Genomic DNA, 288,358 nt, shown 5'->3' on the forward strand with positions numbered 1-288,358 from the left:
TGGATAAATCTGCACTGTACTATATGGTTCATTACAAACTCACCCTAAAACCAGCAGTAAACACATCTCATAATACCATGCTTCTCCGTATAGTGCATTCTCAAATGGCCGTGACTTCTTATATATCTGCTAGGAATTATAATGATCAGCAGTGAATAAAACAGTAGCTTTAATAGCTTGCATATCCAGAAGAAACGTTATCAGAATAGAAAGATAACCTCCGTTGTTGAACCCAGCAGGGCTAAAATCAAGTTATTTCCAACATGATCACAGACATTAAGAGAAAAGCCTGCTGTAATTGCCTTGCACTTGATGGAATGAGCAAGCCAGTAATACCGTGTCCATGTCCCCATTCTTAATTATATTTCTTCAATTTTTTCAGACTGCATCCAGGTGTTTTTTTCTTGTCAGAGCGTAGTCTGAGTGCTCCCTTGAGGGCAGAGAGAGTCTCACTAAAAGCACATTTAGCACATACGGGAATTTAGTAATGGCTCATTTACTCTCTTTTAAGATGATGGTCAGAGGTCCTTAGATCCAATGTACTGCATCTATGTGCATTAATAATGGAGTATTACATTCATTGTGCTTCACAATGTGTGGCACAGATAAACACACATGTGTAACCACACCTTGAAAGATTAGTTTCCTTTTTCAGCTCTTCCAGTTTAGATAAATACACTCCACACTCTGGAAGGAGATGCTCGTACTGATCACTGCTATTTTGAGTAGCAGACAAACTATTTGTTCAAATGATGCTTTGCCATCTGAAGAACCTAGAAAAAAGTCTTTGGTGAAGGTTAGCAATTGTTTATCACAGCTAAAAAAATTACACCCTTTTCTGCACAAAGTTCTTTATATTGGAAGAGCTAATTCAATCACCTACAATAAAATTACTTCATCCGACATGCATTATTTTGCAAAAAATCCCTCATTCCCTGAAAAAATTAGAACGGTTCAGCTGTCTCAAAGATAACAAAACTTCATTTTATTCTTTTCCTTATAGTAAAAATCAAGATGATATTTTATTTCACTTCTTCCAACTTAACAATTTTTTTTTTTAAATACAACAAACTATTTGCCAAGGTCTAAGTATGTGAACATCATTGTCCATTTTCACAGCAAGATATATCACCTGGTTATGTTTATAAAGGAAAACCATTTTGGATGTCACATTCCCATTCGAAATTTGGACTCGATAACTGCAAATAAAAAAAAATTAAAAACATTTCTGTTTTTCCCAGTTTTACTCTGCATTTGACGGAGCACTGGGGATGCCAGTTGCATAGTTTGAATTGCCTCTTTCAATCTTACAATACTCCAACTCCAGTTTGAATTGCCTCTTACATCTTACAATACTCCAACATTATTTAGAGTATGCTTTTCTTCAGACCCACCAGTAAGGGCCAAGATCAGGAAAAAAGCCTAAGCTGAAAAGTGAGCAGGCATTCATGAGAATGATGAAGAGGGAGAACAAAACATAGCCAATGTATATTTTGTGCTGCTGCTCCGAAAAATGCTAGTTGCACCATCATCAATCTCATCAGTAGAAACGAAATTCTCCTACCCAGCCACATAACACACACTTGCTTAAACTTACTGTGCACATAAAATTTAGGGGGTGCTCCACAAACCCAGTGAATTTCAAATGCTTTAATAGTAGAACAAAAAAAAAGTCTCTTTATGGTATTCACTCTTACTGATTACACAGCAGTATAGCATAGTCAACACTCACATTTTCCCCATGCAGAGGAATATTTCTTTAGAAATTGAGGTACAATAAAGTTAAAAGACATTATTTTATTTATAAAAGATTTACCTAATAATTTACCAACATAATTTTTCATGTTTTCTAAACATATTATAAACTAAATCCAATGCCAGTAGACTTTCTGCAATTAAGGAAAAGGGTAGAAAACACTTCAGGGAAGGAATGCAGAGTGAGAAAATGACATACAATCAGGAAGTGGATGTGGGGCATAGTATCACAATGCAGCATCTCTTATCTCTCAAAAGGCAGAAAAGTCCACTTAATGCACCTAGAACTACACCCTGATAGAATCTATTAGTCTCCAGACCTATATTTTGCATCTCCAATATTTTCCATCTTTAAACATGATTTGAGGATTAAAAACTGTCTTTCCTTTCATCTTCAGGTTCACACATACTTTTCCATTTTTGTAGTTCCTGAGAATCCTTTATCTTCCATACTTCAGCAAAGGACTTCAGCTTTTTTCTGGAGAGGGTGAAAAAACAAACAAACAATGAAAATATGGACACATTTTTAAATTAAGGACATCAAACCTTAAAAACCCTACAGTCATCTGCAAAATTTTATACACAGTCAAAAATAGCAGTTTGCGTAGCCCAAAATGTTATGTGATCTTTAAACAATCAGTTCATATTCTCCAATATATGTATTCCAGCTCTAGGACAGTAAACAATTTAATTTTATAACTAACTTACAGTACCAGAAACATTGACAACATGAAATAAAACACTGAGCAAAATGAAACTGTTAAAGGAAATAAATAGTATTGTATTTTGCACCATTTAATTTTCAGCGTTCAGTTCATACAAATTTGCACTGGTAGAATCATGAAGAGATAATGCATTTTCAAAATAAATGAGTACACACATCGTTCCTATTTTCTTTTTAATATTTTTCGATTTAAGAAGGACTCATAAGAGCTGTGACAAATAGCAACAAGACATTTAAAATCGGTTAACACACATTCCTGACGACAAAGATGTCAAGACTGGATGGAATTACCCAGTGAATTTTCTTAAATAATATGAAAGTGATTTAAAAAAATAAGACAAGGCAGCTGGCCTGTGGGTATTGCGACAGCACAAGTATAGTGCTATGAACAGGTCTGAGTTTGATTCCCAAGATCATGATAATCTTTTATTTCCTACCACAGATATACCATACCTATTTTTAAAATTGGTAACGTCTCTTTTGGGGAGAAGGTATAGAAGAATACTTTAACATTTAGATCACATCACGGCAATAAGTGAAAATAGGACTATACAAAAGAAAATATCTCTATAATGACCTACAGAGGAGAACTGGAAAAATTAAGAATTATATAATACAATAATGTATGCACCTTGAAATCATCAAATACATTTGCTATTTTTTTTATTTTTCAATGACTTGAGCTCCAGGTTTATATAGATGCACAAAGGTCCCTCCAAAGTGCATGCAAGAGGTTTACAATGAAGGAATAACCTGGTACAGGACAAATCCGATGAATCATCAGCTGCTGTGTGACAGATGTCTCTTGTCCCTGACCCCCCACCTACCACTGTCTCTCATGAAAGCGGGAGGCTAAAGTGTCAAACTCCTGATGGGGCAGGCTGCTCTGGTAGGCAGGGCTGCAATCTCAAGGATACCTTTACTCTATCGACTGCTGCCAGAATAAAGGGCCTTCTCCTTCTCGTTCCCACCCTTTCCTTCTCCAAGGAAGGAGAAAGAATGACTTTTCAGCTGGATCAGACTCAATATAATGTGTCCATGCAAAAGCCAGCCCTGTCATCAGGGAGAAAAGGTGAGGGAGAACCCCCTCCAGCAGCAGCTTGCAGGAGATGGCCTTGGAGAGTCTTCTCCAGCCGGTCCCTCCCAGGTAGGTGCACTGGTGTAGCTCAGGTGGCAACAGCCTGCAGTGAAGTGTGACGTTCTGGGGCTTCCAGCCTTAGTGGTAAGTCAGCATAAAGGACACATCACAGCTTTAGATTAAGTATTTGTTCTTTTTCACATTAAGAATACAAGCAAATTACATACTGAAAGCTAAAATACAGATGGTAGCTTACATATTCAAAAGCTGATAAATGGGACAAAATTGAGTCCCATAATTAAGATTGCCCAGTCAGCTCTCACTTTACCCCTCAATGGGCACTGTAAATCAGTCTTCTAACAACATCATCACATACTATTTTTACTGCTCATAGGTTTTGTATGCAATTAACTCTCTTTTTAGCAATAAAGAAATGCTAGAACTCTATTTGTGCCCTGTCCAAGTAACATGCTAGCATGATTTCCATGGAACAAAGGAAGATAAACCAAAGGGACACATTATATTATTTCACATCTTAATTTTATTGGACAGTAACTCTGGCCTTCCAGCTCATACTCCCACCTTTCGGAACAACAATTTTTTCCTGATTTTAGAACCATACATATCCTATAACAGCAAAACATAGCTATTAATTTGTTGATTTACTTCTGTCAGTTATGGACTACTATTTCCAATTAACATAAGCTACCACATTGTTTTACCCATAAACTGTCATGTGTCTTCAGAATGTTTTTATTTTCCTTTCTTAAATGGGGATAAAAACTGGTGCTAAGTGCTAAGCACTGTTAAGTTTCAAAAGAACTGCTTGCACCTACAAATAATCAGTACTTAAAATTTTCTTATATGAAAGTGTTCTGTAAGGATTAGTTACGCCCATTAGGCAACAAAGATCTTGATTTATTATATTCCTAGACGGCTATTTGAATTTTGCTGATAGGACTGCCACTGAAAATAACAACAAAAAATTCAGTGGAAATGAATATGACTATTAGCACATATTTATATCTAAACTGTGTACATAATGTTACAGGTTTTATAAAGATGGTGCTATTTGATACACATGGAAATTTTCATAACTAGTGTAATATATAAGGGACATATGCCCCTAAATGAAAATTGGTAAATCAGAAAAATATTAAAATCCCCAGACTTTCTGTAACATTTAGTGTGTTTGGGGGGCAATCAAACTACATTATAAGTATTTATTTTTAAGTTAAACCAGAAAAACAGCATATGCATTCCCTTCTACACTATAGTATACAAATACAATTTCAAGTTCCAAAGTGAATAATATACTTTCTAAATTAAATCTATTAATATTTTCACTATCACTGGTGAGAACAGAAATATGTGTTAGAAGATTGTTATATTTCAAATCAATCTTCCTGAAAACAGTGAAAACACATACCTGAAAAAATATGCTAGTATTTGCCATGAGAAAATAAAAAATAATTTATTCCTAATGTTAGCTCAGTGTGCATTTAGGTTTTTCCTATCTTGTTTCAGAGGGCAGCAATTAACCTTTGACATAATAGCGAACTATAAAATCTGAAGCTTTGATTGAAGTGGATAGCACAATTTATTAATTTTTTTTTTCAAAGCTTTGTTTCACTGTCTCTTTCCTGAAGAGTAGGAAGATAGCTGAAGTAGCTTTTACTGTTGTTTTATTGCACATTGTGTGAAATGCTTTTCAATTCATAGCTGAAGGTTCATTAGTGGGGGACAAAAAAAAAATAATCACAATTTTTCTGACCTTTTCATATTCACTATTGTCTCCAACTCCTTTGATTTGTGAGCTGCTGTCTTCAAGATTTCTTCAGGAATATCTGCCAGTTTGGCAACATTTAGCCCATAACTCCTTGCAGAGACTCCTTTAGTTATTTGATAAAGAAAAGTGATGAATTCAGGATTCTCTTCATCTTCACATCCTAAAAAAATAAAACCAAAATCAAAACCCCCTCTATTATGTAAATAAAATGCAGTAGACTGAAGATTGAAATGGCAAAGACTGTGGTCTCATTATCATTGATGCTTCCTGTATGATATAGTCCATTGAAGAAATATGAAAGAAAAATGTTTCCTTGAGACCACACATTTTACCGACCCATTGAGAGACTGAAAAAACTCTGTAATGTACTTTTACGTGATGTCTTATTAAACAGACTTGTTTGCATGTGTGTGTCTGAAACTTGGCAGCTTTTTATGTCAAATTGATTAGTTATGATTAGTTATGTCAAATTGATTAGTTATATATTCCATCTCACATCTGGTAAACAACGACAGAATAACGTTAAGTGTTGGTAATCCCACAGTCAAGAAGTCTGTAACTACAGCACAAGAAAAATTTGCTGCCTACCAGGAGGCCAGGAGCTATAGAAAATACTTAGGAAAAAACAAAGGTTAGGTTGGTGATCTTCCTCTAGGGATTCTTTCTATTCCATGACAATGAGATGGAAACGTAAGAGCCATCATTATAAATCTGATGACTCCTTCCTTTTCCTTTTTGACATCCTTGTTGCATGTCTGCACAATCCAGGCCTTGTGTAAAGAGCAGAAAAACGACGGTGTCATCCACTGCCATTCATTGTTCTGTCTTAAAAGTGTAGGTTTTTGAAAACAATGGAGATTTCCATAAATGCTGATGACTCAAGCTGATTCGATCTGAGTGATCAAGACAAAGACTGCAAAAAAACATGCCATAAAACTCATCTTAAAACAATTAAAATGTTAAGACGAGCTAAAGATATAGCAGATATGCTATGCAACACAGATATGTTGTTGCTCGCAGGCTGTGGTGCTTACTCTAGCAAAACAGTGACGACTACATATTGCCTGAAGATTCAGGTCAACAAACACGGACAGTAGAAATGCTGAAAAAGAACAGTGAAACAAAGTACAAGGTTTTGTGGACACAACAGTGAAGAAAGAGTAAGTACTGAATGTTGGTAATATCTCAATTGTCTGAGAATATCAGAGATCAAGAAGTCAATTAATGAACTCAGTGAGAAAAGGACATGCTGATGCTCAGGAGACCGTTCCCAGATGTTAACTGGGAACATCGGGTTGGCTAGGTAGTGCTCACCTAAACACAACATTACTTTGAACTACTTGTGACCAAAGCTAACACGTATTTCAGGGATCCCTGCTTCTAATATTAAACAGAATACAAAAAACAAAGTCTAGCCCCACCCAAACCCTAAATTTTTTAACTAACTCTCCAACAATAATTTAAAAAGTGACAGATTATATATTTAAACACATTATTTAGTAGAAAATACTAAAATGTTCTGTACCAATTAGTTTACAATGTAAGCAGATAATACACTATTAAGAATAAATTAGGGAGAAGATTGATGGCAAACACTGTTATCAATTCTTAAAAAAATTCTAGGAACGATTCAGGGAACAGGCCATTACTAGGCAAAGTAGGAAAACCAGAATAAGAGCAGAATTGTAAAGCACCCGACTAAACCTGATTCATCAAGAAAAAAACATGAAAGCAGTTTGTATGGAGGGAAATAGTACACCACAAATCTGTTGTAAATTTGGAACCCATGTGAGTAAGAGAAAGCCAGTGGATAAATCCTATGTAGATTTTTCAAAAGGCTTTTGACAAAGAGTCCTGCATCAAATGCTATTCTGAAAATTAAGCAGTCATAATCTAAAAGGAAGGCCTTTGCATTTGTAAATAATTGGTTAAAAGATAGGAAACCGACAGTAACAGTCAGTTCTCACCATGAAGCGTGACCATTACCGCAGTGAGACAGAGCTGCTTAACATACTCATTACCAAACAAGAAAAAGGACTAAGCAGTAAGGTGACAAACTGTACCGAAAACTAATTCAGAGCAACCATGACAAGAAGAAATGCTATAACTCTTCTGCCTGGTAAGAACAGAACTGAATGGGATTATGATAAGCCTCTACAAAATTAGGCCTGGCATAGAGATGATGAACAGAGATTGTTCCTCTGCCTCTTCTAATTCAAGAACTGGGACCATCAAGTGAAGCTACATGTTGTTTCAAAACAAACAGGAGGTGGTGGTTCTTCACACAATGCAGTGTTAAATTTTGGAGCTGCCTGACGCAACAGGATAAAGATGCTAAAAGTACACTAGACAACCTTGTTGAAAAGAAATCTCTTGAAGATACTAAAAACCAGAAAACACATCTAGCTCTTGAAGCCCCCTGAATAGCAAATGTTTGCAGACAGATCTTTTAGAGAAAGAGTTGCCATATGTTTGATCCCTAATCCCTCCTCCCTAATCCTTTGTATTCGGCTACTGTGAGAAACTGGATACTGCGCTGGGTGATTCTTTTATCTGACCTAGCTCAGTCATCCTTATATTAAAAGAGAAATGGTTGTTCAATTTTCAAGCCCCCCAAAATGTGTGTATAGGCTGACATTCCAGTGAGTTTGGATTTATCACTTTCATGTTGAGGTTTAAATTACTGTAACAATTTCTGCCTATACTTATAGTGCCAGAAACTCAGACAGATTTATACTGCACCTTTTTGTTCAGCACTTTCCTCCTCATTCACCAAGAAAGCCATGTGGTAATTACCAACTTTTTCTGGATACACCTTCTCTAGCTCACAAACTGAGGGATAGTGAGTGACAAACAGTGTCAGCGACTCCACCTACAAAAACAAAACAGACATATAAGAAGGTCTGGCTTTACATTTTTTTTAAACACAGCAGCATAGCACTGCTATCATTTATCCACACCCCTTTGCTCTGAGTTTAGACATGCCACGTTTCTACAAGGAAACACGCACCATGTCAAAGTCAGCCTAACATAGTACAGGCTGAAAAAGCATTCACAAGCATGTGTCAGGTTGAACACTTACATCTCTAATAAAATGTTCAAGTGTAGCGTAAGCAATAGCAATTCCATCATGTGTGCTAGTTCCTCTTCCCAATTCATCCAAAATCACTAGTGATCTTGAAGTTGCTTTTTTTATTATCTCAGCAGTATCTGTCAGTTCTTCCATAAAGGTACTTCGGCCTTTGTAAATGTTGTCTGCTGCACCCATTCTGCATTGGGATACCAAACAGATCAATTTATTAAGTTCAAATAAATGCCAGATAATGCTGAAAAAAAAAAAATCATAATGAAACCATTTTGTTATAAAACTTTTGTTTCTGCTCCAAGCAGAGCAGAAAAAACAAGGCACAACATCCACCTTCCAGAACAAGCTAATGCTTAGGAAACAAAAGCAACGGCAGCACATGGTGCAGATGTGAGGGTACTCTAAAAGACCGAAAAGTCCAGAGGGAACTACTCGTGTATCATTAAATAAGGGCTTGCATGTGTTCTCCAGGAGAACAGGGTACACCGGTCCTATGGGCATCTGGGGGAGGTTAGGCTGTAGGGACAGCAGGGAATTTTTCTGAGCCATCAGTAATCTAGTCCCAAGGTAAATCCATAGACTGAAATCTCAGCATCCCATGTCAAGTACAGGAGTCAGGGGGGAAAAAGAGGAGGTAGACAAGGGAGTATTTTTTATCATGCAATTCTTCCACCTTGACAAACAGTACAAGGCAGCCTGCTCTTCCCTTAAAGAAGACCCTGGGAATTCAGACCAGTCAGCTCACTAGAAGGATTCCAGCAAAGCAAGCCGTGAAAATCAATTTTATTTTTCTGGTTTAGTTTGACCATCTAATTTGTATGCTATACACCTGAAAGTATCAGATATTAGAATTTCCACTTAGTGACAGAGTGGACACACATGTGACCAGGTATTTGCGCATCCAAACAGATAGAGCAGTTAGTTCCTTTAGACAGTAACAAAATAACAATGATTTCCTCAAGTTACACAGCTACACTAGCATGCTTAAACATGATTTTGAGTGAAAGATTTCTCTCCTCATCCTTTTACACAACGGTCCTTGAACTTACTGGTCTCCATGCAGGTGAGCTTCTCCTCTGCTCCACACACATACACACGCGCACACCACACACACAAGTTCCTTCATGTTTCATACAAGTCTCTTAGCGCTGTTTCAGATTCATGCAACCTCCAATCCTCACATTCTATCTCGAATTGTAAAATCACAGTTTTCATCTCAGAGACCTGAAACCCACCCTGGTTTTCTTCTGCAGGTTTCCTTACCTATCCAATTAATATGCTTTCTACCTGGAAGAAAGAACATTTCCTTTTTTCATATATGCTTTTCAATTATATTAATGACATTACAACATCACTTCTGAGATAGGTTATCATTATCAAGCCACTGAGTAGGGCTGTAAAAAAGGATTTGTTCACTCTCATCAGCCAATAATACAGTTACATACAAGCCACACTGATTTAAGGAAAACTGACTCATGGGCTTAGCATATTACATTTTCAAATATAACAGCTGGCCACAACAGTATTTAAAGCCAATCAAAACCTTTAAAGAGAATCCCAATATAGCTTTTTTTGCTCTCAGTCTTTTGCTGCATCTCTCTCTAATATAATTGCTTCTGTTGCCTACAGAAGCACTAACAAGATACTCATCATTTTATACGGATCTTATGATTGTCGAGAGTAACTGACTACCCATACCAAAACCTGGCAGGCTGGACGCAGTACAGTTCTGATTCCTCTACATTCTCTGGTTCTTGGCCTGGAAATTTTGTATGGCGGCAGGCATAACTTCACAATACACAAATCTTCAATTATAAATGAACTAATTTTGGTTAGAGATGGGCACTATGATATAATGAGCAAAGTGAGTGTTTTTATTTCATTATGTGTGTGCTCACGTACACGAAGAGTAGGTATATTCCCACATTCTCTGGAAGAAAGGCGATTTTGCATGTAAGCTAATTAAACTTTACGTTAATTTCACTGAATTAAATATATAATTCAGGATATTGAGGCATTGTGAAATTAAAATTTATTAAGTCATTTACTATTGTAATCCTTTTAAATGCTGGGTTAAGAACTATGAACATATATACTGAATTTCTCACAGCGCCCCCAAGACGCCCCAGTCCCTCTCCGAGTTTGGTCCAGCCACCATGTACTACTGTAAAATCAAACAATCCCCTTGTAGTGCAATATTGCACAGATCTACAGAGAATAATATACATTAGATTTATTTTTAACACCATTAACTACAAAAAAGTTCACCAGAATGAAAAATACTTTTTATGTCCAAACAATCTCTGGCTCCACAATGGGCAACTTTAAGGTTAGTTTCTGACCCCAGGATTATTAGTATTATTATTATATCAATTTTATTTGGCTTTTCGTTACTGAGATAGCATCTAACAGGCTCTCTGTTATGCGCCTATGCTGATTACACTGTGAGTTCTCAGTTATATTTTTCTCTTGGATTGCATCATTTCCATAGAGCTCTCAAAATCATTTAGTCATTTCGTATCTTATTTGCATTCACAAAAATAATTTTCAGAACTTCCTCACTAAATGCTCCAGATACAAACAGAAATGAGTATTATCGTTCTCTTGTTGTTAACAACAGCTGCAAAAGAAGCCTTTCTTTTCAGCATCTTAAAACATTCAAATCTGACTCGGGCTTATCTACAGATTAAAAAAAAAACCACGTGTATTTTTAAATGACATAAAATCTCTTAAATGTCATGCTTTGAAAGTGCATAAAATTGTTCCTTCTGCCTCTGCCCTTGAACTAGAATAATCATACTTGTTTTTCAAACTTATGTGATAAGCAATATTATGCCAGAAAAAATTAAGAATAACTATTTTAATGTGGATGATTTTATTTATAAAACTAACAGTTAATATGCAGCAAAGCATTGCTCCCTAACTGTATGCTGTATTATTCCTGATACAATGAAGCTTTGGAAGTCAAAACATCTATTGCTTAAACAATTATTTTTCTTCAAATTTATAACAGATGTGAATTTACATTTTAATGTAGCTTGCCTCCTAAGTGTTTTTACACATCAAAACATTAAACTTTTTCCTATAACATTCAACAGAATCCAGATTATATACCACTGTTGGCAGTGGTACTGCCAACTCTATACTCTATACTCTATACTCTATTACTCTATAGGTAATACCTGGGATGCTATCTTTATGAATTGTTAGGGTAAAAATCCTAAAAGAAATGTTGCAGATGATACTCATCTTAGCCTTAATGCATCCAGCACTTAAACCATCTTTTTTTTGTTTGCTTTTTTTTTTGTTTTTATACATGGTCCAATAAAGTCTCCAAGACTCACTTTCTCTGGAAAGCTCCCTTCTGTTAAGCCTACACAAAAATAACTATTTGATTATATTTCAATGCTGCATTCATCACTACAGTAGATGACAATATAGTAAAATATGGGAAGAGGTATGAGTCGTCCCTGAGTGATGCAGGCACGTTATGCATTACCTGCATTTTCTTTTCTTCCCTCTCTTAATTAAAAAAAAAGAAAAAAAGAAAAAAAGAAAAAAAGAAAAAAAGAAAAAAAGAAAAAAAGAAAAAAAGAAAAAAAGAAAAAAAGAAAAAAAGAAAAAAGAAAAAAGAAAAAAGAAAAAAGATAAAAAGATAAAAAGAAAAAAGATAAAAAGATAAAAAGATAAAAAGAAAAAAGATAAAAAGAAAAAAGATAAAAAGATAAAAAGAAAAAAGAAAAAAGAAAAAGAAAAAAGAAAAAAGAAAAAAGAAAAAAAGAAAAAAGAAAAAAAGAAAAAAGAAAAAAGAAAAAAAGAAAAAAGAAAAAAGAAAAAAGAAAAAAGAAAAAAGAAAAAAGAAAAAAAAAAAGAAAAAAGAAAAAAGAAAAAAGAAAAAAAGAAAAAAGAAAAAAGAGAAAAAAGAAAAAGGAGAAAAAGAAAAAAAGAAAAAAAAGCAGTGTCCAGGAAAAAAAGATTACAACAGAACAAGGCAGTCACAAAAGCAAACCATTAGAGCAAGAACAATGCCACACAACTTCACCAGCTCTATTCTACTTGTTAAAACACCAGCTGCTGGAAGTAGTGACACAGTTAATAAGAAAATTTCCATTTTTGCTATGGAATTTCTAATGTCTATGTTCAGAAAGATTACTGCATTCTGCCCACGAGGAGTGTGCAGACATCCAATGTGAAGAGTGCCTCTTTAGTGCTGGCAAGAGATCCATCACTCCTCAGCAAATGCAATTTGGCTGGAAACCACTTGTTATAATGTCTCTTTGACAGCCAACCAAATTTCATAAAATTAAAAGCTCTTCATCTTATAATGTTCAACACATTTATTATGTAAAGAAAAAAAAAAAAGAGGAGGCATTATCTCTTTTCAGTGCTAGGTTTCAAGTGATAAAGATTCCTGTCTACAAGCTCAGAAAAAACAACAGGGAGGCAATGTTTTCATAAATTAACTTTTGGAGGATAAGTTAGATACTATGCAGCAGTAGCTAGCTTTATGTAAAACGGCTAGCACTACATGCTTAACCTGTATGTGACCCCTTGGAGAAAAAGATACAGATTTCCTTATTCTGCAGTAGCAGCATTCAAATGGCTGTTTTTTCAACCTGCTCTCCTGAGTCAATACATGCATATAAGTACTGACCTTTTCCAATGCAAGTGTTCATCATCCTGGGATGGTATCCTATGGTAATTTTTCCTCCGAGGCTCTATAAATGTTGGGATTTTTTTTCATGATACAAGCTATGATACCACTTAGAAACCACTAGGATTAAACAGCGTAACTTTTTTCCTTGCATCTCAAGAATTTTTATGTAGTCAGCATCCATTTAGACTTGCTCTCAACAGGCAAGAACTAATATTGCTAAACTGTGTGGTCCTGAAAGTTCCCTCAAAGTCTGGTGATTCAAGCTTTTGATCGGCTAGACATGTCTGAGGGCTTTGACAGCCATCAATGAAAAATTTGTATGGAAGGAGGAAACTTAAATTAAGGCCTCTGAGGTCTTGGAGCTCCTTCTTTCAGCATCGTGTCACTACTGCTCTCAAAAAACCAAAGTGTCCTGGAGAAGGGGATAGACTTTCAGACTTGACGATTAACAGTGGCATAAAACAATAGAATAACGCAAAACATTGCTTTGGAGCAGAGCAGAGAGGCCCCCAGAGAACTGCAGCTGCCCTATGCCAGCAGTCCAGGGGTGAAAGTGTCGCAATGTAGGTTAAAACAGAAATTGCGCTAGTATGACAGAAGGCAGTGAAAAAAAAAGGAATTTCCCAAGCAGAAAAATGAATCCGAAATCCAGAAGCTTCTAGTTAAGGCTTTTTCCATGCTATCTTTCAAAAGAAGTTATCCAACATGTTGTTAGTTGGTTTGGTTATAGAATTAAGAGCACTGTGTGGACCTCAGGTATTTCATTATTCTTGGAGCCCAAGAGCAACCTTTGGTAACAAAAAGCAACTACATAGCACAAAACGAATCCTAGAAAACAAGACTGCAAAGCCATTCGCTACAGCATTTCTTTCCTACAGTTGTCAACATCCTGCTGCTCTTTATTAATTCCTAGTTTATAAAATACTTAATGATGAAAAAAAATGAAATTTAAGATTTTTCAGTTTGATTTTAGAAGCGTACACTTGGCTTTAAAAGTTCATCTAAAATACTTACTGGAGAAATGAAACCTAGTGCTTGTTACAGAAGAATAAGCCTAATTAGTACAGGGTCTCTACACGCTGCCTTTGCAATTTTCAAGAGAAAGCATTCAGTTTTCCAGCCATGGTTTGTCTTCCCAGAGATTAGAATTGAAGCCAGACTTCATCTCAGAATGTACTCATAGTCAAATTATTTATTCATCAAGAACAATTAACATTAAAAGAAAATTACTCTTTTCTCTGAGAATATCTTAAATGCAAGGTGTAGAATACCGCTCTCTCAACATCAACAACAAAGACCTTCCTCCTGTGATTCAAAGAGAACAGTGCAAAAAATACAAATAAAATAGATTCATAATGTGACTTTACAATTCCACTCACTCCCTTTCACACAAAACCTTTCAAAATGTCATTTCAAAGATCTCTGTTTTTGAACAGGATTTATTTAAATTAAAATAACTAGTTTACAGAAAGAAAGGATTAGATGGGGTCTTGCCTTACAGTTTATCCCTTTTCTTGCATGGGACCATTCTCTACAACACATTTTTGATCAATTTTTTGTAAAGTATCTCATAACAACTGTTTTGTATGCTTTTATTTTTTGGGAGAAAACATTCTTCCCAGCTGAAGTTTCATGTGGTCTCTGCAGAAAACAAATGGTTGCAAAAGTGTGAAGAGCTTAACTGAAGATTATGTTTTTAAGAACAGAAAAACTTGATACTGATCCTGACATGAGTGGAAGAACACACGCGCAGTTTCATTTCAACACCTAGGTAAATCTCATCCCATTGAACCAGGTTACTGACTTCCTACTAAGCACCTAGCAAACAAAACTTATTGAGACTTCACAGGTTAAAAATTAAAAGCCGTTTTCAAATTAGTCTGCCAAGAAAATGAAAACAGGCATCCTAAATGGATGACTGGCAGGCTGGCTATTGCATATCCTCTCCTACTGCAGTCCCAAAAATCCCAACACCTTTAACCAGAACAATCGTCCAGTTTTGCCCACAAAAGTGACTTCAATCTCTCTGTGTATTTTAGAAACACTCAGACTGCTAGTAAGAACTTCACAGTGGTTAGTTAGTGGTTACAACTTAGATATTGTAACTTCTGGCTACTTTCCCTGTACAATGAGAATTTATCAAGCAATCCTTGAAAAGATAGCATCTGCAAATTTATAACAGTTCACTGGCAAGAAACTAATGCTTCACGTTCCCCCACAGAGTACTGGTAAATCATTTACTTCAAGCTCTTACTAATTCAAACCAAAAACTGACAGTAAGAAAAATAATTTACAGAAACTGCAATTACAGAATTTTAAAAAATAACTCTTATCCTAAGTATGACAGAAAGCATTGTTATCAGGATAGCTATTACTTTTGCATTATTCATGGACAACTTCTAAAAAGTAAATGTGTGCAAAGTTACATGGACGACGATGATAAGAAATCAGAAGACGCTCATGATACTAAGCTATTTACAGTCAACATCCACACAACGTGCTCAACCATTTCTACAACTGCTTATTTGCAAATTTTAAATGAAGAAATACTGACGGTATGTTACCCAATTTAGAAGAACAATTGTTGAAAAGCCTGACAGAATGCATTACACATTTAATGTAAAATACATTTTTATTTTATATATTATTGTAGACGTACAATATATTCTCAGTCACTGAGAAACTACTGAAACTAGTAAAACCTGAGACCACCAGGGATACAGACTTCACATTATCCTGGAAAGAAAAGCAAGTCCAAAGCAATTTTAACACTCTGTTTCATAGCATTTTTTACCTTTTTTTTTTTCCTTTTCCATATCACTAGGTAATTGAAATAGCCAGAACATGTAATCACTTAAATCCTCATTACCTTACAGACCTGGCCAAGAGGAGCATGCTGCACGCACAAGCACACTAGTATATTAAAAACCCCTGTATCTAACAGGATTAGCTTTCGAGATGTGAACTGCATTAATTTTTTTTGCTGAAAGCCAGGGAAAGGAAAACGTCCATGGATTGCAGTGAACATTCAATATTTTAAAAGCTTCACCTTGACTGACAGAACAGGTAGGACTGAGTTCAGAAGATGAAATATGGGTCTAGTCAATGCAGTCACTGAGTGACAAGAACTTACCAATATCCTCTCATTCCTAATGCTTTATAAGAAATTCAGTAGTTCTTCCAAAAGCTTATGCTACATTACCTCGTGAAAAACACCTGAGAAAGTCCTTTTCTGAAATTCAGCGATGATACCCTCAATAATATGTGAACTCTTTAAAAATACTTGTCACCTAGGGCAAATACATCACTTATTAAAATAATCCAGTAGATTTCTGGTTAATTCTGGTTAATTCTAAAGTTTTCCATTGTATTTCAAAACTGGACTTGCTCGAGTCTAAGTTCCACTTTCTCCGCCCCACGCCACTCACAACCCTACAGCAGCTGGCTGTCAGGAAGCAAGGGACAAGCCCTTGAAGGAGCAGGGTGTCCAGTATCAGAACAAGGACACAATAGCAATACCTTAAATTCCATGTGCAAACACGCGTAGGATTTTATACCTAATGCATCAATGGGTTGATTTCCACAGGTCCATCACCTTTTACATTTATTCAAACACAGAAATAAGCATTTCTTTTTCTTGCCCTCAGCGAGAAAGCTGTGATTTGCTCCTGCACAGAGGTACCAAACTGAGGTTTCTGTTGCAGCTTCTCCTTCTGATTGAGAGATCTGCCAGCGCAGACAGTGCACTCCAGAAGGCCAATACTAGATGGAGAACTTTATGAAAGCTCCATTAAGCAACTGAAGCTCCAAACACATGCTTTTACCCTGATTTCTCTGCAGGAAACCATTAACAGGGTATAAATGGTATTGATGGTCAAGGGAGAGAGCAGATTAAGAGTACAATCATTTTGCTGAAGGATAAATTACAAGCATAGATATTCAAATTAGGGTGTTTATTTGCAAGCCACCAATATTAGCCTGAAGAAGCTGAAAAAATTAAGATAAAGAAAAAAACAACCCTAAAATATGCACAGGTTTACACTTACTACTCTCGGATTCCAGCGAGGGAACTCAAGGTAATTAAGTTAATGTGCATATGTAGCTGAGGGATTGAGGCCAAGGGGGGATTAAAAAGCAGAAACTATAGCAACAGACTAGGGACAATAGCTGAAGCATTCAGCGCAAGTGAACTTTTCCCCTTTAAACCTGTGGACGCTACAGAAAATCCCATTCAAATTGTGACTAGGTTAAATCATAGCATGGAAGAGTTTTAGAAAGTTAAATATCATCATTCAATGTAAGAGTTTCAACTTTACTGTAAAAGAGATGGTCAGCTTCACAGAAAATTTTCTTTCTACCTCCCTCCTACATACACCATTATGGGGGAAAGCCTCTCAATCCCTTTCAGGAATACTGCAATATGCAGCCGAAATTTTATAAATCTCACTGTATATATAGATAAATGTCCTTTATTGACTTAAAAGATTTTTCAAACCTAATTTAAACCCCTGCAAACAAAACAGTTGTTTGGATTTACAGATTTTATCAAATGCCATGTATGTAAACCAAAGACTGTTTTGTTAAACATTATATTATTACATTTATATGACATATAAACCTAACACTGCAGATGCACGTTACTATGAAATGAACAGACATGAAGGTAAATTAGTGACAAATATATGCACACCACAGCTTAATTTATTTCTACAAAGCTACAGAACACTGTCAGAAATAGTTACAGTTCAAACGTACTGATATGTCCAGCCATAACTTTTCTAGAGAAACATAACAAAATAGTTTTCAATTTAACAACACTAACTACAATTTTTAGTTATTATCTTCTTTTTCAAAAATAACATGTCCACGTGATAGAAAATGGGTGCAATGAATTTAATACACCACCCTTTTTTTTCCCCTGAAAGCTGAGAATAATTTACCCCAGAGGTATAATTATATGATTGTAAGCATAAATGAAAGGCTTAAGCAATTTGTGTTATTCTGGCAATAAACACAAATATAATTAAGCAAGAACAAAACAAAATACTCTGCTATAAAGAAGTAACATTTCTGAAAAGTACTTTTGGGTTCCTGAAAACTAGCAAGTTCTGTTTGTCTGACTGTGGTTGCTTTCCAGAGCAAGACAAACAATACTTGTTCAGCATATCAATATATAAAATTCTCGTGTGGACTTGCCAGTCATTTGGGATTGCTTTCTATGAACGGTTCCGTACTTTCTGCACAATACATAAATTAATGTGCATGGCAAAACCAGTAAACATTACTACATATATACAGAATAAACAAAGATGTGAAAAGGTACCTTAGCTTTTAAATTTTCTGACCTTTATCTATTAGAGTCTAACTGTACAGGCAAATTCAGAGAATTTAGGTTTTGTTCAAAGGAAAATCTGAATGACTTAAATTTAAACCTTTATTCTCAGGTATAAAAAAACTAAAAAAACCAAACAAACCAAAAATCCAACAAGGCATCAACCATAGTTTTGGCCAAAAAAAGGTAACATACAGACAAGTTACTCTGCTGAGATAAACTCCTCCACAGTTTCTGTTCGGCACTCAATCTCCTGGTGATTTCTGTATTACACAGGACACCTGCAGACTGCCCTGTTAAACACTGCTGTCACCTCGAGACTAGAATTTCGTAGCCTAGATTTTTATTATAAAGGTATGAAGAATCTGACTAGCTGAATCTTCATGCTGGGTTTTGTGATTTAACTGATATTTCTAGGACAGACAGGAAGACTAATCTTCATAATCCTACCCTGTAAGCCTCAAAGAAATCAATAAAGCTTAATAAAGCAATAAATAGAAACAAGGAATTTTTTAGTTTGGTAACTGATGTTTTGAGTTAAAAATGACAAAATTTGCATGTGATATAAAAATGAGAGGCTATATGCAATTCTCGCTAAATACTGAAGAGTTCGTCATAAAGGACAACAACTTACTGCTAAGTGTGTGCGTGCACAAAGCCTATGTCAGTCCAGTCCAACGATCTGACTAATTGTGGAGGTTGTGACCAGCATAAGAATTCTGAAAACAACACAGAAACACTGAAACGGTAATCATGCAGTAATTTCAGGGAAAGATTTTTCAGTAAATTAAAAAAAGAAAAAAAAGTTATTATTATGTAATCTCATGTATAATTCCAAATATACTATATTTTAAGATTTGTTATAAAACAACATCAGTGTAAACCCCCTCAAGGGGTGAAAAGCAATGCCCATCATACTCCACCCTACATAGAATAAAGGACTAACAATAAAATGGGAAAGATAGTAAAATGGATGATTAGGGGACTAAAGCATTTCTCTTAAGAAAGGATGAGGGATTTAAGTCTTTTTAGTCTGGAAAAAAGACAACTGAAGGGGGGATCTTATCAATGTTTATAAATACTTAAAGGATGGGGCCAGGCTCTTTTCAGTGGTGCTCAGTGACAGGACAAGAGGTAATGGGCACAAACTTGAGCATAGGAAGTTCCAGCTAAACATGAGAAGGAACTTCTTTACCCTGAGGGTGGCAGAGCGCTGGCACAGGCTGCCCAGAGAGGTGGTGGAGTCTCCGTCTCTGGAGACATTCAAAACCCGCCTGGACGCGTTCCTGTGCCACCTGCTCTGGGTGACCCTGCTCTGGCAGGGGGTTGGACTAGATGATCTCCAGAGGTCCCTTCCAACCCTACCATTCTGTGATTCTGTGAAAGGCCCATTTACTACATAAAAGCTCCCCAAATCTTTCCTGCACTCTAGTAATCAATTTAAAATGTCATAAGCACGCTGCCCCCTCAGCAATCAAGGCTCAGTACGCAGACAAGCTTTGGACGGAGGATGTCCATTTCTTTATTGTGTTCAGTGAAAAATGAAGAACACTCCTAAACCATTTTCAAGCAAGTGAGTTCCTGGGCAGTCTCCTTGCAAAAATACAGCTCATCAATGAACCGAGCAATGCATAAATAGCAAAGAATATAACAAGCTGCATTATTGTTATAAACTGCTCGCTCTCTCAACCTTCATTTGCCTATTGCTGTGCAAATCGCACCGTTTCTGCAGTGAAGCTCTGAAATAATGGATCTATGTTACTTATTTATTATTTTAAATACAAAAATTTTCCCTCTCTATCCTGCTCCTGTGCAGCTCCCGTGGTAAACTGGTAAAACTGGAATGAAATTAGCGCAACATTATTTGCCTAGTTACAAAAAGCTGGGTAGTTTTTTGCCACCAGCAGCTGGATCAATGGAATGTTCATCTCCATTAATATTTACAAGCACTATTTTGTGATTTACCTCACGTTTCAATTTATTGTGAAAGGCACCTGGAAAACATCTTCCACTCAATTTCCATTCCAGTAAAAACATTCTCTTTTTCCTGCTTCACATACCGCTCCAACCTATGCTTTCTGATTTTCTCAAGACTTCTTATAAAATATACTCTTAACAAGCCTTGGAACATTTTAATCTGTTAATCATGCAATATTAAATATCTTTCAAATTTTTATGATGGTGATATTCCAATGAAGCAAAGAAAAAAATAAATACAATCATCCAAAATCGATTGCCCAAATGTTTGCGGTGTTAACACAATATTTGCTTTCCATCATGATTTTTAATCATACTAAAATTCATAATGATGCCAAAAATATATTTTATACAGTTAAAAAAAATAATGTTTGTCTAGAGAGAAAATAGTGAGGTTTGTCTACTAGTTTGTTTCAGCTCAACACACTCTTGACAAAACAGTAATATGAGTTGGTCAAATTGTCAGAATTAAATAGCTGTTAAAGTATTTAGGGAGGCAACATCCAAAATATGTCTATTGTAAGACCCAATCTTTTTCAAAGGTCAGTTCCACCATTTAGAGATCAGACAAACAGACATTTTGAATAAAATATACTGAAGAAAGCATTATGGCGTGTTTGATGCACAGCCTTTAAAGAAATGTGGGTTGATAAGAGCTGAGTTTTTTCAGGTTTTTTAGTTTACTTTGAAGAAATCCTTCATCCTTAAACCATCCTCTAAGCTTTAACAGCATTTCTTTCCAGATTATCATCTCTTATCTTCTATACCATGCCAAAACAAGATAAGCATTAGGGACCTTAAAACAACTTCAGCTGTTCCTAAAGGTCCCTTGTACCAAATTTGCTATACTTTGTGTAATATACACATGTTGGTGGAATAAACTTGTACTTCTCCTACATGGGAGAGCAATATGCCAGTCAGAAGCCGACCCCAGTTTGTTTTTCCACCTTGGCAGAGGTGGTTGCTGTGCACAGTAAGAGGACTTGATAGAAAAAACATATTATCTACACTCTCCCGAGTCCTCTGCATCTCATGTTTGTGCTCTTCAGCTGATGATCACGCCATTGATAATACATGAGATCTTTCTGGCACAAGGAAAACAAAACCCCAAAAATAGTAGCGTACACCAATGCAAAAAGACCTCCTGCCCACATCCTGCAGAAGCAGAGATACTTGCAGTCCTTGCAGGGGTTATGTGAACAAGCCAAGGGCTCCATGCATTCTGCATTTTTGCACAAGCCTACAGAGGTGCAGCCACAACTCTCCCTTATTTTCTGGCCAGTAAGTTCTCTTTTAGGTGCCAACTACCAAGTCTGAGAAATAATATGGGTGAAAGGATCCATGATGGCTGTATATCTCATACAAGAAATGTCACTTTGGGATATGTAAATGCCCTTTCCTCGTCCATCTTCATGGATTCAATTGCACGTGACTGACACAGCTCTTTCTGCTCACAAGATGATGGAAAGGAGGCGTGCTAGTCACATCAGTTGGGCAGGCATTCAAATACTGCTTTTTAGACCTAACATAAGCTCTCACTCATGTGACTGTACAATGCTCACAAATTTAAGTGGAACATCCCACTTGCGGATTTCAGGATCAGTTGAAGACAACACCTGAGCAGTAGCAGAGCAAGTGTTGACAGGTAGCAAGGGAACTACAGCCACCAGCTGGCAGAATAGCACGACACACTGAATTACCCACTTAGAGGGGACTCTGCGATGAAATGTCTTGGCCTTTAAAGCAGCTTCCTACTGACAAAAAGAGACTTAATCTCATCAGTGTCACCATGTTAAGCCAGGCATACATATAAATAATGCCATTTCTTCTTTAAACGGGAATGCGTAATATAAGTTGACTGGCTGACTCATGCAAAGGATTAAAATCATGCATGGTCACTTTGCCCAAAGAACTGAGAAGAGAGAAGGAGCTTGCTTTCCTTGCACGTATTCTCTTTCTCAGAAGAGAAAGAAGGATTATCTGTTGGGCACTACTAGGGTGCCTCTAAGACAGAGTGCCGCTCCGTCACAAGAAAGCAGCTTCAACTGTGATAAAAAAGCCATGCTGGAGTGATGTGCTGGTCTGGGACTGATTCCTCGCTGACTCCCATGGCAAACCAAGTAACGTATACACTTGGGATGTCTTTTCAAGGGTACATACAGCCTGTTCAGAGATGTTTTGCCAGACTCTAGAAAGACTGAGCAAGTGAGGGCATGAGTAGAGTCCCCTGAACCGTGTCACCACATGAAACAGCTATGAGGACACAGATGATGCTCACATGAGTAGATCCTGAAACATAATTTTCATAAGCAGGAGGTGATCCTCAGTTCGCAAGTCTCTCAGTAGCACTGTTGGAGTTGACTTGGAGTGACGAAAATTCCTTCCCTTTACTGAACCCACTGAGCAATTTGGAATTGCCACTCCTTGTCAAGGTACATGGCTGGAACTGGATCTTGGCTGACGGATTTTAAATAAAATGACCCAACTAAGGCCAGTGGTAAGGGGGATGAAACTGCCTCATTATTTCACTGTTGGATGAGGCTGGCAGTTCTCGATCAATGCAGAAAACATCCTTTCCTTTCCTTTCCCTCCTCCCTCTCCTTATAGACCCAGAGATCACAGAAATTGAGAGCAGTTTCCCATGTATGAAGGGCAATGAGGTAAGTCTCTGTGCTGGGGTCTGAAGGCTGCCTTCAAAGACACCTTCAAGAAACACAGCCTGAACCTGATGTTCTCTCTTGGTTTCCACATCTGGGAACACAAGTAGACCACATGCAAGCCAGGGACACATGCAAGTACCTCAGCAGGACACAGCTTCTGCTGAATCAATCAGAAGCATCAAGTCACTATATGATGGTAACAGCTTGAAGTCACAGGGTCTAATTTATATGGCTCTGCAACTTTGTCATGGCAAACAGACATCTAAGGATCAGCTGCTTGAAGATTTCTGTGCTCTAGTTTTAGTTGAATGAGCAACTATTACATGTGTTCAAAATAATTATACAAGGAAAACAGACAGACAAGAAAATACTAAAATAGCGATATAACTTGCACCTTGGAACGGATAGATTCAGGATTCCATTTGTGGCCATGTCTATCTGAAAGACCCTGTATATAGACATGTAATACAAGCTAGAAGAACAAAACCATCCCTCCTTAGCCAAGGTGAGCAACCACCATCTGTTTCCACATTTTCAGAAATACAGTGGAATTTGAACTAAATGAGTATCTCCTAATTATAGACTCAGCAATGAGAAGTGTCCTCCATGTTAAAAATACATTTAAATAATCTGTTACAAGGATAAAATGTAGGGCAAAGATCTGTACACCTAAATACAGATCATGTGATGTGCAGAGATTATACCAAGACAATTGTCTTGAAGTGCAGGAGAAAGAATTAAACTGCTGCTTACCTAGGCAACCTATCACTACCCCCTGTTGACCTGTATTGCCAACCTCCTCCACCCCTGTTTTCTTAATATAACTTCTTAGACAATTCAAACTCTATATCTTTGCCACCATGAAGATTAACAGCGTCTGCAAACAGCAAGATAACTCTCTTGAGAAAGATGAAGTGCATGAGAGGATAATCTACATGCATCTTACTGATGCTTCTATTTATTCCTTTAACCTTTAAGCATGCAGCCCATAACATGCAAGAGGCAGTTTTCAAATGCAATTGAAGAACAGTGCATTGTATTAATTCAGACAACTGAAGCTGCACCTTTAATAGTATGCCCAGTTTGGCTGATGGTATAAAACCTCACTGGAAGATGTATATCACCATAGTGTGACTGTGCATACTTACGTCCGCTCACTGAAAGAAGTGAAATGTTTCAACACACGAAGAAAAAGCCAGGTAAGTGCTGCTCAGGTAAGTGCTCCTCTAGGAAGGAAATTCTTTTTGTCCCTTTACCATCACCTAGAGTTGGTAGGAGTTAGTCTCCTTCACAGTATTCTTTCTAATGATAGCTTCTGATTTCAATAAATTGATGATTAGGGGATTGGAACACCTCTCCTATGACAAAAGGCTGAAGGATTTGGGTCTCTTCAGTCTGGAAAAAAGACAACTGAAGGGGACATCTTATCAACACTTATAAATACTTAAAGGGTAGGTGTCAGGAGGATGGGGCCAGGCACTTTTCAGTGGTGCTCAGTGACAGGACAAGAGGTAATGGGCACAAACTTGAGCATCGGAAGTTCCACCTAAACATGAGAAGGAACTTCTTTACCCTGAGGGTGGCAGAGCCCTGGCACAGGCTGCCCAGAGAGGTGGTGGAGTCTCCATCTCTAGAGACACTCCAGACCTGCCTGGATGCATTCCTGTGCAACCTGCTCTGGGTGACCCTGCTCTGGCAGGGGCTTGGACTAGATGATCTCCAGAGGTCCCTTCCAGTCCTACCATTCTGTGATTCTTAAAATCTTGAATACAATGCATTTGGTAATTTGAACTATTAATTAGCTTATGTATTTGAACATATTTTACCTCCAAATTGTTGTAACATTCTCTTTCAATTTTGAAAACTGACCATCATGAAAAGCTACTGGTAACCTACAGGAAGTAGGCTGAAGTTTTCTAACTGTAAGAAATTATATCAATAATTGACTGTAAGTGGGACCTCTTTAAAGGTCAGCTTTCTTCAGCAGCTAAGCATAATCTCTTCTGAACGCATGATTAGGTCAACAGAATTTCTTGCATTAGTTCCTCGATATATGTGTGTCCACACTTGCTTTGTCTTTCTACACAAACACACAGGCAAACTTTATATTAATTTCAATGTCTGAATAACTACATTAGAAGAACTAACACAAATTAAAGGTTAATTTAAAGCAAAAATTGAACCCGTTTACTGCAAGGAGAAACTTGGATGGGAATTTTCAAACATCAGAGAATTAATACTCAAATCCCATTAAAAGTCAATATAAATTGAGCGCTGACCTTTCAAAAACTCTTCTAAAATTCTTAAATATAGTGACACTGATTAAGTTAAATTCTTTAAGCAAAGGTTGCATGAAAACATTATGCCTTATTGGAGAAAGAAAAAAAAAAGGGGGGGAGAAAATATCAACAAGCAAAACAATCTCAAAATACTGTGTACTCCATCCACATTACATAGATATCCCTTAAATAATGGGCATAGCATACATTACTCATTTTTTTGTACAAAAATGGTTTACACATATATTGACTCACAAAAAGTACGAAACTGGAAAAAGTGGAAAAGTTTCTCAACTGAGAAATTTAGACAAATACTTTAATAATGTGCTATAGAAATATATTCTAAAAATAGCTTGAAATAAAAACACAGAAATATGAAGAATGATTTAGTGCCTTTAATCTGATGCTATGAAGCTGAAGTTACCTAACTATAATGCTAACTTTTTACTTATTTCACAATCCCTAGTACCTAATCCTTCCCAGGATTAGGAACAAAGCATAGCAATGGAAATAGCTTGCTTTTTGGTTGTTTTTACACATAAGAAATGGTGAGATTTGGGAGAGTCCATAGGAGTACTAAAGAGACTTCCTTAAGAGTGACTAACACAAGCAGGGTGCTGTAGGAAATTACTCTTCCCCCCCAACTTTTCAATTTACAGACTTGTAAGAGCATATCATCGGGGCTTAGGGGCATTATGCAATGGAAGATTCTCTCCCTTTCCCCCTTTTCAGGATGAAATTATCAAAACTACTTTGAAATGTTTGGACTAGCCTTAGTACTCTATTGTGTTTATACACCCAGTAATGAAGATGAATCATTCCTATTTTCACTGTACCTGTAAGCAATACAATTCCTTTTGCATCTTAAAAAATGTTTAATATAATGCAGTATTTAAAGTCAATTTAGAAAAACTATAATACATAAATACTAAATATATCCAAAGGAATAACCACAGTAGCAACCTTTCAATTTCCATGGAAACCCTACTTAGAACACAAGATACAAATCCTAGACAAATGTTAATCTCTTAAACCTATAAAAATTCTCACTTTGAAGATGCAGTCTACAAACAAAGAAGAGAATGCAGTGTAAAGCACCAATATTAAAAAAAAATTATCAAGCAGCAGAACTGTTGGTGCTCCTGATGCACAGAACTCCTTATAGAGTCAGCCTGTAAGCATCCCTCACAGCAGGGGAGCTATGCTAATAGCAGCATCTAGAAAACAACACACCATGGCAGTGATGAAAATAACTTGAAAACTGACATCTTCCCATGCAATGTTTTGAAAAGATTAAAAATATACCAAAGTAATCAACAAAAAAAATCCCATTTTCCAGCAAGACACTTGTGGCCTGGGGTGGCAGTGCAGAAAGGAGCTCTCCATAGCTGCTATCCTATTAAAATAAAATAGAAAAAAAAAAACCAAACAAAAACCAAACAAAACCAACACCCAAAACAAAACACAGAAGAAGGAAAAACAAAACAAAAAAGCAAAATTGGGAGCGAGTTAAGAGAAAATCTCTGATCTCCTCAAGCTCATTCCCTACCAGAAGAGAGTTTCTTGGCAAAAGCTGAGGCTTTAGAAATGTATGTTCAGCCAGACAAAGCATTAAAGAAACAATGTAGGACATATAACGTGGCAGCTGAATTTATTGTTTCTCTCCTCCAACCAAGCACTGAAAGCTAATAAAGGATAACTTCCTAGGGCTAAGAAAAATGCTGAATAGAACACCACATTAACCTGGCCTGACAGACTTGCATACTTCAAGACTTTTCCCAAAATCCAGAAAAAAAAAACCCCACCCCAACCCCCAAAACCCAAGCAAACCAAAATAAAGATGCCTACTTCTTGGACAGTCTCTGTATACCTTGAGCATCTGAGTTGCAAAATCTGGTTAAGTTACTCCTTCTCTCATTGCAGAGGGTGAAGTTCATGATTTGGAGAAGGTGAAATTGAAGCAGGAATTAGGCAAGATCAGACTGGGCACTAAAGACCACTTTGTGGCTACTGACTATCAAATGCAGTGGGACAGAAAAAAGCACTGACAGCTCACCTGCTTGGGGAGCATAGATGTCATTACTTGGATATGTAGAGCAAGAAAAGCCCCCATACTCCCCATGCTGAAGCAAAATCATGCTGCAAACGTTCTCCTAAACATTTCTACTGGAAGAAAAGCTACATCTGGGTCAGAAACTAATATCTTGTAAGTACATTGTAAATGCCTAAGGCCTGTCCCAACAGTACAATCGATTTCCTCAAATTACACTACACAGAATAGAGAAGTTTAAACAGATGCACAGACAAGCAGTTCCACTGATGATCTTTTACAAACTGCAGTGACCTTCCTGCATTTCTGAAGGAATGCAATACATAAACTCAGCTTTTTTGCTTCCTGTTAACCTTTTACGTAATGCATGACTACTTCTATCTCAATAATATATTTTCAATTCTTCTTGATTAATATTGAGCCAATTAGTTTACTCTTAACTGCCAGTACAATGGCAAGAATTTAAGTAAATCTTTATTATACTCATCTGGCGTTTGACATGGTTCACCTTAAACAAAGAATGGCATATCCGGCAGAGCTTCCAAAGTTAATTTAGATTGGGGGTGGGGGGTGTGTGTCAGGAATCAATCCCCTGTGTTAGAATCTGACTGGGCTCCAAATTAAATGGTCTGAAACCTAACAGCCAGTAAGTAACACAGTCCAGGTCTGCTTAGCTTGAAATCTAAAAGCTTAAGTTTTACCTTCAACCACACTACCTTATCAGAACAGATGTGAAAAATACCTATAATGTGGAGAAAAGCTAAGTGGAATCAGAGAAATGCACTGGGGAACAGCTGGAGCTTATTTCAAGGTTTTCACACTGTAAAGGACAAAACCCAGTTTGTTCACTTTCTAGTGGGCACAAAACATAATGACACTCCCAGTGACCGTGTCACATTTCTTAATTTTTCTGCAGAAATAATCTTGTTGTAATGACAGTCAAAGAAAAGCAGAGGAGATGGGATACTAAGCTTAAGAGTAACAGACTTATGCACGTATGGTTAGAAATTAAGTCAGTATGAACATAAGTACTCTAAATTCACCTACAAAACACCAAGGAAGACAAAAATAATCTCCAAATTGTTATTAACGTTGTAATGTTTTTTCTGTAAAGTAAATCAGATCTCGGGTATCTCCACGTGCCCTTGAGAAACGCTCATCCAATCAACCAGTCAATTACTTTCAACACAGGGTAGGGGAAAAAAGGTAACCATTCTGAATTTTCAGCTGAAATTAATTTTGGAAAGATAATACGAATTGTTTTCTAAGTTTTTCTACTGCTTAGCACTGAAGTGCATCAAAGTGTGATTTCATTCATTTTTGTCATGACACAGTGAGGCATAACAATGTAACATCTTTACATGATGAAGCAATCCCAGATGAGCAGTATTTAGATTCTGTTAAAAGTTAACTCTGAAATGCACTCTGCCATCACAGAACTAGAATTTCAGGAAAAATAATTCTACCACAGATACATAGTTGTGAAACTTATAACCATAAATAATTATTCATCTCAAATACTATCAGTAACACAGACTTTTGCTGATTAAAAAATGGATTAAAGAAAAAGGGGAAAAAAACACTGGATAATCCTTGGTAATATTAGATTATAAAATACAATAGTTTTTACTGTAGTGATAATCTTTAAAAATTACTCAGCACTATCTTACAAATGAGACTAAGACATACTGAGTGAAATGAACCACCATTATTCATTCTTTAAGAGTCATCAAGACTGATAGTGCAGGATGGATAATAAACATAGAAAATACTCAGCCCCAAATTCTCAGTCTCAAATATTTTGAGTATGTAAAACTGTGCTGCACAGCAGAAACTGTGACATGATTTTTGGAGGTGACAGTATTCATTTTAGGGGAAACATTATTCGGCTATCACCCAGAAGAACAAATTTGTCCAAGATGTCCAGATGAAGTTAGATATCTGGATCTTAATCAAGACAGACACATTAACACTCTTATCCTTTAAAGACTGAAAGATTCCAAAACAAGTACTATACCTTACTAGAAAATCAGAACCAAAACCTAACAACCAATGCATGTATTTAAAATTAAAGAGGAAACTTCAAGTACAAATTCTAAAGTTCAAAATGAAAAATGAAATTATACTTTGATATACAGACACACACCCTGCCACAATAATGTTTTCATAAACATACAGGAGGTTTTGAAAGATTACCTGGTAAAAATACCATCCACAATACCAATTGTCGACTCTTCTGCAGGAACGTAAGAACCAATCTGGGCCATGACTGTGATCAATGCAACTTGCTTTATATAGGAGCTCTTTCCTCCCATGTTGGGTCCAGTTATTATCATGACCCTTTCACCATTTCCCTGGAAACATAAAATAGTGGTCAAATGTAATGTCCTGCACATGGTGTTTTTATAAGAAAGCCTGGTGTGTGTATATGGATAGAGGGATATAGGACAATTCCTGAGGATTAAACATTCTGGTTTTAGGTGAACAGCTTCATTCTTGGAGTTCACTGCGTTCACTTTTCAAGACATTATAAAGTGTCAGATGGATAAATCTTTCTAAAACCTCTCCAGGCTGGTGAGAGAAACATTGCAATCAACTTTCATTACTCTTGAGCAAAATGGACCAAGTGAGGAGGAATCTTGCCTGCCTCCATCAAGGAGCTGAGAAAGCACTCCAAAACTTTCTGTGCAATTTTCTTTGGAGAAAGGGAGAAACTCACCAGCTTTCGGCACAGCCAGCACTGTCCTAATTCGGTTGTGATCTGGATTCCTCTCCAGTTAAGAGTTCTCATTATCAAATGGGGAGAAGATCTGGCAGACAAAGACCTGACCTAGATTTGACTCCCATTCAGAACTGCTTGCCTTAGTACAACATAACACACATTCAAACAGACTGGCTACAACAAGAAATCAAGACACTGCTGAGTTTGGCAATACTTGACTGCAACACAGATACTGTGAGCAGACAATCCAATCTCTGATTGATCAGTGTACCTAACCACTGAAATCCTGTGGAAAATGAAATCAAATGCAAGAGCTCATCTCAGCTGTAAGATTCCCTGCGGTACTGCTATGTGTCTATGGCTCCAGAATAAAACTGTTATCCTCTGGTGCAAGACAATTGCTAATATGAAATTAAAACTCATCAATGAATCTATAAAGCTTTCTCATAGCCTGTATCAAGACTAGAAAATTAAGTTATGCAAGGTCTTCAAACAACTAGACTTTTCCTTTCTACTGGGTACGTACAATGAAATCCAACAATTGATGAACTAACCAAAAGTCAGTATATTCCATTGCCCCATGGGAGGGGTATGTAAGAAAGGACAAGCTGTGCATAATGAAAATTAGCCATGCTACTTAGGAAACTTGGAACTGATCAGGCACTGTGACAACAATAACAACAAAACATCTACGCAGAATAACATCATGATCTTTACAGATTCGTTTTTTGATTGGTTTTCATTCTGTTAATAGGGAGACAAACAAAATTCATATAGGACTGTCACTTATGTCATAATCCAGATCATACAGAAGATACATGCAATCAGTATTTATTATATATAAAAAGTTGTTTAGTGTTTGCTAAGAAAACCCCATCATAGGAAGTCACAGTAAAGTCAAAACCCAGAAAATGCCATTATCAGGAATAAAGAATGGTTGTAATAGGAATTGTTTAGGAATGTAATAGGAATTACATATAGGTTGTAATATACATATAGGTTGTAATAGGAATTGTTTAGGAATTTCCTAATGTTTAGGAAGAATGACTTTACTGAAAGAGTGGTCAGGCACTGGAACAGCCTGCCCAGGGAGGTGGTGGAGTCACCATCCCTGGGGGTATTTAAAAAACGTGTAGACATGGCTCTTTAGGGCATGCTCTAGTGCCCAAGATTATTGGTTTGTGGTGGGGTGTTGTGTGTGGGGTTGTGGGTGTGGAGTTTAGTAGGTGGGTGCTTTTTTTTTTTTGTAGGTTTTTTTTTTTTTTTATGTGGTTGGACTCGATGATCTCAGAGGTCCCTTCCAACCACTAAGATTCTGTGATTCTGTGATTCTGTAATAAAATGCATATGACTATACAGGAATAAAGTTCATAATACCCTAGTCTCCAAGATATAGTTTCTATACTGCTACTAAAACTTTGTCAGGACCACCATTTGGCTCAACACAACAGAATTTTCAGGCACTTAAAACCGGAATGAGTTCATCTGTTAAAATCCACAAATTTCTTGCATGTGTTTGGTATCCCTCCAGGGCCCCTCCAACCATGCTGTGAGACTGGTGGCTGGTTTGCAAAGCCATCTTTCAGGAAGAACATATGCTGTAACATCAGACCACAGAACCCATCTGCCCTTACAACTGCATGCAGCCATAAGCTAACATCTTATTGGAATTTATGGCTGAAGTTAAAAGTACTAAAAGAATCCATGTTATAATTGCAGAAGAAGGGGAGAATGGAAGAATAAGATGTTTATTTCAGAGCACTGCAAGAAAGCTTTTCCTAAAGTTAGATATTTGCCAACATTTCAGATGAAAACATGACAGGAGATGTATTTTCCTGCTGATTCAAACACGTCAGTTTAAAACTAGAAGCATTTTAATAAACTGGGCTCCCACCCACCTCTCCCAAAAAAGAGAGAACTAAAAGCAACAGTAGAGGCAAAAGTGATTCTAGCACGATCACTTGATTTTGATTTTGTAATATTCAATACTTAGAAAGCCAACATAAGAATGGGACTAACAGGGGAAAGTGCATGATGATTATTGAATGAAATGCTGAATTTTTTGTAAATGCCATCTGTTGCTTGTTTGGAGTTGACAAATAATTTTGAAAACATTCCCTGAAGTATTGCACAATATCTGTATCATTGTTCAGTACAGAACAGCATTTAAAGGTATTTCCCGAGAAGTACATACAAATTTGAATGATGTTTATTACAGCAATGCTCCACACTGACATCTGTCTCATACCTTTTCTATATCTACTGTAGGAAAGGGCAGTTGCATATTCAAAGTTAAATTGCAAGCAAATTTTTTACATTCATTAAGAACAGACACCCAGTATTTCCAAAAAGATATAGACAGGTAAATATTTAACAAAAATGTCTAAAAGACATGTAATTTAAAAGACAGATTTTAGTTTTTCAGGAAAAAAAAGAAGAAGGAAACAGTAAAATATGCTTATCAGAAAAAGATATGTGAAATAAAATAATGTTTCCTACCAGTAGCAATTGTATATTTATTACAATTTTGGCTAATTTAGGTCATACAATTTAGATAACATTGCACAGAAAATGTTAAGAAGTAGTCCCCCACACCTTTCTTTGCCCTATTGACAACACCACCAAGCAAGTAATAGGATTACTACTTCTCAACATCATTCTCTGTTGCAGAAAACAATGGCCAGAGGGAGACTTGTGGGTGACACACAGCCTGTAAACTTGTTGCTATTCTGCATATTAAAATATTTTGTATATTAAAAAACTTCACAAATTTGAGATAAAAGTATTACAAAATGCATACTCCTTCTGTTGAAAGTCAGAAAATCCTGTAATTATTAATTTGTTTTTCAAAAATAACCATTTTAAGGTTTCATTTCCCTAATTTTGAGATCACCTTTCTTGTCTTTATGCCATTAAGACTGAACAAGGTTGTAAAGAGAGTGTCTGGGTACAAGATATCAGAAAAAGGACAAAACAGATGCGGTCACATCTAGCAGTATCTCTCTGAAATGCAACCAAGCAGACAGTTGTATGATTAAATTATTTATTTTAACTTCCTGTCCAAGAAGCAAATCCCAGATTCCTTCCCTTAAATGATTTTGAAGCTCAAACAGTATCTCAGTACTCACTGAAAGGTTAGTGGTATTTGGAACATACTGATCCTGTTCTCCCAGTAGTACATCAATCACAGGGTGCCTCCCATTTTTTATAATTATTTGTCGACTATTATCTTGCACAGTTGGTCTGCAAAGAAGAAGAGACATTAATTTCAATGCTTACCATAACTGATTATTTAGAACTACTGTAACTAAAGTGTGCGTGACGGTCACCTATGATGCAGGTTTTTGTGGAAAAAGAAATTACAAAAATGAATTATTGCTATCAAATAGTTCAAAAATCTTCTTTGGTTTCATTCAGTTATAAAAAATTGTTAGCAGATTGGATACAGAAATTTTAGAGTATTTCCTTCTTTTTTTCATTACGTAGGGTAATGTTTTTCAGTTGTTTATGTGTATTCTAAAGAACTATTAAAAACTACAAAATGAACAAGCAATATCAAAACACCCAAACTGGAGGACATCTGCTTTCTTCCCACCACAGCACCAACTTCTGCAAGGTGTCACCTTTTGCAAATACGTTTCATATTCTCAGAATGATCTTCCTGCTGAACTGGTCCAGCCTGTTACTGCATTAAGTCATAACTGGAGCGTGGGAAGTAAAGAAAATTGTCCAACTATGTATATTATGACTGATAGCACATTAAATGCTAATCAAAGATTACAGCGTAACAGAGCTGTAACTCTCCTATAAACTTTAGCACCTCTCATAATCTGACAGTAACTCCCAAACATGTGCAAGAGTCAAACAACAACTGTCTATAGAAAGAGCTTATTATCTAAGTTGAAACACTGAAATGACAGTATCTTTTTAGAAATTAATATGCAAACCATATCAACACTACTTACTTTTTTTACAACTATGTAAAAAGTTCTGTCTCAAATGCTTCCACCTTAGCTACAAATTTGTCTACATGTCTACTAATCATAACATGTCTAGTCCTACATTACGTATCTCCATGTCTGAAAAGCTCTGTCTCCAAAAGCTGTGCTGTTCACAGAATAAAAAATGCAAAAGAAGCATGTTCCACTGAATTATGCCTATGGTTTCTTTTTGTTCTCTGCAGCCTAGGTTTACTTTTTCATTGTAAACTGAAGTGCAGCATTCAATGGAGAGGTAAACGTGGTTTCATGTCTCAGCCACCTTTTCCTACACTAGAAGTACAATCACTGTGAAATTAGAGCAGGAACTTAGGCAGCAGCTGGAAAAAAAAAAAAAAAAAAGAGAATACTGGAAAAAAGCCACAGAATTTTTTGACTGAAAATTAACCAACAATTTGTGTGGACTTTAGAGGGAAGATAAGTGCGATTTTTCTTGGGTTGAAGAATGATGATGCAATCTGAAAGGAAAATGGAGATAAAATAAATGGCATATTAGGAACACAAAGCACTGGGGAAAGAGGTGCAAGCTGATAATGGTGTGGCTTTTTTAGCATAAAGACATTTCCAGCAGTCGTATAGCTGAGATGAAAAGAATACAGACTGAGTCTTTGGCCTTGGGGACGAAGAAACGAAATTTCACCCTCCATTTGTGGGATGGGTAAGTTGTTTGGAACTGTAATGCGATGATCTGAAAACGGAGGAGCACATATCGAGAAGCACTTCCTCCTGTACCTCTCCACTCTGCATTCAAGAGAGGGAGATGACAGCTAAATGATCCATTTGGCATTTTATAATTCTGCCCTCATTTTTCAAAATAATTCAATTTTTTTAACTGCTTGAGCCTGCTTCCATGTAACTGTGAGACAGGATGTGGTTTCAGGATGCCGTGAGCCTTGCTGACTGCCTGTTCTCGTATCAGACAACAAGGGCTGCAGAAGTAGGCCCTCAGCCACCATCATTCAAAAGGTCTTCCCTGCTCTGCGTTCCTGCAATCAGACAATCATATCATGCAGTAAGGCTGGGGGGAGGTAGGGGGAAGAGAAAATTGCTCTGGAATGCATAACATGTCCTTTAGTCACGTGCTACCTTTTCAACACCATTCCTTAAACTTAAACAAAGTCACAGTCTGCAGAGTGGATACTCAAACATCAGATGGTAATGTCTGGGCTACCTACACCATCATATTTAGGTATCTAACGTTGCTGCCTGAGAGCCCTGATGTTGTACATCATCCATGTAAAAGAATGAGTCTTCCAACACAGGGGCAGTGAGATGCCTCAGAACTGTAAGAGGTGCTTACCTCTCTCCAACAACTGCGTGGAGCACCTGCGCTCCTGACTTCACAACTCATTTACATGCGTGATATGGTTGGGTGATATGAAACAATCCTCACTTAATCGAAAAACATTCCTCCAAAATACTTGAATTAGTTAATGTGAAAGTCCCCTCTTTCCTTCAGTAGCCCTCCAAAATTAATTATTGACACCTTCCCTGCAGCTGAAGTTTCACTGAGAAGTCTCCTTCCTGACAGTTTATAAGTGCTAAGCCACTCTTAAAAATTCAGTGAATTATTTAAACTCTGCATAGTGAATTAATCAGATTTCAGTTCGTTTTCTCATCTGAGTACACAGAAATAAGTGAGCAATTACTTTCAAAAAGGTTTTTATAGAGGCACACAAGATCCCAAGAGTCCAGAAGTGATCAATATTCTCTTTAATGCTGTATAAAAGCAGAAGCATATATAAATTGATTTCCCTTCATCCACATACATTTAATACATGATTTGTTGTATTTCCACATGTCTCAAATGTTACTAATTCATATAGTTATTCCTAAGTAGTTGTCCAAGCACTTGCAGTGCAGCCCCACAATGACAACATTTAAAAAGTTACACACAGTCCTTTTCAAAAGAGAGCATGTGGACTGTCTGACAGCGGGAATGGCTGAGAACTGGAAACCCAACAGCCCTTGTAGGGCTGTCTACAGTAAACCTCAAAACCAGTAGGTGCCAGCCTCTAGGACAGCACTCAGCAAGCTGAAGCGGTGGCTCGGTGAGCGCCCAGTGCCTCTGGGGACAGAGACCTCACAGTATGGAAGAAGGCACCCCAGTGAGACTGACCGTCTCCGTGTGGGTACAAGAGATGTGGGCTCATGAGGGGGAGGAAAACCTCAGTTGCAGGATGTACACACTCAGGAGCCAACTCTCGACCAACCTCTGGGGAGGCAGGACTTAAGGGTTCATGTGTACCCTCTGCAGAGTGCAGGGGGGGCAGCCTCAACACCACCAGAGTCCCAGGCTGCGGTGCCCAGTGTGCATGTGTAGGTGTTGGGCAGAGGGAGGTGCACAGCTCATCAGATCTAACACATGACCCTACGTGAGGCATCATCACTGCTCTGGAAGATGGCACTAATGTTTTTACCTATTATTAACCTGGAATACATCTTTGAAACATACCTCATGCACCTTAGAATCTTAGGTATTAGAAAGGCATTGTACATTCAGACCTTGCTGAGGAAAAAAAAAAAAAAAACAGGATAAAAAAATTTCCATGCAAAGTCCAACATATATTTATATATATGTGAGATACCATCTACTAGACTCAGGTCAAACAATAGATAGACAAACATAAGATGCCAAATTTGAACTGCAATGTTTACAGAGTTGCACTATGCCCAGAAGTGTTGCTTTGCAAAATCAGATTAAGTTGAAACTACTGTAAACAATTTTAATAATGCATTTTACCGCAGTACACATATTAAAATCAAATTTATTTTAAATACTCTCTTATAATTCCCTATAAAATCCTAAATAAAAATTAAAAATTGATTACCTGCAGTAGTCTCCTTGTTTAGCCACCTGGGCCAATGAGAACAGACAGTCGATAGTTGCTAGGTGACCAATCGCTTTAGACACAGGGTGATAATGTTCACTAAAATGGCTATACCAAAACAGGGAAAAATAACAGGAGGAAGAAAAGAGAAAAAAATAATTTCATACAGATACAAATGTACTGTCAAAATATACCCCATGCATGCTTCTCACAGGGCTCCTGTGGTCTTTAAATTACTCTGAATTCCAATCTCCCAGCAGTGTATTAACTTACAATGTGAGGACAAAATCTTAATCAAGACAGACTTCATGCTCCCGTTGTAACAGTGAATTATTTTTAAGCACAAAAAAGCAGGCAAAATGAAATTCATTAGATACCATACAAAGGGTCTGCAGTTGATCCCTGCTGCCTAAATGAGGTCTATGAAAATGCCACTGTTTATCACAGTGGCAGCTGAATCCCAACCGCCAATTCACTCAATCATACGTTATAGTAAAAAAAAATAAACTAAAAGTGCCTGAACACAGGAGTTGTCTACAATTTCAATGAAATATGGTACATACAACAGAAAAAACAAGAATTCATTTTCCATTTATGGTATTGCTTCCCTCAGTACAATAATCACGTTACCAGGATAACACAATTTTCAGTAGAGTTTATTCTCTTAGTTCTCCAGAATTTCCTTTTTTCTTCTCCTAGTCTCAAAGATACAACAAGGAATATAAAAACAGTAGGGGAGCAAAATTTAATAAATAAATAAATAAATGGAGAGGTGGGGAAGACGTGTGTTTTCCTACATATAAGGTCTTTCCTTGTTGTATGCTGCTACCATGTAACACTATTGAAAACAGCAAAGTGAGCATGAAAAGCATTAGATCTAAATGAAGACAGGTTAATTAGGTCTACTGAAAATTACGTGGCTAATACAGTGACAAAAAAATTATTTAACAGAACTATTTTAATAGTATTGCAAAGGCAACACATCTGGAGAAGAGTGAGTTGGAGTGTTTTTCTAGTTTCTACCAAATTTACAGAATTGCCGGGTTCCCACTTGGAAGCAAACCTTGGCATCAGTTAAGACCATGAGACAACTTCAGAAGGAACGTGTTAAGTTTTTGCAGCACAGGAAAAGCACAAGTAGAAGCGAGCCGATTATCATTGCATGACATGAGGAACAATTTCAGTGGGTTTGTAATTCATGGAAGTAAAAAGAAAAAATAATTGATAACCAGACACCCGAAAAATCAAAAGTATTCAGAAGTTTCAGAAATATTTTTTAAACTCCCACTTTAAAGATCCTTTGGTTAAATAGTCAAGTAACTTCATTCAAAACTCTGATCTGAGACAAATGGATCTTCACTGCCAGTTGTAAGGGACAATAACACTCCCATTACTTTCTAGCAAACAGACTCACAGTCAGTTGCAGGGCTGGCATACAAAAAAACAGGGCTATGGAGAATTACGCTCACCCAAGCTACTGCCCGAACACCCTGAACATTCCCAACTCAAAAACTGTAAGTAACGCTACAATTCTACTTAATTTGTTATGTTTTGTTTAGCAATGCCACACTTAACAGTGAAGCCATACTCCAATTAATATTAAAAGTGAATTTGGTTACTTTTATAATAAATTCTTTTTTCATCTCACATTGTACTTCAATAAGAAAACTACTAGATTCAGTTTCACTCATTTACAGTCAGTATTACTTTCAGGTTCTTAATGCTGTGATATTAGTATTCAAATTTTGAGTGCCACTTTATATATTTAATAGTGTATTTTCATCAGAATTTCAACATCTAGAGACATTACTACTGGTGTCATTATTCAGTCTGCAAAGGTCTTGCCTTCAAATGCTTTAAATTGAAGAACAGTAGAACAGTATTTTAATTGACTATCTAAAGTTGTGGGCAACATAGCTGGATTACCAATTTATTTTTTTTTTTTTAAAGACAATGATGAAAACTGACTCTATTTTGTAAACTCACTCTAGAAAACTTAGCCATTCAGCACTGCAGTCAAGGACTAGCTGCTCCCGGAGCTGATTCAGATGTCTGTAATTTTCTATAATAAAAGGAGAGTGGAAACGGCTGACAGCTTTTGTGCTGGAAGACAGAGAAAAGCCAAATAGGAAATCAAGGTTACTAAGCAATCAGTTACACCATCTACATGCAAAATTGGACTAGTTTTCTTACTCTCTGTGAGCCTTGAAATGGATGTTAAAAAAAATGTTCTTTATTGTGGTACCAAACTCTATTGATTCCGATGATCCTTGCTGTGAAGGAAGTGAGTGGTTACTGCACCACTGCCCATTCAGAGGCCTTTAAAATGTTTTTCACAACATAGCATGTATCACTGAAGCTTATATATTTCACAAAATTCAGTTCAGCAATATGCTGCACAAATGGACAAGTTCTCTGTGACTGACTGTATATACAATGAACTTCAAGAAAAAAAATTCCCTTTAAAGAGGAAAACTTCATGATAAACCTGAAACAAACTGAGTAAATACAGACTGTCTTCCATGGATACTAGTTTCCATTTGGGGCACTTGTTATTTATTTATGTATTTTCCTTAAGGACTTACTATGTCATTCCCAGGCATTCCTTTTACAAAATCCAGATTAGCTGTAATTTGTTCTTCATAATCTTACTTCTGTCTAATTTGTGCGCTTTTAACAGTGAATTCTTGTATAAGTGAATAGAACATGACTTCGGAGTTCACCTTGATCATGTCTATTTCTGGTGCGAGATGTCTGTGCTCACACATTGTAACATTAAGGTATTCAACCTGTTCTATTAAATAATAAAACAAATGACTGAAAAGAAAGAAGCCAACTACATAATTCAGTCCATCTCTGTGTCACCTACTGGAAAAAGTATCCAGAACTATCTAAAATCATGCTTAGATAACAAAGTATCAAAGCAAGCAAAGCTTGCCTGTATGAAGAAGTAAAACGACATTTTAAATACACTACATTTATTGAAATGTACTGATATTTGCACAGCTACTTTACCTTTCTGAATAATGTAAGAACAATCAAAAATTTTATGAAAGATTTGCATCTACACACTGCAGGTACAACTGAATCAAGACCACAGTTTTGACACCAGTACATGTTCTTTGAAAGATTAAGCAAGTAACATAGCACACAAAGGATCTACTGTGTAAAAACAAATACTTCAGTTTTTCAGTTTGGTTTTGTTTGCTTTTCAGTAAAACTTATTATGGCAATAAATTAACATAACAATTTTGGTTGGCTGGTTTAAAAAAAACCAACAAAAACCAAAACCAACACGAACATGCATATGGAGCAACAAAAATGTGTATATTTAGTTCTAACACCAAAATACCACATTTTTTTTCTTATATATTACAATAGAACAAACTTCAAAAACATTTTACATACCTACTAACCATAACCCAGTCAGCTGGCACAGATGATTTATGGCAATTCTTGACTTCTACCAAAAACTAAAATAAAACAGAAACATAGTATTGCACATTATGGGAAGTTAAAGGCTACAGAACCAGAGTCATCATACATCAAGAGATGGGTATGCATCAGAGGAAAACCATATTCAGCCTGAGGAGACTAAGCAGACACGAAGCTAATGTTCTTTTTTCCCCAGAAGCAAGGGTTATGACATACAAATGTTCTGCCGAAAGAGCAACACCTTTCCTGAGCTGTTCTCGCGCCCTGCCGTGTTGCTGCCCCATCTCTGCCGCTCTAATCCTCCATCCACTAACACGCTCTCCTCACCTCCCGCCTATCAAGCCAAAACCAGACTAAAGCTAGTAACTCTCTTACCTGATCCTGACCAGGCCTTGTAGAGAATTCAGCATTAACATGGACTCTACACTACATACCACCTTTACTGAGGGTACTCCTTACCAGTGAGATGTGCATTCCTGCCTACGGATCAGAGACTCACTGAGCCATAGCTACCTACAACACTTCACAGACAATTTCAGAGTGCTAGCCAAAAGCTAGCACTCTATCTACAGTACCTTGCTTCAAGTTTCGATCAACTTGGGGTCAGAAAGGGAAGGAATGGTGGAAACTGGCAGTAAGGGCGAGAGGCTTGCTCAGTGCAGTGAAATTTACACTATGCGTTTATTGCAGTATTTTATATGATTCATTTTGGTTATCTTTATAACACCAGCCTGAGGTCCTAGATGTCAAAGAATTGAGGCATTCTCAAATAAAAGAATCCAGCTGGAAAATGAATTTCTAGAAGAGATTAGATTAACCCAGAATCTGATCACCTTTGCAGAAAACCAAAAGACTCCCATCTGACAAAGCCTTTCCATTACAGTTAGTATGATTTAGATAAAACCTTCTGCACCTCACCAGAATAGCCTGCAATCACCTTCAAGTACAAACAAGAATAATCCTAACATGAGCACAAGACTCCAGCAAGGACATAGTGCACTAGTTCTTAATTTACCTAAGACACCTTGAAAATATTTGGTACCTGAACTCTGAAATTGCATAAAACACATGAGAGAAAGACTGAAAACAGGTAGAAGCAGAGATCTGCAAAGGTTTGAAAATGAGCCAACTGCTGCACCACTAGTGGTGTTACTGATGTACCGATATTACAGTTTTTAACTGAATTTCATCTCAAAACAATTAAATAAGCTGTGTTTACAAAAGGAAGACAGAAAATAACACCACATTTGTGTCTATGATAGATGACTAACTGAACTCAAAACAGCCTAAATTAACACAGACAGTTCAATTGCCTGGTGTGTTCGCGTGGCTAGTGAGAAACACGCAGAGAGGTTGCAATTTTCTTCAAAACAACAAAAACATTTGCTTTTTCATTCTTTAATTATTAGCCCTCTTAGATAAATATTTGCAGTATTGAATAAACCGGGCCCCAAGCACTGCTTATGCCATGCAGGAAGCAAACATTTTCCAAACGTACTACATCCTGCCTGAAATGAATAGCAATGCTATCGCTATCCGGACAGACATTAGAAGTCTGGAAACAAAAGATAAGATAGATATGGGTGTAACCTCATATTTTGGAAAAGGTATGTGTCAACTGGATCTTCATCAGACCTCGAAGAAGAACTTGAGAAATATAAGTTACTAAACCGTGGGCTGACTGAAAATCTAACCATGTATTCATAATCATGGGTTTCGGGGCACACATGAAGGAGCGAGTAGTTTGATTTAAAAAAAAAATAATTATTTTTTTCCTCTCCAAGAAGGCTTTTTCCCTAAACAGATGTTCAGAGTGGGGAGACACATAGAAGTTTCCTGGCAGCTTCTCTCTCTTCCATAACTAGCAAACCATAAACCTGCTTTTACCCAGGTCTGCTGCAAAGAAGTGTTTGAATACTACATTTATCAGAGTGCTACAATGACATAAGAAGAATATACTGCACTGATCTGAGGAAGAAAGAGCTCAGCTCAAAGAGACTCTTATTATGCTTATGCTCTGCTCCTCCCACACGCTTCCCTTTCCATTACATCTATTCTTTTAGTGTCTTTCCTCACTGACCATCTTCTCTAATCCTTCCTCTACTGCCTCTTTTGATGTCTCTGAAACACTCCTACCAGATAACAGATATCCATTACCTCCGCGTTTCCTTTCATGAATTTACCAAGATTGTTCTTCATCTGCAACGGTTTCTGAGCCGTCCCCTGCTACAAAGGCCTCCTCTCTTAAATGTGTGCACAGTAACTGGTGCTTTCTGAAACTCTCCTGTCTGGTTCTCATCTGACTACTTCCTCAGATGCTCTCCTCTCTTTGATCAATTCTTCTCTTCTCCTTTCCTTCATGCGCATGTCATCATCCACTTCTTAAACCAGCCTCTTTGAGAGAAACCTTTCAAATCCTGGCTCTTCCGTTCCTCACACAATACTCAAACAGACTCTTCCTCATTTCCTCTTGGACTTCAACATCCATGCTCACAGCCTACCCAACTCTTAGCCACTCGTTTCCTCTTTTCAACCTAACCATCAAAAGAAATATCCACCCGAGCTCTTTGTCAAATGTTGCTCTCTGTACTACATCCCTTTTCACATTCTCTCTCACTTTCAGCATTGCCTGTCTGCTCCCTGCTGTGTCTCTTGGGTCTTTCTTCCTTGGTCCTCAATGTGATGGGGGGCTGCTTCCACCCCCTTCCCTCCCTCTCCTCACTGATTCATCTTTTTTACTCCCAACTCTCATTCAGTTTCCTAACTCCTTTTTTTTCCCCATTTTCCCCACCTTCCCTATTCTCAGTTCCCAACCTCACTGCTCCTTTCAGTTCCCCCCAAAATCTGGCAGGATCTGCCTTCTCTTTTTTTTTTTTTGGCACCGAACTTCTCGGTTTACTGGAGCATGGCCTGCCTACACTCGTACAGCATCTAGCAAACAAAACCTTCAGTCTGCAACCACCGTTTCTAAGAATTAAAACTAAAATAACATTTATCATTCTCTAATACTGTTCCTCCTCTCTCCCATCTTTCAAATTACAGTCTTAATCAGTACTTACAAATCATTTTACCATTCTTCAAATTAACCTAATGCTGTGCTTCCTGGTTCTCTGAGAATGTTTCAGCAGTTAATGGCCACATAATTAACCTTGGAAGTATGCAAGTGTTTTTACATATACAGAAAAGCATAGCTTTACTGAACCAAATTCAACTGCACTAATGTGTTTTTATTATTTAAATCACTAAAGCAATTGACTTAAGAAATAAAAATGTGGCACTGTCACAAAAGTCTCTTTAAAGTTGTACATAAGATTATAGTCAAATGACCTCATCAAATACCAAATGAAGAGTGTTCTAGTTAAGCCTAACTTTTAAGCTATTTTCCAGAAAAGCAAGGGTACAGTCATACATAATAGATACCATATTACCTCTTGACCAGAAACTGTAACATACTCTGCAGAAGGATTCTTAATTTGTTTACGAATGTCCGGCAGATGCAACTGGATTTTAGAAAGCACATCCTGGATCTCCTCCTTTCTCTTTCTGATGACAGGAAAGTCTGTAAGGTCCTTGAACAATTGGGTTTTATCTCCAGTCCTATCCATAAGAAGCATAAGATAAAATAAGAGTAAAACCAAAGATATGTTCCCCAATTCTACTAGCGGCATCCATATTTTTATTTTTTATTCTAATTTGTTTTAATACTAGCGTTATTGATGTTAAATAAAGCTATTTATTTTCTAACTACAGCTTTTCTATTACTTGGTCGTAGTACAGCACATATACCAAAAGCTGCCATACACACTACATAAAGAGAAAGGAACTTTGCATACAAATCCTAAGAGGCTACACAAAGATAGCTTCCCCCCATTCTATTCAAAACCAATCTATTCCTGTTCCTTTCTACTCTATCACATTATGCTCATTCTTATATACCAAACCCTGCTCACTCTTCTCTTTTTTTCTTTTTCTGTTTTGTCTCTCAATGTTCATCCTGCAGCTTTCTGTTTGGTTTCCCTTGGTCGAGCAGAGCAAGAAAAGGAAGCACAAGATCATTCCCTTCTGTGTCAATCTGTAATTCTGGAACACTGTGCAATTGCTGGAGCACCCCAAGTGCCAACAACATCTTTATCATGATTAAATGTGAAGGTCGAGATAACTTCTGCATAATGTGAACAGAGATTTTTGACACATTTAGAATTTGGCCAAATTTGGGTAGATTTTCATGGAGGACTGCAAAGAAAAATCCTTCCTACAAGGCCTTCATCAAAGCAGAACATCATCAAGAGTTTCTCAGAGTAGCTTCCTTCTTTTCTCAAGAAAAGATTAACCAGAGCATTTTTAATACATGCAAAACAATGCTCTTTTGTAGTCTCAATGTCAGAAAATGACAGAATTGTTTTGGCTGCACTATCTCAGCTCAGGATTGAAATCTGAAACAGACAATGCTATTCAAATATTTAAAATTGGGAAGCTGAACAAGCTATTAAAAATATGGTTGGCATCAAAAATAACAAAAATTTATCCTAGTAAGTATTAGGCAAACATAAAAACTAGTGCAACCAGCCCTAAGTTAATTGAAATATAGATTTGTATTTTAGAGCAAATACAAAACTGTAACAGTTAATTACATAATTGCCCTGAAATCTAATATTTGGAGATCAAGTAAACTGAAAGTAATAATAAAACATGGAAGTAATAAAAAGCCCAATATTCTACCTAATCCAATACCCCGTTGCCTGAGAATGAAACCAAAACAGGAGCCAGTGACCATACAGGAAACACAAAGCTGTGCTTTGATTTTGCATTACATGGACCTAGTTAGTATATAAGTGACAGTAAAGATGCCATTTTAAAATACAATACTAATTTTTAGAAAATATTTTGTGCTAATTAGACCTGTTTCCATGGGAATGCAAGGGAAAAAAGATCGCTAGTAGCCAGCAGCTGACTGTGAAGACTGTCACTGCTATGTGAAACCTACCAAAAATGTAAAAGTTGTCAGTTTAAAACAAAACACAAAATATTGAACTCCCCTGGAGCAGAGGGATGCTTTTGAAAACCACTACAGAATTTTATCCACACCACATAATAAAATGAATCCATGATACAGTATACAATATGTGTGTGCAAGTGGGTGTGTATGTGTGCATGTATGTATATGAGTAGTCATCATGATTTCGATGAAAGAAAGAATCTTGAGTACAAATAATGTTGCCACACGAGTCTGAGATATATAAAGGCCAAATGGGTAAGTTATTTTAGTCATCTTGAATAAATGCAAATGAAATATATGCATTCTGCAAGATCAATTATGGTATCTTCTACTTATCCCATTGTATCTTATTTTTGTATGCTATTCTACCCATCATCAACATAGAAGAGAAACCAACCATATTTTAAGCCTACCTACAGTAAATCTAGTATAATTAAGATACAGTCTGTTTTGTCATAACCTGCCACAACTATAATTGGATACCATGCACCAGTAGAAATCTCATAATCCCACCTGTCCAACAGGAATAGCAAATATTTCTACCCTTCTCAACTTTTAAACTTACACACCTTGCATATGTCTCTAATTCAGAAGCAAATCAAGTAAGTTCTGGGCTTTTATTCCTAAATTTCTTTAATTTAAGTCTCCGCTGGAGAAAAAGTATTTTATAAATAAATTGGATGCTTAGTTTTAGTCTGTTTTGAAAATAAAAGACCAAAACTATGCTGCCCCAATACAACTATACATTAACTATATACCACATCTTTCATCAAAGAAACTCTAGGCATATCACAGCCAATTATATCTCATAATATTACACATGAGGAAATGTCCAAAGTTAAATGACACTTGCTTATAGCAAGGAAGTTTAGGATGATCTGGATATAAAGCTGAATGATACTCATTTGTGTTCAGAATGTCCTCTGCACTGAAAGGAGACCAAAAATCTGCACAGTCAAGTGTTCAGAAAGGCTGGCTGTGCAAGCCAGACAGACTGCCTCTGTGCCTAGCATCAGGAGAGAACCTTCTTTTAGAAGATTTTATACTGCTTATTTTGTGAAAGACTTTTACCGGCCACAAGGTATTCCTCCTAAATCCTGTCCCCTGAGAGGCTTTTGTACAATCCCTGCCTTACTGAACTCATGTTCTTGCTTTACTATCCCTGCATCTTAAGTGTCCTGCCTTCTTCCTCCTGTGGTTAAAACTAGGATCTAGGGGTAATAATGGAGGCATCAGTTCTTCAGAAGAAACAGTACACAACAAATTATTTAAAGACACTCTCCCTTATAATGCATACTCATTCTAATTTAGCATCTTCTTCCTTTGTCTACCTTTTTTTTTTTCTTGGACCAATGAAGGACAGAATTAATACAAAAAAAAGTGGAGACAGCCTCCATACTTTCAGTTCACCTCTCCAAGACTGCAGGAAGGCAATTGCCTGACGACACCTAGAGCCTAAGGTAGGCCACTAACCCCAGAAATGCTCCAAGGGGGTACAAATCACACAGGCTACATGTAATCCTCAGAACTATTAAACTTCAGATTCTGTGTCATCAGTAAAGTAAGCATGTAAATAGATTTTCTTTAAAAAAGGATGGGTGGTACTCAAAGCTTTCATGAATTTTCACAAAAATAGTAAAAGGCATATTCCTGACAGCAGAGCAGCCACTCTGCTAAAAGTAAAGTATCTCTCCAAAGGGAAGTTTCTCTATTTAAAAAGTAATTAAGAAGTTGTTAAAATAACTTGAACAAAACATATTTTGCTCTAAATTCATTCCCCAAAACAGCTGAAAAACTTTAAAAAAATTATTCAGACTGAGGCAGACACCCACTAGGCAAAATACTTGCTCACTTAGTTTAACTTTAAAAAAAAGAATATAAGCTGTAGAAAACAACTTCTGCTTTAACTAAAAGCCACCTGTACATACATAAATATAAAACCAAAAATATAAAACTAAGGTGTATTAAATCAAGATGCATAATTCACATAACTGAATACATTTAGTCAGAAAGCCTATGAGGCACGGAAGATTCATCTATTTTCTCTACTTACTTGGCTGCTTCTTCATTAAGGATCTTTAAATAATGTTTTACTGGGGAGAGAAGTTCTGGGATTTCCAACAGTGCATTTTGTAGTAGAGGAGTTTTCACATGAGAATGTATGACTGGAACAAGAGCTTGAATTTCCAAGTCCAGACGAGACAGGGTGCTGACTATCAAGAAAAACTCTTGGGTTGAGCACTGAGAAAGGGAGCAAGGTCTGAATCATTACAATGTATTATATTTTCATTAAATTCTACTGTTTTTTTTCTTTTTGAAAATGAGACAAAATACAATTATAATGTATGGACTGTAACACAACTGCATAGTCTTATCACATTCGCAATGTTAGTAAAGCACACAAATTGTTTTAACCATTCCCATTAGGAATCAGTTGAGAGCTACCTCCATTATTCCTGTTGCTGGATGGAGGTGCATAACATCTATGCAGTAGGCAAACAGCAGAAAAATGGGCTAATAATGTGCAAACAGCAAAAAAGCAGGTTGTGTAATTTTATGAATACCACAACTTGTCCATATGGGCTTGTGCATCTATGCTGTTACCTGAATCCCCAGGCTGCTGTTTTGGCAAGAGGGGGTTTGGAAAGACAAGGTCAGGCACAGAGAGGGAGAGGGAGAGGGAGAGGGAGAGGGAGAGGGAGAGGGAGAGGGAGAGGGAGAGGGAGAGGGAGAGGGAGAGGGAGAGGGAGAGGGAGAGGGAGAGGGAGAGGGAGAGGGAGAGGGAGAGGGAGAGGGAGAGGGAGAGGGAGAGGGAGAGGGAGAGGGAGAGGGAGAGGGAGAGGGAGAGGGAGAGGAGAGGAGAGGAGAGGAGAGGAGAGGAGAGGAGAGGAGAGGAGAGGAGAGGAGAGGAGAGGAGAGGAGAGGAGAGGAGAGGAGAGGAGAGGAGAGGAGAAGAGAAGAGAAGAGAAGAGAAGAGAAGAGAAGAGAAGAGAAGAGAAGAGAAGAGAAGAGAAGAGAAGAGAAGAGAAGAGAAGAGAAGAGAAGAGAAGAGAAGAGAAGAGAAGAGAAGAGAAGAGAAGAGAAGAGAAGAGAAGAGAAGAGAAGAGAAGAGAAGAGAAGAGAGGAGAAGAGAGAAGAGACCAGCAGTCACTGCTTAAAGTGGTTGTAGCCATTGCCAGCTTCAGCCTCTGGCTGGTTACTACTCCCAGGTCTATGTGATGAGAAGACTAAGGTGAACCCGGGCTTTGTCTTTCATGCTGTCCTACAGTGTTATGAAAGAGATTTTCTACCTCTTTAAGGCAGCTAGACAGGGTCTCATTGAAAGGGAACCTCCCAGATTGAAGCCAATAGCACACAGCACTTTCAGAGCTTGCTTCATGATACCAGCAGAGTAGGAGCATATTGGTTCCCTTCAGGCAGCTTCTCACCAAAAGCAGTGACTTATAAAACTAGAACTCCTCTCTCTTTCTTTTTTAACCATTAACATTGCTTCTGATGCAGATCGAATATTTTGCAGTTAGACTCTAGATGCTCTTCAGCATCAGCACAGTTTGTTACCTTTAGCTCATTTTTGAGAATTAGTGGTCATGGTCAAGATTTTGCAGGCAGGTAATAACTCTAACAAAACAATCCACCTCCTGCCACACTCCTAATCCCGTCCACTGACTTGTCCCATTCAACTGTCAGTTACCCATGGTACTCAGGCTCCCCCTAATAAATTAGGTAATACTGATTCTGAAATGATCTTTACAGGACTAAGTTTGCATTTGTGCTACACCATATTTGCATACCAAATGGAAATCCAGTCCTATGAGACACTGAAATGCCTTCAAACCCTGCTGAATTCAGTGTCACTCCGGGACATTTCCATTTCAGAAGCTTTGAAAAAAGTTGTCCATAAATAATTATGCTGATATTTTTTCATATTTTACTGATCTGTAGAAACATTCCTTCTTCGGTCTTCTGAAGTTCTCCAATTGGTAAACTGACAATGCTGAAAAAAAGTGTGTGTTTTCCCCACCTGAGGATGCAAGGAAGGGAATAGGATATACTGAATGCTTCTAACGTAATATTCTTTGTCTGACGCATCCTTCTTTTCCTACATTTTTTCTCTCTCCTACCCAGGCAACACACAGTCTAGAATTTAATTTCTGGTCAGTATTTTGTGGTGATCAGTACAACACTGATTACAGAACACGTAGGCTTCAGTGAATCGCTATTTCATAAAACACATCTACATTTTTATTTTGTCATCCCTTCTCTTTCAATTTCTCCCCAGAGGTAAATTTTTCTTTCTCTTTCCTTCCCACACCCTTATGCAAGAACTAAGACAATTCTCTCATCTATTACACTGTAGTTATTTCTCCCAAATAACTTCTGTACCCAAACTCAGAAGCAAGTATGAACAAAAATACTGGGCTGAAAAGGAACATTTTCTCTTCCTCCCCACATACGTAAACCCTAAAATAAGTTTACTCTGCAACGCCTACTAGCCCTTCAGAACATGAAGACTGTCTAAACACAACCTTCTGAAAACCATAAAAAATAAATTAAGGTACACTCTAGAGGGCCTTAGCCCTCTTCTCATTAAATACATGTTACTACTGTCACTAGTGATGGAAGAGTGGCCTCCATGCTGTATAAACACAGAATAAAGATACATATAAACCTGCAGCCCTGGCAATCAACTATGGACACTGGAAGTTGTACGTGACTAAGAATAAGGCTAGAAAGAAAATAATTTATAAGGTTCATTGCTATGTTCACCAATTTGCTGCATCATAAAGGCTATTAAACAAAAATAAAAGTAAAATAATTCCTGGCCATTTAAGATGCATTCAGTCACACAAGTAAGTAAATGTAACTGAAGTTATCACGAAGCCGGTATCTGTTAGATACTCTCCAACTAACCTGAAACATGGCTGTGTGATGAAGAACTGAACTTGTCACATCAAACAGGCAAGGTTGGTAGATATTGACTAAAAAAATATGCAATTTAACCATAATATTTCGTGGCATTCAGGAAGGATAGAGATTACATTCTGAATGTTTCTGGAAAATCTAAATTCATCTTGGTTTCAGATCCATGCAAGTTAGGGACGGAAGGGACCCATCAGGTGGTTTCCCTGAAAATGCTCATTTTTTCTGCTTACCACTTCCCTTCAGAAACTAATCCATAAAGCAGTAAGTATCATAATGTAAAAGTTTTATCCAACATTTCACTTCATTATAGTAATCCCACTATCTCTAGTTTTACTCTTTTGTATTACACTAACCCAACTCCCTCTTTGCTGTTAACTCCCTTCAAACACCTCTCAACCTTCTGTTCTCCTTTATTCATCAATTTAACCACCGATAATCTTTTAATCTTTCTTTATAAACAATCCATTATTCAGCCTCATGAAAACTTTGGTTCTCCATGCTGCAATTTATCAACATCTTTCTGATAATCTGGAACTTACTTATTCTATCTTGTAAAAGCTCTGACAACAAAATAAAACAAAATAATAAAGCAGTAAATCTGTCAATGGCATTTGAAGTCAAAGCACAAAAGAAATGTCTGAAAGACTAAACAAATGATAAATCCAGGCTTGGCCTCAAAGTCAAAGTCAAATACAGTATGAGTGACTGCATCACCATCATCAACCTTGATGCAGATAAAGGATAAAATTCTGCAAGACTTCCCTTGCTACAAAATGTACTGAAGGAAGCAAAGGCTGAAGCCCTGCCATGCGAAATTGCAAAGTAGCTCCCTGACAGACAGCATTACATGATTCATACGAAAACAACATCCAGAAAAGAAGAATGAGCAAATATGGACAGTAAGAAATACATCAGTTGAACAGGTGGTGTTTGTTTGGGTTTTTTTTGTTGAATTGCTCTGTAAAAAAAGAAATCAAATAGGGAGTTATACACTATCCGTATGACGGTGGGAAAAAGAAGACATTTTAAGAATATATAAGAACACCTGTCTGAGGTGTTCTTCAGTAAGGGTGGTGAGGCTTCAGTAAGGGGAAGACACTAGATTTCAAGGCAGTGTCACCTATTAAAAGAATCATCAGGGGAATAAAAAACAAACCCCAACAAACTTGTTTGTTTGTATACAAAAGACACTGTAAACAACCCTGAAAGTTATCCTGAGATTTCTCAAAGGATGCTTAATGAATATGCTGATGCTTCTCACAGCAACTCTGACAGCCTACACACCATAATAGTCATCTAATGAGTTAAAACCTATTTGATTCTAGTATGAGCTAGTCTACGGTACCTTTGGAGAATGCAAATTCAGCATGCTTTACTGCAAACAACTTCGTTAAACACAACATTCCCAAGAAAGAGGGTGAACATACCCATTTTGTGCTTATTCAGAGAATTACTGTTTCCCCTGGCTTGATTTTAGTAACACTGCAGGACTTTGCATCTAAAATTTAATGGGTCCACTGCAGAAATGATTTACTAAGCAAACAGATAACTTGGAACAGATGCATAAAAATAACTCTGAAAAGCTGGTCTACGTTAAAGTGGGACTGATTCCCTTTAAATCCTAAGTAACCTTACAAAAGCTATATAACTGTGTTATAAGTTAGAAGCTTTTAAAATACAGTAAAAATGGTTTACATAAAGCAGGATTAATAGTCATGCATTCACAGAAGATTCTCACAAGCTCATTCAATGCTATTTTTGAAGTCTAATTTTGAAATGCTGTCAATGATAGCTACAGCTTCTCTGGCACTAGAAAAATAACCTCAGAGATGACAGTGATGCCAAACAATACTTTCAACTAGCAGTTTATCAAACTGTACTGAAAATGGTACAGCTGCCACTGAGAAGAATGCATGAGAGAGGCACAGCAGTATGCCACGTCTAACATCCTTTCAACAATACCGAAAGCAATTTAGCCTTGTTTGCGTTAGTGAAATTGTTTCCAACAGATCTAGAAGGGAGCCACAGAGACCCACAGCTGCCAGCCACTGACCGCTCCAAGTTAAATGCATTTCTAATAAAAAAAGTGGGAGTTGAAACACAGCATACATTTATCACTCCTTTCCAACTGTAATAACTACCTTTATGGTTTTAGTATAGCAAGTATACTAGGAGAAATTAGGTATTTCATTTTAAGGTTACTATGTCCCCTTGCTATGCCACTATTTATATTAATCAGCTTAATGGGAAACCATTAAATCAGCATTTAATAACACATATCTAGAAATATCTGCAATGCAAATTCTTTATAAGATTAAAAGTACAGTGTAGGCAAGATGTGCATACTGCTATCATAGAACAAAAAGAGGAAAAAAACTAACGTGTGTTAGACGAAGTCAATAATATATTGCTACGGGGAGAATTTATTTTAAACATTCTATAGAAACAGTAACTGATTTCCTAAGCATATATGACAGGTATTGATTTCATAAAAGAGAAAGAAATCAGAAAACTACGATTTTCTCTGAATCTTCAAAAAAATCACACTATCTTCAATGAAGCGTGAAATTCCATGGAAGGGCACATTTTCAGCATCATTCTGGCTGACAAACTTACATTAAAGATTTTAAACACTTATCACCCAGCTGAGCTGCACCCTTCTCCTCTGAGGAGTCTGAGCATGACAGTGAAATAGTGAAGTATTCACTGAAAAACTGAAAGGCAAACCCCACAAGTAGCCTGTAGGCAGCCAAGCAGCAAATACCCAACTTGTAGCAACTGCCTGCTTTATTTGGCACAGGTGAGCAGCCTGGTAAGTGGGCAGCAAAGTTTTAGAGACTGATTCAGAACCAAACAGGTTTTCCCAACTGCAGCAACTTGTGAGGAACTCCGAATGAGGGACAGCCTATGGCTGGAGTTAGGAGCAGAACAAATTGAAATGACATTTTACAACACATTCCCGTAAGGTTTGAATATTGACCTCACTCCTTGTGTAGGAGTTCAGTGAAACAGCTTCACTTTAATGTGATCTGTAAATTCAATGACCATTTGTTATGATGATTCCTGTCCACTTTGATGACTGAGCTTTAGTCAAAAAATAATGTTTATTGAGCAAAGGGTACAAATAAGATAAACACTCATGGATCAAGCTTGTATATTTATCTTCTGAAACACACTGCACGAAACCGGGCATGAAACCAGCATGCAACACCAGGATGGCTCTGTAGGACACATTTGTAAAAGTACTGATGGCATGTTTACTCTGTACTGGTTTTTAGAGCTACTCAAGCACAGGCCTCTCTGACTGCTCTCTTGCCATTCAGTGCACTCCAAGGCAAGGCTAAACAGTCATCACATTAACTGAGACAAAAAATGTAGCGCCCTGTCATTCATATTTCCCACTGTCCTGAAATGAAGAGCACAAAAGGAAATGCATGTGGCCTAAATTTTACTCTACTATTTGGTGGCTCTCTCCAGAGGCTAGAGGGCATGGCTGAACTGGGTATTGAAAGCATTGAGCCAATGTGTCTTCCAGCAAGATCTAATTCTGCATCAGCTCCAGGGACCATTAAGACAAAACTCTTGACAATTCCCTGTCTCTCAGTCTCCTTTTGAAGTCAACTCCTGAATGTTACCAAGAAGCCTTCAAACAGTTCATCTCCAGACATCCTTTTCTTGACATAGAGAAGGGTGAGGCCATTCTGTTGTTGACAGTGTTTCTGCCTGGCAAGATGTCAGGTGCTGGAGCCGCAAGAACTGAGAAGAACAATCAGTCCTGGTATTAAAATTCCTCCCTCCATAGCAACAGTAACTTTGTTCTTGTCTCCTTAACCATTCCCATAGACCTTTATCAGGCTGGGGCAAACTTGGAGCTAGTAATACGACCTCCAAGGTAATACCTAATTCCCACTACAAGAATGGTTTTCTAATTACAGATTCCTCATACCTGAGGAGAAAACAGCAATGGGGTTTGGGTCCATGGTAATGGGAACTTGTAGAGGGTCAGATTAACAATTGCCAGTTTGAACGATGCCACCAGGTAAAAATCATTAGCAGACTTATTAAAAAAAATATTAATAGTCAGACCAGGAAAATATACAATGATGTTATTTACCAGAAGAGTTCCTATAAGGATGCTCTGCCTTGCAAAATCAGTTCCAAAACAGAGTACTGGTTTGCCTTCATTTTTTTTCTGTCTCCTCTAGAGGTTACTGGTGCAAAGTGCATTGCACAATAAAAGTTCTGCAGTGGCTGATCTGAACAAAAGATGTTTGGAATGACTGAGACAACCCAGCCACCTCTGCACACTTCAGAGGTCTCCCTTCCTGAAACATACCTCCTTAAATAATAACATTACTGAAGTTTAAAGGGCATGAATGCCAAAATACTTGCCACATCCACCTATATTTCCTGCAGCTGACACTGAATTAACAAGCCTGCATTACAGCATATTCCTTTAGTTAAGCCAACAGTGAGCTTCACTCAAGAGTTCTGTAAGCCTTAGAGGGAATGAAATTGCAGGGAACCTCATTTTGAGCATGTGGGAGACAGACATCTGGAATTAACAGAACTGGAAAGGCTCCTAGTGAGAACTGAAATGGCAGCATTTACTGGATATTCTGAAAAAAAAAATCATGAAAACCAGTTATTCTGTGTTCTTGAATATGTATCTGCTTTGCAGGGACCTTTCTTCAGGCTCCATATTCACTGTCTGTCTAGACTGTAGAATGTTTCCCAGAGAGTGCTTTTGATTCTTTATTCAAAACAGACCCCGTCTTTCAGGGACATTTTGATCTCCTCAAAGTCCTAAAGATCTTCATTGCTTTGGATGTTCTTCACTGTGTTCTGCAATGGATGACAAACTAGGTTTTTACTAAGGGAAGCTTATTCATCAAAGGAAGAGTTTGTGCTTGGATCTTCCCCGCCCTGCATTTATCCTTCTTAAGGATTCTGCTGGAGCACTTCGCCTCTCCTGCAACTTCTTTCCAGCATCTGATTCACTAAACATATCTTCATGCTACAGCGGCTGTTGTTAAGACAAACTACATTGTCACCTCATTCCAAAAATCACATGAAAATCCAGGGCTTCTGAATGGTTCCACCTAAATGCCAGCTTTAAAGCTGAGAAGGGTAAGCAGCCCTAAAACAGGAAGGGTCACCTGAAGAAACAGATACAAACTACTACAATAAAATAAAATAAATTAAAAAAAAAAGGAAGCACAGGATAGCAGTGGAGGATTGCCAAGATGTTGTGAAATACAGATGTATCCCTACAAACCTTATTACATACTACTCAACCTGAAATGAGTTAAACCATTAAGAAGTGAATTATCTAATTCCTGGACAGTTCTTTTGAAAGAACATTGTATCATATGGATACTGTACATTTTAGAAGATGGGGAAGTTGGTGCACACTCCCTCTTTTAATAAATTTTATTATGGCTGGACCTCTGTATCCATTCATTTAAATATGCAAATCTTTCCATGTGCCTAACACTGCTACATTATGGCTTTAAAAATTATACAAGAACAGAGTTTCACATTTTCAGAGAGAGGAAACCTTTGTGCTGTACCATCCAAAGAAATTAAAACTTTGCTCTTCTAACCACCTATTCCTTTACCTAAAACAAACATTCAAAACCTCTAAATATAACAGTGAAATAAAAGAACATGAAGTACTGCACAGGTGCCATTAGCACATTAATCTGCTTCAACTAAGAATTGTCAGTGTCTCATTACAAGTAATTCTTATTAAAATGTGCAAGTGAGATCCAAATTACAGAATTTATAAACAAATTAACATTCATTTGAAAACAGCCAACTACAGCCAAGTGAGTTGCAAGTGTGATTTTAGATAAGCATACAAAATGCAATCCATTGTTTTAAAGGGAAATAATTTATGGCACAAGGATTTATGGCACAAGGACCTATTGCACCATCCTATCTCACTGAATCCAGCCACTAAGTCATGAGTACCGTAGATGTTTTTCCTGTTAGCATTAGCAATATGATGTATGTATTCTGGAATTCTATTCAGACATTTCTTCTATCAGCATATCACTGATAACAAATAAAATAAGATTCTACCATAAGGTAAAAATAACTTCACAAAACCTGATAACAAATAAAATAAGATTCTATCATAAGGTAAGAATAACTTTACAAAAAGTTACATCCCTTTGTTATTTCAGCTTCAGTCTTGTTAAAAAGAAAATACTTTTAAACAAAAAGTATGCAAAAACTATGGAAGTACATTAAGATAGAATCGCACCACTTAGAAAATAACAGATTAATGTAATTACGGGTATACCTTTTTGTGAAAAACACTGCAGAGGCCTCTCTCTATATCTGGCAGCTTACAAAGAAGATTTCGAATCTGACCAAACACACTGGATTCTGACAGCAGAATTTCAGACACAGCATCAAGCCGGGCATTTATTTCACTGTAAAAGAATAATCATAAGATTAATAAATAAAACTTGTGTTTCTCTGAGGGGAAGGCATAGAGCTAGTGAACTTTTTCCTTTGGTTTGTTTTGGTTTTGTTAGGTTTTTTTAAACTTTGACTACAGTCACATTCTCATGAATAGGTAAGTAGAAGAATTAAGAAACGTGGAGAATCTTGTGCATTCATTCAAGATGTAAGCAAGATCCTGGATATATGCTTATTATCCCCTCTCTGTGCTCAAAACAGCCAAATACACACTTCAGTGCTCATGTCTATGTGCTCAGGTCTAGTGGTATATAATATAAGCAACACTGAATCCTGAATATCTAACTCAAATTTGCAGGCACGTACCTGGGGGAGGGTGAGTTTACATTTGAACTCTATTTAGCATACTTTATTCCAACAGGGTATAAATACTGGTTACCAATTTGCCCCTCTACTTTTGACCCAGACCAGCAATTGGTAATTACATGAATCAGAACCATGTTCGGTTTTTTGCTTCTTTTTTTCTTTTTCCCCATAACCTGCAATACGAATCTCAGTATTCCAGGACTGAAGTCAATCAATGAGGAAACATTTTTTTATGCAATGAAATAATTCTATAGTTATTTTCACCTTCCTTACAATCATCTTCTTACAGCCACTGTCAAAAAAGAGCTTTAAAATGGAAAACCTACTGCCAAGGTTCACCTCAATTTACATTGCTGCTAACGGCAGTTACAACTTTCAATATATCCACAAACTGGCTGTAGATTGCAGAGCTAAAGTAAACTCCATCTCTGCTTTTTGTGGAACCAAATTGCCTCAATGTGTCTTTCTACGAAAAGACTGAGATTAGGGGTGCATGGATGCATACAGCCCAAAGGAAACAGAGTGAAAGGTAGTGAGGTCACTGCAAGACAGCAGTGAAAGAGATGTGTCAAAGCTGAATAGCACAATTCCTCTGAATGTAGCTTTTACATGTTCAGACTTTACCTTTGAGGTAACTGTGTACACTGCAAAATAGGGTCAACTAGGTGAAAGCTATGGTAAGATTTGCTGAAGCAAAAGAATTCACAACAAAAAACATCTGTTTCAGACCCCTCCCCACAATGTGCTGCTGGGCACACTCTGCGGGTACCATCACGCTGGGAGGCTTTAGCTGGCATTCAAAAAGTTTCCAGCAAGTAAGGCTGAATCTGAAACATAACGTTCCAAGAAACCTTAAAAATCCTTAAGACATCCCAGTGCTTATTTTAAAAGCCTTGTGTTTTCTCCCAGAATGACAAGTAAGCCTTATTACAACATTCTCCTCCTGAGACAAGAAAGCTCAAAAATTCCCACGCTGCTATGCGTCCATCTGTCCATCCACCCTTGCAGGTTAAGAAGGAAGCAGTTCCTTGATACTGACACTTCATATACCAGTCAAGTGTGTGCAAGGCAAATACAGCCCAGCCCACATCTGTTCTCACAAACCAGAGAGATGCTTAGAGCTCTGCCAACACAGAGGGAAAAAAAGTAAGGATGCAATCAAAATGTAAGATTTTGGGAAAAGTCTGCCTGTCTTGCCCACAGCTTTTTTTGAAGAATTGCTGTGCCACTTGCCACTGTAGCTACTAACAAATACTATCCATGACGAAATCAATGAAATTAGGCAGCTCCACAGGTTGCAGACATTACAACAGAGGCCTCTGGCCCAGAGAGACAGCTAAATCTAAGAGTCCTTGAAATTTTATTACACTGCATGTGAAAGAGAGAACGTTGTAGACTGGATGTGCACTTGGATATACATAAATCTATTTAAGTGCCAGGATTTTTGCAGTGACATACCGCTTTATACTAATATCATAAAGCCATCCCCTCATCTGTCACAAATGACACATTTTCATTCCCAGAGCAGCCTTGCTGTACAAAACCAGGATTTGCAGTGCCCCACCTGTCACCATCTACCTGGAGCACAGGTAGATGCACTCCTCCACAGCCACCGTACAAACTGGGGGGATGGGCTCCCTGCTGTCCTGACCCCAGGCACCTTGGGAACTCAGTCGGTGATTTCTGCACTGGACAGCAGACTCTCCCATCACACCACAGCACCCAAAACACTCCACTATCCTGAAAGACTGCTTTTTCCCAGCCCTGAGGAAAACCGACTGTCAGACTTTGTAGGCTCTGCTCAGCAGCCCTGTTACAGGTCACAAAAACACCTTCCTCTTCCCCACCACCGTTCCACTCCAAATGCACAAAATTAAACATTGCTCCTGTTTCTCTGGGCAGCCAGGCAACCTGCAAGTAACAGCAGCACAAAGCAGCTGCCGTCAAGTGCAACTGCTGAGACCTTTAGGGGCTGTTTTCAGCACAGAACACGTCCGAGCTTTAAATCTGATCCTTAAGAGACACAATCACGTATCTGGTGTATGCTGGCTGGGTTACCAAAAGTTATGCAACGATATAACCAAAGAGCAAGCTGTTGACATCCACACAGCGTATTCAAGATAGCAGAGATTTAAGCTTTGTACATCAATTAGTGAGACGCTCTAAACTATATCTGGATAATGGAAAGGAAATTGAGAAGTGTTAATATCAGTGACAAAGTAATAAAATACCCCAAGTATGCAGGTTTGAAGGTAGCAAACAGCTATACTGAAATTCTGAAAGGTCAGTATCATCAGCCACAATTACATTTTCATGGAGAATTATTAAAACGCACTGTACTTGAGACCCTGGAACACTCCTCTGCATGAAGGAATAACGAACTGTTAAAGTATAAACATGTGTACCTTAAAGAAGAAAATAATCTGTATTTTTATTATAAAAAGCACATATAAGCAGCAGAATTCTGTTCCAGAACACCGCCACTTAATTTAAACAGCATGATTATATTTACGTGGCCAATTGAAAACATACAGTAATATGTAAAATAGATGCAGATATTCAAAAAACTCCTCCCTTCAAAGCTTAATCTGCACTTTAATCACCCTCACATATGGCTATGTTACTGTAGCTCCAGTAATCTAAAACTAAGCATCCATAGAGTTTTTCTGCTTTAATCCTACAAATAAGAAAGGGTCAGGAAAACAGCATCCAGTATCAAATGACCCATTTTTTCCACCTGAAAACATAGTGGGAGTCCTATTTCAAAAGCCTGAAAGTACAGGGAAAAATTATGTAAAACTTCATATGTATGAGGAAAGAAGGACAGGAAAGAGATATTATAAAAGCAGCTGGATGATTAATTTCAAGGTATGCTTTTAAACTTTAAATATTTAAACTAATAAACATTTCGTTGAGGACCAATATATTATCCTTATCAGTTGTTAAACCACCTCAAAAGAAATTTGTTCTGCACTGCACAGTTATTCAGCATATTCTGTGTACAGTTTGGGGTTTCTAGTCTCTGCATAATCTGGAAAAAAATTCCACCACTAGAAAATCTGAATCTAACATTATACAAAGAAACTCAACAGCTTATACTAAGAAACTGTCTTACATTTTATAAACTGGCTACAACTTCGTTCTCTATTTATGTGGAATATTAGCCTATTCTTTCCCATCTGTATAAACCATGTCAGCAACCTGAGCTCTATCCAATTTTCCAAACAATCTTCTGTGAAATAATGTAACATAAGACAGTTGACTAAAAACAGTACACTTACTTCTGCCATACTCTCCATTTAAGAATAGCAACATTAATACAACACTAAAATCGCTTTGCAGTGTATTTAAACATAACAAAACCTAACTGCAGAATTTTTTATTTTAGTCATTTATAAGAACTACTTGAAATTAAATCATGAGATAGTCCCCTGTATTATTCTGCTGCCAGATATGTGAACAGTACAGAAAATTATCAAATACAAAAATATTTGAATCCTGAACTAAAAACTATTTTGACAATGCCGAAGGCTGCAGATACGAATGCACTGCACTGAATTAACATCTGAACATCTTAACCACCTAAATAGAATTGATGGTTGCTAGTGTGATAACAGATATGCCAATCTCTCATACAGTGAAGAAAACCTAACATTTTTAGATGTGATAATGTATCATTACATTGAAATCAGACTGAAATCGATAACATAACTGCGATATAAGAACTGCAGAAAATTTTCAGTCATACAAGGTTTTATTTTTATACAAGGTAAATAAGTACAAATTTATCATAAAACTCATAATCTCTTTGTGCATTATGATAAATGCACGAAGTATGAGTTCATTCATCACAGTAAGGACATAGCTCAAGCACAGTGAATGCACAGATTTGAAATTAGTTTTATTACACCTGTTTAGAGATCTCAGCAATACATAAAACTACCAGTCACAAGAATTTAATGCCTGAAAAAAAACATAATGAAGGGTATGAAACAACAAACATTGCTTCCCATGAACTATATTATCTAGATCAAAGCCTAGTAGCCTCCTGCCTAACTACAGCATTTCAAAGAAAGAAAATGTATTACTTAAACATTGGGAAAATGCAAGATACACGTGGGTATCGATTGTGCCTGAGGAAGTCCCTGAACCGCAAACTGCTAGAAGCTGGGAGTCTTCTGGGGAGGTAACAGTACCCAGTCACCCGGTTCTCATATTCTTCTGTGACACTGGCTGCTCTCAAACACAGGACACAGTGAAGGCCATTCTGACTTCTGTTGCTTTATATTTTGGCTCACCTGATATTTTGCTTTTATTCTTGACCTTGCTTCAGAACACAGCTTACAAACGAAGACATTCTAGGAGTTGATTAAGTTAAACAGTACAGTGGTTTTTTGCTTTAGATCACTCTCTCTCATAAGAAGTAATTAATGCCATCAAAACCCAAAGCTGTGTAGAATTACACTATGCAATCAATAAACTGTATATATCTTTTTAAAGAAAAAGCAAACAAAAATAAACAGTCTGTCTCTGGCTTTTTTACTTAGGTGGCTAAGTTAGAATCTGGCTAACTTTATGGGATAAATTCTGAAATGTTAAATGGAGCTGTGACCGCTGGAATTTTATGCATTAGCAACAAGGAAAAAGTACAAAACAACGGTAATTACTACAGTGAAATTTACATGAAACAAAAAAATTAACATCCTTCTGGACCTGTTCACTTGTTTTTCTATATGCAGAAGAAACAGAGCAATTTACTCTCAAAACTCCAAATGTCTCAGACCCCTCCAGAGAGGTCCAAAGTTCCCCTAAATAAACATGCAACCACGAGAAGACAATATTCCTGAATGGATCTCAAATACTTAACAGCAATATACAAGTACTATAAACTTTGTCTTCACATCTGTTAAAAGAATATGCAAATGGTAATCAAACACTTTTTGTTCATGTTCACACACAATGTATTTCAGCTATTTGTGCCAAAAAAGGGAACCATTAGCTTCTATAGCCAACATGAATGAATGCCTGATTACTACATTTATAAGGAGTTAGACACAGCATTCAACGGTACCAAAACACAGCTAGCAAAAATGAATGAATACATGTGATGATGCTGCAATCTTTTTCTTTACTACAACAATTTTGAGATCTCACGCATATGCTGTAACCTGCATTTGTGCATTTTATATTGGCACTGATGCTATAAAATCTTTATTCTTAGCAGAAAAATTTAGCCGGTGAAATTCTGCTGTAGGATGGATGGATTTTATTCCTAAATCACTACTGCAAAAGAAGATTCTAATCCAGCTCTGGATGACAATGGCATTAAATGACAACCAGTTTAACTTGGAATTAAAATAGGTTTCTTTAAAGACCTTTAGGTAGTTTGTTTTACTGTCCAGATATCTTAATTAAGGGAACAATGACAAAGTCAGACTTGAAAGACTTTCCTTTAGGACTGTATTTTTTGTATAAAAGTATAAATAAAACAGCACGCAATCCATTCAAAGCAAGAGGATTTAGAACAAGCTGGTTTTATATTAGGAAAGACATGTCGTTGCCAACATCACTATAAAGGGACCCTCTTCTTCCCAGCTCTACGGTACATATCCTCCAAATAAAAGTCATGTTGCATTAGTAATACCAGTTTACACTCTTTCTCTTCTTTAGTGGTAGATAACTGTCTGCAGTTCTGAATTTGCTAAATCTATAGTCATTCTATGATCTTGCAGGCAAAGTAGGTTCAGACTAATAGTAATTATTACTACTTTCCTACAAGGCTTCAATTCAGCCTCCGTTAAAGCGTCATCTCATCCAGAACTGGAAGAAATGGGGCACAAAGGCTACTAGAATCACAGGAAAAAATCCTGAAATCCTGTTTCTAAGGGGTAATTAAAAATTTGGTTTCTCTAGCCTGCAAAGCAAAGGTCAAAACGTTTCTGGCAACTCTCTAAATACATACCATTTTTCTCCTTCCTTGGTATTTAAACAAGGGTGAGGTTTTTTCCTATTTCAACACAGTCTGACATGGGCAAAGCCTATTCACTCCAAAACCTTGAGCAAACCTTCCATCCTGGAAGTTACATGACTTCTGAGATCTGTATTTAGGGCATTCTGCTCTCCAAAATCTTATCATTAACTTCATTACATTAGCTTCTGCACATCATACATAACATACTAAAAAACTGAGAAAGTCAACAGAATATTAAAGAAATACAATTTAGGTACTTGTGGATCACTCTGTCTGCACAGGCTGCGTAGATCAGTCTGTCTAAACTACTTCAAACGACAAATACCCTCAAAAACCAGTAGATATCACCCCAAAGAGAGAGCATAGTGCAAACTAGTATGTTCACATCATACACACAACAAACATTTTATCACTTCCAGTCATCCATCCCCCACACCTAAGCTTTTAAAATTTTGCACTAGATACTCTTGTAACTCATAACCTAGGCACTTTTGCAACAAAGGCAAACACCGGCATTTTCCAGGTTATCTAGATAGTGAAGTCTCTACCTTCTCCCTGGCTACAGTACTAGAAATGACACTTCATGAAGTCCACCCACTGATATTTAAAAGATATTCCACCTCTCCAGGAACAGACTAGGAGGGAGAGGGAAAAAAAAAAAAAAAAATCTCTTATGCAATGCTTTCTATACATACAGGCCACAGAGTTCTCTGCACAGGAATGGAATTCTACATATATTCCCCTACAGTGGCTATAAATTGCTCAGTATGATACACCCATCATTTATCTCAAGTTCTACTTTAAGCACCTAGTCACAGCTTTATTAGCTTTACAGTCTGAACTAATATGGAAATAACAAACCTCCATATAATTGGCTACTTATCTGCTTTTTTCACTTTTGAACTCTGTTCAATTCCAGCCAACCTTGACAAGGATGAGGAAGGTGTTTGTTTGATCTCAAGGAAGCAAATTTCCTACAAATTTTGCAAGAATCAACAGCTGAGGAAGGCACAGATACAAATTTATAGTCGATGAGGAAAAGCATGCAGTATTTATTCCACAGTTGTCTACTCCGGACTCCAGACTGGACAAGCAGCATTGCTACAGCCTGGAGCCAGTCATAACACTTAGAGAACAGAAAAGGGAGATGTAAAGATGACAGTGAGAGGAAGTAACCATGGATATAACAAAGAGACACAGAAAACCACATTTCAAAGAGATGAGGCTTCAGATTGTCCCCGTGCAGGGCAACAACTTCCTTGCACTTTATTTTATACCATCACCATAGGACAACATATCCATAATATACAACATCAAAACAAGAAAGATGCAAACCATATCCATGTTTGCTTCATCAGGCCTACGTTAAGCTTATCTTTCTCCTCTTCCTGTAGCTATCCAAAAAGCAGACTGTTTCACATCAACTTCACAGGTTCTGAGATTAATTTTGCATTAGGAAAGAAATTATTTTTAAATGTTGCACCCATACAAAGACACAAAGATCACACTGTATTACAACACTGTATCCTGAGACCAGTCCTTAGCCCTTTTGCTGTTGAGTATGATCACACACAGCTCTACCCTTTCTCCAGCTGAAACTCCATTGCCCGACAGGAAAACAGCACATTTCATTCAGTCAAAAATGTTTCAACGAACTTAGCTTTCTATTTAATTTTATTCCCACTCCCCTTACAGAAGTTAGATGAGAAAGGCACTCCACAGAACTTATACTTCAACGGCAAGATAGGCAAGGCAAGATAACACTTCTGTAATCCACAAAGATGTAACTCCTACAAAAAAAAATTACTTTCCTGATTCCTCCTAAAGAGCTCAGTCCTCAATGACTCACACAGTCTCATCATCATCTTTGTATACCTAGGTGAATAAGTGAGGACATAACACTATCCTTGGTTAAGCCTTTTCTTTTTTTAATTACTTTTTAAATCACACATGCCTAATGCTAGAAACCTTTTCTTGTTAGTCTCTAAATGTATTACATCACCGATGATCTAATGGATATCTTCAAGTTTGCCCAAATGAGCTGTCTGTACACATTCTACCTTGATTCAACCTAGTGTATGTTTTCTCCCCTGAAAATTTAGTCAGTCATCATCCCAAGTGATTTTCAGCTGTAAGGCATAAAGCAGTAATTACACCTTCTCACTTTTTGATACACCAAGGGAAATGCACCTACCCACTGACTGGAAAAGATGCAGTACAGAAATCTTACTTCCTCTGAAAACATCACTCCAGGACGCACAGGTGAACTACAATTACAGAATGTTCTCTAAGTGCATTTGTGTGCATTACTGGAAACAATACTGGTGAAATGTCTGATGCACTAAGTACACAAAATTACAAACTCAAGAGTCAGAAAGGGAAAAATACACAGAAATAAAATAGCCTTTTTAGTTTCAGCTGAGGAGTACTGTCATCTCCAACCATGGAACTTCCTTCCATACTAAGAAAAAAGGCTGGAAAAGGGAAGTAGCAATCTCTAGAAGTAACAAAGAGCAAAGGAGAAAGAGAAGAAACCAAAATTGCAAACTTATAAAGCTGGTTCTGCATAGACACAATGGAGAATTTAAACTAAATTTTCTGTTTAAGAAAGAGGGCCTGAAGTCCCCAATCAAGCAGCTTTCTATCCTCTGTGTCAAGGTAAGAACACTGTCTATTTTACTGTTGAATGGTATTTCACCTGCTGCATCACAAACATGATAATTTGGGAGCAAAATGGGTAGAGGCACTCCTTTTCAGGTGCCCATCCTCAGTGCTGCCACCACACCAGACCAGGGCCTGTGCTCTGGCTCCCCCCGCTGACAACTTCACAAACAATTCCCAAAAGGTCGCAAGGTGCCTCAAGAGCAGAAAAAGAAATAAACTAATTTATTTCAATTTATTCTTGTCAAGTGGCAGAGAAATTCTGTATGCTTTTAAGGTGAACACCAAGCACATAATCAACCGCCATAAAGTCTAATACTATTTAGGATGGTTATATCGAAGCCTTTTTGAAGTGGCTAAGATATATAAAAGCTATTAAAAAAAACCTTATTAAATCCCTGTCAGAAACTGCAGTGTGAAAAAGTCTAACCAGTATTTCTCCTACAAATGAGAAGAGTTCTCTAATATTCTAAATTAACAAAAAAAAGGAGTTAAAAAATAATTATGTGTTTTTCTTACACTACTGAGAAAAGATACTTACAAAAAGGCTAATAAGAAAATTAAGCAGTGGTGCTTCAAAAGTATAGTGCTTTAACAACTTAACTTTGGTCAAGGGAACAAAATGCTTCTGCAGAAATATTTGTAAATTACTGACAACAGCAAGACGCTAGAACAGTAGTACACCTCACTATTTAAAATTATTCAAAATTAGTAAAAAGTAAAACTGTTTGATACATTTACAAAAGTAAAACGAGGGAAGATTATTTTACTCAACCGAACCCGAAGGATTCTCTGTATACTATAGCTGAAGTGAACAAAGCAATAATTGAGTAAACTCTACATTGCCAACGCTCAGGGAATGCACATTCAAAGGAATAGATCCAAAAACTTAAAATGTAGGTAACAAACATTCCATTTACTCAATACTTTTATTTACTACATATTCAAGTGCAACACACTGATAAAACGTGCAAAGAGAAATCAGAAAAGATGGATTCCATTTCAAGACAGAGACAAGTAAAAACAAGCATGATAGTATTATAAAATAAAGCCATTCTAAAGCATGAATAAATAAAGCATATCTCAAAATACAATAGTGACCAAATAATCATCACATTTCAGAAGTAGTAAAAATAAATTCTTTCATATGCAACACATTGTATCCAGGGATAAAAAAACATCCACAACTTAAATACACTAAGGATGTAAATACTTATGAAGCAAGAAAGACATCAAACATTAATTGGCAAGTTTAGGAATAAAAACATTCTCCAATAGTAGGTAATCCTCATCCACTGTCTGAAAAAGGATACTGAATTGGAATGGTACCAACTGTATTTCTGCCTAGGAATTTCTAACTTGCTCCAAGCCTACTACTCTGAACTACTTAGATGTTCTCTGCCCAAACACAGTGGTTTAACTCTCAAACCTATGTATAACATCCACAGCTTCTACAGTATAATTTCCCGTGTAAACTCTACTATGTATCTCAGGTCTTCAAGCAAATTAAATACATTGGATATACTCAACATCATAATTACGCAGATTTAGCCCTAGATAAAGAACTATCTCACCTGGACTTCATGAGGGGTTGGGTCACCCATTTCTTCAACCTTCGACGTCCAAAGGAAGTTTTAGTATGATCCAAGACCCAGAGTAGGCTTCCTTTTGTTTTCATATCAGTCTAAAATAATAAAAATAGCATAATTATTTTTAACTGAACAATTAATGATGAAGTGAAAGGATCTTCACGACACTACTTAAACATTCTGTTTAGGACTTAAGATATGGCAACTGCATGTTCGTTTACCAATCTTGTTCATCAGCAATGCTTTACATAAAGGACCTCCAACAGTCATAAGACACACAAGTATGTTTTTCCTGTAGCCAGAAAATCTTTTTAGAAAATGACTGGAACAAATTAAGCAAGTCTGTACATAAAGGTCTGTGCAATAGCACAGAAGAAAAAACAAACCCTACTGCAGTCATATCACTTGACTGCAATTGCTCAAGAACTGAAACTTTTTTGAAAGTTCTTTGCTAGTCAGAGTGCAATAAGATTTCTAACTCGTACTAAAAGCCAGCACAGATTAACTTTCATTTATGCTTCTGAAAAACATAATCCTCCTTCAGTTTAATCCCATTCTAAATAATTTAAACTTTCTGGGTGAGATTTGCAAACTAACTTAACTAACTTCGTTGGGAACAATATGTCAAATGGCTGTGAAAATCTCAGCATTTATTAAAATAACATTACATTTGTCCTTACCTGATTCTGTAAAATTTCAAGATTTTTCATTGTTGTCCCATTAATTGTCATATATTCAGTTTCACTTGACAACCGTTTGAAATTGCTGGGGAGAGGAAATCCGTATGTCATATTTTAAATTTGGGCACAGATGTAACTGTGAAACACTGTCAACATTCTTACATTAGAGAATTCAGTAGTTATGCAAAATTAAAAAAAAGTCAATTAAAGAAATTAAAATCTATTCAAATAAATAAAAGAACTGAACACTAATAATTTCTTTTAATTTACTGCTTAGGAAAACAAGATTTATGACTCACTTCCCCGTTTCCTACAAAGACTCTGACAAAGCTCAGAATAAAATCCATCTCTCCTGTTATCTAATCCTGATCTACTAAATGGTTAAGGAAGTAAGGTCTTCAGTCTGTGATGAAACTGAAAAAATGTGTGCTTTTGTTAGTATTCTGCTATGATCACTGTAGGATCAGGGGAAGGGATAGGACTAAGAATTAATAATTCAGGAGTGGAACAGACTTTTAACACAACTTAAAAACAAAACAGCATATCAAAATCCATATTCTTGTTTTTTACTACTTCTACAAATTTAAACAGGCTGCAATTATTTAGGAAAATAAAAATAGGGTATATTTAAACTATTTTATTTTTAATATGAAATAACCATGACCGAAATTACTTGACTTTTTGACACTCCCTAACAGAACTGGGTAAGACCAACCCAAAGGTTGTGTTGGTTTAGAACCAACGTTAATAGAATAATTGTATTAGATGTGTAATCATATTAGATATGAAATTTATTTCAGTCTCAGACATACACATGAGGTAGTCGAGACCATGAAGTGAAGTGCAAGATCCTCACTAAATGCTTCTGACAAATCAAGTCATGATTGTCTAGGTTAATCATACTGCTGACTGCCCTTTGCACAAAATCTAGGACACTCTTTATTGTCTTAGACTAAACAGAATGACTTGCTAGGTAGGATTTAAAACTGCTTTCTTGACTTTTCACAAAATTTTTTTCAGTGCATTCAATTTTAAACTCTCTATGGGAGCACTCAAACGCTCAAACTTTTCTGTGGGGCACACACAGCTGCATTATTGCTACACTAAAACCAAAACCAACACTGTAACTTTCAGAAACATGAAATATTCAGAAACTAATGTTGTATATTTATAATGTATGCAGGTGTTTGGGCCTGCTAGCAAATTTGTTCCTAAATAATGGGTTAAATTACAAATATTTTCCACAGATTTTATTTAAAAAAAAAAAAAAGTAGATTCAACTGAGTGCCCTCAAGTTTAATGATAGTTTGGAAGTACAGCCAAATCAGAACTGCACCCGTAGTCATAATTATTCTGAACTAGTGTGCTATTGCAGCAAATACCAAAGTGGATGAACAAAACAAAACCTTGGAGGCAAAAGCAGCAGCACTTCCCGAAGTACACAATATTACGAGCAACAAAACAGTAATTTATTATCTTCAGTCACAACTGCTGATGCTGGCAAAAATTAAATAAAAATTATTTCTGCTTTGCTCCCAATCCATATGATCAACAACACATTCTACCTACTCTTCCAAAAGCACCTCTTCTGCATCTAGGACTTACCTAAACTACAGTTTCCCCCATTTGCTGCATTTCAACTTGCTACTATTCAAGTCTGTGATCTCTTAAACCCAGCCGGAAAAGGACCAAAGCCTTACCATCTCTTCCCAAAAGCAAAAAGGATGCTTTTGGCTATTTCTGTCAACCCTCAGTCACGCATATGCAAGTTTCAAGAGTGGGTTTACTGGTTCTAATGTTTCCCCCCTTCACCTGGCTTCAGAGCACATAACACAAAAGTGTATTCTGTCACAGCAAGCTTGCTCTCTGGTAATATTTAAAGACAACTAACTCTGCTCCACTGCAGAGTATATTTATTATTCTTTCAGAATCAGATACGCTACAGTTGTTCTCATAGCATAAATTATGTGTGTTTTATATTATCCAGGTGTTTGCTTCATCTGAGTTACTCCACCCTGCTATTAACCCTGGTAATTGAGAGCTTAGAGTATAAGAATAACAGCCAAGATCAACTGCAGTATATATGCCCAACCAACAATTCCAGATGTCACAGCACAGAACACGTTTTGCTTCCACCCCCTCATTTTCCTTCAGCTTGGGATCAGAACTTGATAAAAATGTGAACAAAGACAGACTCTTTGTAGGGAATTTAGGCACCAAATGGCATAAGAAGAAGGTTGTAAACAAATATTAAGTCAGTGCTGCATTTGCAGCAAGGGCGTCAACACATTTCTTCTAAGAAATTCTAATATGCTGCTAACAGCTACCTCCTGCATCAGTAAAAATGACCCTTCAAAATCACTTCAACCGGATCACGATGCCATAATTCCTTCTGTAGTTGACGGTGTGACCCGAGTTTCAAAGAACAGACTTGCAGCTGTCTCGAGTACTTAAACAGCACAAAAACCAAAAGATGGAAATGGCTGGCAATTTCACTACTGAGAAGTAAGGCAAGGTAGAATCTCACCATCCGGGCTGAGAAAAATGAGAAGAGGAAAAAACAAGAAACACAAGCTTCTAGTAAGATTTAGGAAACTTCCGGGGAATACTTGTGAGAAAATGGTTCCTAGTCATAAAATGACTTTTCAGAGTAGAACCGCACTTGATGACAAGTTTAAAGGGTTACTATGTTTGCTTTAGGACAGTAAACTACATCCTCAGATTTTGATTCTTATGTGTTACCTGTGAAATTGAATCTTCTTGGTCATTCTGACTCCTGAGAAGCTTGTAGTGAAGGACAATTTTTATGTTTTATTTATTATTCTCTCCACAGGAGATATAAATAATTTCATACTCAGTAACCCAGCCTAAGTGAATGCATGTTATTCAGATCAGTAGTTTTCAACTACTTTAATTCTGCAAATCTGTAAAAACTTTTCACCAAAGCTGCAAGGCACTCCATTGAAAGCCTACCAAGCAGCAGATTTTCTTTGCTCAATTATCTTTTACAGACCTCTAGAGTCCACATCTTTGAGATTTCTAAGGGTGAATAAACAACAAAACAAACCTATATATTTAGACAAGAGTTGTGGGAATCCCTATTCAGCTTTAAGGAGTAAAAACAAATCTCTCAATTTCTCAGAAGCATTAGCTTTCTTTAGGTATGAAAGACGTTTACCACAGTCTAAGTAGTGAAGGACATCAAGCCCAGACTATGTTTTTTTATTTAATTAACCAGTTTTAAATTAGTTAGGCAATATCGCCAGAGGGCTTGGAACTTCTGATCCAGATCTCTGGTGTGGTAGAAGTCCAGTAACAAAAAAAAAAAAACCCACACAAACACACAGAAAACAAAACTGAGACATACTAAACAAAGAACAAGAACAGATATGAGAGGACCTGGGAAGGATTAATAGAAACAAAATTAATCTCCATTATTTTTAATCCTGAATTAGTCTTCTTTTCTCCACTGAACTGACCTCAAGGAGTAGGTCTGCAACTTTGTTCTACCTAGATGTCTGCACTTTCTCAGTCTGCTCTTCTTGCACACAGCCTCAGCACTCCTACAAGCTCCAAATGTCCAGACTGCAAGAGGTCCTGCCTGTGGCTCTTCTGCTAGGGTCTCAAAAGAGATGGTAAATCCTTTGCTAAGCACCTCTTCTTAGTGCCTGCAAACCATGCCTTTCCTTTTCAGTTTCTGTATCTCCTGAGCTGACCTTGAAACCTCCCAAAATCACTTCAGTACTCCCTTTTTCACTCTGACATCATCAGTCCCTAAGAGATACAAAAGCCTTATTGAACACCATTCCCTCAATTTCTATGACGTTTTCCCTGAAAATTCAAGGATGTCCACCATTTTAAGCTAAGAACTTACATTTTGACTTCTCTCTTAATTACATCTTGCCAACTCCCTTCCACCACTACTACAAGGTACAATCAAATATTTCTCATCTTCTTGAATTCTTTCTCTTTCGCCTCCTCTCTCAAAGCCATTTTAACCTTCCCCTCTCTTCTTTCACTTCTGCCTCTGTCTTTTAACTTCACTGCTAGTAGTTCTCCAATGCCAAAGCTATTCACTTTCTTCAGAAAGATACCTGGCTCTTCTATCCCTGCATTTCTTAAGTTCACCTATCACTGTTCAAAATCTAAGAACTACATTCTCTCTGTTTCATCTCCAATATGCTGGAAAACATGTAGGTAAAATTAAAATACACCAAGACACATTTCCCCAGCAATTGCTATACAAATGATGATTTTTCAAGCAAAAGTGGGTATTTGAAAACCTCTCCTAGATGCGTACCAACTTCTTGTGAAAAGCCAATAAAAGGTCTCTCACTATGTAAAGGTATTAGAATACATTGATCAAAAAAAGCTTGTATCATTCATTGTTAAATCTATTTTTACTTGCTGCTAGAGCTGCAATGCAGTCTAGCCATATCCCAAGGTCCTGCTGTGGCAGAAATTTTATTTTATTTTTAGTATTTTGCTTTATCTAGCTTCTAGCTTTATCTAAATATTAAACCAAAACTTACTTCCACCCACTAATAAGGACCCCTCATCATTTACATGATGTTTCATGACTCTTACTATTAAATTGAGCTGGAATTTTTTTCAGCTGGGAGAAGACTGTTTATCCAAGAAGGTACAGAGGTGTAAGGAATTTTTTTGTCATTCTTCCTACCACATAGGTCTTCTTCATCCAGATCTGTGTCACTTACATTAATAAACTGAAAACTATCTCACAACTCTGACTTCAAGCTCACTGACTCATCAGTATATGCTTACTGACCTGAATTCTCCTAGGAATTTTAAGTTGCTTGACAGTGCAATGGAAGGATTTCTCTTTTATTTCTTGCAGAATCACAAAAGATCCATGAGCCTGACAACCTTGCTTAAAAGGCTTTCCCTTTTCAGTATTCAGATAGTATTTCACTGGCATTAGGAAAAATATTGAAGTTGAGTTCACCTCAGTATTTGGCTCACTATTTCAATATATGTAGCACACTAAAAACATCAAGCAGAATTCAGTATCAAGCAGTCAAAGCAGTAAAGTCTTTAGAAATAAATACAGTAGAATGCAAGCACATGAACACAGGAACAAAGTTATCTCAAAGAATGTATTTTATTTCTTCATAGTGTATCACCAAGATATCAAATAGTTCACCACCTTTCCACTCAGATGCTCTTACATTCACATAAAGAACATTACAGCAACCTTCAGCAGGCAAATGTCAACTCTAAGATGTAGTGCTTTTCCTTCCCAGTCTGTAATTACGCTTGATTTTAAGATGCAGCTACTACAAATGTGACTGACTGCTGCTAGATAAGCCTCCAAGTAATGATGTTTCTCCTCTGGTACTGAATTAATTCTACATAAAAGATGGATTTTATATTACCCCCATCACTATGTGTAATTGCACACAGGGCACTGTGACAATAGTGATCTACAAATGTGACCATGGAATAGCATTTCCTAGGAGTTCACTTTCTTCTCACAAGATTTCTCCAGCTCCTCCCTCGCTACCCAAACGTTTTCAAAAAACAAATAACAACAAAAACAAAAGTCAACCAAAAAGGATTAGCGGGAACACCACAGTGCTACACCACCACAGGTCAGAGAGCTCCTTGATGGATGAGGCAGGGGAGATGGCTTAGAAGACGGAGAGTGCAAGGGCAACTTAAGGAAGAAAATCCATTCCAAAATCCAGAAAACCCAGGTATACATAATTTCCAAATATTTTAGTAGATACCTGAAAAATGTTTAAAGCTGACATCTGCAGTCAATTTTTTAAATGCTGCTGCATTTTTTTAAAAAAAAAATGGTAGTGTACGGAGCCCTTCAAACTAAGACTTGAAACTTCAAGGATTTCATATAACATGTGAACGATCTACACCTGACACGCCATATTTCCAAGTATTCAGTTTACAGGCAGACTTACTCTGTTAAATCCTGCCTACTTACAGGACAGAGGAATACTGAGACAACCAAGATAATATTTTGCACAGGATCCATGACAGATAAAGCTGTTTAATTAAAGCACGCAATAAGCCTCAATGATAGTTTCAAACCCAAGCCAGGTAGGATAGCAATCTTTTATACTTGTGCAAGACAGGATAAAAAGATGCTTGAGTGGAAATACCTTTCCATTTTCATTTGATTCCACCTGCATAAACCTGTTACGAATTCTGAGTACTCATCTGAGCATATCTAATAAGCCTAAGTGTTGGGACTACTTAAGGGAAGACAAGATTATTTCCATGTCTGTGTGTTTTTGTAGTAACTTTGCACAAATAGTGACGGTCTATCAAGAACTTTTTACATGATTGTTCCTCCCACTCCTAGTGACCGCTGAGCCAACTCAAGGGATTTTTCAGAAAGCCAGGATGTGTTGAAGGTCTATTTTCTTTATAATTGATAACTAGATTCACCAGCTCAAACAGACAAGCTGCATACTGTCTAAACATTACGACACATTAGTATTTATACGTGCTTCCAGAGCTATAGAAAATTATTTACATACCCCTGGCAAAATATATTAGTTTTTTTAAAAAGCTGCCAAAAAAGTCCCAAATTTTGTTCACAAAGTAAAACGGAGGTTGAGATATGATGGCTGATATTGATTAACAAACTTTAACATTTCCCTCCTAGTATCCACCTGGTTTTGTACCTTGTTTGTTTTCAATAACACTTGTCAGCAGTACAAGTTCACTTACATTACTGATAGTCATGTCTAGACAAACATACTTCATAAAGATTTTCATGAAACACACACTTCTTTCAGTTCCGATTAGGAGCTTAAATGTACAATTTTTACAGAGACTATGTTTATCACTGTAGCAGGTGGGTTATTTACATTGTGGGGAATTTGTCTGCTAAAACTTGTAAGATAACACTGGTATGTATATTGGTGCTTTGAATTGGAAGTTTCAATAAGGCAAGTTACCTTGGATTGTAAAGCATCTTTTCCAAATTAAATTCTTTGAGGTATGCAATTACTGCTGCTAGGGAGGAAATAACAGGCTTATCCAAGCTTAGTATTACAGATAGTTTTTGAGGATCTAAAAAAAAAAAAAAAAAAAAAAAAAAAAAATTATTTTCTTGTTAACTCACTATTTACTTATAAATTTTAGAAAAAGCATAATCTGTTTTTCAATTTAATCGAATAGAAATCTGGAATATATATACAGTGTCTATGATATCTATAAATCAACATAAAGTGAGGTTCCAAAATAACATTTATGGTTCCAAAGAATGTAGAACATTACAATAATGTAAACATATTATAAAACATAAAACATTTGACTGCACAGGTTTTTCTTCATAAAAATGAGTAATTGTTGGCATAAGAAATTCCTAAATATACAAACTAAGAACTGAATTCTGAAATCTCCATTACTGTAGGCAACATCTGTGCAATTCAAAAGGAATGAGGAGGCCTTGGCACATGTGCTGATTTATCTGCCCCAGCCAGTCTGCAGAATATGGTTCCATCTTTGTGAGACAGCTAGTTGTATTTGATAGTGTTTCTAAACAGTGCTCTACTACAGTCCCTGTTCCAGCTGCAACAATAGGAAAATTCACTCCATGATATCTCAACATAAAATGGTCTTTTTTAAAACCCTATTTAGTTTTTTAGACCTGTTTTTCTGTCCTTAGAGTATTAATACACATAAGAACATTTCAGATGTTGAATAATTTCCCTCAGTTGCTATATATGTGTGAACTTAAACCTGTATAAACACACATCTTCAAGATATGAAAAAAAAGGGTTGTTAGCCCTGTATTAATTTCTATTTAAATAATGTTCACTTTCAAGGTTCACCTCCTCCAAGCTCAAAAAAGATACCAATGGGCAGAAAATTAAGCAAAGGTGGCAGAAGGTCTACATAGATAAACAGGACGCTCCCGATTAACTCAAATATTAAAAAGGAGGAGTATGAGAGATGGAAGCACGGACAAGTGACCCAGGAAGAATAAAGAGACATTTGTTCAAGCTTGCAGGGATGGGGTTAGGAAAATGAGGGCCCACGTGGAGTTGAGACTGGCAAGGTACGTGAAGGGCAACAAGAACTTCTACAACTACGTTAACAGCACAAGTAAGACAAGGGAAAATATGGGCGCACGGCCGAACGGGGCAGAGGGTGACAAAGGACATGGAAGAGGCTGGGGAACTCAACACCTTCTTTGCCTTGGTCTTTACTGGTAAAATGTGCCTTGGGATGCACACTTCTAAGACATTATGAACAACAGACCTGTAATATCAGGGACTTCTTTTGCGTAAAAATCTGAATGACATACCTGTAGTATCAGCCACTTCTTTTGCATAAAAATCAGTAACCAGCTCAAAAGCATGGCTGTATTCAAAATGGTGGTTTTCCATCCTTTCTATCCTAATTCTGTCATCCCGTAACCTGCAAAGCGAAAATAATTGACTTTCAGTATTTCTGCTCCCTTCATGAAGAACACTTAAGTAGGTTACAAAGGTGCATTTTCTTTCATCTTTCCTTTGTTAAGAATTGAATGGGTAAAGAATGAAGACATGAGCTCCTTGGGCGGGCTGAGAACATATTTAAGAGCGTGGTGGCTTTTTTAAACCTTTCTTCTTTCCATTGTAAAAGCACGAACAAGTAAAACCCAAACAGCAACAGCAAGGAAGCCCAAAAGAGATTTCAAGAGGTTGTCTCATATACCTGCAAGGTAGATGTAAATGTGTTCCCATCAATCATAACAAGTATTTGCCATATCTGTTCTTAAAGACTTATGATGATTAAACAATGAAACAATTCTCCTGTGCTATCTATTACCATATCTAATTTTCCTTTATCTTTAAATGCTTTGTTCTGTGCTGCGCAGCTTGTTGCAACTTTAACCTACTGCATCTTTTCCTATATGCAGCTGAAACAAAGTATTCCTGTCCCTTTGTTTCATAACTATTTGAAGATTTTTCCTCTTCCTTCTGCTATGGGACTTGATTTCTTTCAGTCTTTTTGCAGTCCAGGTTGTCAAGGATGTTATTAATGATAACCCAGTCCTCCCAAAATGTCAACAGTTCCTCCCAGTTTAACAGTACCAGCAAGCGTAGCAAACTTACTCTGTTCCACCATTAAGCCAAATTAGATCTCTTCCATGAATCCTTCCCTGCTGTCAGCAAGTAATTGAGAATTACAGCAGTACAGGATTTCAGACAGTTTTGCAACCCATGAGAAATTCATCTCGCCTGCTTCCTGTGACCCCTGCTTACACAGCCCGCTTATGTAAGACAGTGGCAAAAAACCTGTATTCATCGCAACATGCAAGAGATCAAAGTTGCTCAGTACCTGGGCTTGAGTGTCAAGCAGCACACCCGAGATGCCAAACTGCCTCAGAGAAGACTATGCGTGTGGTGTTTACAAGATACAACCTGTCTACACTGGCTGCATTTCCTAACTGCTCACTGAAATTAAAACTGGATGCTGCGTTATCAATTCAATTTGAAAAGCTGTTAATACAGCATTAAACAGATGTGCTGGTTTAAAAAAAAAAAAACCAAACCAAAACCAAACAAAAACCACAACAAAAATCACACACACTCCCCCTGCAACCCTGTACATAGTTACACAGCAACAGAATGAGCACTGAAGAAGCAGCCAGTAGAAAGCTGCCAGTAAAAGACACATGTAAAACCTACTTGGCCTCAGATTATTCAGTCTCATACCACCATGGGACATGAATTAACCAAATACTTCTAGCACATTGGAATTACGCCAATGAGAGAGACTGCGTAGGTATTATAGGAAGGAAATTAATCAATACCCTTTTTGAAGGTCTTTTCAACTTCACAGGAGAAAACAGACAGACAAGTTTTCTGCATTACATCGTACATATTCCCATCTTAAAGGATCAATATGTCTCTGAGGCTCAACTCTTAAAGATGAGAGTTGTTTTCCTATAATATGTATCAAACTGACTGAGTCTTAGAGGTCTGACTTTTTTCAGCACATCCTAGCACATCCCTTGCTTACTTCGAGAGCCTTAGTTTTAACTGACTGATCCAATTAAGTTTTCAGTCTTTAGACCCTCTGGGATCCCCCTCTGCCCCAGCCCTACTCAGAATGAGCAAACATTTTTAAAGCAAATGGATTTCTGTAAACAACAATTAGTCTGTGTTCCTCAAACTTCGATACCAATCAGCTATTTTCTTCCTTGTGTTTTTCACTTGCTTCAACCTTCACTAATAAACTGCTCTAACACATCCACCCATTTTGTTAAATTAGCTTATATACTCACTACAGCCTTTTGCAAGAATACCACTTCAACATTAAACTTTTTTAAATGTGTTGTATATCTGGAGGTCAGCAGAGTACAAGCCTTTGAATCAGTCCTGCAAGACAGCGGGGCTTTTCTGTTGACCATGTGTGAGTAGGGACTTAGGGAAATCTTTTTAACAGGATTTTATTTTTCATTTCTACTTCTTATGTTTTCATAACACTGCCTTCAGAAAAGCAAGGCATAGCAAGGTCTGCAGAGGCAATTTTTAGAACCAAAGTCAAACCAGGAGGCTTTAGGGGGTACTTCTTTCGATGATTCATGCCACACCTGCTTGTTTTTAAAGTAATGGCTAAAAATTAATTGTTATCATTTTCAAATACAAATACCTGACACTCTGTCTATCTGACGGTATGCATATGATATTCTAGATAAAGTAAAAAAATGGGAAGGTTATAGATATCTATTCAATGTATGGAAAAATCAGAATTTTTATCAAGATGTATGAAAACAAAATTTGTTGCAGAAGGTTTTCATGTTTGTCCTTTGTTTAGCCAGATGTTCACCCATAGGCCATTTTTCTGATTATAGACAGAATGATATGTTGATGCTTTATCTCTCCAGCTACCAATGCTTATTTAAATCAGAAGTCAATTTGCCATCAACTTTCATAAACATCATTCTTGTCAGAACATCTACAATGAACTGCTGTGCAACTCAGTATTTTATTGATATCTTTTTCAGTACTTCCAAAAACAAGCAATCCTTATAGTCCTGTGACACTGATAGGGTTAGTCAATGATGAAACTGAACTTTTCAAAGCTTTTTTACTTTCCTTGCACAAGTTCTTCTGCTACCACCCTTAAATGGATATTAAGCAGAGATGTTTCAGGGTTTCAAACTACCAACTGATGGTATGAATGAACATATAGTGCGCCTTATTAAGAATTCCCTGCTCTCTAAACGCACTGGGATTTGATGTAGGACCGTCCTTCCTCACAAGATGAGTTATGGAAGTTGCTTGAAGAGACGATCATCACCCACAGTTAAGAATATGAAACCAATGTGTCCATAAATAGATGCATAAAGGATGGGATCCTGAAATACACACATTTACACAGACACATACACACACACTTTTGTGTATATAACATAACATTTTAAGTCCATTCCAATGGACTATACTGTTCTATGATTCTGTTACTATAGGGACTAATTTATCGGTCCCCCTGCTGGAAAAATGAAAAAGGATCAACACTGGTGGGTTTTATCCCTCTATTTATCCGACAATTCAATGCATCCACTTAAAGATTCATTGCTTACAAAGTGCTGCAGGAAAAATACTGAAGAGATATCACTAAATTTTTGGGAAAAAAATCTCTTAAGACTAAAAAAACCTGCTAGGAGCTAGAAGAATGTCAAACAACATAGATAAAACTATTTTACAGAAACTGACTCAAGATATTTAAAAAAAATAATAAAATCTTTTATTGCAAGAATGAGCTTGCATTTAAGCACAAAAGCTGACTGCAGTGTGCTGAATGAAACAGGAGTCACTTCATTACTGCTCCACAATTAAACAGTCATAAAGTGCATAAAAACTTCCTGAAAAACAAACACATCCAAACTAAGTTTTCTTAAAGCTCAGGAAGCTTTCCTAAGGAAAGCAAATAACTCCAGAATTTTACGTTCCAGCTACTATCCTGTCCTGCCCATTCTGCTTTAGGACTATTCAAATGCAGGGGTGCAGGCACCAGTACTTTACTGTACCTCCTTATATCACAATACAAGTTCATAAATTACATGGAATTTGGGAAGGCATATCTCTGCTCCTAAAGTTTAGTAAGAAGTTTTTATTTTTGATGCTAAGCGCAGATTTATAAAGCACAAATAACTGTTACTTAATTTTTCCTATACACTTTATTCAAACTGCTATTTCCTTTGCACTTCTCATAGTGCACTCTGCTAGGTCAACCAGTTTGTCACTGGGGAAAAATGCCTACGCTGCCCAGTAGAGCAAGGCAACTTGAATGCATTAATCCTTTCAGAAATCCAAGTGTATGGTGTTATCTTCCCTCATTAACATGCTTAGCAGAAATTGCATTTCCTTTATTTGTCATCGTTGTGATACCTTTGTTATACAATTGCTTCTAGCAATTGGAGAACAATCATCCTTCCTTTTTTGGTAAATCTTGGCATGGAGCTCCAGTAGCTTCACTGGCAAAGTCTCAATGACATTTCCAAGCAGCTGTTTTTTTCGTACTAAGTGCATACATTTTTATAAGCACAGCTTTTTTTCTCCTGACAGAGTAAAGTACTTTCCCACATTTGCTCTCAACAACCTTCAGATATGAGAGATGGGGACAATGTTGTTGCAAGAAAAATGGCAGCACGGCCACCTTCTCTGAGTGTCTGCCACTTTCAGAATGATATAAATCACTGCTGCCTGTAATAACCAAACAATAGTTACCACATGTATGCTATCAATATACTGCATATAACGCATTACCCTACAAGACTTCCAGCTTTTCAAAGGTCCCATCCCCAAACCCTCATTTACGCTAGAAGCTGCTGAAAAACCTAGAAGCAACTCTAACACACTTCAATATATATATATACACATACATATATATATAGACACATATGTATATTTTACATATACATAGAAATGCACACACACATACAGAAAAACTTGGGGAAAACTGCTTGCTTGCCTTTTACTATCCAAACTATCAACATTTCTCAACATGTACATCCTGATTTCTTTCTAGTCACCTTAACAGAACTACATCTGAAAAGAACTCTGTATCTACAAGGCAAGAGTCTAGATCCAAGAAATTTGAAGAAAACATGCTTTTAGCTTTAGGAACTCAGAGACAGTAGTTACCAAGGAAGTAGAACAAAGAGGCTATCAGAAAAGCAAAGGGCAGAGGGTTGTGCAGGCACTGTATGACACACTGTGCCTTCTGTGAGAACAGAATTAGGTACTACAGGACAAAACACAAACACAGTTGCACTCCAGCAGCTATTGCATCCACAAACAGACACAAACAAATCTTTTTCAGGCTTCTTCCATCTGCCTATCTGAAGAATGGGATGAGACAGACTACACTCATTCTATGCAAGCATAGTAGAAAGGATCAAGAACCTCTAGGAAACTATTTCTAAGCACCTGGAAGAAAGTGAGGTAATAGCCAGCTTGGATTGGTCAAAAAAAAAAAAAAGAAAATGCCATCAAATCAATTTAATTTTCTTCAATGGCAGACGTACAGATTCTGTGGACAGAGAAGCAGCAGATTTCCTACATGCTTGATTTCAGTGAGATTATTTTATATTGTTTCACACAATGGTCTCATAACTGATTTATGAAAGCATGATTTACATGAAAGTACTTACTACAGAATGGGTACAAAACTGGATGCAGAGCAATACTCAGAATGGTATCACAGTTCACTTACAAAATGAAAGAACATGTTTTGCAAAGTTCCACACAGCTCAATACTGCATCTGGTAGCACTGAATACTTCAGTTATCATTTGGAGAATGAAACAGAGGACAACCCCAGTCAACAAGGGTATGAGGTTGAAGTGACTGCAAAGAATGTTAGAAAACTTGAACTCCAAACATTGTGGAGAAATTAACTAAAAAATACACGTTCATGATACTCTCTATCATGTATGGCTGTGAATAAACATCACGTGCATGAGTAGAATAGGGAATAAAGGAGTAGAAGTTCTAATCTTTAACATAGTAGTTCTTTCCATAAAACATCCAAAGCACATATAGTTTACTTCCAAAATGACAACACAGAGCAGTTCATATCCAATGAAGAGCACTACTTAAAGTGTCTTCTTGCAGTGCCTCTTGCAGTTGTGTTTCAGCTCATACAATTGCTCTTCAAAAAATCAGCACAGTATCTTCTCCACTCTTCCAGCAATATTTCCCTCTGTGTTTTGCAGGTGCTGTATAGAACATGGCACTGGGAAGACTCAGCTCACTTTGATGTGGTCTCATCGGGAGACTGAGAGCACACTGAACTAATCTGACATGTGCTTGTCCTACTGTTACCCTCCACCTGCACCCCTGACGGTGATGTGCTAAAGAGAGCTCTGTAAACCAGCTGCACAAGTTTGTCCCCAGAATCACCATTGGCACAATGATTCCTCCATTCAGGATTATGCCAACCGGTAAAAAAATATCTCTTCTTGCAGGGCTTCAAATAAATTAAACTAAAAAGTCCCAAAGCAACACCACCACAATGAAACAAAGTATAGGAACACTCCACCTAGTATCTGCCATACAACAATTAACACCAATGAAATAATGCTCCCCCAGTTACACCCCACCATGGAAAATACCTCTTTCTGAATCAAAGTATGAGGGAGGAGAGAGTGAAGACATAGATCCAATCATTCGCTCATGATAGCCTGGGTTCACCCTGTGGCTTGCCTCTCTTTTCTGCACACCATCAAGTGAGCAGCGCATATTTTGTGGCCTTGTTTAACTAGTCTGTGGCTGTTTCTGCCCTGAATTTTCTAATACTATTTATAGAAATTTAAGGTTGGCAGTTTCCAGCAGAATTAGCACACACACTTTTCTTTTTTTTTTTTTTTTTAAGAAAGATGATGTCACTGTGGTGCTCTTCTGTCAGAGAACAGTTCAACAAATTCCAGATGCATGTTATTATGCACTCCTTGAAACACGCAGAGTTCAAAGCAGTATGCTGAAGAGTTTACCAACCAATAGTCACCGGAAGTTTCTCCAAAAGGACACCACTAACATAACCCTAACATGGCACTAACATGACCCATGGAGCTTCTAACATCTTATGATACAGAAGAACGTGACAAACTGCTGCATTCTGCCAGAGCAACCCAGTGTGTCAGCATTAAATATTTTGAAGGAACGAAGTGCTTTGATGCTTGCTACTTAGCTTCAAGCCAACATTAACTTGTAACTATGGGGGAGAGGAAGGACAGATAACGTAACAGCAAATGCAAGTATTTCTAAAACTCCAGACAACACAGTTACGAAGATAAAAAATGCACAGATGACAGAAATGAATGAAACCCCATATTTATGCTATCTATCATAAAATCAGATGTGGAAGACTCCATTCCATGTCTCTTTCTCTGCACCTAGCTGACATGCCATGAAACACCTAAGCACCACATTGTGCTTTGGGATCATTTTCATATTCTGAACTCTTCTCTCGCACATTTTTCCTCAAGAATGGATCAATTCCTCTATCTGTATTGCCCAGTTTTTCCCAAGTACTGAAAAAACTGTTGATGGGAAAGAACACAGATAATTAGACAGGGTCATTTTCTATATTTTCTTCTCACATGGGGGCTTAAACCTCATACAACAATGTGTGGCTGGACAAGCATGCTTTGTAGGAAAGGGATAAATACTTATTTACCTCAACGATAGCTGTTGTTATTGTGTCTGGTCTGAGTTACTTTGCAGCTGCAGTTCTGTGTTTGGCTACATCAATGTAGCTACTGACTGTCCTAGTACCATGCTCCCCACCCCCTTCCTGGCTGTTTATTCACACTGCTTCCTCTGCAATAGCTGTAGAGCTTTCCTGACCCTGGAGCAAACACTTGGAGCATGCTATGACAGAAAAAATTCATGGTAGGGGGAAGGAAAAAGGAAGTTTTTTGCTGGCTTAGCATGGTTAAATGGCTCAGCAGCAATGAAGTGAAAAGACAGCAATGGTGACAGGACCAGGGAAGCCAGCTCTGATCACTATTTCTAAGAGAAACTGTGGCAAAAGCTTACCACCAGAAAGATTTAGGAGCACTGGCTATTGTCTCACACTTGTATCTCAGGCTTTTCTATTTATCCCCAGGGCCAGAAGCTTTATTTCACTATTTGCAGCTGGTCAGCAAGAATACTCACCCCTTAGAGACTTTCACTGCCTGACCCTTCTGCCCCCTCCACCTCCAACTTTTCCTATCTTTATTGCTTAACAACTTGATTTTGAATGTCAGCAATGATCACAGTAAGCAGAGTAGAACCACGTATCCCACCTCTAAAACTGCAGAAATCACTGAGACACCTCTGGAGGTCATGTTGCCCAGCCCTCCACTTGAAGCAGGACCATCACCAAGATCAGATAGGTCACTTCACTAAACTGTGTAAGAGTCTGTCACTAGTGTAAAGAAGGAGCTGAAAGATGAGAAGCAGGTTGTAAGAGCAAGTCCAAGTTCAGACCAAAATGAATCTTAAAATGTAGTGCAAAGGAGAAGACTGCGGGACGGAGCAGCCACAGCTCCCAGAGAGCAGCACAGGGCAGTGGCACATCTATCTGCTATTACAGCCGCACACTAAAAGGAAATACTGCAGCATAAAAAACAAACCAGTTGTAACTGCTCCTTACTGAAACCATGACGAGGAGCCGAGTGCCAAAATTTTCCAGTACGTGACGCGCCGTAGAAACATGTAGAGAACTGCTGTCCTCTGGAAAGTACAACAAAACTGATGTTTAGAGAAAAGAGATTTAACTTAGAGAAGCAATGTCAGGGTCAAAATGAAGAGTCCCATCTATACAACTATTTGGAAAAGAATGCAGAAATGCAATCCAGGAATTATATTGTAATTTTAATCTGCTTTTGATATATTTACCCCAGAAGCCAGGAATAGTCCATCTTGAAATATTTATTTTTACAAAGACGATGCCCCACTGCAAAGCACTGTTGAATCTGCTCATATAAAGGAATACTTTAGATAATTTCATACTTGAACATGAGACCTACAGCAACCACTTAATAATATTTTAAATTATCCTCTAACATAGTGATAACTGGCTCTCAAAACTCCCCCTAAATTACCATGCTTTTTCACCAAAAGGGACTTGTAAAAGAATGTCAACACCACCAGACAATAGGGTGGCAGACAGAAAAACTGAGCTTTGCATTATGTATTATATAACTAGAAATATTACCACCTTACCTCGCATCATTAAAAAAAACACTTCAAGTGCTTCATAAGCATTAGCAATAAAGTAAATAATAGGAAGAGAGTGACTACGGCTAAAAGACACCAAAAAATTCTGGACAGGCAGAGTGAAGGAAAGATTTCAGAACAACCTTGAAATAAAATGAGTTTCGAAACTCTAATACAAATATGTATGGTGAATTTTGGACTATCACATTGATCTAAATAGCAGCTTTTCCCCTCACAATCCCATACCTCCTTCACTGTATTATACATCTTTCAAAAGCCAACATACTGCTCTTTGCTTCACAAGGTCACGTGTTGTCTGATCATACTTGTGTTGATTGACAGGAACATGAAACTTTCTCATTTTGAACAGCAAAAACTTTTGAGCACAAAGCACTTTTCTTTGTTTCTCTTCTAATCTTTTTGGAAAGGCTTCCCACCTACCAGATCTTGCAGTGAAGTCATAACCATTGTGCTTCTGTCAAATCACTGCCTACTGTCATTAAAAGTCACCATTACAACCCCATTCTAGGATCAAACTGATGAAGAAAAATTCAGTAGAGTACCCCTTATTCAAAGACACATCTTCCCTAGCAGCAGAAGGAATGGCCCAAATTCAGTCTGAACAAAGTCAAGCTCAGTGCTTAACAATGTTTCCCACCCATTTTAATTATCTCCCTTTCCCTTATGCTGCGCCTGAGCAAAAATCTCTTGGGCATTTTTAGGTTAATTATATTTGAAATGCCACTGGTCCTCAAAACATTGAAAGTGAACTGGATCCTTCACATACATATACAAAACATTTAGTGCTTTGTCCAAGAAAGGAAAGCGTTTCCTAGGTGAGGCTGTTAAAATAAATAAAAATTAAAAGCAGATGGTTACAATGCAACATACTTCTGGAAAGAATCTTGAATTCAAGTTAGTGACTTCTCCACAGGATTAGAGAGAACCCCAAATCAAAGCTGAATGCTGCAGAATGTATCAGCCACAGAAAATGCACAGTGGTTCCAAGGAGTGCTGCTGAAACATGAACCATGCATTTTGCCCAGGTGATGGATAAAAGGATATTCTACTGGCATAGATAGACACCATAAATAGGAAGCTGAATGGAAGTCATCATTGGCTTATGAAACATCATTTCCAATGATTATGTAAGAAATAACCAAGATGGTGACAGACAGAGTCCATCCGTGTATCTGTCATAAATCAATTTGAACTAACCTCCCACACCCCTACCACAACTCCACCTGCCAAGAACTGTCAAAAACATAAATCTTGTTCTTTAATCAGCATGAGAATTGCTGTGGAAATTTACTAGAACACTGAATATCCAATAAGGACCACACTAAGACAGTATATTGCTTCTGCAAGCAGGAAGGTCGTACCTGGATTTTCCACCCATCACTGCATTGAAACCATTTAAGTTAACAGCTCTGAAAAAAGGATCTAGCTCTCGTTCAGGCTCTTACACACCTTCCAGTGGTCTGTAAAGACATGGTATACCCACTGCTTGTTCTTCAGCTTTGTGTAAGGGAAGCTCAGAACCTTCTATAATAAATAAGTACTTACATATACACTAACCATAGAGAAAAAGGGAACTCTTATGAGAGGACTGTCTAGCTGTTTTGTCAGGCTGGACTCCTGTAGTAGAGGAAGAGAGAAAATGTGAAGGTCCCCCAGGGACAGACTGAAGGAGGAGAAGGCCAGGGAGCAGATGGTTGTACTTTCCACACAGATGTCATGTGGGAATGGAAGAGCTGAAAGGCCTCCAGGAAGAATCCATCTATGCCTTGTCTGCATTACAGAAAGTAATACTCTGACCCTTGTCTGGAAACCGATCAGCAGTTAAAATTAGCTACATGTAACGAATTCTGCCCTCTGATCCATAGATTTGTGTTCACAGCTGGAGAACGCCTGATACTCCAACTAAACCAGTGGAAACTGGAAATTTTCTTCTGTCAGTTTACTAGGAGCACCGATCACAGTTCAGAGCAGAAACAATGGTTTAACATTTCTCCCATGCATTCCTCAGCCAAGTCCTGTCAGAAGAAACTCACTGGTTCTCAGTGGCAGATGTCAACTAGCAACACATACCTGAAAAAAATCTCCCATAAAAAACAAAAACGCTGAATCGTCCTGATAAATGCTTTGTATGACCCTGTAGAATTACAGACCAACTTAAAAAAATTAAGCGGGGGGGGGGGGGAATCAGCCTATAACATCTCACTTTAACTTTGAAAGGGAAGTATACACATTACTGTATTTTCAAACTATGATGACAGGTCATTACACCTGGCACTCAGGCAGAAAACCTGCAATCGTTCTTGAATTCTTTGCTTAAAACACCACATTATTCTAACAAGTTATAACAAAAAGGAGGAGAAAAATTCCAAAATACGTCTTCAGGATTTGGGTAATTTTATCCAGATATTTTTGCACAAGACGTGATATTCTTAATTAATATTTTTTATTAATAACTACCTGCAAAATAAGACATGAAACTTTTGGGTGGCCATTCCTCTGGGTATTACTTATCATTAGAAAAGGTGGGAAACATGTTCATCCAAGCTGCAGAGCAAAAGAAAACTAACAGCATGGTGTTTAAATACCACACAAGGCTCCATACGCAGGGTAACATTAAATAGGCCTACATGAGCCATCTAGGGGAAAAAAACATCAAGGCTACACTGTACTAATTGTACAGTTTTACAATTTACAATTGTACTTTTACCTCAGCTAGCAGAGGTAAAAGAGTAGCTTCACAGCTACTGGTATCTGTGCTAACAAATTGGTGCTCATTTGCCTATTTCCTTTATAATCACACCTCAATTATTCTTGTCGCTTAGACTTGATTTTTCCACGCAGGCAGGACACTGGGATATCAGGGATATTAGTATGAATTTTGTGCAAAGAAAAAGCAGGGAAACATAACAGGATAAAGTAATTTGAGTACCATGAAGGCAAATCATTCTTGTGGCAGTGAAGGCTAACCCATACTGGGGTGCAGTAGTGCAAGGATGGTGAGATCAAGAGAAGTGATTATTCCACTCTACTTGGTATTCACAGGACACTATCTGGAGTAATGAGTCCAATTTGGGCCTCCAGTACAAGACACCTATCAACAAACTAGAGGGAATTCAGGAGGGCCTCCAAGACAATTAGGGAGCTAATGCATAAGGCAAATGAGAACAGACTAAGGAAACTGAACTGATTTGGTATGGAGAAAGTTAAGGTGTCACCTTCTACTATCTAAAGGCCATTTAGAAAAGCCTGAAGCAGATTTTTGTCAGAGGTGCACAATGAAAGGACGAAACCAAGCAGTTGCAAGTTGCAACTTGTTCAAAATCCTACACAGACTTTAGGAAAAAAAATTCTTCCCCACAAGACCAGTTAAGCACTAAAGCAGGTGGCAGGTGGTACGGAGAGGCCGGGGACTTCCCTTCCTTGAGGATTTTCCAAACTGGGCAAAACTGATGAAACCTGATCTAACATGGAAGACAGCCCCCTGCACTGAGAAAGAGGTTAAACAAAATGACCTCCAGAAATCCCATCCAAAGCATTTTTTTTCCAAGATTCTGAGACACAACGACTCTAAAAAACTGTGAAAGTTATTAAATATAATTTAAACCAGATGTATTCTTAATTGCACCAATAAGAACAAGGCTACATAGCCCTTCTTGCCTTTACAGCACTGTTCTACCAAGCAGTTTCTTCTATGCTGTAGAAAAGAGATGAACATGTAAAATTTAATTTACCATGATCTACTAATGAGATCAGAAATGGATCTGATGCTGGAATAATTATGGTTCCAGAGTTGGTTTGTTTCCACATGGTGATCTCAGGTGATCTGCTTCCACAAATTCACACATCTCAGAAACTCAAGATCTGTGCTCTGAGCAGTGGATGCTCTTTGGAAAACTAAGGAATCTTCCATGCAGGAATTCTCTTAATATGTCTTCACATAGAGGATTTCAACCATCCATAGCTAGGAGATGAAGAGATATGCTCTTCCCTTGTCTGTGGGCAAACTTCATATGCAACAGGAAGGACAGAACATACTCTTTAAGCTGATTACCTAACCATATTTTTCAGCAGAGACTGTGGCACAACATATCTTATTTTTTGATTTCTGACAGGCATAACTTGCTGTTCGCATTTCATTCTCCTCTCATGCCACTGACAGCATCACTTGAACTGACGCCAAGAGAAAGGACATGATAGTTTATATAACTAGTCAGTCTACTAGGTTTTTCCCTTATCCCTCCATTTGCAGGATCAATGTTTGGGACACCTAACACGTACAAGTCCTCTTTAGGCTACAGAAATAAAATATTAAGCCACAATAAGATCTTGCAGCTGTCAGCATTTGTAACCACAGATGTAATTAGAGATATAAAAAAACCTATTAAATATCTTCATCCCCAAAATCAAACCTACTCTGTTTTGAACAATCTTCAATAATCAAACTGAGTTTGCCTTTGCGCATGGCCTATACCTTGCAAGCCTTTTTCTTTTTCAAGGAAGATCCAGCTGTGTGTTACTACAGTGCATTTTTCATAATGAACCTACAACGTAGTATGGCTGGAAGACTGTATTATTCCTGATTTTCTTCCAAAAATTACTCCATTTGAGCTCTCCAGCTATGCTAAAATAAGGAGACTCCAATTCCAAACTCACAAAGATATCCAGTGAGACACTACCTTCATATCTAAACACAACAGGCAAAATTTTGCTCTATCCCCACTCCTTTTTAATTTGTTGTTACTGGAGTTATTCTCTTTCATTGTTGCCAAGCCATGACAGCACCTTGGTTTTTGACGCATTCTGCCTCTCCCCAGCGTGACTGACACTTGTCCTGCCCTCCAGAACAAAACTTTCTAACTTGATCTTTCAGTCACCCAGTGAAAACAGGATGATATTTAAGATGGGAGGGGAGCTGAATATAACAACAAATCCAAGTATGGAGTTAATAAGAAGTCCCCAAGGAAGTAACCTGAATGAAAGCAAAAAAAGAAGCAGGAACCTTCACTGTTACAGATCTTAATTTGAGAATTAATATCATATTCATTCTCCACACCAAAACCAAAGGAGGCTTCAGAGTTTTGGTCATGTGTGGTAATGGCAAATGGGATTTTTATTTTTAATAATTCTAACTCAAAAAGAAGTTTGTCTCTCATACATTAAAAAACCCCTGCAAATGGTAGACGAACATTCAAAGAAGTCTTCAGACCCTGAAGTTCTGTGTTAATCCCCAGGGAGGCCAAACTCTGGTTTCTGGGAAGAAAAAGACAGATGCTGAGTTTGGTCATGATTTGTCTTGCACTGGCCCAATGGAAAGTGTAGCATGAACATAAAAGGAGGCTAGTTACAGCCCCCCTGTTAACAGGGCATGTCTAAAAAAGCAATAGAGGTTCTTTGTGATCAAGGGGACCTTTGCAGTTCGCAATCATCTCTCAAAAGGAAAACTGAAATGGTTCCATGTGGCCCTTCTTGTACCTGGGGAGCATAATTTCCAAGCTTGGGAATGAACACTGTAACCTAATGGACAAAACATATTCTAACCATGCAGAAAAGACTTGTACATTTTACGTGTTATATAGTGTTGTATGCCAATTCAGCAAGGTAGAATTGTGATTTCAGTACGTGCCTATTTACTGCTCTCAATATACAAGCCTAGCCTGAGAACTGCATTGCTATTAGAGGACTTATTGTGTGTAGTGAGGAAAAAGCAACCACACGTTCAGTCTTAGTCATATGCAGTGCTCCCCTCTGGGAACAAAGCATTCTGGCATGGTAACCGTGTATGTCATGTTTTAAAAGGGGTTCTCTGCCAGTTGGTAATGTAGCCTACCTCTATATGAAGTAGTACATGCCTACAGATACTGCTCACCCAACATGCACTGAACTAAGAACCTATCATTTAAATCTCACTGCTTGAGCAGAATTTGGCATGAGGATCTTCTCATCTGCCTCAGATAAAGAGCTTTACGTGTTTTGTAATGTTTTTAATAGAGGCTGCTGGACAGAAAACAGGAAACAGCTGGCTAGTCAATTACACTTTTAATTAATGTTTCCTTTGATAAGCTGATACAGATTTAAGAATCCACTAGATGTGATGAAAGGAACTTGTTAATTTTTCAACAAATTATTTCAGGCTTTCCTGTGAGATGTACAAAGATGCTGAAACACAGTAACGTTTCTAATATAATAAATATGAAGAGTGTTAATAATTATGCCCTCTATATACAAAACTTTATTTTCACTGCCATATTCCTGTAATTAAGAGTGGCACATTTTAACCGTACATGGCTACTTACCTTGATGTCACATTCTATGAAAAATTAATACAAGTGAAAAAGCAGGGAAGTTATCTTTCCCATGGCTTAATTTAGTATGTAACATACAGATGCAGTTGTTTGAGGTTTTTTATAAGATAAAAATTGAAGAAGAAAAAAAAAAAAAGCATCTTAATTCTACTGGCACCTGATATTTACTCTAACTTATTAGATGTTTTAAGTCAAGACTTAAGGAAATTAAAGAATCAAAATTCTATTATTACCAATAAGGAAAATGTTTACAATGTTAAAGGGAATAGAAGGATAAAGCTGCTAAGTGAAACTGTTTTGGTTTTGTCAGATAAAGGATTTTCCCACACAAGACGCATTGCCTTATTTTATTTAGTTCCTGTATTTTAAAATACACAAAGTTGCTGGCATAACATACTGAAATCTGTCTATAAAGAATGTTCCTTAACAGAACCACAAGAATTCCCTTCACCCAGCTTAGTATAAAAGGTACAAGGTGCTAGTCTACATTCTGCACATAGTAAATGATGACACAGAAGCATCTGAAGAGACATCCTTACTAATACACATCCATTTCTTAACATGATTTGTATCTGAAATACTATATGTGTATGGACTGCAATAAAGGGACTTCAGTTCCATGCTAAGTCCTATCTCAACAACCAACCTGAAAATGTACAACTGTCAACATGACCATGATTCAATATAAATTTTCATTTTAAAAAAAAAGGAATTATGTTAAAAAGAGAATTATTTTTTTCTCTTAGTTTATCACATCACAGATCCTGTTTAGAGAACAGGACTCACACACCAAAAGTACAGCCTGACCATCAACTCAAACAAACACAGATGAACACAGCCACCAAACACAACAGCCCTGCCATTCCCAGCATCTTCGTTCTTATCTCTTTCCTTTTGCCCTGGCATAAACACTTGGACAACCATATAGTGAACTGCGACAAGAATCCTAACCAGTCAAAAATTTCCCCAGAAAGAACAAATGACCATAGTGGTTCTTCACCTGTTGCAGTTCACCATGAATCCACAAAAACTTTTGTACTGAACGTATGAAACTGGCCATGATTTAGCACAAACGATTCCCTAACCCACCAATACCATTGAAAACTTACTGATGAAATTCCATTCCGAGGTTCCTTTCCAGAGTTTGTTAGAAATCAAACATACTACTTTTTAACTAATAACATCTGATAATATGGTAATTATATATCACAGGCTGATTAAACTGACATGCAAATTCAATTCACTTTTGCAACACCAGAAAGCTATGCAACAATTATTTGTTGGTTTGGCTGAAGCCCCAGCCTTTCCTTTAAATCCTTTCAGAGACAGCTATCATAATACCAAGAATCAAATATAACTCCGTGATCAGCACCACTCTATTTGTCTAGTAGACTCCTAAGAGATGTACGCACCTTGCCTGGGTAGCCATGGGTTCCTTCTCTTACAATTCTTGCTTTTCCCTCGGTCCTTCGTCATTTTGGGGCATGACACCACTGGAAATAACTCTCTCTCACACACACACACATTATCTTTAAATCTACAATATCAGCACGTTAGAACAATTCTAGAAGTATAATATGCAGTGATATTAGAAATATAATGATTAGTCCTTTCACATCAGAGCTGAGGTGGTTTGTCTCATCGCAGTCCTTACCTACGCTTTTTATAGCACTTTTGCATTGAAGATGAGCCATCGTATTTCAAAGGCCTACACTCACACCAAGTTACAGAGCTCTTTTCTGCATGTCTTCCATATTACCACCAAAGTCATCACTCCAGACCCAGTACCTGTCTAATGGACTGTAGGAAATGCAGAGCTCAGATAGTGTAGATCCAGCTCCCTACGTTATGTGCATACTCAGGGACAGCGTGCCTGGACCAAGTAAGAGAGATGTATTTATTCTATCTAATCAAGAAACCTGCACAAGACAGCATAAGACCAGGGATCTTAAACAAAAACTGTCTCCACTCCTCAGGATTACAATTTTTTTTATTTCATAGAGTTGACAATTTCCACTCTGCCAGGGCTCACAAAATTACATTATGATTTTGAGTAATAAACAGCAAACAGATTCCAAAATATGCATTCCAAAAAATAATTTAATGCAAGTTCATCATAACTGCATTTGATTATGATAGTTGTGAAAGCATTTTTTTAGTAAGGCTTTAGCATTCAAATTCTTATGCCAGATCGAGTCTGTGGTCTGAATCTGACTGTGTCTGAAACCTGGGACACATTTAATTTCCTCAGATCCAGATGAGATAACTAAATGTTTACTACTATGTTCTCTATTTTAAGTCCTTTTCATCTTAGCTTCAAGAATGTATTCTACATCTTGATGCCGCTGTATACTTTAAGTCAGAGAGCACTATACATTCCTCAGCAGCTGAGAAGAACCCCTTTCTTGCAGCCTTCACTCTGTGAACCTGTGTGAGAAATCTGGCAGAAAAGAGCAGCATCCTTAGCCTGGTTTGGCTACACAGCTCCCTAACCTATGTTCAGATTCCAAGGCTGGCCTAAACAGACAGTGATTAAGTGGTCTGTAGCATCTTCTAGGTTGACTGATAATTTTCTTTAGCCCAGTGTAAATCTAAGTTTTCTCCACTGTGCTGATAATGCTGCTGCACACCCTGTATGAGCTTTGATGGAGACATTAAACTTTATCAAAAAGTGCATTAAAAAGTTTGTCTAGGAAAACAGCGTTCCTTCAAATTCAGTTCAAAAAAAGTGAGGTCCAGTCATCAGTTTACAGTTTTCCTTATTTATTTTTTTTAAGCTGTCTGTAAGCAAAAGAATATTGGATGTGCTATTTTTCTTCTTATAGCTAGGAATCCTTCATGAAACAAAGACTTTCTCTATGGGTATGGAGTTTACAAAATCCTGTACAGCTCATCCATATAGAGTTAACTGCTACATTACATGTGTGTACTTTCACCTAGATTAACTCAAACCACAAGTCCTTTAATTAAATTTCAGAGACAAATGAACTATTTTATTGTCAAGGTTATGAGGAATAAAAAAGTACACTGTATTCGCAATATATACAGAATGCTTTATGGTAAAGCTTAACTTCTCCACTTTGAGATGCAAATCCATGTCTTATCCTTTCAGATAATTAAAACAGTTTAACAAATCAATTAATACTGTAAGTAAGGATATTTGACAGCTAAACAACCGTTGCCCATAAATTAAAGTCTTCTTTTTTCAGCCTTTCCCTCTACCTACTTCTCTTCATCTCAGATGCATCAGGAATTTGGTTTTTTGTACAGCAAATGCAATACTGCCCTGTGAATGGATTTGATGGGTGGAGTGTTCAGTGGATGAGGAATTGGTTGGATGGTCGCATGCAGAGAGTAGTGGGCAATGGCTCAAAGTCCAGATGGAGATCGGTGACAAGTGGTGTCCCCTCAGGGGTTGATACTGTCATCAGCACTGTTTACTATCTTCAGTAATGACACAGACAGTGCGATTGAGTGCACCCTCAACAAATTTGCAGACACCACCAATCCTAGTGGTGCGGCTGACATACCTGAGGGAAGGGATGCCATCCGGAGGGACACCTAGATAAGCTCAAGAAGTGGGCCACGTGAACACCATAATGTTCAACAGGGCCAAGTGCAAGGTTCTGTACCTAGGTTGGGGCAACCCCCTGTATCAATACAGGCTGGGGGACGAAGGTACTAAGAGCATCCCTGCCAAGAACTTGGAGGGTACTGCTGGATACAAAGCTGGACATGAGCCGGCAATGTGCACTCACAGACCAGAAAGCAAACCATACCTTAGGCTGCATCACCAGAAGCATGGCCAACAGGTAGAGGAAGGTGATTCTGCCCCTCTACTCTGCCCTCGTGATGCCCCATCTGGAGTACTGTGTCCAGTTCTGGAACCCTCAGCAGAAGGAGGACATGGACATGTTGGAACAGGTCCAGAGGAGGGTGACAAAAATGATCAGAGGGCTGGAACACCTCTCCTATGAAGAAAGGCTGGAAGAGTTGGAGTTGTTCAGCCAGGAGAACAGAAGGCTCCAGGGAGACTTTATTGAGGCCTTTCAATACCTAAAGGGGGCTTATAAGAAAGCTGAAGACAGACTTTTTTGGTAGAGCCTGTAACAATAAGACAAGCAGTAATGGTTTTAAAATGAAAGAAGGCAGATTCAGACTAGATATAAGGAAGATTTTTTACTTTTGTTTTTTACAATGAGCGTGCTGAAACATTGGAACTGGTTGCCCAGAGAGGAGGTAGATGCCCCATCCCTGGAAACATTCAAGGTCAGGTTGGACGGGGCTCTGAGCAACCTGATCTAGTTGATGATGTCCCTGCTTATTGCTAGGCATTGGACTAGCTGACTTTCAAATGTCCTTTCTAACCTAATCTATTCTGTGATTTTATGAATACCACCTTGCTCTTCACAACGTTGTTATGGTTCTTCCTCAAGCCCTAACAAGGGGCATTTAGTTAAAAGGGAAATGCATCGCCCAAAAGCAGTACAAGACATGCAGTGAGATGGTGTGAAGTACAAAAAAAAAAATGGTGAAGCTGTCCAGGAAAGTTATCCTTCCTTCTCAGAACCCTGCACTTCACCGGTATATGTGAAAGATGAAGAAACGTAGAAGGATCTGACTTTTATCCTCCGTAGGATGGTACCTGGGGAGTTGCTGCTTCTCCCTCCATCTTAATGTCCCTGTTAGCCATGACTTTGTATAGGGATATGTAGATGAAAATAACAGTGCCAAGCAGTCTGTTGCAAGGAGTGTCTGAAATCTTGCTGGAGACGGGGACAAGAGCACCCTAGATACAGGAATCAAAAGGGCAGAGACATGAAGAGGTGACTAAGACTCAAGAAAGCAGGCAGTACAGTTGTAAAAGAACAGGCAGAATGGAAGGAGGGAGGTTATCTTCCACTTGACAAGAAGCAAGAGAGACAGGTACAACATAAAAGAGGAAGAGGAATAGATTAAAGCAAATTTCCTAGAAATTGTTTGTAAGTACATCCATCTGCCTCTGCAGAAAGATTCTTTCACATAAATGAAAAGCAAATATATATATATGAAGCATTTTTACGTTAAAAATACTGCATTACTAAGCTTTATACTGGAAGAGTTAATCACTGTAGCAATGATTTCAAATTCTTCATCAAGAACTCAGAAAATATCCATGTAAATTTAGAAGCAAACTTAAGTACAAATTTCTAACATCATTTTTACTATTCCAAATTCTCACAGGAAGAGTCCATGTGTACACCCTTCACAACTCTAATTTACTGAAAGCCTCTTACCTGTACCATACATGAAAAAGAACATCTGTTAAAAGAGAGAAATGTTGTAAGCCAGTCAAGCACAAAATTAAACTGTTAAAGATAGCCTGAAAGATAAAGCTTGTTCCCTTTCTCAGTTCAGTAGATCAATGGCACATAAAACCCCATTTCAGTTTCATTTTCTTCAAAATTAAGAAAATTAATACATTCTGGTTTTGTGAAAAATAAATATATTCATGGCCTTTCTCTCTTCCCTAACTCAGGATGGGTTGGGAACAGCATTACAAGAGAATTATTCCTCCCCTCACTCTAGTGCCACAGCTATCTGCATGTCAAACGTGCAGACAGTTTCAGTCTTTCTCCCTTCCATACTTGTCTCACATCACTACATTGTTTTCATTAAAATTGCTGAATTTCTAACTAGTAGCACTAACAATGAGGGCAGGGAAAGTGTGAAGAAGTGATGCCTGAGAAATTAGCGCATCCAAGGTGTCCATGATGCCACTGTTTCACAGGCAAAGATTTATGTTCCAAGTCAACTTCAAAGAAGAATAAATTACAGAAAGGAAGTCATTATTTAAAAATATATTTTAGGACTTAAAAAAAAAAAATATACCAGCAAACATTCGTAGGCTATTAAAAAAAATGTAAAAATTTGCACGCTAGCTTTAATAGCTTAACAATCGTTCTCCATTTGAATACGGGCACTCTAGCTGCAGGTTACTGCAACATTTTCACTGATACTTGGAACAAAGCAAAACATGCAACTGGTGTTCCGGTTGTAAGAGCAATCTGGCATCAGAAATACATATGATGCTTCATAGTATGTTGGGTCCCCCACAATAGATCAAACTGTACACTTGCATTTACACTTAGCAAAAATCCAGTTAGATTACCTCCCAATGAAAATAGACAAGTTACCTTCACATTTAAAACACAGAGGACGCACGCTGGAAGTTACCATGGACCAGCCAACATGCAGGACAGCCTGTATGGAGTATGGAGTTGCAATGGCAAAGTACTGATGTAACTGCATCCTTCAAAAAGGATTTTACTTTCATTCAAAACTCACTTTCAGTCCAAACAGAGCTGCCAGTTGTGTTTGAGGTTTGGATTACCTCTTGTTCTGGTCACCTCAAACCACAGGAACAAATCAGTGGTTTACCATAAAGACATGAGCACTCCCTACTATCTGTACAGTTAGCTACTGGGACATTGAACACTTTTGCCAAGTCATTTATATCTGTACTAATACAGGTAAGAAAACTTCCAGTTTTAAGCATGTGTGCATGCCTTCCCTCCTGTCACCTCGTACAGTATGCAGTTGCTATACTGACAACAACCCTCCAATTTACCCAGGCATGTCACATATAACCACCTGCTCTATCATGAAAATCTCCAATACGTATAACATCTGAACTAGCTTCTCAGCAAAGCAAACATCCATTAGTAAATGTTCGCTTCTTTGAATGACAATTGCATTATCTGAAATCTAGAAATTAAATTAATAATACAAATCAAATCAGAATAACAATGCCATTCGGGTAATCTGGTATTTTTTTTTATCAGAGCAATAACCTCTATCTCCAGTTAAAATAAAAAAAAAATCAAATGTAAATAAGAATTCCTCCTTCAAATTAGGATTATGGAATTTGGGAATTTATTACCATTCTCTATCAAGTCACCTAATGCACCACAATTATTTTCTTCACAGATATCTAGGGAAAATTAGTTATTACTAATCTGTTGCTTTCATCCCTTCTGTCCCTAGGACCAGCAGCGCTCCAGCATGGTGGTGCCACCTCCTGGAGGACAGAGGTGTAGAGCTCCAGGATCCCATCTGGGTTTGTAATTGTGAGCTTCAGCATCCTTCCCTGGCTAAAAAACATCAACAGCTGCTATGAAAAGTCAACAGTATATAAATATATACCGAGAGAAATAATCAAGTAACATCATAACAACCAGAGAGGACAACAAAAAGTAGAATTACTTACATGTAAGCTCCTGCATTTTCTGATCTATCCTAAAATAATCATTCAATTATATGCCAGAACATGAAAGCAAGTTCTTTAAAGTTTTAATTTTCCTGCTCCTTTCAATAAGGTGGGTTTTTTTCTAATTAAAAAGTTATTGTTTTGATAGTAAGAAATTGTACAAACATCATGATCAATTTAATTATTCTTCATTTAATAATTTCTGGGTCACATACTGGGGGGAAAAAAAGCCAAAGCCATGAATATTACTAAGCAGTGAAAAAAATGCCACAGATATAGCTCCTGAACACAGCATGTTTTCCATGCTGCTTGGAATCACATGAAAAATAATGTACCTTTGAACCAGGTACAAACTGTTGGGGAAGCTTCTCAGGGCACACATCTTCGCTTTTGCCTGGAGGAATTCACAAAAACACATGGGATGGCCAAGGCCTGCAAAGACCAGCTGCTATTGTAACAAGCAATGCTAACATTTTTAATCTAATATATCACCCAGGTTAAGAGAGTCCTCTGTACTGCATTTGGACACAGTGCTTTGCAACTGCCTTCCCACGTTTTTCTAATAACAACTCTACATGCATAATGGAACAGTAATTTTATCTCAAGGATGCCATATGCCTGTGTTGTGTCCCAAACTGAGAAGGGCAGTAAAATAGGCAATAGTGAAGAAGTAGACTTTACACATAAGCAATTTGTCAAAAGAGATTTAATCCCTACACTTCCCTCACCTGCAATGCCATAGAAGACAACAATGAACGACAGTGTTGAAAACAGAATGTTTCATGACTGCAACAAGATTAAATCGAAAAAAACCTGCCCAACAATTCTTTCAGGTTATTACATGATTTGATAATACTGTTGTGGGTGTTTTTCCCCTGTCTATTCAAAACAAGTGAGCTATGACATATCGAATATTCCTCAAGCAGCTCTCCATACAGCTGAGTTACCCGGGCCATGAATTGGATTATTAGCAGTGCAAAAAGCCTCTTTAGTCAGTAAATATCTGTTCAGTGATGCATTTGTTTTTTGTATTTACAGAAAATAGCTCACATGCTGGTTTTGTACTTAACTTCCATTTTTCCTGCTACATATTCAACTGCTTGTAGCTTCCATTTATACAAAACATTCTCAAGATGATTGTCACAGCTTGCCTTTCACTTAAAAGTCCATGGGAATATTACAAGCTATACAAACCACAAAACCCCTATTTTTTTATGTTTACCAACCCTTTAGATACTTTTCACTCCTCTGTTCAGCGATTTCATTTGCTCTTTACTCTCACTGTAACCATTTGGTGTCTTGTTTTTGCCACTACAAGCCTTCCTGTCCTTGCTCACCTACAAACCTTATGAGTTGAGCTACATAAATACATGCATGTAACTGCTCCCCCTTTTAAAAACTCAACATTAACTATATGAAAGCACCCTCTCAACTCAGCAACCATCAGCCACATATAAAGATCCACAAAATTAAAAGCATTTTATATTCATTTACAATAACTGACTGGGTTCATTACGGCTGAGTTTCTACTCCTTGACTGATAACATAAATCTGTAACTCTATCCTTAAGACCAATTAGCAATGAATAGCACTATTGACCAGTGCATGTAATATATTGGCTATAGCTCACTCCTATACACTTCACAAGTTCACTTAAAAAGACAGTTTTAATTCCCATTTCAATGAACACTGCTATATTCTACTAGAGCACCACACAGACTGAAGCAAAAGGGCCACAACACATCTATTCTTGATTTCTGATGAACTACAGTCAGGGGGCAGGATGACAAGAAACAACCAACCAGCAGTCAAAATATTTTTCACAATGAGAACATCAGCCATTGGAATAATCTCCCCAGGGAAGTGGTTGGTTTCCCCAGCATTGGCCACTTTTAACATTCAGCTGGACAGGGTGCTGGGCCATCTTGTCTAGACCATGCTTTTGCCAAGAAAGGTTGGACCAGATGATCCTTCAGGTCGCTTCCAGCCAGTATTCTATGATTCTATATGAAATATCACCATCAGCTACATCACATCTAATGCTTTGGGCTAGTAAGAGATCTCGACAGAACTGAAACTAGAGTAGCACACCTGTTGAGCAATGCACGTAACTGAGAGACCACACCGGATATGAAGTTAAAGACAAAACTCGCTGCTAAAACAGAGGGGGTATCAGCACTGCACTGACTTAGTGTAAGCAGACATTATTTACAGAGGTCCTTACACACAAAGAAAAAAAGCCTGCATTGCATGTAATGATGGAGGATCAGCTAGTTGGCATTCGGCCTGGGAGTAATTTGATCATACCAGTGAGCAAGGAGGATGATTTTAGTTCTCAATGGATTTGAGAGGGAAGGCAATTCCAGGGAGCAAGCTCCAAGCCAAAGACAATGTTGCAGTACTCAAGGAAAAACAGAAATCTGAATGACATAATTAGAAGGGAAAAATCTTAAACATATTACAGGGGACCAAGCAGCAGAGCTAGCTACAGCCTAAACAAAACAGCACACAGCAGAGGTTGTGTCAAAACTGCCTCCCAGATTATAGGCCCAAGCTAATAGGAAGACACTATGCTCTTCAAACAGACTAAAGTGAAAAATCTGTGGACACAGATAAGAGTTTAGTTACTCTATCATCCTGATTTTAGATTGCTGGCTGGACATCAAGCAAGACACGTAAAAAAACCCCAAGACAGACTTAGGTGAAACGATGCTTTGGAGTTGAATGTGAAGTACTTGTGGTCAGCGTGTTTTTACATGGTGTCAAAGAATGCTACAGAATAAAACATTACCAGTGTTCACATAAAAGAGAGTTAATAGAAAAAAAATATAAAGAGGAGCACCGGGGCACTCTTAAGATGCACTGGATAGAAGTACCACATTTTTCAAGGAAACCAAAAAGGGTCATATGAGAAGAGTAAGAAGAACCAAAAGGGAAAGGAGCCTCAAAACTGATTTCAGGAACACCAGTACAGACCAACTTTTAAAGCAGCCAATACGTTAAGTAGGATGGATATTGACCCTTGACCAGGAAAAGCTTGGAGTATAAAACACAGTGTTTTCCTGTAAAAATATACATATCTTTTTGAAGGCAAGAATGTTTTCTTGGTTTTCTAGAAAGAAGGAAACTAAAAGTGTTAAAAGATTTTCCTCCAGCCAGGCCTGCACTTGCAAACAGATGTTGCTAACGGAACAGAACAGTACCCACCAGAACAGTTTGTTCTGAATCAGTTTCCGTAACCTACTTTAACTTACGCTTTGCTTTTCAAGGAAAGCTCTCCACCAAAGCTGACCTCTAGTTCACTGTCCTTGAATAGTACTTTCTAGTCATTAAATCTGTCCTTGAATAGTACTTTCTATTTAATTTTTATGGACAATGTGTGCCATTAAGAGCATTTCATTTACCACCCAAAACAGCAACATGCTAAAAGCAAACAAACAAGAAACCACGACACACATTTCAATACATTTACTTCCATGAGTTTTAAATTACCAAAGGGGAAAGCTAGTAACTTGTAACATGAATCTACAGCACAAGTTAAAACTATTTTTTTAAATTTACTCAGGTTGGTAAACACCACAGTTTAATCCAAATGGTTAAGCAGAATTCTTTACAAAAACATGGATGCAACTAACTTCATTGAAATCAGTGGTAAAATACCTATTGATTAAGGCTCAGATTTCCCCCCTCACCCCAAGTATGAAATTTAACTAAACTGGCTTTGTACTAACTGAATTAAAACTCCACTGTATGAAAAAATCAAACAGCTAAATAATCTCATTACAGTACTTTGCTTACTGCTCACTTCATTAATGTCCATGCCTTACTTAGGCACGGAGAACTTCAAAACCAGGACCAAAACTCCAACTTACACTGCACACTGCTTTCTTGGGCACAGCTCAAACTGCTGCTCTTAGTTCTTAAATAGCTCTACTGCTGCTTCCATCATTTATTAACTTACTGTAAAATTTGCTTCGTTCTTCCTATTGAGAGACCCTGTTTACAGACACATAAAAACAGTGAAACATCTAGTGTAAAGCTAATTTCTCCACTGATCTGCAGGATGAGCAAGACTTTCACTATCACTGTACTGCATAAAACTTAAAAAGTGAAGACATTGTGTATTTTATCTGCACTTTCATTCCTGACCCAAAACTCTTTACAACTATTTTACATTAATCCACTGAAATAATTTCTACCATAATGAAGTACTCCTTAGGCTTAAGTAGTCGCTCTTGGTGATTGCCAACCATATTAAAACACTAAAACCTTTCTGGTAACTTATTTGGCTCTTGTTTCTGATAAAAACAAATTTAGAACAGCAGCACCCTGCCACTCAGCTGTTTTTTCCTTGTGTGATGGGTGTTCCTTTGATGTAGATTTGGCTGTGAAAATGTACACAATACTAAAATAGAACCACCAGTAAATAGTGTGAACGGCATAGCTGAGCCTGGACATAACTGTGGTGGCAACGAGAAGAGAACAGGAAGAGGGAAGCACAGCATTCCATAATGAGGAAATACATACATTATATATGTTTTATTTTTGTAGAATAAAGGCAAAGAGACATGTACACCAGTATATAATATTCACATTTGGTCTTTGTGTATTTAAAAAAAAACAACAGAAATTGAAGGAAAGCATACAGATACTTTCAACTCTGTCAGTATAACCATGCATTGAACCGGATTATATCTGCTCTCATAAAGCTGCAGTGGTTTATCTGGACTAAATAGTTTAATTTTTTTTAATAGGCATCAGCACAGCCTTTGTGCTGGAGGAGACCTTGGCAGATCTCCTTGGTCACTCAGCGTGAAGTTCTACTACGCAAATCCATAATCAAATCACCCCGAGTTACCTAGACAAGCCCTGGTGGAATTCTTACATGACATGGGCATGCAGTGAGCAGAAAGATCTTTCTATTCTCTGCTCCTAACCACTCCAAGCTGTACAACTCCTGGGACTATTTTTCTCTCCCTTCTGTATCCTATTTTTATAAATGCATTGGTTTTCCGCTGCATTATAAACACACATAGAGACAAGAAGCAGTCTTGAAACTCAAGATCCTAGTTCCCATTGTTTTAGTCAGAAAAGTCTTCAAAAAAAATCATAGAAACAAAACCTTTCCTAGCTAACAGATGATTCTAACCAGGAGTTATTAGAGAAGAGCGAAAAAACTGAAATTATCAGGTAACAGACAATAACCAAAACTGAATACTTTGGACCACTCAATATGCATTAAAATAAAATTACTGTCTGTATAAAAGCAATTATATAAAAACTGGAGCCTAGTTAAAAGCACAAGAAAGCAGCAACTTGGAACCACTTAAATTAATATTAAATACTTCAGGGCCCTCTAGTGGTTAAATCTTTGATAAGAGAAAATCCATGAAGAATTGGTTTTGAAATAAGGCTACTAAAGTGTACTGAAGTAATGCTCCTATGCAATTAAGGACATTTAGGCTGGAGAGCTGCCTAATAAATTACCAGAAATGGGGAAAAAACCTAAAAATTAATATCTGGTATTTTCTTTTCTTCATACAAATGAGAAGTTACTTACTAACGTTCACAGCAGTGTACAACCAGGAAAAAAGAGAAAAATAAAAATACAATTGCTCTCTCAAACCTGCGTCAAAGTTATCATAATGCACATACATGTTTCTGAAAAAATGCACCTGCTTTGTTGATTTACACCATCATTTTACCTTACTCTGGCTTCCACAAAACTGTCCGTGCACAATACCAGCAATACAAACAAAACAAAACAAAACAAGCAAACAAAACCAAGAATTGTTCACCTTCATCACAGTATATTTAGAAATATTTTGGGCATACTCCTATCGAATTGATTTACAAAAGAGAAAGCCTCAAACTGAAAGAGGGTAGATTTAGATTGGATATTAGGAAGAAATTCTTCCCTGTGAGGGTGGTGAGCCACTGGAACAGGTTGCCCAGAGAAGCTGTGGCTGCCCCATCCCTGGAGGGGTTCAAGGCCAGGCTGGATGGGGCTTTGAGCAGCCTGGTCTAGTGAGAGGTGTCCCTGCCCAGGGCAGGGGGTTGGAACTAGGCAATCTTTAAGGTCCCTTTCAACCTGAACCATTCTGTGATTAACATGGCAAAAATGTAAATCTGTTGGCAACCAGAAAAAGTTTTACTTCCCAATCTGGTATTTTATCTGCTCAAATCTTAACAAGCCATTTTACTGCAAGGAAATACATTGATATTACTTGCTTAGTACATCTAGTTAAGAGTTGACCTTTTCAAATCCTTATGCCTTTGCAGTCCATACAAAAGCTGAGGGAACAGAAGTCTGGTAGGACAAGAGCACACTTCACTACAAGCATAAGCATCACAACACCACTGAACGATGAATACACCACTTTCACAAGACACATTTTCTTAAGACCCCTAACGCCAAATCAGATGTTTTCAGTCACTCCTCTCAGTCTTGCCTCTCATATACATATGCCCTTGAAAGCTTGATAGCTGAGTACAGCAACATCTGTGCAAGTTCCTATAATGTGCCACAAAATCAGCTTTTCCTGATGAGATGTCTGCCAGCCCACCACTTCGTGTCAACTTTTTCTTTTTTTAATTTTTTAAATTTATTTAATAAAAGGGGATGAAGAAGGATTACACTGGCCGGTGGGGAAAGGAATGCCCAAGGAGCAGAATGATTAAGCAGCTCAGCTGTCTGGAGCATTAGAGGAAGCTACGAGATAATGACTCGGGCACAGTTTAAGTGAGGCAGTCAAGGTACAGGGCTGACTGTCTGTCAGGTGGCTACCATCCCACTGTGATGCTCTTGTCTGTCTTTACAATATGGGAGGTTGTGTGGGGATACAATATAGGGGGTAGGGGGAAGACATTTGTATCTTCCCCCCAGTACAAATTTTTCTGATTGTAATACATTCATTTTCCTTTGGCTTTCTTTAGCTCCAGTTTTGTTAACACATAAAAGAAAAATATTACCCTTTCTGACTAGTTCATTCAGAAAGGAATTGCTGAGCTCTAAGCTAGCTCTCTACAGCACAGAGCTGCATGGTTTAAAAAAAAAAAAAAAGTCAAAAACTGATGTTTTCTCACAAAAATTGCATCTGCAAGATTTTGCAAGTTCACCACATATGTTCAGAGGATTGCTTTATCCTTCACCTATCATCCTACAAATTACATCCTATTCTGTCTTTATTCCACACTAAAACTGACATAGAAAACATGCAATAAATTTACTCTTGAAATACACAGAGCAATAAAAATACACACAGATGATCAGACACAATACTTCCAAGTCTGTATCCAAGTTCAAGACGGTGTCACAGGACAAACAGCATGAAATACCAGTTGTAAAGGTTTTCTATACCTATCTACATTAATAGAAAAAAAGTTTAATGCCTTTAGAGATCTTAAGACTATAACAAACAAGAAAAACAGCCACATAACACTACTTTCAGATCCCAAAGATAAGTGCATGAGCTCTGAAATAAATCCAATAGATCACATGATTGGGAGCATGGGAGCAGGGCCATCTAAATGAAAACAAATGTTTAGGCACACATATCTTTCATAGGCCTGATATGGAAGCCATGAATTTCAGTCTAAATACGGTTTAAGAACGAGGTCCCAGAACTTAGTGGGATTTGGGGAGTTTTCAATCCAGCAGCAAACTACAGCCATTCTGAAATGGGCCTTTACAGAACTACACATCCATGCTTGCTTCTGGATCTAAATTCTATCAATAGCTATGCTGTAATTAAAAAAACCAACCAAACAAAAAACAAAATACCACCAAACCAAAAAACACCACAGTCAACAAAATCTCCATAGAACATACCTCATGGAGGTTATACTGTTGATGAGCTTTTCAGATTGATCTGACAAGCTAGATGGAAGTATTATTTCAACTGGCTGCAGGCGCAAAACCCGACTCTCTAATTCTAAGCGAGATGCACAGTCCCGAAAACTGTCAAAAATTACTTCTCCAGTAGTTGGTTGGATTGCCTGTTAATAAAAAAAAAATAAGCATTGAATATTTAAATTTAACAGGAGTGCTTTAGTGACTCAAATTGTTAAGAAGAAAGAAAATTTATGGTGTATAGCACAAAATTATATAGCACCCATAGGCTTAGTCAAAGTGGCAGATCAAGAAATACAATTGTGTTTTTCAAATCTATGATATGGTAATAACTTCAAAAGACTACCACAATTTTATCTTCGTAAATGATAACAGTACCTTAAAAATGTAAGTATGCTCTTGTTATCATCTGCCCATCACTGTTCAACTCTTATTACTAGGCCAATCTATATAATCGGAAGTCTATGAAAGGTATATGCAATTCAGCCTGGAAAGTAACTATCATCCTAGCACATGCTTTCGTTGTTCTCTCCCAGCTGCAGTGTGACACTCAAATACAAGGACAATCAGGATGCTTTTAAATTAATGAATTACCAGCAGACTGGGCTTCAGTTATCACTGTGTTTTGCCAGTTAAACAATCCTGGTTTTAATCTTCACCATAAAAGAGAATACAAATCTGAAGTGTAAAGCGTAAGTCTTTTCCTCTAAAGAATAGTAGTTTGTAGAGGAAAAAAGTACTCACAAGTTTTAAAATATTGACCCTAAAAATGTTTAAACTTCAAAATTATAAAAGCATCTGAACTAACGATTTCCCTGTATTTGGTTAAAACACAGCTATGTTTCCAAGTGATATGGCAGCAAAAACAGTATCAGGAATATTCAACTATCAACTCCAGACCTTTTTTGTAGTTTTCAATATAAAGCCATCACAGTTCATACAGAGATGATATCTTACCTAAACTGCAACTTGTTAAAAAAAAAAAAAAAAAACAAACAACAAGACAAAAAAGACAGAACAACCATGAATTTAAGGAGATATACAGCCACCTCTCAAAAAAACCCAACAAAACAACACCACAAAAAACCACACACGAACCCTAAAATACTGATTTCCCCGTGAAACTAACTTACCATAATGCCTATAACAATGTCACCTTTCTTCCTGTCTTTTAAGTTTTCTCCATTTTCACAGATACAGAGAAGGTAGTTGTCAGGGACATCTGTTGTTACCTCTTCAACATCTACAGAATCATCTAGCTTCAGCAAAGGGTTCACATGTAACAAATGTTAAAAAAAAAACTGTACACAGATTTTGGTGGATTATTCATAAGTCCTTTTACACCTAAGAAGTCCTCAACTCGATTTTGTGTTGGGCCTTCTCGACTAAAGATTTATTTGACTTTTATTAGTTTGACACCTACTATGACTTGAATGAACTTCAGATGACTGTCAGCACAAGGACCGAAGTTAGCGGTTGTCTTCACAAGACAGGCAGTTACACAATGCACAGATTTCAGCAGCTCATGCAAAGGCTATTTTTGACTATGGCTGTGGGTCTCCCCATGCAAGCAAGAGCAGCTATACCAAAAATTAAACCTGGAGCTGATTCTGCACATGGGCTACTCCACTTGTCATTTTGAGTTCATATCCACAAACCACACACACGTAACAGAAAAAACTAAATGCACTAGGTATGCAGCAGCTGAAAAGCAGTTAAACAAAAGTCTATCTTAGCAGCAGCACTAGGTTAGGTGCACTGAAAACTTGCTGCATATCTATCCACCAGGTTGGGTCATACTGCGGAGTCTGCTTTCATCCAGTTTGCCAACCATTACAGGAGAGTCTGTAAGTACACTTGAAGTTTTAAAAAAAAAAAAAAAAAAAAAAAAAAAAAAAATCGCAGGACTGTGTTACCTGCTTCCCTGATTTACTCCTTAAGTGCAACCTCACAGGTATTAATCTAATAATCTTTTTAGTTCTTGCTGTATAGTAAGTAGTCTGAGAAATTAAAGTAAAAAACATGAGGTAGATAAGGCAGGAGATTGGAAAACAAAAACCAGAAGGAAAGAAATTAAGAAAATTACTTCACTGGTTAAAAGCTGTTTCTGTCTCATTTTTGCATTGTCTTTGTTACAACAGACAGGAGTTAATTACCTATCTAGATTTTTAACAGTCCATTGATTTAATCACCTTCTTGTCATTTAAAGTGAACTGTTGACACCAAACAGTCAACCCTTCTTCCTTCACACCCTCCTGAATCACTAATGCTATCCATTCTCAATCTGGTGAAACACCAAGTTGAAGACCAGACCTACAGAACACCGTAGACTTGGGAAGTCTGCCCTCTGACTTCAGAAAACAACTACAATAAACACAAGCTCTGCTGTTTCATAGCAAACCTAAAGCCCTGAAGAGATTAAATTCTTTATAAAGCCAGCACCATGTTTTACCACAACATAAAATTAAAGGGACTTAGTTTCCTGCTGCCACTCTTATGTCAGCCGCTAGGTAATCATGTTCCACCTGGGTGATAATACTAGAAGTATGGCCTCTCATACACCAAAGATCAGAGTGAAACCAAGGATTTCTCTATTTGAAAAGGATATCTTCTCCAATAAGCGTAGACTTTGTGTAGAGAGCAGTCAGTTTCCGGCTGAAGAGAGAGCTTTTATTTTCTCCAGCAGCCTTCAGTGCTGCAGTTTCCATTTGTTTTATTACTCCAACCTACAGGCACACAGACAAGAAACAAAGTTAGCTCTGATAATAAATGTGGGGTTTTTTATTTTATAAATTTGGTGATCTTTTAAGATGTGCAAACAGCAAGTGCATCATTAAAGCTGAACAAGAAGGGCAGAGGCTATCATCAATCCTACTAATGAGACTATAAGGCACTGCTTTTTCTTATACTCTATCCACTTCTAACTGCCCTCTCAACTTCTGTCCCTGTGCTTCTTGTCCTATTTTGAAGCAATGAGGGTGGAGTTCACCACTTTCCAGAGAACAGTTGCTGCAATCAATTTAAATTCAACAAGTCCTTTTCTCATCAGTAGAAAAAAAAAAAAGAGGTATCAACACAAAGCTACAGAATTACAGGCATCAACGATAGAAAGGAAATGAGAAAAAAAAATGGGCTAGGATAAGAAAAACAAGGACGCAAGGAAGAATCTAAAAGAGAGAGCAGATATTTAAATTTCTCTTTATGAAATGCAAAGGCTTGATAAAAAACTGAGAGAAATTATTGTTCTAGAAATGTTCTAGAAAACATGAAGATTCTGTAAAACAGAGGAAGATTGCATCTACTTAAATTTCATGACACTCAACAGAATAGAGAAATTGAAACAAAGGAACGTTAGCCATTTTAACTGCAAAAACAGGCGATAATGAGTCTTCCACCTCTCAGTTCAAATAAGACTCTAGTCCAGTTAGTGCAAGTTTTTTCAGTGCTATTCTGTACTTAACATCATTTCATAAAAGTCAGGGATAACCTTATATCCTTTTGCTACAAGTCGCCGCACATGGACAAACAGTCTGTGAGTCGGTATACTAGCAGTCATAAAGTTATGATCCTGATGACAATAAATGTTCAGTTCTTTAGCTGCAATCTGCAAAGTACAAGAAGAAGAGTCAGACGATAGTTCAAAATGCAATATGGGAGCTCATCTCTATGACAACGCGGATGCACAACTACAATTAAGAGTCCAGTGTCACAAGGAAAATGACAGAAAAAGCCCAGAGAGCTGAGCCCCTCCACCCTCCTGTCCCAGCATGTTGTCACAAACAGGGGCTTCAGTATCACAGGCTTCACATGTCAGACTGCACCTTGATCTTTACCACTGTGAGGTAAACCACCTACACAGCACACATGGATTCTGCAACACAGCTCAACAAAGGGTCAAATCATTTTCACAACAGTAACCATGCAGCAAGAATGAAGTTATTTTAACTGTGGTTATAAAAGTGGAATTAAGCTAACTAATCAATTAAAATACTGAAAACTCAATATCAAATAGCAGTGGAAACTAAATACTTCATAGAAAAAGAATAACAACACTTGTTAAAATAGGATATTATAATGTACGATTTGTATTTGCTTTTATGCTCCTTGGCAAAACCGTAGGTGTTCAATAACTAGGGAAAGTGATCTTAAGCAGGAACTGCAGTCAAACACTGAATTGTACACCTGGATAGTATATTTCTATTTCTGGACTGTGAATACAGCAACTCAGTAGACAAATTATACAGTACAAATTTGATCAGGAAAATTAATTCCCAATAACGAAGCAAAGTTTCTCACTGGTCTCAAGTGTGGAAATAGCACAGATCAAAGGTTAAATTGGTAGCAATGATTTTGGGACAGAAAAACTCATTATGAACCATTTATGAACTGTCACTTTAAAATTACACTTGTTGCAAAGTAATTTGCAATTCCTACAGATCTGGCACATGTAGGTGCCGCATCTGAACGTGCATCCAAGGCTATACTGGCTATATTCATCTACTTCTACACCACTTCATAGAATGGTTTGGGTTTGAAGGGACTTTAAAGATTATCGAGTTCCAAGCCCCCTGCCTTGGGCAGTGACACCTTCCACTAGACCAGGTTGCTCAAAGCCCCATCCAACCTGGCCTTGAACAGTTCCACAGATGGGACCTCCACAACTTCTCTGGGCAACCTGTTCCGGTGTCTCACCACCCTCCTAGTGAAGAATTCCTTCCTTCTACCAAATCTAAATCTAACCTCTTCCATTTTGAAGCCATTACTCCTTGTCTTTGTCACTACATGCCCTTGTAAAAAGTCCCTCTCCAGCTTTCCTGTAGGCCCCCTTCAGATACTTGAAAGCTGCTGTAAGGTGTCCCCGGAGCCTTCTCTTCTCCAGGCTGAACAACCCCAACATAGCCTGTTATCATAGGAGAGGTGTTTCAGCCCCCTGATCATCTTCATGGCCCTCCTCTGGACCTGCTCCAACAGGTCCATGTCCTTCTTAGGCTGGGGACTCCAGAGCTGGACACGGTACTCCAGGTGGGGTCTCACGAGAGCACAGCAGAGGGGCAGATTCACCTCCCTCACCCTGTTGGCCACGCTTCTTTTGATGCAGCCCAGGATGCAGTTGGCTTTCTGGGCTGCGAGCTCACATTGCCGGCTCATGCTGGGCTTCTCATCAACCAACACCTTCAAGTCTTTCTCCTCTCCATATGCTCCACTGGCTTACAAACCGAAGTACTCCTAGTAGAGTTTTGGGCCATGAAAGAGAATTCAATTCTAGAAGTGTTTCAACTTTAACTCTGACATGTAATTATTCTTGGACCTCATCTGAAGTTGTCAATATGCAGGATAGCAAGCACTACCATATGATTACAAAATATTAAACAGTATCTTGGTAAAATGTGTATGCGTAATTGGTGTCCTTGAGTTTAAGCCTGCAGAGGTTTTTCATCTTGATTTCAAGTATTCTAAAAAACACAAGATATTATGACCCCGAAAATCCTTCGTTCTGGAAGTGGCCATAGACCTAGTACAACACTAACTAATGCAAGCACCTTTCCATAACCCTGGCAAAAATTACCTCTGCATCGTCTCCAAAGAAGCGATATTTGTATCCACATTCCACACACAAAACAGCATCTTTATACTGTTTCTTCAGTTCTATGAATTGAAGTTCTAGTGGAGTGTAAATGCTTTTCGTTCTCTTATTAAGATTTGTATCTGAAGTATTTTGAGTATTTTCATAAGACTTAAGAGATGCAGAAAACTGACTAAGATCACAGCGTAACTCCTCCTGTAAATAAAAGATGAAAAAGAATAGTCAGGAATCATCAAATAAATCAATCTCTCCTGCAGACCTTGACTCATATTGACCAGAGAGCTAAAGACTGTTCTTGCAGTAAATAGCCCCCAAAACTTAGCAAAACTATTGAAGTAGGATATACAGAATATAGTTTATTTGGAATTAAAAGGAATTAAAAAGTCACGAAAGTCAAAGATTTTGCATCAATTACTCCACTTGCTTTGCAGCAGTCCTTAGACATCTAGCTGAAATCAGATCCCTATTGTATCATGAGCTCCCAAAACACAGATCAAGAGATACACAGGCTGCAAAGACTAAGCAGTCTAAACTGGCCAGATATAAAAATAAGGGTGAATTACCACTCCAATTTACAGATGAGAAACTGCAGTGCAGAGACATTAATGAAGTTCCAAAAATCCACAGTAAATCAAGAAATAAACCAATTCAATGAGTCTCAGTTCACCATCTCAAGCACTAAAACCATATTTCTTCTCCAGCCTGCCCTTCCTACATAAGCTCAGCAAACCTCCCAAAATAATTTATTCTTATACGCAGAAAATCTATATTAGTTTCTAAACCCCTTAACCGTTAAGGCTTTGAGCCCACACTCTATGCAGTTTATCATTTACAATGACATTACACAGCCTATGCTAGCCAAGCAACTTCAGCTCTACAGCTTTGTTTTGTTCCATATTGTAAGAAGGGTGATGGATTCAGTCTTTCAGAAGTGCAGTAACCAACACTGATAAAGTGCGCTTCACTTACAGCAAAGTGTACAATATCAAGTACTGATAAAATTGGTTTTAAAAAAAAATACAAAGAGAAAACCCTCCACAAGTTTTTAAAGCCTATAACTATACAAAACACAATTGATCAGGTTATGCTGAGAGTTTCTATATCTCCAAATAAATCCAGTAAACTTCAATTTCTAACTAACTGTCCCATCTAGGTTACAAGGAATAAAGTCAACAGCCTGTTTAGAAGCAATGGTAACTCAGAAGATACACAGATATAGTACAAATCATATACTTTGGGTCGTGTACTTTTGGGTACAAAGAATGCAGTCAGGAAACAATGGGAAAAAAAAGAACACTTAGCTGTATTGTTAACTGTGAATTGCAAAATTCTCAGCATTGTACACAATCAAGGGATGACCCACTTGACAAGCAGACAACATGGCCCAGCACAAGCTGTACCATGCCTAGAACTCAGACAACTAAGCCCCAAGAGCTTAGATGTCTCTACTGTAAAATCCTCAGCCCAAGTATTCAGCAGTCTTCGATCCAAGGTCTGTACCAGCCCAGCAGTATGATCTCAACTCATTTTACAGAGAAAATTGTTGTGACAAAGCATGTGGAATAAGGTCATAAAAGAAAGTAAAAGCACACATGGAAGTTGAACTCTTGGGATGGTAGTAAGTTAGTAGCTCAAAGAATTTAGAAGACTATTACTCATATAAAAAGGTTATAACTCTAAGAAAAAAGCAAGGCACAAACATCTAAGCTGAGCTATTCCAAGGAAGGCAGGCCAGCCCTTCCCCACCTGACTGCCAGGCCAGCACAGACTCAGTAGGTGTCCTATAGAGAAAGATAACAGTAATGCTTTGACAAGGAGGTCATGAGTCCGCACTGAGTACATTAAGTAAGAAATAATTGCTCTTTACTTTTACTTTGCATACATCTTGCTCACACAGTCTCTCTGCACATGGTTAAAGCTGACCTTCCTTGTGATCTAGGAAGGGAGAGTTAACAGCTGTCAAAATCTTAAATCTGTGATCGACTAGACCCAGGTGCTGTTTGACGACAAGCATCTAAGTGTATGAATATGTAGTGGCAATACTGCTATAAAAAGCACACCAGTGTTGGTGCTTTGGAAACCAGTTTTGGAATAGGAAGGCAGAAATACTGCACCAGCTGATACACGGAAGATTAACAAACATATCTGTTCAAAGATAACGAGAAACCTGAATTCTGCGGAAACAACCATCTTAGGCCCACAGCTTGGTGGAGGGAGCATTGCGCATGCCTTGGCTCACCAAACATGCACTTCTACTGCAGTTACTGTAACACACATTTTTAACCAGCAACTTAAGCCACGCACATGCCGTCTCCAGTGTTACAAAAGAGAAAGTCACTAAGGTAAAAGAAAAAATACTCCCCATGCATGTTTCACACACATACGTAAAACACACACATTTTACAGTTTCTGCACATAGAATTGGTTCTCAAACATCTGTGATAAATGCTGAAGTATGATTTACAGATTAAACTAGCAGGGGCAGAATCTGGTGTCAATGTAACCAGATGGACAAAGGGTCAGAAATTAAGAAGTTCCAGACAGACAAGGGTTTGAAAAAGAGGGAGAGAGAAGAAATCAGTTGTCTGTGTTCTCCAACTGACCACACCTATATAATCTCAATCCTTTTTCACAACAGAAATCTCTTGCCACAGACTGCTTCACTATTCTTATTTTGATCTCTTGTTCACACAACCCATTAGATACCCCAGTTTAAGGTCATGACCTTCAGACAGGGAAGGTCAAATCACCTATACAACCTTTCATGCAATCTCCTTCCTTCAAAAAGCCACATGTAAAGCTTCATTAAAGAGCAGCTGAGCCCCAATGCAACACCACCACAGTAAGCCACGAGATACCTTTCAGGACCTGAATACTTCAAACTGAGCAAGGTGAGCCCAAAACCCAATCAGTTAACTGATGTTAATTAGCCCCACAATAAAAGGAAAAGCAAAGCAGGACTACACTCTTATCAACTTGCACCACAGGTACCATAATGATAATTTTTCATGGGAGCTACCCATACCTTCTGCAGATGAAAAAAAAAACAGTGATATCTTTAGCAGTTAGATTTATTAGCAACTGGATTAAGCTAAATCTCAGTAATAATTCTAAGTCATATTTTTGCAAAGAAAGACTGTTAGGAATTTTACAGCCCATATCAAAATGGACAGAATGGAAAGAAAGCTGACCAAAGGGCCACACTGAACATCTGTTATTACGATATTATAGGTTCATTCACAATCACAAGAAAAACTAACAGTGTTTCTGCTCTCTCATTACTGCTTTTTTCAATGACATCACTGAAGAACTGTAAGAGGCATTCTGTTCACTATGCTAAAGAGTTCCAGGAAAACATCTGTACACAAACACTGGTCTATTGGGTACTGCTTCACTATTTCATGACAGCACACAAAAAAACATAAAAGGAATCTTGTGCCAGGGCTTGCTTTTTTAAATCATAGAAAGTAATCCACACAGCACTGGACCAAAGCTCTACGTACCTTCTGAGCAACCTTTGGGCTAGTGTCCCAAGACTGAAGAGGGTTTTTCAATTCTGAACTTCTCCCAATAATACTGGGACATTTTTCCAAAATCACAGATTCTTTCTCCCGAAAACTATCCTCCTGGACTCTCTTACACTGCTGGTCTGAATCACTGCAGAATTCTCTCAGTCTGTCTAGAGTTTGCAAACATATACGGGGCTTTTCACACTTCTGAGGTTCTTCTTCAGTAAAAATATATAACAAAAACATATTAGCAACTTATTTTCTAAAACAGAATATCTATTAGAATGACATCAGTGAGAATGCAATCATTTTGCTCTGTCTCTCTTTCCTACATTCTTTCTCCTTTCCCATTGCAGTATTTCTGCCAGCCTGAAAGAATCGGGCATGTAATCAGCTTGGTTATCTTCCCTGGAAAATCAATACTCCTTACTTGTATGCTTCTTCATATATGGTAAAAGAAGCACAATTATTTTCTGGACTGATAACTGCAAAGCCACAAAATTAGCCAAGAATATTGGAAGATAAGTGGTATTTTTTCAGTACAGTTTTTAAGCAGACAGTATTGCTAGCTGATGGTGTCTTAATGATACTTCAAACCATCACACCCACAGAACTGAATATAATTACCTCTTTAAAAAAATTATTGAGGCTAATTATTCTCAATGAAGTGTAAGTGTAATGAACTTTATAGTCACTGATTTGTTTTTCTACCAGCATCAGTCATTTGTTAAATTCTTGTTTCAAAGACAGATGGAGCACAAGCATTTTCAATGTAATTAAGTGGCTGTCATTTCACAGTTAAGAGCACTGCCTTAGAACTATTTACTTTGTTGTAGCCTTTAGGTATCCCAGTCACAGGCCACACCCCACAGAGCTGTCAGGTGTCAGTCATGCTTCAGCCTTAGTCTAAAAGGCAAACTGTTAAACCAATACACAAAGGGAAGTTGCGGCATTTTTTCCTGGGCATCTGGACCTCACTGACTAAATCACCTGTTAAAGCTGAGTCAGCTGAAGAGGATTTGCAGAGTAATTCTGGAGTGAGGCTCAAATACCTAGCTTCTGAGCCACAGAAAGGTGCTTTAACAGTACAGCTAGTATGCTCATAATGGCTCTTCAGACATATATCTTGCATTCAAGAGACGCTTCCTAAAGTATCCGCTGACTAACATTTTTACATTGGACAATGAAAAACTATTTATTGGGTATAAATGCTTGAAGGTTTCTTTACAGTCAGCTCACTTTTATCCTGAGTCTTCAGTGGGTTACAGATGTCTTCTAGAGTAATTTGTCGTGCCTTGGTTTTCTTTTCACAAGGTTCATTGCTTTCAGTTGATGTTCTCCTTTTTGTGCCCAATTCAGAAGCCTGAAATATAAATTAAACAAAGAAGTTCAATTACTTTTCCTCTTTGCCATCCTCTACAAAAGACAATAGTGCACCCAAGAATTTCATAAAGATAATGCAGAATTAATTTACAATACATAAAATCCCTAACTATTTTACCTATCTACGTGTTTTGTTTATAAAATAGTTCTTCTAACAATCAAAGTTACAAGAGGAGGAGGAATAGTGCATTCTGTGAACAAGTCGGCTGTTGTGCTAGAAAAGAAACACCTGCAGCTACCATGGCTCCAAAAGGCAGCTTGAAGTTACCTCTGTGGCAGAAAACTGAACCAGCACTTAACAGACTTTCCCATCATACCACACGCTACCACCCTATGTCTGAACCAGATCTCCTCTGCAAATACTCATTCCCACAGTTCAGAGCCCTCTTCTTGACAGATACTGGCTATTCACCCCTGAGAGGCAAAACTTCCTATGACCTACACACCGACGATGGAAGAGTATCTCCTCCACACCGTCCTGGAAATGTTAATCCAGACTGAAAAGATTTTCCTAAACTAACTGTCAACACCTAGCTAGCATCATCCTGGGTTTGTGCAGAATACAGTAATTTCAAGCAGTGCTCCTTAGATGGCTTTTGGCATACACACTTCTAACACTTTGTAAACAGAAAATTCATCAGTTTATACTGTTTCATCATTGATGTATTCTGTTTGAGAGAATGCAAGAAGTATGACCAAATATAAAGAGGTAACTTGCAACTGCAACAATGTATAAACACACTACCATTTCACTTTGCAGATAAACACAAAACGGGTGCTTTTAGCAGCTTGCATCCACATTTCATATGGTAATCTCAGATGGTTTAAGTGTATTACTAGGGAAATTATAACTAAGCAGGAAATCCACCCTCTGCAACTAAGCCCATAACCTCACAGCCCACGAGTGGCAGTTTCCCTTCCAAGCCCACTATTACATACCACGTATGCAGTATTTCTGCATTGACAGAAAGCAGTAATCACACCTTTCAAACATATTTGGACTAAAGATAACAAAAGAGGTTGACCTGAGACACAGGCGAAAAAAGCATAAACCTTTCCAGGGCCAGAAAGGGCTAGAAACATTAACTACAGGGAGACTGGGACATACAAACTCAGAATTAAATCCAATTGCTGAGAGACAGCAATTTTTTTTCCTAGCGGTGTCATGGGAGAAGCTGCTGGATCACTGCAGTCTCTCTTGGTCTTGCACTGACAGAAGACTAAGAGTCATCCGAGCTCCATGATTCAGGCCAGGAGTTCAACCCATCACATGCCAGGAGGTAAAACCTGTGCCAGAAGGTCCAGCATTACTGCAAGGGAGCAAAGGCCCGTGACACAAACCGGCACATTAGCTTGCCTAAGCTCACCATACCCATGCCAAGCCACAGCATACCTACTAAATGGGCACATCCTGGCTGTTTCCTGAAAAACTAGGTGTCACAGAATCATAGAATTGCCTAGGTTGGAACGGGCCATTAAGATCAAGTGCAACAATCAATGTAACACTGACAAAAATCACCACTAAACCATGTCCCTAAACACCATGTCTACCCATCTTTTAAATACCTCCAGGGATGGTGACTCAACTGGGCAGCCTGTTCCAATGCTTAATAATCCTTTCAGTGTAATTTTTCCTAATACCCAGTCTAAACCTCCCCCAGTGCACCTTGAGGCCATTTCCTCTTGTCCTATCACCTGTTACTTGGGAGAAGAGACCAACCCCCACCTGGCTACAGCCTCCTTTCAGGCAGTTGTAGAGAGCAACAAGGTCTCTCCTCAGCCTCCTTTTCTACAGGCAGGAGAACCCCAGCTCCCTCATAAGACTTGTGCTCAAGACCCGTCACCAGCTTCATTGCCCTTCTCTGGACACATTGCAGAGCCTCAATGTCTTTCTTGTAGTGAGGGGCCCAAAACTGGACACAGTACTCGAGGTGAGGCTTCACCAGTGCTGTGCATCGCTACCCTGTGTTACACAAGGCAAAGACGCTACAGCAAGCGTTGCAACTAGAAGGCCCTGCCCGTCCCACGCAGGGCACCCCTTCCTGCAGCAGGGCCGTGGCCATCCTTTCCGACATGACTGGCTGACAGCAGGTAACCAGACAGGCCCGAGGGCCCTCCGCCGCCATCACGACGGCTCCCTCAGGGCCCCTACGGCCCGGCCCGCGCCCTTCAGGCGCCCTGAGCCCCAACCGCCGCCGCCCCGGGCGCACCGTCTGCCGGGCAGGGCCCTGCTCCCCGCCGCTCCCCGCCGCTCCAAAGAACCTGCTCAGTACTAGCTGCTGCCCCCCGCCGCCGCCGCGTTCCCGCCGCTGCCCCCGCGGCATGGCGATGGCGGCGGCGATGGCGAACCCTGGGGCCGCGGGCACCGGCACCACCTTCCTCCGCCGGATGCGACGGCGGGCGCGGGGCGGAGCGGCGGGGGAAGTGCCTCCGCCGCCGGGTGCGATCCCTCACGCCGTCCCGCCTCAGCCCGGCCACCGCCCCCTCACGCCGTTCCGCCCTGCTGCTGTGAAGTCCGGTGCGGCGGCGGGCGTCATGGTGCGCTCGCTCAACTCCATCGTGGCCGTCTGCCAGAACATGGGTATCGGGAAGGACGGCAGCTTGCCCTGGCCGCCGCTGAGGTACGACGGGTCTGGACGGTCTCCTACCCTCTGGGGAGGCGGGAGCGCGGGCGGACTACAACTCCCAGCGTGCAGTGCGGCGCGCTCCCCGCCGGCGGGGTGTGTGGCGCCGCGCGTTGCCCGACGGGAGTTGTAGTCGGGGAGGGACGATGCTCAACAGGGCGGGAAAGTGGTCGCGGTGGCGGTCGGCGGGTCCGCGGCCGGGGCAATGGCTGCTGGGCCCTGCCGCCGTGTCTGGGAGCCCCGAGGGGCTCAGGGAGGCAGCGCCGGCAGGGTCCCGGCAGTGGGTTAGCTCTGCTGCAGGCAGGGCCGGGGCCAAAGGTCTCTCTTCAGGCATGGCACCGGGCCGGGGCCCGACCAGCCTTTCCTCCCCGGGCTGAGGCACTTGAGTTATAATGGGATTTTTTTTCCAATTAGAGAAACGTAACTTATTCCTAAACCTCGTCGTAATGCTTTTCTCATTTTCTTGCCAGGAATGAGTACAGGTACTTCCAGAGAATGACGAGCACGTCCCATGTGGAAGGTAACGTTGTGCTTGTTGCTGAGGTGTGCGTCTCCTCAGTAAAAGCCTGGTCTCGGTCATGCAAAAGAGTGGTAATTACACTTTTCCCTAACTTAAAAGCCCTGCTTCTGCAAGCAGCCTGCCCTCCCCCACCCTCCCAAGCCTCACAAGTATTTTACCCGTTTGCAAATGCACCATCTGCAGATTGTTTCAGTTAGATAAAGAAACTGGAGGCAAATCGGTTGTTGCTGGGTTGCAGGTGATTTGTGAATAAAAAGAATTTCAAAGTCCGGTTTCCCCAACAGAGTAAAAAAAGTTCACCTACCTGCCCTTACCTACAACTCCAACCCTGAACAAATTAGAAATTGAAAGGGTTTTATATGCTGATTAATTATCTGAGGGTTTTTTTTTCAGGCTGTATGAACTTATCTAACTTGTTTGCTGTAGCTCAGCCTTGGCCATTTGTTCCACCCCTCTGACCCTTGCGACAGTAATTTTGGTTGATTTTCCGAGTGCTGAGCCATCCAAATATACCAGAAAACGCTAACCATACTGATACTATGCAACAACAATATTGCAATCATATGCAGTATATCCACATGCAGCAACATGCAACCCTACAGGTAATAGGCAGCAATCAACGTTCAGGCCTGGCGAGACCTTTGCAGCAAAGTAATCTCATAGACTTTATTATTTTGATGAGATAAAACCAGTTATTGCGGGGTGAGAAACTTTGTGAAAATCAGCACAAACAAATGGGGATAGGAATGCAAAAGGTGAAAACAGCTGATTTGTTCTGACTGGGTATTTACCGCTGCCAGAAGAGACAAGTCTTGCCACATTGCCCTTGTTCCTTTTTCACACTGACTTTAGTGCTGATTTGACATTTCCTTAAGATGTTTTAATTCTTTAACCCAGTAGACTAAGCTACTACTGGGAATCTGCAGGGACTGACAGTACAAGGTGCATGGGAGGAGCGGGAAGGAGGCATCAGGAGAGGAAGAATAGGACCTCCCTGAGCCATGCAACTGGCTCGCTGCGCCTGGTGGAGCCAGAAGAGATAACAGGTTTATCCTCATGTTCCTGCAGCTTCTCTGTTTGCCAGTGTGGTCACTCTCTTTCCTGTGTTTTGTTTTCATGCTTGTCTTAAAACTGTTTCTAGCAAAACACATTTGTTTGCCAAAACTTCTGAGCAGCCTAACATATACCCTTGTTGTGACTGAGTGACCTATTCCATATTCCACAAGGAATGTCTAGTCTCCTTTTGCACCAGTTCTTATGTGAAGGATTTTACTTACGTTTTGGAGACCTGATTGAGCCCATTGCAACCTTACATATAAAAAGACAGAACACAAGTGTAAATCTTTTTATATGTCTGCAATTTGCATTTTACCTGGCACAATAACCTGTAATCAAAAAAAGATGTTTTAAATATAATTTAAGAAGAAAATTTTTGCTGCATCCTGCCTGCAGATTTTTTAATAAGCTATGACCTTAGATGCTAAGCAGTTAAGTTGCTTCTTAACCACACCTCTTAATGCATTATGTTGCCATCAATCAGAAGGGATATCACCATTGGCTGGAGAAAGTCAGCGAGTCACTGATATTTGAAAGTGGGAAGAACACAATGGAGATGCATCACCTAATCTTGCTTGTAGTCTGCTTGCATACCTGCACTGGCCACTGCTGTAAACTAGCTATTGGTCTAGACAAATGTTTGTTCTGACCTCATAGGCATCCCAGTGTGAACCTCTAGTAAGAAAATACATATGTTTTTCAGAACTTGTGCATTTCCTTCAGCAGTGGTCTGTGCCAACATATCTAAACTGACACTGCAGTATATCTCTTGGAAACCTGCTCATGAAGGTTGTCTGCAGGAGAAGAGTCTTTAGATACTGCTAACAAACAAATGGAGCATGAGTTCTCTTAATTTGGGTGATTCTTCTCCTAAAAGTTATCCTTTTATCTAGCTTTTTTTTTTTCTTTGTTTTAAATAACGCTCAAAGCTGGCAGTTATTCCAGATCATAAACCAGGAATGGTGGAACATGCAAACACAAAGTCAATGTTTTTTTGACACTAAGAGAACTCTTGAGGGTGTGAGTTGGTCTCACACATGAAGATTAATTTGGCCCCCATCATTATAGCAGAGGCAATGTCTGGGTAATGCATGTAACGGGCAGTGACGTGGCTTTTTTTTATTTTTGATAAGTTTTGATAAGTTTATAGGTGTGCATGAGACTACTTTGGTGTCAAATGCCTGCCAAGGCTTTGAGAACACAAGCATCTTCTTTTATGCATGTGGCTAACTTGAGAATCGTGGCCTAAGCTTGTACTTTTGTTAACTGCTGAAATGGAGTTTGGAAGGGGGAAGGTAAGTCCAGCAGTGTCACTGAACGACCAAAACAAACTGGGACAGAGTGAAAATACCCTTTAAATAAGTGTTTTCTCTCTTACTCAGGTAAACAGAATGCACTGATAATGGGTAAAAAAACCTGGTTCTCCATTCCTGAGAAGAATCGTCCTTTAAAAGACAGAATTAATATAGTGCTCAGCCGGGAGCTCAAGTATGTATGATGACTAATAGGCCTGTAAAACAAATAACAAGTCTCTAAAAATACGTGTAGCAATACATCCTAAAGTAATTCTAAATGTAACATGTCCAGTTAGGAAGCATTTCTGCTATTGGTTCTGAGTGATAACACTACTTTACCTTTAATTTTTTTTAATTATTATTTTTATTTCTTTTGTTTTTTAATTAATTCACAAGATACTTGTCATTACTTTGCATAATAAGTACTAATCCTAGCTCTACATACAAACCATCTGACAATTGTCAGTAGTCTTTCTGACTCATGTATTTAACTGTATTTCTGTAGTTCCTGGTTAGATTGGTGTCTCTTATTCCCTTTTTTGAAGTTTATTTTTATCAGCATTTAAGGAAAAAGAACTGTCCATTTTCAGAGCTCTTTTCTTGAATGCATCACCCCCAGTTATCCAAATATTCTTAAACAAAAATGTCCACTTTATAATCGTTTATGGCTTTGGAGGACGTTGGTGGATTTTGTGCTGAATATAGGGGCACAGGGGATAGGGGCTTTTTGACTAGTTTTATTGAATGAAATACTAACGTTCTAGAATTAGGTAGAAATCTGTATTTCATTTTATAGATATCTAAATTTCTCAGTTATGCTTTTTTAAAAACATAATATAAAATTTCAGATCTGTAATTTATGTGTCTTAAATCACAGTTATGATTAAACTGTGAATTATTAAACAATCCTGCAGCCAGATGAGAATTCTCACATAGTTTAGCATTAATTGGCATTTCAAAATAATTAACTAATGTGAAACGTTTAATCATTTGTGAATTCAGCAGCACGCATTGTATGTCTAGGTTGTATTGATTATCATGATAAGTGGTCCTTTAATTATTTGGTAATAAAACCTTTTACTTTTTCTAGGGAAACCCCAAAAGGAGCACATTATCTTTCCAAAAGTCTGGATGATGCTTTAGCTCTTTTGGATTCACCAGAGTTAAAAAGTAAAGTAGATATGGTTTGGATTGTTGGAGGCACTTCGGTTTACAAGGTACATTTAGAGTATTCCTAAATTACTCATTTTTTGCCATGGGATGATGATGGCTCAAGTTCCTGTTACTTCAGCTTTAGGAAGGGCCTTTCCTTCGCGTGACCCAGCAAACTGCAGCGATTACAACAGAATAAGTCTGCAGGATAAAATTTCAACTGACAAATTTAAAATCTGCCCGAGTAACCAAATGTTCCTCTTGTCATGGTCTGGTGTCATACAGTCATTGCACTTTTGAGAGCTTTTCTTAAATCTCTAAATTGTTAGGTTTTTACACAAGACCCATATCGTTACATTTATTTTACTGAGGTATTAGACTGACTCTTCAGAGGAAGTGGGGAAAAAAGGAAAATTGATCTGTCATTTTTAGCCAGAATATGGCGCTTTATACAGGTAAGGAAAGAGGATTTAGAGCGAGCTGGCAGGTGATGGTGTCAGCAATAAGAGGAGATAATCATACAACAAAGTAGAGAACTGACTCTGTTTTCCCATACAACAACCAGGCATCCCTACTGTTCCCACTCCCCAGGTTTCTCTTGGTGTCTGGGCTGTCTCGGTATTCAGGCGTCTGTTCATGTGCCAAAAAGGCAGCATGTGCCTCTTTCTTCTCAGGACCATCTTTGCACAGACAAAGCCCTGTTTTCCTACAAATGCAATAGTTCTCCTGTCCTTAACTAAGGTATTTGCTGTGCAACATGCAGGTCTGCAGTAAAACCCATCTTCTTGTTGGCCCATGTTTCCTCAGCCATCTTTTGCCCTTCCACCCAAACCCTTCCTCTCATTTTCCATGTATACACTTGTAAAGTATAGTTAGCTCTCCATGCCTCCACCCACATCCCTAGAGTCATCCTTTCAGTCGGGGTTCTGCCCTTTAACTCTCAATTGATTTTTGTCTTCTTTTGTTAAGTTCTCATATAATTTGCATTTGTTGTCAAACAGTACCACACAAGAGATTATGGCCATCAACGTCATTCCTTTCATACCATTCAGGAGCATATGGAATAAGGACAGCAGTAAACAGTCTTTCTTCTGATAAAAAAGTCTTAATTAAGAATTGTAAAACAGATTTTTTGTTTGTTTCATATAGTAAAGGAAAAAATAGTTCTGCTGCCATTTAGTCATGACAGGTATGCTGGGAAGTACATTCCACTTCTTTTTTGGAACTCGGACTTCAGGTGTGTGATGAAAATGCCATTATGCTCCTGGTAGCAAATTAGGGCTGATAATATGCTTTGTACATGGCATGGGAAAATACACGTTCTGATATTTCATGCCTTTGTGGTTTGTGCCTTTCATGAACTTTTTCTTTGTGTCTTTTACAGTAAAAAAGCAAAGTAGTTAGATACTGCTAAACTTGTAAGAAAAATAAGATGCATATGTAAATACCCTGTAAAACACTGTTGTTCCTCTTTTTTATTTATTTATTTTATGTTTTATAATCACTTTTGCATGTGGTGAAGTCCACCGTATATTTGATGTCCAAATGCATTCAGCCTATAATCAAGTATTGTCATATAGAGGTAACCTTTTCTTCACTTTCAGCCATTAAAATACCTGCTTCCAGACCGTAAGTAGCAATTTTGTTTCTGGAGGCAGATTCTCTTCAGATTGAGCATAACTGCCCAACATGAGCAAGAGACTGGATTTGGCTTCTGCCTGTAGTTCTGCAGGTTGCATAGTATGAGCAGAAGCATTTACTGTTTTGGTGAAATGGCCACATACTCACCTAGTGCTGCAAAGCGCGATGATTTTTGTTTGTTCTTCCAGGAGCATCTATGTTGTAGACTTATAGTTTAACTATTTTTCCCATGTCTGGCTTATATTGTGTAGAAAGCAATGCCATTTTTTTAGACTATTACTGGCCAATACTTAGATTATAACTCGGCAGTTTTGATCGATATTACCTGTGCTGATCAGGTGCTGACTTAAATTTTCAACTGGTTTCAAGCATGTACTCAGGATGTTTCAAAGGAATTTGTAATTCATTAGGGAGAATTCTGACAGTCTGGCTTATCCCAGAGAGTTGTGCCAAGGTGGAGCATCTACCCAGCTGCCTGAGTGCAGGAGGGCACTTTTTGGGACACGGGTGTCCAGCCTGTCTCTCGGTCTCAAGCAGGGATGGCTGCTGTGCCCTGCAAGCAAAGGTGCTGGATCATATGTGCCCAGGTGGCATTTCAGGACGGGATGCTGCCCTCAGCAGCAGAGGGGACTGCAGAGGAAAGAGGATCATGCCTGTGACAGTCTCTGAACATTTATAAGGACAGAGTGCAGCTGTCTATTGCTTATGGCCGTTTTGCCCACCGCCCTTGGGTTATCAAGGACACAGTTCTTTCCAGGGTGGTGGGAGTGTTGGCATAAGCTTGTTTCTGCCTCGAGTTGAAGGACAGAGGAAAGCGAGCTCTGAACAGGGTGGCCATCCAAGTCCTCATGTAGGTTATAATTCATGCTGTGTTCAGCAGCATACTCAGGGGAAACTGCCTCTCCTTTGCAACAGGAGAAGGCAGAGCAGCTAGACATAGTAGGCTTTTTGGTGGGGACCGGGAGAGCTGAGTTGAATGTTGGTATTAGGAAGTGAGAGCAGAAAGATTGAAAACAGCTCCCACAGTCCACTGAGGGTTGGAAAACCTTTTTAGCCTTCATCTTCTTAAATTTGACTTCACACCAATCACTTCATCAGGTTTGTAATTCCTGATACAGTCACAAGGTAGTACTGTTGCCTCCAGGGAAACTTTTGGACTTCTCACAGCACAGGTTTACAAGTTTCTTTTCTTTGCATCTCAGTATGATGCTGTGCTGGATCTTCTGCACTTTTCTGGATCTCTTGAGTTACAGAAGGAGTTGATGTTGGTATTGATTGTATGGATGAGGAAGGAGGAGTGTAGCAGCCCAGCAATGGTCAGTTAGTCACAGCAATTACGAAGCTGTTATGTGTCATGAGAGGAACTCCATGATTTTGCGTGAACACTTGATGTTTTGAGAGCCGTCTGCTGGCTTCTGAGAGCTTGTTGTTTGCTGGAAAACTTGTGGTGGTGACTCACTCATTGATTCTGGCCCTTGAGTCCCTATTAGCTGTTGGAGCTCATCAGACATGTTTCTGGAGCAGGTTTTCTGGCACGGTTTTATCCCCAAAAAGTTTAATTCACGCACACCAGGATTGGTTCGTACTACAATTAAAGCACGGTGAGCGGGGGCAATTGGAAGATTAGTTTCAAAACCACATTTCTGTTCTGAGTTAAGACACTAGCATAGATGTCCTCTGTGTGGAGGTATTGTCTCTTAATCGAGAGGTTCAGGTCTTGGCTTTGACTCCGAACAACAGCACAACCTGGAGATCCTAAGGCTGAGTCTGCTCAGTATAAATTACACATCAGTCTCTTTCAACTGGATTTGAACTGTGCGTTTTAAATTAATTACAAACAACATTCAGATTTTACTAGGAATAGGAATTGTAAGTCCAGCACATCCCCGAATATTAAACAGGGATTTAAGAAAAAAAGAACTAAACAAAACAAGGTGTAGGTTTACTTATGTGGATGAAATGGTCTTGTATGTTGTCTGTAGAATGTTAATCTTGCTTTGTAAAAATAACCAAGCACAAATCCCTAACAGTGAACCTACCAGTGTGGGGAAAAAAACCCAACCAACCCAAACCAAAATAAACCTAGCAACAAAACTAAAAAAAAAAAATTGCAAAATTTATGAGTCAGGTCCTCATAACCAAGGCCTCTTTAGTAACACCAGAGCAGGCTATGTGTCAAACAGGTTTTCACCTTGATAAAACAGTTTTTCCTACAGCATCTTGAACATTTAAAATTGTCTCTTCTAATTTATATGTTCCTCCTCAGCTTGTTGCTTTCTCAATGCCACAGAAGCAAACAATGACACTCAAGGTCACATTGCTTAAGTGCAGAATTGTATTCCTCTATTAAATTTGGAGAAGAAACTTGTACTTTCATAACAGAACAAAAAGTTCTTTCATAAGAAGTTTTGTTGTTTTTGCTGTTTGGTTAGTATCTAGGCTGGCCATAGCAGAAAATAGATGCTGGTGATAAATAGCGTTTGGGGAAATTCTTCAGCAAAGAGACTTGAGCTGGAAAATTAAATTTCCAGTAATCTCCAAGGGAAAATTTTATCTAATATTCATGCTCAGGTGTCTTACTATGTATTAATATTTGACATATTGTGTTTGGTAATCTACCCCCTTTCATTCTTCAAAATTATTGAATTATGAAGTTGCTATTCATATTTAGTGCAGCAAGTCTCTTGCAGATGATTAATTACCCTCTTAAATAGAGTTTCTTGACTAAGCATATAAGCTTCACTGGGTTCTGAATGCCCCGAGTGGGTTCTGAATGCCATATTTGCTAAGCTTCAAATCTTTGCTGTACCATAAGGATCACCTCTTTAAAAAAGAGAAGTTTTAACAATTTGAGTCACTAGTTTTATCATGATTTTTTTTTTCAAGCCTGCCAAAACTTCACTAGCTAATATTAATATACTAAAATATACGTTTTAAAGATTACATTTTAGTATGTCTGAATTTCCTGTAAACTATAGAAGAAATAATAGTAATTTTTCTACCTTCCCTGCATATAAGACAAAGTGATTTTGAGCTGCGTAACTCCTGGAGTGGTTTTAAGCTGTGTACCTATTGGAATAGAGACTAACGTGTATGTTACCGTGTTTTTGAAGTGTTGTGTTCAGTCTGAGATGTGACCAAGGACTGAGATCCACTTACAAGGGAGACAGCTCATTTTTCCATGCTCAAGCGCTCCACTCTTGCAGGTGCTGTTGCTCCCTTTGAACAGTGCTCACAAAGAACGTGCTGCAGAGAGCAGGCTCCTCTGAGCTGCGTGTCGCTGGTGACATGAAGGACGTCACGCTGCAGGCCTGAAGCATTGTATTGCTCTGCTCTTCGTTACTGTAATGCTGCAGAGTCCTTCTTTACAGGGGAATTTTCCCATGTGTAGTTGTGTAGCTTTATGTGGTTGTCTGAACAAAAAGATGGGAATGGGAAGACAATCTTCCTCTATTCCTATGACCTTCTGGGTGTTTTTTGAGAAAGGGTGTGGGCACTCTTAGTGCAATTCCCTAATATCTCTTTTATGTAAAAGTGGCAGGGTCACAGCATTACAGCTGACAGCCCTGCCCTCCCCATAGAGATTTATGCTTTGTAAAAATATATCTATTACTATTGTAGTCATGACTCCAGTCACCAATACTTCTAGCTCTTACCTAGTTATAAATAAAATCAGAGGAAACGGCTCTACAATATTAGCAATGGACTAGTGGATTAACTAAAAAATTCTGTTAAAAGTTTAAGAATTTTCTTTAATTTAGCATCTTTATACTTTCACAGACTTGAGAGGGACATACCCAGCCTTTCCAGTACAGTCTTCAAAATAAACTCAGGAGATTTTTAATGTTTAATATTGTTGTTACTCCTAAACAAGCTTTTTGTGTGCTCATTCTTGTGAACAAACATATTGATTTGACATTCCTCTGGGAAAAAATAATGACTAAAAAAGGTTAATAGATGAGTCAGTTGCAGACACAAATCATGCAGCTGTGAGAGGTTGTTGCTTTTTAAATTATTTTTCAAAGATGCTCACAGAGATCATAGAGGAAAAGACTTAAAAGACCCTTGTTTAAGACTATCACACGGAAAAGTCTAGTGGCTAAAAGTAGATCTGTTTCTGCAAGGGCAAAATGGGTAGGTTTTTCGATTATAGTCATAGAAGATTTCTGTTGTGCTTGCCTTTGTCCCTGGCACAGAACTGGTGGTGGGAGCTGTCTCCTCTCTCACTAAACTGAGCACAAGCAGTGTGGAAAGGAAGGAATTTTGAGGGTGTTGATTCTCCTGGCTATCACCGCAACTCTCCTAATAGCCAAAGTTTAAACTTGGTTTTTACCTTGGTAAGATCTAGAACTTTGTGAGATCTTCAGCTGTGAGATTTTTTTTTAATGTATAAAATATACTTTTTAGTACTCTTGTGGCTTCAAAATGCAGCTTGCGTGTGTCCAATACATTTTAAGCGTTGAAAAAGAGAATGCAAATAAACAGACTGTTTATTTTGAAATTGTCTCTTTTATAGTGTTCTCATATTTTGTTTGGATTGGCAGTGGTGTGGTCTGGAAAGACACTTGAAAAATAAGTGCCTCACGTAGTTACTTTGGCTATTTTACTTTATATAATTGGTAGAGCAGCCTGTGTGTGTCCGTTAAAACCTGTGAATCTTTAAATGACTAGAAATAATTGATCCCTCCTACAGCAATTGGTTGCTATGCCCAGTACTTTACAGGGGCTTGGTGATTAGATTTATAAAAGATTAATTTTCCATGTAATACTTCTGAAATTACTTGTAAAGCACAGCTGTTCTTTGTTGCAGGCTGTTTTAACCTGTGTTCTGCAGAGAGAAACTAATTCAAGGCAGTGGCCCTGCACATGCAGACATAATCTGATTTTGTACGGCTGTCAGTCCAGCACAGCTGGAAATTATGGGGAAGATGATGCCTAGGCCATCTCCCTTTTGCGTCATGCTTCAGAGGCAGGCCTGCTGAGGGTTTCTTGGAAGTGAGCAAAAAGACGACAGTATGCTAAGGTCTTTTCACAGGGTTATGAAGGTATATATGAGTTTTCTGAGTCTTAGGAAAGACTCATGTTCACATAGAGGATTGATGTACCTGGGACAACAGCAGGGATCCTGATGCCTCTGTTCTCCTGACCTCCGTCTCTTGCGGAAGGTCATCACTGCTTGAGGAGTGGTTCTGGTGTTTCTGAGAGATCAACAGCCACAGTTTTAATAGGATGTACTTTGGTGTGTACCAAAAATCAGCACTACTTTTCCCTGTTGCATCAGGCTGCAATGCCTTAAAAGGTTTGGTAGCTGCTACACAAGGAGGTGAGCCTGTGTGGAGATCAAACACATACGCAGCTCCCAAGGGAAACCAGTGCAGGTACAAATACAGTCCAAGGATAACTGAATGGATTATGGAAAAACACAGTAAATTAAAATTGTAGCAAGAATGACTTTTAAGACCCGGTGTGGCAATAGACTAAGGGTAATGTAATGACCATGGAGTGAGGATGCAGATTTTTCAAATTTACAGAAGCATGAGCTCAAAGGCCTCATTTTGTTTAAAATTCTCCTCCTTTTGCCCTGGGACAAGTATTTCCAACAAGTCCTTTCTTGATATCTATCTTTTCCGTAACATATATTATCCTCACATTTATCAAATACGCAAAACGAAAAAACCAAAGTACTGATCTCCTACTTAATTGTAAATGATTTGTCTATTTAGTATTGTGCTAACTTCCCATGGTATTGCCTGATCACTACAAATACATTTAGTTAGTGAACATTCTGTTTAAATATTCAAGATTATTTATATCCATACCTTCGTATTGTGTACATGTTACATTAGAACAAATTCATACTCACACTGTTCTGTTCATTAGAGTAAATATGTATATTTCCTTGATTAAATTTAGAATTAAGTATATTAACATTCTATCAAATGAGCACTATGCATTCTCTAACCTCTGTACCTAAAAAAGGTGGTGAAACAGCTAGAGCGGGCTGGACAGGACAAGAGTGAATTGAATGTCAGTGAGGAACTACCTTAGTCCTCAGGCAAATGTGATAAATCACCTCCCCCATCCTGCCAGGTCCATAGCAGCAGTTTGGAGAGAAGGTGTCAGAGTCCAGTCCTCTCCAACCAAGTTCCTTTAGAGACTCCACATGTGGAAGGCTTCATGTTTGATGATAAAAAATTTACTTATTTCTAGTTTTCTGAAGTCACTGTCAGGGAACATGCAGGACCAGGTGCTCCCAAAGGGCTGGGAGCTGGGATCCGTGAGCAATGACCATGTCATGACAAGGGCCTCACCGGCCAGGGCTTATGGTGATGAGGCATGTCCACAGGGCAGGATCAGGCCCCATGAAGGTAACCAGAGTCAGAGGTAGCCCTGGGATGACTAGAGGGGGCCATGAGCACAGGCCAAGGCCACATCAGGATGCCAGCACGTGACGTGATTCAGCTATGTACTTAAATCCCAATACAAGTGAAAATTACACTTAGTGGAGTAGAGCAACTGAAATACAAAGTCAAATCACTTTACAAAGTGTTTGTCCTTGCCTGACAAGCTTACTGTCGTGACGCTGGGCATTCTCAGCTGCTGAGGAAGAATATGTGGGTTGAAACCAGCTCAAGGCTTTTGCTCTTTTCCCAGTTCTTTTTGTTTGTTTAGTATTTGTGGGCCACATACACACACAGACCCCCAGAGCTGGTCTGGCTAACTCAGGAAGCATTTGCACCATTTTTATTAACTTGGGGCCAAGTGGCTGGTTGGTTCACTCAACTAATGCAACCATTTAGCTGGGACTGAGGTCACCCTCCCGTCCCCTCCATGCTCAGTTCAGCTGTCTTTGCAGTATCTATGGTCAGTCACTCTGTGCTCTTCCCTGATGTGTCTTGGTGGTACAGAGCTCTTGCTGAAACTCTGGCTAGGAAGTTGATTTATTCCTCTACTATGAAACAGAAGTCTCTCATTTACACACAGTATGTTTTTATTTGTGTAGCAGATTATTCTATCATTCTAAAGCTGTATGTTTCCCCTCTTACCTCCCACCCTTATTTTAAGAAATTAAAAATGGGTTGTTTATATACAAACTAGATGAACAACAGTTCAATGCTGTTGGATGCCAGTGTGCTGTGACTTACCCCTCCCATTTTAAGTCACTCTCTAGCAATAGAGCAGCTTTTCTAGAAACTAACTTTTCAGCAGTGATACCAATTAATTTTATTGAATTAAATTTGCTATTACTTAGTTCCAGTACTTGTCAAAGTAACAGCTAATAGTATGCTGCATGGTGAATCACCTTTAACAAAGAGCATTGCTCATTGCCAATTTAAAGGAAAGGGAGAAACAGCTTCAAGCTTCTCAAAAAGACATTGTAGCCACCCACCAGTATAACTTTTAATGGGTTATTTTAATGCCAAGAAGGTCTGGAAGAGGTGACTTTTCAGTCTGATCTGGAGACAAAACATCTTTTTTTAACTCCTGAGTTTGTGTGAATTTGTTAGTGAAGAACTCACCTAACAGGTGTCTTCATAACTTCTTTCATCCAAGAATCTTGGAGACTTTCTTGTTTTTTTGATATAACTTTCAATGCATATTATCACTTTGCCATAATGCAGAAATCAAATTTTGATGGTAAACTGATAGATAATTTGATCACTGGAACTGCAGACTAATGCAGACTAAAAATACATTATAAAGGCTTAGCAGTGACATTAATTAAATATTGGAACAAATTACCTTGAGGTGTGGGCCTCTCACTTCTTAAAGCTTCCTGTCGTTCAAAGAGGTAGGATTCTGAAATTGCTTGGCTGTACTGCTCCTTTCTTCTCACAGGACTACTCATAATTTTTTCTTACTTTCTGTCAGATACCCCAAGCTCTGAGAATAGGTATTATTGATACTTCCCAGGTGAACTGGCACAAGATGAAATTATCTCTTTAGAAAGTAGTCTTGGGCAGAGTCCAAAAGAGGAGATTTAGAGTTCAATTTTTGCTGCATTGCTTAAATCCCCAAATATACCTAAAATAGTAAGTGAGTTTCAGTTTTAGGTAACGTATTTGGTGTGCAGTGCAAGTAGAGAATATGCTAAGACTCTTATCTCTTGGTTCTTTTTGAATGCCACCGTGGTGATGTCTGGTGCAGGCAGAGCAAGAAGTTGGAGAGTTGGTGAAAAAAGCCAGTGTTCCACATAAGAACTTACACTCGATATTATCTTACAGACTTCAAAGAGGATTATAAAACAAGAATATTAAAAATGTTAATAAACAACACTACTTCATGCATGGTTGAGCTGTTTTACAGGGAACAACTCAGTTTTAATTGTTTCTACTGTTTTTAAAGGCAGCGATGGAGAAGCCAATTAATCATCGATTGTTTGTGACAAGAATTTTGCAGGAATTTGAAAGTGACACATTTTTTCCAGAAATCAACTATAAAGACTACAAACTTCTCGCAGAGTAAGTATTACGATGCATAGTAGTTTTCTGTTCAGATGGAAGACTTAATAACCTACTTTGAATGTGTAAGGGTCCTATTAAAGCCATGTTCTGTTTTGAGTTAGAGGTGCTTTTCACTGTATTTTTCCCCAGAGTCATATTTTACTTAGAACCTGGAATTGCACCGCACTCAGCACAGAGAGGTTGTTGGAACTTGTGTTCTTCATCCTTCTCATAATCTTTATGGTAAAGAATTACATTTGTTGGTTTGCTTGAAAAATAACTTTCTTATTGCTTCTCATTTTAGAATTACTCAAATATTTACTGAATTTTGTAACTCTCGGTATGTTGTTAGTCAATGGTATTTAGCCTCTGAATGTCTTTGATAAATTGACGACAAATTCAATGGGTTTGAGCAGGGAGGGTTGAGCGATTTCTAAGGTTATTCCTTTTTCTTGAGACAATTGCTTCTTCCTAACAAACTAGCAGGAACAAGTATCGAACTGTAATTTTTTGCCATTCACTGTGGTTTCTTCTGTGTTATCCTTGTCATACGCCAGTGATACTTTTGTGTCCTCTCCAACAAGATTACATCCAACAGGCAATAGAGGGGCGGCAAAAATTCAAACGTCTGCCTGGAGAACCAGCAAGGAAAGGACCTCTTCCTCTTCTTGCTGCTCCCATTTTGGTTCCCAGCTAGTTACAGGCCAGCACTGGAAGAAATAGAAAGTATGGCAAGTCAAGCTCTCTGCGCAGGGCACGGGAATGGGTTAGCACCGAAGTGGGAGAGAATAGGTAGGGGCAGGAAAGAGGGATGCAGGAGAGACAAACAAGGCGAGTAGGGAGAATGAGTCACCTTTTTCATCTTAACATATTCTGAGCTGCACTGATCTGATGCATCTGATGCATCCTGATGTATCCTGATGTCTGACCCAAAGCTCCCCTCCCTCTTTGCTGTTTCTCAGTTATACATTGGTTTGGGACAGTGTACTGAAATCAGAATTTGGCCTTAAAACACGACTTTATAAAATTTCCATCACTAAAGTGGAAACCTAATAGAGTCAAAGCTAGCAAATAAAATTTAAAATTTCTTTCTCCCTCAAAGTCAACATTGCACATTCAAAATCCTTACTCTGTCACAGGGAGCAGAAGAGATTTTTGAAGGTATCTGTTAATAAAACCTGTTTTAGTAAATCTGGAATATAGAGGAACACTTTGTATGGTAGCAGTCAGGTGCTTTAAGAAGGTGTAGTGGACTTGTCAGAAACCTTTAACTTATCATTTCCTCTAAACCGTCCGAGCAAAGTGAAAAAACCCAAAAGTGTTCTGTATCTTTTCTACCTTTGCAGACATTTTAAATAACGTGTTGGAGGCTTTAATAAAAGTGTTGGGGTTTTTTGATTAAGCCAAAAAGGTGGGGAGGTTTTTGCATCAGAGTATGTTTTCTTGATTTAAAAAAAGATGCGCATGCAAGTTGCTGGTAGTAGTTAACATGATTCCTACATAGTTTGAGCTTAGTATACCTATTGTAAGGATGATATTTTCATCTCCTTTTTCAAACAACTCTCTTTTCTAATTGATCAGATAAATTACAAGTGACTCATAATAATATTTTTATCTACTTATTGGCTTTTGCTTTGTCTTTTCCCCTCTCTCCAGGTACCCAGGTGTCCCTGCTGATATCCAAGAGGAGAATGGCATCCAGTACAAATTTGAAGTGTATGAAAAAGCTGTCTTGGCACAATAAATGAGGCTTTCTGTACTTCTGTGTTAAGGGTAGGCATTTTAAATCAAGAAATCTTACTGAGTGCAAATATATATTAAATACATATATTAAAGTCCTGATTGATAGTACAATACCTCAGTAGTGAATGATTCCAAAAAACACACCCCACGCTGAATATACACCCTGCAGTGGAAATATGAGGGTGGTCAGCAGCATGAAGGAGGTAGCTCTAAGGAATACAGCACCTAAGGTTGCATGAGACCTTGCGTTGATTTTTACAGTCTATGGCAACATTCCAAGAGTAATGAAAGGCATTAGACTGCGTCAGAACCTGTCTACCTAAACAAAGGGTTTGCATATCTCCTCATTCAGAATGTCCAGCACTTAGAAAGTGTCAAAACTCTTGAGTTTGACTGGGATGGTATCTACTTTTCTAACAACCCTTAAAACATACTGGTGTAGTGGAAAAAGTATGCGGGCATAACAAAAAATGGAATCTGGGAGTCTCAGGCAGCAGTTGAGGCATATGTTGGTCCTTCATGGAAGTCCTCTTGTCATCTTAACTGTCCTGGGTACACAGCCTACTTCAAGCCTTTTGGCTGACAACACTGACTTACAAATTAGTCTGATAAAGAAATTTTAACGTTTCCATTAACTTCACACCCATTTAAAGGCTTGCTGCTCTTATGAAAAGGTGCTATGTCAGTTTGACTGTGACCACTTTGCAGTGCAAGAACATAAACATTGCTTTCTTAACAGAATCTGTGTTCTTGTGTCCCTTCTAAATGTTGTCAATGCAGATGCAGAGTGTTAATTTGTCGGTGTGATTTTGAATATTCTGTGTGGCATACAAATATGGATTATAAGCAGATAGTGGGGTCCTGTTTCCTATTTCATTAAATGCAGCTACTATAATAATGTTTTTCATTACTGTTCTCTAAAAGTAGCAATGTACGGGTACTGTAGTAACACTGTGATTCTAATGGCATACAACGCCAACTGTTGACCAAAGTTTGTTATTCCCAGTATTATCACAACATGATCGCTAATGTTAGTCTGTTGCTGCGTTCTGGCTGTGGGGAGTTTGCCAGGCGGCAGAGGACTCCATGTACGAAGTGTCACGGAGAGGAGCTGGGACATACCGTGCCCATCTGTGCTTGGGCTGCAGCTGCCACCCTCAGAGTGAGAGCCTACAAGGGGGGAGCCCTGCCTCCCCTGCACTGCTGGTGAGTCTGCGACCAGAAGAGTAGAAAAAAAAGTTTAAAAAAAAACCCAAAAGGCAAAACCTCAAAACTCTGGTGGACTGTTTCTGCAAAGCATTTTAAAAGCTTTGTCTTACGAAGCAGTATTGTGGGAGATACAAGTAATAATGCTTGCCCTTGTCACACAGGCCCAGTTCTAACGTCAGGGAGGGTGGCATTGGCCGTCAGCAGGTTTTACGTGTTATAACTATGGAGGACCGTAACAGCACCTGGTTTTCTAAGATTAAACCCTGATTTCCTTGCTTTCGAAAAAACAAGCCTCTTTGATAAAACACTTAGAATTATCAGCTATGAACACCTCTTGAATTTTCCATGGCAATTTTACAACATTTCACTGATGAAAAAGATAATTTTGGCAGCATCTGTTCTGGTTTGTCTCAGTATTTTCTCTGTTCCTTTTGCATTCTGAAAAATATAAGTACTTCCCTGTGTTGGTCTTTTTGTTCCATGTGTGCTGACTTTACATCATTTGACAAAGATGAAAACAACAAAGTTACATGCTTGCGTAATACAACAAAAAGTCTCCTGTGTTTTAGTTTGCCAACACATTGTGAAAGGGAAGGAAAAAGACTGTTACCAGGGGGATGGTATTTTTTTTTAAATACATGTCACAGTGACCCTGACAAGAGAAAATAGTCTCCCAAGAGCATTTAATATGTACCAGTTAGCATCAAAAAACAGGTCGATATTGAAAGCTCTTCGGAGCTACTCTGCAAAGTACCGTGTTTATGGCAAGTGACATTTATTAGACATGGAAGCAAAGACTTCATGCGATGTTGGATTACACTGTGATACTGATGCAAACATATGTTAGTAAATTTCTGCCTGAGCATACATTGCAGGAGATACGTTTCCCTGAGCCCAAAATGTTTTGTAACACCACTTTGGTTGCGGAGAACTTTAAGTTGGATGCAAACAAGCCCACTGGGAACATAGATAGTTATCTGACTCTTTGTGGACTGACTTAGTCCTCTCCAGATTTAACTGTGTTCATTTGTCAAATTCTACAACAAATTAAGACAATTTATGATTCATGGAAATGAGAACTTGTGAAATAACATAGCAGTTTCCTACTTAAAGCTTTTCAGAACGTATTAATGATGCAGTTTGTTTGGTATGCCGCTCTGCCAAAAAGATGCATTTTTGATTGTTTTGGTTTTTCTTTTAATAAAAGCACTGCATTTGGACACCATCTTTTGCATCAGAGCTTTTCAAGATGTCCTGCAGATTCCAATCAAGAATTAGGAAAGTACATTTGATTGCAGCGAAGCTGGGTCCAAAAGAAGTGTGTTCATCCTAATGACGGGCATACCAGCCGCTACGAGGTTAGATGCTTAGTGCTTCAAGGAGATGGATAGGTAGAAGGGTGTAAGTCCCTGTGTTTGGGAATCACATACAAAGACTGTTTGGTGACAGGTGTATTATTTCCAGAGCATGGTTACTTTGCACATTCTTTTAAGACTGTGCCCTTTTAAAGATACCCAAGATTGTTCATCCAAAAACCAAGACAAGAAAAATGGTTGCTCTCTTCTTCTAAAGGCCAGAGTAAGTAGCTGGGATTTCTAGAGAGCCTTTTTCAAAAGCGATGCTTCGCTGGGTGACGGGTTGGCTGGAAAAGCAACAGACACAAAATATGTGTTTGCTGTTTACCTAAATTGGGTGTTGCACCTGGTACCTCCCCATTTATATTTCCCAAAGGAAATATGAATATTTTACACTGTGGCTTGAAGGAAAAAATCCTTTGTCCCAAATACAACTTTCCCACGTTTTGTTTACTCCCGTACCTCACTGATGTATGATTCTGTGAAAAGACAGAGATTCTCATTATGTCTAGTACAGGGGGAAATGTCATGTTTTTCCCCAGTTCCATGCAGCTAAGTGCAATGAATAGCATCATGAGTGACAATATAATTACCGATCACCAAGAAAAGTATAGTACAGATATAATTTAATCCCCCTCATTCATGCTTTCCCAGGAACAAAGTGTTCTAAACAGATTAAAAATTTAATTTTTAAGGATAATACTAGTTTTAACAAGATAGCTAAAACCACAGGGTCTGTATAAGAAGTGAAAAACAAACCATTAATGTTTCTGTTGCTTGTCTATTACTCATTATCTCTCTTATCTGACAGTGGACATCAATTTCCATTTGGCAGTAGAAAGCTGATGTTTTCAGTAGCTCACCAGTAGCGTTACGGTCGCAGTGTACTCAAGGACAGAATAGGGAACATTGCAACAACAAATCTCTGTCATGGAGAGCAATCCATGGAGAAGAAAGGTACACTCTAAATAATATGAGTTTCCTAATTTAGCAAACAGAATATTATTAGTGTATATACAGAACACCAGGGGAAAAACAGGAAAGGGAAAATGACAGTGATTAGTTTACGCATGTTATCTAAGGAGAGCATCAGGAGTGCTTGACATGAGATCTCAACTGATCAGACAACCGCATTGTCTTCATCAGACTACAGCTGATTTGCCAAAGCCTTAAACCTAAACTCAAACCAATACTGAGTAGTTTAAAGGCTACACTAACAGGAGAGGAAGATCTGGGCAGGCAGAAGCTGATTGGGAGAGGGGAGAAGCTGCGGGAAAGGCTCTTTGTTAATCAGTGCAGAAAATGAGGTGACTAAAGGTGATGAGGTGGCAAAGCTTGGTTAAGTACGAAACTAGGAGATACTTCCCTCATTATTCAGTTGTGCATTAACCGTCTCTGCTTGCCCAGAAGGGCTGTAGGAATGAAGCCTACAAGTCAGGGTAGGCTGACCAAAAAATCACAAAAATCTTCTGAAGTGGCAGGTCCTGGAACAAAAGAGTGGAAATGGAGAGAGTGAGGTGAGAAGAGGAAACTGACGTTTCCTAGAAGGACTACACTGTTTCTTGTGTTAGTTTGCCCTGTAACTATAATTACTAAAGAAACACATTCAAACTGCTGCGGGGTTAACACTTGTAAGACACTGTGACAAAATTTCATTAGTGAAGGATTTTCAGGATTTGAATGTCTGTGTGGCTGGCTTTGCCAGCTATGCTGAAATCAGATACAATTCCTATCCTGAAGTGCCTGCACTGTACCTGAAAGCATGAGTCACATCCCCGAGCATCCAGTAGCCCAAGGGTGAGCATTGCGCCTGTGCTGATGATCTCCTGCTTCCCCTGGTGGACAACATACGCTTTTGGGACTGCATATGGGAAACCTGCTCATTTTTCTTGGTCTTCCGTTAAAAAGACTTGCTTGCTGGCTCTGGGGTGATCCTGAGTTATTCTCTCCTCTGTTTTCTGTCTGCAGATCATTCCGTCTCCTTTTGCATAACATCAAAGCACAATCTGTACAAGAAGTCTTTTATTAGATTAATTGATGTGGTTGGAAAAAGAACAGAAAAGCTCTCAGACAGAGTCCTGTTCTGGTTACATTCTCAAGACTTTTTTCAGGTGACTTGAGCCAAGGCTTATGTGCCAAAACTTACCTGTCTATCTTCAATTAAATTGCGTGGTTTTATAAAGTAGATTATCTCGCCATGTAAATCTTGTTTTGCTCATATCTTTTGATGGTCTTGGCTTTAGTATTTGTGTATCACCTTCAGTCGTCCAGCTGGGGTCCTCTCAGTTCTGTCTCTTCAGCTGTCCCGTTGGATTCGAAATTTACAGAAATTCAGAGAATTGTTCTGATCAAGAAAAGCAGGTATTTCAAATAGAGAGCTCTTAAGAATGCGCTTATGCCTGATTAAGTGGTAGTAAGTGTTTTTCCTGAAATTGGGACATATATTTGCCTGGTTAAGGAAAGCTTTAGGTATGAGATTAAATATTTTGCTAAATGGTGTCTGCTATGAAAAAACAGACGGAAAAAAAAAGTAAATACAGAACTTGAGAGGACAGGAAATGGATGTTACACCATTACTCACAGAAGCCTAAATCAATGTCTTTTCCTTCAGCAGTTCAGTTTAATGAGCTCCTAATACCAAGCAGAATCTTTTTCAATAAACAAACCATTATATAGAAGTCACTTTGGCTCTAAATTATGTCATTGATTTACTTGAGAAGGACACTTGCACAAAACCCAGAGCATTAGCTCCTGAGAAGTAACATGCTTTTAATGTTCATTTTCCTCTGAACTCACAGTTCTCCACACAAAACCCTGCTGGGAACGCTCACACTCGCTTCAGACAGCTGTACTGGTTGATGAATTACCAGTCCTTTGCTGGAGATCCCTGCTCCACCTCTCAGCTGGCTGCAGGGATTAAGCCTCATGCACTTCCACCAGAGCCAGGCAGGTTCATTTAAATATCCAGTGAAGAGCGATTTGGGCTGAACAAAGCATGTTTGCCTGAAAGGGAAAGGAAAAACCTCGAAGTGATCCTTCCCACTAGTACAGCCAGTAACAGCTAGTGAGGGACAGTGGTAAGCAAGCAGGAGCAGTAATGTCATCTCGTGCTTCAGCTGGATCTAGGTGAGCGGCTTTAAAACCTGGAATAATTTGACATGAGCTGCCTGTGGACACACTCGATGGAGGAGGACACCTCCCAGACCCCAGAACACGTACTTGGAGGATGCCTGCTCTAAACCATGAGCAGAACATCTCACTGGGTTACTACATCCCATTCCCATTCTTGCAGTAAGTAAAAACAGAAAAGAGAAACATTAAATATACCTCTCACGTAATAGTAAATAAGATAGATTGGGCCAACTCAACGGCTGAATTCCACCAAAACTTGTGCAGTTCTACTAAGGAGCACTTTAGAAGCTTTTGAACTTTTCAATGCTGTATCAGTAGGTTGAAGCTTCATTTTCAGAAGTTCAAGAAGGGAGTTTTAATCACTATACCTCATCTTGTTAGGTTTCATTCAGAAAGGTTAAAGTTTAGATCTTTTCCCATCAAGAGTCCTAGTTGGAAAACCTCATCAATTTAACATACCTAAGTTATAAAGAATTAATTTTCCTAATAAATTTTAAATTAAATTTTTCTCTTGTTTGTTCAGTTGTAAATCATATAAAAAGGCAATCCATTCTTGTAGAGTTCTTCACTAAGTACTTTTGTGCATATTGCTTTTTCAGTCAGTCAAAATTGATTTCTTCCAAGCGTTGAGTCTCAATGTCCTTCATCAAATTATGGTTTTCTTCCTTTTGTCACACAGCAGTTACACCATTGTTTACTGCACAATTCACTATATTTTTTTTTCTAGTATGTAATTCATCTTCCTTTCCAAAATCCTACAGTGTACAAAGGGGACGGGCAACTTTCTGCTGTAATCTAAATAATGATTGCTTTCATTCAGTGTATCCTCATATGAAGGAAATCCATATCCTTCAAATTATGGCAGAAAAACGGCTTGGCCAGCTCAAAAAACCAAAAATTTTAAAAAAAATCTGTCAGGGGAAAAAAAAGCTTTGTAACAAAACTGTGAGTGTATGTTTTTCTTCTCAGTAGCATGAAAGATTCATCTGGTATTGACCATCACTAGTGTATGAATTTCAAACAAGCCTGTAAGCAGAGAAAGTAGCAGTTGATGTCTTGAACTATTATGTGATTTTTCATCCTAATTAGAAAACAGGTTCTATGGTCAGGAATCACTATACCAACACAAGTCCTTGTTATATGGCAGAGAGCATGCTTTGCTACCCTCTCACTTGACCAACATGCCTAGCACTATACTGTCAAAGAATTTTAAAAATAACTTCCTTCACAATCTATTTTGAATTTTTCTGAACACCTTTATGAGAAACAACCAACGCTGTGGATGTTCACACACTGTGTTAGTGATACCTGATTCACCTGAGAGGAAATAAAAACACTGGCAAAAGAGAGTTACCTGTAAGCCTCCTGATTCACAACACTTGGGAAACTAGTGCTTGTCTTTTGCAGCATTGCAAACGGTTGTGTCCATGGAATAAGGCATTTTAGTGCCATATATTCTCCAAAAATGTTTGAAGAACTTCTGTTCCCTCACCAATTGTAATTACTCCTGCAAGTACCACAAGAGCAGTTCCCACGCGCAGTCAATTTTTTAATTGAAGTAATTAGTAAAAATACACCAAACACTTCAGAGAGCATATTGTTCCAGAAAGAAGACTCCATGTCACAACTAGATAATTAAAACATGCCTGGCAGAAATCAGGAGAAAACTCGACTTTGGTGTTACCTTGCTGAAGCCGAAGGGGTAATACCAGACTAAATGTCAAACAAACACGTCTCAGCGCTCTTACCTGATGTGATCGACCCAAAGAGTGTGTACAGTGTCAGGTATACCTCAAAATCAGAATTATCCAAGTAAACAAACCAATAAAGTAATAAAGTGTTATTCCAGATTTTATAGTTCATGCAGGCTTGTGGCTTTTTGTGACACTCTTAATGGAGTCCTAATTTCTTCTTTTTGGTTTTGCTTATTATTTTTAAAACAAAACATAGCGCTCCTCTGTACCCTGCCTACTGCCTCTGTCTCCTTTTTTAGACCGCTCCCGTGACATCTCTCGATCACCAGAATAATCTCACTTCATTATTTTAAAGAAGCAAGCAGCTGTACCTGATAGATTTAATACAAGTATTTTTAAGAAACACACTTGTTTACAATGTGTTATTGCATTCCTCTCAGCACACAGTTCTAGCACAGTAAACACCTGCCTCTTTACATAACATTTTTAAAATGTATTTTTAAGGTACCAAATTAGTATATAATAATAATTTCAAGGGGGGGATTCAGTCACCACAACTAAACCAAGTTAATTATGCTTTTGTATTTTGCCATTTATTCAGAGTGTTGAAGAAAATTATATACACCAATACATGATAAAGCAATAGAACGACTAGAAAGATTTGTATTGCATTATACCATGTTCAACAATTTGCACACTAATGCATTAATATATAAATAATTATATATAGTATATATCATGGCTCCTCCTTCATTTGAATCAGTTTTTCCTAGTGTAGACTAAGGCTGCTCAGTGCCAAAGAGACATGACACCAAAAGTATTTACAATTTCCCATGGAAAGCAAAGTAAAAAAAAAAAGTTTTGTTTCAGATCAAATAAAAATATTTCCTTTTTTTTTTTCCCACTGTACACAAAATGGAGCAGCTAACGTAGTCTGTTCCTGAGATCCCCAGGGACCTAGGGAAGTCCCCTGCAGTGGTCGATAGTGCTTGGCGGCGCTGGCAGAGGCAGGGCTCTCAGGTGTGCCCACACTCCCAGCTGCAAAGTTTTGGGTAACCTTCCCAAAACAAGGCTCCTGGGCCCAGGGTCCACAGTCCAGCTCCAGGCTTCCAGCAGCTTGTTGAGCTGCCTACCAGAAAACCAAGTATGTTTTTTTAGTCTTACTCTCTGCACACCCGTATTTGGACAAAAGTTTATCAAGAATCAGTGCAGTGGGACGTTTTAGTCAATTAAAATGAATATTAATATTCTCTGACCATAAACCTTTCCCCTGGTAGATATCTAGCTAGCCCAGCTGTCAGTGAAATAGAGGAGAGGGCTGGGTTGATAGAGATCCTGAGAGGGACACCCAGAAGTACGATAAACTAATATGCTAAGTGCATATGCAAACATCTTCTGTATTTTAGAGTAAACTGTGCACTGCATTGATGTTTTCCCTACTCTGGTTTTCCACCCTCCTTCACTGTTAACATAAAAATTAACTTCTTGATACCAACAGTTGTTCTTACATGTAATTAAAAGTGGACAAAAGGGACAATATTGTGACATTTATAAAAAAATCTAGTTATCTTCCTCGTTTAAGAACTGGTGCGAGTCTCTTTTTTTTTTTTTTTTTGTAAAAGATTTATGTTGGCTATCATAAGCACAACAGTACAATGCAGGCAAGGACAGAAGACGGAATAAGAAAGCGTACATGAGAGCTGCGGAAACCACAGAAGTGAAGATGCTCCAGCAGCAGAATTGATGAACCATACACAAGTGTACGCCACCTCCATATCTTATATAATTCACACAACAACAGGTCTGAGAAGAGCAGTAACCTTCCCGAAGAGTGGGTGTTCGCTATACATGCCTTTCCGAGGCTGCTTGGCAAAGACCGACTATTAACGATGTGGGTGAGGTGCACAGAGTAAAAGAAAACAAGGATAATTAGAATCACGCCGCAGGGAAAAAAAAAAAAGTAAAAAAATAAAAAAACGTCTGTGGACACTCTCCCAACTTAGTTTTTGAAAGACAAGGTTAAAAGAGTAACTGAAGAACCTGCCCTTGGGATGTTGTTTGTCTTAGTGGCTTATTCATACGATTCATCCAGCTCTTAGTCATGCCAGTATCTAACTGATCCTGTCATGCACTTTAAAAAAGTAGAAAGGCACAAATCTCCTTCACATTCCTCCTGGAAAATTCTCTCTGTGATACCTAAAGAAGCCCTCCACAGCATCAAGGATGCTGGTGCCCTGTGACTGCTGCTGATTATACCGAGCAAGACGGATTGTTCCGCTGCTACTTTGCCCTCGCCTCCCCTGTTCGTTTGCTGCATTCACCTGTTGTCTTTTATTACATGCTGAGACAACAAAACGTCTTTGAGGCAGCAGCTGCCTTTTTAAATAGATGAGTACAGGACCTTGCACAACAACAGCACTACGGCCCCCGCAATTAGCAGTGGTGGTGGGGGAGATGAGATGTTGCTGCCGGTGCCATGTCTGTCTATTGTATCACCACCACAAAAAGTTAGCGTGACAAAAGGCAGCCAAAACTTGTGCAAAATGTTGTGTAGAACTGTTACAGCATGCTTTTGTGGGAAATCAGCGTTCCAAGAAAATATCCTTGGAATATCGGGGATATCAGCAGGCAGTCCTGTCATTCAAAGGGGTGCTTAAGGATACGAGACTATGGCACAGCAAGGTGATCAGAAGTAGTCAGCTTGGCTTCACTGAGGAGAAGTCATGCTTGAGCAATCTGATGACCTTCTGCAATGAAATGACTGGCTTGGTAGATGAGGGGAGAGCAGTGGGTGTTGTCTAACTGGACTTCAGCAGGGCCTTTGACACTATCTCCCAGAAGATCCTCCTAGAGAAGTGGATATTGTGGAGTAGAATAGAGGTTGTGGAGTCTCTTCTGTACCTATTCAAAGCCCGCCTGGATGCATTCCTGTCCAACCTGCTCTAGGTGAACCTGCTCTGGCAGGGGGGTTGGACTAGATGATCTCCGAAGGTCCCTTCCAACCCCTACCATCCTGTGATTCTGCTGACATATGGGCTGGGCAAGCAGACAGTGAGGTGGGCTGAAAAGTGGCTGAACAACTAGGCCCAGAGGGTGGTGATCAGTAGCACAAAGCCTAGTTGGAGCTCAGTAACGAGCTGTATACCCAAGCATGAGCCAGCAATGTGCCCTTGCCACAAAGACGACTAACAATAACCTGGGCTGCATTGAGAAGAGTGTTGCCAGCAGGTTGAGGGAGGTGATTCTTACCCTCTACTCAGCACTGGTGAGACCACACCTGAGTACTGCCTTCAGTTGTGGTCTCCCTGGAACAAGAGAGACATGGACATACTGGAGAGAGTCCAACAAAGGGCCATGAAGATGAAGAAGGGACTGGAGGAGAGCCTAGGAGGAGAGGCCGAGTGCTGCTACTAATTAGCCTGGAGAAGGCTCAGGGGCATTGTATCAACGTATACAAATATCTGAAAGGAGGGTGCAAAGAGAGAGCCAGGATCTTTCTAGTAGAGCTCAGTGACAGGACAAGAGGCAATGGACACAAATCAAAACAGGAGGTTCCCTCTGAACACCAGGAAACACTTTTTCACTGTGAGGGTGACCAAGCATCAGCACAGGTTGTCCAGAGAGGTTGTGGAGGCTTGATCCTTGGAGACGTTAAAAAAAATGTCTGGATGTGATCTTGAGAAAGCAGCTCTAGGTGGCCCTGGTTGATCAGGAGGGGTTGGACCAGTTGACCTCCAGAGGTCACTTCCAACCTCAACCATTCTGTAATTCTGTGAAGGTGTCCTAAATGTGCATGAAAATCGAGTAGGTTCTTTCACCTTGCTTCAAAATCTCATGGAGTTCTAGTAGTAATCTGAAAAGTCCCCATTAGGAACAGAAGTCCTATGAGACAATGAGCTTAGAAAAATGGGACCCAAGGAGCTAAGGTAACCTCAGAGAAATACTAGATGGCAGCTGTGAGAAGAGATTGATTCTGGCATCTGACAGAATTTTTTTATTTTGCAACTTTTTTCCCTATTTTATGGACAAGAGCCTACACCTTGGCTTTCTTGGAATTATTTTTTCTTATTGACGCTTTTTGGCTGCTGAAGCTGATTCCAAGCCACTCTGGAAAATGAAACCTCCTTCTCAGTAAACAAATCCGTATAAAGTGATGCTGCATTAAAGCAGTGTTGCAAATGAACTCTTCATGTGCCTACCACGCAAGAAAATCTCAGGAACTGGGACTTACTTGCTGTCAGGTTCATTTGGCGGTGGGCAATGCCAAGTACCAAGAAAGAAGAAAAAGTCTTTCCTGACAGGCTTTGGCCAGATTGCTCCTGCATGGAGCAAGCGGCGGAGAAAGAATCCATGGCACAAGGTAATCCCATATTGACATGGGGGCCTTCATCTCCAGTGGGCTCCATGAGTACTCCTGCAGAAAAAAAACTCCTCATAATACAAAATTTAACCATCTGGGTGGGTTTGGGATTGTTCAATAACAAAGAAGCCTTGCGAGAGAACTGGGACTTCTTAGTCCTCCTACAAGCAGATAGGACCCAAATGCTTCGTTGTGTTTTGGCAGTTTTGGCCTCCAAAGCATCCAGGGATTATTGCAGAGTGAAAATTGAGTACATCTGAAGGAAGCATCTCTTTGGGCTGACCTTCCTCTATTAATGCCATTAAATTCATGCCCCTGGGTGGTAGGAAGCAGTGAGGTGGTGAAGAAGGGTCTTAGGTGAGTTGTTTCTACCATTCACTACACGTTAAGGAAGAAATTTTTTACTGTAAGGGTGGTGAGGCACTGGAACAGGTTGCCCAGAGAAGTTGTGGCTGCCCCATCCCTGGAGGTGTTCAAGGCCAGGCTGGATGGGGCTTTGAGCAACCTGGTCCAGTGGGAGGTGTCCCTGCCCAGGGCAGGGGGTTGGAACTACATGATCTTTAAGGTCCCTTCCAACCCGAATTGTTCTGTGATTCTCTGTGATTCTGTGATTCTGTAAAGGAAATGAATAAGTACAGCCAAACATGTCTCGGTGCTGTCTCTGTTGTGAGGTGTGATGGCCACACTCGTCACCAGAAGAGAAATGACTGGAGATGCTGTGGGATGGGGGTGTGAGAGGTGAGACAGTGTAGGGGTGGGGATGTGCAAGGTGTTGGGGGTGTGTGGACGTGATGGGGTGTGGGTGTGAGGATGTGTAAGGGTGTGGGGGTGTGAAGCTATGGGAAGATGTGAGGGGGTGAGAGGGGTGTGAGTGGGGGGTGTGTGTGTGGGAGTGAGATGGTGCATGGGTGTAGGGTTGTAAGGTTGTGGGGGGTATGGGTGTGGGGGGCTGTGGGTTTGAGGGGGTCTGAGTTGAGGTGTGAGGGGGTGTGTGGGCGACTGTGAAAGGATGTGTGAGGAGGTGTGGTTTTGAGGAGATGTGAGTGTGGATTTAGGGGTGTGTGAGGGGAGTGAGGGGGTGTGAAGGGTGTGAGAGGGTATGAGTGAGGGCGTGTGAGTGTAGATTTGGGGGTGCGAGTGTAGATTTGGGGGTGCGTGAGGATGTGAAGGGTGTGAGGGAGTGTAAGGGGTGAGGACGTGTGAGGAGTGTGAGGGTGTATGGATTTCAGGGGGTGTGAGCGTGGATTTGGGGGTGTGTGAGGGGTGGGGAGGTGTGAGGAGTGTGAGGGTGTGTGGCTGCTGTGAGGAGGGGTATGAGGGGGTGTGTGAGGGGGTGTGTGGGGGTTGTGGCGGTTGGCGAGGGGGGTCACCGTGAGGTGGCCCAAGGGGGAGAGGCCGTGGCGGTCGCCCAGCCCCGCTCCGCTCCCGCCCGCCGCCGTCCCCCCGTCTCCCCGCCAGCCGCAGGCGCTGGAGGCGGCCACCGCGCTGCCCGCTCCGCTCCGCCCCGCCCCGCCGGCCGGCCGGCGCTCAGCCCCGGCGGGGAGGCCCCGCCTCACCCCGCAGGTAAGCCGCGGGTGGCGGCTGCTGCTCGCTTCCCCTCAGCGCCGCTCGGAGCGGGCGGGAGGCTGCCGGGGAGCCCGCGCCTCCTCGCCGTCTCCCTCAGGGTGCGCGCTCCCGTCGGCGCCTCGCGGGCGGATCGGCCCGGCCGGGGGTGCCGCCGAAGGCAGGTCGGTGGACGGTGGCAGCTGAACTTCGCCGCTCGGCCGCTGCGCGCCGCGGCGGGGCTTGTTCCGTGGGGCGGCGCGGGAACGGCAGAGCGCTCCCCTCGCCCGGAGCTGCCCGAGGAGCTGCAGGCGCGACCCTTCCCGCCCGGCGGGCCCTGAGGCGGCAGGAGGTAAAAACACATGAAAACGCTCCCCTTGCCCTCCCCCCGGCACCTCCGACCGCTGCCGAGGCGCCTTGCCCTCGCCTTTCCCCACACGAAGGGGATGGCGCGGGTTTTTTAGCGTTTGATGGCAGGTTGGGGTGGGCAGAATGCCGAGGGAGGGTTCGGGTCGGTGTCTGAAGAGATGGGATGTTATTTTGTGTGGGATGTTTGTGTTGGCAAAGCGGTTCTGTCAGGCTCTTCTCAGTTCAAACACCGGCCCCTTCCTTCTCGGAGAATTTTTAAGGTAAAAGCCTTCATCATGCTTACTCTTCCAGCCGGCTTTTATATTTTTCAGGTGTGTTCTCTGTAACTTCTCTGTTAGAGAAGTTGCCTGTCCCATTTTTTTCCACGTCCCTCAGGGAAATGGTTAGAGCCATTAGGTTGGAAGTCAGGGTTGTGTGAGACAGGAGTGAGCAACAACATTGACCTTAATGTAGAGCCCCAGTGAAAACTTGCCGCTCTCGGTGCTCTCCATCGTGCTCCTGCCACTCTCTGGCAGTAATTACTGCAGTAGAAAATACCTCCAAATGGGAAAGAGTACTCGGAAAGAGGATGAACGCTATGACAGGAGAAAGCTGTTGTATGAGCTGGCTGGACCTCTCCAAACTTTCTTCCAAAGCACACAGCAGATTTTAAGTGAGAAGAGTGAGAAACACACAGATCCTGACCATCCTGCAGTTAACCTTGGAGAACAGCAAGGCTGAAGAGATGACAGAGGCTTCACTGTGGAAAATTGCGCTTTACAGGATAGGTTTCCAAAACTGGACTTGATTCTGGCAACTCTGGGGGAAGGTGGGCAAGTTTTGGCTGTGTTAAAATGGTAATTTTTTAATCAAGTTATTCTCATGTGGTAAATTTCAACGTGTTTATGACACTGTAGGAAATCAGAGTTCTCATACTGACTGAGAGAATTCACAGGGGGTTAACATGAATACGAAGAATCACAATATTTAAAGGCTTACGCTATTTTTTTGGAGATGAGAATTGATGGCTTGGTTTTACTGGAATGATTTTAGACTCTCTAAATGCTACTGTGAAAGCTTATTTGTGTTAACTGAGAGTGCTGAGGCACAAAGGGCAGAAAATTTGGCTTTCACATTGAAAAAGCGAGGAGTATCTTGCAAGAGCATTGATTCATAGCATTCTGTTACTTGTGAAAATGTTATTTCTGTTTATGTTTGTTTATACATCAATGAGCTTTTTCCCCCTGAATTTTGTGATTATTTCTGCTGTTAGATGTAACAAAACACTGTGAGAATTTCTCCGTGTAATTAAATGCTGCTCACAAATCAAGAAACAAGAGCTGGAGGAAGAATTGCTAAAACTTTTGAAGTCTTTGTGGCTTTTCCCGCTATGATGGCAGCAGGACCTGTATCAGAATAGGACTCTGGGTTATCACTCTTACATTTGCCAGCCTGATCTCAGGATAGGACCCAGCACAAATACACAACAGCAGCTATCTAATTCTTGGAAACAAATCATCATCGGCTTAAAAAATTGATTTTCATACTACAAGGTGCTTTGTACTACTTCATCTCAGAGCACTTTCCACTTTTTGCTTTTTGACAATATTGCTTTTTGAAAATAAAATGAAGCTCTTGCTAGACACACAGAGTGTTCCAGGAAAATTTGTACAAGAACACCTGAAATTTGTGGATGATCTGAAAGACCAGTTCGTGATTCAGTGTCGCACACCGGGTTGTATAGTTCCTCATGCTTTAAACTGCTATTTTGGCAGAAGTTAACCTCCACAGACAAAAAGCAGCTGTGTCAGTCATGACATCTCAGTAACACATGTAGTGGTTCTGACATCGCAGTTAATTAGATTTAGGAATGTTTTATAATCCCAATCTGTTCAGTATCAATGTGTGATGAATTATCAAATAAATTAGTCTTTGAGGGATCCTGCTTGAACTGTGGTCTTTCTCTTCAGAATAGCTAGCTGTGGGTTTTTTTCGGAGCAGGTTGTGCCCAGTCCAGGTGTGCCATGGTTATTTCCACTGGTTGGTGCCAGTGTGGGTCTTACAGAGTCCATCTGCATTTTGTTCTGCATTGCACAGTGGCAATTTTAGGATGACACATCCCCAAGCACATTCTCCTGTAATTAACAGATTCTCCAGGGGAAATCATGCCTTCATCCAGCATCCAGGAATGTATTCTGCTTTATATTGTTCTGGGTACAAACCTGTAACACTTCGTTTTATCATATTGTATCTGATTAAGAAGTTTTGAGGGATTTTTATTCCCTGCTTTATATATTTTTTTCTCCACTTTCCCCTGCCCCACGCTGCCCTCTTTTCCTGTTCAGTGGGAAGTGTAGATCAACCTACAAATAACGTGGCTGGATCTTGGCAGCACTGATTCTTGTGCTCCTTCTTGCAGGGATTAGCCAGCCTGCTTTGCAGACCTGACAGTCTGTGTACAGAATGATTAGTTTGGTTTCTGAAATGAAATTTGTTAGTACCTACAGGCCCCAGTGAGATCTCGGGCACACTGGAGCTGCTGACCTGCCTGCACAAAAACATCTTGGGCTTTCTCCAGGTTGGATTCACACAACATCCTGGCAACACAGTCTACTCCAACTTTCAAACTTTAACTATTGTCTTAGACTAGCCTTCCTCTACCCTCACTCGGGTTTACAGTCCTGGTAAAGTCTATGTAGACAGTTAATTTAAGCAGTTGGAGGCATTAGATCGTATGGCAGAAAGACAGTCTCATTTTCAGCATTGACCTGCTGCAGGACTTCAAGTAGCATTATTCTCTCTCTGTGCCTGTTTAAATATTAATGTTCTTTTGTCCATAAAAGGTATTTCTACTGATAAAAAGACTTGTGTCTTTTCATTCAAAGAAGTGCTATATGGCATCACTTCAGTAAAGTGAGCAGTTAAGTATCAGAAGAGCTTTAGATAAATATGAAAGAAATGTAAAATCACCAATGACTTCCAGGTAGGTCAAAAACAAGGGAGAACACCATCAGAACCCTAGCACGTGTGCTATCTAAAAGATATTTTTCTTTAGTTTGTTTCTGGGAACCTAAATGCACAAATTAATTGGATACGTTTATAAAAGACTTGATAATAATCTTGAATATATTACTTGTCAAAAATATGCATTTCACAATAATGATTTGCACATCAATGAAAGCTGAGATAGACACTACTGAATCATGTACTTTCAGTATAATGGAATGAATCCTTAAAGTAATTTCAATGCAATTACTTTTTAAAAATGTTTTATCAAGACGGAGGGGAAGAAAAAAAAACAACCGGTCAAAAGAAGATGATAGTGCCACAGCCGTGCCCCCGCTCTCAGCATTGAGCAGAAGTGGGATGTTTGCTCTCATGAGAGAGACATTCTGGCTTCTTTCATCCTCCTTAATTGTTTGGAGCAGGACTGCAGTCATAGACACAGTGCACAGTCTCTGTGAGGGCCGCAAGCCCAGAAATAAATGCTGCCAAAGGTGAACTGGTTCATCTCATGTTTTTTTTCCCTCACATACCAAATATTGTGAGGTATCTCACCTGAATACATGCTGCTCATGACCATTGTTACACCATGCCACCAAACAACGACTATATTGAATAATAGTTAAATACTGAATTAACCCACTGCAAGTATGAAGCACACTAGCTAACTGTTCTCACTGTGACTGATAAGCCACTGAATGTCACTGCGTAGCAAAAGCACCTGTAGCTGCAGAGCACGATGCTATGGAGTGAAATAAACGGCAGGGAGGAAACTATAATAAAAATGTCATGTGTGTTTGAGCTGACTTTTTTTTGTTTGTTGGACTTTAGGAACAAACTAAATTGGTATGAGGATGGGGCAGGCTCTTTTCAGTGGTGCCCGGCAACAGGATAAGAGGTAACGGGCACAAACTTGAGCATAGGAAGTTCCACCTAAACACGAGGAGGAACTTCTTTACTTTGAGGGTGGCAGAGCGCTGGCACAGGCTGCCCAGAGAGGTGGTGGAGTCTCCGTCTCTGGAGACATTCCAAACCCACCTGGACACGCTCCTGTGCCACCTGCTCTGGGTGACCCTGCTCTGGCAGGGGGTTGGACGAGGTTATCTCCAGAGGTCCCTTCCAACCCTACCGTTCTGTGATTCTGTGTATCATCCTTTGATTTTGGAATTCAAAGTAAAACTCCAGTGTGAAAGAATGGAATTACTGCTCTTCAGTTCTTCACCAGAACATTACTAGTGCTTTCAGTGGCAAATAAAAAGTAATCTCTGTTAATTTCCTTTGCAGTTAAACTAATTACACATTTCTACTTCTCTACAAATATATTGTAAATAAACAAATGTAATTTTCATATCCATGTTGAATCTTGTCTTGGAATTATATTGCTCTGCCAACTGTTAAATATTGATTTTTTTTTGTCTAGAAGTTTTCCCTACACATGGGTAAGCAAGCACATAAAAGACATAAATAAAAGTAATTGGATCGTATTAGTTGCATGTATGCAGGTTTACATTCATACAAGACCTTTTGTTATTTATAATATAAATATATATATATTTGTGTTCCGTTCAGCTCTTAATTTTTTTTGTGTGAGACCTCCAGATGTTCTTCGATGCTATTGAATGTTTCTTTTGTTTTAGAGATGATACTGTCTGCCCAGGTATGGGACTCCTCTCAGCCCCCCGATCCCCAGGATGAGTGGCACAGGTTGTGCATCACTTCGTTTATGCTGCTTCACTGCGACTAGCATGTTTTCAAAGGAACATGAGGAAGGTAGCGTACTTCCACAGCTGTATTTACTTTTATAAAATACATTGATATTTGCCACGCATTTAACAGTTTCTTCTTAGATAAAAAATATTTTACTATCCTTGATTTTCTTATTTATTAAGAAGCATGAACTCATTAATTTCTAGGTGTTTAGCATTGTCATCTTAGGAGAAAGAATGAGTGAATGTGATACTATCTCACATAAATGAACAGAAACACTGCAGGATTCATTCAGTTCTTGCTTCTTGGGTGTTCTGAGTATAAAGCCATTAGAGTGTGGAGAATTAAACTTTTCTTGCAGCTTATTTGGCAGAGTGTGACAAAAGGGAGAACAGTTATTAAAAAAAAAAAAGGTGACAACCATGCTTTACGCATCTATAAATGTTATAACTACATCCAAATATTATTTTAGGTTTTTAATGCAGTTCTTGGAGTCTAGGAGGTGGGAATACTTTTTTTTTTTCCTTCCCCCCTTCATGCTCTTTTCAGAAAGTACAAGGGTATTTACAGGAACAATTTGTACAGTTAAACCCTCTTTTTTCTTTTTCCTATTTTCTTTTTTCTGTGGGGCCTGTCTGCTTTCTCTGTGAAAACCAGGTGTTCTGTCCAGCCACTAGGAAGGTGTAAGTGGGACAAGTGTGATGACTGAAACGGTGGAGCTGCCAGCGGAGGGGAATTCCCTGATAAGAGCCGTCTACCAGAGCCGACTTCGCCTCACCAGGCTGTTACTGGAGGGTGGTGCCTACATCAACGAGAGCAACGACAGAGGTGAAACCCCTTTAATGATTGCTTGTAGGACAAAACATGTGGACTCGCAGAGTGTCAGCAAGGCAAAGATGGTTAAATACCTACTGGAAAACAAGGCTGATCCAAACATACAGGACAAATGTGGAAAGACAGCCTTGATGCACGCGTGTTTGGAAAAAGCAGGGCCTGAAGTGGTATCTTTGCTACTGAAAAGTGGAGCTGACCCAAGCCTGCAAGATCACTCCAATTGCTCTGCACTTGTCTATGCCATAAACTCTGGAGACAAGGAGACCCTGAAAGTTCTTCTTAATGCCTGCAGGGCACGAGGAAAAGAAGTCATCATCATCACAACGGACAAGTCCGCCTCGGGAAGGCAGAAGACGAAGCAGTACCTAAATGTGCCTCCTGCAGACCTCGAGGAATGCTATTCCCCGACTGCTTGCACTTCCCCATCGGAAATAGAACTGAAAACGTCTCCATCCCCACTTTCAAGTTCAAATGAAACTAAAAAAGTACTGTTCAGCTTTAAAGATCTAGATCATCCACGAAGCATGGACAACTCATCTCAAACAGTTTCACCAACGAGAAAATCCAGCTCAACAAAAGTAGGGACCAAGCTGGCACAAGTGACACGGCTACAGTCTGAGCCTTGGATAAAGAGCTCTCCGTCACTGTTTCACCAGAATAAAATTGCCTCTTTACAAGAAGAACTTCAGGATATTACTCCAGAAGAAGAGCTCTCTTTTAAAATCAATGGCCTTGCCTTATCAAAGAGATTCATCACCAGGCACCAGAGTATTGACATAAAAGACACTGCTCATTTATTGAAAACCTTTGATCAAACTGGATCAAGGAAATTATCATATGATGAGATAAACTCTCAGATTCCTTATGTTGAAGACAAACATAACCCCTGTGGGATTCCTATGGGTAAGGATGCCAGTTCAGGACAAATCAGCTTCATTTCAAACCTCAGTAGTATTATCCAGAAAAGAAATTCAGGAGCAAATCACTACAGCTCCGATTCTCAGTTAACTACTAGTCTAAGTCCTGCTGCTGCAGAAGACAGTAAGTCAGTGATAGCAAAGAAAAAGATTCTTTCTCCATCTCATTCTCTGTTATCAAGTTCTAGAGAAGTACTGGAGAACATGCCTTCTGTTGCTCTGAGCAGGAGAAATCAAGCTTTTCTAGAAAGGCGGGGTTCAGGAGCCTTATTGTTGGATCATATTGCTCAGGCAAGACCAGGTTTTCTTCCCCCACTGAATGTGAATCCTCACCCCCCAATTCCAGATATTACTTTCATAAACAGGGTTTCTGGGATGATTTCTTGTGGACAAAAACACTTAGTACCAGCAGCACCTGCTTTTCCTAAGGAGACCAAAAATACGAAAATGCTTCTAAGGAGGCAGTCATTACAGACTGAGCAGATTAAGCAACTAGTGAATTTTTAACAGGGGATTAAAGCGTTGCAAAATCATTAAGATATGTACATATTCACTGCATTACATGATTGTAATGATACATATCACAAAAGACAGCAGGTCTGTGATGTAAGGCTCTCTGCCTTGGAATGAGTTAAATAGCTTAGAAACTACATGAAAAGATATACTTAACTAATAATGCTGCTTTCTGGAAACTGAGGAATATTTATTATACTGTTTTCATAATGATTTCAACTTCAGCACTGAAATCTTACCTGTGACAGGCTGAACACACAATGGGTCTCAGGCACTGCAGTTCTCATTTTAGGTTGGAAATGCTATGCCTCCGAGGTTTCCCCAAACGTGTGCTCTTTCTGCACCAGAAAGGTGGTACAGGTGGGATTTGGGAATTTGAAACATTTGACTGTGATGCTAGACACCAGACTGACTCCGTCCAAGTTGTGCAATATCCCTAAATCCCAGGCACAACCAGTGTGCACAAAGGGTGGGCAGTGGCAGCTGTACATAGCAGTGTCTTCTAGCTTCAGTGGTTTGCCGCACGTAAACGGACAATACGCAGAGTCAGTAAAATTCGTGTAGCAGAGCTGTGCTGCATGCATAGCTATGCCCAGAAAATCCCAGCTGAAAACTGGGAGCCTGCTTTAGACGCCTTGCTGCCCACTGGAAGTCAGCGTGATAGCCAGAGTGCTGGAGAGCTCAAGTTCAGCACACAATGCCTGGAGGCCAAGTCAAGAAGCCAGCACAGCGAGCAACAAGTCCTAAATAACCTCCTGTAAAATGACCAAGCCCTGCTTGCAGTGTCAATGCGGTACGTCAGTCAACTTGGGCTTCTCAAGCTATGAGATTGCTGGAATCTGCTCATTTAAAAAGAGAAAGGGTTGGGAGAGGCAGAAGCTGTATGTAAACTAGGGTCCATTACTTTCTGTAGTTCCAGACTCCCAAAGCACAGATCTTCAGATCATGCAGGAGCTCTTTGGCCCCAGTCACAGGTCTGGGTTTCTTTTCAAGACAGGATACAGATGGTGGTACGCATCCAGATGTTGTCTTGATCAGCAACAACACTTCACACACATGCTTGGGAGCAAGGAAGAGCTCTGTCCTCCTGCTCAGACAGACCTAAAAGGAATCTGACAGCTACGATACTCACCTGGGAGATGGAAGTCCTCGTTTTGCCTAATTTAAAGCAGAGGACTGAATTTCTTACAGATGAGAAACATGCTGTTGCCTCCAAGCTGTTGCATATTTTTAAGTATGTCTATCTAAAATCTATTTTTCCTTCCCATTTAGTGTTCTGCAAGTCCACATATCCACTTTGTCTTTGTGTACATTCTATAGCTGGTTGATTTCTGGCATTTTATAACTCATCTTTTGAAGACTGAAAAATATTGAATGTGTTCTGTTTTGTCATAATTTACAGAAATTGTATTGAAATTGTGTCTGTATAATGTGAATTTCTGTATACTGAAATGAGATGCTTTTTTTCTGAAAATACACTGGGCATTATCTGCCTTCTTGCAGCATCACTTAAAATTCACCCAGTCTGGCATTACCTTACAAATAACTGCAATTTTACTTAGCATTGCCCTTATTATAAGACAATTTCAAGTGGATGATAAATATACAGTCTCTGTAAATACCTTTTAATGTAGAAACAGAAAAGTGTCCAAAAATTCATAATATGCATATTTTGAAGAAGGGAACATTTGACACCTGGAAAGCAAAGGAGTATGGTTTACATCTCTACACAGCAGAGTTGTATATCAAGCACTGATCTGAAACTACAAATTTAAATCTTGAAATCAAATTTGTGACACAAAATCTCTCCAATCTCTAGTGACGACTGCTGGAAGGCAGATGATCATACCGCTGATTCTCTGTCCAAGCTCTCAAAGGTAGCTAGAATAAGCAAAGATGCAAATCGGTATCACAATTGTCAAAATTAATTCTTGCCCACAAAATCCAGGTCTTGAAAGCCGTGGTGTCCGTTGCCCTCCTGCAGTCACAGCTCTGCTAACCTGGTGACAGCTGGGAAGGCCCATGGTGAGCTGCACTACGCGATCACGTTTGATGTACCTAGACATGATTGTCACACTTGTTTAGCTTCTCACCCCTCAAGAACAATCAGTGCCAGTCACAAAAATGTTGCTGGCATACCCATTGTTTGTTTTTTTTTAATTAGAGATGGACTGTTCATCCACTGAAAGAGTCTTGGTCATGGTGGATTGGCTGGCAAGCCCCAGTCTCTGTACATACACAAGCAAAAAGTGTTCACTATGGTAAAAAAAGCAAACAACAAAAACCCCACCACCTGAGTTCGTGCATTAAGCATCCAAAAATGAGAAAGTTCCAAAAGTGAAATTACGTACATTTTAAGAGCTCTTAAATACTGGTGGAAACATGGTGAAGGTGATGCAGTATTTGGTTCCATTCAGGTTCTGCCTTTTACTTCACGAGATGTTGCTGGATCAGCATCTGCGTATACCAGGCAGAAACGACGATTACACAGAAATTGTTTTATGGCAGAGAAATTAAGTGGAACAGTATGTGTCAATATTAACTAATTAACTGGATACAAATTGGTCCCTACAAACACCACATAAAGACACAATATACTTTTCAAATGTTTTTAAGATATTATAAATGGAAACAGCAATTTGTAGTGTGTTCATCTCATAATGCAGTTAAATATTTGAAGCTAAAAATCTATCTTTAAAAAATATAAATCCTTTAGAAAAAATCAACTACTAGTGTCGTTGCTGAAGGTACAAAGCCCAATTTCCGCTGTACTGATTTTAAAATTAATTACAGAGAGATTACTGATCCCTCAACTGAAACAGTAATTTTTTTACAAAATGCTTAGACAATGGAGGAAAATGGCAAATGTCTTGAGGAGTTTTCTGTAGTGTTGCCAGTATTTTGTGCTTAATGTGCAAATGCAGAAGTAATGTGAAAGGTTAACAATGTTTATTGTTGCATCAATGTTAAAAGTGACCTTCAAAGGAAAAACAAACAGTTCCGTTTTGTTCTCTTGATGTTGTTATGATGCATAAATAAAAGTGATTCCCCCCCCCCCACCACCATTCAGGAAATATGGAAATAGACACATCCTTTTATTCACCACTTAGGAGACGCTGAGTCACTACCAAAGGTACTCGCTCCTAAGTGTTTCTCAGGCTGTCTCTACACGGGAAAATTGGAACAGTTAATTAGATTTAATCCAACATAGCTAAATTTGTACCCAGTATTGTGTGAGAGAGGCTCTGTCTGTCTGTCAGCAGCTTTCTGTGGTTCCACTTTAGTCTGCCATCTTTGAAGTCTTAATCCTTGTCATTTTCCAGTCATCCATAATATCTTTTAAGCAAAGACTGGGAATCAAGACCTGAATTTCTAATGTTAAATTCCATCCCGAAACATTAAAGTTTACAAACAACAAAATACCTTTCAGGTGTTCTTTATGCATCTTGGTAAAGAAAACACCACGAGCTGAAACTTTTTCCTTGCTAGTTTTACGAGCTGTGGCTTCCCATCCAGGGAGAACCATTGGTTCTCACACCGTACAGTGAGAAATGAGTGAAGCTTGTCCACGCTAATTTATAGAAAGATTAATGGCAGAAAATCCTTAAACATTTAAACGATATAAAATGGAAGTGACATTTCTGTGAGCAAGCGCTCCTGCCAACATAAGTTACAGCTTTCAGTAAAACACACTGCCTGGGAGATTGTTGATTTTTGAATCTACGTGATGAATTTAGAAAGGTGAAAAACGTTTTTTTTCCTGTTGGTTTTCATTTTCTCTGCAAAATGCTGTGAAAGCGTGCAATGAAAGTAACCTCTAGACAAATCATGGTGGCCTCACAAAAAAGCAGTGATCATCTAAAAATCTTCATATTTTGGTTTAAGAAATTTAAGAACAGCCACTACACAAGAATGCTGTAAAAAAGCAGTTTTCAAGGTTGTGTTTAAGGCGTGGTGTTCAAAGGACAGTCTTCAAAGTATCCTTCTCTGCACTGTTTTTGCTTTAAGAAGAAAGGCATTTGGAGTTGCTCTGTCTTGATTTTTGTCTGCTACAGTTATGCAGCACTTCCAGAAGAATATTGCCATAATTTGATGCAGCTACGCAAGAAAAATAGTAAACTAAACCAGTCATTAAATTCCTCTTTTTTCCCATCATCAAACCTTAATAAGACCTTCATCTTTCTGCGTCTGTTATGCAGTGCAACTAATTAATTTTCCAACTAAAATGAGGTATTCATAAATAAATGGATCCTTGCATTAGTAAGCCATTATTCCATTAGTTGGCTATTTTGTTTATATAACAAGAGCGTGGCTTGTTATAGAAAGGCCAACATTAGTCACAACCAGACGTCCTACTAAAAACATTAACACTGTATTGATAAAAGGGACAAGCTTTTTTTTTTTTTAATTAATGTTGAAATCCAGAATTAAGAGGGAGAAATGCCAGTTGTGAAATATTTCCCAGCTGCACATTTTCACCTTAAAGTGTTACTGGCATGGCAATAACTTCAAGGAGATCAGGTTTGATAAGGATACATCTTAGGAAAACTCAAGGTGGGTTTTTTTTTCCACAGAGTGAAAGGGATAAAATTCCAATTTTTATGATTAATTGTTCTGATAAAATACCCAGCTGTTAATCCTTTTCAAAAGAAAGTAGGTCTTATACTCCTTTACACAAGTTAACCTTATTTTAAAATATATATGCAGAATTCCTGTTCTTCAAAGGACACCCGTTACCTGAGACAGGCGTCTCCTTGGCCGATGGTGCATGTAGCTGGTTGAAAGAAAGCGCAGACACCGTAGGAATGTCCTTGGCTTTAGCGTTTCACACACGTAAAACAAAAGCTCGCTTCTTTTTGCTGGTACAGCATGGGCTTCAGAATCCTGAGGACTCTGATTAGGGACCAAGGTGCTCTGTAATTTGTACAAATTCTTTACTTAAACTCCTTGCAAGTATCTGTTAAAGCTCAACAAAGATGACAGTAGGTCACTTAAAACTCTCCCTGCAGCCATATCAGTGCTCTATGGTAGTATGTACGGTGTAGCAGGTGAAATGTGTTATTAAATCATAAAAATTGAGGCTGAAAGGAACCTCTGGAGGTCCCATCCCACCTCCAGTTCCAAGCAGGGCTTGCCTCGGCCATACCGCTCATCCCAGCTGGGGTTCAGGAAAACCAGGTATCAACAGTTCAACACTTCAGGAGGCACCAGAGGACTCCGTGCTACCAACGTGAAGTCAAAACCCCTATTTTAACTTTAACCATAAAGATGGCATCTCCTGTGCTAGCACCGCACTGTAGATCCAATGTTAATTCAGAGGTTTTGTCCCAAGCAGAAAAAGTGAATTTATGTGCGGCCATTTAAAAGACATGGTAAGAACTTGAACAGTGAAGGTATTTTTTTTTTAATTGTATGCAGTAATGTTTATTCCCAAATTTCTCAAAGCCAGATGCAGATGCATGGCGATGAACTGTAATTAATTCCTGTATTTTTTCCCTGAAGGCACCAGCTAGCAATTTTGAACACTTTCACAAGCTGCCACGGATACAGGGGTTACAGCCTTCTCTCTCAAAAGGTAGTCCATTTTACAATGAAAACTTGACCTGTATGTACATTTTAAACACACAATAATGAGCACACCTTTTAAAAACATATTTTAATTCTCCTTGGTCAGATCCTGATTAAGATTCTGAATTTGCATATGCCATTTTTTTTCTGCTACAGCAATGAGAGGAATTGCAATTAGGCAGTGAAAGCAACAGCTATAATGACAGAAGGATCACTGAAAAATTCAAGGGAACCAAGCCAAAACATAAAGATATTAAAAAACAACATAAAATTGCCCCAAAAATTTAGATGTTCAAAATTCAGAAGATGAGAGTACAGTACTTTTAATTTTACTGGAAGCAAAATCAAAACCAATGCTTCCTTATTCGGGGATTTAATGAACCACCTCTGCTGTGGCAGGCCAAGGTGTCATCCTCGGCTGCTCCTTGCACCCGTCTGCCAGAAGCAACTGGTCCGGTGCAAGGGAACACAGACCTCGACACCCCAGTGCAATCTGGAGTAACTGCAGCGTGCAGTGAGTATTTTCTTTAACCATTGTACTAAAAAAGTAATAATAAGGTAATTACCGTGATTTACAGTAAAAAGACGTATCAGAAGTAGCTGGAAGATGGTAGTAACATCTCACTTCACCGCAAAGGCGTACACCAAAACTCATCCAGCAGAGCCCTAACAAGAGGCAAAGAACTAACGACTAACACAGCACCCTGGCTCGGCTGTTGCGTAGCAGCTCCTGGGTTAGTACGAGATTCATAGATAAAACTCTCGGCAAAACTGACAGTAAATATAACAAGTTAATACACAGAAGAGGAGCCTGGGCATCAGGGAACCACACTGCACGGGCAAACGGATATTCCTGCAACAACAGGTGAACAAACTAAAGAATAAAGATCTCCATGAGCATCAAAACACAACAATGAAAAAAAACTGGTTCACAATTTTAATGAAAAAAAGTATAATTAATTAGTTTTGTGGTAGAAAAAGGTTTCTGGTTAACAGAGTTTATGGAATAAATGTTTCTTTAAACAACTGTTAAAATGCCTCCTAATATCTTTCCTTACATTAGTAGTTTTACCCTTATTAAAAGAAATACACTCTGAAAATTGGAAGAAATTTTAAATGAATTAGAAGAAATTTTAGAAGAACATTGAAACTGATGGAAAAGCTCCCTTGACTCTTGGATATAATGTAGGATGCAGTTCATAACGGGCTCTCCCTAACCTTTAAAAAACCAACCAACCCCAAAACAGACCAAACATTTTTAATTCCCCAACACTGTGATTTCTGTATTTTTTTCTTAAAGAAAAGGAAGGACAGGGCCATTTTATCACAGAGTTATTAAGTGAGGTATGAAGACTTTCTGCGCAATTCACTAACTCCGTCTTCTTAATCACCAGGATCACGAGTTCCTGGTGGTGGGCTGCAGAGGTGGAGGTTTGTGTAAACCCAGTTCTGCAGGAGGGTGCTGGGAGGGTTCAGAGGCACCCTCCCTTGGCGGCTGCACAGACACTGCCCATATGAAAAAGACAGCACAGGCCAGGTGCCGAATCAAATTCTTCATTACCCAAACAAAGCACAATAAAAATCACAGGTGAAAAGCTTTACAGTGCTCGGACTCAAACACTAAAGAGGGTTTAATGGACAGTGCAGAAATAAGTCTGCAGTAACATTAGCAAATGGCCTGGTCGCAGGCAGCTGGCTGATAAATAAAACATACAAGGGTTTAATGTCAAGGTTTTAATTGAAGATGACGACTGGCGTTTTTTGCAGTCCGAGTAGGCCGAAACTGAGTAATTCTTCACATGAGTTCTGAAGGTGGAGAACTGGTTTTTAAAATGCATGTCTTTGGGGGCATTTTCTTCAATTCCACAGCGCATTTAAACAACACAAACCTCAGAAAAGCAGCTTCTGTTTTCCTTTCATCATATTTACATCTTACTGCAGGATATTATTGAGTAGTTGTGCAGGACTAATGATGTCAATTCTCTTCTGTAACGTGTTATTTTATCTATTTAGTCAGTTCCGTCAAATTCACAGACAAACATGAGGCTTGAACTACACTTGCAGCAAATTAGAAACATTTTATTAATTGGTTAACTCCCCTGGACATCCCGAACAATATCTAATTCATTTAAATTAACAGATTTTTCATGTAACAAGGACAATTATGTCTAAAAACCTCTCTGAAAGATATCAACAGACACAAAGCAACACCGACAGAGAAAATGATTCCACAAAGAAGCGGCAGAATTTATAGCTTCTAAACATTTTAAGTACAAGGAACAGATCACTGAGAGAAGGTTTTAAAAAAAAAGACAGCAACAGCTAGAGTAACACAGACCTGCCACAGAGCCCCCTTTCCAACAGAGTAAGTAGCTGTCTCTCTTCTCCCCTTTATTATCTTACTGCCAGCCCCACAGCTAACACATCTTATTTTAGAAGGAGAGCATTTGTACGAAGACTGGCATGAAAACAGAGAAACAAATTAAAATTAATTTATTTACGTGCAAGTCAGACCAGACTGACATAAACACCACAAACGACTTCACAGGAAACTAACAGAAATCCATAGGTAGAAAATACATACAGGAGTTCAGATATATAGGAGAATCCATACAGAATAATCAAATTCACCACACAGTCAAACCTTGTCACTGCAAGCATGCTCCATATAATTCATTTCTAGCATTTTATTTAATCTAGTTTCACATGTCTTGTTGCCTTAATTATTTTTTTCTTGTAATATAGATCATGTCTTCTTTTAATTTTATCTGAATACCCACATGTATTACTCACTGATATTTCTTCCATGATGTCTGCACCCTTAATACCTCTGGCTGGTATTTTTTACTTAATAGTTTAACCAGTTTTAACAATACTTCAGGTGGGAATTGGTAAGTGGGAAAAAGGTTTCCAAATAACAGAAAAGTCTGCCAGTGTGGACGCAAAAATGGCTAACGAACTGAAAGACGAAATCCCTTAAGTCAATAAATACAACGGCCTGCAACACGGAGCTGAAACAAGACCTAGGAGTCCACCCCTGCCCTAAATGTTCACATAAATTGTGGAACAAAAGGACAATGGGATACTCTTGACTTTAAATCTATTTGAAATAAATATATGGCTAGAAAGTATTGCTGCTTCTGAATGACCACCAATATCCTGAAAAGAAAGCTAGACTAAGCCTAGAGCTAGTAAAGTGATCAATAAGAATTAATACAAAGAACTCAATGCTCTTTAATGGCACCTTTCACTCAATAAATGGACCTGGCTACAGCGGTGTGTCCTCAAGCTATGTCCTTTATGCCCCTCAAAAGCAAATTCTGTTATCCAGGCACCTGCCTGACTCATTTTGGCTAATGCAGCTGTGTTGCGTTTGATTCCAAAAGCTGGCTGATGGCCCGAAGTGGTTCTTGTTCAATGGTATATCCCAGAAAACAAAAACCTCTGAACTATACTATTTCCTACTACTTTATTGTATGTACTATAGATTCAAAGCAATGTCTATAACCTGGGTTTAACTGGAGCTTTGGTCATTTATATATCCTGTTTTCCCTGAAAAGGAGTAAGGTGAAAGGGTCACAAGGATACCACATGATCGTATCTGACAGCACGCCTGTCATCCAATAGCTCCTGAACCTGTTGTAGTCAAAATGATCTGGGTTAGAAAAGGGTCTTCGAAGTACTTGATATGTTTTACATAGTTATGGTCAGTTGGGAAATAGTTAATCTCGCTTCCTGCCATGGTATAGCAAAATGCACGCGCAAACTTCAAAGAAAGAGATGCTATGAAGAACTGAGAGGTCAAATCTGTTCAAGTCAGATCATGTTGTCACAGCGAACTGAAACATACGTCATTTCTCCCCATTCATTAAGAGGAATGGCACTGACAACTTGACCTTTTGGTGGTAACTGCGATTCACATCAACTGCGTAAATTAAATTAAGTACTCTATTTAACTATTCCAAGTACAACTAGATAGTTTTTTTCCTTATTTAGAAAAAAATTTCCTATTTTAATCCAAGTATATTATATCTTATTAGACAATAAAAATGATGAAAGATTTGCCCCCCAAGAACACAAACCAATTATTACATAAACCTGCCAAAGGAGCGTAGGTCAGCAATCCTGAATTTTAATGGCTGCATGAAATCATCATATTTCAAGATTTAGGATTAAGAAATATAACTAACTTTTCTATCACAGTTGTACTAATGCTATGTAATAAGCAAAATTTGCCCTAATTAACTCTTTAGTACTAACAGCCTGGACAGTATTGTGGAAAGCATCAAAGTTCACACAACTCCTGCAGGAAGCACGTGAGAGGATGGGAAAAGGAGGACAAGAGGATGACAGGGGACAGGGTAATGCCTCTTCACAGCATCAGCTTTCATTTAGAAATCAAGATCTCTGTCATTATGAAAAAAAACTTTGTAACATTTGGCAGAAGGCAACAACACACAGCTTGTGCCTCAATCTGCACAGATTTCAATATCTCTATTTTAAGGGACGCAGAAGTGAAAGATGCAAAAAAATGCTTAAAAAGGAAATAGGTTGGACTCTTCCTGCAGGTGATACACAGAGTTGCAATGACTTTACTTTCCCTCAAAGGGAAGTCCAACTTTTGAAAATTTTTGAAATTGTATTCTGAGAATTAAAAAGATGCACAAACCAGGGGATTGTAGAAAACAACTGTTCCATCACAGAAATGTACAGGTTTTGATGTAAGTACTAATCACTGTACAGCTATTTCATTCTTAGAGCCTCTGGCCTTCAGAAAGACTGCAGCAGAACATTTTACATAACTGCTGTTAAAATTTCGTTTCAAACTCTTGAAAGAACTACCACTTTTCTCTTACAAAACACTACAGCTCTTTTAATGCTGTCTCTGATGTGTACCTCCCTGTAATCCATCGCTGTGCTCTATGTACAGGACAGGATTTTTCTTCATTTTGGGGGTTCTGTTTGCCCGAGCACCTCCTGCCGTGCAGCTACAACTCCAGCTCCTCTCACAATCCAAGGACTATGTCGCCGATGGCTCAGAAAGCATGGAGGCAAGACATGGTGTGACATGCACAATTACCACATTGCAGAGAACCTGATTAGTTTTAATTCAGTAAAAATAGCCATTCTTTCTCAATGGAGTATGTAGCATCAGAGATCCCACTCTTCACGTCTAGCATACAGACTCATCTGTTGACCAGGAGTGAGAACATTATCAACCGCAATGGCATTAAAAATAGTGTATCAAGATGAGCTACAAAAAAATACCCTTTGGGAAGTGCATAGTTCTGTACTTAATATGGTCTTGACTCTTGTCCTCCCCTATAAAAAGCAAAAGCAGGCTTTGGTAGAGATAGAGTGTCCCATAGACTTTGTCTTACACAAAAGCGGTTCGTAGCGAACCACCTTGGTCCAGAAATATCAGCTGGGGCCACTCTCCCCTTCAGGTGCTTGCAGGGAAGAAGTATTGGTATATTTAGGTAACGTGAGTAGCCGTTACCACGCGCCACCGGGTGAATGAGAGAGAATGTGCATACGATGAGTAAGCAGCAATTCTGACCTATTAAAGAAGGCATTAGATTTCTATTTGATAAGCATTTCAATACAAGTGTTATATAAAAACTCCTCCAATAACCACAGCTGTGTTCTATACAATTCTTTTGGGAAGGAAAATGTATTTCCCTGAAAAAGAAATCTTCATGTTTAAAGAAGCTAAGTATTATAAGGTGAGAGATTGCCTGCTTTGTGTTTACTATTCTACTCCTATGGCTTTTTTGAATTCAGAATTTTGGGGCTCTAAGATGTCATAATAAACCCTACTTTTATCAAAGTTTTCTCGGATGTAAAGCAAATCTTCTACAGAATACACATCCTCCTTCCCTGTCCAAACAGTGAGGCTGTACCTATATCAAAAAAAGGGGAAAAAAAAAAAAAGAGAGAGAGAAAGAGAAAAAAGAGTATGTTATCTTAAGATAAAGCACATACAACAGAAATACATTGCACTAATAAGCTCCTAAAAATATTTTTTTCCTCGTTACAGAGCTAAGTCACACAATTTGGCTCCAGTCAAACTTCAAGTTCTTGCTCCTAAAGCTAAACTTGCTAGAACTTCCCAAGGAGGACTGCAAAATATTTAAGATGGACAATCGTACGCCACCCAAAACCATTTATCTGTATTCTGGTCCTTGTGTGAACTGTTGTGCCAAACCTAGCAAGGAATAAAATAAAAAATCCTAGGCAGATGTCCAGCAAATGAATTTATCAGTCTGAGCATTTAAAGTTTGACAAAGTTATAAACAGTTACATGTGGAGCATTATAATAGAAAATATGAGGCAATCTCAGTTATAGCTGATTTTCATACTCCATGTTTTGTCACCTACGTGATGTGTAGTTATGCCATCTGATTAACTGAATGTAATTTCTGTACTTTTCTCATTAATTGCACAGACGTTATTGTAACTCTAAAAAAACCTGAAAACTTCCAAGTATCATTTAAAGTTAAAAGCATTACACTCCACAATCTCCATGTGACAAATACTTAAATTTTCCCCTTTGTTTATTAAAACTGTATGTATTTCAAATACAGGTAGACCAGAATTTAGTTGCATGTCAGCAAAACTGGCTCAGCAATTTCTTTCCTCTAATCATGTCACTAGAAAAAAATCATGATTTTTATGCTGAGGTAAAAGAGAAAATACTAGTATTTCAGTGGGAATAATGCTTGTATCCAATGAGGACAAATTCGAGAATGGCACAATTCACAAGACGTACTCTTAACGTAACTATATTTTGAAATTAATTTCCCAGTTTCAAATGTTCAATTCTAATTTATCTCTTGATTCACCACTATAAACAAGAAAAAAACCCTATAGTTTTTCTACTCTGTTGTCTCTAATTACTTAGAAATTTTCCATACAAGTCACTGTCCTAACATTTCCGTCTTGAGCTTTGACCGTGGTTGGTGCTTAAGGAAGAACTTTATTAAGTGCAGGTAGGCAGAGTAAGTGAAAAAGATGAGTAAAAGACAATTATATACAAAGCAGGCTTTATTCTCATTCTATTACATGTAAATAAATTTTTTCTATGAAATTGTTATGCGTTTGTAAGAACTATTTTTAGAAGGAAACATTAAGTCAGTGTTTGGAAACCATTGAATGTATTTCAAGTACATAAGCAAAAACAGCTTTGTAGCACGCTCACTGACTTCCAACCTAAAAACCACCTTTAATGTTTTTATGTCACATTATTACAGAAAATATAAATACTGAATCCAATAAAAAGTACCTATGAAGTTTAAATATTTAAATATAATTATTCCAAATTGCAACATCCAGCTACTTGGTCTATTTAACTACATTAGTCCTACAAAATGCTTATAGTGCAACTGGATTACAAACCTACACAAGATTCACTACTATAATAAGTAATTTTAGAAGAGGCTTTTGGGATTTTCTTATTTTAAAGAAATTTATAGTGACCGTTTCTGTATGACAACACAATGTAACTGAAGGAACTCAAGGAATTAAAGAACTGAAGGGATAATCTAGAAGAAAAAATATTTTCAAAGTAATTGGGATAAGCATGTACACATAACTGTGCTATATTTCATATAAACAATTATGTGCCTTTGTAATAAGGACAGCTAAAAATAAAGGCCCTCAAACTTACCTATCCGACTGTTGGATTAACCAGCACAGCTCAGATATTGACTGTCGTACTAACGCTGCTCTTACAGGGAACGTTACAGGCTGGGAAAGCGTACTGCATATCTGAGCCATCTCTTTCACCATCACCCAGTCATAGCCTACATGAAAGACCATTTGATTAAAAAGAATTCTTCACAAATACAACCTCTATAAAGGCACAATAAATTCTAAAATGGTTAGGCTGCATGGTAATACAAGAGTGAACATGGGTTTTGTGAAAGTGACATAACTCTGCAATGAAATTGCTAAATTGTTATAAATAAAAAATGTCATTGTCCCAGAGGAGAAAAACAATACTAATATGAAAAAATAAATTTACTTTGAAAATCTTTATTTCTATTAATCGCAGTGTTATTTTACATAAAGCTACAGAATGTGACATTTTCTAACGTGCAGGAAATTATATCTTTGCTCTCTCTCTTAAAAAACAGTGTTACCATTGACTTCAACATGGACCAGTTTTAACTTGCAAGTGAGCCTAAAAAATGGAAACATTTTGAAAAATTTGGAAAAAAATTCAATGAATTTTTAAATTATAGAGAAATGAAGGATGTAAAACATTTTGAACATCAAAATTGCTAAAATTAAGCATTGTGAAACGTTTCAAGTGCCTGCTGTTGAGATTTTTACAAGCACTGAAGCTAGTTAAAACAGTATTTAATATTCTCTTATTTCTACAGGCTATGAAAGTCTTAACTTCAATGACAAAGAGTTAATATTTTTTTTCTCAAGTACTCATATGCAATTTGAAAAGACTTAAAGCACCAAATCTTAACAAAACAGATTTTGTTGGGCAAACAGCAACTTGTAGTTGAAATCAGTCAAATAAGCTGGTTTTCTTGTGTCTTATCCTTAATTAGCATCATCACAAACTGAAGTTTAGAATGGTGATAAAGTTATTTATTAAAATGGTTACTTAGTACAGTATTTCCAGTACATTATTTCCAGCAACTCTTTACTGCACTGAAAATACTTTGGACAAAGTACTATATAGTTTAATAAAATTACTGTATAATATAAAACAAAATCCTCATGCCACAATATTAAATCTTGCTAATGAACAATCAGCGATTTAGAAAGGTGTATAATTTTGCTGTTGTGGTCACAGACAATATTAGTGGGACTACACTACTGCATACAAATGCACATGCACTGGAGTAAAACATCGTGAGAATTACGAGAGGAAGCCTGTGAAAAGGACCCTAAAATAATGCTTATATGTTCAGGATCTAAATTCACGTTAGGGATTAACAATAAGAAACTTCAATTAGATTCTCAAAACTGAGACTTAAAGAAGTTACTAACATCAATAAATTGGAAAATTTATTGCAAAAATTTAATTATTCAATGGAAATGAAATGTTAAAAACAATGTTGACCTACAATTTTATTTCAGTGATCTACTGCAAAAGCACACTGATAGGGTTTTAAATTTCCAGCTAATGTATTATTGCTCAGGAAACGTGCCAGAATTCCAATTATCAAACCAATCCTCATAGGATGCAGGGAGCAGACTACCTGAAACAGGGCGTGAGCAATTTGCCCCCCCAAATTCCCCAATATGTGTGAATGAGTTCAGTAACAAAATACAAAACGTTCAGTAACAACAAAAACATCAGTTTTTTACACAGTTCCGCTACAACTCAAACATTGAACTAATTGCTCTAAAACACTATCAAATATAGACCAACAAAGAAAATAATTCTTCTTACATTCACTATTATTTTCGAACGGACCAGGTGGCATGTAATGTATTTTGAATCAATTATAAAATTAATTTGGAGGAAACAGACTATGCAGTATAAGCATTAAATGTTTTATCTTTACCTTCATTGTGTTTGCCAGGGTGCCAGCCAGTTGTCCACCCCAGCGATAAGGTTACATTTGGGAAAAATGAAGTGACAGTGTCGAGGAACCCTTTTGCATCCACCACAGCACTATTTCCATTAGGTCCTGGTAGGATATCTGCATTGATCCAAACGGGTCGCCTCAACTGCTGCTCCACCTGTTCAAGAAGCTCCAAGGAAGGCCGTACAGCTTCTAGACTATAATAATAACACATGGGTGAGATGAGACACCTCATTCTGGTTGAAGATGTGAAACATACAGTATGTATGTAGATGGGTATGTTAATGACACTGCCCCTGTAAGCCAGAGAGCAAATGCTGAGGACCCTTTCTACCATAAGGTGACTATTTCTGTGGGGGTAAAGTACCGTAAGCCTCTTGTCTCCCTGCTGCCCAATATGGACTGCTTCATGGGTCTTACCTCATGGCTCTTCTAACTCCAGACCTGTTAAGACTTCAATGTTATTGAACTCTTAGGAAGGATTTTAATTAAGGAAGCCACTGCAGGCTCCAACACTTTTGCAGTGGTTGTTTCCATGTTTCCACAGCTCAAAAGCCGTGGCATAGTACTGGCAGCATGAAGAATTCTGCCCACTGGGTGTTCATCCTACCGCTAATTATTAAGTCTGAGATGTAGTCACTTGAGCAACCAGCGTAGCACCACTTGTAAGCATTTAACAAAATATCTTAAGTCACATATTCTCACTATTCCCTCAAATCAAAAGAAAAGGCATAACTAGAAGGCAAACAATAACCTTTCTCTATCCACCAAAACTTTTGAAACGGCAGTATTGTGGATGGAAAGGAAATGTGGAATAATGGGGAAAAGGAATAAATGCCAAGAAAGTATTTTTTTCTCTCACAGCAAATTAATTACCATTCTATGTAACATTCAGGAATTTAAAATCATTACGGTCAGAGTTGTGATATCCTTACTAATACCTGTGTTTTCTCCTGCAAGTCATGAAAAGCTCAGAATAAGCCATCTTCTAGCTTTTCCTCAAAATTTTGCAGCGACCTGATACCGAGCTGAGCCAACAGAAAATTCTTTGTGCTGCTCTGCAGGGTTAGTTTCCCTGTTCAACACCCTAAACTGGTCCCTCCGGGTGTCACGGGAGCACCAGGAAAAGCAAGGGGAAGAGAAGGCACTGTGAAGAGCGAGGAGAGGATCACAACTGGTAGAGCTTACTCAAACATGGGCCACAAGCTACATGCTGCACAGATGCCTGTTCGAACAGCAAAGGTGATGGTTAATTAGTACCATCTCTTCCCAATTCCCAGGCCATTGCATCTCCCACCTGCTACACCAGCGCTGATGCTTGCCTTAGCAGCAGTGTGTGTGTGTTCAGGGATGTAAAGTGGTAAACAACTTTTCTCATTGTTTTGTAGGGGTGGTTCTGTACCAAGTGATTTCCTAACCTAGCTCATGATGAGGTCAGATGAATTGTGTCAGGATTTGTGGCCACACATGGGAATGGCAGCCAGCTGGTACATTAGGTTATCTCTAAAGCTAAAAAGCACCCTGGGCTGCCTGTGTTATTTCCTGTGAAAAGTCATTTTGTACATTTTAATTTTTGTCTTGTTGAGAAAGCTGCAGAGTGGCAGGAATTCCTCTCAATGTTTTCAGTCAGCATTAGCTCAAGTCTTCTTCGAGAAAAGCTAGTGATGGCTTGAGTTAACATTATTCGCTTAAGTATTTCTCACATTGTCTGAGGCCAGAATAGATGGCATTTTCACATATACAAGGGATTGTGAAAGCCAGTGGAATATCTGCCTTTTTACTACAAAGCACAAAATAATGGAAGTAGAAAAAAGCCCAAAGCAGCATCTCTTGAAACAAACAAAAAAAACCAAACCCAAACTCCAGACAGCACTGTTTTTATTGCACAGCATTTGGAAAATTCAAACGTATTGCTGACTCCATGCTGAATGACTCTGGCATTTTAGAAGTGGGACTCTGAAGTCCTTTTGCAGAATACATTCATTCCTGCAGATAAAGCCAGCAGGAAATGTGATTATGGGGTCAATCATGCTGACAGAGTAGAAATACACAAAATAATTCTTATTAAGTGCTGTTGAAATAATCTTCAAAACTTCAGCAACGGTATCCAAAGGAATATTATTCAAAAGAACATCATAATCTCTATCACTCATTTGACTATAGCTGCACTGTGTGCTTGTATTTTTAAAATGCATTTATGCAATTAGACTTTGATAATGCAACATAATTTTAAAAACCTTTTTTTAAATGACTGCACTTGTGTGGAAATCCCATGTGGAAAAATAAGAGGCAGATGTTTTTAAATTAATTTAAACACTGACTAAAATGAAAGGAAAAAAAACAAACCCCAAAACCAAATAAACCCAAACAAATGTCTACTTCTCTTGTCCTTGCCATTCTCTGTCCAGGCAGAGATTTACAGGTTTTGTTAACAATAAAAGGATTTAACCTGCCCACATTTTTTCGCAAGCAGAAAACTCACAGGAGCTTCCCAGATAGGCATTATCATTTCAGTTTTCTCTATCGAAAGCTTTGCTCAGTAGCAACTTGGTAACAAATTCACTGAATATAAAATAATTATTTGTAGTTTAAAACACTTTTGAAGCTTTTACTCTTGAAATGCATTTAGTTATACCGATTACGTTTCACTGCATTTTCTGTTTGGGAAGGAATGCATTACAAGATAAGAAAAAGGTTGGTCTAACATCGCTAAAAGATAGTGCTACCTGTAAAATTGTTACTTAGTCAGAACACAAAGAATATAAAAATCTTTTTGTCTTGAGATACCTCTTAAAATCCAGCTTGATGCCTTTATTTGTGTCAACAACCTCTTTTAGCCATTCCTGCAATGTGTTATCGCTGTCTGTTTCAGGTGGGTGAGCCATGATAGGATCTCCATTTCCTCCCAAGCCACCACGAAGAAGAACATCTGCTTCTATCATGTGAACATCACCTGTTGATTTAAAAAAATGAATGCTCTAACAGAAGCAAATCCAATAGTTTCACTATTGCTCCACTTCAGCGTCACAATTACAGGGCAAGTCTTTCTACACTGGACTCTGCACACTTAGATCTCACTCCACACTCTCCACAAAGATCACCCAGTATGAGCCGCTATCTGCAAAGCAAGAGATGCATTTCTGTGGGTACTTTAGTCAATAAACTCTAGAAATCTACAAGCACATGAAAACTGATTTTTGTAGACACATTTGGCCAAGTAATCACTTTTTTTTTCAGAGGAACAGCAAAATTAATATCCAAAATGCGAATCCACTCTTGCTAAATTTCGAATCTTTTCCTCTTAAAACAGGGCTCCGGACAGAGTCTTTTAGGAAAAGGCGACCAGAAGATTTTAACACTGGCACAGACTGAGCACTCTCCTTGTCTCACTCTCAAAATCGACAAACCCGTATCAGCCAAAACTTTAAAAAAAAGTCAGCCAGCCAGCCAGAAACATATGCCAGGAAAACAGTAGCTAAAACACAGGACAAATGAGTGGAAATCTTAGGAATGCTGCAAGCTCTTGAAAACAGCTTCCTATGGTGAGAAGCATTCGAGAGTCTGGGCAGTACTACTAGCTTTGCAGAGAATTCAATGTATACTGAAATAATAATAAAAAAGGTAATAATTATACAGCCAATAGAAAGCAAACTACATATAAAATTACATAAATAAATTTACTATTTCCCCAATATTCACATACATTAAATTAAAATTCCCTAAAATAAACTGCTCACAAATAACCTGAAATACCTTAATCATCCTAAACTAAATAGGGGGGGAAGTAATAATAAAACTGTTCTATAGAATACAAGAAATATTACCCAACATTACACAACTTCATACTAAAAAGACCTGGAAGAAGAAGATCCATCCATATACGGTCAAAACTACCTGGGAATCCTTAACTGTTTCAGGAAGACAGGGCAAGTTTTGCAGCAGAGCGCTGACAAAACCATTGCGAGCAGCGATCCTCACCGTGCTGCAGCTGCTGCTCTCAGGCAGGCACCCGGGGCAAAGCCAGCCTGAGAGGTACGGCAGGTTCCCCTGAGGTTGTGCTCCACTGCCCGCTGTCCCTGTAACAGCACTGGTACTGAACCTCATCGGAAGGAGGGATGGAGGGAGGAAGGGGAGGATGGAGAGGGGGAGGATGGAGAGAGGGAGGGATGGACAGACAGACTTCTAATCAGGTCATTTCCATTTTCTGTTTTCCAGAGCAGATCCACAAGCAGAAGTGTCAGCAGACTGGACAGGGTGACCTACCATGAGATGAAACTGGAAAGAACAGGGCCGACTTGACCACTGCTGCCCAGGCTGGCGTATGAGGGATCTGTGGTGGGTCCTCAGCACAACCACATCACAGACAACAGTTTTATCTGCAGCAGGCGGCTTAGTGTTCTCCTGTGCCAACAAATAAACTGGACAGCACTCCAGGCAATCTTAGCTCCAGTGTGTGAAACCAGAAGACTCCTTACCCACGGCTCTGGTCTGCTGACAGGGGACGACAGGCTTTGTTAATATGAAGGCCTGACCTGAGAGAGGGCCTGTACGCCTGGAAGTTGGTTGTCTTTTTACAACTAAACAAGTTTGTCTGCTGAAAGGGTATCACCTCCACACCTTGTCCTGCTGGCCCGGTGGCCCGCAGGGGCCGGCGGCCGTCCCGGGCTGGGGCTCGCCTGGAAGACAAACCGGGATGGCCTCAGGGCCCCACCGGGCCGCCTCCCTCCGCCAGCCCCCCGACGTCGGGCCGAGGCGGCCGCCCGGAGGCACGGCAGGCCGGCTGCGGCTCACACTTACTTCTGGCGGCCTCCCCGGCCCGGGCCTTGCTGTTGGCGGCGTGGAACCACCTGATGGCCGCCGCGTCTCTCCCTCGGATGCGCCGCCGCCTCAGAAAGTGATCCACCGCCGCCTCGCTCCAGGCGCCTGCGACGGCGCCAAGGGAGACCTCCCCTCAGCACCGCCGCTCGGCGGGACCGGACCGAGGAGGAGGGGAGGGGAGGGAGGCCCGGTCCCCGCCGCGCAGCTCTTACCCTGCGCCTCGTCCGCCATCTCCTCGCCGGACCCCGCCCCGCTGAGGCGGGCGGAGCGGCGCCGGCGGCCGGGCTGGGCCCCGCGGGGCGGCCGGCGCTCTCCGGATCGGGGGAGTGATAGCGACGGGTTTTGGTACCGGCCGGTGAGGCGATGGCCGCGGGGAGCGTTTCCGCAGGAAGCGGAACGGGCGAGGAGCTCCGGCCGGGCAGCACCGCCATAGCCCCAGCGTCCGGCACTGCGGCAGGAAAAGGGACGGGCAGGAGAATGAGAGTGGTTTGGGTTGAAGAGACCTCAAAGACCATCCAGTTCCACCCCCCTTCCGTGGGCAGGGACACCTCCCACTGGACCAGGCTGCTCAAAGCCCCGTCCAACCTGGCCTGGAACACCTCCAGGGATGGGGCAGCCACAGCGTCCCTGGGCAGCCTGTGTCATCACCCTCACACTCAAGAATTGCTTCCTGACATCTAATCTAAATCTACCCTCTTTCACGTTGAAGCCATTAGCCCTCGTCCTATCACTACGTGCCCTTGTAAAGTGTCCCTCCCCAGCTTTCCTGTAGCCACCTTTAGGTACTGGAAGGCTGCTGTAAGGTCTCCCCGGAGCCTTCTCTTCTCCAGGCTGAACAACCCCAGCTCCCTGAGCCCATCCTCACAGCGGAGGGCCTCCAGGGCTCAGAACATCTCCACGGCCCTCCTGTGGACTCGCTCCAACAGGTCCATGTCTTGGAACAGGTCCAGGCTCCCCAAAACACTGCAAAGACCAGACACATCCACCAAGAAGTTGTCTTTTTTTTTTTTTTTTTTTTTTTTTAAATAACAGTGATAAGATATCAAGCATTTCAGTTAACTTTCCTCATAATCATTACTTAAAGGAGTTAGTAGAGGGCGAGTGGCAGCTGTTCCTTTGGTTACCCCTATGGCCTGGCCCACACAGTTCAGGGTACAACAGCCACCTCCGACCCCGCCACAGTCCTTCGCTTCTGTTCAACCCTTCGCTGTTGCTTCTTGGCTGTCCGGCTGCAGCTTGTTTTCAAGCAAGGACACGGTTTGTTCATACTGCATATGGTGTGGTCTTCAGCTCTTCTCCAGGACTGCAGGTTCTCTGAAGAAGTCACGTTAACCAGCTCAAACACAGCCCCAGTTTCCTCCTGGGTCAGGATCTTGAAGCCTGAACCCTTCTAGAACTGGTATTTTAAAGCACAGGTAACAGCAGAGCAGATTAGGTTATGTTACAAATTGTTTTTGATACAAAAACATAAAATATCCCCTTATTAGCATCAAGAAGGCATCCAAGTTTAGTCTCATTACAAAAATGGTACCAGCATTTTTACTAAAACAATATAGATCCTGTATGTATTTAGTTTTGGTTCTGTTCTTGATAAACAGTTGTGTGACAGTTACCAAACCCCAATTATGGTTCATTGAACCTCAGTACAAATCGCATGCATCACAAGTACATAAATAGATCTTAATGACCCAATATCAAAAATACGTAACTATACATGAACTCAGGTATACTAAAAATCAATCTGTTCATGAAAATTCACACTTAATACATCAATTCTCCCTGAAAGTAAAGGTGGCTACTAAGAGGTGGCAAAAGCAGTAGACAGGAGCAGAAAAGATATTGCAGAATTCTGGTCTGACTTATTGCTACATGTAGATTACATCAAGGGTAATCTGTTTTTTATTAATCCTTTAAAGGTCAAATTGTATCAGGACTTCTGAACACAGACTAAAGAAAAAAAACCAGCATTTATAAAAATAGCATCCATTTAATTTAGATAAATCCTTATAAATACAAGAAAAGAAATCAGTTGTTCTATAAAAAAAAATTAATTCAGAGCATATGTTCCTGAAGCACCAGCATAATACTCATGTTAAGGACTTCAACTACAACATCTTCATAAACAAACCTGCAAAATTCTTCCCTGTGCTGACCATAACAAGTGTCAGAAGGTGTGCACTTATAACTGACACATGAAGTTTGCAGTCAGCTACAGATCTTGTATTTGAATCTCAAATGGCAAGAAAACAGTTTTGTGCCAGCTTCTACTTCAGTGTTTTAGCTCATTTGCACATGCAAAGCACATGCTTCAGACAGAAATTAGATCTAACCACAGCAATTTTCAGTAACACATTTATCTGAATTTAAGAGGCAAGATAGTATGGCTTAAAGTTACACTACATATAGAAAATGCTACAGCTGTGTAAAGAGGTAACAAAACCTGCCCTCTTCTGCACCAGTATTAAGTGTAAACTTTCAGAACTTTAGGAAACATTACAAACTACAATTCTTTTGTGGTAGAGTAACCAGAAAGGACTTGAGGGTTTTAAAAAACAGCCTGAAAATCTATTAAAACATAACAGGTTTAGTAAGTTCAACATTTTTAGTGTTTGTAGCATTACAACTTTGGTGTTCAGATCTAGCAAATCAGTATATTGCCTGTAATCAGCCTCATCAAAACAGATGTTCTATAATGAAAAATATTAATTCCATTTTCAATGGTAGACTTGTGGGATCTGACATCCCACCGTGAATCACAGGAATCAGAGCACTGTCCAATTCATTCAGATAGTTCTGTGGAAGAAGGTGACCTCCAGATCCGGCTAAGTACTCAACCTAGAAGGAAAACACATTAATGTTGATACTAACATTTTTTTTATCAACACAACAGCGCAAAAGTGTAGTATCTTGGTAAAACAGTATTTCAGCTAGCATGAAGTAACAAAATAACATTCAAACACTGGGAGCTGGATGGTCTTTGAAGCCAACCATGAATGATTAGGCTTGCCATCAAGAAGCATGCAACATTCCGCATAGGTTTACAGGGACACGCATCCTCTGTTTCCCACACTGCTTCAGTCCGATACCCAGGAGTGATCTGATTGTGTCCTAGTATCACAGTTGCTATTAATTTCAAAATATACTACTGAAAACTGGATTTTCAGGACTGTATTTCCAGCTTCTCTCAAAAAAAGCTGAGGAAGTGTAACACAGAACACCTTCAGAGGCAAGGAACTGAACTGTTCTACAGTTTTGTGATCTTTTGAGGGGCATCGCATGCTGGAAAGCCTTGCCTTCCCTCTCTTCCACTGTCAGCTGGGTAGACCTGTCCTTTTCTGCTGTACGGATTTTGATGCAAATATCCCTTACGGAACTATATTAAGGAGCAAAACCAGCAGTAATTCGAGAAACGCCTCAGAAAATTAGCCCTACGATTCTCTAAATTGACTCACCTTGGAGGCAGATGACTGCCAGAGAGAGTTAGAACCAGGGAAGGACTGCCAGCTTACTGCAAGCAGCTACTAGGGAATTTGGGCAGAATAGGGACTATTCCTTTCAAGAAAAACTAGTCATTAAGACAGTTTCTTCATGAAATTCCATCCTCAGTCTGGATCTGGGGTAGGGCAAAAAAACTAAAAGCTTTCAAAAAGAGATCCAAGGTCTTTAAAAGAAAGAGATTTCAGTTGGAGTGTCTGCAATAAAAATTGAAAGATTACCATATCTGAGTCAACAGAAACTCTTAGGCCTATTTTATTCATCCCATTATTTTTCAAGGTTTTAAGGTGTCGGCAAAGAGCAGTACTGCAGGCGATAGCAATCTCTTTAGCAAACTGGTGAGGAACAGGACTGGATAGTTCACGGTCCTTTAGAAAATAGTATACCTGAAATTATAGAAAGGATAAGGACAGTCAGCAGCCTGGTTGTATTGAAAAATAAGGAAAAGAATAGTTGAGTACACACACAATGCAGAACAGAGCAAGCTATAATGCTTGTTTGCCGGCAAAAGTATTCTAGTATTTCATATACTCAATCAAAATACTTAAGTGGCCGTGAGAATATCTGGAGTATATCTTTATAGAGTTATCAATGCTAAGAGGCTTTTAGTCTTTTTCAGATGAGAAAAATGAAAAGCATGTAAACTTATCAAAGAGCTACTGAGAACATTCTGCCTATCAGTATGGCTGTACATCAAGTAAGTTAGTTTCTTTAGCAGTATCACTTAGTATGATCACTTTACCACTTAATTGTTCTAAAAGTAACAAAAAGACTCAAGAACAATGTAGTTTACTAACTTCGGTACACTTCATAACTCTTCCCTCTCTTTCAAAGTCTCTGCCTTGTGGTACTTTTTCACTCTGTGTTCCTTCCATTGATTTTCCATCGATTGGGCTTAAAGTTCTATGGAACATAATGTTATGGTTAATAATTACAACAAGGTTTTATGATTTAGATTGAATAACTTGTATGAAATAACATTTACCCCTCCTTAAATGCTATTTGAACAGCTTTACAAGAAAATGTAATACAAGACTTGTACCCATGAAAATACAGATGCTACAAAAAGAAATATCCTGAACAGAAAACAAACAACACTTAATAAAAACCTAACCTTACAGGTTTAAGAAGCTATAAACCACCTTCGGTAAAGACACTGTTTGTTGTAACTGGTCAGAGAAGCCACAGAAAATGGTATACCAAGTCAAATGCATGGTGTGAGAAACAACTTAAGATGAGACAAGTTCTGAGTTAGTACAATTTAAGTTTGAAACTACATAAACAAGCATTCAAATCACGACCAATAAAGATGTCTTGCACCTCCTTTAGCTTTGTTGAATGCTGGCATTCCAAGCAGTGAATGGCCAAGGGCAGTTCTACGCACTTCCAACATCCCCCTGACAAAGAACCTTAAACAGATTAATTGCATCCCCACACAAACTCATTACTGATTTGATAGAGGACTTTCAAAGGGAAGCGAGGATTCATGCACTTTTCCTGTCAACTTTTGAACAGAGAAAACTGTATTAAATTTTGGTGAACTACAAGCAAAATTGTTCTGTTGGTGACATCTAGAGGATTGCAGGTAGTTTACTGTTCTATCCCCTTTCAAGTTTTAGTATCAAGTACTTTCTTTCAATAAAAATACCCTTAGATTAATTTCAAGAAATTAAAGGCGGATATTTGAAAATTGGGAACAAGAATTCTCCAAGATGTTTTGCTTTGGTAATATGTTTACCTTTTGTTTGTTTTCTCTTCATTTTCTACCCAGCAAATATCTACGTATTCTTTTACGTCTCCTGTATCCGTTTTGCCACAAGTTATTTTAAAGTCCTTCTTGTCTCTTAATGCCTGACGTAGGTTTTCCATTGTTTCTGGTGTTATTTGTACCATTAATCCATCTAGAAGAAAACCAGTTAAAATTCCAACTTATCTACAGAAAGAGTAGCACAGCTTTTTAGTAGAATCTTGGCTTAAATTCTAGTGGGACCAACCCTCTCCTACAGCTCGTTAATAAAGGCACATCAAATGGACTCCACCACCCAACTACACCATTAAGTGTTACATGAAAGAGGAAGTAATGAAAACCTTTCTTGTCAACAGAACTAAGACTGAAAGATCAATCTTTGATTAATCTTAGAAGTTTTTTTGCATGTATGTGGTAATATATGTATTTCATGAATACGGCAACGAAAACAGTTCCAGATGTAGGCAGCTGTAAAGGAAAGTCAAAGAGACTTGCACTGACTAAAGCAAAATATGTTAAAAAAAAACAACTTAGTATCTTTTAGGTGAACTAGCACGTATTTTCCATACAGCATTTGTTTGCAATAGTTTTTATACAAAGTTAAAAATCCTGAAAAGACAAAGTTTAGCTTACTGAGAATAAAGATCCTGCACAAGACTGCTTCTATTTTTATTTTTTTTAAAATTTTTTTCTAAAATTCTTACCTTCAACTATACTGGATTTAGCTAAAAATCCTGAAGATGTTTTTAAGGCTCCATTAAACACCACAAAACTTGCACCCGTAACTAGAAAAAGTAGGAACAAAGTGAGTACCACTCCATATCACTCAAGTTTGTCATTACTAACATTTAATTTGCATTCCCTTTCAAAAAGGCAGGCAAAAAAAGGTACTGCTACACTGAAAGTGCTAATAGAAATTCCTTACTGGCAGGACTGTATGAAACATAACTCTCTAAAGAGAGAAGAATTTTTTCCAATCAGACCTTGGCAAAAAAGACCAGCTTTGTTAACTTATTTTCTGAATACATACAATATCCTTTTAAGGTACTGGTGGCAAGCCAACACAGGCAAGCCAGAAAAGCTCCATGTACAAAAAGGACAAATAGTTGAAGAAACAGTGGTATAGGTTTTTAGACATGCCGCTCAACTGTTAAATTTAATTTATTTACAGAAGATATTCCTGAAGTTTTAGATAATTTTCAGAGGTACTAAAAGCAACTGGAAGCAAAGACAACATAAGTGAATTTCCATGCACACAGTGCTTCAAACAAGAACATGCTAAGTAGTTATGCTTAATGAAGCACAGAACAACATTTCAAGTTGACACTAGAGGTGGTAAGAGTACACACATATCAATCTGGGATTCCCCCCAGACTAATAGGCCTTTTTGAGAAGCATGCTTTATGAGCCCAGACACACTGCCACGCTGCACAGCTGTATTACTTTCAGAACCTAAAGGGTACCCTCTACACTCTTCTCTGCACAGGTGGTTGCTATCAGTTTGCTAGGTGTTGCTCACTGTTACTGTATTTCTATACACTCGGTTATTGAGACTATTTGTTTACGTGCGTAAATACATTGCCCAATTCACATGAATATTAAATTTAGATTTTGAAATATGTAAAGAATCTGTCTGAAAATATAAGTTATATTAATAACATTCTGGAAACAAGGAGGAAAAAAGTATTAATCTCCCTTTAATGTGACATTTGTAAAAGGTAGCTAAGTGTTGACATAAACCAGCAACATTTTATTTTCCATTTAGAGTCACAGAATCTTCATGGTTGGAAAGGACCTTTGAAATTGAGTCCAACCATACACACACAAAAAAACCCCTACAATCTCTGCCACTAGAGCATGCCCTGAAGTGCCACATCTAGACATTTCTTAAACACCTCTAGGGACGGTGACTCAACCACCTCCCTGGGCAGGCTGTTCCAGTGCCTGACCACTCTTTCAGTAGAGTAATCCTTCCTAATATCTAATCTAAACCTCCCCTGCCGCAGCTTCACACCATTTCCTCTGGTCCTGTCATTATTCACTTGGGAGAAGAGGCCAACACCCACCTCTCTCCAATCTCCTTTCAGGTAGTTGTGGAGGGCAGTGAGGTCTGCCATCAGCCTCCTCTTCTCCAAGCTAAACATGCCCAGCTCCCTCAGCCTCTCCTCATATGCCCTGGTCTCCAGACCCCTCACCAGCCTGGTAGCTCTCCTCTGGACACGCTCCAGCACTTCAATGTCCCTCTTGTACAGAGGGGCCCAGAACTGAACACTGCACTCGAGGTGAGGCCTCACCAGTGCCGAGTACAGAAGCAATTTAAATTGCTTTGCTGCTTGAATGCTGAACTTTTTGTCTCAACCACTTACTGGGAATACAGATTTTTCCTTACAGCCTAAAAGCAAACTAATTTCTCCAGAAATGTGATTTTTCTCCCTAAGCCAAATTAGACAAGCTTACCTTTCCTGGGATGTCCAGTAGCACTGATTGCTTGTGTGTGATACAGGCCATGCTTATTCTGCACACACACTAAGTGAGAATCTGCTTCAGTATTAAAACTTGCTCCAATACTAATTACATGTTCATTAGAAGAATTTATCACCTTCATTACCTGCCAACACAAAATTTGGCATTAAACTGACAAATCCCACTTCACAATATTCACTTTAAAAACACGACATTAGAAAAATCCATCTCTCAAAGCAAATCCCAAGAATTATTCACATAGTTAATTACAGAGAGTTTGAACAATGCAGTTTACCATGACAGGCTGGACCAACACTAAGCATGATCAAAAATACTACTTCATTTGAGAAGGATAAGTAAGTCTGAGTACCTACCACTGGACAATGCAGAATATCAGCTGTACGGATTTTGTTGGTCTTAAGGCTAAAATACCCATTAAGCCTCATGCAGTTTACTATTCAGGGGATTTTTTTTTGTTAAAGCTGAAGTAAACAAATTATAATAAAAACTACACTGGCAAGAAAGATTTTTTTATTTTCCCCAAGTTTTACGCAAACCACCATCATCAGGAAATGTGTAAGAGAGAATCCTTGAAAAGACATGCTAAAAGATTTTGAAGAAACTGTTGATTTTTGTGCATTTAATAGGTATCCTAAAGCTCAGCTTTTCACTCATCATTATCCACCTTCCAACATACCCAGGAAGAAGGAAATGTGTGTTCAGATAATTCCATGCCCTCCCCCCATCACATGCTTACATCAGTTTGAAGTTCAAAGAGCCTACTGCACAGCAAATAGCAAAGTCATCTAGAGAGCTGATATCAAGTGGAGAATTCACTTGCAGAACTGCCTGGAAACTGATTACAGAATAAAAAAATTACAGCCTCTAAGAACCAGCCCCCCTATCCTTTTTAAAAAAAAAAAGAAAAAAAAAAGAAAAAAAAAAGGAGCTCATGTGAAAGATGTGACTGATATTATATTAAAAATAAAGACTAAAGCAGTGTAGATTAGAAAGCTAATCAAGATCATTTTACTCACCTCATTATACTTCCTTAGGGGTATTTTAATACAGCTTCTACCCATTTCCACATGAACAAACAGGTTGTCTATAGTATGCAAAGTATACTGATAATTTCTAAGGTCCTGTAACAGATGACGTTTTTATGTTAGCGGACAATTAAGTATCACTTTCTTACCTTTTATAACAAATATTATTTAACTAAAGTACTTTACATACATCTCTAACACTTCTAAAGAATAATGACATTAAGGGTTGCTAAAGACTTTTTTCCTGCTATGATGTAGGCGAAGGGTACCTTAGTGAATATATAAACAAATATATAGCACTGACAAGGTAGCTCTATTTACTAGTGGGTTATTTAGACTATGGCTACTTTATGCATTTTAGGATCTTACAGTGTTTTAGGTAATAAAATACTTCAACACCTTCCATCTCTGACAGAAAGGCAAAGCATGGAAGACCGCATATAGCTTTTTTCCAGGCTCACGCTCTGTCTCTTACAGCTCTAACTTCTTGAGCTATAGCCTGAATACGGCACTGTTTCTTATACCTTGCTCTGACAGAAGTTATGATCTATTGTACGATCTATGATACGATCTATCATCTCAGCCACTCCTGCAAAATTTTCCTATTCTGTTTTATTCCAGAAGAACAACATTAGGTGTAAAATGGTCCCATTCACCTTTACTAACGCAGCTAAGAAAGGTTACAGAAGGCTCTTGTCACCAGCTGAGACAGGTAATCACAGCTGTAGCAAGAAGGGTATTTATGAATAGATCTCTGCATCAAAAGATTCAACTGAGCTGGCATTGTTTTAGCAATATGAAGGATACACATCACAGATGGCCTTTGCCTTCATCATTTACCACAACTTCAGTCACTTGTGCGGTACGAGATTTTATATGATCTTTAATTGAGGATTTGCACCGTGTGTAGTTAAAAATGTAATAACTGCAAAATGTTCTTTTTGATATCTTACAAACGCATCCTCCTGCTGCATCAAATAAGGTAGTCCTGCCAAGGAGCACATGCTCCCACTGCCTGCTTGAAGCTACATTACAAACACAGCTATGAAGGAGAATCGGAGTAACTCTAACCCAGCTTCATATAAACTCCACAGAAGTCGCCTTCCTCAAAGTCTGAAGATGCAATTCCACATTGGTACTGGCACTTCACCAGTCAGGCAGGGAGCTGGCTCATGGAATTAAAATGTAAGATTCCTCCATTTAGAAAAAACACACTGTTTTTCAGATGGTGCAACTCTTCTGATTGATACCTTATGTGATGACATGGACATCAACAGCGGCAAAAAGGAAAAGAGGGGCCAAAGACTGCAGTTTCATTTCAGCTGTAACAGTCTCTAGACTTATAAGAGAGGATTTAGCGGTCATGTAAATAATACATGCAATTCTCTCCACAGCCTCACAGCACTTTTCATCACAGCATTAACGGTAAATTCTATCTAAGTATTAGAAGAAGGTTACTGGTCAGGAATACAGGCTTACTGAAGTTTAAATCAAATTATTTGAGTAACAGAGAAAGAACTTCCTCAGTGAATGGCATAAATTCCAGCCCTGACTTACTCTGACAATTCTGCCAAAAATCAAAGTTCTTCACATAAGACAGACTAGTTAATTGTGTTAAGATTATGTTTGTGTGACAAAGTAATTACTGGTACAGTTAGACCACAGCATCTGCCTGTCAACTTTCAGATTCAAAAAAATATTACATTTAAGACTAGAATTCTTGCACCACACCAATGCTTGAAAGAGAAAAATGCAACTGAACAATTATTAACAGCTTGAATGTAAATGTCAGCATTTTCCTTATTCATTTAAAGCCATTTCTTAATACCAGAACTAATGCATAACGATGTAATGTGAAAGACACAGCTTTCCTGACTCACATATAAATACTCTTTGGTAAGGAAGTTTCAAGTCAGGTATGAAGAACAAAGATATCAGCCCTTTGCGAAAAATAACTCTTTCAAGAATAGTTTTGAGGATATTTTATACAATCTAAATTACAACACGAAAAGAGAATGAAACATTTACTCACAACAAGCAGATTCATAATTGTGTGTCCTATCTCTCCAAACAGTGGCTTCCGGTGCCTGAAACTTACTACAGGAGTTGGATATGCTAAGATGAAGGAAGGAAAAAAGAAAAGGTCACGTTTACCTATCAACAACTGTAAGATTTGCTAATCCAAGTATTTATTTTTATTTTCAGCTATAGCCGATGTTTCTTATCTCAGTCTCTGACCAGCCAAAGGAACTACAGCCCCTCTCTGATTCTCTGGTACAGGCTGTCCTTCATCCCACTGCATGGTTTCCCCACCCATGGTTAAATCCTACTGCAATGTCGCTGCATAGAGTCACTCTCCTGCAGCAGTAATTTTGTGTCAGAGACTTGTTGCTGCTTTGGTATGCTTTGACAGCTATGTTTCTTGCAACAGGTGATCTGGGCAGCAACATCGTGGGTTTAGTCTTTGGGTGACCAGCTGTGGGAGGGGTTGCAAGGCTTTGTAGTTGCTTGAATAAGAATACCATACAGGTTAACATCTGCTTCTTTGTTAGTGCTGCAATACAAAGTGAAGTACCACTTCGTACAGATAAGCAAGAATAGAGTGAGTGAGGATGTTCATACAAAGTAACATGCTTTAAAGTCCCATGGCTGCAATGGGAAACACAGGCAGATGGAAACTAGGGAAGACAATGAAAGGCAGGAGACCACCGGATACAGTATGAAGCTGTTTGAAAACAAGACAGGTAACACAGCAAAGTCAGGACTGTTAGGCCAAAGATGCAAAATTGGTTAAAAAAAAAAAAAAAAAAAAGACAAGTAGTTTGTTAGGAGAAAGAAGAATGACAAAGAAGCTACCACCCACGTCAACATGCAGTCAGAAGCCTGGCCAGTAGAAATCTGCTATTGACTCAGGAAATCCATGAACAAGTGACTGATACGTATTTATGGACTGGAAGCTTCTAGAATAGTAGGCTTATTTAGCAAAAATGCATTGAAGTGAGGAAAGCTGTCTATGACCCCTTTTTTAATTGCATTCCACTTAAGTAACTGCTGCATGCTGCACCTTATCTGAACTCCTGCTCTCTAGATCATAAGCAGCAGTGCAACAGGAAACAAATCAGCACCGATATCACTGAAGTAAATGCCTGCGTTACTCAGGTAAGTACACGAGCAACTCTACAAGGCATTTAGGACAGTATCTGCTTTCAGGTCTTGCTCAAGCTAGCTTTATCTGCTCTTCAAGGCAATGGGAATCTGCATAAACGCTTTCGTTTGGTGAGGCTGGAGCAGAGTCAGCATACACCTTGTTGTCAGAGTGCAAAATTCTCCCATTCAGCCTGCAGCAGACTGTGGAAGATAATTCCCACAAGGATGCTGTGTCACTGCACAACCTGTGGCGGTGCACGTTTACATGCTCCCCATCCACTTCACTTGGAAAGCATGCGTCCTGCATTTTTACAGGCCTAGAGACTTCGAATGTATTAATAAGTTATCCTTATAAGTAACGAATACCTTTATCCATTTGATGAAGCGGTAATATTTTGCCCATATACTAAATTTCAGTAATTTAATTCAAAAAACCAACTTGTGAGAGTTGTATATGGGGCTTCTGAACTTCCCTTCAAACTTTTCTCCTATGACAACAGAAGTCAGACATTTTGAGTTTACTACTGTCAGTTCTGCTTTCTTATCTTTCTCATAATCTAAGAATACAATCAAGGGACTCCAATAACACAATGTAAATCCCAAGTGTCTTAATAGGTGGCTTCCTATGTATGAAACTTCAGCATTACACAGGTGCAATACAAAATACTGCAAAGATGATTTCAAATATTTTGCTTGTCTAGAAACCTTTCATTTTCCAAAGGGAATTTTACACTCATACAGCTATTTAAAGCATTAAAACTTACCCCCATATTCTGCTCCCAATCTCAACATTAAACGGATTGGAAAAACTTTCACCCAGGGAATTTCCATTTTATGGATAAGAATGCCATAAAGAAAAGGGTTATCTGGTAGAATCTGATCATCAAGTTTCTGAAAAATTGGTGAAACAAACAGGAATCCTCCATGTTCTTTGCTACCGAGAAAGTATTCAGTAAAAGTAATGTTTTCCATGTTTCTTATTAACCTTCCTGTAGAAAGAGAAACAGAGAGTCTTCACGCATCTGGAGAAGTAACACATCGGTGTCAAGAAAACTACTCTAACCAGTTGTAAGACATACGGTGTATCTCATATCTTCCTGAAAGTCTGACAGACATCTAAACCCATAGACTAAGTGTTCAGTATTTATTAACTGAATTAACTTGTACATGAAACTAGTTTTTTGCAAAGAATACCAAAACCCCTGAAGTGTACAATGTTTTGGCACACACCAATTGATGAACTTCGATTAACAGACCTCAAACACCTATACACACAAGAGTACTGTACTTCTACAAATGAAGTTCCAGATGTCCTAAACCATACACTCAAGAACTTATACCCAGAATCTCTAGTATAGTATGACTGAATAACACCAAAACAAACAGCAAAAACAATGTTTACAGAAGTATATGAAACAAAGAAACTTTTTTTTCCCCTCTTATTTAGAGCCCAAGGCTAACACTGCAAGATTTTTCAACAGAATCATTAGATACCTAACAAATACTTGAAGAAAAATTACATATCAACTTCCAGCTTTATAGATCATCAAGAAGATATTCTAAAGTAAAATTTAGACATTAAAATCACATACCTTTCATTGCATCCTTGTAGATGTCAATAAATAATTTGAATATTTCACTAGGAAAAATCTCTTCATCTGGCAAACACTGCAACAGAATGACAATTTCTGCCTGACCCAAACCATGTAGTCCATTTGTTGAGAAGCACCAGCACTTCTCTGAAGAATCTGTAATTAAAAAGGTGGATACCACAGTAATGTTGTTTCACGGTCAGAAAAAAAGCTGGATTCAGTGGAAAAGATAAGGTGCGCTACTTACAAGTTATTAGCTTGACATTCACAAGCAAGTTTGCATTTAGGATAAAAGTTAATGGATTAGGACTTTCTTCCACAAGAAGCAGAGTGACCTGTTGGTGAGATGGATGTTCTTCCACTAGAGGATCTAAATAAATTAACACCCAATTAAGTTAAACATGTCAGCCAACTACCTAAAACAAGAATTACAGATCAGTGCATATAAAACACTGTCCCATCCTCCTATCTTAAGAGGCTGGTAATTATCCTCATACTTAGAATTACTACAGATCAACCAATGAACAGCTTGCTCACCCTAAGATTCAAGGAACATATAAAAATAAAGCAGTAACTTTCAACAAGGTGCAAACTAGGGCTACCATTCATTTTGTAATTACTGACAAACTGTGTATGCTGTCTCCTCATCCATGTACTGGTACTTTCAGTTATCATCAGTAAGCACAGTCACTACTGTAATGAATTTAAGTCATGAAGTATTCTTTTCATAACATATTGATACTGTTAATAGTGCATGTTCAGTTACCCAACAATCCATTCCAATTTGCAGCAAATAAATGAGGGATCAGAATGGTACTAAAATACAAATTATATACATACAAGTTCATATTTAGAATCTTGCATGAGGTCATTAAATATTAACAAAATTCTCAAATTTTACCTTTTCCTTTTTCACCCACTGCAAGCAAAAGCGGTGGCAGTTTGTCACCGTCAGGAACAAGGCTGATTTCTTTACGAACACAGTTTTCAACACCACACAGTGCTCTGTAACTTGAAGGACTAACAGGCATATCACTTGTAGTCTGATCAACTGAGCCGGAACTAGTCTTCTCAGCCTCTGCAGCAGGAGAACACTCTTTAGTTCCTAGAGTTACAGATTTATAACTGTGTACCACCTCACTCTGGCCTGGAACAGCCTGCTGTGCATCATCTGAACAAGCAGAAGGACATAATTCCTCCAGTCTTGTAGTCGTATCAGTTTCTTCTTTAAGTCTTGGATTTACATCAGTTAATGTGTCATTTTCCTCTGGGTTTGCAGCCTATGAAGAAAAAGAACAACAACAAAAAATCTACACTCTTGTCTCACAACAAGCTAAAATTTCATTACTAGATTCCAGAAGGAAAAAGAGAAAGAAATCTATCACAAATATTGAGAATGCATTTCCTCTAAACAAGGAGGCGGCCACTAAATCTCTCCTGGCTCTTCTTGTTTTTATTTCCATCTTTAGAAGTTACACTAGTCCCTATTTTAGTTGAAGATGCATCATTAATTTATTTATTCAGTAACACAAAATTCTTATCAGAGCACTGCAGATTAGCCATTTTAGCATACAACAGTCCAATGTAAAACAATGAACAATAAACAAGTACCCCTCCAGAAATGTGTTTAGTATTACTGTTTCCCCAACTCATAGCTACCGAACATTGTCATCATTGTAATTTGCCATCACTGGGATCAGCAGTTCAGTTCTGCAAACGTATTTCTATTTCTACACTACATATAAATACCTAAGTCTACTATTTCACAGTCTGATTAATTTCTAGTTTGGAGTCAAACCTATGCTACTCCACCAGCAAAATGGATATGACAAGCTATAAGCACAGGCATATTAGGATATGAGCTGCCATCAAAAACAGCCCAAAAAACCAAATTGAGAGGTGCGCTGTCATCGTTCAAGTATGCTAGACTTGCATCCTATCTCAATAGGGAAGACTTTGCACTGCAACGAGAAAAAAAACCTACAACTCTATGCTTGTCCTGTGACAGTTCTCCCAGTATGCCATCAGCTTCCAGCAATTCTCTTAACAGGAAAACCCTCTTAACACGAAAAAAAAACCAAAACAAAAACCACACACACACCAACCCCCAAAATAACACCCCACAAACACAGACAAAAACATGACTAAATTGGCCTCTAATAGACTTCTTCCCCATGAATTTGCTTGCTGGTGTTTCACATCACTTTATACTTTTGACCTTCATAGCATCCTGTGGCAGCGTGTTCAGGATTATGTGTTACCTAGTAAAATACATCCTTTGCTTCAAAGTGGCAGTATGACGGTTTTGTTTTAGTTTCTGAAGCTTCATAGAAGAACCATCAACTGATTGTTTCCAACTCACTTTGTCCATGCTGCTCTTAATTTCAGACATTGCTCATCTTTTGCAAGGTAAAATATTCTACTCTTTCCTCAAAATGGAAGACAGGCTGTATCTTTTGATTACTATAATGGATAGTGCAAGAACTCTAGGTATATTCAAGCTCTGGGAGCAGCACTGATGCATTTAGTGTCATAATGATTTTCTACTTCACTTTCTCTCCATTACCATCTCTGTTTGCCCCATCCCTGGAAACACTGAAGGTCATGTTGGATGGGGCTCTGAGCCACCTGATCTAGTGGAAGATGTCCCTGTTCACTGCAGGGGGGCTGGACTGGATGACCTTTAAAGGTCCCTTACAACACTAACCATTCTATGATTCTATACCACCCATTTACTTCCCTTTTTAACAACTGCTTAAATATTTTCTTCAGGTTGATCACTGATCATAAATTCTCTTTTCCTGATAAGTGATACAGTAATAAATATAATCTTTTAGCCCAGCCGAAGTCATGCACTCCTTATTCTGCATTTAAGGACATAATGGCATCTGTCATTTTAGCATCCAGTTCACTAGTATCGGGAATTTACCTGCCTTCACTGTCTGAATAATTTTACCATTTTTATCATCCGTGAGTTTGCTGAATAGCATGGAGTCCAGGACAGACAACTGTGGGTCTCAAACCTTTATCACTTAATTTGCACGTTTATGAACTGGAAGGATTTTTTTTTTTAATTTATCTTATTGATGCTTAATTTCTTTTCAAGAGCTCTTGACGAGCTTTTCTAGAAATACAGGTTCATCAACAATATCAGCATTACTCTACCATTCTTTACAGACTAATAGAAGTGAGAAGCACAATCAGCCCTATAAAACAATCTCAGTGCTTTCTTGCTGTTGGTCTGAATGGATCCTCCAGTCTAAAGTTTCTAGGGAAGCCAGATTCACCTGCAGCTTACTGGAGTTTCTCCTTGTTCAAATGAAGTCATATTTACTACTATCTGTTCTTCATGAATTAACAGCGGTTTACATGCTATACACTTGGTAATTGTTCAGAGCCCCCATATACAAATAATAATGATCTGTTTGTTCGCTTTACTAATTTGTTTTGAACACTCCTGAATGCTGTTAGAATCATAGAATTCATGTTACCACTTGACAAAGCGCTTCAGAGCTATATTTTATTTTAAAGAAGCTCCAGCTGAGCAATCTCTCCAAATCTATCCACAGCAAACTTACACCACTTCTTTGGACTCTTATTGTGAAGTGCTGCTAGTTCAACACCACGAGTATGATCTATTACAAAAAAAAGCCAAGCCCCCTCTCAATTCAGTATTAGTTCGCAATAGAAGCAATAAGTAGATTTTGATGCACCCCATGATCTAGTATTCTAGGGCGTTAAACAGCTTCTGGTTAGTCTAATCCAACATGCCAACTACAGCAAGCCACTGGAAAAAAAACCACAAACTTATAGTAGAAGTATGTTGTTAATGACAGGTTTCAGAACTGCGGCTGAGGTTACCATCACAAAAGTAGTTAATCAAAGGCTGTGTATAATAAAAATCATCTTGTTTTGGAAAATCTTCTGCCATACCATTTCTGAAGTTCACACACATCCCAAAACAAGCACAGTTTCCTTTGAAGTAGGGTCTACAAAATGTTTCAACCCAAGGACTTCACAGCCACTCCCCCAAAAAAACCCCCAGAACCAAATATTGGCTTGGATTCTAAAAGCTATGAAGCAAAAGTCGTATTTTGGTATGTAAGGGACGCTACCAATAGCAAAACAAAGGTATTTCAAGAGGTAATTCATGCACCTACATAGACTTCTTAATTCATACCATATGCATCTCTGGCAAGTCAGGGTTTACTGGACTTAAGTCCTGTGATGACCTCTTTGCTCCAGATGAAAGTTTTGTTGTATCTGCCACTTCACCATTTGGCAAAATACCATCTGCAAACCAAACTCTCCTCTGTTCTTTGGGGCACAGACCTAGGGCAGGTTAAGGAAACAACACTGACTTCATATTATTGTACTGGTGTAACAGCTGAAAGGGATAAAAATTAAGCTCCTTCACCCCCCACATACATAATCTGTTTACAAAACAAAGGTAGACAGTTTGACACTAGGCAGTCTCCAGTCAGGCAAATACATGCAAAAAAATCTCATATCACACAATACAAACAGAGAGGACAATGAAATAAAAAAACCAAACATTCACATTTCATAAACACAGACTTAAGACAGAGTTGGCCAAGCTCATACATGGCATCAAAACTGGGAACGAAAAGTAACTTTCCAGTGTCCCAGTTCACAGTTTCCATTTCCCACAGAAAATACCAGTATACCAAGTATGTATCCATGATGTGATTAAACAAGTCTTTCCAAAGAGATCCTGAAAGCATTAAGATATATTATACTGTATTTAGCATACCTTCAATACCAGGTTGTTTAAGTACTGAGATAGGTAACAATGCAGAAGGTGAAGGAGAGCTAGCACTACCAGATATCTGGGCCTCCTCCAAAGGTGGAACAGCAGAAGAATACTCAGAGGAGATACTGGAACTGGGGACGGGACCAGTTGGACTCATCATCCTTTCAAATGCCTGTGCTAAAAAAGTGTGGGTAGCTTTTAAGATCTCTCAATTTCATTCTCACAAAAATTTTGTTTACCATATAGCATTATGGGTGGTTTGTTTTGCAAGAGCAGTGCACAATTGGTGAGACAGTTACAAAAAACAAACACTCAAGCTATTGTAGAGAAGAAAATTTAGACTTCTTGATTTTCTACCTGCACACTTGCCTCATTAATTTCTAACATAGAAACAGACCTCCCTGTACATCTTGCTACTGTTGCAGTGACTACGTTCAACCATACAATCCCTGTACCTTGGTGCAAAAACATGTATCACATTTATCAAGTCAAATTCCATTCAGGTGGCATATTAAAAATCTGGTATGTTCTCAACTTGTTATTTAAATATTAGTAATTAGGACCTCAATTTTCTCCTGATGTTTCCATAAGCATCCATGCTTAAGCTTTTCTTAACGGAAAGCTATCTTATGATTCAGTTACTGTAGTACTGTTAAGTGACTTGTAAAGATAGCAGGACAGAAAGCTACATGAAATGGGCAAATAACATGTGAGAACAAGTTGGGGTATGGTCTTCAAACATGCAGAAGGCTACTGCGGCAGGAGGATCACTTTTGCTAGAATCCTGCCACAGATGACCCAACAGTGTAACTTTATATTTAGTTCTGCAGAGTGCAAACCAAATTTATTTATTTTTTTTTTAAATAAAAAGTAACCAGCTTGCTACTCAAAATTTAAAATAACATCTGGAATCCAACTAAGAGGTACAATTACTCTCTTATTCCCTCCATCTCAGAAATAGGAAAACATACACTAATTAGAGTACTGAAGTTCCCTAAAAAGAACAAAGATTAAAGAGATGCTAGCTGTACCTATTCTTCCTTAATGATGAATGCCATTACGCAAAAAAAACTTTTTACCTTTATTAATATCATCGTAACAGCCAGTACAGACTCTTGCTTCCTTCTCCATGTATTGTAGCTTGCACTTTCGTTTGCAACAACCACCACAAAAAACCTGAACCAGAAAAAGATTTAATTAAATATTATATACAAAATCCCAGTATTTCCTGAATTAAGTTCCTATTATTATTTACTTCATTTACTAAAAGACATGGCATTAGATAAAGCACACATGCACATTTTTGGAAGTAGGGAAGGAGAAAAGCATCTTTAGCATATGTATCTTATAATACATTTCTGTTTAGGAAGGAAGGAAAATACTAGACTAAAAAGGCTTTTACTGCATCCAGCTCCGGAGTCCTCAGCACAGGAAGGACATGGACCTGTTGAAGTCAGAGGAGAGCCACAAAAATGGTCAGAGGAATGGAATACCTCTCCTGTGAGGACAGGCTGAGAGACCTGGGGTTGTTCCACCCGGAGAAGAGAATGCTCTGGGGAGACTTTATTGTGGTCTTTCAGTACTTCAAGGGGGCTGTTAAGAAAGATCGGGACAGACTTTTTACCAGGGCCTGCAGTGACAGAACAAGGCGCAATGATTTTCAACTGAAGGCAGATTTAGACTGGACATAAGAAATAACTTTTTTTACAATGAGGGTGGTGGGACACTGAAACAGGTTGCTCAGAGAAGCTATGGATGCTCCACCACTGGCAGTGTTCAAGGTCAGGTTCAATGGGGCTCTGAGCAACCTGACCTAGCGAGAAATGTCCCTGCCCACAGCAGGAAGGTTGGGCTAGATGCTTTGTAAAGGCTCTTTCCAACCCAAACTATTCTACAATGCTATCGTTAAGAAGCTCAAGAGCTCCACGATTTGGGCCAAACTACGAAGACTGCCCAGTCTGCTTTTGATCAGGGATTCTTCCTACATTAGCTAAGTAGGCTCCCCAACTCTGCCAGAAAGAACAAGCAAAGTTGCCTTCATGTTACTTACTCCCTTCAGCAAAATAAAAGCCAGCTGAAGACTGCTTTGAAAGAACAGAATATGCTCTTCTATTCCAACAGGATACATTCTCCTGTCTATTTTTAAGCAGAGATGCGGAAAAAAGTGCATCTCTCTAGCCTGGACTACACCTGCATGGTCTCACTGAAAGAATTATGTCTCTAGTAAAGCAGTATTCTGCAAGAGTTCCCATAAATATCAGGTTCTTTTCTCACTTTTCCTGTATGTTCTTTCAATGGTGATCTGCAAGATTTCAGAGAGTCACACCATTTTTAACTATATGCTGTCAGGATTAGCCTTTACAAAAGGTGTGTTTTGAAACCTCAGTCTGACAGAAGTCTTCTACCGCTGAACAGAGTTAAGTAAGCAGAAGGAACGCTAAAACTCTTCTGCTACTCCTAATTATATCCAGGAAAACAAAATGGATTAAGGAAAAAAAAACAACCACAAACAAATCCAAACAGTAGTGACAGAGAGAAAAATTTATTGTAAGTGAACTCCTCTAAGTAGGTAAAGTCACTGTAAAAACAGTAATACCTGATTGGTGCAATATGAGCTCAAAAAATAAACTATTCCAATTCCTTCTGCATTAGTGTCACACCTAATCAACCTCAACTGAACATGCACATGCTCAGTAAAGATGTTAAGAATGTAACTGGTGAAGATTAATTGCTAATCATTTGCAATCCACCTTAGAGCTTCAAATACTAAGCAGTACAATCCTTTGCAACTGGTCTCCTCCTACAGTTGGTGCCACTGGGGCCCACGACAGAGGAGGCAGCTTAATCCTAATGCACTGGAGACAAGAGGTGAAGACAAATGAAGAGACAGGCAATGTAGCAGCGGAAAAGAAACGAAGATGAGGCCGCCGAGCAAAGAAGTTGATTCTGGCTGTGCTAGGACGAGGAAGGATACCACAACAAGGGACAAACATCTAAATAAAGAACCTGAGAAGCTGTTTGGCCTCACAAGTGCTGCAGATGGGAGAGAACAGGGGGACCACTAACGTCACACTTCCCTCCTGCATAGAAACCAGAATTCACAAGTGTTGCCATTTTCACTGATAAAAAAAAGCTGTAGGATCAGATGAAAGCTATACAACTGTCTTCCAGAATAGTCCACAGAGGGCAGCTGTGAATTCCTACCAGTTTCTGCTTATGTCCTAGTATCCAAGTGGTTGAACACACAACAGCCCAAAACAGGTCCAAAAGGAGTGTTTCGTTTGTTGTTTTTCTTAAGGAAAAAAGTTACTATTAAAAAGACAAAAAGTCTTACAAGGCAGAAAGTTAAGCTATTGCACATTCAGAAAAGATATGACAGAGTTACAACTGCATAGCACTCCGGTATCCGTAAAGTTTAGCTATCTATAGTGCCTTCACTCATTTGCCCAATGAACACGTATTGTGATGCTCTGTCATGGTTTCAGTTAGCAGAGAGGTAACCTTTTTACTAGCAGCTGGTATAATGCTTTGTTTTGCATTGGGATGAGAAATACTTTTGATAGCTCACAGGTGTGTTTAGTTGTTGATAGGCAACTGCTCCTCATATCATCCCGCCAGCAAGCAGGCTTGGGGTGCACTAGAAGTCGGGAGGAGACACAGCTGGGACAGCTGACCCCAACTGACCAAAGGGGTATTCCATACCATGTGATGTCATGCTCACTATATAAAGCTGGGAGAAGAAGAAGGAAGGGTGGGATGTTCAGAGTGGTGGTGTTTTTCTTCCCAAGTAACCATTATGCATGATGGAGCCCTGCTTTCCTGGAGACGGCTGCACATCCGCCTGCCGATGGGAAGCACTGAATGAATTCCTTGTTTTGCTTTGCTTGTGTGCACGGCTTTTGCTCTACCTATTAAACTGTCTTTATCTCAACCCACAAGTTTTCTCACTTTTACTTTTCAGATTCATTCTTCAGTCCCAACCAGGGGGAATGAGAGAGCGGCTGCATGGTCCTAGCTGCTGACTGGGATTAGACCTTGACGTTCTCTCCCTAATTACACTGTTCTTCTGCCAAAACCCCCTCTGTTAACACACAGGATTAGCAATACTAGCAGCTGATGGCTGTAAACAGGACTGTGTAGTGAAGGCTGCTTTTATCCCCATCTATAGACAAGGCACAAGAAACTTCACAGTGAACATAAACAGGAACTTGAAGGCAGTCAGTCTTATGACTAAAATGAAACCACTCTGAAGAACTGTTTTAAACCATTACAAAACTTCAACAAGATATTCTGCCAAGTGATTAAGTTCAATGACTTCTAGGTTGTCACAAATGAGTTCTTAATTTCCTTGGCACCCAAATTCAGACCTACATTTTAGTTCACACTTACTGCAGTTGAAGTAAATGAGTACTATGCTTTGAGTACATGGTGCTTGAAAGGGCATCCCGGGAAAAAAGTTACCAAGCCTCTCCAGATGCCCTCAGCACTGGAGATGCAAAGAGTTAGTAACTCCTGACATTAGTCTTTGCTCTATCTCCTCATCCATAAAGCTAACAGAGAATATCTTAATTAGTATTGTTAGTATTTCCATTTATGCACTAGTAGAAGTGTAAGCCACAGTAGCTCAGAAAGGAATACTGGATTAAGAATAAGGTTTGACATTATTTACTCACTGCAGAAGACCACTGTCTGAAAACAAGTACTACAGATTACTTGGTCAGTTGGTGAGTACCCACAAAAGTAGCATGCTTTTCCCCTGGGATGACTCCCCTGGAAAATTATACATTTAAACATACAGGAGAATAGATTTAGGCTATATATCATTTGCATTGGTACTGCTGTTACATCTCCTGAAACACTGCAATCCTTCTAGATCCATGGACAGTGTTTTACAGCTGGTATAATCCCTTACCTGAATTCTGATCATCACCTCAATTTTTTTAAGCTTAAATACTTAAGCTTAACTTAAAAACTGAGTAAAAAGCTGATTCACTATGACTACTGTGAAGTAGTCCACTGTATCATCTTCCTTGTTCTATGCAAAACGCATTAGTCTAGGTAGTAACAAAAGATAAAAAAAGAACATTCTCCATACTTCCCTTTAATTATTTTCACAAAAAAGTTATACGTTTCTTAATTAATATCAGTCTTTTCCAACAGCCTTTAAGTTTCTATGAAGGAAAAATAAAATATTTTTAAAACATAAAATACTTTGAGCTAGAAAAATTCTGTCAATATTCCTTTCCTTCTGTATTTTGGTTATCTCTAAATCAGAATTCATTTGCTTTCAGTAACTCAGGACCCCTCTCCAATAACTTACCTTTCCGCATGCACGACAGTGGTGTCGTCTTTTTGTAAACGTGAATTTGACTTGGCAGTTCATGCAGTTGGGTGCCTCTGAATCAGGAACCCACAACGGTTGTTTGCGTGAGAGCGCTGCAGGTATTTTAAGTGATTCTACATTTTCAGACGTTTGATTTCCTCCAGCGTCAGAGCTGCTTTCCCCAGAGTGTGCAGGTTCAGAATTTTTACCAATATTTACGCTGGTGCCTGAAAGGGGAGCTTCTGCGGCAACAGAACTGGCTTCCTGGTTTTCTCGCTCAAGTACATCCGTTCTGTTCAGTTGTCTCTGACAAACTTCTTGGGAAGGGCCAAGCAACTGCTTTGGTCTTGCACCTTCAGTACAAACATTAGAAACTAGTCCTTCACTACCACTCTCAGTCATGTCCTGAACACGAGACATGTTCTCTTCTGTTGCAGACTTTGGTTCACTGGCAGTAAGAGACAGTTGAAGGTTACTATTAATGCTAGTTATCTCCTCTAGTTTCGCTTGCATGTGTTTTTCAGTGACCTCCGTAAAGTCCAGGTTGTTCACATTTGGTAAATTCCCTTCATCTGTATCAGCTTCCATTAAGTTACTATCATTGTCTGAAGACTTCAACATGCTGGACTGAAGACTTTGTCCATACAAGAAATCATCAAGCTCGGCATCGCTTATTAGAGTGTCACTTTTAAAAACATTCTCCTCAACAGTAAAATCACCCATAACTGGGCTCATACTTTCACTGTAATAAGAGTCTGTATCAACACCATATGGCTCAGCTTCATATTCTAGAAAAGCAGAATCAAAAGCTTTGATTTGCTGAGAATCACTGTCATCAATTACATTCTCAGTATCATATTTCCCTCCATCTGTACTTTTTTCCACAATACTTTCACTGATTTTAGCTATATATCCTTCCTGTTCATGCAAGTCAATGTTTTCACAGGATTCCCTACTGGAGAGATCAGTTTTAGACTTTCCAGCATTAACAGTTACAATATCACTAATAACCTCCGCCATTTCATCTTGAGGTAGAGGATTAACTTTCTCTTCCGTTACAGCTAATGAACCACATATAGATACAGGAAGTGGAAGACAGGACAGCGACGTCTGGACATCCTCAACTGAAATACATGAAGTTGAAACACTGTTCAGTATTTCATTGCTATTAAGTCCTTCACTACCTACATTCTCCTCTGAGATTTGTTGTTCCAATTCTACTTTAGCTCCTGTTTGACACGAGGAGCCTGGTAAAACATGATTTTCAGGAAATGCTGCAGGGCTTTTTTGCAACTGAGGCCTCTTTGGCAGATCTGAAGGCATGGATTCAACACTACTCTCATCTTTTGAGTCTATCTTTTCTATGGCATTTCTTCCACACGTCTCTTTGCTTACTGCAGACCATGCACCTTCATCTTGTGGTTCACAAAGAAATTTTTCATATGCTTTCTCATCTTTGGGACTGCATGCATTTGAATTCTGTGATGTTACAGGGACACATGCAGTTTCAAGGTAAGCTGCTTGTTCAGGCTGATCAAATACTTCACTGCACTTTACAGATTCTGTCCCGTGTTGATCATCACGTGGATCTGAGATCTTTGCTGTAGGATAACTGTCTGGTTTTAAAGCTAAACAATTGATCTCCTCCATTTTAAGATGTCCTGAATCTTGTAGCATTGAGTCCCCATCACTCTGCTCTGTACCTGAAACACCACTGCAACCTGCTGATGACACACAGGTAGGAACAGGTATGCAAGATATACCAAAGCCAATCAAACCTTCACTATACTGGAAATCATTGGGCTGCAACTTTTGAGTATTTTCATGAGGAGCCACTGAATGGATTAAGTTACCTGTGTCATTAACAAGATCACACACAGGTATACTACACCTTCCTAGGTTTGAAGCCTGAATTTCATTTAAGGAACCACTGTCCACAGTGGACAACAGATCAGGTCCAGCAACACTCTTCTCATTTTGTGGTGAGTAACTCAGAAGGGCCTCATTAGTTCCTATGTGGCCTGGTAGAGAGATTTCTTCTGATGAAGTACAATTGTTAGCATCCTCTTGCTGTTTTGGTGTTGGGTATACATTGTGTAAGCAATCCAGAACTGAAGAAAGCGAATGGTGTTTTGAGTCATACGGATTGTGAGGTGTTCTGTAGCAGTCATATTCATCTATTTTAAGCAAAAAGAGATCAAAACCGAAGTTTATAAAACTCCTCTCTTTCCACAGCGTACCCCCTCTAAATCCCATCTGTTCATCAATACAAGTTTTTACTTAGCATATGTTACTTTTGAATTCCACAGTAACAGTCATTTGAACAGTATCATTATGTTCGAGAACAAGGTAGTGCAGGAACTAACCTGTATTCTGTTCAAATTCATCGAGTAGTTTGTCCAAGTCACAGACTGCAGCTTTAAAGTAACTATCCATTCTAGTTACAGCTCTAGTGAAGCTCTGGCCTTCTTAAATCTAGAAAGAAGAACACAGCATTTCAGTCACAGCATTTTGCTGTTTACAAAGTCAAAGTGTTATTAGAAGACAACGTCTATGAAGTATTTTTTTCTTTTTAACAACTTTTTCTTCTCTCTCCATGTAAACAAAATGTAACTACAAACAGGGCTGCAAACTGTCAGCCTCTAGGTACTCTGAATACTCTCTACAGTATACTCAATACACTATGCACAATACATTCAAAAATACACCTCCAATCAGGAAACTGAGGCTGTCTTATTAAAACCAAATGCATCTAAAAGCACATACTAAGGCATTATGTCAAGAAGTTTAAAACCAGAAGGGATACTAGGAACTTTTAGTTTGATCCCCTATACATTTTATACCACACGCTTCACAGGCAAAAACCCCAAATAGGTCATCATTACCCTTCCAACACAAGTGAACTCTTTAAATAATGCCTGCATAATCCCAGACATTTCATCCTTTAAACTCCAGTAGAAAGCATAAAAAGTATTCTTCTGTTGTCAGAAGTGCCAGCAAGAAAAAATTCTCCTTTAGGAGTTAAAACCTGACAAGTTCAACATTGAGCGTGTGAACACGAGACTTAAAGAAACAGATTCTCTTAGTTCCCAAGCTATTCAACCAATCAACCTCAATCACTTTCAGCTTCAACCAAATGTTTCAGGTAAGACTAAACACTGGTTAAAACCTAAAATATACCAGGAACTATAAAGTAGCTAACCAGCTGAAGCACAAGACAGTCATAACACAGAGCTGCAATGCATTTAGGCAGGCTGAGGTCAGTACTCCTCCCCCGTGGTCACCAACGAGCTGCTTCTAAATCCTCCTCTTAAACCTTCCTCCAAGACCAGGGGAAAAAGAAAAAAATCCAGCATGGTAATTCAGCTCATCACCTCTATTTTACTTAAAACACATAAACCATTCACTTTCTCTGAGACTGAAACAAAAATTTTTTTAAATCTCTTTTTAGAGACTTGCCAACTTATCAGAAAGCTACTTATTAATCACATTCCCTATTGCAAAACATCCCATTTCATTTGCTTAATGAAGATTTCCAGCCACTCAGTGTTATGCCTTTTCGGTCACTCTGAATTGCTTTTTAATTCCACATCTTTTTCATGTCTGAACACCCACACTGTGCAATTACTTAAAACATATAATCAAGATGCTATTTACACTTCCCTTAAGTAAACTGAAGGCACTAAAATCCCTTCAGTCTAATGCCTGGAAACTAGACCTGTGGAGGTCTGTCTAGTTTTCCTTCTACCTTTGACACCCTACTCCATTCAAGGTACTTTGACTATCTAGTACTGTCTCTTCTCAAAGCTTAGAGCCCAAAGAAATACTTTTAATCCTCTCATATCACTTACGCCACCGTACAGCTACAGATCTAGATTCTATGCCTTACATACTCCAGTGAGGTGTAAGGCGTCCTCTCACTGAATGGTTCACATCAGGTGCATTCGCTTACCATACCACATTAACAGGCATGTGACAAGAGTATTTTTTAAGCTAATACATAGTTCAAATAGAGACTTGCAAAGCATAAGAAAGGTGCAACATAAGATAATGCAGTATTTTGTACCCATATATGAGCAAAAACCAAATAATCTGAATATACCACTGTTTTGATATCAATGGCCATAAGTCAATCACTCCAATGGTCTTCAGCACACTGCACCGTACATTAAGGCTCACCCAGCTATCTAACAAGCATCAAAAAGCAACAAGGCCATACTTAATGCCATTTCTCTTACACTCATTTGAATACAGTTCTCCCCTGTAACAATCATCTCATTTCACGACCTCCTGCAAGTGGGAGGTTACAACTTGAAATGGAAGCTAATTCAATTAAGAGCCTTACAAGGTTAACAGCTTTTGGTGATTCATTCAGAGACATTAAAGCACAGAACCCATCCTTAAAGCATGTATTTACGGACAGCAACAAACCGTTCATCAAAAATTAGCTGAACAGATCTTCTTAACCAGAAATACGTAAGAATTATGAGAAAACTGGGGATCAATGAATACATAATGGAGTTTTATTCTCTGTAGGGATTTGTGTTACAGCCTTACCACTCAGGTACAACTAAAGTTACAACTAATGCGCAGACTAATACCTGTGACCAAAAGAGGGGGTGGTCACAGGCCCCTCGCCACTCTCCAGCCACACATTCCCCAAGCTTTCGTTTGTACTGGCTTGTACATAATACTCTCATCTCATGCCACATGAAGCCAGGTCAAAGAGCTAAAAAGAAGACAGAAAGTCATGTACCTCTGAGGGAGAACAAAGTTAGTTTTTTGCTTTTGTCGCCATCAAAACAGGTCTCCAAAGTGAAACAAACACTGACCTAGCGCAATCTGTCTTGCTTCACTCTTAGATACCTACAAAACACACTGCTTGCAAAGTTATAGCCCTGCAAGTTAAGCTCCCAACTTACTACAATCAGAATTTTGATTATTTTTAAAATCAGCAATAAATGTTTTTTAAAAAAACTTGACTGGTAATGAAGTAAACAAACATTTATCACCAATAAATTAGACTTAAAGATGTCCTCTGAAATGAATTTTGTTCAGGTTTCTCAATGACACCAGAAGCTCTCAGAAAAAAATCTTTCGCATTCCAAAAAACATACTGAGGAGAGGCAAATAATCTATTCAGCTATCTTTATTTCATACTTAAAAAAACCTAGAGATTACCCATTATTTTGCACTCTTAAGTGGTACAAGAAAAATTCTGAATTAAGCATATATGCACTATAAGATTATAATGCTAATAGGTATATTAGAAGGACATGTTTGCACTGTATGCTCTTGGCCCATTCACCTCTGAAAAAGAAAAGAACTCAATGAAAAGAATGGCAGAACTGAAATCGTATGCAAATATTTACATCCATTCTTCAGAGAGCTCAGAAAACTACCATGATACCTCAGTTTATTGAGCCAATAAGGTTGTTACATTTAGTAAAACCTATACAGTTTTGTAATAAAACTGTTCCATTTGAGTTAGTAAAGCATTTTCAACACATAACATAAATTTGAATATTCAGCATATTATTCCTGTTATTTCACTACCCTTTCTTAAAGTGTTTCACAGGCTATCAGTTTTTCTAAAACAGGCCTCCAAAAAAACACAACCAAAACCAGAAGACCACAACAAAACCAAAACCCCAAAACTAGGGTAAAAAGCAGTAACTCCTTCTCTCTCTCTCTCATCTCTCTGTCCTGAATCCATGTATCTGCATCACCAAAGAAATGTAAAACCCTTCTGGTTTCTTAACGTTTCAGATCATCTTTCATCAACAAGACCAATTTTTATTTTTTGCTTCCTAGATCTACCTACAGCCAATCCCAATACTTACGTTAAACAAGGAGTGGATTAGAAGCTATGAAAAAGCTCTAGTGACGTGTTTTTATTGAATGGCTGCTTGTTTCCCTGAGCAAAAGAACTCTGTACGAACCATTTGTTTTAGCAAACTGCATTTGCTCTGAACGTATTTTTTTATAAGGATTATACTTCTAGCAATCCAAAACCATCAGCACCACCACTATATATATTTTTTTTAAGTAGGTGGAACCTTCCGTAGTAGGAACACCCACCATCCCCCCACCCCCAATCCTACAAAACCATTAAGAAAACAAACAACTGAGACAGGAGAGGGAAATGATTGTTTCATATGGGCAAGGAAAGTGCGTGCGGCAGATGAGGGGTGCTGGGTGTAGAAAAGGAGGCTATGGCTGCTTATGCACACAGACCTTCCCACTGCAGGTTTTAGACCTGTTCTGCAACAGCTTGTCCCTTTACCCTTCCATACATCATGCTAGTTTAACATCCGTTCAGTGGCCTTGTGCACAGAGCAAGAACTGACCTGGGTTAAATAGAGCTTCTCCTCAGTTATTTTTCAGCCAGACAAGATCCTCGCACAGACATACAAAAGCGTGCCAGCACACCAGAAGGGGCAATGCATGAGCAGGAAGGAATTACGACCAGGAAGAAAAGCACAAAGAAGCTTAATCTGCGTGTCTAGCAGACACCTTCAGGATTTGAGTCAATCCCCTCCTTGCTGCTGCCACCTCTTACGCGTTTAAAGGCATGGACCTTCTGTTCACTAAACAGCATTAAGTGCTGTCTTCTGAAGATGTTTTCTAGAGCTATGAATACACTCACTAGACTCTCTCAAAGTTGGTTCACAGATTAATATTTCTTTAAAATAAATTCTTAAAATACAATGTTCATAATGGCATCTGAGGCATTAAATCCTTAACAGTGCAATGAGACGTACAACTTGAGGCTCTTACCAGCTCCATTTTATAAATTTTTTTCAAATTAGAAAGCTTCAAGTTTTAAATGTCTAAATCACTGTCTGTCAAAGACCGTACGTGCTCATATCAAGACAAGTTAAATATTTATGTGTGAGGAGACTTGAAGATAAAATACCAGTCCTTCTTGAAAAGGCAAAAAAAATAATCAAAGCATAAGATGACTACAGTACACTGATAACAGCTAGTATCTAATATTGTAAAACCCACTTTAAAGAGCAAGATCCAAGAAAGCTTTCTTTTAGAAAGTGAAGTTTAGATCTGGGAACGCAGTTACGGTTAAATCAGGTAATTTAGTTTATAGAAATTTACTTTCACAGATTATTGTGCTGCATTAACTTAATTAGGTCTGTTCAGTCAGAAAACGTCTTAAGACATTTTACTGTCTACTGTGTGAGTAAACTACAAGGCCTGATGTCAAAAGAAGTGCTGGGGTGCTTGATTACTACTTCTTCAGAAATACACCAAAGATGGCATATTAATGGACAGAAACAGGTCACATTCTGAATATTTTACACTGTTACAGGTCATCAGTTCTAATCACACCAGTCATCCTTAGGTACATTTCACTTCTTTAAGCGGCAGCTAATCTCACTTGAAGAACAGAACACACCAATCACAAGGGTTTCCAAGAGCATGGCTTGGCAAAGATCCATTTTTTTTCCAGTTGACAGTCAACTCTTCCTTTCGTCAACTGAGTATCCTTAGCTTCGAGATAAAATAATACTTTTTGCTGATGTATTACAAAAAAGCACACTAAGAGCACTTGCCACTTCTCTGCGTAAACATTTGTTATGTTTCTAAACAAGCTCAACTTAAGTCTCTTATCTTTCAAAGCTTTCACCTGATTTCAAGATCAGCATTCTTCATTATCTTACCCATGTTTATTTAGTGGAAAACTAATAACACTCAATTGCTATGCCAGGCAGCAGTCAACATGGTGAACCCAGTAAGCCAATACCTAGAACCGCCGACGTGAACAGTACTGAAGTGAGCCAGTCAGTGGCAATCTCTGGAAGGACTCTGAACAGTTCCTATTTAGGTCACATTGACACCTGGCCAAACACCCTCCTTTACCTCCTGAGGTCTCCAAGAGGCAAGCTTAAAATGGAACAAGAGAGAATAAGCAAAAGTTTGCTTTTGTTATTTGCCCAGTCAGATGAGGCTTGCTGTCTGGGAAACTCCTAATTCTGCACTTTAAATTGCATAAATACAGTATCTTAAGAAACAGATGCAATAATTCTACTACATAAAATCTGTTACCTAACGGAAGCAAATACTGTGATTTGTATGACTATCCAACAAGTGCAAGTGTGTCAGTGCGTTACCTGAAATAAAAGCTCTCGAAACTCAAAGCAGTTTAGAGAGGAGACACTGCTTTATTCGACGTTGGGTGCCAGGGGAAAAACCCACAAATCTAGCACACCTCACAGGGGATATTCACCCATTATTGATACACGGAAGATCCTCATAATTCCACCCACCTAATACATAACTCCTCCTCGCTGTACGTATTCATTAGGATGACCGAATGGCCTTTTTGCACGGGCATATCAAATTTGGCTGCATCAGCAAGACACTTGGGCACAATTGTGAGCTTCTCGGTGGTTGTTTGGGTAAGGAGACCCTTCCTCACATTATCCTTTTAAGGTGTGGCGTCACCTCAGGATGTTAAAAGTTTACTGCCAGTTTGCCAACTTCTTGAGGATGACAAGGATGTTCCTTGAAGTAGCCCCAGCTCTGTCCTACTTGGGACAGGAGCACATACTTGACACGTGAAAGAACCTTGAAGTGATTAACTGCTTCTTGTTATCCCATCCATGGTGATGAGCTACTTCTGGCTGTCTCCTCGTTATCACTGTCTGTAACATCAGGTCAGTGACTGTGTTCTCACACAGTAAGAAGGTTAGTAGGAAACAAACAACATTTTAGTTAGCATATGGTTATAAACAAAGCAGAGGCCTGTCTTTGGGAACAAGTGCATTTAAAAACACTTTAGAGGCCACTTCTTTTATACCCTTTATAAATAATTTCTAATATAATAGGCACATATTCCAGGAATCAAAACCAAGATTCCACTAGGGACTTCTCAACAAACTCTTATTTAAAGGAGAGGATAACACAAGTGTGCTAGGGTAGGGAATGGCCAAGTTACAGAATGGATTGTCAGTGGTTTTTCAAATACAGTCTCCCTAAATGGAGGTGGTTAGTAGCCTTCAATGGTGATAACTTGTAACATACAAGGCATAAGTAAATTATTACCAGCTAACCAGTTCAATGTCTGTTGACAAGTAGCCCTCTGATATTTAATAATCCCTGAAAAACACTCTCCGTAGTGTTAATATACATAGGCATTACCAGATCTCCAGCTAGTCACAGCTTATTATCACTGCAGAATACAGGTCCGCTTTTATAGGGAGCATGCTAAAACCACATAAGATCAGGTTAAAGAAACACACACAAAAATACAGACAGAAGTCCTCACTCCAGAAAATTACCACAGCAGCCATCTTAATTTTAGATTATCAGGGAAGTCTCCTTGCTCGCTGCAAAGTTACGTAATTTCAACTTCACCATTGTGTTTAAGCATTATGAGTCTGAACAGAAAGCTGTATTGAAGCTTTTATCCTCACAACAGGATTTAACTAGCTTTTTCCACCTTATCACACAGGAACTACCATAACTAGAACAAAGCCTCTGATAGAAACACAACCATTAAGAACTATCGAAGTTCACAGTGCTATAGAAGTGCTGCATCAAGCACAGCACGCCTCTTCTCCCACCTTAAGGGTATTTAATTATTTAAGAGTATTTAATTATTTAGTTACCCACCTTCTCCTTCTCACCCCCCCTCCAATATCCCTACCATGCACCTACCCATAGGGTTGAGGCTCTACAGACAAAAAAATGTAAGGGTACAACCGCCCACAGAGATCATCAGCAATCAACTTAACAGGGAATTTCATTATAACTGAGCAAATGCTTAGTGAAAAACTTAAATGTTGTCAAATAGAAGTTAAAGTGATTCTTGCTGAGCAAGACAATGTATTATCCAACCCCAGAACTGCAGCAGCTGCTGCCGCTGCGAATTTACTAGCTGAATCAGGGGTTGAAGATAAAAGCTACCAAAGTTTTCGGACACGTAAGGAAAAGCTTATGTGACACACTGTAAAAAAAACTAGACTACCTTGCTTAAAAAGCAACATTCTGTTCGTTCAACACAATTTCTTCAGAAGAACAAAACTCTATCAACAGCATTATATTACCACTAACACCACTAAGACAACTCACAACTCCTTCCCTACATCATCTTCAGCCCCTGAAGATTTTCCTTTCATTCATCCACAGTAATTTGTTATTGCTCTTCTGAACAGAAAATAGTATCATTCACACAACACAGAAAAAACTGCCAGCAACAATTACTGATTTTCATCAGTGCTCCAACACATCAGCAGTACGATCAGCAGCCAGGCCCACAGCTGAAGAATCCACTTGCTCAACTGAACAAATGCATCTCACATACTGCCCACAGTGCCATCTCGTTAGTTGTATCAGCATTTATTACTCAGCATTAGAAAATGAGTCATGAGAACATGATTATTACATCAGGTCTGAAAGATCATTCCACAACGGAAACCACTGCTCCCTCAATATTCTCATCTGCTCTGATTTGCATTATTAATAACCAGATATTCATTAGACAACCCCAGCAATACAGCACTAGACACTAACGCCATCTAGCACTGGCATTCCACTGGATCCTTTCCTGTGCACTGCTCACTTCTCCATAATGTACCAATAACCAGTTCTCTCCCATTATAGCCTGTATTTAAATTCAGGCTGAGAATGTTCCCAGTTTATCCAGAAGCGCATCTTAAAACATTTAATGCCTGTAAGTGCATGGCATAAGCGTGCCCATTACACTCTGTACCCTGTATCAGGATAAACGGAACAGAAGTAAGCTAAACTATCACCAATATCTCTATACTTCTAGGGGCAATTAATCCACCTAAGCAATCTAATACGTGCTACGCAGCATGAAGTGCTGTGAGAGTACTACACAGTCAGCTGCAACAGCGTGCAAGTAGCAAACTGCACGCTAAAAAACACAGGGCTCTCTTCTCGTTTCATTACCGTCTTCCATGTCCAAAAAGTGCATTCGCCGATGCCATAGAGACTGTAAAATCCTTACGGCGCAAAGTTTCTCTGACTAATGCCAGTCCTATCAGTTCTGAAGTACACAAGAGGCGCAGAAGGGATACACTTCAGCGCTCAACGCCCGCTCAGGACACCTTCCTCAGTCGCGATACGCAGGGGTGCCGGACCAGAGAAGACGAAGGCGGTCAGCACCCACACCGCCGCGCCGACCGCGGCCAGGGGACCGCCGGGCGCCGGACGGGTAGGTCAGAACCCCCGCAGAAACACGATCCGTGCCGCGCCCCCCGGGCCCGCAGCGGCTCCTGCCCCGGGAAGCGGCGGTCCCCGCTCTGCCGGCACTCCCGGTCCCCCCCTGCCCAGCAGGCCACAGCTGCCGGCCGTCCAGGCCGCGCGTCTCCCCACCGCGCCTCGCCCGGCGCCCCGGCCCTCCCGCCCCCGTACCCGCATCCTCACCCCCAGGCAGCGGGGCAAGGCTGCCCTCCCCGGCCGCCGGGCGAGGGGGGGACGCAGGGGACGCCGCCGGCCCTTCAGCTTAGAGGCGGCCCCTCCCCCGCCAGCGGCCTCGGAACGGCGGCGGCGACAGCGCCCCTTGTTTGCGCGCGCGGAGGCCGCTGAGCGCATGCGCGCCCCCGCCCGCTCCCCGCCCCGCGCCCCCGCCCCGCGCCCCCGCCCTTCCTCTGGACGTCACCCCCCGCCGTGACGTAATTCTCACCCCGTCACGCTCGACACCACGTCATAGGCAGTCAGGGAAGGCGAGGGTTGAGGCGACGGAGAGCGACCTCACCCTGCTTGGAAATTACCGCTAAATTAATTAAATCGGGCTGTTCTGCCAAAGCAATAGTTAGGGCACTACTGCAGAATCGTGCATTGTCCGCGTTTGGCCCCCAGTGATGTAATCACAGGACATTTTCAGGCATTTCTCTGTTCAAAAGTGCGTTTATTGCAGCGGGTGGCTATACAGAGATCACGACCGTTTCCTCCGATTCTCCCCGGGGATCATTCTCTCCACGGTGCGTCATCCCAGACGGCCAGGAGTGTGATTTTCAAAGCATTTTTACCGGATTTTCGTATGTTTTTGCACCGGGAACTGAAGAAACACCGTTTTGAGGAGGGAGCTCCTGGCAGCAGGCGTGTAGGGGGCCCGATGATGCTGGGGCTTCGTGATGATGACCCCCTGGCATGCAATTTCCTTTATCCTGCTCCAAAACACCCTCTTTCATCTCCATTGCGCGAGCGAGCATGTAACTAACCTTCCTTTGATGAGCCAGAGCCTCCTCTTTGTCATTTACCTGGGTGTTTATTGAAAAGAGAAAGACAAAAAACAAGCTTATAAGCTAAAGAACAAGGCAGGCTATGTGAATTGACAGATTTGCTCCCCTAAGGACTCACGATGAACAGCTGAACAAAATACTAACCAAATCTATTAACATCTTCAGGATTTCATGAGGATTGTCCAGCTCTTCGACTTTCCTGCAGTCCCCATCTGATGAGAGCAGGATGGACAGTTTTTGTCCCAGACTGTTCTGGTTCCCTCGTAACTTGACACGTCCTACGGAAAACAAAAGTATGAGGACTGTGGAACTTAGGAAGAGAAAATCTGCTTTGGGGTAAAAGGGGAATGCGTAAAACTGAATTCTGAACGATCTCCTCTGAAAGAGCAATGCAAGCTACAGCTTCTTCACCCTTAGCATTACTTGAACGCTAAACAGCCCTTTCATTGTATAGATGAGCAAACTGAGAATAAAATTCTTTTCACTCCACAAAAAAAATATACATCAATGCTCTAGTTAAACAGTAATTTGTGGTAATTTGTTTTTTAAACAGTAGGTAGCCTAAAAAAAAAGGGTTTTTGACAAAAGCTGTTGAAAAGTTTCCAAGATTTCTAAAAAGATTAACAGACATTACTGGGAGCTAGGGAAACAATGACATCGGTATAGGGGATATGGATACTCAGGATGTATGCTGTTTTAGTATTGCATCCCAAGGCTGCTCAAGGAATCTAGAAGACCCACCAAAGCTTCTAAGCCTGGCACCTCCAAATCAATGGCTAGCACAAATGTACCTTGAAGTGCCATTCCTAAATTCTGCTATGGCTTTGACCATGACATAAGCACTTAAAATACTTCTCCGTATCCTTTTCCTTAAAGAAGAAAAGAATAAGAATTTTTCCTCTTCTTAGAGTGCCTTGTAATTCACAGATGACCATGTGAAGTATAAGCAGAGTAATAAATACTGATATACATGCACATACATAATAAAAAAAAGGTATTCTAATTAGTATTCCAGTGAAAACTCAGTAGGTATTTTTTGCACTTCTCTTCCTTCCCTACCTCTTATGTAGAGATCACTTGAAAGAAACCCATCACATTAAATTGCTGACAGCATCTAAAATGGCCAGGCTAAACTTGCCAGATGGTAGCTTTTCTGTGCTGTTTTCATAAGGAGCAACTTTAATATCCAGAATGTTATTGTCATCCTGGATAACAGCCTATTTATTTGAGCATGTTTTTTACTCAGATAATACAGTATATGATTGTGTAATAAAAAAGGGCCACATCAAAAGCCTAGACTGGTAGCTCCAACATCCTACAGCAGTACTTATGTATTCTACGTATACATAGACACCCTACCGTACATATGCAAAACTTCCAGTAGAAATTCTTCAACTACATGACGCACTATTTAACGTATTTACAGTTTTGACATAACTTGGTCTTTCTCTTTTTTCACTCTTCAGAAGCCTCCATTAGCAATTAAACCACAACCATACATTTAATACAGTAAGGTCTGCCTCTGCCGCTTGTCAGCTAACTTCTTTTCTATTCAGCCATTAGATACAAAGCATGTCCAGTTACCATCGTCTTTCAGACGTCTCCAGTTTATAAATTTAGTTTCCTTCTTAATCTTTATCACTTCTGCAAGCCTCAGGGCTTGGTCTTTCCTCTGCATTAGCTGCTGCTCAAATGCAATCCTGAAGGCATCTGCCATTACATAAGCTTCATCTTTACTCTTCTTCAGATTTTCAACCTGGTTTTTAATTCAGAGAAAAGGTAAAGTATATTAAGCCGTTTGGAAGCAATAGCAGATTTAAAATATATATTAAGAGACAGACTGAAGCCATTACCACAGACAGCTTTTAAATAAATATAATCAAAGTAGTAGAAACCAAGTGCTTTCTTGCCACATGAAGTGCATTTGAAATGTGTATTGATTCTTTACCCCGTTATTCTCCGCATGCACACACCACCACCCATCTACACAGACAAGCTGCCAGCAGTGCCCATTGGTCTCTGCACATGCAGAAGAGCTTGAGGAGGGCATTAATGTCCCCTGCCAGTTGGACCACCAGCAAAAGGAGCAAAAGAAGGGTATCTATGTCAGGGATAAGAAGTTTGGTACAAAAGGGACATGACGGTACTTATTTTCAAAACCAGCAAGTCACCTGGGACTTCTGCTGTGGGACCACAAGGACAGCAACCACGTTCGCAGAGTTAAATATAAATTAGAAGAAAAAAATCTTCTATCTAAACCAATAGAATTTCACTAAATGAAAAACCTTAAGAGCTTGAAAATCACGTTATTGATTTACGTGTAAGTACAGAGTTTCCCGCAAGATGAGCTTCCTGACCTAGCTGGGTGAGCGGGCTTGTGAGTGGCGGCGTCAATGCAAGGGACGGTTGGAACGCACTGCCAAGAAGGAAGGGGAAGGGGAGTCACCCCCACCAGTGGTAGTCCGCACTCACACTGCGTATACATTTACACAGTGTATACATATTTTTAGATTAAGAAAATGTGTGTGGAAGAAAAAAGAATGAGAAAGAAATTTTTTTTTAACTAGTAAATCTAATTTGATGTCATAATGTCAGTTTTCTATCAGCAAAAGTTAGGGCATTAAAAGCTTTACAAACAAATATTACATTATGTCTGTGAAGCTTTCTTGTTTTAAGATACATTGGTTTGCGTCAGCTGCGGTAGAGTGTTTGTGGTTTTATTTGGTTCTGAGCACAAGCGCCCCTCTGCTTGTTCGTGTCTAAGCTGATCAGCGTAAGTTACCTCTTGCTTGAGATGAAGAAGTTGCTTTCGAGTTACAGCTGCCATTTTAGCACAGGGACAAGGCTGCCCCCCAGAAGTATTGCAGGTGCAGGCTCCAAGGACCGCCAGCTTAACATCAAAAACAAACCACCAGTTAAATACCTATCTGCATACACAACGCAATCCAAGAGATGCCGGATGACTAGTAAAAAAACCATCTTGAAACTACAAAAGGAGTGTAAGGGTGAGGGGAAGCAAGCACGCTACAAGAGATTTCAGCGCTATTTCTTTTGACACACAACCACACACGTGAAACATATTTTTCTGCAAGATAACATAAAGGCAAAAATTGTTGGCCTGTATGTGCCACTCCCTGCAGACCTCATTAGAATTATTTTTTTCACTCAAAGTAAAGCAGTAGGCATAGGAGTTAACAGCTAAGATATTAGGAAGAAAAAATAAGCATGCTGGCTGGGGAAAAATAGCCTGATGCTCCTTCTGTCCTTTCTTTGCAATATAGGAATCACAATGCATGACACATTAGAAAACTGATTAACAGGCATGCAGGGGAATATTGTCATTATCTAAAAGTAAATCCAAAGAAACAGTGAAATAATCAGTAAGCAAAATTTATCTGTATATTTTGCATATAAACATATCTTTGAACCAGCCATTTTGAAAAACACAGAAGTCATACTTACTTCAAGACCTGTAAAATCTGTAATGTCACTTTTATTCAGGGACATGTTTTCCTGAACAACCTTCTGTTGTTTCACATCCAGCATGGCAAGAAATTCCAAGCACTGCTGATTCAGGACTATGAAATAAAACAAGGAAAGTTACTAAAAAATCTGCTGCTCTGATTTCTTAATCTCTGGGTTTAAAAAAGCCCAAATTAAACAGTTCAGTAGTATAAGCATCAGTTTGGGAATGTATTGGGACTACGTAGATCAGGAAACTCAGATCCCTCTGTGTTTTCCTAGGGAATGACCCACTTGCAGAGACACCATCTCGTATGTTGCTCTGCCTCAGTACTAGAGGGCTCATTTCTTTGTACACTTACACCTGAGGCAGCTGCTCCTTTAGAATAGCACAACGTTGAGAATATAATGATGTACGTATGTCAGCTATTTTAGAGCTTTTTGGAAGCCAAAAATAAGGGAAAGGTGCTTGAGCCATCTGACCCAGCCAGACGCCTGCACAACCTGCGGTTTGAAAACCTCCACTATAAAGCCAGCACGCTGAATTACCTCAAAGTTTGTGCTATGGGAATCTCTAAGTGTGCATGTTAAAAATGAACGTCTCTGATGCAGATTGTCATTGTAGCAGGAGCGCTCGGTGGCTGCCCTGGCTGCTGTTGCCACCTTCCAGGACAGGACCAGGAGCACAGACCGGTTGTTTCCCTCCTCGCCCAGGGTGTCACCATGCCAGGGAGATAAGATAGGTATACTTCTTTCACACGTGATCTACGCTGTAAGCTTGACATACCTGACTTTTCCTATCATTTAAGGTTTTTTTTTTTTCAGTTCAAGTGACAATGTGACAAGAAAAACAAACACAAAATTCTGTTTAAAAAGGGTTTCTGCATATCCACTAATGTCAGCTTCCACTAACAAGAGACTTATCCTGACAGAAAGCTTCCTTCATAGCTCAGTCCTGAATTATTGCTGAGAAACAGTATGGGAAGAGGAATAGCTGCTGGTGGCTTACTTGAATTTTCAGCTGTAAGAGTTTTAACTTCTTCTGTTCTCAGTTTCAGTGCTTCCTTGAGAGCTGCATTTTCACAATATATCCTGCAGAAGTCAGAAAAAGTCTGTATTATCTTTTAAAAAAAAAAAGTATTTTAAAATGGGCACTCAAATGAAAAAAAAAATATTAGCCTGTTAAAACACTGTATCTAATAATTCTGCAAATTAAAGTTAGGATTGGTGAAAAGATTGAAGAGAAAAATCAAAACTGAAAAGAGTATTCATTTTGACAAGGTATTATCCATGCAGCACTATATAAGCAGTTTCCTCACTTCTAAATTTTTTTGTGGAAAATATTGTAAAATTTTTCCATAACAATATCTGTACCAATAATACGTAGTATGCTGTTAGATCCAAATCCCCTAGCCAGGGGCCAGTAAGCAACCTAAAGCTACTCCAAACCCTCTGAAGAAAGTTCTGTGCGTAGGCTGGGTCTGCCTGGCACAGAACCAAGGCGAAGGAAGGGGGCTATGCCAGGCTTGGCTTCTGTGGAGTCACTCCTCCTTATCCAGGCTGCAGGTGGCTCTGCAGCGAGCAAAACCAAGAGCAAAACCAAGAATCTCTGCGCTCATAGAGAGGTTTCTCTGCAACCCAGAGAGCATGTCCTGTCCAAACAGGCTCGCCTTGTTCAGGAGACCGCACCCTCACCCCACCCATTTAAATGCGTCCAAGTATGTTCAAGTGAATGTTAAGAAAAATAAAATTTAAAAGAAAAAAAAAAAAACATTCATGTGTAAGTAGCAGGTGCCAACAACTTCAGAGTTTAACAAGAGCTGAGTTTAAGTAGCACATTACCATTAGAAACTCAAAGAAATTTGTAATTACAAACCTCTGAACACTGGCTAGAAATATCTTACTTCCTTGAAAGAACATAATTGTTATTGGACATGCAACAACATAGCTCTGGTATTAATTTTAGAACGTAAACTTCCTGTAGTCTTAATACTGTTTTCAAGAACAGCTGTACTTTCAAGTGTTGCAACCTGAGAACATACAATATGCCTTTATAATGCATTTTTCCTTGAAGTACTTAAGAATTTCCTTCTTGAATAGAAAGGTGGCAATCTAACATCCTAAATGTTAAAGCAATGTAATATATTTGGTGCATCTCTTCAGCTGTCAGTAAATGCAGCATACTGTAAATTCATGGTTTTGCTTCAAACTAAATGGTAACCTGAATTATTTAACATGAATAAACAATGGGAAACAGACATTCTTCTCATCCTGCCGTCTCAGATATCAGAAAATCTTTATGCAAAGTGGACTGAGCTCCTGGCTTGCAGTTTTCTGAAGCCATGTCTTTAGCTTTCAACAGTTAACAGTAATTTTGTTGCTCCAGAATACCTGGCTACACTTCCCATCCCCAAAGCCAGAGTTTTTCAAGAGGTATCCCTTGACAAGTATAACTAAGTTCACAGGTGCCGCGATTGAGAGACGGGACACTGCTTGATGCAAGCAAGATGTCCGTTTATTAGACGCGTCGGAAAGCTTTTTATACAGCTACTTAACAGTTACATAAATTACGCAAATTCTATCATTTCTAATTGGCTTAGCTCTAAATGTTTCATTACAATAATCCCTCCTACTTGCGGTTTCGCTACATGCTAGAAGCTACAGTTTTGGAATGTGCTAAAAGCTACAGTGATAACTTGTTGATTAACTCCCTACTTCTTCAAGGTTATTTATCTCAGACCTGCAAGGCCAGTTGTTCCCTGGCTCCTCAGAGTTATTTGTCTCAGATCTGCAAGGTCGGCATGCCTTCGAGTTTCTTGCATACTTGTACTTTTCCGTTAGCCGCCCCGACACACAGGTGAACAAGACACAGTATCTTCTTACAAATTCATAGTTTGAAAACTTTTTCATTATTTTTTAAGTTTGAAAATTTTAAATAAAAATCTTCGCTGAAATAATTGTAACTGATGGGGAGACTTCAGAGATACCATTTCTACATTCGAGTAAGTGAGCCTGCTGGTCACATTTTTCAACATCTGTTATTGCCTTATTAGTTTAGTGCCTCTGGCATCTTCTGCTTGCCTAACCACACCTGCTCTCCGTCCAGAGTAACTCTTATTTAAACAAAGAACCAGTTGATCAGCCTCTCTTAAAAACATTCCATTTTACCTGTATGTATGCTCATACCTACAATGCAAGAAAATAAAGCAATGATTAACCAGCAAATGATACTTCCACATGCATGCACATACCATTATTTTCTATGCCCCATTTACAGTTAAATTAAGTAAGGACAGTCTGGCTGCAGCTGCCTAACATAATAGCGTAACGGGATGAAAATGAAGACTCAGCCTAGCAAAACTAGCCTATATACACACTAAAGAATTGAGACAAAATCATTTTAGTAGTTTTAATTGAAAAATACAAATGTGACTAGCAAGAAAATTAAATAAATATTCACAATTCCAGAAGGAAATTGTGAAAACAGAAAAACTCCATAAAACCTGATGAAGCAAACTTGGAACACAGGAAAGATGGCATATAACACTGAATGCAATTAAAAACCCCACAAAGATACACAGTGTAAGTCGAATACCTGTCATACTTTTCTGTCCATGTGTCTTCTATGTTTTTAAATCTATCCTGATCAAATTCAATCTCCCATTGCAAAATATTAATTTCCTGTGGAAACAAAAACAAACTTGCAGCCGCTCATCACAAGCCTCCCACTGAAAGGAGGAAGACGAAATGCTGGTGCCAATTTTGGCGCTGGCAGAGATCTAGATGACCAACGATGATGACAATCTGTTGCACTGTTAAAAATACATTTGGTACAGACACGAAAAAGTTTCTGCATCACTGATCTATGGATTCCAGACTGCACTGCACGACCTAATGCTGGTAGTACTCATGACAAAAGCAAGCCCACTGTCATATTTCCCTGTCCTCTTACTGTCCTGTGGAAAGGTCACATAGGAGGAGAGACAAAGCATAAAACTCAATTTAACAAGGTAGGTCAATGCCACCTTCCTCCTCCTCCCTCATCTTCCCTATGAAAATTGGGCACCCATTTCTTACACTTGTTGGAAGTGACAGTTTAATAACTAAGAAATAGGGCAACCCACTATGAATGACTGTGAAACTCACAACAGAGACCAACTGAAAATACAGAGAGAACTCTAGTAACTGTCAGGTATTATTTGTACACACTAAAGCATGCAAACATAGAGACCAAAAGAGTTACACATGAACATTTTCCCTTTCTAGTAAGAAGGAATATGAACGCTTAAAAAAAACCCCTGGAACTAATGCCAGATTTCTACTGAAAAAACAGGAACAGTCTGATAACCCCTTATTAATCTAGTATGTTTTTGCACAGGTGTGAAGGAAACATGCACCCTTACCTTTTCTAAAGTTCTCTTTTCTTCCTCAGTTTTTTGAAGCATTGCTTTTGTATGACTAGTGGCTTTATTAAAGACTGCCTGGAAAAAAAAAAAAAAATCACAACTCTGTCAAATCCTGTAATTAAGCTTACTTGATTTAGCTTTAGCCACATTTTCAGTTTTACATCAAGAGAAATTCACATTCTTAGTTAAGCAGGAGCGTGCTGAATTACAGACAGCAGCAACTTGGTTGTAAGTCCCAGCAGATCTAATTTCAGGTCGCTAAATAGCTATGTTGCATAAGGAACTTGTGTTCCAATCCCATAATCTTTTCTACTGAAAAACGTAGCATCATTTAAAATGAGATGACATCTTCTTTAGGGCTTGAACACAAAATCAGCTCTTAAAAAATATTAGTTACAACACACTTATAGTTTGATCCAGATATAACTTACTAAAAATGTCTGAAGGTATAAACTGCAGAACTATAAATGGGTTATGCAAGTAGGCTAAAAACCAGAAACTGATTTCAACACAATTCATTGCGATAATGAAAAAAAATATTGCAAACTGAACAAAAGACTGACGTAACATTTAACGCATAACGTCCTCTAAGACAACAGACACAGTAGTCAACAGAAAATACCTATGCTTTGGAGCAGAATTTCAAGCACTGGCAAAATCTGCAATTTGAAGGATTGGAAATAAAGCCTTATTTTTGTAAGTTAAATAGCTAAATCTTCAGGGATCCTCAAAGATAAAATTATGAGAATTTGCTACAACAGTAAAGTCTTCTTAAATAACTGCAATAGTTCCACACAGAAAAAGTAGTAAATCGTAGAAGCTGAGTCTGTAGACACTTGCAGACTCAAGGTTTAAATTATAGCCCTGGGAAGAACTTAAGGTTTGGGGGTTTTGATGAGGAGTGGCAGAAATATTTCTTCTCTCTTCTTTCCTGTACCACTAAGTACTGAAATTATTTCTGAACAACTCATACCATGCTCTGCAGAATTCTTAGGGCTTCATCTTTTCCTTCAAGCTGTCTTTGTGATGCTTCAAGCTCAACTTTCAAAATTTCAACTTCCTGAAGCAAAATAAAATAGGTACACTGAGTAAAAGCCAAGGTAATCCTGTTAAAACTCGGCTGTAACAGCAATGTAAATTTGCCCTCTTCAAAAAACAAATATGATTCTTCTCTGACTAATAGCTTGCTTGCGATGAATAAATGTTAACCGTGCATGTTAGCACAAAATCCTTAAAGAAGAATACTCGTAATTATTATTCTTTCTGTTCTCTTTTAGTGTATTTGGAAAATAAGCCACCAAATACTGTAGTTCTTCCTTGCTTGTTGTATATACCAACACGGGTCTGGAGCTTTAAAATAATAAAGCAAAACAGAATAGCAGATATACATGCAGGCAAATAGATGCAACAGATACAAAATACAGTAAATATTACAAACATACACTAAAATATAAATGCTACATTAACATAATGTACAATATCTTGTACAAAATATCCATACTCTATAGCGCAGATATCATGTTAGGACTGTTAGATCAAAACCACTGCTTGCCCAGAACAAAATAACAACAACAAAACAGATTCCTGCTCCAGGTACATGCCAATCACGTCTTCATGCAACATTCCCAGAACATGGGAATGATGAACAAAGCAGTTTTTCAATTTCCAAGTGTTAAAAGAAAAATTACTGCCTTGTATACTTATCTTTCCTTAACCCCTATCTGGGTCACTCAGTTGTTCACTTGCGGTCATACAAAACTTTTTTCATAGTTCTTCCCAGTTATATTACTTCAGCAGTTGATTCTGAAAACGTATCTGGGAGCAATGGCAAATTATCAGTTTTGTCCAATTGAAAATGAGTAAGGTTCTTGACATTTTAACTTCCTGCACACTGAAGGCTCTTCATGCTAAGAGAGCATGAAAATGATCTACCACGGGCTATCCTGAGGTTAAAGAACACAGAGCAGATGAAGTGTGTACTTTCATAGCGGAGATCATCCTGCTCTTTCTGCCTGGGTTGATGCCAACATATCAACACAGTAAAATTAAAATGTAGGAGTTAACTACCTTTCCACAGTGAAAACCCAAAGACTGTTGTGTTTACAGGGCAGATTTTCAGGCCCAAAGCTTAATAAAAAAAGAAAACCTGCTAGAAAAGGAGTACAATCCTTTTAATATTCTTGACATCTTTAAAAATACTCCCTCCCAACCCCCCCCCCCAAAAAAAATAAAATCCAGGGTATAAAGTGCATCTCACACTGTGATTTCCTGGCATAAAATGTTATGAGGCTTCCAACTAGCACTCTAATTTCAAGACCCTGAATCCATCCAAGTTCTGGACACACCAAGGTCTTCAGCTAAACTAACACTGTGCTTTAATTTTCTACATGAAAAGGAAATGCAGATTTCAAGAGCAGCACTCTTGCACTCTTGGCACAGTGACTAACCTCTAGAGCTTCCCGAAGTTGTTCCTTTAGTTCTTCATTGGACACTTCAGTATTAGATTCTGTCAGATTGATAGGAGATAGTAAAAGATAAGATAGTAAAATATTTACGAAAGAAAACATGAGAATTTGCTTTACCCTGAAAACAGGTAATGTGCGGAGGTGAATTTTCATCTTTGTGGTTTTTTTTCTTCTTCTGGAGCTAATACACAGATTTAAGAAATACATAAATACTAAGCTCAAACATATTGTTTCACAGTTAAAGAAGTAAAATGGGGAAAAAAAAGAACAGTTGTAGAGAGACCTAAAATAAGGACAATTATTTTATAATTTTCTTTAAAAAAAGCCCAAAGCAATAAAATTGCCATCTTGATTAAAAAATAATTTAATTTTTTAGATTCTTTTCAGATTGTAACTTTTCAACAACCAAACTAAACACAACAGTGGCTAGCACTATTAAGAAGTAGGGGCCATTTGCAAGAGATGAAGATCAAGTGCAGTGTTGGGAGTGTCCCACAAGATCCAGTATTCTTCTAAACAAGCAGTTACTACTGGTACTGTTTTTCTTAAACGGAGCATTGCAGATATATGTTAAGATGCCACCTCCTCCTAAATCAGAGTCAGGTTCACGTGGACCTTAACTCATGCTTTCACGGACATTGCTGTGTGAAAGACCTAGACCTTTCTCATCAGACAGACACCAGCAGGACAGTGAAACCAGCAGGAATTATGCTGCTCTCATTAATTCTCACTGAAGATGCTGAAACCAGCAAAGAATAATTATATTGCTTAGCTTACTGCAGTGTGCAGAGAGGATAGTAGGGACTCATTTTAAAGGAAAGAAATAAGCAAGTTATATGGAAATATTTCAGTCAAAGTACTTAAAATGGATAAAAACGTAAGGCAAAGCATCTGAAGTGTAATGAACAGCACAGCCTTCATTTGATGTTATTTACAGCAGTGTTGTCCTCACAAAAAAAAATAATAATGCCAACACCGTGAAAACAGAGATGTGCAGGTTCTAAAAACAACTTCTTAACCTCAAAAGTAAGGCAAATTCACAAATTTCAACTAAGTAGCAAACAGGATTTTGAATACTTGGCTATTAGCTTTAGACGCAATCTCTAGGAAGACACATTTAAACAAATCAGGAATCAAAGCAATTCCACTCAATGTCATTATATGCATTTAGAGAAAAACAACGCTGTCCCCCACCACAGGGTGCTTTTCGCCAAATATCACTTCCAAATGTAAAAATAAACATTTAAAAACTGGTCATTTTACACTAAGAAGGGCCACAGCCTCATTCACTGGAAAGGAATTCTGCCATTAACTGTTTTGGGAGGAAGATCTGGGAACAGAATACACAAAAGGGCTGCCTCCTTTTTTGCCACCAGCAGCAGACGGAGAGGTCGCCCAGCCACCCTGCCAAGGCTGCGCTGGATCCCAGCAGGTTTGCAACGCACACGCATTTCATGGAATCCTGCAGAGATTTCAAAGCCTTTCGGCAAACAGTTTGAATTAAACTTGACACCTCGTGAAACAGATGAACTGTGAGGCAGTTTTGCCGAGATTTTTCTCACAGTGAATAATTAACTTCCAAATTACTCTTACCGCAGCTATTCTGTCGAGTTGGACCAGTAACAGGCTTTTTAGATGATCCACCGTAAAAACTGTTTCGTTTTGAACCAGGAAGAGCTGCGGCATCGCTTTCTTCCACTCTTTTTGCTGACAAGAGAGAACTACACACCTTTCCAGATCCCTTCCTAGATCTAAATGAATAGGAGTTTTGTAAATTTTCCCCTTGATAAACAGCTCCAGGTCTTCTCCCAAGTCCGTTTCCCAAGTCTCCACACGTCATGTCATCCTCTTCTGCTTCCTCCATCTTCTCCTATTTTTTTTTTTTCTTCCTATTGAGAGCACTTCACTTACTGGCAATGTGAACAGTGCCTCCCTTGAAACAAGTATTTTACCTAGAAAAACAGAAAAACTCCATAATTAAAGCAGCAAAAGAACATAAAAATGAAAAATCTGAAGCTAATGGTGCGTAGCTGCTTCCAATACGGCTTCGGTCTGCTGTAAAACATCGCTCCCGCCGCACGGTAGAACGTTAAAGCGTTACATATTTAAAAAAAACCAAACAACAAAAACACATTAAAGTGAAACCTCCGGCTGCGGACGCATCTGCAGGGGAAGGAAGGGGAGCGGCGGTGGTCGGGTGGAATCGCCTCGGTGACCCCCCCGCGACATTCCCACACTCCTGCCCTCCCCTCCCGGTCTCCCCCCCCCCGCCGCCGGAGCCCCCGGACCCACCTGCCCGCCCGGCTTCGGCGCTGCCGGTCCCGCCCCGGGGCGGGCTGGAGCAGCCGGCAGCCGCAACGCGATCCCACAGCTCCACGGGAGGCTAGAAATTTTTCAAGCAAATGAAGAGTTTTACTGTTCAAATTCGTGTATATAAAAACTTTATTAGCAAGCGCTTTCTACAGAATCCTAAATATCTTCCATGACTGGGACGTGTGATGGAGACTATTAAGAGAAAAAGGAGGAAAAAACCTTATTGCTTAATATTCCACACCAGTGCAGACACAGCTAATGTTTCCTGACACCGCAAGTAATTCCCAAAGTTCTTATAATCGTTTTAAAATATCTCTCTTACCACGTCACTTCTCTTCCCTCCAAAATAAAGCACCCTCCTTAAACTACATCACATGCCCCTCACTCGACATTACCCTCCATACATTCAAGAGTAAAGTGGAGTATAGCAGGTTTTAGTCTAAAAATTCAGAAACAGACAAAACTCCTTTTCAGGACACCATTTTGCCCTTTGGAAATCAAAAGCTCCTCAGCTGCCACTAGTTACCAGGATTGCACACTTTTCTTGCAGGGGGGAAGGTTTGGTTTTAATTGTAGGCTCCAAGAAATTCTCAGTTACGGAACCCAGTTCCTGCTACTAAGGGCAACCGTGTCATTTTCATCCTTTCATTCACAGATGAATTTTCACTTGTGTCAGCTCTCCTGTGTGCCTCTCCCATAGTGCTCCACGGGCTGTTTCAAAGCCTTACAACCTGGCTATTCTGAACCACCTTCTACTCCCCCGACCATACCATGTTACAGTAAAATTGATTTTAGTTTATCATACAAAAATGATGAATGTAATTTATTAAACCCTCCCAGGAAGCGATCCAGCAGAGTTACTTTATCAGCAAATGTCAATTGTTGTCCTTCATCCATTGCTCAATCCATTGCATAATCTGATCCAAATTTCTCTCTAGGTCTTCTGGAGTGTTGCTGGGTAATTGGTGTACAATTTCCTCTCTATATGATGACATAGCTTCCTCATAAAGTGTCTGAAAAATTTCACACTGAATGTTGTCTTGCAGCTTTTTCCCTTTGTAGCCCCTAGAAAATGAGAGAAATACCGGGAGAGTCTCAAATATGCAGAGAAGTATAGAGGGTTCTATAAAGAATCAGTAATTTATATCCTAGAAAAATCTCCAATGAAGTCACACAACAGTATGTCACTCCTTATTTACTCCACTGACATACCTGCTTTCAAGTCTGTCATACAGGAATGAATTTTCTGTACGAAGTACAAATACTATATCAAACCACCGTTCAGGGAAAAAGTCACAGCCGTGATAATCAATAATCACTCCACCCTCACTCATTTTATCTTCTAGTTCATCAATTACCTACAAAGGAAACAAAGACAGACAGGTTTATCTGAAATTACAGAAAGTCAAGATAGAAAAATGATAGGTTTTGAAGTTGCACTTACCCTGTCTTCATCCAAAATCGGACAATCATATTCCTCATCAAAACCTTCATACAGTTCACCTGCAGCAAAAATAATTTGTGGAAGTTTATGAAATAACAGTGGTTATTAGAATTATTTATATTGTTACATTTACTTCAGGAGATAGTGTTCACAGCAAGGAAGGCTTTGTTTACAAATCCATATAAGGCTAAGTTATTTATTACTTATTACAAAGCATGCTATGGCTACATAAATGCTTTTTTAATTCATGCCTTCAAAAATATTTCTGTTAAAGCAAATCCATTGCTTTTTCATTTAATATAGAACACACGTGCTAGAAGCACATTGTTACACAAAGCAAAAATATCTAAAGTACTTTGATGGACTGCTTCGTTCATACAGCCTACCTTCTTTTGCCATGTCACCCACATTAATATAGGTCATCCCAGATCTTGACGCAAGTTCTTTTCCAAGCGTGGTTTTCCCAACACCCGGAGTACCTAACGAGAAAACACCATATAATAGAAGGGCATGTAAGAGAAGCATGTTAGAGAAGAGCATCTAAGACCTCTTCAAATAACCTTCTATGGAACCAAAAAGAAAACTTTGGTCAGTCACGTTGGCAATTCCATAGAAAAACGGGCAAAAAGGTGCATGACAAGAAAAAACAAATAGGAGCAACACCTAGAGATTATAAAAAACATCCTACGAAAAAACCTCACTTTGTGTAGAAGTGTTATTCTAACCGAGGCGAGGCAAAAGTAAAACCTGCTTCGTTTAAAAGCCCTAACATGGAGAAGCCCCACGTTTTCATGCAGAGCAGCCCGGCCCCGGCTGCGCGGGGACCTCGACCCCAAACCTCCGCCCCGGCTGTGAAGAGAGCTGGGGTCTCCCTCCGCCGCCCCAGCTCGGGCCCCACCCGCACCCCCACCGCTCCCAGCCCCGCCGGGGCCAAGCGACCCGGGCACCACCGGCGTCCTCGACCCCCGAGACACCCCGGGGCCCGTCCCCACCGCCCCGCACCGGTGAGGAGAAGGTTGGGCCGCCTCATGCTGCCCGGCGGCGGCCGCTGGTCTCCTAGGAGACACGTGCGCAGGGGCCTCCGCCACGCACGGCGCACGCCGATGGCGTCACCCATCCGCCCGTCCCTACGGCGCTGGCGGGCAGGCGCCCCGCGGGCAGCTAAGAGCCGCCGGAGGAGAAGGACCCCTGGGGAGGTCGGTGGTCCGGTGAGAGGGGGCTCGGCCCGGGTTCAGCGGGTCCCGCCTCAGCCCGCCCGGCTGCTGCGTCGGCCGCCCCGGGAGCGGGGCTCTTCCCCTCAGGAACTGGCGGCCGCCCGGCGGATGGGCACCGCCTGGGCTGAGGATGTCTGGAAGCTCCTCGGGAAGGCAGGCAGCGCCGGTGGAGGTAGGCCGCGGGACGGGGTTGGGGGGATGGGCTGAGGGTGAGGGGTGCCCGCGCGCCGAGTCTGTCCTGAGAAAGCCTTTTACAGCTTCCCGGAATAGTCTGGCGGCTCCGATTAGCAGTATGTTTACGCCCGATTATTACTCCTTGGTCTCTGTGTTGACAGTTATTCTTCAGTTGCTTTCCCCCCCGCTCCTACGCACACACACACACCCCCATGTGTAAGATGCTTATTTTCTTACTTGCTGGTGCAATGTGTAAAAAAGGGAACCCCCTCACTCGGTGCTATCAGACCCGCTAGTGAATATGCAAATTCAAATAAAAATAGTTTTTGTCAGAGTAACGTTAAAAGCAAACCGTGTAGAGGCAGATCCTCTTTCCCAGCTGCTAAGGCCTCTCACATAATCTGTGGTCTGGTAATGGTGTGTTGCATTAATTTATAAGACTTGGAAGCTGTAGAGTATTCACAGACATTTTTGGAGATGACGTGTCTATTCTGTTACTCACGTTTTCACAGAAGTGTGTTTCAGCGTGTAGCCTGTTACAATTCCTATGCTAAAAGGTTATGCGGTTGTTAGCAGCACAGATACTATTTTGGGACCATAGGTAGGCTGAAAAGCATCTCAAGGGTGCAAGTTTGTACACCTGTCCTAGCAGGGTATTTCTCAAATCTAAAATTAAATATTGACGTTCTTAGCAGTTTTGTTCCTGGTCACTGTCTGATATATGGGACGGTCTGATTCTAGATCAGTCCAAGCTTCCTCACACAGCAGACAAATAACACTTGATTTTATTGTGCTGCCTAAATAATTTTTCTCTGTCACCTATTTCTAACTTTTAAACACAAATGGCTGCATTGTAAATGTTAAAGAAAAAAAAAAAAGCCACATACTGAAACCTGTACAGAAACAACATGAACGTGACCGTAATGTAAAAATGGTAGGAATAAGCTTATGCTATTTTTTCCTTCTTATCTCTGTTTTAATTTTACTTCTTTAGTTTGAATGTGTGTTTGTAGAATTTTTAACTTGTTCTGATTTGCCAGTTTGATGAAAAATACTCTGTCACAATGTGTAAGATGTTGGTTTTGTTAATACTGAAGAAGCATGTAGCTGACGTTCAAAAAGCCTAAGTGCCCATGTTTGCTGATAGCTAGTAGTATGCCTTTCAGTGTTAATGAAGTTCTTTAGATGTACGAGATATTCTCGTATACACTTGATTAAACATCTTTAATTTTCTAGAGACAACTGTACCCAATTAAGTGGAAGAGTGTGCTACGTTAATAGCAAAATGTTTGTATTTTACCAGGTAACAGATTGGTTGGCACACTCATTTGATGACTTCTTTGGAAACCCAAATATTTCGTCTAGTGCTGTTCCTGTGAAGCCACTAGAAGGCAACTCTGGAAGAAAACGGCAGCAGAAAAAGAAAGACCTGCCTTCTGTGCCAGAAAGTAGCAAAACCAAAGTTCTGCCCAGGAAAAGAGCAAAGTCATCTGCAGTAGATCTGCCTTCTAACAAGTCCAGACAAAACTGGGGCCAAGCTCAAGATGAGGCATGGGTAGATAGATACAAACCTGAAACCCAGGTGTGAGAGTTATGCTAAGTGCTAATGCAGTAGTAACATTATAGTGTAACATGTTGTGTTTCTGTTCATATTGGTCAGTTCTGAGTATATCCTATTTATTAGGGCAGTGAAATACTAGTTTGATTTATTTCCTGACTGTAGTTAAGATTTTAATGAGCTATTTATCTGTATAAGGTGCATTTTTTTCCCTCAGGCTTCCTGAGGAGATAAAGCTACTGATGGGATGTAGTTTCCTGTCCATCCACTCCCGTTATTGAACCAGTTATTGAAGTTCAGCCAGATCTAACAGCTCCAAGTACTAGAAAAATGCACAGCTGAAGAAAGGAGAGAGAACTGAGTTAGTGCACTAATTATGGGACAGAGAACAGAAATTATTTTTTGTGTTACTGGACAGCAGTCAGCTGGTCTGTTGGCATGTTCCTGAATAACTGTAGTTTGTGCTGTCTCTGACACAAACAGGCATGATTGTAATGTTGTTACTTTAGGAATAATAATAATTCATTGTTTCCCAACTGCAAGCAATGGAAAATTGTTTGAGGAAACAGGCTGAAGTGATTGTCCTTAACTGTTGCACATCTACATAGCATAAATATATGTAACTGGAACATACATGTACACGTCTGTTAGTGTTTTAGTCAGTGTATATTCTGTTCTTGAATGTCATCATTACTGTATTAGAAAGCAAAAGGTGTATATATGAATTTCATGTATTTCAATCTTGTTTTAGAATGACCTTGCTGTGCAAAAGAGGAAGATCGAAGAAGTTGAAACCTGGTTAAAAACTCACATATTTCAGAGGCAGCCGAAGCAGGTAATCTTGCTAAAATTAGCAGCTAGAGATACAAACCCATACAAACAAGCTGGATTCAATTTTATTTTAATTTCAGAGAAAAATCTTAACTTACCAGTAGTGATTATGTATCTGTTGCGTTATAAGGAATCTTTTAAGAATATAGATTTAGAACTTGTACATTTATTTAGGGCTTATGCTGCTAAAAGGTGGAGTCTGTTTTTGTGTGGGTTTTATGTTGGTTTTGTTTTTGTTTTTTTTCCTGTGACAGGGTAGCTCTATTTTACTGCTAACTGGTCCTCCTGGTTGTGGAAAGACTGCAACTATTGAAGTATTAGCAAAAGATCTTGGCATTCAGGTGCAAGAATGGATCAATCCAATATCTTTAGATTATACGAAAGAAGACTTGAGAAATATGTTTGGCCATGGTAAGTATTTTTTTCTTTTTTTTCTTTTTCTTCCAGTTACTTTTGTGACTCTTGTGTTCTGTATTTTTTTGTTCTTTTATGTCTGTCACAGATGAAGTCAGATCCTTAGTGCTTAATAAGAATCTTAGTTTTGCATTTATCTGAAAAGGGATTTAGTTTTTCCCCAGTGTTTACTCCAAAATAATTTGCAATTCAAATCAATATAGAGAGCTATGTAATAGCCTAGATATCATTTGAGGCAATTAAATAAAAATAGGTAAGTCTGTCTTCGTCTGGGTCCTCAATTGAATTCTGCCCTTTAAAAATTCTCTTGTATTTGTCATATGTTTGCCAAAGGGCTTGTCTGCTGGTGTTCAGTTGCTACTGTCAGAAAATAGCATGGGTGGGTATTAGTTCTTGTGGTAGTTGTATTCTACTTAGGATAATATAGAGAATACAAATTTTTAATTAGTTTTCTTTTTCAGACTCAAATTTTCATACGTTTCCGAGTCAGGCCCAAGCAACTCTCTTTCAAGATTTTCTGTTAAGAGCAAATAAGTATAACAAACTTCAGATGCTTGGGGAGTCCTCAGAAAATGATAAAAAGCTTATTCTTATTGAAGTAAGTGAAAACTTGTAAAATTTTATTTCGAAAAGAATACCTTTTATTATAATATTGACATGCTAACTGGCTTCAGCTAGTGGATTGGTGTTGCCAAAAGTTAGTCTGCTTTATTGCAGATATGAGTTCTTTATTACTTTTTGAGTCTCTACAGCAGGCTAGAATGAAGTTCTACCTGTGGTTAAGCTATATGAGCTAATAGTCAGGCAGAAATTGGAGACTAGTTTGTGTACGGAAATAAGTAATAGAGTATCAAAAACATCAAAACAATATTGAAAATTCACACCCATGTTTCTGTATGGTTAACTTTCTGGAAATATACGTGTATAAACAGGAAGAGGGGAAAACTCCCCGCTATTCTTGTTACTTAAGGATGCAGGAGAGTGTAGAAGATATGTGAGAATTAATACAATCAGAAAGCATTTGAAATTTAGCATTCCCTGGTCTGATGTGGGTGGTGCTATTTAGGGCAGAGGTGTGAACGCTGAGGATTTGTAAGCTATAGCAGGAGGTAGAGGAGAAGACTTTATTTTTACTTTTTCAGAGTGTGATCCAGTAGCATTTTCCTTCTGATCTTTTCATGTGCTGTGACAGAGGAGTATTAGAAGTTATGATAGTCAAGTTATCTGTAAACTTTCAAGAAAAAGAATAGATGAGATAAAAAATTCTAGTTGAGTAATGTGATGTTTGGTAGAATTTAGGAAGCGTAGTTTTCTGTGACTTCTCTTCATGAAGAGAAGTCCTTGTGTAGGTCCTCTCAAATCTCAAGTCCTCTTCCTCAGTGGTGCTGCTACCTTGAGCGTTTATCCTCCGAGTAAAACTCTCTCTAGTAGGCAATGTAATCATCCAAGGCTGTTTCGTAGGAAACAAGGACAGAAAGAAAATGTTTCTTTTTAGATAATTTTTTCTGCGTAATAAAATAAAGAAATACTGTGCTGTGTTGGGGTTTGGTTTTGTGTGGTGTTTTGGTTTTTTTTCCCCCCCCAGTTATCTTCACTGTTAGGCACATTCAGATTTAGTTGAAAGGAAGTTTACTAGGAAGAAAAAATGTGTAGCAACGGAGTGTGCCATTAACAGTCAGTCTGTGGGAAAGAGTATTTGCATCTGAGTGTAATGACAGCAGTTCATTTGTTTTGACTAGGATGTACCCAACCAGTTCTATCGAGACCCTAGCAGTCTACATGAAATTCTCAGGTCAGTTGGAAATAAGTTTTTCATTATTAGCTTTAGCCACTTGCAGTAAACTGGAGTTTCATTCTTGTTATGCCTGCTTATTTTTCAATTTAGGAGATTTGTTCGTACAAGTAGATGTCCCCTTATATTTATAATCTCAGATAACTTCAGTGGAGACAGCAACCAGAGGTTACTGTTCCCAACGGAAATTCTAGAGGAGTTGTCTATAGCCAGTATTAGGTAAGATCTTCTATCTCATTAAAACTTGATTGAAATAAATGAGAAGTCAGAAACTAATGAATTTTTTTTTTAAATGAAATTCAACAGTTTCAAGCCTGTTGCACCAACAAATATGATGAAAGTTCTTAATCGAATAGCTGCAACAGAAGCTAGTATGGTAAGTTGTCAAAACTGATAACTTCTGTGTGGTGTTAGGTCCAAAGAAACTTTAGATTTTTATATCTAATATATGTTATTTACATTTGTTACTGTATTTGTTTGATCTTTGATAGCAGACCCCCCCACCTCCACCAAAAAACACAACCAATCCCCCCCAACAGAAAACAAGGAACAAACTAGAAAGATGTATTGTTTTTAAGATTAGTTCCACTTGATACTTGTTCAAAGCCTTCAAAGTTACTTCTGAAAATTCTTTTGCCTATTACAGAAAGCATGTATATGAAACAAATAATAGGAATAGAAGTAGTTCTCATTGTACCAGCAAGGCCAGAAGAGGTCACAAACTTAAAACCTGTATTATTCCTGAACTGTTTTGATTACAAGCAAGTCTACTGTTGAGTGACACCTTGCAAAGAATTATGTGTGTTATTATCTTTAATATTGCTATATAAAATGTGGCAATGTGATTAAATGTTTTAAAGTTAGCAGTATTACACAGTTTAAGCACATGGTGGGTGCTCATGTAGTCTGTTGATGGTGTGTATCAGACGTGGGTCCCCACAGCCAGAATAATACTCAAATACTCCTTTTCCTACTTCTTCTTATTCCTTTGAATGTTGTTTTTCCTTGTAGAACAGAGAAAAGAATTATGCTCTTGATAGAACTTCTTTGGAGTTGCTTTGCAGAGGTTGTTCAGGGGATATAAGAAGTGCAATAAACAGTCTTCAGTTTTCTTCTATGAAAGGTAAATACCTATGATTTTGTAAAGCGAATGACATTTTGACTATTTCTGCTGTAAAGTTGGTATACTCTTGGTATACGTATAAAGAAGGTATACTCTTCACTGTTGCAGCACAGCTAGGCGAGCTGTGCAAAACATTTTTGACGTGCTGCTCTGGGGCAGGAATAAAAGGCACAAAGTTTGGTTGTGGGTTTTTTTTTCTTCTTTTTAAGCTGAAAGTGTTTAATTTCATAACTGTGATACGTAGTCTTAAAATTGAGTAGCATGGGCTATGTGTGTGTTGATGTAATTTAATGAAATGCCCTCTTAATATTTTTGCCATTGGTGTTTACTGATCAAATCTTTTATGATGCAACTTTAATTTGAGAGGGATATTTTCTTTGCTTGGTTCTTTATACTTCTCCATGTCCTTATTTCTACCCATAATGCATTCCTGAAGTAGCCCATTGACTGTATACAGCATTTCTGTAATGATTGATTTTTGCTTTGGAGCTCCTACGGCTGTTGGTAAATTGAAAAACTGTGAGGTGGCATGACCTACTGTGAAGTTTTTGAGTGTATTACAGAAAAACTTTGAAGTTATTTTAGTAGTCTTAGTAGTCTTCAAAGTACTTGGTTAGACAATGCGCAAATCAGACTTAGTTTGGGATTATTTTGAATGTTCCAACATTGAAAGAAAACAGGACACTTGCTGTTGTGTCTTTCATAAACACTGGAAGTCAATAATTGTTAAGAAACCAATGTATGTGAGTTAAATAACTGATAATTTTTCAAAGCAGTACTCTGACATGTGTAGTTCATGCCAAGAACCATTAGATGGTGCCAGCTTTTATATTCAACCCAGACGTAAGAAATGAATTCAACGGTTGTTTTCTGGTGTATGTCATAAAGCTAGCAATGATCTTGTTGCTTTTACTCATTTTCTCTCCCATCCACCTTGCAAATGGAAAATCTGCTCATGGAACATAGGAGTGTTTCAAGTCCTTGTTGTAAGAGGGAGTATTGTAGTTTGAATTTTAGAGTATACTGAAATTAACTTAGCTGTGTTTGTTAAATTTCCTGAGGGAGAGAGTCAAGTTCCTAGGTTTAACTTGAGAACGTGGAAAATAAATTCTGATGTTGTCTTCTAGTATACTAAGTTTGTACTGTTCTGTATTAATAGGAAAAATAGAATTTTTTTTCTTAGTACAACCATTTTGATGATAATGCCATTAATTTAATAAACAGTAGGTTGGGGTTACCTGAGAAAAGTTTACAGTAGCTCGCTGCTGGGTGCTAAGTAGCTTCTACGTACTGTAGAAAATCTAAATAGTCTTAAAATGACCAGTTTATGTAACTTTTAATAAATTACCTTGGAAATGTAAAAACATGAGAGTTATGAATAGAACTTGGGAGAAAGCAAAGGCATATGGCTTGACAGCTTCTGTACATGAGATCTCAGGATCATGTTCTCTTTATACCACACAGAACAGTCTCTTGTCGCATTTTCTCTAGATTGAGAATTCATGTTGAATAGAAATTTTTTAGTTGTTCAGGTATTTCAGTTAGGTAAATGCTTGGCAGCCAGTGATATTTTGTAAATTTTGGAGAGACCTCACCTCCTTGTTGATCTCCTGAGAATGCATTATTAACTTATATTTTTTCTTCTTCACTTGTGGCTGTGTGTAAACACAAGCGATACATTCACTTTGGCAGCATTAATGGGTAAAATGGATCTATGGTAATCTTGGGAGAAGAGAAAGGTAAATACTTAAAAGAGACGTTCTCTTAGCTTGATAGGGAATATTCATCTGCCACTAAATCAAATTGTGGGTGAAAATTTTTGAGTTTTATATAAGAGCAGAAGGGTTTTATTCCTTGGAGCTCAAAACATTGTGGAAATTAGTAGGCTGTTGGAAGAATCACCTAAAGAAAAGGTTTTCTTTGCCTCCTTTTATTTCAGTGAGGGCATTATACAGATAATGCAAATGAAAGATAAATTGATAAGTGAACAGAATGTAACTGAAATATAATTTGTATATATTTGCATTGTACTTTATAAAGAAGAACTTTTTAAGTACTTGGCACTTTAGCTGACTTAAGGGACAGAAGTAGAATGAAACATGCTAGTTTAGGTGACTGGGTTGTCTTCCTAATACATGAGTTTTCTCTTAGTGCCCCTATTTATATAACTTTTTCTGTTTGGTGGGGTTTTTTTGTTGTTTTTTTTGTTTGTTTAGAACATTAGCAGTAGCAATATAATAGAAAACATTTTTTTGATTCATGTGCTTTGTCCTGATTGTATTTTTGCTTTTTTTAGTAGACTGCTCACTGGAGAAAGAGTTTTGGTCAAGGAAGAAAAGGAGCTCCACACTAAAATGTGAAGCAGCGGCAGTATCTAAAGCAAGCAAGAAAATTAAATCTGATACTTCAGAAGACCAGGAGATACAAGCTATTGGTGGCAAAGATGCTTCCATCTTTCTTTTCCATGCTCTGGGGAAAATAATATACTGCAAAAGTAAGAACGCTTTGACTTACTCTTCCTTTCAATGGGCAAAGTATGTCAGCTGCTGATAGCTAGATTTGCTAAAGTAAGGCTTAGGGTGAGTTCCAATTCGCATGTTCAGTCATTACTAACAGTATAAAAACAGTAATAAAAGTATGTGGTAACTGAGATTGCAGCTGTCTGTATCTTTTAGGTAAATAAACATTTCATTAAGATGTTCTACATGTATGTAATAAAATTACATAATTCTAGTTGCGTTAGGTCCATGTGTTGTCATCCTCACAAAGCTAGATAGATAGCCACTATGTTTGTTGTATTGTACAAAAGCAAATTTTGCTCTTGTGCATAATAATACATTGTTGTACAGTTATGTTCTGTACTCGTCTGTATTCCTAAAGGTTATAGAACTGCCCTGCAGCCTCATAGGTACTGCCTTCCTTATTTGTGTATATGGGTTTGATGACTCGTGCCGTCTTTTCCTCCCTACTGTTTATCTCAGCTCTTTGTTTCCCTTTTAACAGACATGTGTGCTCTCTCCTTTCTGACCTGAAAACCTCTTCCACTTCTCTGCCATACCCTATCTCCCTTTCCACCTCTCTAAAATACTTTCCACTTTGCTACTTTCTACTGAAAGTTCTACTTTCTATGGACTCAGGTTCTGTAAATTTACAGAACCTATCTGCTCCCTGTGTGTGGTTACAGTACTCTTTTTTTAACATTTAAAAAATATAATTCATAAGCATTTGGTACTTAATAAACTAGTACTACCTGCATTCAGCTAAATCAGGATCCATAATGACGTTGGCTGTCCACATTTCAGGGATAATTCACAGTATCAGTTCCAAAATCAACTGAGGAGAATTAGTGAGATGAGGCAATATGAAAATAACTAATTGAAATTTTTTTATATAAAGTGTAATGTAACTAATTACCTCTTGTTTACTATATAATATTGACTGTATAATTAAGTACATACACCTGCAGCAAGAGGTTCCTGGGAACTGAAAATGGTGTAATCTAGTTGCTGGTAGAGTTGACAGTTGCTAAAAATGGTGCTCAATATATGTGAAAGCTACTGTTCATGCAGTTACACATCTCTGTTCTTGCTCTTATGTAACTTTTATTCTAATTTTTAATATCTAATCTGAAATGTGTGTCTTTCTTCTGGCTTTTTTGATTATGTGCAGAAATGTAACAATACTTCTGATACTAAAAGACTAAAGATTGTAAAATCCTTTGTAGGAGAACCAGTGTCAGAATCAGAATTTCCTCAGCTGCCTGCTCATTTATCAGAATACCGTCGAGACACCTTGCTTATTCAGCCTGAGGTACGTCTGCAATAACTACTTGATTACAGTTTGGTGTGAAAAAACCAAAACGGACTCTTAAGTGATTGATGCAAATTCTCAGGCACAGTCACTGTCTTGACTTGTCACTGTCATTGATCTTAATATATGTGTACTCAATCTGTCTGTGTTACAGAATAATTAATCTGGAAGGGACTTCTGGAGGTAGATTAGGTTCCCAGGCTCTTGACTGTCGAGCTTTGAGTCTGTAGGGACAGAGATTCTCTCACCTCACTGATGGAATTGTGCTGGAAGGTGGACTTTCCTGTTTCCTCCTACGTCTCATCCTGCATTGCCAAGAGGAGTCTGAGTTCACCTTTCTGTTACCACCCATTAAGAGAGTTGAAGACAGCAGTGGCTTCCGCCCCTCCGTCCCCACCATTAGCCTTCCCGGGGAGCAAGCCAACCTTCCTTTTGTAATAAGCATCTGTTCATAGATGATGTGTGCCAGCTCCCTAACTGTCTAAATGTATCGTAAGTTTTATAGGATGCTTTTCCTTATGCGCTGTGTAAAACTTGAACTTTTTTTTTTGTCCTGATAGGATATTGTGGAAAAATCGCATATGTCTGGAAGCATGTTTAATTTATACCTTCACCAGAACTATGTAGACTTTTTTTCTGATATAGATGATGTAGTGAGAGCCAGTGAATATTTGAGCACCGCTGACATCCTTTGTAGTAATTGGACTGTAAGTGTCATCTTTTTATACACACATACTTTTTTTTTTAATACTCTGACATTGAGCTTCTAATTTTTTCTCTAAGTGTATATGAATGGTAGAAATAATTTTTTTTACAATTCAACAAGAATTAAGCTTCAAACTTCCAGTACAGGTGACAGTGAATTGTTAACAAATGCTGAAGTACATCAACTATAGAAGAGATGCACGTTCAACTTCTTGTCCAACTTCTGTCAGTATTTCATTATAGTGAGTTATAGTGTTTGTAAAATATTCTACAAAGTATTTTTATGTAGAACATGTTTGTGCTAAAAATGTGTTGGAGTTTGTATGCCTTTTCCCTGAAGTAATTGAGATAGCTTTTTCATTCATCTGCTTTGAGTAAGAGTTTCACAGTGATCTAAACGTATTCTGGGTGTGTGCTGTCACTGCAATTACAGAGTGTGTGTTAGTGCAAATGACACACCTTGCACAAAGGCCTTGAGTTCACATAATGCCCAATTTGTCTCTTAGACAAGACTTGTGATGGAAGAATACAGCGCATCTGTGGCCACCCGAGGGGTGATACATTCAAATACATCCAGAGCCTTTGCCCACCACCAAGGAGGGATGGGGTTCCGGCCTTTACATAAACCACAGTGGTTCTTCATCAATAAAAAGGTAAATACTTGATTTTTTAAAATTTTTTTTTGTAAGGTATGACATTTGAGTAGTACAGATGAGATTTGCTTACAGTGCTAAACTTGTCAAATCTTTTGATAGAAGCTACTTCTAAAAAGCACTTGCTTGAACAGTTACGTTTATATTATTCCTTTAATGGAAAAATAAATTGGAGGCCTCTGACAAAGTCTGGTTCCTGTATCCAAATTGGCATACTGCTGGGAGAGTCTTAATTCTAAATTAATGGAGACACAATTAGTGTTGAAAGACTATAAAGTATTCCTACAAGTAAAGTTAAGGGTTTTTTTCAGTTTAAATCACATTAATATGTTGTGTAAGATTAACAGATTATTGCTGTTATGTTTTATGTGTTTAACAGAAGTACGTTGTTCATAAGATACCAAAGCACTTTGCAATTTTTTACATTTGAACTAATACTTCTCTTGCTGTATCTGGCAAAATATATTTGCCTGGGTAGGTGGCAAATTCTATAACCAAGGGATAAATATTTTCTGGAAATTTTAATGCCCAGCAAAAGGCAAAAATGAAGGAATTTCCCATTTTTATGATCTGCATATATTAACTCTAACTGCTTATCATTTTCTTCTGGTCTCATTTTTCAGTAGCTTGTGTGTAGTCATCCATCAGGCAAGAAGAAAGTCTGCCTTTTATAGTACAGAGTATCTAAATTAATAATGATTTAACAGGTTTTTTACTTGTGTTTCCTTCCCCCCCACTCTTACAGTATCAAGAAAATTGCCTTGCTGCAAAATCTCTCTTTTCAAGCTTCTGTTTACCACCCGAGTGTCTTCAGACAGAGCTGTTGCCTTACCTTGCTATGTTAGCAAATCCAATGAGAAACCAAGGTAAGATGGGTGTAACTCTTGAACTCTTTTTTTTTTTTTCTTCAGTTAAAAGTAATTAAATTTTTTGTAATTAAAGCACCCAATAGCAGACAGTGCATGTAAAAAAACAATTACTTCGTGTGGTATATAATCCAAAAATTACTGTTTAGACAGCCGTGTCACTTATGATATGTTAATTATTTCTAATTAAAGGCTTCGTATCTTAACTAAGGCCTTGACATCAGGATGAATTCATTTTGTAGGCTATGGAATAATAACTCTATCTCATAAATACACAGTTGATGAATGTCAGTGATTTTTTTTTTTTTGTACGTAGGCTATCTGTAAATATGGCAATATGGTAAACAGTTTGAAAAAATAAATGCATACATGTGCATGCAGTGTTTTGGTGTCTAAAATATTGCAACTATATACAGGAATACTTGACTAAACTTATGAATTAACTTATTTTCCAGTATGTTTAATGGTATGTGTGTTGCGGTTTACCCAGTATGATACTGGTGATTCTTTTTTCTCAGCTCAGATTGCTTTTATCCAAGACATTGGGAGGCTACCACTGAAAAGACATTTTGGGAGGTAAACTTGACTTCTGTCTTTTCTTAAAGGAAGTAAGACTTTCTTTTTTAATATATTGAGGAAAAGAACCCTTTCATAGAAAAACGTCTTCATTGTACACCTGTGATGTGACATTGTCCCTCATTTACAGCATGATAATTTTATATTTAGCCTGTTAAAACTTTTTCCAGTTCAAGTCTATTTATCACTACAATGTTAGTAGCAACATTTTTACTATAGTGTTGCTTTTAATCCTTGGTTAGCTTTCTTTTCCATTGTACCAAATATTAGCTCTGCCCTAGACATACCTATGTTTCTCCAGTGCATGATGTGAATATTATTTTTTTTTTTTTACAATCAAAAACGTTTATGTGAGAATAAAACTGAACTGATGCAAAGAGTATAGTGCACTTTGCCTATTGTTTACCATGACATAAAACATTAATCTGGAAGTCTGATAGAACATTCTGTGTTCACGTGCGTGATGTATAATGGGGAATTATTCTTATTTCCTTTGAAGCAGTTGTTTATCTATGAAACTACAATGTATTTTAATGAGTGCTTCCTCTGAAATTAGATAGCAGCACTGATTTTTGCTTTATGGAATTTCTGGCTGCCGGACTGCTTATGAGTAAATATTTATTTAGATTGCATTTTTTTTAAATAAAACTATAGCTGCTGAAGTCCATCTGTCTTAGATGTTAAATACCGAATAGTGCTCCACTTACAGATTGTGTAGTGCTCATGGGGAGACATGGCATGACACGTTATATCGCTGGTGACTCTGGTGAGCCTTCTGAATCATGGGCATCATTTATACTAGTAGAGCCCCAGTTATATTTCAGGAACTTTCATATCTCTGAAATTTAAAAAGAGTTTTAATTGTGATGGTCTGTTTCTAACAAAGGATCGAGATCACAGTTAGCTGGAATGAGACTAACTCTTAGCCAAGAGAGTGAGTTTCTTAGGGCATCTGACAAAGCATCTCATATTTGTCACGGTGGTGTTGCTGCCCGAGTTATGAAATACTGGCCTGTAAGGTAAAGGCTGTGTTACCCACGAACCACCCTGTTCCCCAACAGTTCTATTAAAAGCCATTTTGGTTGCTGGTCAGGAAGAAAGGAAACTCCCTCATCTAAGACAAAATATTTGTAACTTCACAAACTAATTGTAGACTTCCTTATGCCATAAATTTTGTCTGCAGCACACCGTTAAATACTGATAAACATTTTGTATCTGCATTACTAAGTTGGGCATGTGTCATTTAGAGTTTTATCTGAGGGGTGATTTTCTCCTGAAAACACGGTAATCTTTTTAAATTTGTTCACTATTTTGGAAAGGAAGTATGGCCAAATGTAGGTATTTTAGTAAGTGTTTGCTTCCTCAGGAATCCTAACTGAAAATAACTTATTTTGTGTTATTAAGCAGTCTTTAAAATAACTTATGTGTAACTGTTTAAATGGAAATAAGAATATTTATTTTCCATTGTATTTATTAGTGGGTTGGGAATGGTACGGGAGTAAGAAAAGTAGCAGTGAGGAAAGTGCATGATATTTGATCAGCTGGAATTTGTGTCAGGATGAGTTTTTGTTAGTAACTGTATGGGTTTTTATTATTCCCACGTAAAGTGGGGAAAATAATATAGGAACATCGGTAACATACTGATGCAGAGATGCTGGAAAGATTGAGAAGTCCAAATAGTAACAGAAATTTAAAATATATAAAAAGATTTCCTTTCAATTTCTTTTTTTTTTTTTTTTAATTTGCCTCTTTCAAGTTAAATTGCTTCCCATCCTAAAGGATTTCAGTTTTGCTTGGAAAGGGTTTAATGGGCCGTTGCCAGTGAGTTAATTGTTTGCAGCTCATGTGGGTGAGGAAAGCTCGGCAAAAGCGCTGTCACCATAAGGAAGAAACTTTCAAGCAGCAATGGGTATGGGGGAGTGACGGAGCACAGATGCCATCTGGTATTTCGCTGTCGTTTGGGGCTATGTAGCGCAGTCCTTTCCCCGAGAGGAACTCCTCCCGTGTCTTCTGTAGGCTGTCACGTAGGCTGCACGGTGCTGAGTTCTGGGCACAAGGATCTGGACAATGTGCGCAGAGCCGTAAAAACATAATACTGAAGGTAGGGATGTAAGCACAGAAAGTATATAGCTTGAATTAATTGTCACTGAGGGATGGTGTCGCTACCAGAAAATGTGAAAGCTCTTAAGCACCAGTGAAGAAGGGTGACGCCTGTGGTACATGGGCAGTCTTTTCTGTTGCAGCTTCTGTGTGAAAGAGCAGGAGATGGTTTGGGTTTTTTTTTGTGGTAACTTACTGTTGCAATGACAATTTTGCAGGTTAAAGCTTGAAACACTTACTGACAAAGATCCGGGGATACCAGACTTCTTTATTAGCTCTGAGGTGGACTGTGCCAATGTGCACGCTATGGAGACGGCTGCGCAAGTGGAGAAAAACGGAATGAATGAGAACGAGTCGGACGGATTCCCTCTCTCCTCGAGCCAGTGCAGTGGAAGTGAACTGCCTTGCAGTCAGCCTCAGCCTGTTGCAGCTCAAGCCATCATGGAGGAAGACGAATTAAAAATAGAGGAATATGATAGTGACTGAGTACAACACAATAGCAACCTCTGACTTGCCTGAATAGATTAATACACTGCCAAGGCCTTTGCTAAAGACATGATGGTCTGCGCAAAAGTACTGCTTTGGCTGCTTAGGTGGGCTAGACGGCCAAGTCTGAACGTGCTGTGTCAGCATCGAGGCAACTGTCCTCAGCTTCCTCTTAACATTGCAGGGTCAGACCTGAGCTGAATACTAGAGTACAAGCTATTCCCTGCCTCTCCTGAGCCATGAAGTAATCTATATTGATAAAAAGAGAGTAAGAAATGATGACTGAAATTAGTTTGGAAGAGACTGTAGATAAGCAGTGTCACTCTTAAGTTATTTTTATTTTTTACACATTTTAATTTACTTTGCAATTGTAGAGTATGTTTCCTGAGTGCATACTTGGTAAGTTGTCAGCATTTGAAGGTTTTATTAAAATTTATACCTTCAAAAAAATTGCTGTTTGGAAGCCTGGCCCTTCTGAAAGGAGACACTGAAGTGTACATGTAAAAAGTTTGACACCCTATACTGATAATGTAAATAAAACTACTGTATTAATACTGTTTTGTACTCTTCCACAGATTTTTATGTGTTTATAAGTTGAACATATGTTGTACAACAGAATATTTTTGATTCCTTTTTGAAGGATATTTTCATAATTTATAGAGGGGAAAATATAACAATCAAGCATAAGTCCTTCTCAGCCTTTGTATTCTGTAGGAAGTTAATGGTGTATTTTGCTGTTTTTCTCCTTAAATTGGAGTTGTGCTGGGTGAAAGAATAATCCTGTGTTTGGTAACTGACACGTGAGAAGTGTGTTGTGGTTGTCTGAATAGACTGTTTGATACCTCAGTGTTTCTCTGTAACTGGGCTTGGTCTATGCAAATCAATCTAATATGTTGCTGTGGTTAGTGATACCACAGGAATGAAAAAAAAACCCAAACAAAACAACTTTGAATGTGTAATATAGGTTTGCATTTCTGTATTGCTTACATCCAGAGTTTGGTAGAAGCAAATGTGTGTTTATCTGCCGTAACCTTGGAATTAATGCTGCTATTAAAAAGTCCACTTTTATCCTCTCTCAAGGGACAGGTGTAGTCTTTACATCTATAGGTGTTGTTTAACTGTGAAGAGGGAAATTTCACCCTGAATTCTTAAATTCTGTTACAGCAAACTCAAAATGTTTTGTTGGCTGTTGATGCCCCTTAACCCCTGTCCCCCTCCCTAGGGTGCTTTGGGTGGGGTGACCCCTGCTCCGCTTAGGTGGCAGCTCCCTTCTCTTGGGTCTCCTGTGGTTGCGTATCCCTGTGCTCCTGGGGGGCTCCCAGTGCAAATGACAGTGAGGTGTGAAATTCTGACTTGCAAGTAAAACTCCAAGCTACTTATTTATATATTTTCAGCTTTCCTTACACTAGTATCCCATAATACTAGTAATAACAGAGGTACTTTGGCATCAATTACTTTGCATTACTGTTGGCCTTGCCCTTACTAGGGCAGTGTTCAGTGCTTACCTGGTTAATTGTAAATTTCAACAGTAGAGACTTAGCACCATCAACTACAGCATTCATAGTAATTTGTGTAAAGTCTCTTTCATGTGAAAACACCACTAAAAAACCCAAACCATTATTATCTTCAATAATCTCTTGTGCTTGAATGTCTATGCTCTTGCCTCTGAATTGCCATGGCATGCAAAGTGTGTGAACAGGATGGAAGCTCCAAATTAGTGAGGTGGCAGTGAGCACCCTCTTAAAGCCAATGGTAATCAAGATTAAATCCTAAAGTGAACCAAAGTGTCGTGGTTTTGGCTAAATTGGCCACTGACGGTCAACAGATGTTCCTTCCCCCAGCCTCTCATGCACGGAGAGGAAGAGGAGAGATAAAGAGATTTTACAAGTTCAGAAGAAACGAAACCACTTTAATGAAATATTAATAATAAAACAGAAAGGAAAATAATGAAATAGATACAGCATATACCCAACCCTGTTAAGCTCCCAGGATGCTGCCACCGGCAGGCACTGGGGAAGTCCCAGAGTGCACTCAGCGACGGGTGGGAACCGGATTCCACAGACGAGTCAGGAACCCACGGATCGGGATCAAAGGCAGATGAACAGACAGGGTCCTCCTCGGACGTCAGCCATTGAAGGAAGAGAGCTGACCCTTTGCTCCCTCGGTTTGTATACTGAGCAGGAGGCAGATGGGATGGACTACCCTGTTGGTCAGTTTTGGGTCCCCTGTCCTGTCCGCTCCTCCCCGCAGGTGGGACCCCTCTACGCTTTTCCCCTGCCGACCCTCCAACGGGGCAAATAATGAAATTAGCTGACCCTGGGCGTTATAGCAATGAGCGTAAGCAGGAGCCTCTCTGCGTACCATTCCTTGGCACAAACTGGCCTATCGCTCTGAACAAACCATTTTAGACACAACATGCTGTTAATTTCAAGCGAGTTAGAAGAGGCCTAGCTGAGAAATAAAATTACTGAACAGAAAGTTGGTTCTGTTTTACGGCAAACCGGGACACAAAGGGAAGTGCTGACAGCTGTTAAGCTTGTGTAGCTGCAAGCAGGCACAAGAATGTTGGTGCTACAGCCCACCTCCTAGCTGTCTCTGGGAGTGGAAGGGTCCGTTCTGGCGCTCTCAGCAATGTTACCTCAATGACAAGGCGGGGGAAAGAAGAGAACTGCCCTTCAAATATGTGTGGGAGTGACTTAGGAGCATCCCAAGAAGGAAAGATACGTGTGCTTTTTTGGTGGGGTCCAAGAATTTCAACAGCTGTGACAGCCTTTTGGAAACCAACATGGCTCACGCTTGAACCCATCCAACGCACCCAAGATTCTAAGTGTAGGTGTAATCCTGGGGGTGTTCAGTGCAGACAGTACATCACCGACGCGTGAGGCAGCCAGAGCAAGCGCAGTCCTGGGTGCGCCTGCCCGCTGCTCTGCCAAAAACAGTCCTCGCCCAGCTGGGAAGACACACCTTTGGTTGTCATGGCCTTCTCAGGCTTCCCCTCCTCTGAGGTACAGCTACTTCGAACTTTTTTCACCTTGTCTAACCGCAAAGTTCTCCCGAGAGGAACTGAAAAACTCTGCAAACTGTGGGCCTGAACAGGAAAACTCGCTCTTGTCAGCAGGTGCCACTGCTCCGTGTCGACCTGCTGGAGGGTAGAAAGGTGTTGCAGAGGGATCTGGACAGGCTGGATCGATGGGCCAAGACCAATGCTACAAGGTCCACCAAGGCCAAGTGCTGGGTCCCGCACTTGGGTCACACCAACCCACTGCAGCGCTGCAGGCCAGGGTCAGAGTGGCTGGGGAGCTGCCTGGTGGAAAAGGACCTGGGGGTGTTGGTTGACAGCTGGCTGAATACAAGCCGGCAGCGTGCGCAGGTGGCCAAGGAGGCCAAGAGCATCCTGGCCTGTGTCAGGAACAGTGTGGCCAGCAGGACTGGGGCAGTGATTGTCCCCCTGTACTCGGCACTGGCGAGGCCCCATCTTGAGGGCTGTGTCCAGTTTTGGGCCCTTCACCACAAAGAAGACGTTGAGGTGCTGGAGCCAGTCCAGAGAAGGGCAGTGGAGCTGGTGAGGGGTCTGGAGCACAAGTCTTGTGAGGAGCGGCTGAGGGCCCTGGGGGCGTTCAGCCTGGAGAAAAGGAGGCTGAGGGGAGACCTTCTCGCTCTCCACAACTCCCTGAAAGGAAGGGGTAGAGAGGTGGGGGTCGGTCTCTTCTCCCAAGTAACAAGTCATAGGAGAAGAGGAAATGGCCTCAAGTCGCACCAGGGGAGTTTCTGACTGGATATTAGGAAAAAATTTTCCACTGAAAGGGTTATTAAGCATTGGAACAGGCTGCCCAGGGAAGTGGTTGAGGCACCATCCCTGGAGGTATTTAAAAGACAGGTAGATGTAGTGCTTAGAGATAGGGCTTAGTGATGGTTTTTGTCAGAGTTAGGTTGATGATTGGACTAAAATAAGGGTGTTGAAACTAGATGATCTTTAAGGCCCCTTCCAACCCTAACAATTCTATGATTCTGGGATTCTATGTCAGAGTTGTGTGGGACACCCAAGAGAAATCACCTCTTGGTCTTGATCCAGTTTACCATGGGTAGTTCTCTTTTCCCCCCTGCCAAAAAAAAACCCCTTACCACCCCCAATTGCCTTGACAGCCTCACCTTTGAACGGGCTCAGTTTCAAATGGATGCCAGCCTGGCGAGACGCGCTCCAGCTGCAGAAGGACACGTATTGTGCGTTTTCTGTAAAGGCAGCCTGGCTCAGGTTGCACAATCGCATCTTCCAGGGCAGTAGTTCTCTTCCTGAAAGGCAGTGAATTGGAGTTGGATCCGATGTGTTTTTACGCTGAAGAGGCCTTGGACACGAACACGCACAAACGTTTCTCTCTTTGTAGCAAATGTACGGGGAACTCTCTGCCCGTGTATGAGACAAAGAGCTCGTGAAACCACTGGCAGTATGAGGATACTAGAAAAATTGCTAAAAACTAAACCAAAAACATTCTTGGTGCTTTGGCAAAGTTTTCAGGAGTTGTGGTGAGAAGGAACCAGATAGGGGGAATCGATTTCTGTTCTGTCCTCTATTACCTCCTTGGGGATATTGAAGTTTTTATGCCACTCCACTTGGGGTTTTTTTGACGCTTTAGCCCCTTTCCCTGTTCTGCGTCTGGAGCAAGCTCTAACAGTGAATGTGGGTGTGCGGAGCATCTGACGCGGTGAGATCCAGGACTCGGCTTTGACCCCTGTGTCCTGGCAGCAGCAACCCCAGCATCTACCCAGCAGCACGCACCAAACGTGGCAGCCTCGGCGCAGAGTTACAGGCCATCAGCACTCGCCCTTTTGTGACAGCCTTTGTGCTACCGTCTGCGTGTCGGTGTAATCCAAACGCTGTTGGGGAGATCAGGTACTTTCTGACCCCTTCTACAATCAGCAGTCGACGAGCAACTGTCAGCACGGTTAGACACAATTAGATGCAGTCCACTGCTATAATCACAGCAGCTGTGACAAACCCAGTCTTGTGCAGAGCATTTGACACTGTCCCTGCACAACGTGCTTGTCTCTAAGTTGGAGAGACGTGGATTTGGCAGATGGACCGCTCACTGGATAATGAATTGGCTGGACAGTTGCACTCAAAGAGTTGTGGTCAACGTCTCCATGTCCAAGTGGAAACCAGTGAGGAGTGGCATTCCTCAGGGGTCGGTACTGGGACCAGCGCTGTTTGACATCTTCGTTGGTGACATGGACAGTGAGATTGAGCGCACCCTCAGAAAGTTTGCCGATGACAACAAGCTGTCGACACGCTGGAGGGAAGGGATGCCATCCAGAGGGACCTTGACAACCTTGAGAGGTGGGCCCGTGCAAATCTCATCGAGCTCAACAAGGCCAAAGGAGAGGTCCTGCACGTGGGTCAGGGCAATCCCAAGCACAGATGCAGGATGGGCAGAGAAGGGATTGAGAGCAGCCCTGAGAAGAAGGACTCGGGGGTGTTGGTGGATGAGAAGCTCAACATAGGCTGGCAATGTGTGCTCGTAGCCCAGAAAGACAACTGCATCCTGGTCTGCATCAGAAGAAGCATGGCCAGCGGGGTGAGGGAGCTGATTCTGCCCCTCTACTCTGTTGTGGTGAGACCCCACCTGGAGTACAATGTCCACCTCTGGGGCCCCCAACATAAGGAGGACATCAAACTGTTGGAGCAAGTTGTCCTCCTCTGAGGGCCACTGTGAGAGCAGCCCTGCCTTTGTTCAGGCCTCGCCGGAGAGTGTGGTGTGGGGGCAGGGTGGGGAGAGGCAGCTGTTGCTGATGCACAGATTGTGATTGATACACAGAAGAGGCTTATCGTTCCACCCACCTAATACATAACTCCTCCTCGCTGTACGTATTCATTAGGATGACCGAATGGCCTTTTTGCACGGGCATATCAAATTTGGCTGCATCAGCAAGACACTTCTGCGCAGGCGTGAGTTCCTCGGTGGTCGTTTGGGTAAGGAGACCCTTCCTCACATTATCCTTTTAAGGTGTGGTGTCACCGCAGGATGTTAAAAGTTTACTGCCAGTTTGCCAACTTCTTGAGGATGACAAGGATGTTCCTTGAAGTAGCCCCAGCTCTGTCCTACTTGGGACAGGAGCACATACTTGACGCGTAAAAGAACCTTGAAGTGATTAACTACTTCTTGTTATCCCATCCGTGGTGATGAGCGACTTCTGGCTGTCTCCTCGTTATCACTGTCTGTAATCATCACCTCAGTGACTATTTTCTCCCGCAGTAAGAAGCTCAGTGGGAAACAAGCAACGTTTTATTTAGCATGTATCTATCAAAGAAGCAGACCTGTCTTCGGTAAGAGGCCGGCCGCCGGGATGGCTACGGCCCCTGCCACCGGACTCCGCGGGGCTGCTGGCCGCTTCCTGGCGGGGCTGGCGATCCCTGGGCCTTCCCACGGCGCTCCAGCAGCCTCCTCTGCTCCCCCCTGCCGAAGGACGCAGAAGAAAGGGACTCAGCTCTGAGGCCGGGGACAAGGGCCCACGCTCAGGCCAGCGCTTCTGGGAGGTGCCGCCGAGGGAGGCCGGCCCGCTGCTCGGTGTGGCGTCTCGTGGGCCCTCCTGCCCGACCTTTGGGAAGGCAGAGCCCAGCAGCTGAGCCGGCCTTTCGTCCTCAGCCCGCACCCGTCCAGGGCTGGGAGCCGCCCAGGGCTTTCCCCGGCCTCTGCGGGAGCCGGCACACACTTACTCTGCCCGGGCTCTGCCCGGGAGCTGCAGCTCTGCCCGCCGCCCCTCGGAGGCTCTCGGCCTCGCAGGGCTTGGGCATCTCTCCTCCTCCGCTTGCCTCTCCTTCAGCTTCTCGGCGTAGGCCTTTCTCCGCAGGTGGGGAGGGCAATAGGGATCCTCGAAGACATGGCGGCAGGGGCTCTGCAAAGGCAGAAGAGACTCCTAAAGCCCAGCCACCAAGAGCGGGGGCTGCTCCCGAGGCTTCAGCCGAGGCGTGGGACTTGCAGAGGCTCCCTCCCAGGCAGCGGCCAGGGGAAAGGCCCTTTTCCTGGGGCGCTGAACTGCATGCCGTACCTGGCCTCGCTCCGTGTTCTGCCCTGTTCTGTGGGCAAAGTACTGGCGCCACACGTCCGCTTCCACCTCTTGGCGCTTGGACGCCATCAGCAGCCGCAGCCGTTTCTCTGCCCTCTCGGTGCAGAGGGAGCTCGTTCCCTGGAGACCAGGCACACCCCACACACGCAGCGTTAGTCTCCTGGGCTTGGGCAGGGCAGGGGCGCTGGGACGGTGGGCAGCTCTTGCTGCCTCTTCTGCCCCGGCCCAGAGCCCAAAGGGGACACAGGGCTGGCAAATCCCTAGGGCGTACCGTTCCCGAGGGCTGCGGAGCACACACAGGGAGCTGACACCGTGGCCAAGCCGCAGCTCTGGGCTGCTTCAGCTCCTCCTGGGACTTCTCCTTGATTTCTGGCAGGAACCTAAAGAGGCACGGCAGCCTGAGCTGATGGGAGCCCGGGCTGAGCCACCTCCACCGTCGCCAGGCGGTTGTGCAGCAGGACCCCGTGTCCAGCAGGACGACGACTCCGGGGACTTTCAGCATCAGCACAGACACCCCCCGGCCAAGGGAAACATCTCACTCACCAGGCATGACTACGGGCTTCCCCCAACCCCTGGGTGCCCCATTACCCCACGGGGACCCTAAGCACAGCTCCAGGAGCAAGAGATGCCCTGACAGCAGCGTCAGGAGAAAGCAAGCCCTGCAGGCGGAGGGAGAGAGAAGACCGTCACCCCAACAAGGAGCAGAGGCCCCGTCAGCTCAAGCCCCGACACCAGAGCAACAAGGAGCCCCCAAAGCGCTGAAGCTCCCCCAAAGGGGTAGCAATGAGCCCTCCAGAAAAGCAGGGCGCACTGTAGCGCTGCTGCCAGCGCGTGGGCCAGAGCCACAGAGCAGCCCATCCTTCCATTGCTCAGGGCGAGACACATGCTGTGGAAGCGAAGAGCACAAGCAGCATGCAGAGATGGGAATCTCACGCTTCCAGGTTCTGCGGGAGCTGGACTCTGTAATGTCCAAAAGAACCCCCAGATTCCAAGCACTCATCTTGGTGGGGTCTGCAGACACTCTGAGGGTGCACTCCAGCTGACTAGCTAGATCATTAAGGAAGATATTCAGTAGTAGTTGTCCCACTATTGACTCTTGCGGGACCTGGGTCTGGCTTAGTTGCACATGCTGCTGCTAGTGCTCTTTTACCTGTCCACATCACAGCTTTCTTCTTCATGTTGTAGTTTATCCTGCCAAAAATGGACTTTGTTACTTTAGAAAGTTTCTCTCTTTCATAAATGATTAAACTTTCAACCAAGATGGCCATTGGACAGTTCCTGTGGGTCAACCAAGGCCTGAGTCTTCAATGAAGACACCCATTTCTCCATACGAGTGTAGCTTTTCTGGGAGTATCAAGCCCACCATTTTTTTTTTGCCAGTGTCAATCTGCCCTGGGAGAGTGCTGTGAACAGCCATGGAGCCCTGGTTATCCCTCCAAAGAGGTGTTTGGATGCAGAGAAGCTGTGCTCTGAAGCCCCTGTGCCCTGTACCCTGGAAGGGACACTGCTCTGCCAGCTGCATGGCCTGTCGGGCTGGCAGGACCAGTCCCCTAGCCCATTTGCCAATCACTCCCCCCGAGCAGGGGGCTGCAGGGCCGGGAGCCTGGGAGTCCCTGCGCAGGGAGGGCAAGCACAGGCTGATGCCTTTGGGAAGGCAGAGCCCAGCCACTGAGCCCACCTTTCATCCTCAGCCCCCTGGGACTGGGGGTCCCCTATTGAAACGCTGTCCTGAGCACACAGCGGGTGGGAACCCACCCACATGTATGGACAGGGGGCCTGGTTTGAGGCCAGACACTGGAGCCAGCTCCTGGCCTGCAAGGGACAGGTGGAACCCACACATAGGGTTCTCTTGTACCTTGGCTGGGATGCTGCCCACATCTTCCAGCACCCCATGCCTGCACGTGCACACACAGACGCATGCAGGTACGCACACATGGCCCCCATTACCTTTTGTACCCAAAGCCTTGCCCTGAGGACACATGTGGGGCTGCAGAGGGGCCCCCAGTGATGGCTTCTACTCCCGGTCATTCCTGCATCACCAGGACACCAACCTGCCTAGCCTAGGGAAGCCTGGACCTCCCCAGGGCTCACAGCCAACCAAAGCTTTCCCAGCCTCTGCAGGAGTCGGCACGCACTTATCACAGGTCACGAGAAGAGCACCTGGAGTGCAGCACGAAGGAATTCCAGCCACTCCTGACACTGAGTCAGCTTCACTGGGGACACAAATGCCTCTATGCATGTAGCATGGGGAATAAACGAGAGGAGTTAGAGCCATGCGCACGCCTGCAGGGCTATGATCTTACTGGCATCACGGAGACATGGTGGAATGGTTTCTGTGACTGGAGTGTTGGAATGAAAGCATACAGGCTCTTCAGGAAGGACAGGCAGAGGAGATAAGGAGGGGCTGTCACCAGAAAGCTGGTTAATATTCAACGATCTCCTCATCCAAGCTCAGGAGTGATGCATACCAACAAAGAGGAAGTCAGCCAAAAACACCAGGGGGCCTGCATGGATGAACAAGATGATCTTGGACAAACTAAAACACAAAAAGGAAGCCTATGGAGGGTGGAAGTCACGACAGGTAGCCTGCTTAAAGACACAAAGGCTGCATCTCAGAAATCCTCTCACCACCTTCTCCCTTGGTGTCATTAGTCGCCCCTCAAAGGGGCCTAGGTGCTACTGAGACTTGGCTGAGCTCATCGAGAGCGTGTCTAGCCAGGTGGCAAGGATGGAGAGCGCAGCCAAGAGAAAGCAGCTGGAGAGAGCTCGGACAGCATTGCCATGCAGCCATGAGGAGGAGCCCCGCAGAAATGACAGCCTCATGTATGCACCGCTCCCTGTCTTCTTGGTGCTCAAAGTCCAGCAAAAGGGATGGTGTCTCCTCTAGGAAACAAGTGCAAAGCAACCAAGTCACTCCCACCACTGGAGTTGGTGACACCACTTGGAGCTCAGCCAGCTCCAAGACCAGGTGCCATCAGCGCCCAGCCCTCGGGCAACGCTCTGCCAGAGAGCGCTGTCATGGAACCTCACAAACCAAGCCAGACTGACTAAAAGAAACTGAAAACAGGATTTATGTTTACAACACGGTAACAAAATCAAACTAAGTTTTACTCTAACCAAAGCCGCTTTGAGACTCTGACAAATATTCACAATCCGCAGGTTCAGGATGTCGCTCGTGAGTTAATACTATGCTGCTGACTTAAGAATTCTTAAGGTTTATGGTCGATGACCTTGTAGAGACCCAGCATACAAGAAACTGCCTCAAACACTCACTGAAGAGTGACCCTGAAGAGTGTCAACAGAAGAAAAACGAACAAGTTGTGGTTGGAAAAGAGGGCCCTGGGAGATGAGGCAGCGCTTTTCTGAACAAACTTCCTTATCTTACAAAACCATGCATCCTTGCTGGGTAACTATCACCCAAGACTCCAGAGTAGCCACACACACTTCTAATCCCAACCAACTTCCAGAATGTTCCAGAAAGAACTGCACGTGACACTTAATTTACATGAAGAGCAAGGTGGTGGACTAGCGGAGGAGACTGGTCACCTATATAAATCCAGGGGAGAGGCTGCCCCGCACGGTGCCCCCAGAACCCGGAACCCTCTTTGGTTGGCTGGACCAACACTGGACCCGGGACTGGTGATTTGTCTCTCCGTCTCTCTCTCTTCCTTTTTTCTTTTCTCTGTTCTCTCTCCTTCTCTAACTAATTTTTCCAAATGGCAGCTTAATGACATGATGCAACGCTATACTTCAGAAAGGTTACCTTGGTTAATAAACATCAATTGTTGTTTGGACTTCTCTGGTGTCATTGCACCTTAATTCTGACAACAGAAATCTGTCAACCTAGAGTTGCCCCAACCTTGGGATCCAACAGACCCAAACTGCATAACCACTCACCTAGATAAGACAGGAATGGTGTCCCAACCCGCAGGGAGAGCCCCCAGCCACAGAATCACTGCTCTGAGGGAGACCAACTCAAAATGTCTCTCTCACGAGGCCCTGTTTATACCCAATTCAAATCTGACCTGTGGTCATATATGGTTGTATAGCCCTCGTAGAGCCTATATATTGTTGTATAGGTTTTCACAAGCTTTCATCAGATCTTATCTGAACTTTATTAAGGCTTTGTCGAGGTGGGTGCATCTGCCACACAATCCACCCTGTGACCACAGTCATGATCCAACTGGTTTCCTTGGAGTGGTGGTACAGTCACCTCTTACTGCCAAAGTTAAAAGGAAGCACAGTCTCGGTGAGTCTCAATGTTCACTGTGGATCATCATTTCTCAATTGTTCTACAGCTATACTGGGATATCATCTACATGAACAGGTTGTAAGGGAGTATATTTCACAACTGACACAGATCTTACTATTGTGTGCTTAATACAACTTCTCATAACACAGATTACAACTATCATAGACACAATCATTATCGAAGATTGAAGGAGGCTGGTTAGCCACCCAGAAAGACAAAATCCAGACATGTCAAAAACTTACCCCAACCAGTTTGTTCCTAGTCCAGCAATGATCGCTTCTGCATCTTTGTCTACTTTCTTCCTCTCAATGATTTGCTCTTGAAGCAGTATTGATACATTTGGGATGTAGACACAACACTCATCCACTGCCAGGTTCAGAACTCCACATAAGCCTCTCTCTAGCACAATCAAGTCTAATACCGCTCAGTTTTAAATGGTCGTCTTACTGGTATGTGTTGCATGAAACGGGGCCAAGCGGTTTTGGCAGAAGATAAACCCCCTTGCGTTCTAACACTCCTCACCGAGGTGGGAGGCCAGGTGCGGCTAGGTTTAAATTCTGAGTGATGCCCAATTCAGCACTATCAGTCCAATCGCATTTAATATGTATTAAACTATTACGATTTGGATACGCTAATAGTGGGCTGCACCTTCAGTCTAGTCGTGCTCCTGAACTAGCACGGCCACTCTCAAGTTTTGGTCGTGTTCAGTGAGAAAGCGAAACGACTAGCTACTTAAACAGTGCAGTTTATTTAACCAACAGATATACAGGTTCTTTAGGATTGCCGGTGATCAATACACTGTCTGCAAAGCACGTGCAAATAAAGGTATTGTTAAGTATACAAACGTGCGACAAAATTATAAACGATACAGCCTGGCTATAAATGTAGGGTAGAGATTCTCTAGAGAAATTTCTAAGTCCCTGAGAAAGCGCTCGGTGTAATCGAAGTCTTACCCAAAGGCGTCCCCATGGGGGGGAAGAAAGGCTCAGCCCGTCGACTGATCCCGGAAATCAGCGGTGGAATTCTTCGCGATGGTGTCTTCCCTGACATCCCCTCTCTCTTGGGCTATTTTTATATTTTTTTTTTATCTTCAAAGTGGAGTTTGAGTGACTTTAGTCATACGTACTTTTATTATGATTAATGTATTCAAGGAGGAGTGTTCATACCTCGGGGGCGGATAGCCTCCGGGATGGAGGTGTGTTTTGGTACATTGTGGTGAGCAAAGTTCGCACAAAGGACAGCATTTCATCAACATTTGACGAAATGTTGGCTTGGGTAGCGTGTAGGCCGCTTATCAGTTCCCTAGTACCATCTTGTCCCCATATCTGCTATTCGTCACAAGGGAAGGCCACGGAACAAGCGCGTTCCATTCCATCACTCGTGTAGTTTCGCAAACAACCTTGTACAAGGAATCACAGATGTTGCATTCTTCGTGTGCTAGCTGCGGCTGTATTCTACCTCAGAAGCCTCTTGATTTTATGACTTTCCTTAATGTGTGAACAATGCTGTATTTTTGTATTCTTGGCCAATTTATTCCACTTAATTATTCCACAGTATGTCATAATTGATTGTTTAAAAGCTTCAGACCATCAGATGTGGTGTTGGCTAAAGCTGATAGTTGTAGACCTGGATCCAAAATGGCTTGTTGGTTTTGTACCAGGGCAATTCATACTCCAAATAAAGATTCCATCCACTATCCAATTCGTGTTCGGACTTCTTGCCACCCCTTCCATACATCCCGTGGTCTTTGATCCTACCACTGGCATGGGATAGGCCCTTCCCGATACATGGGGCAGAGGCAGAGCACAGCCAGTGTACAAGCTGGCCGAGGGATAGTTCAATGTAGATGGGAATACAGGTGGCCGTCAGAGCATGCCCTTACTAAGTGAGCAGATGCAAGGACAGCGGATGCTCGGCATGAACCTGGTCTGGTAGTACAATAGCCTTTCTTACTACAATCTAAGACAGAGGGTTGTGAGTAACTGGTGTTACTGCACAAGCAGCCCTCTGTTAGAGCTCTCTGAACAGGAGGGTATAGCCATAGAAATGGCATTGTGTCCATGTCTTTGCATCGGATTTCTACTTGGCAGTTCCAGAGAGAAGATTCTGTTGCTGAGGGTATCTGCTCCTTGTCCTTGTCCCACCTCTACACATATGAACAGATAGCCCACGTGCAGCTGAGAGGACAGTCAAAAAAGTTATAATTACATGCCCTGGCACACTCATTATTATCCCTTGCAGGGTATTTAATATACCCTGAGGCATTTAATGGGTTTGTATATTGTAGAGAATATACATCAGCACTCCATCGAATATTATACTCAGTAGCTCCCCATGAAATACAGGAACATGGTACAGGACCACTCACACATCCCCCAGTGGCGTTAATAGGGCGCTGGAGGATATAATTGCATCTTGCATCCCATACTGAGCTCGCATTTAACGCACCCAATGACCAACTATAGACAAGTGTAACCTTTGCCCTCAAGCCTTTTGAAATACCTGCTATAATTGCTGTATTGCTTCCATGTGAGCTCAAGAGGGACTGATATGTTGATGTCTTGCACAAAAACCAGAAAGGGGGCTTCCGCTGACTTGAGGATAGGTAGACAAACCGTTACAGAGGTTACATTCAACCTTTGGGCAAACTCTATCATCATATTCACTACCATATTGTCATCCAGGTCGTTGTTGTCCACGTCCTCAACTATACCATTAGCCTGGGGACAATATGGTGTGTAAAACACCCATTTGATACCTTCTCTCCACGCCCAGTCTTTTACAACTGTAGCTGTGAAATGCGACCTGTTGCCACTCAGAATACATTCAGGAACGGGAAAAATACTGAGCCATTCTTGCAGCACTTGAACCCCCTGATCACCCGTGTCTGTGCCAACAGGTATGGCCATAGTCAGTCCCAATATTGTCCCTAGTCCTATCAAAATATACCTCTTCCCATGGGATGGCCTCAAGGGCCCAACATAATCAATCCGTCAGGAGCCCCCAAGAGCTTTACCTTCTTTAATATGTTGGGCAGGGGCTTGATCTGGATGGTCGGCCTTGAGCCCTATTGAGCATTGTGGACAGGCTCTAAGAATTGCTTCCCATATTTTCATAGACACTGGCCACTCCTGAGACAAACATTCGTAATAGAGGATCTGTCTTCCCTGAGTGTCCTCACGTAATGTGCAGCCGTTAAGCCAACCATCCCGAATCCTCCTTTTTGCTGTCAACTACCTTGATTTGCGCTAGATGATCTACCTCTTGATTCCATTTCACAGCTGGGGTTCCATTCCTTGCATGGCCTTTCACCTTTAGGGGTCATGATCTGCCTATTTCTAACAATCGTTGCCAGTCTCTGGTTCTTTGTATGGCCCACTTCCCAGCTATTGGGTTCCCACTGGCATATCCACTCTTATAGCACCCTTATAACCTGCACAGGAATTTGTATAAATGGTGGTGGTGCCATTCTCTGCTGCCAGCAGAAGGGCTCACAATTCTCCCATCTGTGCGCTACTGTCTCCCTCCTCTGTAACTCTTTTCCTGGTACTAATTGCCAATGCTGCTGCTTCATATTGCCACTTTGATCCTGTGTGGCAGGCAGATATATCAGCGAACAACATGCCTTGTGTGTCCAAACCTACGGATAGTGCGGATGCCTCTGTGATCACAGAAGGTCTGTAAGGTTGGCCTAACAAAACTTGATCTGGATCAACAGGTTGTTGGATCCTGGAGACCTTAATGGGGCCCTCTCTTACTTGCAGTAACTGACTAACTTCTTCCAGGTAGGCAGACCACTTCCACTCTGTGGCCTTTTGGGCTACACCCTCAGAAGGGGGTGACACCCTAAGGATCAAATTTAGAAGAGGGGAAGAGCCTTGCACCATGATATCTTGTGAGGTACGTAACCTCTCCGCTTCCTTAACTGCCCTGGTGAGTGAAGGTAGTCCCTCGTCCCACTCAGAATACCACTGATTGATAGGTTTCTTTGAAGGAGATGGAAGAGAACAAGAAAGGTCCAGCTGGGCCTCCTGGTCCCTTTGAAACACGCCACAATAGGAGGCATGTTCTTCAACTCCCCACTCTGCCCTTGGCAGATCTTGTGGGTGCAATGGACCCCACCTCTGACAGGTTTTCAGTTCAAGGTGTTAAGGGCTTCTGCATGCTGCCTAGCCCAACCCCATTCCGTTTTTCTGGAGCAGGCCACACACAGGGCAGGCAATCACTGAGAACCTAAGTACATGCCCCCCCAAGAGACCAATGCACCCAGCAGCTGCTCTAATTGTCTTATTGCCCGGAATTTGCCCCTTCTCAAGAGATGACAGTGTATCATAGGTACTGCAACTCCACTGGGCTCCTAGGAATTCCATCTCTTGTCCCAGACCCTGACATTTGGAATGTCTAGCCCATTCTCAGCTCAGATTCCAGATGGCCTCAGCCCTTTGCCCTACCTTTTCTTATCTCCACCAACTAGAATATCATCTATATATTGATATATGCGCATGCCTGATGGCACTTCTACAGTATCCATAAGTTTAGCTAAGGCATTGTGGCCAACGGCAGGGGAGTGTTTGTATCGTTGGGGGAGTCGGTTAAAAGCTCATCGCAATCCTTCCCAAGTGAAGGCAAGCTGGACTTTACCCTGTTCTCTCAGGGCTATCATGAAAAACAGGGACTTAGCATCTAAAGCGGCCACCCACAGGTGAGTGGATGCCTGGACCGGCATCACCACTGGCACTAAGCTCGTGACAGCAACTGGGAAGGGTGGAGTATTACCCTTTGGTTTTCTGTAAGCAACTATTAAACACCACCATCTGTCAGGCCTGACTGGCCCAAGTAGGGAACTGTACAGCGAGTGAGTGTGACTGAGGATTTGCCTTTTCTCAAGCTCATTAATTACTTGCGTCATGCCGCGTCGGCGCCACCGCCTGCCCGCGGGTACATCACACCCCGTGTATTTCCCACATCAGGGCTCAGAGCCACCTCTGCAGCCGTTGCTCTCCTCTCCCTGGGTAGCCAAAGCACATTTTTCTGCTTTACTCATTCTGCTGTACCCACTTCTAGCTTTTCTTGAGGGTTTAATTCCAATTCTTCGTCCTGCTCCTCGTTTAAAATGGCGATTTTGCCCCTGTACCAGCGACCAGTTCCAAACTCGGCCTCTCGCACCCACAGCAGTGGGTATTAAGGCTCCCTGGCAGTGGCCCCTGGCAGGAATTCGCCAGGGGAGCGGGCGGCCCAAACCGCAAACGGCGGCTTCCAGCTCTGTCCCTCCGGCAGCGGCGGCAGAGACGCCCCGGGTGAAGGTCCCGTCCCGGGGCCGCCGCCTCCGCCATTTCTCCCGGCCTTGTCCCGCCCCGCTGGCCGTTCCCGCCGTGCCCGATGGCAGCCTCGTCTGCCCGCGCAGCACCGTCGGGGCACCCCCGGGCCGAAGGCTTTCCGCCAACGGCTCCCTCTTCCCAGCCCGTCCCGCCCCGGGAAGGCTCCGGCCGCCGGCGGGGCCCGCCCGGGGGGCTGCGGCCGCTCTGACCCGCTGCTCCCGCTCGCGCCGCCCGCGGCCTGGCCCGGCCCGTCTCCCGCCCGAAATCACTCTCTTGTGTAGCGTCTCCGCCCCAGCCGAAACCGCCCGGGTGTGGGGGGGAGCACACGTACCGTATTTGGCGGGCTTTAAGATGGCGATTAGTGCACTCTTTAAGGCATTCAAGTGAACGTGCTTGCGGTTTGTGTTAGTACCTTCTGGGCATCTCTTGTAGGTTGTAACAAGAGTGTCCTGTGAACTGCTTTTGAAATTGCCATAGTGCGTTCCTCCCTTGCACCCATAACGCCTGCAATGGCGGCGTATTGGGCCTGAGTGAAGGTCAATAAATGGTTGGAACCTCACAGTGAAATCTCTCTCTCTCCCCGTCACACCAATCTGCCAGGGAAACCATCAGCGGAGGAATTTCCACAGGCTCTGGGTGGCTGGGGGCCAGAATGACCGTCGGTTCTAGTTTCTCCTCTGCCTTCCTTCTCTTTTCTTTCTCTTCCCCCAGTTGTTTCTGCAATTGTTCTGTTCCCAGAGATAACCGCATTTCTGCTCGCTTGCTTTCTTCCACCTCATTACGCTCTTCTGTTCTCTGTATTCTTCACGCTGACGTGTTGCTCCTATATACTTTTTTAACATCTTGTATGTTGTTCTTCCCTTCTCTTTCCGTTACCATCTTAGGAGGTTTGCCTGGTCTTTTCTCTTACTCCAATTATCCCGCTTTTCGCACAGCAAGTAATCCAGAAATTTCAGTGAAGGGCGAACCCCACGCCTCTATAAATAGTCCGCGGTTGAAGCTGCCACACGACCGACTATGGCAGTTTTTGTCGCAGGTGCATTATTAAGAGAAGTCATCGTTGTGGGCCTAACTAAAAGGGTTTTATTGATTCTTAAACAATGATCAGATGATAACTAATCGATGACTGAATTAAAATTAACTGGTGATTAAGCAATAACTGACTGGCAATTACAGAGTGATTTGACAATGACTGAAATGTTGACTGAAGTGATAATTTAGAGGGTGATGAGAGCGCTTCCCCGTGGCAGCCGAGGGGCGCTGAGTTGAGACCCGCAGGCGGCAGAGCCAGCGCAGCAGCCTCAGGTGCCCGGGGGGGGCTGCCCTGCCCATGGTGGGGCGAAAGGTGGGTGGGCTGCGAGGTGGGGGGTCCCCGCAGCCCTGCGTGACACAGCATGGCGTCACAATGGGACACGCGCAGCCCAGCGACAGCTGCCTCTCCCCACCCTGCCCCCGCACCACACTCTCCGGCGAGGCCTGAGCAAGGGCAGGGCTGCTCTCGCCAGCGCTCTGCTCTGCAGGAGCTGCCCTGCTGCCAGGAGGAGGCGAGGGGAGGCCGTGGAGAGCCTTGGAGACGCCGCCTGGGGAAGCGGCCAGGAGGAGGACGAGGACCAGGAGCAGGAGGAGGACGAGGGGGCTTCGTAGCAGCACCAGCACCTCTTCCCTAACTGCTGCAGCGCCAGGGGGCAAAGATGATGAAATACCTGCTCTTTAGCTCCCTGGGGCCTGAGAAGTTCCCAACCCTCAAGGAGCTCACCACCAGCGGTAGGGCGCCGGGGAAGCCCTTGCAGGAGCCCTGTCAGAGCCAAGATGAAATGGAGACGGGCTGTGGAAGCCCTGAGGCTGCGGCTGGGGCTGTAGCGGGGATGTTCTGGAGGGCACCGCTGTCTGCAAGGAGAGCCCTGCCTGCTGCTGCCTTGGGGCTCCAAGTGGGCTTTGGTAGCCCAGGCTCCTTGCTGCTGCCCGTGTCAAAGGGCGGGATCCCCTTCCTCAAAACTCTGCGGATTCCTGCCTTTCCTCTGCAGGACCTTCCTGGGCAAAGGGCGAGCTTCTTGGAGTCTGGGGGTGGTCAGGAGGGCAGCTGGGCCGCCCTGGCAGTGGCCGTCTTTGCTGAGGGCGAGGCAGGGTTTGAGTGCCCTCCGCTGTTGTCTGCGTGGGTAGGGGGGTGCTGGGTGGTTGGTCGCTGCCGACTCAAGAGCATGGCGGGCCTTTGCTTTGCTTTCCAGAAATCTGCAGAGTCTGGGCTGCCACATCGAGGTACATCCGCAGACAGCTCTTGCAGAAGAGGGTGAGCCTTGCCTCCTGCCTGTGTCCCTCCTGCCCCTCTGGACCTCCGGAGGGGGCAGGGCACAAAGCACCGGCCCCAGGGCCACGCCAGTCACGCGTCAGCCTTCCCGCCCCAACGCTCCCTCTTCTTGCTTGCGTTTCCAGGCGGTGGAGATCGGCGTTGGGACATTTGCGGTTGTCCCAGCGTGTGCCACGGTGGGAGAGGACGAGGTTTTGCCGCTTGAGAGACCCGTCTTCAAGCCGTGCAAATTTCTGAAGAAATTTTACAAACTCAAGTGTGCAAAGACCAAAATTCCCGGTAAGAAGACGGGTGCTTCCCCTGCACAGCCCTTGCCTTGGCTCGGTGCCGACACCTCTGTGACATGGCCGAGCAAAGGCTCTCCCAGGCAGGAGAGCGCTGAGCGTGGGCACACGTACGGCGGCCCAGCACCCTGCCCCCCCCTGGGAGCCAGCCTCCTCTCCCCAGCGCACCCAACGCTCCAGCTGGGTGCTCCCAGCAGGAGGCAAAGCTTCACTTGTCGAAGCGGTCTGTTCCTGAGACGTGGGCGAAGCTGAAAGGGGAGCGTCTCTCTCGGAGCGTAGCTCGAGGGCTGGGCGCTGATGGCACCTGGTCTCGGGGTCGGCTGAACTGCGGTGGGAGTGAGTCGGTTGCTTTGTGCTTGTTTCCTAGACAAGACACCACGTGTTCCGCTGGACTTTGAGCAGATTGCTGCGGATATCCACTTCCGCCAGGAAGTCGTGGAGCTGTGTGTACATGAGACCCTGCTTTTCTTTGCTGGGACTCTCCGAGATGAGAAGGAGGTGGAATTCTCCTTCAAGGGCATTGGCATCCTTGCTGTGCGAAGAAAAGCGGTCAGCATGACCTTCTTGGATGACTTCCTGCTGCAGCTGGATGCCACCGGGAACATGCAGGCAGCTCTTCTCGGGGTGAGCTAGTGATTTCTGCGGGGCTCCTCCTCGTGGCCCTGTGGCAGTGCTGGCAACGCTCTCTCCAGCTGCTTTCTCTTGGCTGCGCTCTCCTGCCTCGCCACCTGGCCTAGACACGCTCTCGACGAGCTTGCCCTAGTCTCGGTAGCGCCTCGGCCCCTTCAAGGGAGGGTCTGCTGCCACCAAGGGAGATGGTGGTGTGAGGCTTTCTGAGAGGCAGCCATTGTGTCTCTGAGCAGCCGAGGAGGTTTGCCGCCTTTGTGAGCAACCAGCACGTGTCCTGGGCCTCTGCTGAGGTGTCTCTGTGCCCTTGCAGGACTCCAAGATGAGGAGTACCGTGGCCTTCCCTGGCAAAAACAATTTTGCTCGGCTCAGTCAAGATGGGGTCATCACGCTGCCAAGGTGAGCAGGATGGTTCTGCAGCCCCTGGCTGGTCAAGGGAGCAGCTGCGCAGCGCCTTCTCTGGGGGCACTCTCTTGCCGAGGCTCCTCTCCTGCCAACCTTAGGCAAGACCAGCTCCTTGCCAGGAGAGCTTCCTGGTCTTCCCACCGCTGGCTCCTCCCTGGCTTGGAGAGTGTGGACCGAGCAGCCCGTGCGCTCTGGATGTGCCCTGAGAGAGCGAGCGAGGCGGGAGGGTCTGCAGAGGGGGCAGCGAGGAGGGCGTGAGCTGGGATCATCAGCTTTCTGGCAGGAAGGCGAGGGCAGCAGCGGCTGATGGAGACCGTGGGGCCCCTCAGGTCGACAGAGCTGCGTCCCCCAAGGACTGGGCAGCGGCTGCCAAAGATGCCTGCCAGCAGCTTAGCAGCGTCAGCCCCCAAGGGAGCGCGGAGCCCTTTCACCCAGCTGGTGCCTTCTTCTTTCCAGGCTGGCACTTGAGACCCCCCACGGAGCGTGGGTCCATGCCATTTCTCTGAAGCCCCGCAGAGAGTCGGCGCCATGGGACGGAGGTGCCCGCAGAGGTAACGTCCCAGCCGAGTGCTGGGAGGGGGCCGTGGGCGCTCCTCTCTGGCCCGCAGGGTCCCAAAGACGCTGTTGGGCTGTTCTCCCGCTTGCAGTGAGCGTGCTGGATCCGGTGTTCCTGGCTCAGCGGAGGGTTTCTCTGGCCAGGCAGCTGGCGCAGGAAGCTGAGCGGGCTAAACCCAAGGAAGCCGGCCGAGCCAGGTGAGCCTCCCGCAGGAGCGGTGTGCCTGGGGGTGCGGGGGCACGCCGTGCCGTTGTGGTAGTGCGAGTGAGACGTTTCCCTTGGCCGGGGGGTGTCTGTGCTGATGCTGAAAGTCCCCGGAGTCGTTGTCCTGCTGGACACGTGGTCCTGCTGCCCAACCGCCTGGCGACGTGGAGGTGGCTCAGCCCGGGCTCCCATCAGCTCAGGCTGCCGTGCCTCTTTAGGTTCCTGCCAGAAATCAAGGAGAAGTCCCAGGAGGAGCTGAAGCAGCCCAGAGCTGCGGCTTGGCCACGGTGTCAGCTCCCTGTGTGTGCTCCGCAGCCCTCGGGAACGGTACGCCCTAGGGATTTGCCAGCCCTGTGTCCCCTTTGGGCTCTGGGCGGGAGCAGAAGAGGCAGCAAGAGCTGCCCACCGTCCCAGCGCCCCTGCCCTGCCCAAGCCCAGGAGACTAACGCTGCGTGTGTGGGGTGTGCCTGGTCTCCAGGGAACGAGCTCCCTCTGCACCGAGAGGGCAGAGAAACGGCTGCGGCTGCTGATGGCGTCCAAGCGCCAAGAGGTGGAAGCGGACGTGTGGCGCCAGTACTTTGCCCACAGAACAGGGCAGAACACGGAGCAAGGCCAGGTACGGCATGCAGTTCAGCGCCCCAGGAAAAGGGCCTTTCCCCTGGCCGCTGCCTGGGAGGGAGCCTCTGCAAGTCCCACGCCTCGGCTGAAGCCTCGGGAGCAGCCCCCGCTCTTGGTGGCTGGGCTTTAGGAGTCTCTTCTGCCTTTGCAGAGCCCCTGCCGCCATGTCTTCGAGGATCCCTATTGCCCTCCCCACCTGCGGAGAAAGGCCTACGCCGAGAAGCTGAAGGAGAGGCAAGCGGAGGAGGAGAGATGCCCAAGCCCTGCGAGGCCGAGAGCCTCCGAGGGGCGGCGGGCAGAGCTGCAGCTCCCGGGCAGAGCCCGGGCAGAGTAAGTGTGTGCCGGCTCCCGCAGAGGCCGGGGAAAGCCCTGGGCGGCTCCCAGCCCTGGACGGGTGCGGGCTGAGGACGAAAGGCCGGCTCAGCTGCTGGGCTCTGCCTTCCCAAAGGTCGGGCAGGAGGGCCCACGAGACGCCACACCGAGCAGCGGGCCGGCCTCCCTCGGCGGCACCTCCCAGAAGCGCTGGCCTGAGCGTGGGCCCTTGTCCCCGGCCTCAGAGCTGAGTCCCTTTCTTCTGCGTCCTTCGGCAGGGGGGAGCAGAGGAGGCTGCTGGAGCGCCATGGGAAGGCCCAGGGATCGCCAGCCCCGCCAGGAAGCGGCCAGCAGCCCCGCGGAGTCCGGTGGCAGGGGCCGTAGCCATCCCGGCGGCCGGCCTCTTACCGAAGACAGGTCTGCTTCTTTTATAGATACATGCTAAATAAAACGTTGCTTGTTTCCTACTGAGCTTCTTACTGCGGGAGAAAATAGTCACTGAGGTGATGGTTACAGACAGTGATAACGAGGAGACAGCCAGAAGTAGCTCATCACCACGGATGGGATAACAAGAAGTAGTTAATCACTTCAAGGTTCTTTTACGCGTCAAGTATGTGCTCCTGTCCCAAGTAGGACAGAGCTGGGACTACTTCAAGGAACATCCTTGTCATCCTCAAGAAGTTGGCAAACTGGCAGTAAACTTTTAACATCCTGCGGTGACACCACACCTTAAAAGGATAATGTGAGGAAGGGTCTCCTTACCCAAACGACCACCGAGGAACGCACGCCTGCGCAGAAGTGTCTTGCTGATGCAGCCAAATTTGATATGCCCGTGCAAAAAGGCTATTCGGTCATCCTAATGAATACGTACAGCGAGGAGGAGTTATGTATTAGGTGGGCGGAACGATAAGCCTCTTCTGTGTATCAATCACAATCTGTGCATCAGCAACAGCTGCCTCTCCCCACCCTGCCCTCACACCACACTCTCCGGCGAGGCCTGAACAAAGGCAGGGCTGCTCTCACAGTGGCCCTCAGAGGAGGACAACTTGCTCCAACAGTTTGATGTCCTCCTTATGTTGGGGGCCCCAGAGGTGGACATTGTACTCCAGGTGGGGTCTCACCACAACAGAGTAGAGGGGCAGAATCAGCTCCCTCACCCCGCTGGCCATGCTTCTTCTGATGCAGACCAGGATGCAGTTGTCTTTCTGGGCTACGAGCACACATTGCCAGCCTATGTTGAGCTTCTCATCCACCAACACCCCCGAGTCCTTCTTCTCAGGGCTGCTCTCAATCCCTTCTCTGCCCATCCTGCATCTGTGCTTGGGATTGCCCTGACCCACGTGCAGGACCTCTCCTTTGGCCTTGTTGAGCTCGATGAGATTTGCACGGGCCCACCTCTCAAGGTTGTCAAGGTCCCTCTGGATGGCATCCCTTCCCTCCAGCGTGTCGACAGCTTGTTGTCATCGGCAAACTTTCTGAGGGTGCGCTCAATCTCACTGTCCATATCACCAACGAAGATGTCAAACAGCGCTGGTCCCAGTACCGACCCCTGAGGAATGCCACTCCTCACTGGTTTCCACTTGGACATGGAGACGTTGACCACAACTCTTTGAGTGCAACTGTCCAGCCAATTCATTATCCAGTGAGCGGTCCATCTGCCAAATCCACGTCTCTCCAACTTAGAGACAAGCACGTTGTGCAGGGACAGTGTCAAATGCTCTGCACAAGACTGCGTTTGTCACAGCTGCTGTGATTATAGCAGTGGACTGCATCTAATTGTGTCTAACCGTGCTGACAGTTGCTCGTCGACTGCTGATTGTAGAAGGGGTCAGAAAGTACCTGATCTCCCCAACAGCGTTTGGATTACACCGACACGCAGACGGTAGCACAAAGGCTGTCACAAAAGGGCGAGTGCTGATGGCCTGTAACTCTGCGCCGAGGCTGCCACGTTTGGTGCGTGCTGCTGGGTAGATGCTGGGGTTGCTGCTGCCAGGACACAGGGGTCAAAGCCGAGTCCTGGATCTCACCGCGTCAGATGCTCCGCACACCCACATTCACTGTTAGAGCTTGCTCCAGACGCAGAACAGGGAAAGGGGCTAAAGCGTCAAAAAAACCCCAAGTGGAGTGGCATAAAAACTTCAATATCCCCAAGGAGGTAATAGAGGACAGAACAGAAATCGATTCCCCCTATCCGGTCACTTCTCACCACAACTCCTGAAAACTTTGCCAAAGCACCAAGAATGTTTTTGGTTTAGTTTTTAGCAATTTTTCTAGTATCCTCATACTGCCAGTGGTTTCACGAGCTCTTTGTCTCATACACGGGCAGAGAGTTCCCTGTACATTTGCTACAAAGAGAGAAACGTTTGTGCGTGTTCGTGTCCAAGGCCTCTTCAGCGTAAAAACACATCGGAACCGACTCCAATTCACTGCCTTTCAGGAAGAGAACTACTGCCCTGGAAGATGCGATTGTGCAACCTGAGCCAGGCTGCCTTTACAGAAAACGCACAATACGTGTCCTTCTGCAGCTGGAGCGCGTCTCGCCAGGCTGGCATCCATTTGAAACTGAGCCCGTTCAAAGGTGAGGCTGTCAAGGCAATTGGGGGTGGTAAGGGTTTTTTTTGGCAGGGGGGAAAAGAGAACTACCCATGGTAAACTGGATCAAGACCAAGAGGTGATTTCTCTTGGGTGTCCCACACAACTCTGACATAGAATCCCAGAATCATAGAATTGTTAGGGTTGGAAGGGGCCTTAAAGATCATCTAGTTTCAACACCCTTATTTTAGTCCAATCATCAACCTAACTCTGACAAAAACCATCACTAAGCCCAGTCTCTAAGCACTACATCTACCTGTCTTTTAAATACCTCCAGGGATGGTGCCTCAACCACTTCCCTGGGCAGCCTGTTCCAATGCTTAATAACCCTTTCAGTGGAAAATTTTTTCCTAATATCCAGTCAGAAACTCCCCTGGTGCGACTTGAGGCCATTTCCTCTTCTCCTATGACTTGTTACTTGGGAGAAGAGACCGACCCCCACCTCTCTACCCCTTCCTTTCAGGGAGCTGTGGAGAGCGAGAAGGTCTCCCCTCAGCCTCCTTTTCTCCAGGCTGAACGCCCCCAGGGCCCTCAGCCGCTCCTCACAAGACTTGTGCTCCAGACCCCTCACCAGCTCCATTGCCCTTCTCTGGACCGGCTCCAGCACCTCAACGTCTTCTTTGTGGTGAAGGGCCCAAAACTGGACACAGCCCTCAAGATGGGGCCTCGCCAGTGCCGAGTACAGGGGGACAATCACTGCCCCAGTCCTGCTGGCCACACTGTTCCTGACACAGGCCAGGATGCTCTTGGCCTCCTTGGCCACCTGCGCACGCTGCCGGCTTGTATTCAGCCAGCTGTCGACCAACACCCCCAGGTCCTTTTCCACCAGGCAGCTCCCCAGCCACTCTGACCCTGGCCTGCAGCGCTGCAGCGGGTTGGTGTGACCCAAGTGCGGGACCCAGCACTTGGCCTTGGTGGACCTTGTAGCATTGGTCTTGGCCCATCGATCCAGCCTGTCCAGATCCCTCTGCAACACCTTTCTACCCTCCAGCAGGTCGACACGGAGCAGTGGCACCTGCTGACAAGAGCGAGTTTTCCTGTTCAGGCCCACAGTTTGCAGAGTTTTTCAGTTCCTCTCGGGAGAACTTTGCGGTTAGACAAGGTGAAAAAAGTTCGAAGTAGCTGTACCTCAGAGGAGGGGAAGCCTGAGAAGGCCATGACAACCAAAGGTGTGTCTTCCCAGCTGGCGAGGACTGTTTTTGGCAGAGCAGCGGGCAGGCGCACCCAGGATTGCGCTTGCTCTGGCTGCCTCACGCGTCGGTGATGTACTGGCTGCACTGAACACCCCCAGGATTACACCTACACTTAGAATCTTGGGTGCGTTGGATGGGTTCAAGCGTGAGCCATGTTGGTTTCCAAAAGGCTGTCACAGTTGTTGAAATTCTTGGACCCCACCAAAAAAGCACACGTATCTTTCCTTCTTGGGATGCTCCTAAGTCACTCCCACACATATTTGAAGGGCAGTTCTCTTCTTTCCCCCGCCTTGTCATTGAGGTAACATTGCTGAGAGCGCCAGAACGGACCCTTCCACTCCCAGAGACAGCTAGGAGGTGGGCTGTAGCACCAACATTCTTGTGCCTGCTTGCAGCTACACAAGCTTAACAGCTGTCAGCACTTCCCTTTGTGTCCCGGTTTGCCGTAAAACAGAACCAACTTTCTGTTCAGTAATTTTATTTCTCAGCTAGGCCTCTTCTAACTCGCTTGAAATTAACAGCATGTTGTGTCTAAAATGGTTTGTTCAGAGTGATAGGCCAGTTTGTGCCAAGGAATGGTACGCAGAGAGGCTCCTGCTTACGCTCATTGCTATAACGCCCAGGGTCAGCTAATTTCATTATTTGCCCCGTTGGAGGGTCGGCAGGGGAAAAGCGTAGAGGGGTCCCACCTGCGGGGAGGAGCGGACAGGACAGGGGACCCAAAACTGACCAACAGGGTAGTCCATCCCATCTGCCTCCTGCTCAGTATACAAACCGAGGGAGCAAAGGGTCAGCTCTCTTCCTTCAATGGCTGACGTCCGAGGAGGACCCTGTCTGTTCATCTGCCTTTGATCCCGATCCGTGGGTTCCTGACTCGTCTGTGGAATCCGGTTCCCACCCGTCGCTGAGTGCACTCTGGGACTTCCCCAGTGCCTGCCGGTGGCAGCATCCTGGGAGCTTAACAGGGTTGGGTATATGCTGTATCTATTTCATTATTTTCCTTTCTGTTTTATTATTAATATTTCATTGAAGTGGTTTCGTTTCTTCTGAACTTGTAAAATCTCTTTATCTCTCCTCTTGCTCCCTGGCAGTGGCCCCTGGCAGGAATTCGCCAGGGGAGCGGGCGGCCCAAACCGCAAACGGCGGCTTCCAGCTCTGTCCCTCCGGCAGCGGCGGCAGAGACGCCCCGGGTGAAGGTCCCGTCCCGGGGCCGCCGCCTCCGCCATTTCTCCCGGCCTTGTCCCGCCCCGCTGGCCGTTCCCGCCGTGCCCGATGGCAGCCTCGTCTGCCCGCGCAGCACCGTCGGGGCACCCCCGGGCCGAAGGCTTTCCGCCAAAGGCTCCCTCTTCCCAGCCCGTCCCGCCCCGGGAAGGCTCCGGCCGCCGGCGGGGCCCGCCCGGGGGGCTGCGGCCGCTCTGACCCGCTGCTCCCGCTCGCGCCGCCCGCGGCCTGGCCCGGCCCGGCCCGGCCCGTCTCCCGGCCGAAATCACTCTTTTGTGTAGCGTCTCCGCCCCAGCCGAAACCGCCCGGGTGTGGGGGGGAGCACACGTACCGTATTTGGCGGGCTTTAAGATGGCGATTAGTGCACTCTTTAAGGCATTCAAGTGAACGTGCTTGCGGTTTGTGTTAGTACCTTCTGGGCATCTCTTGTAGGTTGTAACAAGAGTGTCCTGTGAACTGCTTTTGAAATTGCGATAGTGCGTTCCTCCCTTGCACCCATAACGCCTGCAATGGCGGCGTATTGGGCCTGAGTGAAGGTCAATAAATGGTTGGAACCTCACAGTGAAATCTATGAAAAAAGAAAAGAGAACTACCCACGGTAAACTGGATCAAGACCAAGAGGTGATTTTGCCTGGTTCTCTGATGATGTGCAGAATAAGAATTGCCATTCAAATTCTGAACTTACAGACTGAATTTTCAACGATCTTTCATAGTGGAAAGACTCCAAAGATTCCACATGTTCTTTTAAAAAAATGAACTTAGGAGGAAAGAGAGAGAGACCCTTCAGTAAAAGAAGAGATGACAGTCTAACTCCATCCTGTCTTGTGTCCCTTGGTACACAAGAGAGAATTCACACAAATGAAATATTATGAACATGTCTTCCTTTCAAAAGCAATCCTAGGAATTTGCGAGATAAGAGAAAATCCAGCTTGAAACCTTTCAGCACCACGTCCCGTTTGGTGCCGTTCCTTGTGCCCTGGCTCAGTGCGTGCCCTCTCAAGCAGCTGGCGCGTCCCAGGAGCCGCTGGCAAACTGGCAGCGCACCAGTACATAACACCGGTGCCAATACAACGGATCACTTCATGTTATTAGTATTCTAATATGCTTCTTGTTGTTTTAAAAATGATTTATATCATCTTATGGCGAAAGTGACAAAAACTTTGATTTTCCTTGGCATGATTTCTAGATTTGCAAAGCCAAACAGTTTCCAAGAGGGTCTGGGCAATTCTTTCCTTCATGTCTCTTACAGTCGCTTGTACTTAACTGTCCTGCTCTCCTGAGTAGATACTGCTCCCTCCACCCCCATTTTTTTTCCCTCCTCTCTTATGAGAACAAAACTAAGCACAAAGATCAAGAAGTTAGTATATTCTTTTTTTTCTCCCTCTGATTGCTTTGTCCAGCTTCACTGATGGGCATAAGATCTTGTGTTAGGAAATTTATGAATGGAGAATTAAAAAAAAAACTCCACAAGATTAAAAACATTTTCTAAACCAGAAAAGGTCAACATAAAGAAAAAGGGAATATTTATTTTTTGCTGACTGCAAAGAAAGGGCATAAAGGAGCATAACAGCCTGTTATACTGGAGCATAATTAGTTTGCACCTCTTTCTCTATCTTTCTCTCCATTACTCTGTGTATTGGGCTTAGGGACACACACCGTCTATTTATTCAACCCATCAACATAAGATGTACAACCCTCATGATGAGCCAAGGTCATATGAGGTGGGCTTGCAGGTCCTTTTTATGTCGCTAGCAGCCTGTTCTCTGAAAAGAAGAAAGCTGTGCAGGTGCTTTTAGTACAGTAACAGACTAGCTGAAAGCAGTGCAGCGGTGACGCAATGGTGCGTTGACAATGACAAAGCAGTAAGGCCTCAGGGCTAAAGCACCAGACTGAAACCTCTTCTCTAAAGGTTTTCCCCCATTAGCTGGTGAAGCAACTTTTCTAGATTTCCATTTCCTCAGGGGTAAAATGGTTCTAATGGTGTTTCCTTGCTTTATAAAGCACCTTCTGCAGGGGTAAGAGGCTGGGCAAGAGGTAGGTGACCTTGTCGTGAAGTGGATCTTCAAGTTGCACCCAAAGATGTTTTCAATTTGCATGATTTTTGTTTGGCTGATCCAAAGAGGTCCTATATATTACCTGCTTTATGTCTGGAAATGTACATTTCTTCAAGGCAGTGATTACTTTTTAAGGTATGTCATACTTGGGAACCAGTGCAGACCCCTAACTATTGGTGTATGAGGAGTATGGAAAGTAGGACAAGCCACTGTGCAGAGATTGCTGCTGAACCAGCTCCCTTTTTAGCTTCAGATCTCTGTGATCAGCTGTTTACTCCTTGCATTAAATCATTACTAATTTAAGTTAGAGCACCTGATGGGTGTCAACACCAGCCTGTTGCCCATTATACTACAATGGAGCTAAATTTGCAAAGTCCATTTGTTGTGTAGATGATAAATTCCATGTGGTATTATTCACATGATAATCTGTTTTCACTTTGAGTTTTTTTTCTTTTTTTTTTTTTTTTTAACATTTCAAACCATTTTCTGTCTTCATGGCCTGTCATACCTGCCTATTTTTGTGATTCGAATGGTTCATAAATACTATTATTTTCAATACAGAGTAAATAGGAAACTTTAAAACGTGATTAACTGACATTAATACAAAAGTCAAGGCCACTGTTTTGAAATGACTCATGTCAGAAGAAAAGCTTGGTGGTTCATTTATTTCCCCCATAGCTTTAACTCAGTGTTTTGTGCGCAACAGCAGCCGTAGTTCTCTGTATTCACAATGTGTTACCCCTAAGCAAAACACACAACTCCTGAAGATAAATTGAGAAAGCTACCCTGTAAACATGATGCAATGACCAGCTGTTGTGGGATGAGGCCACATCCTACTGTAAACATTTTTGAAAGGGGGGAAGGTTTTAAGTATGTTTTTGGAAACTTTTCACCTTCCCTCCTTTTCCTCCCCACTCTGTTTCTCTGAATTCCTTGTACCAGGCTAAAGCAGCTTCCTTCACATAAACATAAAAGCTCTGTGTTCTCCTCTTCTTCATATGGACATTTAACCCCCATCGTACATAAGAAGCTAACTCTCCCTGGATTCTTGCAATACTCCGATGAAGAGGGAAAGGGCTTGTCACTTTTTCTATAGATGAAGAAATGAAGCTCAGAGCAAGGAAGGACCACATCTGGACAGTGCTGAAGTGAATTCAGAACCCAAGAGCATGGTTTCACCGGACCTGCAATTTGGCTTACAACTGAGGTAGTGCCCAAATGCATCCCCTCCAGTCCTCTTCCATCTGCTTTCCTTGAGCTAATACCAAGTGCTCCCGTGAGTATGCTCAGCTGATTCATTTCACGGATAGATCTAGAAATATACTCAAATAAGAAAAAAAAAATAAATCAAAATAACCCATTGCCCACCTAACCACACAAAGCACTCAGCATGGCATAAGTGATGTTACAGGTACCAAGGGCTGGTGGGTTAAGGGCTAATTGGAGACTGTGACTTCTGCTTTGAGCAGTAGCATGGGGATTGCGAAGCTTTATTATCCAAAATGTGTTGTAGCAAAGATGAAGCTTTTCAGTGGCAGCCCCAGGCTTGAGGCAGGCTCCTTGGCTTCCTCTGAAATGAATCAGAGAAAAGAGGTAGATACTTCCATCCAGCACCCATGGAAACTAGCACAATGCATACACTTGTTGTACACTACGAAGTGATGACCGTGTCAGGAAACAGTAATTTTTTTGTGTCTAAACATAGCTAAAATGACACAGGTTTGCATGCATGGACACCATTTAAAAAAAATAATATGTGCTGGTTTTTTCTCTTATAGTCTTCTGTATCAATGCATATTTAATCTGACTATGACTTAGTGTAGATGGAGACCTGTCAGCTGTCCTGTAAAGGAAAGCCTGCCTGGTCTTTGCGTACACTACCACAGTTGATAATATGAGATAATTATGTCTACCTGACCCTCACTACCCTACCCCCCCCTTCCGGGAACCAGCCAGATTTCTATTAGGGAAAGTTCCAGGAAGACTGATTTTGAAAATCCTGAAGAGTTTCCAGTCTGAGACTCAAGGCTCTGGATGAGTACAGACATCACTGAGACCTTTTATAAAGGTGGAGATGGAAGACCAGCTCAAAAGAGAAATGCTACATCTTCTCTGGCGCCATTTTGAAATGAGGCTGCCATAACTGTATTTTATGAGTCCTTATGCATTTTTGAAGAAGCCAGAGCTTACCCACCTTCCAACTCTTATTCAAATCTGAGCCCTATCTCATCACACCTCTAGACAGATAGAAGACCCAAGAGAGCATCATTGATGATAAAGGGTAAACTACCAGTATACAACTAAATGGGGGATTCCAGGACACACTGAGTCTGAAGAGAAAATTAAAAGAAAATGGGGGAATCTTAAGTTTGTCATGAAGTGATCTGACCCTCTCTGCACACCCTTAACACCTTGTCTCAACATATTAATCAGTCAACAGCTCCAACAGGGAGGGAAGGTGGGAGAACGTTGCAAATTGAACAGAAGTATTGGAACAAGAACAAATGGGTATCAACTGGCTGTTAAAAAGCTTAGGCTGCAATTTAGAAGATGGTTTCTAGTTGTCAGAGAAAGAGAGTCATGGAATAGCTTTCCTAATAGAGGTGAGGACAGAAAACTTGGTGGCTGTAGGACAGAACTTGACGTAGTTTATGATTGGGATTATAGGATTTGACTGCCAGACCCAAGAAGTTCCTGCCAGTTTGTTACTCATTTTCACTGCTATAATTAAGACATCCTTGTCAAAACCGCATAAGCATTCATGAGTTTCCCTGTTTAGTCATGTTAGCTGTGAATAGAACAGAAACTGCGAAAAAGGTCTGGCCAGATACTGCTGTCTTTGGAGGTACTGATGGCCTGGAGACGAGAAGGCTCTGGGGAGACCTTTTAGCAGCCTTCCAGTACCTAAAGGGGGCCTACAGGAGGGAAGGGAAGGGACTCATAATGAGGGAGTCTAGCAATAGGTAACGGTTTTAAACTGAAAGAGGGAAAATTTAGATTAGATAGCAGGAAGAAATTCTTTACTGTCAGGGTGGTGAGCCACTGGAACAGGTTGCCCAGAGAAGTTTGGATGCCCCGTCCCTGGAGGTGTTCAAGGCCAGGCTGGATGGGGCTTGGAGCAACCTGGTCTACTGGGAGGTGTCCCTGCCCATGGCAGGGGGGTTGGAACTAGGTGATCTTTAAGGTCCCTTCCAACCCAAACCATTCTATGATTCTATGATATTCATGGCAAAAAAGATTCTATGTAGCCTTTCAGCTACACTTTATAGTATATGGGCAATAGAGAGTAGCACCCCATGCTGAGGACCACAGTGGGAAGGAATGGAGAAATATCACCAAGAAGCTTCTTACCAAATTTCCACTTTCTTTCTTTTTTCTCATTAATCCTCTTTTTCCCTTCTTTTTAATCCTTAGTATTTCCTGCCTTTCATTTCAGGTTATTCTAAATCCAAACCAGGGCTCTCTTTAGGCACTCTATATTTATACCATGAATCAGATTTCCTAACAGGACCGAGGGAAGATTTTACCGAGAGAGAGAGACTTCATTAGCCCAAAAGCACAATTTGGCTGCTGTTCTAATGAAGCAGAAGATGCCAACATGACTGGACAAGGGGGAGGATTTGGTGTGCTCTTCTTCAAAGTGACTACACTGGAAGAATAGCTGTATAAGAAGAGGCAGATAAACCGGCAGAAGATTCTTGACATGAATCTAATTTTCCGAAGCCATGTGGATTAATTGCAGTCTGGGTTCCATATAGTTACCAGGCCAAGGAACAGAATAAATGCTCATATTCACTCTCGTCACTCCCATTCATGCACTTTTCATGTTCTATGCCTTTGCTGTTGATGTCACCGGGCACGACCTTGCTCCTCCAGCACTAGGCCCATCTTTTTCTACTTCTGCTGCCTTGAAACTCACTGTGTGGGATATGACCCTGCTGCGACTTCTAGCAGAACAGAAAGTGGGGCAAGCTTTATGCTTGTTTATTGGTCAAGTCTTTTTTCTCTCTGTTAGGATAGGTACTCAAGAGCACTTGATCTAAAGCATGAGTACCTTCCTTAGAACAAGTCATATTTGTTTTTGTTTCCAAAACCATCAATGTGCTTTCTCATAATATTATGAAATATAATAAAATATTGCCTGATTTATGAAACCTGTGTAGATGCCCCGCTGTATTGAAAGAGTATGAATTAATGGCTTTAGGTACCTGCTAACTCTATCTTGGAAGCAGAACAGATTCATCCAGTACTACAGCACCAAAAGCTCTGAAGGAGACCAGTTTGAGAGTCCTCAACCAGAGAAAGAGAGACCTCTGGAAACAAGATTGTTAACCTGCTGTGTTGTAACAGAGGTTCAACATACTTCACTTTTGGGCTTGTGTTTCATTTGCTGCTGTTTTTTTTTCCATGTGTCTGGATGGGTGTAAGTCCCTTGAGGCTCCTGAGTTTTCTCCAACACTGTGTTAGAAGACAGAGAGTCAATCCTCTTCTTTTTCCAATGTAAGTGTTTACAGATTTTCAGAATTCAAGATGTCCAGTGGAATGGCACCAGCATAAAATTATTCCTCACATTTATAATTAGGAAGGTCAGGTTGTTAGGAAAATGTTATGTCTTTGTTGGACTAGGACATAACTGAAAACTAAACACAGGATATTTTCGATATCTAAATTTTTCATTATAATTGCTTCCCAGAGAGCAAAAATCCAAGCTTCAAAACCTTCACAAGCGATATAGCTTGCAGACAGCTTGTTAAGAAAATAAGAGACATGTAAGGCTATGAACACTGCAAATATGAACAAAAAAATGCAGGCATAAATATAAACACATGTTAAGCAGAGGCTGAAAAGAATAAATCTAATTAGTTTCCTATATGTCACATAAATCTCTTTTAGGCTAGGTTGAATTTGAGCTTACTGCAGCTCATTTCATTCAGTGTCCTGGAGACATTCCTTCCATATGGTCTGACAGATCAAAGTTGCTTCTACACAGTCAGGAAGTCTCAATTCATATTTTACAGTGTTTCCTGAAGTTTTGGGGATATATCTGGGTAAAAAAAAAATATTTATAATTGTGTTTTTTACTGCCGGATATGGCAGACAGATGAGACTTGATCTCCTTTTTCATGAAGGAGTAACCAGCTGCAAAGCTCTTTCTTCACGCCAGCATGAAGCATCGTGAAAACTGTGCTTTATGGCACAAAGAGAACTTGGCAGAGAGAGTAAAAATGCATTTTTTTTTTTTTTCCCAGCACATCAAGATGTGGAAATGCAATTTAAAATATGGTGCCTATGCATTTTATGAGATTGACACTTCTTTCTTTAACTTAAAGTTTTTGATTCCCTTACTTATCTGATCCTAAGCATGATAACTTGATTTGGTAAGGTGTACCAGCTGAGGAACAGGCTGCCCAGAGAGGTGGTGGAGTCTCCTTCTCTGGAGACATTCAAAACCCGCCTGGACGCGTTCCTGTGCAACCTGCTTTGGGTGACCCTGCTCTGGCAGGGGGTTGGACTAGATGATCTCCAGAGGTCCCTTCCAACCCTACCATTCTGTGATTCTGTGATTACAGGAAAAGAAAGGACAGGGTGCATGTTAATTTCCAAACTGCATTTCCTTTTTTCAAACTTTCTAAGTTAATTCCTTTCCAATTTATGCATTACAAAATATGAAACAGGATAATACAGATATGGGTCATAAAGTAATAAGTGAATAATAATGAAGTGATAGCAAAGGGGAACTTGAGTATATCCGTCATCGGATACGATGGTTTAACTTTATATCTTTGCTCCTTTTGCCCTGAATTGAATGCCTACTTTGCTTCTCTGTAAACAACATATCTGAGTCCATCAATCACCACAAAGTGGACAACTTTTACAAGCTTGTGATGGATTTCTGCAGGCTGACAAATTGGTCATCTTTTGCTTTTCACTGAAAGTGCACTTTCGCAAGCTAAGAAATTAGGCAATAAAATGGTTATCAGTGGCTTTGCATACTGAAAGCCACCGGCTTTCAAAATCTTGAACATTCATTAAAGGTATTTTATGAAAAGCCTCTTTCTCCCAAAGCATTCTGTTTGGCAACACTTCTGTATTTATCTTCCTCGTTTTTCTTGATTTCTTTTCTTTTTATGAACACAGAAGCATTTGCCTGATTTTGCAAGAATTAGTCACAGATTTGGTATTACACGTACTCAGGACTCTTGCCTTTGAGAGCAAGTTGGTGTCCCTCAGTGATAATGCAGCCCTAGAAATTTGCAGTGTCCATTACATGCTCCTCTGGGGCCTCGTCCTTACTGTGAAAAAAGCACTAGCACATGAAGAAAAACTGAGTGAACAAAGCACTTTCAGTTCTAATAGATGGATGGTAAAGTTTTCCAGTGTGAAAACTGCAGGTTTTTGGTCACAACAGGTTTTTGTCATACCTTATGTGGTAGACGATGACATTTTTTATGCTAGGTGGATTTACTCTTGAAATCCTGATTCCCCATTTCCTTTTTCTCTTCCCTTTTACCAAGGGAACGTTGTAAATATTGTAAAACATTGTAAAATGTTAACAATTCAATGACGTAATATTTTACAGCTACTTTGAATTATGGAGAGTTATGAAGGGCAGCAAAGGTTTGGGTATAGATCCTGATGATGTTCATATAATAGCGATAGTGTAAGTCCTGTAACTTGCAGAGCAACAGTTTTTGAATATAGCAATCTCAGTTAAATTTTTCAGCAGATGGGGTTGTTGGTAGTGTTTATTCTTGTGTCAAGTGTTCTCCAAGTTAAGTTAGTAGCATGAATAATCTCAAATTACTCCAGATTGTGTTGATGAGTTGTTTGAATATCTCAGGATCCGTTTTCCATTATTAGAACTGTGTGCTTGATATACATTCTTAAAAACACTGTACCTTTGAGTAAAAAACCCCCAGTATATCTCGGGAGACAATCTATCTCTGTAATTTCTGCTTGTAGAGAAAAATGAGTCAATGAATTTAAAATCCTTCTTGATCTGCATTTAAGAGATTATTTTGGTCTCAAAGAGAATTTTCTGTTTTGTTAATTTTTATGTTATCTTGACAGTGGACTTTTTCAATCAGAAACAATATATAGATATATTTTTTTAAATCCACTGTAAATAACATGGAATTTTACTTAGAAGAGGAGAAAGCCAGTAGTGCTGGTCCTGGAAATGACATTTGACAGCAGAATTTCCATCTATAAAGTTGTACACCTGCTTTAAAGAATCTGTGACTGAGGTGACATAACGGAAAGCAGCAGGTTTCAATTTATATTTCACAAGGTTAAGTCATGCACAGGAAAAGATAAAATAGGAAAAGAATAGGAACTAATTTTGCCATTGAGGTACGCAGTCGCAAATTCTGTCACTCACAGCTGCTGCTACTCTGAGTGAAAACGAAATGCTTCCCTCTCGCCAGGATCAGCCCGCTGAGAAGCACGTTTCATGCTTCTTTCATCACGGGGCTTACATGGGGCTGGGCTATTCTGGCAATAAGCACAGCGAATGTTAGTAACTTCACCAGTAACCAAGAGTTGTAAACACCCTAACAATCTCAGATGGTCTGCTTGACTAGGTGTCCGAGGAGTCCCATGACCAAGTAGCCATGGAAAGGAAGCAGAAATGACTCAAATTCGTAACTCCTTCATCCTTTGGAAATTCAAATGATTTCAGTCTCCAGTGTACTGATTGTGGTAGATTTTTCTGTTGCTGGTCGTTGTTCATCTACTAAATGATCTTCAGGCAGCTGTTTAACATGTGAGTGGTGGATCCGGGCTTCTTTTCCTGTAACTTTTATAGCAAAGTTAGAACTTAATAAGACCCTTATTAACAACCCCTCCCACCTGGGTTCCCGTTTAGATTTACAGGAAAATGCTTTTATTAAAACTTTATCCTCCATCTCCAAATCATGTACCTGTATCTCTGGAGGGGTGCGTTGGTACCACCGAGCATGATCCCTTTTAATTTTGAAACTTACCTGTAAATGTTTTTGTATCCCCAATAGAAATTTGGTAATTTGTCATCTCCATCTAAGAGGCTGGTCCTACAGGGATGAAGGTCTCAGGTACAGCTAAATACTTGCCAAACACTTTCTGCTGGTGACAACCATAGAGGTTGGTAAGGGGTATTTCCAATATCCAGATATACCATAGTACTATTCCAAGAACTTCAGGCCATTTCAAACCTATCTAATTACAAGTTTGAGTAATATTATTTTTAAGTAAAAGGTTCTACCCATCCTGAGAGTTGATCAACAATTACCAGCAGGTGCTTAAGTCCACTGAAGTCATGGGAGGCATGTCAGCATAGTAAATTTGCAGTCTTTGGAATGGAAAATCCCATGGTTGTCCTCCAACATCCTGTTTGGGTTTTGCATTCAAAAACTTTCGACATGTGAGACAAGAACTCACAATCCTTTTTACTGCTGTATCAATTCCTGGAGCTGCCCACATTCTCATAGTCTGGTTCGCAATCATGGTGTGGCTCACCGTTGGAGGAAACAGACAGTAAAGCTGCTGGATTCAAAATATTACGTCTTTTAAAAGTAATATTATCTGCATTCTAATTGTTAATTCATAGCGATGCGCTTTTTGTGGGGACAATGCTTATGTAGCATGTTGCTTAAGAATCAGTTCTAGTTGATGTGGGACATTACACAGTTGTTGGATGACCCAGAACTAATGATCTGCTCCTTTTTATAATAGTTGCTGTTATTGCGCTAACACAGGAATTATTATTCCCTGCCGCTATAGGATCCATTTGAGTTGAGTCAAAACCCACAGGGTGGCGGTGTGGACCCACTTTTGGAGTAAGGACTCTGCTAGCTACTCCTTTGTTTTCATACAGAAATAGTTCAGAGGACTTGGAGCAATCCGGAAATCTCAGTGCCAAACAAGAAGTTAAAGACCCTTTTATAGCTTGGAAAGCCTTTTCTCTCTCTGGACCCCACCTTGTAGGCTCCACATTCTCCGCCTTGGTAACTTTTGTCAATGGCTTACTAAACTCCCTCAGTCCCAGTATCCATGGTCTGCAGTATCCTGCTTGCACCCCAAAATCCTTGCAGTTGTTTCTTTGTTATCGGTCAAGGTATTTCTACAATAGCCTGGACCTGTTGTTGGTGTATTAATCTTTGTCCTTCAGTTAACATAAATCCTAAATATTTTACTTCCTTCTGACACAGATGAAGCTTAGAAAGAGATGAACAGTGACCTTTCTCTGCTAAAGCAGTACACAGAAAAATAGTATCTTTCAAGCAATCTTCATATGTTTTGCTGGCAAATAACAAATCATCTACATATTGTAGAAGTATAGAACCTCCAGGTAATATAATACCTTTCAGATTTTCTCCTTGCTACCCCAGCATGTGATCCTTAAAATAGTTGCAGATAAGAAGGACATGGACCCACTGTTGGAGTGAGTCCAGAGGAGGGACACAAAGATGCTCAGAGGGCTGGAGCACCTCTCCTGTGAAGACAGGCTGAGAGAGTTGGGGTTGTTCAGCCTGGAGAAGAGAAGGCTCCGGGGAGACCTTATAGCAGCCTTCCAGTACCTAAAGGGGCTACAGGAAAGGTGGGGAGGATGAGGGCTAATGGTTTTAAACTGAAAGCAGATAGATTTCAATCTGACATTATGAAGAAATTCTTTATTTTGAGGGTGGTGAGACACTGGAACACGTTGCCCAGAGAAGTTGTGGATCTCTCATCCCTGGAGGTGTTCAAGGCCAGGGTGGATGGGACTTTGATCAACCTGGTCTATTCGAAGGTCCCCCCTGCCCAGGGCAGGGCAATTGGAGCTAGGTGATCTTTAAGATCTCTTCCAACCCAAACCATTCTATGTTTCTATGAATCTATGATATCAGAGGTGGCTTTGTTAGAAACACATTTGCTGTCAATTCATTATTAAAATTCTGGAGCCTGTTACAATCTTCCTCCGTAGTCGCTGGGGTATTCCTCTGGCCTCTGAATTCATTCCTGTACATTAGTTCAATTTACTTTTATCTTCTCACAAACTCTGATCACATTTATCAGATTTCTAACCACTGTTTGGCAATTATCTCTACCTGTTTGATTATTATAATCCCAGTTAGGATCAACCTGAGACCAGGAAGTCTGATTTCCTCCTGCCTGTTGGGTTAATTCCACATTCTTTTCAATTATCTTATCTTTCTGCCTGGACAGAACAACTCTTTCAATAGCAGGCCCAGAACGGATTATATTCCGAACACATATTGGAAAATATTGAGGCACATTGACTCACATCTTCCCCTAACCTAGGCATTTGACTTCCCCACATAACCAAATCCTTGGGGTTCCAGGGGTGACAGGGAGGCACATTTCACACACACGCCCCCCCACACATACCCTGCTGCAGGGACAATGCAGGGGGAAGTAACAAGCAATACAGAGGGAGAAGTACAGGGTAGTGCAGAGATCAGAGACCAGCTCTGCAGGCGGCGTGGTTAAATTACTCACAACAGCTGCAAAAGTTCTTCCTCAAGGTTTTCATGCTTGTTTTCGACCACCTTCTTCATGGTGGTCATATGTCCAATTATCCCATACGTACCAATAATCTATTTGCTGAGGTTTTTAATCTTCTAAAATTTTCCAGAGCATACCCAATTTCTTTAATTTGAAGGCTCCTTAGGTGGGGCCATACCCTCAATTCTCTAAGCACTGGCCAGTCTTCCTTACACAGTGTTATTGCTCGTTTTTCTGATAGGCCTGTTGTGCCATCTATTTTCTTCCAATTTTCTAGTATCTTGGCTAAGGGTGCCCCCTTCTCTGTGATGGGTATGTTCCCCATATCTGTATGCCAAATTTGTGTGCCTTATGCTGATCAGGCAGTGCGCACCTCTTCTAGTGTGCTTCCAAGATGGGACTCGAACCCATTTGGGCCCAGAATACCTAGAGCACCCTTCTGAGGTGGGACTCAAACCCGCTTGGACTCTCAAGGTGGAACTCCAGCTATTAATGTTTAAGCCGCTCCCTTTCTAGAGCAGTATCTTTGTGAAAGTTCACAGTTTGCAGATTAAGGCTTCAGCTACTTTAGCTTCTAGTGCTAAGCAAGGCTATTAATCCTAACAATTCTTAACAGTTACGTTATTGTACTATTATTCATTTCAGTCAAGAGACCCAAAGGAGGAACAAATTTCACACTTATTGCACAGGAACATGAGAGTAGACAGGGACAGAATAAAAAATCCAACTGACTTACCTTTCCCTTGTCCTATCAACAGTTAAACAAACATCACAAACAATCATTACAGTTTAAGAAATTACTTACTCAAAACAAAGGTAGAGAGTGTTTAAATGTTAAGGTTTTATCCTTTTACATGCATACAGGAATAGCTAAAATAATGTTTTATCCATCAAGATTTCAGGTACATTTGTCAATTAGTTATAACATTTGAGTAAATTTCAAGGGCAATTTTGGGCCTACTCTAATTGAGTATTCTGGCAGATGGTGCCTATGTCCTCTTATTATTTTACTTGAAATCACAATTTCTCTCAACTAGCTGGGACATCAGTTAACAATAGATGTTCTCCAGAGCGGGCGCATATGGCACACTTTGCAGCTTCATTGCTTCCATGGAGATCCACAGAGCAACCCTGTCAGGAACAGCTTGGGACCTGGGAAGAAGTCCTTCTTAGCCAGGGATTGAATTACTGAAGGGAGGGTCCAAAGAAGACAGAGCCAGACTGTTTTTAATGGTGCCCAGTGACAGGACAAGAGGCAGCGGGCACAAAATGAAACACAGGAGGTTCCCTCTGACCATTAGGAAACACTTTCTCATTATGAGGGTGACCAAGCACTGGAACAGGTTGCTCAGAGAGGTTGTGGAGTCTCCCTCCTTGGAGATCTTCAAAAGCCATCTGGACATGGTGTGCCTGCTTAAGCAGGAGGATTGGACCAGATGACCTCCAGAGATCTCTTCCAACCTCAACCACTCTAGACTATTAGGAGACCAGATCCTATTACTGGTTTTGCAAAAGTTCTTCATAGTAATGGCTGTGTCTCAGCAAAGTGGAAATACTAATATTTCCTCTGTCAAGATCACAGCTGAAAAGTAGTATGTACATTATAGATAATTTAAAAGATACTGAACTGAATTCGTAAACCTAGATCTAGCAAGTAACTTCAGCAAGTGCATAACCTGAAGTACTATAGCAGTCCAGAAGAAATAATCTGGATAATTAACATTCAGCCTTCCTGAATTGAGGAAACACTTAAAAATTACAACTGGACAACAGTAAAGAAAGCCTTTGCTTTAATTTTTATGATGTAAATTACTACTTTCTAAAATAGACATTTCTTTTTCAGTCAGCAAAACATTAAAGGTTTCAGTCCACAAAATAATAAGCCTTACCAGATACAAGAAAATGCGGGCTTGGTGTCCATCAGTGTCCTTGACTGGTTAATGAGCAAAAGAAACAGCTACACTTTTGTCTTTCTTTATGTATATGTGACTACTTCTTAAGCTTTTTCAACAAATATTCAGGCCATTTACATGAATATTGATGCCTATACTGTGTTCACACCCAATAGTTAAAAAAATAATACCATTTAGAAATTTTTTGTGTTTAAAAGACTGGAATGGCCTTATCCTTCACTTTGGGTTGTCAGATGGATACTGAATAGCATGTGCTGTTCTTTTCTTGTAGTCTGTTTTATCAATTAAGCTGAACAACATCAAAATACTGAAGGTTTTGCTAATGAAATCATCTAGGCTGATGTTCACTGATGACCAAAGAACCTACCCAGTAATCTCCAACGCCTACATCACATCCTTAATTTTATTTGAACAAGATTCTGCTTAGTCTAGAACACACAAGTACAGCAGTGAAAATTTCTTACATTTTCCTAACTACTGTGTGGAGGACAGTCAGGTTTAAAGGAAGCTAGCCCTGTTAATCAGCTGCAGGTTTCAAAACTTTCATGTGGTAGGGCTAATCGCATTTTACCATGGCAGCCACTGAGAGCATTCCACAGAAAACACCTAATTTTACATTTCCACAGTCCCTGAAACCACAATATAATAAATCTTGTAGTGATTGAAGTTATGCACATATGTGACAGGATTGGGGGTTTAGCCATTGCTTTTATCAGCAGGCAGATTTATTGCTCTATGTGAGATGCTTAAAACTTTTTTTTAGCTCAAGATATTGCCCTGACTTAAAAAAAAAATATATATTTTCAAGCTTTGTAAATAAAATGACATAATTTAATGTTATCACTGCTGTAAAACTACTTGCATGCTTGTGTGAAAATTATGAAGTCTGCTTAGTACCCTAACGTTGTACCTGAAACTTTGTAAAATATATTCAGTGTGGACTCGCCTCCTCTGGTTTATTATTCAGCACCTGCAACATTCTTTGTGGAAAGTTGCACAGCTAAAATATTAGCAAATCTAGTCTTTGAAGTCAACATTAATTGTCAGTAAGTTGTCAGTAAGCCCTAGTGCTAGGCCTAGGACTTAAGTTTAGGGTTAGAGTTTAGATTTCCTGCTTAGGGTAAGCATTTAGATTTAGAATTAGGGCTAGGTTTTAGGGTTATGGTCAGGTTTAGGCTTAGGATTTATTGTTAGGGTTTACAATAAAGGTAAGGGTTATGTTTAGGCCTAGGATTAGGGTTAGGTTAAAGGTTTAGAGTTAAGATGTAGGGTTATGTTTAGGGGTTTCGGCCTAGGCTTTAGAGTTTGTGTTGGGGTTACAGTTTTCATTTAGGGTTAGGATTAGGGCTGGGATTTAGGGCTACGGTTACAATTACTGTCAAGGTTCAGGTTAGGATTTAGGGGAAGGGTTATTTTTGTAGTTATGCTAGTGTTTAGGACTAGGCTTAGCTTTCTCCCTCTGTCTTTTTTTTTTTTTATTTATTCTACAAATATAAAGGAAAAATTCAATAATCTGAAGAGTGAATCTAAGCAATTTCTTGAAACACTTTGAAGTTGATTATGAAAATGTACCTAGGCATACAATTGGGTGTATGCCCATTATTTAAATCTGAGCTCCCAAAATTTGATAGCCAAAATTTCTGTTATTTTGGAAAACCTGCTATTAATGCATGAGTCTTCGGATGTCAGGACCTGAAGTGTTTACATATATCTCAGGTTTCTCCCAGGGTAGTAGAATTCAATTTACAAGAAAGAAAACACAACCCTCCCTCAAAAACCACATGATGCTAATTCCATAATTTGATTGTCATCTTCAGCCTTCAATCTATTTGTCTTTTCTCTTCCTCATTCTCTCTTCATTTATTCCACCATAGCGTAACACAGCCAACAGTGCCATAGTATGATAACATTATCTCTAGACTAGAAGAATAACCAAGAGATGCTTCCAAGGTACTGAAACACAACTGTGCATATCCAGAGTCTTCTCTAGTATCATTTTGTTCCATGCCAACTAGCAGTCTTTAAAATAATTCCTAGAAATGGTTTGAACATTAATGCTTTCCAGAGACCATTCACACAAAGTGGTTCGTATATGGCTACCCTCTTTTGGAGGTTAAGAACATTTACTAGAGTAGACACAATCTGTTCAATGCCAGATAGCCTCTGTGGCCAGAAACTTCCCCAAGCATGTTTAGCGTGGAAGTAAAGACATAACCCCGGTGACCTTAGTAAATATTACTGTAATTTGAGAGAAGAAATTACATCATATTCCAAGTCCTATGAACAATTTCTTTTGGGAAACCTCAGCATTTTGAACACATTATTCTTTGGTACTATAGGAACATTGTTTTTTTACATACCAGTGCAAGTGAAAACCTGAATTCAGAATGGGAGACACTGTGTTTGCAAATGTGTGTACATTGAGTAGGGTAACTCCCTACCCTACCCATTGAGTAGGGTAGCTCCTATCCTGCACAATATATATTTATATATACTTTTTTTTTTCAAATAAACCACAGTAATTTAACATTTTTTCCCAAGCCACTGTAATAGTAACATGATCTTCTCATAGACCAATTCTTAGTTTTTCACTGTGCAGCCTACATCCGTGGCTTATGCATTATTGACTTCTGCGGCAGTGAGACTGAAGAGTTATGAAGCAAGACTAATGTTGCTGGCTGCAAGACCACCTGAGGTGCTCAGCCATGAAACTATCTTCTTTACAAAACCAGAGAAAGAAGTGTCTGTACACGCACCATCCAATTATTTCCAGTTACAATGCAGAAACATCAAAGTGATTCTTGCATCGAGCTACAGCTGAATGTCACATTTGCTATAAAGTCTCCTCTAGCTCATGCGGCTTTGCTGTCCGGTCTGATGTAGCCAGAGCTTATGCGTTATGGTTGTTCAAGATGTGCCTATGAAGTCATCCACAACTGTCACTTTCTGAAATTATTAGTGATTTGCTCATCTGCACATTTGCTCATGGGCATCTTGGCAGAGTCTGTGTTCCTGTATTACTTCCATGTTCTTTGATCAAAGAGACATTAATCAACCTTCTGAGAGAATCAGACCAGAATAATGAGAATTTAGTGCCTAAATAGGTTTGCCTTTATTAGCCCTATAATTGTTTCATTTTCTCCATGTGGCTGCTCATGGCACACTCTCTAAAGGCCTGAACCATTTGTAAGACTCTTAGGTAATCTTTCGAAGCACCGCAACAAGTGCTGTGTTGTACATACCCCATGCTACCCTGGGTATTCCTCGGGTCTTTACAGAGGAGCCAGAATGACTGATGTGATCCCTGACCACTGACTGCTGTGACAAGCCTGCAGATGATGGAAGATCAGAAGTTTTTCATGGGAGAGTTTCCAAGTAAGTACAATTAGTCCTGCTTTTCCAAAAAAACCCTGGGTTTGCATACAAAAACCCCATAGTTGCTCCTTATTTCTTGAACAAGAGTGAACATCTCAAAGGTCTACCAAATCCTTCTTGTTCTTAACAGGTAACTAAGAAAGTGAGGGCAAAATAACTCATAGCCAGAGGTGTCAAGATTTATATCCATGCTAAGATTCACTGTGCAGAGTCATAATGTCCGTAAATGTGGAGGAACAAGTGTAAGTAGTTTGGAAGAGTGAAAGTAGATCCTTTCTAAATCTAAATAATCTCTGTTTCTTTGTTGTTTTGTTTGGCAATTATCCTTGTAGAGTTGAAAATGGTCATAACACTTTAAATTCAATGCACATGGAACAGTGAAATTACAGTTCTAACAGAATTTCTTTATTGTTCTTTTTTTTTTCCACTGAACACCCTACTCATCACAGTCAGACTTATTCTAGCAGTCTTCTTCTGGTTAACTTATAAAAAATTTTCCTTGATAGATGCATTTAAACAGATAAATCATTTGTTTGGGATGCTTTCTTTTCAGTTAAATCAAAGCAAAATCAGAAATTCACACACTCCAAAAGCACTTCCTATGACTTCTAAATATCATTCAGAAGACCAGAACTGTGCTGATGTCAACCAAACATGTAGTAAGTTGGATTATGAGATGTTATTACAAATAGCACAGATTTGTTCATTTTCTTAGCTGTGTCTGAGAAAATAGCCCCAAAATAGGGCTATTTAGTAAGTGGGATTCTGTCAGCAGTGCATTATTGAGATAAAGGAATTTTGATTTGTTCATTTTCATTTTTGACAAAGCCTATTTTCAACATTGCAGCTCATTCTCCATCTTGAGAGGCTCTGGTGCAGCAGAGGTGGTTCAGCATTACTGGGCTACACACGGTTTAGTTCCTGTTAATGGTGGACAGCTATTGTAGGAGGTTTCTTGCTGAAAAGCAAAGAATTAAGTAGTACTAGTTTTAAAATGAAGAAATGAAGATACAGTTGTGAAGCCCTATCAAAAATACCCCAATTCTTTCTTATTTATCACATCTTACTTTTCAGAGTTTTTCAGCCTAAATTGACTACTCAGTATAAAATGGCTTGTAGAAAGGCTGTGACTGTTGCTTGAATCACACCCTGCACAAATACAGTGACATCCCAGTGCCTCACTTCAAAAGCTGATGCTCCTCTATTTTGGTTCCCCACTGGTTGCTTCAGCCTTACTGTGAAAGGCTGGATGTGGTACGG

The 288,358-nt window shown here is 40.4% G+C and overlaps 8 protein-coding genes and 1 long non-coding RNA gene across 28 annotated transcripts; 4 read left to right on the forward strand and 5 right to left on the reverse strand.

Moving 5' to 3' along the window:
- Positions 1 to 963: 963 nt before the first annotated feature.
- MSH3 (mutS homolog 3) lies at positions 964 to 119,430 on the reverse strand. 3 transcript variants are annotated; one of them, XM_054186849.1, is made up of 24 exons: positions 119,298 to 119,430; positions 116,944 to 117,067; positions 115,699 to 115,922; positions 112,178 to 112,390; positions 110,099 to 110,215; positions 109,218 to 109,337; positions 107,745 to 107,888; positions 106,591 to 106,757; positions 76,290 to 76,402; positions 74,935 to 75,049; positions 67,991 to 68,075; positions 67,296 to 67,405; positions 56,602 to 56,734; positions 47,422 to 47,609; positions 43,801 to 43,969; positions 40,346 to 40,410; positions 38,924 to 39,040; positions 36,938 to 37,045; positions 33,237 to 33,351; positions 29,583 to 29,740; positions 8,429 to 8,615; positions 8,089 to 8,218; positions 5,332 to 5,506; positions 964 to 2,233 (listed from the first exon to the last, which is right to left on the reverse strand). In XM_054186849.1, exons 1-24 carry the CDS (start codon positions 119,409 to 119,411, stop codon positions 2,125 to 2,127), a joined length of 3,300 nt encoding a protein of 1,099 aa, XP_054042824.1. In that variant the 5' UTR covers positions 119,412 to 119,430; the 3' UTR covers positions 964 to 2,124. The 3 variants fall into 3 exon arrangements, with proteins under 3 accessions (XP_054042824.1, XP_054042825.1, XP_054042826.1); XM_054186850.1 differs by lacking the exons at positions 74,935 to 75,049; positions 76,290 to 76,402; XM_054186851.1 differs by lacking the exons at positions 107,745 to 107,888; positions 109,218 to 109,337; positions 110,099 to 110,215; positions 112,178 to 112,390.
- On the forward strand, positions 119,410 to 144,593 carry DHFR (dihydrofolate reductase). Of its 4 annotated transcripts, XM_054186853.1 has the most exons (7): positions 119,410 to 119,708; positions 120,182 to 120,231; positions 122,670 to 122,775; positions 123,673 to 123,799; positions 133,722 to 133,837; positions 135,476 to 135,592; positions 144,575 to 144,593. In XM_054186853.1, exons 1-6 carry the CDS (start codon positions 119,410 to 119,412, stop codon positions 135,561 to 135,563), a joined length of 786 nt encoding a protein of 261 aa, XP_054042828.1. In that variant the 3' UTR covers positions 135,564 to 135,592; positions 144,575 to 144,593. The 4 variants fall into 4 exon arrangements, with proteins under 4 accessions (XP_054042828.1, XP_054042827.1, XP_054042829.1 ...); XM_054186852.1 differs by lacking the exon at positions 144,575 to 144,593 and having other exon boundaries at positions 135,476 to 135,673; XM_054186854.1 differs by lacking the exons at positions 135,476 to 135,592; positions 144,575 to 144,593 and adding an exon at positions 133,970 to 134,079.
- Positions 144,594 to 148,991: 4,398 nt separating this feature from the next.
- On the forward strand, positions 148,992 to 157,717 carry ANKRD34B (ankyrin repeat domain 34B). Its single transcript, XM_054185868.1, has 3 exons — positions 148,992 to 149,206; positions 153,843 to 153,975; positions 154,570 to 157,717. The coding sequence occupies exon 3, from the start codon at positions 154,614 to 154,616 to the stop codon at positions 156,168 to 156,170; it is 1,557 nt and encodes a 518-aa protein (XP_054041843.1). The 5' UTR covers positions 148,992 to 149,206; positions 153,843 to 153,975; positions 154,570 to 154,613; the 3' UTR covers positions 156,171 to 157,717.
- Positions 157,718 to 162,104: 4,387 nt separating this feature from the next.
- FAM151B (family with sequence similarity 151 member B) lies at positions 162,105 to 176,489 on the reverse strand. Of its 5 annotated transcripts, none has more exons than XM_054186197.1 (6): positions 176,329 to 176,489; positions 176,096 to 176,221; positions 174,086 to 174,251; positions 171,278 to 171,495; positions 169,414 to 169,549; positions 162,105 to 167,647 (listed from the first exon to the last, which is right to left on the reverse strand). In XM_054186197.1, exons 1-6 carry the CDS (start codon positions 176,345 to 176,347, stop codon positions 167,497 to 167,499), a joined length of 816 nt encoding a protein of 271 aa, XP_054042172.1. In that variant the 5' UTR covers positions 176,348 to 176,489; the 3' UTR covers positions 162,105 to 167,496. The 5 variants fall into 5 exon arrangements, with proteins under 5 accessions (XP_054042172.1, XP_054042174.1, XP_054042175.1 ...); XM_054186199.1 differs by lacking the exon at positions 176,329 to 176,489 and adding an exon at positions 175,562 to 175,974 and having other exon boundaries at positions 176,096 to 176,322; XM_054186200.1 differs by lacking the exon at positions 176,329 to 176,489 and adding an exon at positions 175,774 to 175,974 and having other exon boundaries at positions 176,096 to 176,320.
- A 1,543-nt stretch (positions 176,490 to 178,032) lies between these two features.
- On the reverse strand, positions 178,033 to 211,270 carry ZFYVE16 (zinc finger FYVE-type containing 16). 7 transcript variants are annotated; one of them, XM_054184562.1, is made up of 18 exons: positions 211,116 to 211,270; positions 202,070 to 202,178; positions 199,701 to 201,880; positions 195,460 to 195,556; positions 194,450 to 194,557; positions 193,787 to 193,938; positions 190,508 to 190,886; positions 189,854 to 189,976; positions 189,607 to 189,762; positions 188,779 to 189,003; positions 186,900 to 186,982; positions 184,859 to 184,963; positions 183,816 to 183,966; positions 182,063 to 182,143; positions 181,350 to 181,512; positions 180,409 to 180,514; positions 179,833 to 179,997; positions 178,033 to 178,951 (listed from the first exon to the last, which is right to left on the reverse strand). In XM_054184562.1, the coding sequence occupies exons 2-18, from the start codon at positions 202,137 to 202,139 to the stop codon at positions 178,790 to 178,792; spliced, it is 4,506 nt and encodes a 1,501-aa protein (XP_054040537.1). In that variant the 5' UTR covers positions 202,140 to 202,178; positions 211,116 to 211,270; the 3' UTR covers positions 178,033 to 178,789. The 7 variants fall into 7 exon arrangements, with proteins under 7 accessions (XP_054040537.1, XP_054040534.1, XP_054040535.1 ...); XM_054184559.1 differs by having other exon boundaries at positions 194,381 to 194,557; XM_054184560.1 differs by having other exon boundaries at positions 194,381 to 194,557; positions 211,104 to 211,269.
- On the forward strand, positions 210,791 to 214,700 carry LOC128902155 (uncharacterized). Its single transcript, XR_008463657.1, has 3 exons — positions 210,791 to 210,903; positions 212,099 to 212,226; positions 213,925 to 214,700. It is a non-coding gene; the product is annotated as an uncharacterized LOC128902155 (long non-coding RNA).
- On the reverse strand, positions 211,564 to 224,692 carry CCDC125 (coiled-coil domain containing 125). Of its 2 annotated transcripts, none has more exons than XM_054184571.1 (12): positions 224,559 to 224,692; positions 223,860 to 224,218; positions 222,249 to 222,307; positions 220,775 to 220,861; positions 219,799 to 219,876; positions 218,991 to 219,076; positions 216,405 to 216,487; positions 215,396 to 215,511; positions 214,716 to 214,823; positions 213,518 to 213,689; positions 212,078 to 212,211; positions 211,564 to 211,951 (listed from the first exon to the last, which is right to left on the reverse strand). In XM_054184571.1, exons 2-12 carry the CDS (start codon positions 224,128 to 224,130, stop codon positions 211,706 to 211,708), a joined length of 1,440 nt encoding a protein of 479 aa, XP_054040546.1. In that variant the 5' UTR covers positions 224,131 to 224,218; positions 224,559 to 224,692; the 3' UTR covers positions 211,564 to 211,705. The 2 variants fall into 2 exon arrangements, with proteins under 2 accessions (XP_054040546.1, XP_054040547.1); XM_054184572.1 differs by lacking the exon at positions 224,559 to 224,692 and adding an exon at positions 224,412 to 224,498.
- AK6 (adenylate kinase 6) lies at positions 224,691 to 227,107 on the reverse strand. Its single transcript, XM_054184573.1, has 5 exons — positions 227,026 to 227,107; positions 226,410 to 226,502; positions 226,024 to 226,082; positions 225,792 to 225,937; positions 224,691 to 225,644 (listed from the first exon to the last, which is right to left on the reverse strand). Exons 1-5 carry the CDS (start codon positions 227,051 to 227,053, stop codon positions 225,455 to 225,457), a joined length of 516 nt encoding a protein of 171 aa, XP_054040548.1. The 5' UTR covers positions 227,054 to 227,107; the 3' UTR covers positions 224,691 to 225,454.
- A 31-nt stretch (positions 227,108 to 227,138) lies between these two features.
- Positions 227,139 to 243,404, forward strand: RAD17 (RAD17 checkpoint clamp loader component). Of its 4 annotated transcripts, none has more exons than XM_054184567.1 (16): positions 227,139 to 227,409; positions 228,715 to 228,993; positions 229,721 to 229,804; positions 230,055 to 230,211; positions 230,676 to 230,812; positions 231,954 to 232,006; positions 232,100 to 232,225; positions 232,313 to 232,382; positions 233,018 to 233,129; positions 235,429 to 235,623; positions 236,854 to 236,939; positions 237,500 to 237,646; positions 238,151 to 238,297; positions 239,043 to 239,163; positions 239,682 to 239,739; positions 242,058 to 243,404. In XM_054184567.1, the coding sequence occupies exons 1-16, from the start codon at positions 227,368 to 227,370 to the stop codon at positions 242,323 to 242,325; spliced, it is 2,082 nt and encodes a 693-aa protein (XP_054040542.1). In that variant the 5' UTR covers positions 227,139 to 227,367; the 3' UTR covers positions 242,326 to 243,404. The 4 variants fall into 4 exon arrangements, with proteins under 4 accessions (XP_054040542.1, XP_054040543.1, XP_054040541.1 ...); XM_054184568.1 differs by having other exon boundaries at positions 235,426 to 235,623; positions 239,682 to 239,771; positions 242,058 to 242,158; XM_054184566.1 differs by having other exon boundaries at positions 227,141 to 227,409; positions 235,426 to 235,623.
- The last annotated feature ends 44,954 nt before the right edge of the window (positions 243,405 to 288,358 follow it).

Source organism: Rissa tridactyla, chromosome Z, assembly GCF_028500815.1.
Source record: "Rissa tridactyla isolate bRisTri1 chromosome Z, bRisTri1.patW.cur.20221130, whole genome shotgun sequence".
Taxonomy (NCBI): domain Eukaryota; kingdom Metazoa; phylum Chordata; class Aves; order Charadriiformes; family Laridae; genus Rissa; species Rissa tridactyla.

Coding starts and splice junctions, on each gene's coding strand:
- CCDC125 (XM_054184571.1), bottom strand. CDS start 224,130: ATGGAGGAAGCAGAAGAGGATGACATGACGTGTGGAGACTTGGGAAAC. Junction 215,512..216,404: donor TCTTACAGCTGAAAATTCAA/GTAAGCCACCAG, acceptor TTTATTTCATAG/TCCTGAATCAGCAGTGCTTG. Junction 214,824..215,395: donor CAGATTTTACAGGTCTTGAA/GTAAGTATGACT, acceptor TTTGATGTTAAG/CTGGCGGTCCTTGGAGCCTG.
- ZFYVE16 (XM_054184559.1), bottom strand. CDS start 202,139: ATGGATAGTTACTTTAAAGCTGCAGTCTGTGACTTGGACAAACTACTC. Junction 201,881..202,069: donor TGAATTTGAACAGAATACAG/GTTAGTTCCTGC, acceptor TGCTTAAAATAG/ATGAATATGACTGCTACAGA. Junction 183,967..184,858: donor CCCTAAGGAAGTATAATGAG/GTGAGTAAAATG, acceptor TTGTGTTGGCAG/GTAATGAAGGTGATAAATTC.
- RAD17 (XM_054184566.1), top strand. CDS start 227,368: ATGTCTGGAAGCTCCTCGGGAAGGCAGGCAGCGCCGGTGGAG. Junction 228,994..229,720: donor GATACAAACCTGAAACCCAG/GTGTGAGAGTTA, acceptor ATCTTGTTTTAG/AATGACCTTGCTGTGCAAAA. Junction 230,212..230,675: donor GAGAAATATGTTTGGCCATG/GTAAGTATTTTT, acceptor TTTCTTTTTCAG/ACTCAAATTTTCATACGTTT.
- MSH3 (XM_054186849.1), bottom strand. CDS start 119,411: ATGCCGCGGGGGCAGCGGCGGGAACGCGGCGGCGGCGGGGGGCAGCAG. Junction 117,068..119,297: donor AGGGCCCTGCCCGGCAGACG/GTGCGCCCGGGG, acceptor TTTATATTTCAG/GCTTCTGAATTGGGCACAAA. Junction 67,406..67,990: donor TTGAAATTTTACAGAATCAG/GTAAGGACAAAT, acceptor TTATTATTTTAG/ACTGATATGAAAACAAAAGG.
- AK6 (XM_054184573.1), bottom strand. CDS start 227,053: ATGAGGCGGCCCAACCTTCTCCTCACCG. Junction 226,503..227,025: donor GCCCAACCTTCTCCTCACCG/GTGCGGGGCGGT, acceptor TTTTCTCGTTAG/GTACTCCGGGTGTTGGGAAA. Junction 226,083..226,409: donor GGGTGACATGGCAAAAGAAG/GTAGGCTGTATG, acceptor TTTTTGCTGCAG/GTGAACTGTATGAAGGTTTT.
- DHFR (XM_054186853.1), top strand. CDS start 119,410: ATGGCGATGGCGGCGGCGATGGCGAACCCTGGGGCCGCGGGCACCGGC. Junction 120,232..122,669: donor GAGCACGTCCCATGTGGAAG/GTAACGTTGTGC, acceptor TCTCTTACTCAG/GTAAACAGAATGCACTGATA. Junction 123,800..133,721: donor GAGGCACTTCGGTTTACAAG/GTACATTTAGAG, acceptor CTGTTTTTAAAG/GCAGCGATGGAGAAGCCAAT.
- ANKRD34B (XM_054185868.1), top strand. CDS start 154,614: ATGACTGAAACGGTGGAGCTGCCAGCGGAGGGGAATTCCCTGATAAGA.
- FAM151B (XM_054186197.1), bottom strand. Junction 174,252..176,095: donor GGCCGGGGAGGCCGCCAGAA/GTAAGTGTGAGC, acceptor TTAAATCAACAG/GTGATGTTCACATGATAGAA. Junction 171,496..174,085: donor ATCAAGCTGGATTTTAAGAG/GTATCTCAAGAC, acceptor TTATTATTATAG/TCTAGAAGCTGTACGGCCTT.